The 288,358-nt window shown below is 39.2% G+C and overlaps 2 long non-coding RNA genes across 14 annotated transcripts; one reads left to right on the plus strand and one right to left on the minus strand.

The window, feature by feature from the left end:
- The first annotated feature begins 51,387 nt into the window (after window positions 1-51,387).
- Window positions 51,388-207,540, plus strand: LOC127057833 (uncharacterized). Of its 12 annotated transcripts, none has more exons than XR_007776199.1 (9): window positions 51,388-51,503; window positions 72,390-72,462; window positions 79,346-79,432; window positions 79,528-79,610; window positions 133,180-133,285; window positions 155,164-155,289; window positions 158,493-158,647; window positions 187,791-187,902; window positions 201,853-207,540. It is a non-coding gene; the product is annotated as an uncharacterized LOC127057833 (long non-coding RNA). The 12 variants fall into 12 exon arrangements; XR_007776196.1 differs by lacking the exon at window positions 51,388-51,503 and adding an exon at window positions 62,391-62,567; XR_007776192.1 differs by lacking the exons at window positions 51,388-51,503; window positions 72,390-72,462 and adding an exon at window positions 188,139-188,215 and having other exon boundaries at window positions 78,279-79,432.
- On the minus strand, window positions 63,583-77,044 carry LOC127057863 (uncharacterized). 2 transcript variants are annotated; one of them, XR_007776207.1, is made up of 3 exons: window positions 76,768-77,044; window positions 67,097-67,162; window positions 63,583-64,315 (listed from the first exon to the last, which is right to left on the minus strand). It is a non-coding gene; the product is annotated as an uncharacterized LOC127057863 (long non-coding RNA). The 2 variants fall into 2 exon arrangements; XR_007776206.1 differs by having other exon boundaries at window positions 63,583-67,162.
- Window positions 207,541-288,358: the final 80,818 nt, after the last annotated feature.

The raw sequence follows: 288,358 nt of genomic DNA on the forward strand, positions 1-288,358 counted from the left end.
ATAAAAGGTTGTTGAAAGGAGGATGGAGAAAAATTTTTCTTGCTAAACCTCTGAGGGTAGGATAAGAAGCAATGGGCTTAAACTGCAGCAAAAGCAGTTTAGGTTGGACATTAGGAAAAACTTTCTAACTGTCAGGATAGTTAAGCACTGGAATAAATTACCTAGGGAGGTTGTGGAATCTACATCATTGGAGGTTTTTAAGAGCAAGTTTGACAGACACCTGTCAGGGACGATCTAGATAATATTTAATCCTGCCTTGAGTGCAGGGGACTGGACTAAAAGACCTCTCAAGATCCCTTCCAGTTCTATGATTCTATGATATCACTGTCTGACAACATGACTAGTTCTGTATGTATTTTTTACTGTAGATCTTGCTGAAAACTCTGCAAATACAGATGTGAGTGACTTCTGTGCAACACTTAAAATCAGCTGTGAGCTGTATTGAAGAGTTTTAGAAAGAGAGAGAGCACACTATTACTTTAAATTAGATTTCCATTACTCTGTGCACTCACTAAAGTCTGAAAAAGTGAAATGCCAAAAATGTTGGCTTACATTCCAAGACAGTTAAAGCTGTACTGAAAAACAAGCCTCCATTTCTGTTGCCTAAAACTGGACTTATGGGTGCTTAGAAGCTCTGAAAATCAGACCACAAATCAGACCCCTTTATAGATTCTTAAAATGAGCAGAAACCATATACCAGACATCATAAAGATAAAGGCTGTATTCAAGGACTTGTGGAGCTTCCTGGGAGAGCTCAAAAGCCCATAAATTCCCATTGAAATCAGCAGAAGCCGCATTCTCTCAGAATATTCCCTTTAATGAAATTGCTTTCTTTTGTAGTTTGTGTTAAGTTAGGGATTTATGCTTTACTGGAGCTAGAGTTGGGGTGATCTTCTGAGTTACAGTGTAAAAGCACTTACTTTTGTAGTTGCAAAAGTAAGTAGATGAAATCATAAATCTGAAGCCTTAGAGAAGTCGAACTTTTGTGTTTCACTCTATTCCTTGCAAAAAATGTGGTTATTAGTGTCAGTGTAAGTTTAAAAAAGGATATGTTGTAAAACAAATGACTACCTTTTGTTAAAAATAACATTACTAAAACTGAAATAATTAAAAAAATGAAAAGTATATTAGATTTTAAAACTGCTTAATTTATGGCATTTCTTTTTGTTTGGAGAATCAAAATGAACTATTCAATTTGGGTCAGTTGCTGATTCAGTTTGTCATGTGTGGCACAAAGTCATAGGAGTAGAAAAGCAGCATTCTGCTGTGCTCTGGTGTTTCCCAGCTTCCAGAAATGGCCCCAGTAGGGGCCATTTGCAGCCAGCAGAACCAAGATGCTCCTTACCTCGATCTGCTCTGGAAACCAAGTGGTGCTGAGGATCTTGTCCTTTCACTTTTGTTATAATTTGTTTCTAATTAGTTTAACGTTCAGGATATCCTGTGCTGGCACAATCCCACGATGTGTGGGGTGCAAGCACTGCATGGGGAAATGCTAATTGGTTTAAAACAAACTGCTTTCTTTTGAATTTTTTCAAAGAAAATTCCATGTAAACATTTCTGTTAGTCTGTAAAATAATATTTTCACAAAATTTAAACTTTGGGACAAATTTGACATGATGTTGTCCTTTCCTAAGCCCTTAGTGTATTTTTTCCCTCTCTAAACCTGAAATCTGCATGCAAAAAGTAAAGGGGCTATCAGTACTGGAGTTACAGGTGAGAGCAGAAATGTCTTGCTCCTGTGATGAACTGCCCTAGTACTGTATGGTTGTCATTTCCATTTTTGGCTGATCACATGGTTAAAGTAGTTCTCCTTTTATTCAATTTAGTATGAAATTATATTTTTGGCACTGAAGGTCCCAGGTTTGATTTCCCCCTGACAACCATAGGGACTGTATGTGTATACAGCAATGTTGTGCTACACTAGCAACTGCAATGCTGCTGTCATGAGTTCCATGCTTCCCCAGAGAGAGCTTTTAGCACAGAACCTTTGTGACTGTAGCCACTTTCTTAACTAAACTGTACAGAATACAATATGAATGTAGTAAGTTTAATTCTTTTTGGAGTAGTTTTACTTTTTCGATGCTTTGCTTGCTTTGGCTATGTTTTTTGTTTTAATTGCTTCCAGTTATACATTTTTTTTTACTTTTTGCCTGAATTATAATCAAGGCCAGTTTAAGGAAGAGATTTTTAACTAATACAACAACATAGTAATGCTTTAATATTCTTTTACACTTCAATTGAGCCTTTCATCCAACTACTATGTACCAAATCACCTTTACAGATATTAATTAAGCCCCATTACATTCCTTTGAGAGATACATGTTGTTTCAGAGATGGCTAAGATGAAGAACAGAGAGAAAGTGGATAAGTATCATTATCTCTGTGTATAGAAACAGAGACAGAGCAGGAAAGTGATTTATCCAAGGCCACACAGCTGCTTAGTGGCAAAGCTAAGAATGGACTCCAGAATTATGACTCCCTATGACTTTTTCTAACCATAGTGAGCAGAGTTACAGCATCAAAATTTGTTCATTGCTCGTCTGTATTTAAAAAAAAAATCCTTGGTTTTAGATGGCAATTTTGAGCATTTAGTGCTGAGGTAGTCAATTGAAAGAATTAGGATAGTATGAAGCTTTGGAATACTATTAAATAATGTAAAAAATATAATATGCATGGTCATGTTATAGAAGATTCAGAAATATTATAAACCTTCCCTAGTTTTAAGAAATAGTGTATTCTGTTTTCTCTTGATAAAGTAATTGTTAATCTTCCAGATATTCCTCCTCCTTTAGACTACTATCCTTTGTTAATTTAAGATGTCAGATCATGAATTTTTCTTCCTTTTTTTGGTCATGATCTTTAGTATCATACAACTCTTGATAAGAACGTTTTTTGCATTAGCAATAAACCAACTGGCTCTTTCAATGAGGCACAACTTTTTTCAATGAGGCACAACTGCATCTTTAAAAGAATTTTTGCAAATGTGAGCATAGATTGTAAAAGTGAGCTGAATTACCTTATCAGTGGTTTAAATGGCAAATGTATATGCTTGCAGGCTCACAAATAGCATAGGTTTATAGCACAGTGATTTTTAAAAATTTTTTAAAATTGAAAAAATAATAGTGACCAAATATCTGAAGTTTACAGGACAAGTACAAACATTTAGCACAAAGTTCCCCTCTTCTTTTTTTTTCTATAGTTCCCAAATGTATTAAACTTGTGACTTTGTTTTCCAGAAGGAAGTAACTTTCCCCAGCTCCCTTTCCCTTTTAATTTCAAGTCTGAGGGATTTTGAAGCCATTTGAGATTTTAAGAGGTTTTATTATACCCTCCTGTTTTCCAGAAAGTCACAATTTTATCCTTTAAATGTTGGAGGCTACTCCTCCCACCTCTTTTCTACCCTCCTGACCAACTTCTAATCCCCCGATCTTTGCCAGAATTGTTGGAGAGGAGACTGGGAGTCCTGTTTTGTACTATTTGAAATGCTGACAAGTCTGTAGACACTGGATATTTGATTGTCCCTCTGAGCTTACATACAAGTTTGCTATACAGAACAGAGAATAGAATGTGGAGAAGTTATTCTGAGTGTGTGTGAATGTAATTTCAGTTTCCAAGGAGACCACTTTCTTTGTCTGAACATGTCCAAAATGATTGCCTAATTGATCTTACCATGTGGGACACTGTCTGTTTTTGTGTCTGTCTCTCTTGTACTTTCTCTCTGTTGAATTGGTTAAGAAAAAAACTAAAAAGGAAAAGTGAAAAATTATATTAAAAAAAACAAAACAAAACATTGCTAGCCTGCCTTAAAAAAAACCACCCATTTTGGACCATCCCTCAACCAAAACCATTTCCCATGGTCGCCACTAGTAAGGATGTGAAACCTGCGGTTGGTAGTATTTCTTTCCTGTCTGTGGCTATAACTAGTGCACAGATGATGCTAAATTTTTCTTTGAAAGAGACAGCTGTTCGTGCTACTACTGAATTTCCACTCATTATAAAATGAAAGGACTGACTCTCTTCCTTCTCGAAGCTCAGTCGTCTAGTTTCACTGATGTTAAAAAAAAAAAAAAAATAGATCCGGGAAGATGTGGGCAGCGACAGTGCAGAAAAGCATGCTGTTGTGCTTTTTTTGTTTGTGGTTTTGTTGGTTCTTATGATTTGCTAATGAAAGCCAAAGCTCTTTCAGATTTAGTCTCTAGACACTGGGAACTGGAAATAAAGAGCTCAAGTTTAAAAACACTCTTAGTGAAGGATGAAGAAGATTGTAGAATGCAGTGAGAACAAGGTGCTGAAGCAAAACTGGAGGTCACTGAATACAAGCATTCATCTAATTCAGGAGAACAGAGAATTAGGACCAAGTCTATGTTTCTTGCTCAGGCAAGTTTCCCATTTATGTTAAAGAGAATTTTGCCTGAGTTACAGAGGCAGGTTTTGATCCTTATTGAGAGAGAAATTGAAATGAAAAGAAAATTCAGAGTGCAAAAAAACTTTACCATGTGTTGTAGAATAAATTCAATAATTACTAAAAGAAATATTTTAAAAAGTAATAGGCATCCCATCAGTAAAAAAAGACTCTTATTTTCTTAGCTAGCAATCAGTGTAACAAGCACAAACACAAGTATATGAACATCAGTTGTATGGCATCTTTCTGTTTGTTTGTTTTTATTAAGATTTGTTTGTGATCTGTGTAGAATTGGGGATAGGGCATACTCTATGTCAATTTATCTTTAATGTGTCACACTAGGGGTAAATACCAGCTGGTGCATGAAAAAGGTCCAGGCAAATGCAAGCCAACTGAAGAAAATGGGTGTTGAACGTGGACAGCTTGAGGGGCATAGTTTGAGGAAAATTAGCTTGGAGAAGCCTCAATTCTTGATGATCACAGTGGCATTTGTGTAGTAGAATCTCATTACTTTATTTCTTTAATTAATGTTCACCTAGAAACTATTACATTAAACATGAGATGCCAGGCTCTGTCTACTTCAATTTTAAACTCTGCAAAAAAAAAAAAAAAAAAAAAAAAAAAGTGTGTGTGTGTCAGTCATAAGCCTTGATCCTGCAAACACTTACATGTGCCTCACTTTACTCATATGAGTAGTTCAGTTGGGCTTACTCATGTGAGTACAGTTAAACATGAATAAGAGTTTGCAGAATCAGGCCCATACTAAGCACTTACCTATGACCTTCCATCTGAAGATCTCGAAGTACTTTACAAACATTAGTGAATTGTCAGGTTCTTACAAGGTTGAGAAGTATTATCCTCATTTTATAAATGAGAAAATTTAGGCAGAGAGAGGTTGTGGCTTGTGCAAAGTCACACAATAAGTTTGTGTCAGAGCCAGAAATAGAATGAATGGACCAGATTATCAGGCACGTCAAAACAACACACAGTATACCTGAGTACTATACTTAATTCCCCCAACCTAGAAGGTAGCTGTGGGCCAGTTTGGCCTACGGCCCAGTGTTGCATTGCCTTAGGGCTGCTTTAAATTGGGCCAGTTTGTGATGATCCCTCTAGAGGCAGTTATGCTGATAGGTAGAAAGAGTGCAAAGTGCCATGGCTATGTCCTCTCCTGCCCCTGACAAACTCCAACATGCTGCCTACACCATTGGGGATATTTGTCAACTGCACTTAATTAAAACCTGTTAGCTAGCTTGTTTTTGTTTTTGTATTTTAAATCCTGTTTTTCCCCCTCCAAGTCAGGGCAAAGACTTAAAGATGATCTAAGTCCTTTTTGTGCCACTGGAGTGACACAAAGGGGAGTATCAGGGCTGAAGATCTGGCCTCACAGCTTTTGACTTCTAGTCTTGCACTTTAGCCAACAGGGCCTGTAACTGCACTGACAATTTTTAAAAGTGTTTTACAACTTTTGTTAAAGTAATCCAGTTTGAGCCCTGTTGTAGTATGAGCGCAGTGCTGTGGAACTCAGTTTAGTTTACAAGGGCTTAGATGTCAGACAAGGCTTTGAGATTTTCTACAGAAATGTTACTTCTGGGAAATCCTACAATACACAGCACAATAACCATTTGCAGGGGTCTTGCTTTCTAACCAAGAGCTTAACAATGAGGTGGATCGCATGTTCAGTTAATGTATCTGCATTTATCTGAGTTGAATGAACAGTTATTTCAATAGACACAAGTGCATGTATGTAGAGTGTTGCACATTCAGTGTGTTACACAAACACATCTGCTTTTATTTGAAAGTGTGATAAACACTTTTACAAAAAATATTTTTTTATCCTTCCCACAAATCAATGTGAACTAGAGGGGATTTTTTTAAAGGTAAGACTCCTGATTCTATGGCTTGTAAAGCACATCTGAACATACTTAATTCAACTTGGTTGCATAGTTTAATCAGTGTCAAATTAAATTTGTTTTTAAATGTGATGTTTGACATGTAAGGTCACAGTACAATATATAGGCTAGTTATTAGGTTCATAGGCAGTGCATTGTGTATTCCATGATTTTGCAGCCACAGTAATTTGCAGTGTATTTTATCCTCAGTGGGCAGGGTACTTCTGCACGGTTCTAATGAGCTCTCCAGCCAGACCTGCCTAACCTCCAACTTTCCAGTCTACGCTGCAGCTTTCTTGGGTACTGGCCACTGGCCAAAAGAAGGGTGAGCAGGGCCAGTCACTGAAAGTCTTCCCCCCACCCTTTAGCTCTTCTTCTATCCTTCATTGAGATAGCCAGAGGGGATTAGGGCAGAACCTCCAGCCATGACTGCTGGACAGGCAGACGAAGACAGAGAAAAAGAGGGAAAAGCTGCCATTTGCTAATGCTGAGCAAAGAGCTCGCCGCAGCCTAGCCTGTGTCTGAGGTACTGAAAGATCTGGGGAGGGAAAGAAGGGGAGGATTGGAGGAGAAGAATTTGGGAAGAACTGAGGAGTTGGCGTTATCAGATTTTTTTCTTCCTGTGATGCATTTTGAACAGAGAATACAACAGTCACAGAAAACTCACGGGCCAAAATCTTTTAGCACTTCAATTAAAAACAACACAAAAATGTTCAGTTAATTCTCCCCATGCCCAACTTACTGCCCCCAAGGTGGATCACCATCTTTTGGTCTTTGTGCAGGACCGGTGCTAGGGGTTTTAGCGTCCTAGGCGCACGGCAATTTCGCCGCCCCGCGCCCTGGTCCCTCGGCTCTCCGCTGGTTTGCGGCTCTGGTGGAGCTGCTGCAGTGGTGCCTGCAGGAGGTCCACTGGAGCCGCGGGAGCAGCCGACCATTCACAGGCACCACTGCGGCAGCTCCACCGGAGCCGCCTGCCACTCCCTCTGGCAAAATGTCGCCCACCCATAATCCTGGCGCCGTAGGCGATTGCCTAGGCCGCCTAAATGGAAGCGCCGGCCCTGTCTGTTTATGTATTGTGTTGCCTTTCTATTTAGGACACAGTCCTGCAAATCCTTACTTGTGATTGATCCTTATGCTATTATTCCCAGTGGGACTTCTCATATGAGAAAAGGTTTTCAGGATCAGTAATATCTAATTTTTATTGGCCCTCTTTAAATCAAATGTGCCTTTAAGACATTGACAAACCAACCACTTTTTTTTTTTAGGAAACTTCTTATATTAAAGAATAAACCGCAGGAGCTGCAACAGTACCTTTACTCTACCTGCTGAGATTTCAGACACACATACAGCACATTTCTTAAATGATTAGCACAGTGCTTAAACTTGCTCAGAACATGATTTTCTATTGTGATAATATTCAAAAAGTGCAAGGGGTCAACACATATACTTCGTGTATGTGTACACATATAGCTTTGTTTTGCAGTATTAGGAAATATTTTGGACTAGGTTAGGGCAGCAGAACAATTTACCACAATAGCAGATGAACTAGAAACACATTGGCTAAAACAGACTTTTTACATGGTCCAGTGTCTTCTAGCAGTAAAGAAAGCTGTGCACAAGAACATAGGCAAATATAGCAAAGGAAGGCATTTATATATTCAGTGGAAACTGAATGCAAATGTGTTTGTCATTCTTTGTCATTTGGAGGTAACTTATGCAATACAAACCACTTGATGAGGTGTTTCTGATAGGTATCTGGCTTCTGATTATGTTTGGGCTTGTCTACGCTACCACTTAAGTTGATGTAAGTTATGCTGCTCCGAGCAACATAAGTTACACTGACTTACTGTGGTGTGGACACTGCTTTATGTCAGTGGGAGACGCTCTCCCGCTAACATAGCTTCTGCCTCTCATTGAGGTAGAGTAAATATGCCAAGGGGAGAGCGCTCCCAGTAGCTGATGTAGCATGGTCATGTGGACTAGCCCCCTGTTTTAACATAATATTCATCTTTTCCTTGCATATCATTCATTAAGTAACTCATTTGACAGTTGTTTCCTAGAATTCTCTTTCTTCCCCTCACAATGGAAAAGAGTCAAATTAAATCTGTGGCCATGGGGATACATGCAGCTCATAGAACCTTCCTAAATATGGTGGTAATTTTATTATCATTAAAAATATTTTTCCATGCTCTTTCTCAAACAGTGTCCTATGTAGAACATGGTCATATTATGTTTGAATACCAAATACCTGCATTTTTTTAACTCAGAAAAAAATCAAATATTTTGGAGTCATACATTTTGGCCCCCTATGCTTTGGCAGTGTAAGTAAAATGTATTAAGAATGGGATCTTTCAATCATACTGTACTGCTGTCAGACGCAGGCAGGAATCTCTGCATCGTGGTTCTTGTAAACAAAATAAATCATGGTCAGATTTTCTTATTCCCCTGTGCTTTCTCTTGGTACAGGACATGGATTCTGCAAATGGCAGAGTGGATGTTGGTTTTATCCTTTGCGAAGTCTGAATTAGAGACATGTGAAACTTTCATAACAAAATCAGGTGCAAGAGTGGTTGATCTAGTAGTTAGAGCAGTGACCTGGAAATCAAAAGATTTGTGTTCCAATCCTCATTCTGATAACTGCATGTGTGACCTTCAGTTCGCTTTATAAAGTGACTTTCTCTGAGAGTGAATTAACAATGCACAATTGGAAATGACTGCCTAGGAAGAAGCACTGCAGAAAAGGAACTGGATGTTATAGTGGATCACAAACTAAATATGAGTCAACAATATAATATAATACTGTCGCAAAAAAATCGAATATCATTCTGGGATTTGTTAGTCGGAGTGTTGTAAGTAAGATATGAGAAGTATTTCCTCTCTACTCTGCACTGTCTAAGGCTTCAGTTGGAGTACTTTGTCCAGTTCTAGGCACCACACTTTGGGAAAGACGTGGGCAAATTGGAGAAAGTCCAGAAGAGAACAACAAAAAATGATTAAAGGTCTAGAAAACATGACCTCTGAGGAAAGATTGAAAAAATTGGGTTTGTTTAGTCTGGAAAAGAGAAGACTGAGAGTGGACATGGTAATCCTCTTCAAGTATGTAAAAAATTGTTATAAAGAGGAGAGTGATAAATTGTTCTCCTTATCCACTGAGAACAGGACAAGAAGTAAATTGCCACAAGGAAGAGGTATATTAGACATTGGGAAATACTACCTAAATGTCAGGGTAGTTAAGCACTTTGGCAGGTTGTGGAATCTCCATCACTGGAGGTTTTTAAAAACAGGTTAGACAAACACCTGTCAGGGATGGTCTAGATAATACTTAGTACAGGGGACTGGATTATATGACCTATTGTGGTCTGTTCCAATCCTACATTTCTATGATTCCCTTCATCATCCTGGGAAATAAATTGTAATACACATTTTATATTACTGTGTAAGCTATAGTTGGTTGGAAAATTTTAGTGAAAATGTAATTTTTCAGAGTCCTCCTCTCCCCTACCCCATTTCTCAGCTAATTGTAAACATTTCCAGGAAAACATGGGCATTAAAGCTGTGTAAAATATTGGCACTGAAATGAAAAACCACTTGCATTTTCCCTGTATCATGTTTGTGGCAACTCCATGAAAATGTAGTGTAATATGACATTTTTCACATCAAGAATTTCACTGAAGTGGAGAGCAAAATTCCACTCTCCCCTACCCGAAAAGATTTCAGTATTATTATTTATATGTATTGCAGTGGTACCTGGAGGCCCTGGTCTTACATTACTAAGCATTGCACAGACACATAACAAAGAAGCTGTCACTGCCCTGAAGACCATATAATCTACTACTTTTTGTCTGGTGGTTTGGGGTTTTTTTTTTTTTTGTGATGTGCTAGCTGTGTTTATCACATGGTTATGAAGTCACATGGTATTTCCTCAGGATTCCTGATTGCCAGAGCCTACCTCACATGGTCATGAGGGGGTTATCTAAGGATAGGGTTGCTAATTTTGGTTGGACGTATTCCTGGAGATTTAATCACATGACATAATCTTTAATTAAAGAGTAATCTTTAATTCCTGGAGTCTCCAGGCCAATCCTGGAGGGTTGGTGTGATGGAGTAGGGCTGTCTGCATGGGGGATGGGAGAGCCGGGGATGTCTTTAGGTGAGGGACAGGATCTTTAAGCCTGTAACCTGAGCCAGGTAGTGGGGAGGGGATTAGCACCTTGGCCTGGGAAGCTAGACAAAGGAATCGGCTGGCTGGAGGAGGGGAGTTCAGTTTCGGTTTTGGGCTGGATGAGGGGAATTCAGGGGATCCTATGCTGGACCCAAGCACCCTGAAACTCCAGAAGGACTCGATTGAAGGGTCCTGACTGTGCCTGCCAGCTCTGCTGTAACCTGCATTCCTGTTGTCCACTAAACCTTCTGTTTTACTGGCTGGCTGAGAGTCACTGTGGGTCCCAGGAAGAGGGGTGCAGGACCGGACCCCCCCACACACTCCGTGACAGTTGGCAACCTCATCTAAGGGGGTTATCAGAAGTTTTTTGTCTCAGGCCTGTGTGGGAGAAGATACATTCTCAAAAGATGACATGGCAGCGGGAAGGTTGAGGTGTTCTCCTCATTAAGGCACAGGACTTGCATTTTAACATAATTATTATTTAAATATTGTACGGCTCTGTGACCACAGCAATGAGAGCCTGATGTTCACTCCACTGTGCAGCCCAGAGCCCTGCCTCACAAAATCGAGGATGACCTTTGGTCACTGCAGCTACACCCACATCCTTACATAGGAATCTCAGCCACTTCGTACAGGGGCAAGTCTTGCCATCCACCAAAGACTTTGCATGTTATAACACACCACTGCTTCTCCTTCTCCCACTGCAGAAAGGCAGCACTGGGTTGGGGAAGAGTGTGTTGGGTAGACAAAAGGGGCGCACGTTTGCCAGTAATCTCAATTTGGACAGGACAGTCCTATGTTCTTTAATTTTGTTTCAGGCTTCCCCATCTGCCCTCTCCCAGGACTCAGAGAATTTTGGCTGCAATTCATTCAGTCCACCACGTAAGGGCTGTTGCTCTTCTGTTGCTCAGACTGGTAGAAGCTGCTTCTCTGGCTCCATCCCTGCTGGCTTTTCTTTCTCCCTGATCTAAGATCTTTGCTGCAGGGAGAAGGCAGGGGAGACTCACTCACTTCCCTGGCCACAGCAGGAATAATTTCAGCTTCCTTCAGCAATGCTGGTAGGTGCTTGTGTACATATTTGAGGTGTGCATGTGGTGATGGCACCCCTATGATAAATAATACTTATCAAGTACCTCCGACCAGCTCATCTGCCCATTAATCCATGTTCCCTGGAACAACTTCCATGATTACAAATCTCTTAGTGACTTCAGAACTCTATTATTTAAAAAATAAAACAAACACCCCTCTGCCACTACCACAACACTGCTGGGGAACTGTTTCATTTTTTAATCCAAATGTGGAATTTTCTCCCCAAAATTATTGTCCCAATGCCCAGAAAGCAACAACGGTCAATGTTCAATTTTGGCTCAGTGACGCATTTAAGATCCGCATAAAACAAGTCTTTATGGCAGTATAGTTGAGTTCCAGTCAGACTCATAACATTTGTTACTGGCTCTCATAGAGTCAGAGAAATGGAGATTTAATATCATCAGAGTTTTGTGCATCAGAAATCTATATGTGGCGTTACACTTACTGATTTTAAAAGTCTATTATTTGTCATTTTTCTCTCTTCCCCAAGCCTGTAAAGGAGGGTTTATGATACTATCAGGTCCTGGCCTTGCAGGCAGAGGGGGCAAAAAATAGTACCATGTAAGATATTTTTTTTTAAATTCTAAAATATATCTCAATATATATTTTTATTTCTAATATATATCTCGCATGAGTTTTTTTCCATAAAATATGTAGCGTATGCAGAATCCATGAGAGTATGTTATGACATTGAGGTTTTATTGGCACTCATTTCTGATATTACTCATTTGTGGCTTTACAATACATGAGCCTTGTGGCTGTCCCAGAATAATACATATAAAGCTATTATACCACAGCATTTTGCTATATCTCTGTGTAGAACATTTACAGTGTGCACATAGGGCTTAGTGTATATACTATTTAATAGGTGTAAATGTTTTTCTTATTTTTTTTCTCCACAGAAGAGCAGTGACAAAGATGGCACCTATCTTACGTCTGCTACACATTTCACAAACATGAATTTTTGCACAAAAACAGTGGTCTGCACATACAAGTGAATGGATGTGTAAAATATCCATTGACCAGAAATTTAATGGAAATGTGAACTTTGCAGGCATGAAATTACTTTACATAGAATAGATAATTTTTCAGGCAAAACTTTTGCCCTCTTTCCTGCCCCCAAGTACTTGGCATCCTGAACTCAGTGACCAAGAACTTGAATGTGTGCTGTTGAATGTGTTATATTAACAGGGCACTGTGACGAAGCTTGCCATGTCACTGCCTCTGCTGTGTCTTCTCTGTAGTTAAATGTAGGACTGCTCTCTTTAGATCTGTCATTTTAATAATTTTTACATGCTCTGAAAATCACACTAAATTATTTTAATGGATAATAAGATCACCCTAAAACATGAAACCTTAAACCCAAACTGTGATAGTGTGGGGCAGGAACTGCAGGAAAATGGTCCATGAGCAAAGCTGTTATGGCTGGAGAAACAACTTGGGATTGCCCCGTTAAGAGCATTAGACCTAATCCACCCCATCTGCAGCAAAATCACCATTTTTTAAACTAACAAGTGCTGTGAAAGTAACCAAAGTATCTGATTGCCTCATCCCAGCATATTTCTCTGCAAAATATTTTTCAGTGACAGAAGAACACTTCTGCAGGATAGATGTTCTGAAACTGTACTGCAATGAATCATAAACATCTGTTGTTTGAGTCAGGCATACAAGAGTTAAGATTATTGGAGTCCTTAATTCACCCTGCTGTGCCAAACAATGAAGAAATTATCCTTTTCAGAGGGTTTCACACAATTGGGAAATAATTCATACTGCTCTAAAAATACCACTAAAATTAGGGGTTGTGTACATATATTGGTGCAAGTACTTAGTGCATGGTTTGTATGATATTGTCACAATCTCCAGAGTGGTTACGGCCGTGAGTGCCAGCCTCAGAGCAGACTGTCAAAAAGCAGGGCAGACACTCCAGACACTCCAAACTGGTTCTGTGTTCTATAGTTAGATGTCACCAACCCAGTAACAAGTGTAAACAAATGTGAAGACCAGAATGCTGAAGATTCAAACACAAGAAATACTTCTATGCATTAATAAAGTTAAAATATGACAATTATTTTGGCTGTTGTAAAACCTCTTTACTTTTGGTCTGAGCAAAATGTGTTCCTTTAGGTGGTTAAAATGTATTTTTTTTATTATTTAATATATCTGATGTACATTCTGGATATACAAGAGAGACTAAAGCTGGAAAAATCTGAACAGTATGCATGGACACTCTATTCATTAACAATTATTGTGATATACAAATATAGGGCCTGATCCAGGCTTAATATGGGATACTTTCTACTGACATGAGCTTTGAATAAGGCACAAAAATATCTTTTTTTTTTGTATTTGTGTAGAAAATAAAAAGGCCAAAACAAAAATAAATGCAGTAATATGAAAGCAATCTTAAAATGGGAAATTAAACAAGAAAAATGAATCAGTCTGCAGAATGCAGGCTATGCAGTGCTTCTGTTATGCTGTAGAACAATAAACAAAGAAGATGAATGAATGTACTATCCAACACTAAAAGTGGGTGTTGAAGAGGTTGTGTTCATCGTATGTCCAACCTTAACACACAGTTAAGATCTGAGATTACTACAGCTTTCCCTATACTTAAAATAAGATATCTCAATAGAAACTTTGTGGTTACAATTTGGCTAATGTTGATTTTTTTCTAATGGCTTCTGCTGTGTATCTGTACAGAAAAATGTTCATTTATGATAATTTAGGTAAATGAAGTTTGCATGCAAAATAATCCAGAAGATTGACTCTGGCAGGGGTGTACCATTTTGTCACTTTCCTGAATAAGGGAAAAAACTAGTCAAAATCATCCATGTAGTAATAGGATGCAAAACCACTGTCTTACTCCAGGTTACATCTGAACCATTATGCCCATGAAATTGTCTTCCTTGAAGCTGTTTGTTGTGTGAGGGGTTTTCCCCCTGCCTAGAGGAAGGAAATTAAAAAAAAATCATTTACAGGTGGTACTGTGAAGAACAACAACTCTAAAATGAAAAATTCTCATCATAAAAGTGAGGTACTTTTGTAATATTATGTTAATGGTGAGGCATGTCAAATGCATACTCCCCCCTCTCCCCACTGTCACAACACCAGCAGTACATGATGACAAACTGTAAGCTTGCAGTGCAATAGAACAGCTTAGGTGATTTACTACAGCCTGCAAGCAGGCGTGGGAAACGCCTCCCACTTCACAGACATGCCACACACTGTGTCAGTGTGGAACAATTGAGTATATTGTCTTGCTTAGCTGTTAAATTCAGTGTTTGGAAGCATCTTAATTATCTATTCAAAATGTTTTACGCTGATGCTGTGGCAAAATCTGTACAAGCGTTTTGCACCTCTGCATGTACAACACCGTGGTGCTTCTTCTCTTGTACTACCATAGACAGTCTTCCCATTACATCATTTAGCATATATTTGTAATAATGTGATTTTTTTTCAATTATCAGTTGACACTATAAGTATAATCATAAATGTGATTCTGAGAACAATACTCCCTTTTAAGGAAAGTACTTTGGCAAGGAAAGGCATCTTGAATTAATAGAGAAAGGCTCAACTCTAGGCCCAGAGATGAACATTGGCTGAATGCTAACTGTGGGATTTGGAAGATCAGATCTGCAAGCCACGGCAGCAGCCAGTTTTACACTAAGAGTCAGAAATTAGAACTGTCCTCTTACTGCCATTGAAGTCAAAAGCAATACTCTCATTGACTTCAGCAGAGCAGAATCGGGTCTTAGAAAAAATTTGGCTTCCCTCATGGGACACTGAAATCACAAATATTTTCACTTTTGGCATTTTTCCTATGATAGTATGACATGGCCCCAAGCATGTAATTACATGGAGTTCAATAATATTGGCAAGTAACAGGCATTTTGGTAACTTTAAAAACATGATGGGCCTGTGAGTCACCTGGACCACATGTCTGACATTCACAAATTTCCACTGAAGGGTCATTTCCAAATGGCAGTGCCAGTTCCTCTGAGTAGACGGGTTAGAACTTGTGGCGTTTTTTTTAGGAGCAGGGGAAAGTATATTCCAGTAAAAGATATTTCTATGTGATCTAAGGGACGTTGCACTGAATTCCTTTGTTGCTGCCCATGTAAAAACTGCCTCAGAAACATAAAATAGTTAGGGCTGACGATTAATCACCGTTAACTCATGCAATTAACTCAAAAAAATCAATTGCAATTAAAAAAATAATTGCACTGTTAAACAGTAGAATACCAATTGAAATTTATTAAATATTTTGGATGCTTTTCTACATTTTCAAATATTTTTATTTAAATTGCAACACAGACTACAAAGTGTACAGTGCTCACATATTATTTTTATTAAAAATATTTGCACTGTAAAAATGATAAAGAAATTGTGTTTTTCAAGTCACCTCATACAAGTACCATAATGCAATATCTTTATCATGAAAGTTTAACTTACAAATGTAGATTTTTTTGTTACATAACTGTGCTTAAAAAAACAAAACAATGTAAAACTTTAGAGCCTACAAGCCCACTCTGTCCAACTTTTTGTTCAGCCAATCACTAAGACAAACAAGTTTGTTTACATTTATGAGACATAATGCTGCCTGGTTCTTATTTACAATGTCACCTGAAAGTGAGAACACGTATTTACATGGCACTTTTGTAACCGGCATTGCAAGGAATTTTTGTGCCAAATAAGCTAAACATTCATATGCCCCTTCATGCTTCGATCACCATTCCAGAGAACATGCTTCCATGCTGATGACACTCGTTTAAAAAAAATGTATTAATTAAATTTGTTACTGCACTTCTTGGGGCAGAATTGTATGTCTCCTGGTCTGTTTTACCCACATTTACCCATATATTTCTTGCTATAGCAGTCTCAGATGGTGACCTAGCACATGTTGTTCGTTTTAAGAACACTTTCACTGCAGATTTGACAAAATGCAAAGAAGGTACCAATGTGAGATTTCTAAACATAGTTACAGCACACGACCCAAGATTTAAGAATCTGAAGTGCCTTCCAAAATCTGACAGGGAAGAGGTGTGGAGCATGCTTTCGAAAGTCTTAAAATGTGGAAACTACAAAACCTGAACCACCAAAAAAGAAAATCAACTGTTTTGCAGGTAGCATCTGACTCAGATGATGAAAATAAATATGCATCCTTCCGCAGTGCTTTGGATTGTTATTGAGCAGAACCCATCATTGGCATGGAAGCATGTCCTCTGGAAGGGTGGTTGAAGCATGAAGGGACATATGAATCTTTAGAGCATCTAGCACGTAAATATCTTGTGATGCTGGCTACAACTGTGCCATGCAAACACCTGTTGTCACTTTCAGGTAAAATTGTAAAAAAGAAGCTGGCAGCATTATCTCCTGCAAATGTAAACCAACTTGTTTGGCTGAGTGATTGGCTGAATAAGAAGTAGGACTGTGTGGAGATTCAGGCTCTAAAATTTTACGTTTTATTTTTGAGTGCAGTTATTTATTTGTACATAATTCTACATTTGTAAGTTCAATTTTCCTGATAAAGAGTTTGCACTACATTGTATTAGGTGAGTTAAAAAATCCTATTTCTTTTGTTTTTTACTGTGCAAATATGTGTAATAAAAATAATATAAAATGAGCACTGTACACTTTGTATTCTGTATTGATATATATATATGTAAGTGTGGAAAATATCTAAAAATATTTAAACAAATGGTATTCTATTATTCTTTAACAGTGTGATTAATCATGATTAATTTTTTTTAATTGCTTGACAGCCCTGAAAATAATATATAACAACTTTCTGGGGTGATGCAGACACATGTCAGGAGGTCAGACTAGATGATCATAATGGTCCCTTCTGACCTTTAAAGTCTATGAGTCTATATCTTTCTGAAGACATGTCTACTGTCCCCTTTGACTTGCAAAACGAAGATAAACAATTCAGGAAAAACCCATGAAGAATAAACTCATTCTTAGAAAAACTTTAACAGACAGAACTGGGAAAGACCTTTCTTGGAGGGTGACATACTAAATTAAAGATTAACCAGTTTAGTTTTCCATTGAAAACAATGTTGCCCAGGATAAGGCAGAAGCCACAGAAGTGTATCAAATGAAAAACAAAAACAAATAAAAAATAGACTTTGTACTACCGCTAAACACTTTAATACAATTATTGTCTAAACTACAGGAGTCTGAAATCTTCTTGATGGGATCAATATTAGTGACATTAAAATACAGCCTTCCTCTGAAAAGAAACTGCTAAAATATTTTCCCCTTCTGATCAGATGTACCAGCAAAAAGATATCAGCCATACAAATGTAGTTTGACTCAAACTAGAAAATGAGTTTTTTACTTTCTTGATTATTACATATAATAAAGATTCCACAGGTGAAATTATGTCTTTACTGACACCTGTGCATCCTCTCTTTTTTCAGATTGTCTTTACTAATATCTGTGTAACCATATTGTCTTTGGTGGGTTTGTCCTGGAGTAATTGGTTGATGACGCACTAAATGGAATAGAATTTAGCATCTTAGTTGTGTTGGCTCTTAAGGGCTAACAGGAATAAAAAATTGGCGCTAAAGGATTCAGATTTGACTGTATACCTGTAGAGATTGGATCAGTTGATTAAGAAGGATGGTGCCACTTTAACACTTTTGAAAAGAACTATATGTAGAAAAATATTACTACTTTATTATAAAAATATTAAAATAAATTTCTTCTTATTTACATAACACCTTTGATTCCAAAGACTCCAGAAACACTTAATAAAATATATACCAGTGGATACAGGAATCACCTCACCCTTCCCTGGGATGGAGGTTGGTAGTTAAGCAGACACCAGACTGTAATATCATGGCGGTGTTACTTCGGCAACAGCCAAATGGGCAGCCTCGTATTTTTAACAAAAGTTCCATTGATCTTTAGTGACATTTTAAGGCTTTATGTGAAAGTAAACTGCATATAACTTGATCTCCGCAGGGCTGAGTTAGCATTTCTGGGAAGTCTACATACTTCAAACCTGAGGTTTAAGCTCACCAAAACAACCATCTGGAAAGAATGCCATGTATACTATCACAAAATTAAAATGCCAGGTGCTAAATGGGTGACATTCATGTCCGCTTTCCACATACAATGTGGATTACAAAAGTGACTGGTTAAATCAATCAGTCTTTATAGTAAAATGCCCTTCTCCGCAAGCATGTATCTAATTTTACAGGGAGTTGTGTTTACATCAAGGGGAGAGTAGTCTTCAAGTTCAATTCTCATAAATAGTTGTTAGACCTTGGCAGTGTTAGTAAATACAATCCAAGCATCTTATCTGCGCTAAACTGATCAAAACCATTTTGTCAGATTTTTGACCTGAGTTATTGGTAGTGAACTAGAGTCTATCCACTGTCCAATTATAGACACCAATTTTGCAGCTGTTCAGAGCCCCACCAACAGTGAGGTTCTGCCTGGGCATAGGGATCTGTCTTCACAAATCTAGTGCAGGATCAGGATCTTGGTTCTAAGCAACAATATCAAAATATCTATTTCTGGCATCCTTGTTGTATTAACATCCTCCCCCTCCCCCGGCACCCCTGAAGCAGATCTAATTGCTTTACTTAAAGTAGGACTTGCTCTTGCTATCTTAATAGAACATGAAGTGTCTAAAAACAGGGGGAGTTAAACTAAAACTCACAGTCTGTCTGCACTGTGAAATCTGCAGACATTAATCCCAGTGAACAGTGCAAGAAGAAATTTTGCCCAGAGCACTGCAAGAGAGTGGCATTCAAAGCATCATGGAACTTTTTGTGTTCTTCACCTGAGCTAGTGCAGAAATGTTTAAAGTGTCCAGTAAAGGCAACTTTACCCCCACCCTTATCCCCCTGAAAAAATAACAATACTAACAGGAGAAAATCATAGGTACAATATTATGTGCAAATTAGTATAGTGATTAAGACAAAGAAGTAACATACAGCAGCTGGAACAGGTAGGAATAAGAGGGGATCTGGTTATTTAGGGGGTGGGGGAGGAAATGTGCCTTGCTATTACTTTATAGATCCCTCTGTACATTTTAATTATTTTGGCCCTGGTCTACACTACAAATTTAGGTCGAATTTAGCAAAGTTAGATCGATTTAACCCTGCACCCGTCCACACGGCGAAGCCATTTTTGTTGACTTAAAGGGCTCTTAAAATCGATTTCTGTACTCCTCCCTGATGAGGGGATTAGTGCTGAAATCGACCCTGCTGGGTTGAATTTGGGGTAGTGTGGACGCAATTCGACAGCATTGGCCTCCGGGAGCTATCCCAGAGTGCTCCATTGTAACCGCTCTGGACAGCACTCTTAACTCAGATACACTGTCCAGGTAGACAGGAAAAGCTCCGCAAACTTTTGAATTTCATTTCCTGTTTTGGCCAGCGTGGCAAGATGATCAGAACAGGTGACCATGCAGAGCTCATCAGCACAGGTGACCATGGAATCCCAGAATTGCAAAAAAGCTCCAGCATGGACCGAACAGGAGGTACTGCATCTGATCGCTGGATGGGTAGACGAATCCATGCTATCTGAACTCCATTCCAAAAGACAAAATGCTGGAATATTTAAAGAAATCTCCATGGGCATGAAGTATAGCGGTTATAACAGGGACCCGCAGCAGTGCTGCATGAAACTTAAGGAGGTATCAAAGCACCAGAGAGGCAAATGGCCACTTTGGGTCAGAGCCCCAGTAATGCCGCTTCTATGACCAGCTACATGACATTCTAGGGGGTGCCCCTACAACTACCCCCACCCCTGTGCTTCCTGCCTCCTCCACCCCTCCTGGGCTACCTTGGCAGTTATTTCCCCATTTGTGTGATGAACAGGGGTGCCTCCAGGCCCCAGCATGCCAAGGCTGCCTTCTGCAACTTGCCTGTGGAGGGTCCGCTGGTCCCGCAGCTTTGGTGGACTTCCCACAGGCATGCCTGCGGAGGGTCTGCTGGTCCCACGGCATGCCTGCAGGAGGTCCACCGAAGCCGCGGGACCAGCGGACCCTCCGCAGGCAAACTGCCGGAGGCAGCCTGCCTACCGTTCTTGAGGCGGCAAAATCCCTAGAGCCGCCCGTGGTGATGAATTAATAAAGAGTGCATGAATTTGAAACAACGACTGTATTGCCTCTGCAAGCGGAGATCAAAGGGGGGAGAGGAGAGCGGTTGGCTTACATGGAAGCAGAGTTAACCAAGTGGGCGGGTTTTCATCAAGGAGAAACAAACAGAACTTTCACACCGTAGCCTGGCCAGTCATGAAACTGGTTTCAAAGCTTCTCTGACGCACAGCGTGCCCTGCTGTGCTCTTCTAACCCCCTTGGTGTCTGACTGCGCATAATCAGCAGCCAGGTGATTTGCCTCAACCTCCCATCCTGCCATAAACGTCTCCCCCTTACTCTCTCAGATATTGTGGAGCACACAGCAAGGGGTAATAATGATGGGAATATTGGTTTCGCTGAGGTCTAACTGAGTCAGTAAACTGCACCAGCGAGCTTTTAAATGTCCAGAGGCACGTTCTACCACCATTATGCACTTGCTCAGCCTATAGCTGAACTGCTCCTTACTACTGTCCAGGCTTCATGAGCCATGGGAGCAAGGGGTAGGCTGAGGTAGGTGCGACTGTGTGGTGCTGCCAACTGGGAGAGCCACCTGAGGCAGAAGCCTCCAGCTGGCATGATATTCCAGGCAGGACTGAATCTCCATTAGACAAAACTTAAAGAAGAGAATGACCTAGAGTTATTCCCTTTTTTGTCCAGGTGCCCCTGACTGACCTTACCGAGGCTGGCCAGGAGCACCTACGTTTTCCCAGGCACCCCCGACCAACTTAACCAAGGTCGCACCCAGGAGCGCCCACGACGACGATGGTTAGCAGTCATATTGCACCATCTGCCATCCACAAGGCAAGGGAAGGGGATGCTGCTGTGTAGCACTGCAGTACCGCATCTGCCAGCAGCACCCAGGAGACATACAGTGACAGTGAGCTGAGCGGGCTCCATGCTTGCCATGGTATGTCATCTGCACGGGTAACCCGGGAAAAAAGGTGAGAAACGATTTTTTGCCATTGCTTTCATGGAGGGAGGAAGGAAGGGAGCGGGGCCCGATGACATGTACCCAGAACCACCCGCGACAATGTTTTTGCCGCATCAGGAATTGGGAGCTCAACTCAGAATTCCAATGGGCGGGGGAGACTGCAGGAACTGTAGGGTAGCTACCACTGTGCAGCGTTCCCAAAGTTGATGCTAGCCTCAGTTCTGTGGATGCACATCGCCGACTTAATGCACTTAGTGAGGGTACATCCATTTGACTGTATCAAATCGATTTCTAAAAAATCAACTTCTGTTAAATTGAGCTAATTTTGTAGTGTAGACATACCGTTGGAGGGGATAACACCGTATACAGCATTTCTAACTGTGATACTGTACATTTGGAAGTTTTCTTTGAACTGTACTTATATTTTAGGTCAGGGGAAACATTTCCCTTGATTATACTGCTTACCCATACTCTCAGGATCTATTTTAAGTGGCATCCACTGTTTGTAGAGAAGAATGGTATCGCTTTCTTCTCGGCCTTCTCTGTTTCCCCTCCAGCTTGGAATTTAAAGCAAGACAGTCAGTCCCATACTATACTGTGGCTTGAATTTGGGTTCCTTTGTGAAGACAGCTGGACTGGTATTGAGTAAATAATCACTGGTGGGGTTTGCTTTGGTTTTGGTCTGTTCCCACCCAGGACCAGCTCCAGCATTTTTGCCACCCCAAGCGGCGGAAAAAAAAAAAAAAAGCCACAATTGGCGGGACTTCGGCGGTAGCTCTACTGCCGCCACTTTATTCTTCGGCGGCAATTTGGCGTCAGTCCTTCCCTCCGAGAGGGACCGAGGGACCCACCGCCGAATTGCTGCTGAAGAGCCGGACGTGCTGCCCCTTCCCCTTGGCCGCCTCAACCACCTGCATTCTGTGCTGGTGCCTGGAGCCGGCCCTGTTCCCACCACCCCAAAGATACTGTTGTTTAAATTCTAACTTCAATTTAGTGGACAAGTTAAAGTTAATACATTCACCATTACTAACAATGTACTGAACTAATACAATTAACTAAATTAGTAAGAGTAGATCTTAGTAAGCTAGCAAAGGGCTTTTAAAGTAACTGAAGGTCAGACTGTGCCTGAACTTTATGTGGGGGAGTATGCAAGGTACCTTCTTTCCCTTGTATAGCCCATGCAAGAGCCAGCATATCCTCTGAACTTATGGGACCAAAGGGAACTGTTCCCTCCCTAGTGAATATGAGAGAGAAGGAGCACAGTGCACTGAAAGAGACAAGGAGGATATGGAACCATGCAATGGGATATGCACAGCAGGGTCAGTAAGCTGCATCCCATGAATGAGGTTAGCAGTGGGGGTGCGTCTCTTTCACTCCAGGGAGCTCCGAGAATTAGTCTTCCCCAAGATAGACAAAGAGTAGGAGAGTGGAAGCATTATTATCCCCATTTTATAGATGGACAACTAGGAAGAGGGAGATTACATAATTCCAAGATCACCCTGGAAATCTGTAGCAAAGCTGGGAATTGAACAGAGATCTTAAATCCCATACCAGCGCCTTTAACCCGAAGAGCATCCTTCTGTTTCCACTGCAAAAACCTGGGGCAGACCTGTGCTACATAACGTTGTTGTGCACTGTTTTACAGTTGCAATATTGATTTTCAGAGGTGGCTGTATTGCAGAGGTGGATGAAGCAATCCCTGTGTATAATTTTTATATCCATTTGTTGTTTATGTGCTTCAGTTTCTTTTGGGATGAAAGGCACTATAAAAAATGTAAGATCATTGGATAAGAATTTCAAAAGTGAGAGCCTGAAGTTAGGCTTTTAGGTCCATATGTAGGCTCCTAAGTGAGTAACAGGATTTTGTGCTTGTGACTGTTATCTTTTTGCTTCTGCCTCATTTGCTATATCTTTCTGCCTTAGTGAAATTCTAGTACACATCTCAGTACTATATCTAGCTACTGTGAATGAAAAAAGGGAGAAGTCAGGAGTTATAGCAGGGAAGGCTAAGAAGAATTCAGGGAGAGATGGTCGATAGAACAGGCTCTGATTCCTTGGCATTGATGAGCCCTAAGTGATGTCGGCAACAGACTTAAAGATCTTGTGGAGAGAGTTACACTGAGTCTGGACTCAAAGCTAAGATGTAAACAGCTTTGTCTGAAAGAACTTCTCAGAAAGCAGCCAATGTGACTGCTGTGCAACAATCAACTGTTTCTGCAAACACTGGTGAAACTCTCTTTCATGAGCCATAGGAAATGTCACAATCCTGTGGCCGGATTTTCAGAGGTTCTGAATATCCATTGTGAGTGCCCCAGCCTATCTTCTGAACATGATTCATGACACCTTAAATGGATGTATCATTTTCTTTTCTTTGCCCACCATAAGAAGGCACCTTTGCAGACATTTAAAAAAGGAAAGAGGTCAGGAGTTATAGTAGGAAGGCTTAAGGAGAATGCAGTGAGAAATGGCAAATAGCACTGGCTCAGATTCCTGGGATTATCCACCACAAACTATTGCTTAGGAACAAAACAAAAACCTACAGAATGACTGTGATTAGCTGGCCCAAGTGAACTATAAATTGTGTTTAGAATAGCAGAATTTTCTGATAATTCTTTACAGTATACATTAACTATGATAGAAATAAATAGCTATAGATTATTTGAATACTTGTCCAGTTGGCTGTTGGTTAAATTCCACATGTTTTGCTCTGAGCAGTAGTGCCACTGTTTTGTAAGAAGTGAACATCATCCCTTTGGTGAAATTCATCCCATTGTAGGGCATTTAAGAAGCGCATAAGGCATCATGGTGGCCCTGTGTACTAGAGTGCATTTTACCCTTACAAAGCTGAATTGGGCTCTCTGCTTTTACTTGTATTTTGCCACATTTACCTTTTAGCCATCTTCCCAGACTTTAATAGTGCTGCACGGAATTTTATGGACACTTTAAAATTCTTTTGCGACCCTTTGAAATTGTATCACTGACCATTTTATGGGGAAGCCACTGAAAAAAACATTAAAAATGAGACTTTTTTTCTTATTGAAATGGTATTCATAAAATCTGCCTGTACATTTACCTTTTAAATTTCATCACAATATTTTTTTTAATGAGTAGAAGGAATGTGCTGCCTTTAATTAATGCTAAATAAAGCATTTTCCCCAACTCGTTTGTAGGTCTGCAGAAATACATGGTAATTCCCTCTGGACCTGGGAGTCATAATAGTTTGCCTTCAGTCTCCATCCCTGATTTTATCACCATGACAAAACACTGCCAAATTTCTGCAACACTGATGCAGTCATTGCAAACAGCATTGATCTAGACAGGTCAGAGGAGGACAGACATACCTTTTCCTTGTCTCATATTTGCCTTGTTGTATGCTTTGGCCCAGCACTAATTTTAAACATTGCAAACCCAGATGAAATAGAATCAACAATCTAATCAACAGTGATGTCATTGAGAAAGGATTTAAAGATCAAGTAAAAAATTAGAAAACTGAAATGTATGCCATCTGAGTGAGTTAAATTACAAAGTAAATGTCAGTGGATTTTCATGGAACAGTTGGACTATTTCTTCATTTGTAATTTCAAGGAAAGTTGAATTTCATTGGTTAGCTGGTGGTGGTGGTTTTTAATAGAAGGCTATAGGCCTGATCCTGCAGGCTGTAAGTGTCCTTGGCTTCCAGTAAAGTAAATGGGAGTTGAGGATGCCGAGCACCTTTGCTTGAACTCAGCCGAACAGCATAGTGTGGAGGTTCCTTATTGGCAGACTTTGCCTAACCTGTTTTTGAGTTAGCTACACTATTGTCTTCGATTGCTGATGCCAATTGGCAATGAACCACTTTCATACCTCACTAAATTCCACTCGAAAGCTTAATTCATGCTCATATTATGGTTTGGGGTGGGAGGTGGAAGATGCTCCTCACTTCCTCATCTAAACTCAGCAATCTTGTTGCAGTAATTTGTGTGTGCATTATGCTGCAAGATGACAGAAAAATGCTTGTTTTTTCCTGTGCTCCAAATCATCTACAAATTATTCCAGGTGCTGCTTGCATTTGTATTTATTATGAAAATGGGGGAGCAATTATAAAATAGTTGTGTATCGTATGTGATATAGTGAAGGATTTGAACATGTTCTGTAAAACATCCTTAAATGTTCTTTCTTACCAGCCTGTTCTTTAATGCCAATTATTAAAAAGGGTACAGATCTTGGGCCATGGATCGACAGTCAGTTGCACACATATATTGAATTCAATGTGACCACTCTAGTGTGTGCGTGCTTGAAGGACCAGGCCTTAATTTTTATAATTGAATGTTAATATTTTCCCAGTGCAAGTTTGAATGTAACACAATGTGTGGGGTTGAAGTTGGAGGCCAACGCATCTCCAGCTGGCAGAAGTTGAGGGCTCTGAGGTGACACTGCAGACTGCTTTAGGATAGGATAGGGGCATAATTTGCCTTTCTCTTTTTCATCTCTTTGCCCAAAACATGAATTTGCATAACAAGCTCAAATGGAAGTAGCTCCATGAATGGTGGTTGTTGCATAGAGCATCTGAGGGTAAAATAAAAGGGCATTAAAGTCATGAGGAAAAATGCAAAGGATCCCCTATTCCCCACCAAAAATATTGTTCTCATCCACATAAAAAATGCATCCCACTGGTACCTTATTTTGTCTCCTTCACAGAACATGATTTTATCATCTTCTGTATTACTTTATGCATTAGTTTGGTCTTTTTCTGGGGTGAAAGATGAGCCCACAACTAATCTATGCAAGTGAACCACCCCATCTGTAAGTGTTATTGAGACTGAGACCTTGTCAAGGCCATTACAATAAAATCCTTTGGGTATTTTTTGTCCCTTTATAAGAATGTGGAAGGACAACGATCATTTAAAAAAAAAGTAGTGCTTTAATATAGACACACCCTGTCCCAAAGTGTAATTTAGTAAAATTCTAATACAGTTCACTGGAATGCAACTAAATTACATTAATTTTGGACTAATGTTACATTATTTACTCTAGGTTTGCAGTTATGTCACAGTATTTGGCTGCTGACACTTAAGAGGACTTTAATAGATGCAATTTCTGCTTTGTCTTTTGCAAATTCTCAAACTATTTTAAGATGGTGCACTTTTAGAGATTCTCAGATGCTTTTGTGGTGTTTCCATGCTTTTATTGTGGCTTTTTAGGTAAAGAAATGTGATGAAGGAAGATGGTTGTTCCCTAATGCATTCTGCATTTTGTGTCTGTCAAGTGCTTTTCTAAAGCTGTTTTTTCCCAGACTGTGTGTTTTGCATGGGTGGGACAGTGGGTTATTGTTAGCCTGTTAGACACAACTCAGTTTGAATACCCTTCAGTAGTTTGTGAGGCAAGTCAGCTCTATTTGCATTTGTTCCAGTCACAAAGGTTTATAGGTCAGCAAAGGCTGGCTGGAAAAATTCAACATGCCAATCCACTATTCTTCTATGGTTGTCAGGAATTTAAACGTGCTGGTTTTTATATTTCTTCTTGGTCATGAATATATGATAGCACAGTCTGAAGTTGCTTTGTTTCTTGTGAGCTTGGTACCAGCTGGGACTAAGATGGAGGACGTGACTTGATGCCAGCTTCCCTCCCCCCTCCCCTTCTTCTTTTGCCCACACTAATCAGCAGCAAATCGAATGTCAGTGCATCTGGAAGCAGTGAGAGGGCAGTGCTCACCAGTACACTGGATTACAGCTGAATAAAGGATGACATTTGTCCTTTCAGAAGACATTGCACTAGTTTAATATCCCTTCTATTATTTCCACTTTGTATTTAAATACATGCAGGTTACATCCCAAAGTGTTTCCTGTTCACCTAGGTACAAAAGCTGTATTCATCTCATCCTTTCTGAAATGACAGAGTAATAACAGATATATTCTAAAAATTAACATTCTAACAATAATTCACACTGCTACGTCCATAACATCAAGTGCATATGAGGATGTTTACTTAAAATGATTTTAGAGTATGATATAACCAATTGCCTGATCTTGAGAAAATGGCTTGCAAGCTGATATTTCCAACACAAATGTAATAAAGTAGCATCCGCCAAAATGCAGCGTTTGTTTGTTTGTTTTTTCACATTGCTAGTTTTAAAGGCTGTTTAGTTTTTAACAGAAGTGACAGTGTTATTTTTTTTATTTTAATAAATGTGTCTTTTACACCCCGTAATTTGATTTCTTAGAAGCTATGTTTTGGAATTGAAATGTGTCATTGAACACATTTTGAAGGGAAAGTCTCTCAAAGAGGCTGGTGTCTAATATCCAGGGGAGCTTCGGCAAAGTTACAGTATTTCCATTAGTTTGATTTTTAAATAAACTCAAGCTGAGCTTATTGATTTCAGTTACAAAGGTTGTTCGTCTCATAGCTGTAGCTGGAGTTTTGAGGGTTTTTTTTTTTACAGTTGTATAAAAATATGCTAAACCTTTAAATGCTCTCATTTAAATGCAAACTGTACCCCCTCCCTCTTTCTGATTGAAAGAGGTTTTCTGCAAGACATAGACTGTTTTGAGTAAGAGGCTGCATAGACAAGGAAGGTTACATCTGTAAACTAAAAGCAGCAAAGAATCCTGTGGCACTAACTAGTGAGACTGTGGCTAAATCTCATATTGATGCCTCCATTTGAAACAGCCAAGAAGACCCGTTTACATTTGAATGTATGAATTGCTGCCAGGTTGGTGCTGTCTTTCATGTTTATAGATTTAAATTCAGCACATGGCTTTAACTCTTCAGCTACACTAGCTACAAACAATTACTCCAAATAAATGTTGAGGTATAATCAGTTCATTGTCTTACCCATGCCAAGATGCATGCAACCATTTAAAAATATGGTAGAGAGTATTCATTTAAAATGCTACAGTTGATGGAAGCCATGCAAACAACAAAACCATGTTTAAGATGGAAATTTGTACAAATACTAAACCCTAGTCCATTTTTGGCTGTTTTCACCTTGTTTTCACATACAGGAGCTCATTTCTAGAATGTGACCATGATTTTATTTTCAGAATATTTTTAACTATTTGTTTTTGAACACTGAAAGGTGCATATTGCTTTTTTGACTTTAACATGCACTAAGGGAACTTTTAAAAGTTTAAACTTAAATGTAATCATCGTCCAAACTCAAATTTGAGTCCTAGCTTCATCACTGGACAAATAAACATTTAATTCAGATATATGAGTGACTAGAATCCCAACACTGAGGCCTTATAGGAAGTGTGGATTGAGTCTCATTGGCCCTAGCTACTATTAAAGTTGCAATATGGACATAGCGGCATATGCTATTTTAAAATTTATAACTGCAGGCCTTTTACCCAATCATGATTTTTTCTTTATATTCATGAAATATTCCCATATTCTCAATTGTATGTTTCATACTTATAAGGATCTGTGTTATGACACCCTGTGATATATGGATATTATCGTACCTTTGCTTGCAGCTATATTAAATCCCACAATAATTACCGTGACTATGACAGTGCCTCTTCTTGTTATAACACTTAAAATGCTTGTTTTCCCAACAACGTACAGGGAGTAGAGTATTTCACACATTGTAAAACAGTCATTTCATTTACTAATAATTTCATTTAGCATTAGTTTTAGATTCATGCAAGTGGTGAGATATGTATAAAGTGTTCACTGTAATTAAAATCTGTTTTGCTAAATTAGAAAGTATGTCTACACAGTGATATATTCTTGCTATGGTTTTAAATATTTTCATAATTGTGAGTGGAATTCAGGATGCCGGAGGCTCCTTATAACTAGCTTTGGAAATGGTTTGAGATCAAAAAGAGAAGAAATCCAGACTGCGATCCAAACATAAAAATAAACTTCTCTTTGCTCACATATTAAAAAATTGTCTCTTATTCTTTATTGTCTTTAGAACCATGAGAAGGGCATCAATTGCCCTGGAAAGACCCCTCATAAACATCATATAAATGATCGTAAATTATATTTTTGTCTTAAGTCATTTTATACTGTGCAACCTATACTTTAAAAGTAGCTTTCTTTGGCAGTTCTTTTACTCTCAAAACTCAAAATAATTCCTGCTCAGTGGATCAGATTTGCCAAATTAATTACTTGGTATTATTCTTTAAAAAAAAAAGACATATATATACGTGCGTTTATGTGTAAACTCCAGTGTTTTTAGAAATTTAAGGAAGCATTAATAGTGAATAGTTTTATACCATGTAATGGCTCACTCATACAAAAAGTGTTGTTTTTTAATACACACCATTTTCTGGATTGAATCTGAAAAATACATAATTTTTTAAGTCCTCTGTATTGGAAAAATGGCTGTCATGTTCCTCTCTCTCTCTCCATTCAGACAGGTTCGGCCAGTTACAAAACTCCTGGATTACCGCTAAGTGAAGGCTAAAATTGAAGGCAGACACTTTTGGATGCCTGAGTTGCAGCTGAGTGCCCTGGAATTAGCATATCATTCAGAGGTTACCACCGATGCCAACAGTTTTTTTTAATGGGTTCACCCATGAGTGGAGGAGGGAAAGAACAAAAGCTGCTCGTTGTATTTCTTGTGCCATAGAAAAGAGGCAAGAACAAATCACTTAAACATTTTAATATGTTTAGTTGAAAATGTATACCTTAAATGAAGTGTGTGTGTTTCACAAACATCAGGAGAGGCTCCATAGTTAATATTGTGTTGAGCTTTTTGCTTTTCCAGAGAACAAAATTAAAAATCAGTCTTTTTTTCCCCAAATTTGGTCCCGATGCTCATTCTTCCTTGTCTCCCTCCAACTAAATGACCGGATTCATTACTAACTCCAGATTTCATACACGTTGTTATCACTTCTCAGAGGTAGGCAACGTTTGAAATTTTACTGTTAATTTTGTTTTGTTTATTCCTCCTTATTCATCATAACGTTTCATAGACATTAAGGAAAGCCAGTGGATAGCCATGTATTTTCATGCTCTGATGCAGCCAGCCTGTCTACCCAGCTCCGCTTCTCCCATATACCCCACTCTTCCTGACCCAGGAGAGGCCATGGTCCTAACCCCTATGGAACCTGGCTCTCCAGTCTAGTGCTCTGGCTCTCCACAGCTCTGCTATGGAGCCAGGTCAGCCTCTTTTTCTCTGCCAGTCTGGCTATCAGAGTTGCAGGTTGCTCATATAGGTAGAGAATGACCCATCCTGATTCTGATCCACCTAGTTGCCTGCAGACAATATGAGTCACTGGTGGGAGTGGGAATCCTGGATAGCAAAGGTTTTTTGCAGCAGAGGCTACTCCATAGTGAAGCTCATGAAATGGAATATGTGCCTCTGCTGTGGAGATTAGAGCTGTGTTTGACAGGCAAATTTGCATGTTAGCCTCACCCTTTCCATGCCTCCATTGCTTTTGCAGGGGTGTGGTAGGAGACTTGCAGGCAAATTTGGCTGTCAAACATAGAATCATAGAATATCAGGGTTGGAAGGGACCTCAGGAGGTTATCTAGTCCAAGCCCCTGCTCAAAGCAGGACCAATCCCCAGACAGATTTTTACCCCAGATCCCTAAATGGCCCCCTCAAGAATTGAACTCACAACCCTGGGTTTAGCAGGCCAAGGCTCAAACCACCAAGCTATGCCTCCCCCCGTTGTAGGCACACTCACCATCTGACACATCAGTGATTAACCAGAGAGGACCCTTGATGTGATGAACCACAGTGCATGTTATTATATTTGCTGCCAACTATATTTTGAAAGCAATACACCCCAGTCATCTTAGTGAGAAAATAATTCAGAAAAGTACAGGTGCACACCTGTAGTTGGTAAAAGTCAATATTTTAATAGCGATCCCTGTAGAGAAAGGGTTATGTTTTCATTTCTGTGCATGTCGGCCTTGGACACAAAATTGCGCTGTGTATTTACATGAGACTTCACACACAATTTTTTTGTCTGAATACTACCGTATTTGATCATTACAAGATAAGAAGTACATCTGAATAATGTAAATGGTGTGCTGGAAAGACTATACCAGCTTTGTCTCGTGTAATCTTAATTTTAAAACTACTATGATTATGAAACAGAAATGCTTTTAAAAGAGAACCTTGTCTCAATTCTTTCGAGATCTAAAACCTGAATTTTCCCAGGATTTTCTATTTGACTTGCACAAAAATGCACAACTCAAGTCAAATGATGAAAGCTATAATTTAATGAAGCTATATATGTCAAACAAAACAACATACAGTATATATATATCTATCACTTCAAGCCTGTATGTATATTTATACTTTGGTTATAAATACTCGGTACAGTATATTCTATACTTTGATATGGAAAAAATTAAAGGTTAGGCCTCTGTTTCAGGAGCTGTTGTGGAGAATAGTTCCCTTCAAATTATTTTCTGTGTGAGACTGGATGGGCCTGCATTTTTTAAAAATTTAATTTGATCCAGTCAAAGGATGATGTAGGTAGAATAATAGTTAGATCTGGAAAAGGATGTTTTAGGCGTTGCATTTATCTTCTGCTAATGAAGAAAAGACAGCCATAAGGAACAATGGGTGGACAGAGTTGGTACCATTGTAGCCCCATGGATTTAACTTTTCCACTTAAGAAGTTCTGTCATAATGACTGTTAGTTAGTATGGTTCTTGTTCTGTGTAATATGTGGCATCATGATGCTTTCTGTAAAGTATTGGGTAATAAAGAACTATTTATCCAGAATAATGAACTTGGGATGTGCCTAGTGCCTTAATGATATTGCACTGTGTAACACAGACATTCTGGGCTCAAAGCTTGAATGATTTGGCGGGAAGGCATTATTTTGTGGAAGAGCTTTGGTTGCTCCATTTGAGTTGTAAACCTGTGGAGCAGGTCTCATGCTTCCAGTGGGTCTAGAATTCTTCCTTGTGGTGTATAGAAGGACTGGTTCTGTGACCTGGTTAGATTCTGGTTTTCACCGTGGACAGAATTGAAGATAGGTGTGGAAAGATAGGGTAATGTGGCTTGTCAGTGAATCAACAGTATTGAAAGCCTCTGACCCTCCTTATTCCTTATATTGCTGTGGAACTCCAGATTCTTGTTCACGACAAGAGGTTGCTGCAGTGTCTTCAAATGGTAGATGTGTAGGACAGGCAGGCATAGTAGTAAGTGAGGGCACCATCATCCCTCTAAATTTCATATTTTTAAATTTAGAAAAGAAGCATAGCATTGATATTGCACTTGTTGTAGTTAGGAGATGTGTGTCTGCCAGATGCAGAATTGATTTAGATATTGTATATAGTACTCTTGGGGTTTTGTTTGACATATCCAAAGGATTTTCACTTCACAGGAAGAGTTGATCCGGCAGGTGGCCAGTTCTGATGTCTTTGTATAAATTTGGGGTGTCTGTGAAAGGGAAGATGCAATGCTTGGTGAAGCCTACTTCTGCCACGTACTGGAAGGAGTATTTTATTCCATAGGTTGGGTTAGGATGCTATTCCTGGAGGAAAGATCAAGTTTTCTGTTATCTGCTTAGTCCTTGTAGCTGGAAGGGAATGTTAAGTTAGGTTAATAATTACCACGAGTAAATAATATTCGGTTTTTTAGTTACCTTTGATAGCCGTAGGTCTTAATTTTGCAACCATTTTGTGTGCATGTGTCATTTTAAATTACACAACAGAAGTGAAGTGAACTGAGCCTTTAGCAGTGAAAGATACATTGTGAGGCTTCTCTTTAAAACTATTCACTTTCAAACCTAATTACTAAAAAATAAATTAATATGTTCTTTCCCAAAGGACATAAATGTTTGATATTAAATGTATATATAAATTATCTATGCTTATAGACCCATATATCTGAGATATATATGTTTATATGGTATGAATTGATTATAGACATACCTTTCTTGTCCAACAGTATACACCATCATAGATCTGGTTGAGAAAGCCATGTGATAAACTGAATTTATCATGCGTCTTTGTTCACCTTAATCTTTTTCCGGCAGGACTACTACTAATGCTCTAAATCTCTGAAAGGGATTTAAAGTCTGATACCATTCTAGAGCTTTTGTACCCTTGGAGAGGCAGCTTTCCAGAGGGGGACACAACACTCTTGTTTCTAGCTTTTGAAGGTCCTGAGATATCAGATTTTAAAATTGACATTTTGAGGTATTGGATCTATTTTAGGTATTTTTAGAGGGTTTTTAAAGTTATTTCTTGCTCTGATTCCTGCATGGTTGGAATTATGGTAACTAAGGCACTATGTATTACAAGTGAAGAAACATAAGACATCCCAATAAACTGTTTACTTCTAGTACATTCCTAAAATATTTTTTCTGTAATATATTTGGCATATGCAGAATAGGTGGTGTTATGTTCATTTTACCAACACTTATTTGGAATGGCCTGCATAACTCCTTTCTGACAACATCCCAGGCTTATGTCAATTAAAGCTTTTGTATTACACTACCACTGTGTGTGTGTTGTGCATACACATACATATATATGGAGAGCTCCCACTGAAGGTTAATTGTTGTGTTGTTTTTGTATTGGTCCCTGGATATTAGAGAGAAAAGATGGGTGAGGTAAAATCTTTATTGGACCAGCTTCTGCTGGTGAAAGAGACCAGCTTTTGAGCTTACACAGCGTTCTTCAGGTCTTGAAGAGTAATGAGAATTGCTTGTTTAATGTCCTAATTGTGCTTTAGAAGCTCTTCCCTTTCAATGCATATGTGTATTATTTTTGGCTGAGGAATAACTTTAAGGAATTGTACGCATGTGTGTATTTATGTCTGCAAAAAACATCTTTATCTGCATTTACAGCATGGGGTGTAATCTGATATAGTTACTGATTGCAGGTGAGTTCCATATGATACACAGCATCAGTAGATGGTAGATGCTATCAGACTTCATTGTGGCATGTCAGATGTCCAAACATTAGCCCAAGTAATATTGTTATCTTAGTTTATTCATTTTTCGAAAGGATTTTGAAACAGAAGAATGTATTCATTCATAAGAATAAGAATATAAGAATGGCCCTACTATGTCAGACCAAAGGCACATCTAGCCCAGTATCCTGTCTTCTGACAGTGGACAGTGCCAGGTGCCCCAGAGGGAATGAACAGAACAGGTAATCATCATCCCCTGTCGCTCATTCCCAGCTTCTGGCAAATAGAGGCTAGGGACACCATTCCTGCCCATCCTGTCTAATAGCCATTGATGGACCTATCCTCCATGAATTTATCTAGTTCATTTTTGAACCCTATTATGGTCTTGGCCTTCACAACATCCTCTGGCAAGGAGTTCCACAGGTTGACTGTGCGTTGTTTGAAGAAATACTTCCTTTTATTTGTTTAAAACCTGCTGCCTATTCATTTCATTTGGTGACACCTACTTCTTGTGTTATGAGAAGTAGTAAACAACACTTCCTTATCTACTTTCTCTATAACAGTCATGATTTTATAGACCTCAATTATATCTCCCCTTAGCTATCTCTTTTCCAAGCTGAAAAGTCCCAGTTTTATTAATCTCTCCTCATACGGAAGCCATTCCATACCCCTAATCATTTTTGTTGCCCTTTTCTGAACCTTTTCCAATTCCAGTATATCTTTTTTGAGATGCAGCAACCACATTTGCACGTGGCATTCAAGGTGTGGGCATATCATGGACTTGTACAGAGGCAACATGATATTTTCTGTCCTATTATCTATCCCTTTCTTAATTATTCCCAACATTCTGTTTGCTTTTTGACTGTCACTGAATATCGAGTGTATGTTTTCAGAGAACTATCCACAATGACTCCAAGATCTCTTTCTTGAGTGGTAACAACTAATTTAGACCCCAGCATTTTATATGTATAGTTGAGATTATGCTTTCCAATGTTCATTACTTTGCATTTATCAGCATTAAATTTCATCTGCCATTTTCTTGTCCAGTCACCCAGTTTTGAGAGATCTTTTTGTAGCTCTTCACAGTCTGCCTGGGTCTTAACTATCTTTAGTAATTTTGCATCATCTGCAAATTTTGCCACTTCGCTGTTTACCCCTTTTTCCAGATCATTTATGATTATGTTGAATAGAACTGGTCCCAGAACAGACCCCGGGGAACACCACTATTTACCTCTCTCCATTCTGAAAACTGACCATTTATACCTACCCTCTGTTACCTATCTTTTTACCAGTTACCAATCCACATGAACTGGTGTCATGTTCTCTAACATGGTTGAACTGTTGTGGCTTCCTACTGTGTGTGTACTGTAATCACTGGAACTCAGGAAGGATCACCAAAGACTCAGCTGAGTGTGTTTAAACTATAACTCTTTATTAAGAGAAATCAGCAGTATGAGTGTACTAGGCTTAAGTTGGTTCTTTGTGCCTCCTTAGTGTATCCCTGCCTGGAGAGGGCTCTGTAGGCATGAGATACTTTAGTACTCTTGCATATGTAATTTTAAAGATACAACACACAAGAAACTACATGTGGTGCTTGAAAACTAGTAAATCAAGACCCCCAAATTAAAACTGTGACTTACATACACTGCATACAGAACCAATTCTCTGATAGCCTACATTTTCCATTTCCACTTTCTTTTTTCACTTCCATATTTCCCACTTCCTTCATTTCCACCCTCCTCCTAGTACGAGGCAGAATATTCATCAGAGAGACTCTAACCCATTCACAACAGTATTTACTGGGAGCACTTGTTTACTGGGAGCTTTTGGTGGTTACTTCTCAAACAGATAGCTCTTCAAAAGCTACACATTAAGTGGGAAGCTAGGCCGTGATGCTTGGGTGTGGCCAAGCTCTGCTGGGCCACGAACTGTCTGGGGAGGGAGTTTGAATCCCAGAGCAGCCGGAGGCTAGTTCAGCACTTAGTGTATGTTAGGGAAGCCTGAGTTTTGCATGGTTATTTCAGCGAACACCAAAAAAATCTGTCAGTGTGTACATATAGTTGTTTATATTGCAGTAGAGCCTAGAGGGTAATGAAGAGCAAGCCCCTTTGTGCTAGGCACTGCACAAATAGATAGTCCCTGAGGAGCTTACCATCCAGTTAGAAAAGACAGACAAATGGTAAGGAAAAAGCATATTGCAGAGTGAACAGAGTGAAGATTTAATTTCATTTTAGTTCCATGACTTTTTGTTCATTGCAGGGCAAGCGGAGTGAGGCTGAGGTGAAGAGATTGTCAGGGAGCGGACAGGAAAAGATTGGTATGAACAAGCCAGTCAACACAGGGCAGCGAATGTCCAGAGTAAAAGCGGTAGAAAATAGTCTGATGACGTCATCAGTGTCAGTATCAATGGATGCTGTTTCTGTATCTGCACCTGCTGGCTGTTGAGTTTCTTTGCCCCTGGGATTAGCTTCTCCCTGGAATTTCCTTCCCCTCCACCCCCCAAGACCACATTGGGTAGCAGGCACTACCAAAGGGGTCTAGTGGCCCTGCTGCGGAGAGAAGTGGTCACCTTGGGGTGTTCTGGTATCTAGTGTATTTGTAGACGTGAGATAGATTCAGTTTTTGCAGATTCATAGCATTATTTTTCTCTGTGAAATGCTGTATTAGCCCAGATTTTTAAAGAGTGTTGCAATACCTGTGTCTCATTTTCAAAAGTGACTTAGGCATTTAAACACCTTCAGTGACACTTAGGCTCCTAAGTCACTTTTGAAAATGAAATATACACTCCTAAATCAGTTAGACACGGCAGTGCTGAGCAGAGCAACACCTCAATACCTTTAAAACTCTGGGCCATTGTCTCTTATACGTTTGAGAGTTGCTGCTGGTGCTGCATGAGTTTGTCCTCAGGGGGATTCTTTAACATGGAGGACATTACAATAGCTTTTTGGAGGGTTATCTGCTCAAGGATTCCTGCTCCACCCATCAGTCTCTGGTATATTTGCTTGCATGTAGAAATAAAAATACTGCTCTCTAATGCCATGTGAATGAATTCCTACTGCCTTTCAACTTCCAGAAAGTCTTAATGAAAGGCTACTTATACAAGTACAGTGGCGACACAGGTTAAGTAGCCTGTTACTGCATGCCATTGTTTCCATAGAAACTGAAGGTTCCTGGCACACTGCGGTGATGATGATGTCACATGTGTTGGATGACAAAGACGTTGTGGGTGCGTGTCACACACACAAATGGTAAAAGTTCAATACTTAGAAGTCAAGAAAACAGCCTGATACGTGAAGGAAAAACACTGTGTTGCATTTATATTTTTACAAACACATACGGTGCTCAAATAAGGGTGATAAGAAGGAGGCATTTTTAATTTCTCTTCGTCCCACCATGCAAACCCAGAATTAGAAATATCAGTGATTACAGATCTAGACATTTGCACAAGTTGACCTTACTCAGTTAGGAAAGTAAAGGGATTGGCTCCTGGGCAATGCTCAAAGTGCCATATGTCAAGCTTTCATGGCTAGTTTTGATTTTAAATTATGAAGAAAATACTCTGTATTTTCTGCAAATACTGTGGACTTAGGTGATTAGCAGAAATACATCTCTTTATCTCAGTTCCCTCTTCTTTCATTTTTTAAAATCCCAAAACATTTATGGCCTGATTCTCATTTACACTTGGACCCTGTTACATTGTTCTGGCACTACACAGGAGCCTTAAAATAGGTATAAATGTAATTTATCCCCACTTTATGGTGTCTTTACACTATCAGAGAAATAGGCTTTGTTAAAAGGAATATTTTAATTTGTCTTCTCCTTTTAGTCTCTCTTTCGTATTCTGCCTGCCCAAAATCATTGAAACTGCAGAACCAAACAGCCATTGTAAGCCCTTTCTCCTTATTTAATTACTGCCACGTCCCTATTTTGGCATGGTGATCATTAATCAAATCAGGACCGCCACCGTTTCCTGCATTATAACACTACAAAACAGCTGCAGTAACATAGGAGAGGTAGATAATGAAAATAAATTAAAGCTACGTACAAGGCTAGTGCCCACAGTACTGGCATTACTGTGTCAATGCAAAGGCAGCCAGTGTTCTTGCCCTTACCCCATGCTCTGAGCAGATTTGCTCATGAGATATTCTGAGAGGGTTGGCAAGAAAAACTATGACAACCTGTAAAGTGAATTTGTTGCTAATGAAAAATGCTAAATTGATGATACTGGATGAAAGCCAAACTAATGATGCTCTTTATCCCACAGAAGCAGCAGTTTGGAGACTGCAACCTTTCCCAGATTGTTTCACGCCAGTGGGCCCAAATTCTAACCCTGAAGGACCACCCTTTGGGGCAAAGGCATAGTTCTACACTGAGGCTGCTAACACAGGAGCCAGTTCTGTTCATGATTTTTGTGTGGTGATTAAAAACTGTTCTGCGACTGTCAGTTTCACAGCCTTTGAGAGGCAGCATGGTCCAGTATATAGGGCACTGTGCTGGAACTCAAAAGATGTGGGTTCTATTTCTGCTTCTGCCACTGACCAATTGTATGACCTTAGGCAAGTCATTTCACCTCTTTATGGCTCTGTTTCCCCTCCAATCCTTTTTCCACGTTGTCTGTTTAGATTATAAATGCTTCAGGTCAGGGCCTACCACAGTGGTGCCCTAATATCAGTTGGAGCCTTAAAGCATCACTATAATGCTAATAGTAATTAATAATAAACTACTGAATATATGGCAGCTGGTAACAGTAAATTTATTGCCAACACAGTCCAGGTTTGAAACAGTGACATATATTGTATCAATCCTCTTCGCTATCTAGTGCCTCACAGTTAAACCTTCCTCTCTCTCAGTGACTTTAATAAGTGATGGATGTCTCTGAGTGGTACACATCTGAAAACATGCCATTTTGTGTTGAACCCACAATTCAAATAACACACACACAGCTATTTTGCACTATTTTCTTTTTTGCACAAGTTTTGTTTATGTCTTTCATTTCTTCATTATAGTACTGTGCATCCAACTTCTGACCAGGGAGCATTTATAAACATGTGTAAGCTTGTATTCCTTAATCACAAACATTTGTTTTTGAACCAGATGAATAACTGAAGAAATTTTGAATGGCAGTGTTAGCCTACATCCACAAAAAACAAAACAAAACAAAAACTGAAGGAGACTGAAGTTGGAATGACTGCTACCTGCAACAAAAAAACATGTTTAAAGGTTTGAGCTACGTTATTGTGGCCGTCGGTGCCAGATCTACAAGAAATGGATATCTGTTGGCTTCATATTACAAGTTCTTCTATTTTTTTTTAAATATTGGATTCACAGATGAATTCCAGCTACCTGTGTTCTCATCGAAAAAGAAGAAAAAAGCTGATTTTTATTAATACTCTATTTTTGTAAAGTTTAAATGTAGACATATTGAACCAGGGATGAAGGAACTATACTACACGTTCAGTTTTTTAATATGTTTTCAACTCAGAAAGTTTATGTGACAAATAATCATAGTGAATAGTGAATAGTCTTAGTGGTGTCAAAGAAAGTACTGCCATAAAGATTTGCAGATCTGAATCCTGTCTTTAAATACAGGAATATTCTGGTTGCTGGAGATTAGTTTGTAATTAGCTTTTTCTTAACTTTATTCCAGTGTACAGGGATCATAGCTAGGAGTGGAAATTTGGATAGTTCCCAACTTATGGTGGATAGGCAGTGACCAAAGGTTTGATGTCACAGCAAATCATTTGTATTATATTATTGCATATTAGAGTTGAATGCAGAGAGGCATTATAGCAGAGATGGGATTTGACTGCCAAGAGCCCAGAGGCTGGGCTGTCCAGTAGAGAGAGGCATTACCCACAGCCCTGCAGGCAGGAATGGGTTAAGCTGGGATGGGGAGGCTGGCCAGCATTTGCAGGGGCCTGGCTCTTGCTGAAGTTGGATAGAAAAAGTTTGTGGCACTAGGCAGAGGCAGCAACAGGGCTGGCTGGGCTGCTCCGCTCTGTTTCCTGCCAACCATGGCATTCTACAGGCAAGCCAAGAGTTCCTGGTCCACAACCACGTGTGATAGCAAGTGTGAAAAATTGAGACACTTTTTTTCATGGATGGGAGGTATACTTGTGTAGATAAGACAGAGGTCCTAATATTGGGATGGTCTTATTAATATCGAGACATCTGGTCACCCTACACAGGCACTGATTTCTGCATTCAGGTTTGGGCCAGTCTCGGATTTGGACAGGTCTGAGTGCTAATTGATTGGGCCATGGCCCAGCTATTGTTAGAGCCCTGATTCTACTAAAATGGGAAATGTATTAATTAACTGTTAGTTGCTAATGTTACTAAAACAACTGGAAAGAATCAGAGATCACTGTATATTTCCTTGCTTGGGCATACAGAAGTTTGGGATTCTAACACAAAAACCTTAAATTGAAGCTGAAGCTGTAGGATCCCATCAGTGGGTTGAATGCCTGTTACCTTTTGAAAACATTAGGATTTAAAAACAAAAAGCTTCCAAATGTAAGACCAGGAAATACAGAACAATTATAAGTTGTGCTTCTCAGATAAGATACCTAAACTACCTTAACTCTGCCACCATTCTGCTGTCAGTCTTCACTTCCTTGCATGAATACAGCTAAATCCTCAGCTGACGTAATTTAGCCTGCTTCCAATGGACCTGCAGTGACTTTTGCCACCTGATGACCTGACCCACAGTAATAAAAAGGTGTACCATAGAAAGCTGGTTTTTTTATATGCTTCTCTGATATTAATGGTGCTCTTTTGTCACTGCACCATAAGTGCTCTAATTTCATAGGGTGAAATCCTGGTCCCAGTGAAATTGATGCAAGTTTGCCATTGACTTCAGCGGGATCGGGATTTCACCAGTGATCTGAGCTTATGAAGTTGTACATGGAGATATGTTAGCTTAGTGTCAATTTTGTATACCCCATCATATCCATAACTTCAGCCCTCCTTAGAAGCCCTAGCAAGTAGATAGTCTTGGCAGTTAGCCCTAAGGTTAACAGATTTTGGCTATTTCTGACCAAGTATTGGAGCAAATTCCAGACCCAGCAGCTCCCTGTTTTCTGTACTGAGGGGACAGATAGGCAGGTCTCAAACCATTTAGGGCTCTACAGATCAAAAGCAATGTTTTTAATTCCACCCAGAAAACAATAGGAAACAAATGCTGATGAAGGTTCAGAAAAGAATGCTGTTAAAGTTGACTGTAGGAAGAAAGTTATATGATGCCTAGGGTGCATCATGAAAAAATACAGACATTATTTACATGAGGTATTTCATATACTTTAGTGGGAAGGTGGGGCAGTGGAAAATGTTTTTTGAATAATTTATTGTTTTGTCTTTCATTAAATCTACTTTTCACCATGTGTAACTTTCCACCTTTTTGAAATAAAATACACTTGAAGAACAGATCAGAGGGAAAAAAAATTACACCCTTTTGTAATGTCTAAATATGCTTATTGGGTGAAATACATTGAAATATTGACAAAAAGCAGCCTGTTAAATTCAGGCTGAATGCGTTTTGCGTCGTTTCTGTGACTACTTACTCTGCTGTTCAGTATATCAAGAACTTACAGTGCCACAGCAATCACAGAAATGTATTTTGCTACTTGTGAAGTATACCTCAAGGGGGCTTCACAATAACATGAACTTGTTTTCCCCCTTGTGATATAAAGTGGAACATTCCAACAGTGATGTCCTTTTATTCCTCATAATAAAACTGAGATTATACAGTTTTAACCCAGTTCAAATGGGCGTTTTGACTGAGTAAGAACTGCAAGATTTTCCCTTATAAGCAAAAATTCACTTCACCCCTTCTTGTCAACTGTTGGAAATGGGCCACATCCACCCTAACTGAATTGGCCTCTTTAGCACTGACCCCACACTTGGTAAGGCAACTCCCAGCTTTTCATGTGCTGTATATTTATACCTCCCTACTGAATTTTCCACTCCTTGCATCTGACGAAGTGGGTTATAGTCCACAAAAGCTTATGCCCAAATAGATTTGTTAGTCTCTAAGGTGCCACAAGCACTTTTTGTTGTTTTTGCTGATGCAGACTAACATGGCTGCCACTCTGAAATCTGTAACCTGAATAACAATTTATATTTTGCAACCATCTTGGGCATTGATTCTGTTTCCCTTTCTCTATTGTAAGCAACTTTGAGCAATGGCTGTAGTCTCTTTTATGCTTGTACCGCACTGAGCACGATGTGGACCAACCTTGTTGGCCTCTGTAGTTAAGTAATTATAATTTTAAACAGCATATTATAAGCCAGTACACTGTGTTATTTAAAATGATGAGAGATGAAGAGAGGTCATATATAAACATGCACAAACAGAATTGTATATGAAACCCTGAGTGATTTTAGAAATAGTAGTCATAGCTGCCTCCAGATAATTCAGATTTTCTTTTCACTTATGTAATTGTGTGTGAGTAGCTGCAGATTAAGTACATCAGAATTCTGTGATTGCCCTGAATGGGAGAGTTCTCTATAAAGGCAATCTATTTCAAGATGGCTTTGTCCTTCATAAGGCCCTATTATACTGAGATTTGACTCCACATTAGCACCTTTCTAGAGACAGAGAGCACACAGTTTTGCATCTGTAATACATTTTGTCCATAAGTGTGTTTAACTAAATACTGTGTTGCTTTGTGCTGAATAAACTGTGTGCTGTGAACTCTATTATGCAGAGCTCTGTAAAACCATTGCTGCTGCTATTATTTTGGCACTCCAGGAAAAAAAACCTCCTCATGTATGCAGCTTTAAATCTTTATATTCCAAGCATAACTTTAGTAATACCTTCCTGGGTTAGGTTGCCCTTTGGTCAATACGTTTCCTCAGAATAGGCAGTGAAAGCCCCATAATTCTCGCTAATTCTCACTTAACGAGGTTTCCTTATATAGCCATGTAACTAGACTTGGATAGGTATTTTTTGGATTTAAAAAAATGCATCTTAAAATAGTGGGTGAGGAAATATAAAAGTGAAAGTAGAAAAACCAATAAGACATAAATCATTCAGTAAAAATAAGATCTAACACAAAGTATATTATGGTAGAGTTAAAGAAATCTTTAATGTATTGTTTTTCATCACCTGTTAGTTTTGCAAATATAAATTCAACAAGTTACAGCTCTTGGAAACAGATTTTGATTTGCAAGATTTATATCTGCATGTGAGAGCTTTATTCAGAAGTATATTTAGATTGGGAGTAGACCAACACAGATTTATTTTACAACACACAGGATTCCAGGGGATCCCAGTACAAGCTTGCCCATGAGTTCCTGACAGATATAGCTGTATAAAAAAAGAAGTAGGCAGAATGTGTTTGACCACTTGTTTAAAGGTAAAAATAATGTTAGAAATGCCATTGAATTAACATTGATCTCATTACCTTTTCCTCTTCTTATCTCTTATTTATTTTATTTTAAAGTAATTCAGTAACAAATAACCTCTCTGGTCTGAAACAAGTTTGAAAGAGAGCTTTGTAGTGTCCTCTTGTGTAAAAAACTAATGACATCTGACAAAATGCATAAACACTGCTTGTCAAGCAGTTCTTTGTTAGAGGTAAATTTTATAAACATAAAGCCATATTTCAATAACATTGAGGTTGTGTCAAAAAGCAGCAAAAGCCAGGAAATGCTACATTAAAGCTGATGCTTGACTACATTGGTTTAGGAATTATTTTTAAATACAGGAGGGGTCTTCCAGGATCATGGTTTCTCCCTCCTCCATTTTCATTAAGAGTCCCATATTGGACCAACCTCTCTTCCCAGTCAAGAATGGCTTGATGTAGCTTGCTCCAGAGATGGTTAAATGCTCTTCTTTGGTTGTTCAGATAAGAATATGAGTTGATTTCAGAGTCTATATCGGTGACTGGATAGCAAGTGTGAAAAATTGGGACGGGATGGGGTGTAATAGGCACCTATATAAGAAAAAGCCCCAAATATCAGGACCATCCCTATAAAATCAGGACATCTGGTCACCCTAAGTCTATGTGCCATCTCTGCAGGGCTCTCAGCCACTGTCCACTGGGAAGCAGGCTCAAGTAAGCTCATCACCATCTCCCGAATACACGTGTTTTTGTTCATTTGCCCTCCCCACCCCCTTCCAAAATAAAATATACTGTGTGCATTGAACACATAATATCAGCTTTAACTGTGAGTTCTCTTGCTTTCCTTGGTTGGTTCACTCATCAAATTTAATTTTCATTTAATTACTAGGTTGCAGACTGATGAGCCAGTGTACCCCTTCAAAAGAGCTGACTTTCAAAAATGAACACTACATCACAAACATACTAAACTTCAGTCATTTTAAAAAGAGAGAGAGAGAGAGAAAGGGGAAAAAAGCTGCTTTCACATGTAGGTCTAAAAAGGCTATTTTGTTCACTGGAATGTTTTCAGAAACGCCAAATAGTCAACACTTCAGTTTAGTTTGGGTTCCTTCATCTTTTTAAATCAGCTGCTTGGTTTGTGAGTGTCCGAACCCTAGAATGTAATTTAAGCTTAGTTTTTCACGAGTGAATTTCCTTGGAGGTTTTACAGTCATTTAGTAAAAGTAAAAATAAAGAAAAGAAATGTTCTAGGAAAGAGTATAACCTATTATTTGCTGAACATCAGAACAGCTCTTCATATAGTTGAACTGAATAATTTCCAGAACTGCTTTCCTCTAGACACACTGTTAGGATTGTGCAAATTTGCATTTAGCAAGGTTCCTTTCAGGCTCTAGGACTGGGCTATAGGCACTGGACAGCAATTGCAACCTTGTTGAGGAAACATTGGTCAACATTTTCAAACCTAGCTGCTTAAAAGTAGGCACCTAAATCCAGATTTAGACTCCTAAATAAAAATGGCCCAATTTTCAGATGCTGAGCACCCTCAGCTGCAAAAGTTATTGGGAGCTGCCCATGCTTATCAGGACACTTTTATCTGGGAACCTAAATATGGAGTTAGATGCAAACTATATAGAGCTATGTTTGAAAATCCGGGCCTGTGTCATGACACCTCTAGGGCAGAATATTGGCTCTCAGATGAACATTTGCCACAACACTGAAAAGAACAGTGAATCTGTTTGAAAATTATTACCCATCTCAACATGATATTCTCATCTAATTTTTTACTCTCCTATCCTTTGGGAAGAGTCCCTTATGCAAGTGCCTGCTGCCTGGTTCCCTCTGCAGCCCCATGTTGCAAGATCATTCTTCACATTCTTTATTGGTTTTGGATTCATCCACTTCCTTTCCTTCAGTTCTCCTCACATTTTGGGTTTACCCCCTTCTTAACTTTACATCTGTGCCTAAATTAAAGCATTGTTATAATTTGAAAGTCTTAAAGGCTACTGCAAAAATGACACCTTGGTATGAATGTTTGTTCAGATTTATATCAATAATTGATTCCCAGAGGCTATAGATACTTTTCTAAAACTAAACAAATTTTAAAAATATACAAAACATAGTACATCCCAACTAGAAGATTTCCCTGAAATAATAACAAATCTCTATATCTAAACACCTCACTTCCCTCCATTAGCTCCCCTTCTCATAAAAGCTCAGGAAAAAAGATAAATTTTACAGTATGCTCTGACAGTGCAATTCACTCCACTTTGGGCCTAAAGCCCAAATATTGAGGCTCTTTGTAGGTATGGTGTGAGGATGCTGGAAAGATGACATTCATCCTTCAGTCCAAGGTCAGAATGCAGAGCTGCTCCTCCAGGGAGGCAATAGCAATGCCTCCATGCTGTTGAGTTTCCATTTGTTTCATTTTCATTATATTCCCTCCCCCGTCCTTTTTAAAGTTTATTACCCAGCAACACATTACCAAGACCACAGTAGTTGTAGTCATTTGAACCCCCATAAACACTAGATTAAAGTACGAACCTCGGGGTGCAAGCTCACCATCTATGGGATAGTGCACTGGGGTGTAATGCCACAATATAAATTTGCTCTGCCTTTAAAGCATCCTCCTGTAATTTTAACTTTGTTTTTATATGAATTACATTTTTAAAAACTGGTACAAAATATATTTTTTCATTTATCACCGCAGGAAATCTAAGTGTGAAACAAAACAAAACATAGGCCAATTATAATAACAGTCCCTGGGTCCCTACCAGAAGTGGTCAATTTCAGCTGCCACTCTATGCTTGTTATTACTACATAGGGAGTTTTTACTTTACTCTGCATCCCAGCATCTGAACCATATAGTGCAGTCTGGAGACTGTTCTCCCAGAGGGAATTCACGTGCCAGGAACTCTGTCAGTAAGACATTACACCTGCACATGTGATTGCCCCCCACACACACCTAACCCCAGCTGCAAACAGCAGTATGAGTCTGAGGGTTTCCAGACCTTACTGTTGCAAGACAATGCATTTGAGGAGGGAAAACAAACTTCTTCCACACCATATGAGCTGCCGTGGCTTCACATTTCATATAATTTATTAAAATAAGAATTAGAAACCTGAAATTAAAACATGTTTTCTCTATGTGCACTGAATGGTTTATTATTATAGCCTGCTTATGGGTGTTAGGTTGCTGCAGCTGATATTGCTTTAAAAAGGAAAAAAGAGCATTAACACAATAACTTGGGGGATTGCATGCATAACAAGATTGCCCCAAACAGTAACTTCTATATAATAATAATACTTTGGATTTGAACATAGGAATTGCTATGGCAGGTCAGACCACAATTGTTTGTTTATCCCATACCCTCTCTCTGTCATTGACCAGTTACCAAATGCTTCAGAGTATGTCTACAGTATGAGCTAGGGGCGTGATTCCCATTCCCATGTACACATACTTGTGCTAGCTCTCATTAAGGTCCAAGTTGAGAATTGGCCACATAAGGGAGACAGGCACCATGAGCTAAATGGGTGAAAGTGGGAGTGTTGGAGGTGCTTTGATATATACCAGATCTGAATTTGATGTCCTATTTACTGAAGAGATGTTGTTCTTGTTTACAGATTTAGACTTTGTATAGGAGCTCTGTGTTCTGTGGTGCTTAAAATCTTTATCTATATTTTAAATGGTCCCTATGTATCATCTGCCTAGCCATTTATTACCAGAATTCAGTCTCTGCAAATGGGTTTTGCAATATTTTCTTTGCCCTAAAAAGAAGATGACTGGTATGTGATATACATTTTGGTGTATGCCCTGCCTGCTTTACATATTCCCCACTCCAAACAAGATGAGAACTAGTGTGATGTTTAGTGTAGTGCTAGAGACCCAGGGAACTGTCCTTTCCCCGTGGAGACTGAGCACCAGAACATATATTCTTCAGCATGTTCTCCCAGAGCATATGGTAAAATGAATCCATGGTGCAACCACATTTAGGGCAAGGTGGGGGAAATATTCTGGCATATTTAATTCGAGCTTTAGATGTGTGCAAAAGGAATGCTTGTGATTCTGAGTCTGACTGGAAAAGATACCCATTTGTTGCCAGCTATAGCCTGTAACAACCACATTCAGTGAAGGGATAGTTTGTAATAATAATGATGATGATGTTTCTGTTGTTAGCAATTTCCATAACTCTTTCCATTCCAGGAACTCAAAACCCTTTACAACTTTAACATCACACATGTGAAGTACTATTGTAATTGAAAATGATGAGGCAACTAAAGCAGAGAAAGTTTAAGCTATTTGCTCAAGGTGTCATAGTAAGTTTGTGATCGAGCTAACTGCCCTGTTCTAGTGCTCTAACTACTATAGGTTATTTCATTTTCTCCTTTTGGGAATGGTCAGTCCATTGCTTGCGAACATCTATTAGTGTACTCCTGAAATGGATTCCTTCCTCCTGCCTGAAACAGAAATTGAGGAAAAAAAATAGCAGTGAACCCAAACAACATTTCAATACAACACAACTCAATGCAGTGCATTTTCTAAAGGGAGAGAGAGGGATAAATTAAGACGTATAGACAAAGGAGAGAATGTGTTTTCAGGGGAGATTTGAAAAGAGATGGAAAGAGAGAGGCAGATTATTCCAGATGGCAGAAGTTGCAGAGGAGAAGACCATCATGACAGCACTGATGGCATGCTGGGTTAGACAGAAAGCAAACGCTGAATCAGCAGAGGGAGAAGTTCCAATTGCAAAGTGGTTCCGGGATATATAAGCCCCATGACTTCTGTGGATAGTGGTGTATCTGCAGTAACAAGGTAAAGTCTCTCTGGAATCCTATGTAAAGTACCTGTTGGTATAGGTTATTCCAAAACAGTTGGAGCGAGCTATATGGGGAACATTGGGCCTTTTGGTCTTCATACAGACAATTGAGGATACAGTGTTAAAGTATGAATTCCAGATGGCTGTCAAATTTTATTCAGCGCCATAGCTAAGGGCTTACCTCCAATTTGGTTTGCAATCATGTTTAAACTGACACAATGGTAAATTGTAGTGTAGACAAGGAACTGGCATTTGTTGCTAGTTGTTTTTAACTATAGGTTAATACATGATTAAAAAGTCATAATGTTGATGAGGCTTAAGTGTCTTCCTTGGCCCTGATCTAAAAGCTGTTTTAATCAACAGGACTCTTTTTCCATTCACTTCAGATCAGGTCGTTTGAGTGTTCTTAATTTGTAATTCTTAATTTGTACACCTGCTGTGTGACCAGGTAGGGAATTATTGGAACTTGTGATTTAGCTCTCCTTCCATAAGCTGTAATGATTTTATGTTGGTTATGAAATGTTGCTTCACACTAAAATATCTTGTTTGTATCAGTTCTGATTCAGTGCATGGTATTCTATATCAGTACTGCCCAGTTTGACACAGGATTTGATTTTCAGGAAGGAGATGCCACTCTTGACAAAAGCGCCCTGATATGCAGATCTGCATTTTGTAGTAATTCCAATAAGTAATGTGCATAGACGGACTTAATCTTGGCAGACTTCAGTGGCTAACATAAATTTATTTTTGTTTCTTTATCCCTTCCCTCTTTCTAAGCAGTGCACAGTCATAATGGTTTGTCTGTTTTCTAGTACTCCATCATTGTCTTACTAGTATTGTTCCTTTCTAAGGCCCTGATTCAGGAAAGTACCTAGGAACATGCTTTAAGTAAAGCACATGTTTAAATCAATGGAACTTAAGCACATGCTTAAGAGTTGAAAAGGGATGGATTTACGCATGTGCTTAAGTGCTTTTCTGTGTGGAGTCAAAATCAGCCCAGGAGGAATTAAAGTTTTCACTTTTGCTGCATAGTGCCATATACTGGTCAACAGTATTTCAATAGCATCAAGGTTGAATGAATACTCAAATGCTCAGACTAGGTTGAAATTCAGGAATCTCTGGAATCCTGTAGAAATAAAAGGGTTAAAATGTGAGTTTATGATGGGCAGGGAAATTAACACAGTAGCAACAGTGAGCAGGCAGTGAGGAGAACTGAGATTTTTTTTTTCCAACATGACTGCAAAATGCTGAATCATACAAGTTATGTGACAAGAGTCTAAATCCAGCCACAGATGAGCTGGGATAGCCACGTGAGACATCTCATAAGATTCAACCATATCCTCCCCTTCTATCTCCCTCAATTAATGTGCTACGAAATACTCAGATCTGAATGTGTTGTGATTACTATTCACAAATGTTCGGCTTCCCATAGGGACAGTATTAAAGAAATTGTATTCTAGGGGCATAACCCCAGTTTTACCCCCAGGTGCAGTGTGTGTAGAATCGTCTCAGAGACGGAGCTCATAACCTCTGGAACTCATCAACCTCCCCTGGCCCAGCATGGGCAGGCTGACCAGGACTCCCTGGATTTCTCTCTTAGTAATAGTACAAAGTGCTGGATCAATCCAGCACTTGAATGTTTTTGGATGAAATGTTACGATTTCAGTGGGTGACTGGTACTGAGAATTATAGCCTTTCTCCCTAAACATTTCTAGCAGTCATCTGGAAATTGTATGCTTTTGGAAAAACAGAATAATCTGAAGTTTACACTCTAGTAAATTATTGTTAAATATTTTCACATCTGTATATGGTGTGTTTATTACCTGCCATAGCTTATATTTAATGAGACTCTGTAAGATTCTGTGCACAGGTTAGTCACAGTGTTCCAGTATTAAATATTTTCATTGTCTTAGAGCACTCAGATGAGTTTAAATTATAAATGTTACTGGATTTTAATAGTAATATCTCTTTGCATAAAATAGTAAATAATCTTTTAACACCACTATCTGAAAATATTGTAATATACAGTCTTGCTAAAATCTGTAAGTAATTTTTTTTGTCAAACAAAAAGTTAATGAGAAATGGACTGCAGTAAAGTCTCTTCGTTAGTACGTGGCTATTTGCAAAAGGACTCACACGTCTGCTTAACTGCTGAAAATAACGTAATTAATATTCATTTTGAGTTTCCCATAAGCCCACCGGAGCAAAGGATTCTGGCAAAGTCTCTTGACATCCATGCATCTAGCAAACAAAGAGTTAAAGCAGGCAGTCTTTCAGGCAAGTAAGATTGAACAGAAAGCACAGGCCTTTCCTTTTTGCCTTTTTCTTCTTAATTAATCATACGCTGCTTCACAATTTAAATATGGATATGGAAAGCCATCCGCAATTATTAATGAGCCTCCAGGCTGTCCTGTGGCGTCTCAAGACAAGCTGTGTCAGCCTGCAGAAAGCAGCATGGCATCTCCTTTCTGATGTGTGTGAAATTTATGTGCACAAAGGCTCCTCCTTATCTGTGCGTGAACTAAATAAATAAATAAAGGCTTTTGTTTGCCAGGCTACTTGCACATGACTGTTTTGACTAAACCACTCCATGTTATTTGTAGTTTACAGTGCTTAGAGACAAGAAGAAGAAGAAATCCCTAAACCCAGCTACCAGATTATGCTGCAATTAATGGGAATCTGTACATCATTCTGATTGTTGCTGAGATTTTTGAAGACTTTCTTTTAAAAAATAAAACAAAAACCCCAAAACCTTTGCCCTTGACTGACACCAGCCTTACAATGGTAGGATTGGCATTCCGCCAATTTCTCACCCGATAAGACAGGGCAGGAGGGTAGAGAAAAGCACTGACAACATGGCCGTTGTTTAGTCTACACTCTTAAGACCTTAATAGGAAGGAACAATTCTTCAGTGTCGCGAAGGGTTTGCCAGTATGCATCTGCAGCAGTGGGAAAATTAAGGTGATGGCTTTTAGGATTAAAATTGCAGTATCCCCTCTTTCTGTTTTATTTTGGTATGTGATCTACCCATTTAATACAGTGGGACTGTATAAAAATAATAATAGCCAAGTAGTTATATACATATATTTTCAAGACCCTTTGTATCTGGAGGAGATTTGGGGAGAGGGGAGGAGGTAGGAAAGAAGAAAGACAGGATCGATGTGTGATGGGAAAAGGATAATAAAGAGCCAGGTGCAGTACAGTATGTTCAGTCGGTGATGTTTAGATTTTTTTTAAGGCTTCCTATTGAGGTTAAATTAAAAAAGAGAAAAAGATGCAAGAAAAGTCAGGTTTCTTATTTCAGCTGCAGGTTTTCAAAGATGTATGTATTGTTCCAAAACCAGACTGTTTCTGTACTGTGGATAAGAACAAATCATTCTGTATATTAGGAGAGCAGAACATTTAAAGATATGCCTGACAAATTTTTTCCTCTGGAAAAGTCTGCAGTTTCATTGTGTGAAGGTAAAATCCTTATAGCTCAGTTACAAGTTTGCCATGTTAGATAAAAGCATGACTTTGTCTTGTTGTAGTTTCAAAGTGAAACAAACTGGAGCAGAGGCAATGATTTAAGCTACAGTGAGGAAAAAAAGGCAGGAAGATTGGAATATGATAAACAACATTGAAAAATGGCAGGAGAATAATGTTTACTTTTGAATATAAGGCTGACTGCCAGGTTGGCGCTGGTTTTTAGGTTAGCAGAGGTTGGAGGAAGGGCCAGAGTGAGGCGTGGCTAAATGCTGTCAAGGAAAAAAACAGTCTGCAAATTGCTGTTCTCGGCTTTCCCCCCACCCTTGAAAAAAAGGCAGTGCTTCCTCTTAAGACTATTAAAAATTATGCAGAATTTTAACCATCTAGTGTACTGGATGCTCTTCTCTGATGTTGAGAATTCTGATTTTGCAAGAGGATAAATGAAATATTTTAAATGATCAAACTATTTTGAAGGTATTTTAAAATGTAATAAAAACAATAGCTTTACATTTCATAAGAAATTATTTCAGTTTACTTTTGATGTGTTTGCCTGTGGGATAAAGTTTAACCAAGTCATTTGAAAAATGTATCTGTTGTTCTGCAGACAGCTATCCTGCTCTTACAGCCCTGCCACAAAAATCAATAGGATTTTGCTGATTGAAAGAGAGGATGAAGAATAGTTCTAATAAACCAGAACATGATTCAGGCAAGATACAGTAATGAAGGCTGATAATCATTTTCTTACTTTAATCAGGACATTTTTTAGAATCCGTACTCTGTGTGCAATACATCCAGGACATATCTCAAGCAGACAACGTGGCAAAGTCATTTTATACACTTGGACTAGCTGTTTATAGTAGTTTAGCAAATTCTATATTGTCAATAGTAAAGGGCCCAGCCTAAGAAACCCTTTCATTAACACACCATCATTCGCTGCATTTATGAATGCATCTAGTTTATGAAGAAAAATATATTTCTAAATAGAGCTGAAATCGGAAATGTGGTATTCTTACGTCCTACAAATTCTGTTAACCGTTTAAATTCTGCTAAGTGTGAATAAAGGATAATTTAAGAAAATCAAAGGCAAAGTTAAAGCTTCATAGTAATTATTATTCTACTAAATATTTAATAACTCTTAATGGCGTCTTATACTTAAAATGAGAAAGAAACTGAGACTGTTGTTACTCTTTGGAGACATAGTTACTTTGGAAACCCTTTAATTGTTTTCATGTTTTATTTAAAGACCTGTAAATAGTATGTTTTTGATATATTAATTGGTTTGTTTTTTGTTTTGTTACTGAGAACTCTATTTTCTTTACATGAGGAATCTACAATTTATAAATAAATATTAAGAAATATGTTTTCTACATAAAACTAATTTAGGGACCTCGTCTGGCACTCCTCTTTCTTTTGTAAAACCTCCATTGATTTCAAGCCTTGCAGGATCTCATTGGTGTTTCATTCAGTAACTAAGGTTTCTTGTGGCCCCAACTCATGCTTTAAAAATATTTTCTCACCTGTTAGCCATCAGAGATTGTAAAAATGCTCTTACTAGTCATGCAGGATTTTGCATATGTGTTAGACTGATAAAAAGTTGTCTATTGGACTGCTGTTGTATAGGGAAAATAGCCCCTTTCCCCCCTTGATTTTAGGTGCCATGTAGAATTGTACAATAAGTTTGCTTCAGAAAGTGCCAGGAGAAGCATAATGAGGCAGTTAGTCACAGTTTGAATGTGGTGTTAGGGGAAAACAGTGCAGGAACTATGGGTTTGATTTTCAAGGATAGTCCTTGCAACCCAAGTCTGCCTAGACCCTTCACTGGTATCCAGGCAATACTTAAACACTAAACTCTAGGTTCACTTTTTGTCAGGTGAATGTTTTTGTCTGCTGAACATTTTTTTTTCTTAAAAGATCTCCTGTCCTTCTGTTTTTTCATTAACCCTTGGATTTCTTCGTCGGTTTCTTGTAGACCGCCTTTGTGTATCGAATGCAAACAGTATGTAGCAAAAGTCCCATTCTGACAGGGAATTTGGGGGCTAGGGATTAGGGAGGCAGGTACGGGGAATGTTATAGTCACTGGTTAGGCAAAATATACAGAATACTGTCATTCCTTCCCTTGATGTGTACAGTGTTTGTGTGTGTCTGTAGTTTATATCTAGTCTATATATATATATAGACTATTTAAATTCTATATTTAAATTCTGTACAAAGTAGAAGAGGGAATTAAAGCAGAGCTCTTCAGTATGCTGAGACCCATATGCTATTTTAGAGTTTTAAAGGAGAATAACTTGTACATTAAGGAAAATATGTATGTAAAAGGTACAATTTATGTAATGTTCTGTAATGCAATTGTAAACTTTTAGTCAGTAACCTTTTAGGATTTAAAAAAATAGATAAAACCTTGCACTCCACTATAAATACAGAAAGTGAGTATAAAAAAATTACACTAGTTTTCTGTGGGGTTTAGAAATATATTGAAGTAGCTAAATAATATGCAATAAAATTTTAGGAATCTTTAAATTTGGCATGTTTGTGCATATAATTATATTTAGTATATATCTGCAGACTATCTCTTCATGATACATTCTTAACGTTTCTGTTATATCGTTGAAGCGTATGCTCATTTTTCAACAATTAAACTAAAACTACAGGAAGCAGTGTATCATATATGTTTACATGGTTTGTTTTAAATCCAAACAAAAAAAAAGCAGTTTTTTAAATATATTAATGTTCACTGAGGTAATGATAGTTGAATATTAAAATCTTTATTTGTCCATTAAGTCACAGGAACTAAGATGAGTTAATTAGCCGTGAGAATTGTAGGTTTGGTTTGTTACTGAATATTTGGAGTTGATCTTCAAGATACCTATTTTGCCTGAGAAATTTAATTATATTTATTTAATATTGATTAATAGAATTAAATGTAACATTACATACAGTATAATTTAAAGAAGATAAATGATAGAGTGCACAGTATTTTATTTATACTATTTAAAAAAAATTCATTATAATTACAATAACATAAAATATAATTTGAAATAGAGAAATGATGCGATACACTGTAACTTGTACCAGTGGCATTGTATGGGATGTTAGTTCAGACAAGATTTGGCCCATAACTTTGCTTTTATTAAGTGTGAATGAAACAAATTCTGCCCTTATTTACATCCATACAACCCCATTGATTAAAGGAATGAGAATTATCATGTGCACTTATTAGTTTTCTGTATTTGGTGTCTGGGCTTCTCAGATGTTCTCTGAAAAGATTTCTGGAATTATGAATTCCTTCAGTACCTATAGAATAGGGATTATTTTAAAATTAAATGATAGAAAAGGGGAGAGGGCCTCATTCTACTCTCACTACAGTGCAGCTCCATTGCTTTCATGAAGTTACTCCTGATTTAAACAAATTTTTTTTTTACTGTATTAATGTTCACTGGGGTAGTGAGAGTTGAATATTTTTTTAAACACAGTATGATTTACCTTTTGGTTAAATCAATTATACAAAATCTGCTGTGCATTATAAAATGTAAATTTTCTGGTCTGATTTTAAGAAGTGTTTCTCTTTTGCTGGGAAAAAAATGGATGTTACTGCTGTTGCTGCTCTGGCTATTTATTTAGGTACCTAAACAGGAGGTGTCTGAGTTCTTTTGAAAATCTGAGCCATGATCATTACAAAATGAAAATCTGCTACAGTTTCGGCCACAGATGAAGCAAAAATACTTTTTACTAGAAACAAAGCAATATGTCAAAATTCCTAATATAGCTTGATGCAAATTTCTTAAAGATTGTCAATTGTTCTCGCTTCAGAGTGGCAGCTTCATTTACATTTTGTTTTGCCTCCTGATTTCTCAACTGTTTCACTAATTACAGAAAAAAAATCAAAATGAGAACATTGCCAAGTTTTTTTACACTGATAAGGAAGTGGTTATTTATTGTAATTATCAAGTAGGGGACCAATCCTGCAAACAATGGCACACATTGCTATCTTTACACACATGCTTATTCCCATTTATTCCAGTGCAGAACTGTTGCAGGATCCTTTCCCTACATTAGCAAGCAATAAAACAAAACACACACACACACACAAAACCACACCAGTCCAATAAACAACGAAAACCTCCAATCAAAATCAAAACCTTTAGTTCAGTATCTTCCTAAAACCATTTGCAGGAATATAAAAGTTGAGGGATTGGACTGAAAGAGAATTATATTTAAAAAGAAATATATATTAAAAAAAAAAAGATTTTTTTTCTCTCTCCATAGTGGTTATTTTAAATGTGTTAAGATAGGAGATACATGTTAAAGCTATTTGTCTGCAGTAGCGTGAATTTTATCCCCTCACTATCTTCTTCAGTACTACAAATGCTCAGGTAAACTTCTGATCCTGCAAACATGTACATGAGTAGCTTTACTCATATAAGTAGGCAAACTGAAGCTGATGAGACTCCTTCATTTGTATAGCTACTGACGTGTGTGTGTGTGTGTGTGTGTGTGTGTGTGTGTGTGTGTGTGTGTGTGTGTTCCACCCCTGCCCTATCTCCCTTCATATGTTTGAACACATCGTCTCTTAGCTCTGTGTCTTTTTGTTCTTAGGGGAGTGCAACTTGTGTGGGTTGTGGTCATGTATTATCACAGCTTGAGTGAACTGTTAGACATAAGACTGAAAGCCAAATGCGGCAAGTCATCCTGGATGTGGAAATATCCCAGTATGTCACATACCCTTAAATCTCTTATTGTTATAAAATGGCCCAGTGTAAATATGTTTGGGGGAAAGTTAGCAATAATAATAATAATAAATTAATGTATTGGTCAATCAGAAACCGTGTCACCATAGTTTACATTAATTCTAATTATTTCAATGCAAAATAAACTAAGAAAACATTAGTTTTTGTTAAATTCAAGTATAGAATCAATAGTGTATTGTCTGAAACATCATCTTACAGGGATGTGTATATTTCAGTTACAGAAGAGGAATTCAATGACTTAAACTGTCTTTTCCCTTTTCCTTTAATTACCGTTGGCCATGTAAAACTTTAGAACACAGGAATTACTGCACTGGATTGGGTCAGTGATCCATCTAGTCCCATATCCTATCTCTGACAGTGCTACTACCAAACACTTCAGAAGACAGTGCAAGAAACGTGTCCAGATGGGAAATTTCTTCCTAGTCCATTACTCAGTGGTTGTATTATGCCTTGATGCATATGGGTTTATATCCCTTCTAAAAATAATTATCCTATCTAACTTCTCTGTGGATATTCTCATGATCCATATAAAGGCCTACTCCTTTTTGAATCCTACTGAACTTCCCGATGACATATTGTGGCAATGAGTTCCACAGGTTAATTATGTGCTTTGTTAAACAAAATTCACTGTATAAGTTTTTAGTTTATTGCCTTAATTGAATTGAATTGAATGTCCCAATGTTCTTGGAGAAAAATATATGAACACTCTATTCACCTTCTCTATCCCAGTACAGTAATTTGTGTATCTCTGTCATGTCTCCTTTTATCCATCTCCTTTCCAGACTAAATATTTTCAATTTTTCTGCTCTCTCCTTATATAGATATCTGTTGATTCTTCTAAATCATTTTTGTTGCCTGTCTCTGCACTCTTGTTACTCTTTTTTGAGATAGTTGACAAGAACTAAAAACAATTTACTATTGATTAATATATAATGGAATTCAAACATTATCAGTACTACTTGCTGCCCTATTCCTTATGCAGCCCAACAATCTGAGTCTGAACTACTGCTGCAGAATGAATGAGGTTTTCACTGAGCTGCCCAGGTCTTTTTCTTCAATGGTTATGCTTAGTTTAGATCCCAGCAATATGAATTACCTTGCATTTGTCAACACTGAAATTTATTATGCCACCATGCTGCATGTTCAGCTAGCTTTGTCAGATCCCTTTGAAGTTCCTCACGGTCTTGAGTAATCTATATCTGAGTCATCTAAAAATGTTGCTACTTCATTCACCCACTTTTGCAGACTACTACATAATATTTTAAACATTGATCTGAGTACAGATTCCTAGGGCATATACTGTTAAACTTCCACCCTATTGAAAATTGACGTTTTATTCCTACTGTTTGTTTATGATCTCTTAGCCGATTTCTAATTCATGACAGTATTCCCAACTCTCAATCATAACTATTCTGCTTCCTTTGCAGCCTGTTACGAAGCACATTTTCAAAGTCCATAAATGATATCATATTCTTTGGTTGAACTGGTAGAAGAAAGCTAGTACATAAGAGAGGCACATTTTTCCTTTTTGTAACCCAGGCTGCTTTCCCCTGATTATATAATCTTCATTTTGATATAAAAGTTATAATATTTTATAAAAATAATCTTTTTAGTCAGTTTACCTGGTAGTATAGTAAGGGTCACTTGCATGTAATTCTCAAGATCATCCCTAGTCTTTTTAAAAGATAAGTGCAACACCTGCTGCACTTTGGTATATTCACTGATATGAGAGACTTTATGTTAGAAAATCAGATTCTTCATTCTTGAGTGTCTTTGGAGTGTGTGTGTGTGTGGATAGATAGATAGATAGATATAGATGCACCTTAACTTCTGACAGTCTCTCCCTTTATTACCTGAGAAATTAGGCTAATAGAGTTTAAGGCTAGTCTGACTTTCTTTATTTCACAGGCCACCTCACCCATTTACCCCTGCATTGAGCCCGGTAACTTGTGTTTGGTTAAAGCATATCTTCCAGAAAGGTGTCCAGGTCTGGGGTAGGTGTCATCCCGTTGTCTTCTGTGGTGGAGACTGGCACAAAGAATTTTTTAAGACAAGATTAAACCATTAGGCTCAGCCCAGAGTAAGAGGCAGTGTGGAAACAGCTACATCCCAAAAATAGCCTGGGCAAGAATTGTCTCTCATTCAGTCATATTTTTTCCCTGGGTTTTCCTTCATCTGGGGAGGAGTATTTTATTTCTCTTCTTTTTGGGATGCAGCTTAACCCCCCCTCCCTCCTGGCCAGTGTGAAGGTGAGGGAGGGACAGAAAGCTAAAGCTCCATCCACTCCCCTCACTCTTGCCTGCCAGGAGGAGTGCTGCTGCTGGAGCCTGGCTAAGAAGCCGAGCTAACGTGGTCATGGAGCTGAGTGAGAGATGGTGTGCTTACTCTTCTGTGGGAGCAAATAGCTCAAGGTCATAATCAATGTTTTGTGCACTGCCTTTTATCCACCTTATTCGCTCCCTTTATTTCCTGGTATTCCAGCAGATCTGCCATTTGTCTCACAGACTTCCTGCTTCCCATAGTCATCAGTAATTTGTTTTGGGTTTTTTTTGTCATTGGATTTTTTAATCTTCATATTCCCTCTTTATGCTCCTAATTTCCATCTGAAATTTTACCTACAAGAGTTTATGTTACTTTCTACATGCTTCACATGGACTGCACTTTAGTTTTTGGAAGAGGATACCTGTTTGCTTCAAATAATCTCTTATACAGCACATTTTTACCATATGTGTTTTTTTTTCCCCTTGCCATCTTGCTTCTCTTTTAAGATATGAATACCTTGGATTTTTTAACTGTGTTTCTAAGGTATGCCTAAATAACCTTCCATAGTTATAAGCAGAATTCTTCATGTAAGTTGAGGGAAGTTCTGATTAATAATCAATAGAACAATATGGCTCTGTGATTCCATGTCAGTTATTTTAAAATACATAATGCATATGTACCTTTCTGCTTTTCCCTAGCTGACTGTTCTGCTTTAAATAGCAACATCGGACCTCTTCCAACGAGCCTGTAGTCTGTTAAGGCTCTCCACCTCCACTCTTTTATTCCTGCCTCCCTCCATAATAAAAGGCTCAATATTTTTATATTGGATTCGAAAAACTAAATCACTGGGAGCTGTGTGCCTCCAGATTCAGTTGTGCAGGGAGAAAATGCCACACTTTCGCCCATCCATAGTGGGAAGTGTCTTGGAAGTTTCTCCTTTTACACTTGCCACTTTGAAGCTGCTTTAAACCATCTGGAGGCTTAGTTCTCAATAGCACAAGTGAACTGAAGGTGCTCTTCCTATTAAGCTTTCCTGATGGCAATGAGTGTTACTGTTCTAACAGGAAGAGAGAGAATAGACTGCAGCAGGGGTCGGCAACCTTTCAGAAGTGCTGTGCTGAGTCGACATTTATTCACTGTAATTTAAGGTTCTGCGTGCCAGTAATACATTTTAACGTTTTTAGAAAGTCTCTTTCTATAAGTCTATAATATATAACTAAACTATTTTGTATGTAAAGTAAATAAAGTTTTTAAATTGTTTCAGAAGCTTCATTTAAAGTTAAATTAAAATACAGAGCCCCCTGGACCGGTGGCCAGGACCTGGGCAATATGAAAATCAGCTCACATGCCGCCTTTGGCATGTGTACCATAGGTTGCCTTCCTCTGGACTACCGACTGAGATGGAGGACTTTAAGGCAATGAATGTGGGTGAAGGAGGGAACAGCTGTCTTTATCTAAAGCAGGCCTGCACAACTCATAAAGCAGCGAGGGCCATATTACTCCAAAGAAAACAGCTGAGGGCTGAAACACCCTGGCCTCGCCAAACTGCCCACCCAGCGCCGCCCAGCCCCACCAAAACACCCCCCCCAGTGCTGCCCAGCCCCCCCGAAACACATCCCCCACCCCAGTGCCGCCCGGCCCTGCAGAAACAACCCGCACTCCCCCAAGTATAAAGCCACACTGCCACTGCATGCCTGCCCGCTCGGCTCGTCATCCCTCCATGAAATAAGGGGAGGGGAAAAGGGCGACAGTTTGAAGGAATTTTCCGGGGCTATGAACTAAGGAGAGGGGAAAGGGGGGCAATGTGAAGGGATTGGATGTGACTGTCCAACACACAAACACAGAGGCCACAGCGAGCCCGGGGGGGTGGGAGGGAAGGTCCCAGGACCAGGGAAGGGGGCAGCAGTCGGGGCAGGGCAGGTGCAACACACACACACTCACACACTCTCTCTCTCTCTCTCTCTTTCTTCCTGGCTGCCCACAGACAGTTCTAACTGCTCCCACCCCCAGATCACTATGGAGGCCACCCTGGGACCAACCAGCATGGTAGCCGCCCCACCCTCAACCAAAGGGGGGGAATTGGGAGGGACCTCAGCTCAGTCCCCGTCCCCTCCCCCCCCGAGCTGCAGCTTGAGCCCAGGCCAGGCGCTTCTCCCCTCACTCAGCACTTACTAGCTCTGCCTCATGCCCAGCGCTTCCCTCCCCAGCGGGCCCTGGAAGTGACGCACTCGCTTTACGCCAGGCGGGGGGAGCAGGAGATGGAGGCACGTGTGGTTCTGGCCATTAGGGCGGTTTGAGTGCAGTGCATGTGTGCGAGGCTGTGCGGTGGGCCCCCCCCCAGGCAGGGGGCAAACACTGCAGCCCCACCCCGCTGCTTGCTGGGGGGCCGCATGTTGTGCAGGCCTGATCTAGAGCAATATTGGAGTACCATGAAATGCACAGGCACCACCTGTGGAAAACCTTGTGAAAAAGAAAAACTTACTTGTGAAGCCTCTTGAGGTAAACTGCAAGGCATCTTCCTAACATCCTCCCTCTATTGTATGGGGGTAGCAGCCTCATGGAAGAAGCAGGGGCAGGGCCTGCAATGTGCAGATTAGGATTACACAAGAAACTGTGGCCCCACCTTTGAGGTATGGAGCAGATATCTGTGAATTTTGGGTCTCTCCTCACATCTAACAGTGTGGCTAGCTAGCTCCTTTACACAGTGCCAGTAGCTCACTCTCTCTTGAGATGGACACTTCGAAACCCCTTCATGGGCATCTTGAATAATTATAGCCAAAATTAACCTCTGAGTTTTTGCTGTGGTGTTTTACTCACTGTTACAGGCTTTTTACCAGTGCAGGTCCCCTGCCTGGCCTTGAATCCCATCAATTTCCATTGGAACCCCAACTGTGTAAAGATTACTCAAAGAGCTTCTGTGCAATAGTGGAGCGGCGGGAGCATTTTGTTTAGGCACTGCTCCCCTCCATACAGTCTTCTCACCGTTTTTCCTCATACATTGGCTCCTCTCCATGGTTTATAATTGATGGGAGCACCTAGATCATGATGAATATTATCACTATAAGATGTATTGTACTGCTGATGTATTGCAGGACAGGATGGTGTTACGTGTTTTAATGTACAAGGTTAAGATATCCACAGTACACTGAATTATAAAAATTTAGTGCTGTATAGGGCCCAACTCTATCAGCCTTATTCACCCTCTGTATCACCTTACCACACAAGTAATCCATGATTTCAGTGAAACTACAGCAGGGAACTGTATAACATGAAGGCAGAAATAAGCTCACTAAAATTTAACTACAGAGTAGTAAATAATAGTAATACTTCTACATAGCACTTTTCACCCAGAGATCTCAAAGTCAAAGCTCTATAACGGAGGTATCGTTATCCCCATTTTACAGATTGAGGAACTGAAGCACAAAGGAGGGAAATGACTTGCCCAAGGTCACCCAGTAAGTCAGTGGTAGAGCCAGGAATGGAGCCCAGAGTTCCTGAGCTGTCAATCTGGTGCTCTTTCCACTGGGCCACACTGCCTGCCATAAAGGTAAATACAGTAGAGTCAGTCATTGGTTCCATAGTTTGGTAAGACATTGTTATCAGTAATGGCATTCACATATAATGTTATAAATAAATATTAACATTTTGTACAAGTTCATACCAAAAATTATAGTAGTTAATTTAGCCTGCTTAAGCTAAACTAGCAAGATGAGTAATTTCTAATATAAATTGTATTTGTCCTTTTCAAATGGAATATTTTATATTTAATGTCTAGGTATTAAAGTGATGGGCACTTTAAAAAGACATAAGATGTATAAATTCATATGATACCAGACCAAAAAGTTTTCAGTTACTTTTTAATAATTATTTTTATGGTATGTTCACAATTTTAAAAATCAACTCAGAATCTATCAAAAGATAATGGAGGAAAACTATATTTTTATTTAAAATACTTTTGGCTTTTTAAAAAATAAAAAATTGGATTTGCTAATAGTGCAGAAATGCACATATTTAAAAGATTATTTTTTAGATTTTTTTAAAAATTTATTTGTTGCTTTTAAAGTGATATCTCATTGAATCTTAAGTGAATAAGGTATTCCTGTATTTTTTTTTTAAGTCAAATGATTTGGTGATTAAAGAGAGTTGCCACTTGCCTGAGCTACATCCCTAGGGATATGACCTTTTTAATCCTCTTTAGTTAATGTATTGGTGATCTTTACTTAGGCAAAGTAAATAGTGCTGTTCTGAACAAAGAGAAGGTCATGCTTCCTGCATTACACTCTGACCCAGGGGTCATGGCCTTTGTTCACTTCTCAATAGGAATTGCTCTCAAAGGGCCACCACAAAATGGAGAACTAATTTAGGCACGTGCTGGCATAGAATGGCAGAGTATCACATATACTTCATGTTAAACTCTTCAATGTTTGTACTTATACCAACAATAAAATACAAATTAACAAAATTGATTAACCCTTTCATTTACCAATATGTATGTAATTGCTCCTTTTTTACTGTGTTTAGCTTTGTCCTGGCAAAAATACATTGTTCAATTAATTCCAATATAACATCTGCAAGTGCTTTATTTCTCTGATTTGAAAATCTTACAGCAGTTCACATTTTAAAGTGGCAGTAAAAAAATTGCAATTATTTTAACATTTTCTGAATTTGCTAATCTTAATTTTCTAATCAGAGATTATTAGGTAAGAGAAAGTTACTGAATTTGTCTAAAAAGTGAATCCTAAAATATGGCAACTGAGATACTAAATCTGGACATTTGGGGCAGAGACCTTATCTCAAAATATGCACTCTTTTTCATCTTGCAAAGAAATGTGACAACGTACTCCGTCAGAAGATTTTGTCACCTTATGCCCATGACATCCTCAACATGTACGGGATATACCGTGCAAAGGTAGTGTCCTTACTTTGTCAAAAAACACATTGAACTCCCTAAATAGTGAAGGATCATGTGAAATGGAGTTGATGATGTAAAATGTAAAGGCTGACGTATAAGTGAACTAGATTCTTCTCTCACTTGCATTGGTTTTACAGCAATATGACTCTGTTTGACTTCAAAAGGTTACTCTTGATTTACTCGCAGTCTGAAAGCAGAACCTGATGCATCATTTTAGCTGCTTAATGTGACCAATGATCATTGTGAAATTTTTTTCAGCTACTTTACAGAGCCATTACTTCCTTCAGAAAAAAAATTTCATACATTTGAAAGATATATATTATGTTCCGTTACCCACATCCATCTGTTTCCTTTGTATGATATTCTCCATTCATCATTGAAATCTATGAAATAAAACAGTTAGATCCCCCCAAAATTACTCAACCTGTGAACACATATATCTTGAATAAAAATATGGTCTTACAAATGTTTCCTTCTTTCCAAAGATAAACCATTAATCTCTGATGACTTAACCAAGTTGCTTAAAACACAGCAGGGTTAAAATTGAGCACAAAGGAATAATAATAATAAAAAAACTTACAATGTTACATTTATAAAAATAAATAACAAACAGTATATAAAACTTTATGACTTCTTCTCCTACCTACAAGAATAGATTCAAGTGCTGGCTCAGGGCTAAAATATGTTAAAATAATTATTTACCCTCAAACTTTGATAGCTCTAGTCATACTGACTTTGATTCTCCACCCCGTTATACCACATTTTACACCAAGGTAACTCCCTTAAAAACAGTGGCGTATGCTAGCTATAATTGGTGTAATGGAGCAGAGAATTGCGTCCATTATGTTGCTGTTGACTGACAACACTAGTCGAGCCTGACAACACTAGCTGCTGTAGTGTTTGCTACTTGTGAATATTTCTACCGACTACAGTTGGACCACTCCAGTAATAAACCCTACACCTTTTACTAGGTGCTTGTATGTCTGTGTCATTAGCATACTGTGGGCAAATCTTGCTTGCATTTGTGCATGCCAACATGTCCGGGGGTGGGGAGAGGGCCTGGACCATAGTGGTTTGTGTGTGTGTAGGGAGGGAAGGCCTGGACCGTATTGGATCTCATGCAATACTGCGGCAGGATTAGGAAGGAGGATATGGAGAGCCTGTGCAGAAGTTAGAGACCCCCAATGTACTGCAGAGCACAATTATGCTGGGACTTCCAAAAAGCAGTTGAACAGGTGAGGTGCTTTGGGCAGGGGCTGACAGAGCAGTTGGAGCAGTGGATTTTCAACATAGATTTGTCAGTTGTGCAGGACTCTTCTTCTTGAGGAGGGGGAGTGTACCAGTTACCAGGGCCAGTTTCTTTCAGATGCTGCAGACCTCACCAGCACACTCCATGTGACTGGGCTGTATGCTATAGTAAGGATTTGCCTTTTGAACAAAGGAAAACATAGCCTGGAAAATGTAACACTTCTACAAGATTGCAAATAATCTATCATTTATTATTGACTGCTCTTTTTAGTTCTCTCCTTTTAAAATTTTATTTTCTTCAATTCTATCAATCTCAGATAAAAAGTTTATTGTTTTTCAAAGTAAAGAACATATTTTGGGAATTGTTTGTATTCAGATAGAGACTGTCAAATTCTTTTAGGTCCAAAATTTGGATTGAGTAATAAAACAAAAGAAAATAAGATGATTTAAACAAAACCCATTGTACATAGAATGTTTATGCTTTTTATTTGATTTTAATGAAAACCGCTCAGCTATGGAACCAAGCAAGTACAGCCTGGTGCTAGGACATGAGAACCGGCAAGTAAAACTGACTACATGCAACACTGAAATGGGCGAATATCTTTTCTTTGTCCAAGTGAAGTGAAAAATAAAATATTTTTAAATCATGGAATATAAATTAGATTTTAAAAATCTTTCAGTTTAATAACTGAGGCTTTCATATAAATCAGAATTTAAAAAAAATGTAGGTTATGTCCATTTTAAATGTTGCCTAATAGAAGGAACACTGTCAGATCAGAAATCCATATATATTTAAATTCTTTCCCGGTGTTAACAAGTTATATTTAAATGAATATTGAAAATACAAAGAGTTACCTTTGCAGAGGCAGTAATATTGTTTGCCTTTTACTGTATATTAGCTTGGAGAGTGAAAATAGATGAGTGAGTTTCACTGTGCCTTATTGTTCAGTTAGTGATTTTTCATCTTTTGGTTCTAATGCACTAGGACAGTGATGCAATGTTTGGGTTGCAGACACGACAAGGCAGTGATTCTCAGCCTGCAGCCCAATCAGCACACAGCTGCAGCACATGTGACATCCTCAGCATCATACAGGTAGTATTGGATGAGGCCCACAATGATAAATAGGTTAAGAACCACTTCTTTAGGGAAATGTTTATTCTGAACAAAAAGAGTTCTAGAACTGGAATTTTTAGAAAAATGAATTTTGTCAATCTTAGGTTTTATAAATGCTGCTTTCTTTTTAAAAACAAAATTGGGATCCTCAGTTGATCTGACAATATCACTTTAAGATTTGGGACTTTTTGTTAGTAAACAAGTTTTTCTTTTATTAAGAGCTGTCTTGCAATTAACTTTAATTTTCCCAATAAATAATCTATCCAATATAATATATCTAGTAGTAAGGGATTTTTAATACATACTGAAAGATGGCACCTCTTAACCTTCAAAATGCCCCCACTCAGTTTGATGATTTTTCTTACTGAGATACCTTCTGAACTTTTAACATGCTGTCCTAGTAGTTGATTCAAAGGTGGTTTTCACTCTTTTAAAAAGAACAGTATCTCTAGCAGTGTGCAGGAAAATGACAAACATTTCATTACAAGTGTTAAGTTGATTCTGTAGTATTAGCATCCCTGTTAATGATTTAATCATCTCATATACAGTGTAGATCTCAATAGCAAGGCTGGGTTTCCTTCAAGATAGCTGACGTTTAATTGTCACCACAGAGATAGATGTTATATAAATTACAAAAATAAATATACATAGCACATTAACAACATTATGGTGTCAGAATTATTTCCGAATGTGATCTAGACAGTGAAACTTATGCAAGAGCCAGTCTCATTAAGCGATCTCATCAGATGAGACTCCCTTCTCAAAACAATCCCCAAATGTATTTAGTTCACTCTTGTTTTACCTTTATTTTGACGGCCAGCTCTATTATGCAACTGACTTTTGTTGGTCTCTTGAGTAGTTACTCTCACTGTAGTTGACGTGGAGAAAAAGGAAGGGGGAAAATGTGGTTAGAATTGGGATTTGCAAGGTTTGGGGTTTAATACGAAAACTGCCGAGTCTATTCATTTTTTTTGTTAGGGAGGTGAGGGATTTCCTTAACACCAAATTGCCTGGAATACATTTAGGCCTGTTATAATTGGGCACAATTCAGTTGAAATTAATGGAAATGTGTCGACTTTCCCCAGGGTGGAATTTGTTCCTTTCACCTTTTTACCTTTGACTTATTTGAATTAAAATACTGCATGTGCACATGTAGCTGCATGTTGTATGTTTACATGTTTATATTTATTTTTCTATGAATAACAGAAGTGTATAGGAAATAGCACAGTTCAACTGTGCTGTTTATGTTTGTGCCATTACATCTCTGAAAATAAAATAGTATTCTGTACAAGTGCTGTCATTTCGGTTTTTTCTGCAGTAGGAGAATTACATCCTTGTATTTTCCACAGCACAGATTCACCCTAAGCAGATCTGCTTTGTAGAGAAAAATAGTATACGCTACTCAAATAGCATTCTCTGCCAGGATAACAAAAAGACAATGTTAGTACCAAGGCCTATATATTCAAAGGCCAGTGTAGCATATAGTGATTTAAACACAGAATAATCTTTTTTGAGAGATTAAATTTTTTTGGACTGACCTAAATTCTCGTCCATTTATTGGCAACGTTCAGAATGAGTACAGAGAGGGTCAAACTGGCATGGGTTTGGTTAATTTTCCTATAAAAATCTTTCCATGTGTAAATAACACACATGCAAACACATCTTTCTGTGTGTAAGTGTCTGTAAAAGTACAAAACACACAATACAATTTATCTTCTGAGGATCCACATGTATAATTTCAATCTCAATATTCTGGTCTTCTTACACATGTAGAATATGCATCAGTGTTGCCAGTGGAAGTTCTGTGCACAAAAGGAGAACTTTGTTGAGCTTTGTTGTGTGGAACTAAGAATAAAATTTTGTTCTGGACGTATAGGTGTGCAGTACCCCATTAGACAAAAATGTCTGTTTTTATGCCAATTGCCTTAATTGTTTCAGTGCTGCTGAATGTATGAGATCTCAAGTGCCATTAATTTAGATCAGGGGTAGGCAACCTATGGCATGGATGACGAAGGCGGCACGCAAGCTGATTTTCAGTGGCACTCACACTGCCTTGGTCCTGGCCACTGATACGGGGGGCTCTACATTTTTATTTAATTGTAAATGAAGCTTCTTAAACATTTTAAAAACCTTATTTACTTTACATACAACAATAGTTTAGTTATATATTATATACTTATAGAAAGAGACCTTCTAAAAATGTTAAAATGTATTACTGGCACACGAAACCTTAAATTAGAGTGAATAAATGAAGACTCGGCACACCACTTCTGAAAGGTTGCCAACCTCTGATTTAGATAATAGCTAAGTATACGTATACTGTGGATCTAGTAATGAAAGGGTTAAATTAGTGTCAAGGGTTAAAAGATTACTGATGTGCTATAATCTGTTACTTTGTGATGACATCAGTTATTAGCTTTTGGAAATAGTACATGCACAAATTCAGGTGCCATGTTTAGAAACTATTACACTCTTTATTTGAAATTGCCTAAGCTTACTATACGTCAAAAACATTTCTGACATTTCATGGTAATATTCAAATGTTTTTCAATTAAGTTTTTTATATATAAAGAAAAAAGTGAGGTGGAATTAGGACTAAGAAAGGGCACATTTGTATTTGTATTTTGACAAAAAAATTGTAAATTGTATTAATAATTTTTGTCATATTAGCAAAATACTGTAATTTATATTAAACAGGATTGTATACCCAGGACATGATACTGCAGGCCTTACACTAGGAAATGCCTCAAAAATGTGTAGGCATATATATATATATATATATATATATATATATATATATATATATATATATATATATATATGTATAATATGTATAATTCTGTGTTAGTTAGATATTCCATTGGTTAAATGCTGCATGTGGGTAAATAGATGTATACACACATATGCAGGATATATAGTGGATGTGTGTAAATACACACATACATTTTAGAAATAAAATATCAGCATGGTATTTTGTTAAAGCAGTTTATGGTAAACTTTCCGTTCCTATCACAGAATTGATAATGATGTTAAAGGACAATTATGATACTAGTATTAGCATAAAAAGCTCTCTAAAAAGCAGATGTGTTTATAAATAAGTCAGAGAGAAGTCTATTTTTCTACCAAAAGTACTCACTGCCTTGTTGCGAAGAGACAAAAGGTGTTTCTGTAATTATGCAAGATTACTTTATTATGTTACTCATTTTCACTAGCTAACTTACAGTACAATTGTCTTGTTTGGTGGACCAATAAAATGATGGGATACCATTGCTATAGCTAAAATAAATGTGTTAAAATAAAAATGTTGAAAAGTGCAATTTTGAATTTATCTTTTATTCATTTAAAATCTATCTTATTGCAATTTAAGAGATGGATTTATGCCTAGCACAAAATGGTTAATTTTTAAAATTGAGATTTTGCATGGTATTTGTCACTAATGTCCACTGAGGGCTTTCAGTATGCTGAAAAGGAATTATTTTGAAATAACTGTTGACTGAATAAATGTGGTAACAGGTTTTCATGGCTTTTTTTTATTGATGATGCCAATTAATACATTTTATCAATGTATGTAACATAGCAAAAGTTTGTGACAAAACTTCCTTACACCAAGTGTTCTGTTAACTTTGTCTGGATTTTATGCTGCACTTACCTTTATTAAAATATCAAATACCTTTAAAATTACATGCATGCTGATTAATTTTCAATAAAACTAAAATAAGGATTAATAGAAAACAAATTTTTTTGCAGTTCAGTTAAGGTTTACTGCAATATCACAGAAGAATGCAAATTCTGTCTTCTTTTGGTATTGTAGCACATTTAAAAAAAATATTCATATGCAACATTGATTTGTGTAATTAATGCTTCTTCCTATAGGACCATACATTTTGCAGTTCCAAAATATAATAGGCTGAGTTGAAGCCTTTTGGCTAAATCTGCTCTCCATTACACTGATGTGAATCCATCATTAGAGTCAATATCAACAGAGCTCCTCTGAATCTATACCAGTGTAACTCAGATCAGAATTTCATCTAGTATTCACATTTCCTTTCTTTTTGGGGGTAATTATTTCCAATTCTTAATGCTCTTTATATGTTTTCTACCATAGCTGCTAAATGTGAAATATGTGTGTACATTTGTGAGAAATTGTATAGTTTTTTCTGTGTGGGTACACCTTTATATATTAAAAAAAAATCTGATCATATATATGTATGTTATTTATTGAACCTCATCTCATACAGTATGAAATCCATTAATATGTTCATTACTAAGCGTAAAGGTTATGATGATGGCTGAAATTGCTAACATTCAATAACATTGGTACATATAATATGACTAAGGAGAAAAATAAATTCCCCTTCTGATAATATAATAGAAGACAGATTATAAAAATGATTGAATGACTATGGTGATCTTTGATCAACACCTAGCTTTCATAATTGCTGTTTGTGTTGAAAACTAAGCATAGCCTTTTAAAATTTGAAAAGATTCGTGGTTATTTTAAAGTATTTTTAATTAGGTAAAAATAATATGTGTAATGGGATTATTTTTTCTCTTGGGATGAGGTTTTACTGCTTTGACAATATTGTGTCAACATAGTACTTATTAGGAGATTCTATTTGTGAAAAAGGATATAATTCCACCATTACTAAATATTTTTTTCTTTATAATTTCAGATTTGAGTTTCAACATTTTATACACCAAAGCTAGCTAGATAAAGTTAAAATGTATCTTGTGTATCATTTACTATAGTATAAATTGGCTAAAGAGAAATATATATTTAACTGAGCTTGGAAAGCTGAAGTTAAACATATAATATATACATAATATTAATAATCAATTTGCAACTGGATAACATATTAAATCATATGTTTGTAGAATCTTGCATAAATATACATATCTGTAAATAAATGAAGAATTGTAATTATTTAATGTATGTTTTATTGTAATGCACATCCACATGTTACTGAAGTTTTCTTGTTTAAAGACATTTATAGTAATTGGTACTGTATCTTATCTTCTCATTTATCATTATAATTACCTTTGTTGAAAATTTTACTCCTCTCCTATAATTTAAAGATGCGAACTCTATCATATTGCAACCTTATTCTCAGAGAATTTACTATCTTGTTCGAAAATGTATGGTAGTTTACAGTATAAAACTTTTTTAATCCTGTTTTTGTGGATTAAAGCATATATATTTGCTATCCTATTGCAGCTTGTCACGCATTGTTTAACAGTGAGGTTTTTCTTCTTCAGAATTTGTTTCTCTAGGCTAGCTAAAACACCATAACATTTTAAGTAGAACTCCTGTTTAAATCAGTGGAGAGTTCTGTTTAAAAACTAATAACTTACTGTGGCCCTATGTTCACCAGTAATATCAGGATAGAAATATTGCCATAGGCATTAGAATAGAATAGAAGAAGATATATACAGCCTAAAAACTAGGTAATATCAGTTACCAGTGAAGGTGTAAAAGTATTATTTTGCAGTGTAATAGAGATCTTTTAACATTTCTAAGATATTAAACTTGGTGCATAAAATACGACATTCAGTAGCTGTCAAGATAGGTCGCCTTTGCACCATTTATTTCATTTCCTTTAATTGTATGTTGATTGCAGTGGGGCTACTCAGTGAGTAAGGTAGAGTGGCAGAATTTGGCCCCTTGGTGTTTATTTTTAAAAATGTAACTTCTCTGCTCTATTTCTTATATTTAAAAATCATAACAAAAAACATCTTTGTAAAACAAACAATGCCCCCTCAACAATCACTTGCTTTCAAAGGAGAAGAAGTAAATGCTACAAAAGTCCGCTGCAAAATACATTTTAACAACTAGTAATGTCATATTTTATGCATGAAGTATAGTGTCCTGGAACTTGTAATGGATCTCTGTTGTTCTGTATAATAATACATAGATGCCTTCACTGTTAATAGAAGTTGCTAATTCTTATACTGTAAATCCTAATATCTATGATAATTTTTATTGTGTAGCTAATTTGGGAATATAAACCTATTGCAACTAAAATCTCAAAAATAAGGAAACAGATTTTCTTCTGTAGATTGACTTTTAATATTTTTTAAATATTTATTGCTTTCAGTGGGACCCCAGGCACTATTCAAATCAGAGTGAGCATGGTGGAAAGGACCTTCAGAAAACTTCAGAGCAGACATGTACGTTTTATATACATTATATAGAAACTTATATTGTATTATGCTGTATTGCTTTCTATGAAAAGATATTAAAGGAAATGACTTAGACTATCAGACAATGGCAATAATCCATACTGTAAAACTATATAGTCCAACCTTGACATTAAAAATAAATTATAGCCCATCAGACCATGACTTAATATATTCTAGTGTAAATGTGAAAAGCCATATAGAATATAAAAAATGTGCTGTTTAGTTACTGATTTGTATTTTAGTCAAATAAAATGTCATGTGCTGTAAGAGTTCAGCTGTTCCCTTGTCCTCTAAAAATAAAAAATACACTACTTTATATAGTTGCTTACTTTCAAGATTAGCCCTCCATCACAGATATACACTGCTATGAAATTAGCAGACGAAAACTTTGCAGCATATTTATGACAACTAAACAGAAGCCAGTAAGCAACATTTAATCTTGTGTTTTGATTCTATGCTTGTGGTGTGATCGTTCATCAATACGATACATAGGACAAAATGTTGATACTGTCAGTTTTAAGCATACGGCTATGTACATTTAAAAATAGTTACAAAAGAACCAAAAATGTGTTGGTTAGCACACTTTTTAAAACTGCTAATGCAATGCACTGTTTAATGCTTTCTTTCTGGAAAAAAATTGTCCTCCTGCCAGAGTTTCATTTTAATGCCAAGTTTTCTATAAAACATTTCTGTTAAAATACAGTGTAATGAAGGAAATGTTTTTGCAAAATGGTTTATTATGTTTTGAAGGAAAATATCTTTTAAATGCATTCTTATTCAAGCCACCTTTACACATTCAGAAACACTTATTTCAAAATTGTCTTTATTTGGTGTATCGGTATTTAGGGGTCTTTTCTCCCCTGACTAAACTGCCACTGTTCCATTGACATTAAAGGGTGTTATCCAAGACTAGGTCATAATCTTATTAAAACAGGACTGTACAATATGTAAATACTGAACAGATTGTAAAATGTACAGTAATTTTGATTTTGTATGTCACCTTGAGTCTCAAGTGGACAATTGGTAAGACTGCTTTGCCTTTTTAAGATTTATTTTTAACTTTTGGTAAGTATCTTTAAAAAGAAAAACCTTCTGTTATATAGGAAGCATTCTCAGTGTTGTCAGTTTTGACAAAAATGAATACTTTTGGACATTATTAAAAATGTGTTTCTAAGACATACAATTAAACCTTTCTGCAGAAACTTACTGTAGAAAAATAATTTGCTTGATTGGTCAGCTTTCTCCAATTTATATGCATATTCATTTTTAATTTTATATATATATCAGAAGTAATTAGGTGCTACTGATTATTAAATATTCAGTTATTGTGTGCAAGAAAACAAAAAAAAAGTACTGTTTCTTTAAATCTGAATTTAGTTTTGGTACCTCTACTACACTGAACCAAGGTTAAATCTTTGTTTTAGGTAAGCTGAGAACCTACTGTGAATTAAAAATATAAGCATACAAACAGAAGGGACAAAAGGAGGAGGTTTGATATTGTGTTTCCTACAGACTGGTCTTGTGATAAATGGGAAGAAAAGGTTATAAAAATATATAATAATGTTAATATCAAAATATCACCTTCATGTTAACTATTTACATTTTTGAACTCATTCATAGATAATGGACTTTAAAATAATATTTCCACTTCCTTTTTTTGAATCCTTGCTCTATTAAGAACAGAGTACAGAATTAAATTTATTTTGTTTGTCCTTATCTCTTCTAAACCTTATTTTTTTCATTCAGTGATCTAAAATGTGATTACTTTCACTCTTATTTTAGGGTTGTGGTAACAGATGTAAGGACTGAGATAATTCAAAAGAATGTTAAACTATGCATTTGCAGCCATAATTGCATAATGGAGATTCATTTTAGTCCCCCTCTCCTCCATCCCCCAAAAGTTCTCCCAGTTCAGATACAGAAAAAAGATGAGCTTAATTGTCTTCAGTTTCTTACTTTATCAAAAATTGGAAGGTGGAGAAGAGAGAGATCTTTATTCTGACATAGAATGGACAGGAATTACTAATCAGACGTTGAGAAACAAAAACTAACATGCATTTAGAGAATTAACTTAAGTGAAAGCAAAGATCTTTGTATAATTTAGTCCAACCATTCAAAAAAATCTGAAATAATATTTGTATTTGCATGAACAGTACAAAAATTGTTAGATACGCAGTGGAATATAATGTGCTTTCTTTTGTGAAGGGTTTATAACTTTTGCCTGCATGTGCTGACAAATGCATGCCACAGTAAATGTCATGTTATCTTCCACTGTTTAATGTTAGCAATAAGAAATTGGATAAAAATAGTTCTAATGTCCAATAAGTTTAGATTCCACAGTTTAGTTTTCTTTCAGTTTTTAACTGTCAGGAAGTTGTCTGAATTGATATCATATGTGTCTGCATGTATGCACTCTGTATGCAATGAACATATCATTTATAAGCTACTACAGGCTTGGCTCGTGATTCTTAAACATGATCTTATTTCAGCAAAAAGGGGAATAGAAGAGCATATTTGGATGTTTTGTCATCCTGTGTTGTGATAGTCACATAAACATTTTGCACTGTGATGCCCCAAAAACAAATACTAAAAACATTTTATGGTTTCATATTAAAAAAAATTGGTAAGGGTAGACCATAAAGCATATATTTGGCTTAATGAAGAAATATTTATCCTGATGAGAATACTAGTGGTTGAGTGAGCACTTTCTCAAGATTTTGAGGTTGTATGAGAAAGTTGGATATGAGCGAGTCTTTAAATATTTCAGTAGTCATTCAGGATGCAGCACTGCACAGCACAGCACAGCTCAGCTCAGCTCAGCTCAGCTCTGGCTTATTGTGTAGAAAACCACATGTACTGCCATAGACTTTCTAGAGCTGGCTGATGCATTGCTTTAATAGATCGAATGTGATAAAAGTTATGTTTGAAAAAGGGAAGATGGTTTTCAGTATACTGCATTATATGTAGCAGGAAAATATGTACTGTGAAGTACAGTAAAGGCTGTGGTTTTAATTAGTGTAATATGGGTTCTTAGCAGTATGGCTTTTGCTAGTGAGCAATCAGGCAGAGTACATCCTAGGAGTTTGCATGGTAGTATCGGAAGCTATGCTGTCTTTAAACAGTGTTAAGTATAAAATATCTTGAACTATTTTTATAAGTGACAGTAAGTCAGACCATTGAAATACTGTATGTTTGAGTCATTGAGGTTATGAAAAATGAAAATGGAACTGCTGTTTGGAAAAGCAATGACTTCAAATACCTTCACTCCATTTTGCAGGATAGTAAGTTTTTCAGAGAAGGCTGGAGAAAAGTCTCTGGGAAGGGAAACCGATTGTTGCAAGGGAATAAAATGTTACACCTCAGCTTTCTTTTTTTCATCATATTTCTTTTCCTGACACTATTTCCTAATCAATATTTTAAGGAACAAAACTTCATTAAATATTTTTATCAGGAATATTTCATAAAACCATTGAAATATATTGTATAAACTTCTAATTACATGAAACCTCATAACTGGTTTAAAGTCCAGCCATGATAGAGATGATGGCATAAGCAGAATAAATATTAAATCAGAGGGACAATTATGGTTTTCCTTAACTAATTACGTACCCCCCTTTTTCTTATGGTAAAATTCTTTCAGGAGGAGGACGCCTTCAGGTTGAATAGTGTAAGATCTCTTTTTTTCCCTCCATGGTAGGGCAAATAGAACATTTTGACAGCATTTTTGGAAGGAAAGCATATAAAACATTTTTGAACATACCAATAACAGAATATATAGATATAGATACACACACACACACACACATATTATTACAACAGGGAGAATTCATTGGTTGACTGAAATGGCGAGATGTGACGCAAAAGGACACTTGGACGGGTAAAAATGCTGATGGATGCCAAAGCAGGCGTACCAGGAAATGCTGTTGCTATGAGAGAAACACAGAGAGAGAGCGTGAGAGAGCAAGTTGTAGAGGCCTTATTTTTTACCTTTTGGTTACACCAGAGAACTGCAAACATCGCTAGTTTTTAGCAGGGAGAGGGAGGTTTTGGATGGGTATTTTAATTAGGATAAATTGAGAGCTGGGGAGAGTGAAAAGGAGAAGTACAGATTAATTTAGAGTATAAAAGCAGATGAAAAGTAGGGGGGGACTGCATATACTAAGCCAGCGATCTGAGTTATGATAGATATACAAATTAAATATAGCAGATGAAGCAGCTTAGCATGTTATCAGTGCTGATGTTAAGACTTACAATTTAAAATAATAATTTAAAATATATATATAATAACCCCACCTTTTAAATTTATGAATTATCCAGCTGGTATGCGGACGTCTCTTTTGTAACATTGTTAAGGGGACTGCAATACATTCATCTTATGAATCCATTTGCAAGAAAGAGGGCAAAATAATTAGCAAGGATTTTTTTGTCTTGCTTCTTCGGCAAGGAGAAAAAAAGTTTGTGCTATGAACTTAGCCTAGCAGCTTCTGGAACTTGAGCCAAAAGGGGCAGGAAGTTGTTTTACAATAGAGTTACAGTGATCTGCCACAAATGGAAAAAGCCAAATGTTGGGTTCTGGGAAGAGGAAAAAATTTTCTCCCTCCCCCCTCACCCCTTCTTTTGCCCCCTCAATAAAAAGGAAAGTTCAACTGAAAGTTGTTTTTAATTGCTTTTCTAAGTAATGGAAAGATTATCTCACTTGCATATTCCACAGCAAGCATGAGGGAAAGAAGTATCAAAGGGACGTTTAAAAAAATGCACTTGGTAACTAGCAACGGGACTTTTGGCATGATTCCTCGAGTTTGCTTGAGGTTATGAAGGGGGGATGGGAAGAAGAAAAGCAATTCTACGTAGTACATTTTCTTAAAAAGAGAGAGAGAGAGGAAAAACCTTATAATACTTATATTTTTTTAAAGGAAATGTGTGTTGATCCTCTAAAGCTGAATCCTCAGGCATTTGTAGCTCGTCTTTGCCGTCCGATGTGTTTTGTGTGTGTGTGTGTGTGTGTGTGTGTGTAAGCGCTCTCAATCAAACAGCAATCATGGCAGCTGTTTTTCTTCCAGCACAGCAGTTGAGCTGTCTCGCCCAAATGCTTATCAGCTTTTGACTCTGTGCCAAGATAGTTATAAGGGCCAAGCAGCCTCAGCTTGGCTGTGCAGCTGGTTTAGAAGTAAGGGCATGAGAAAACAAAATCACTAAGTTTTTGTCATATACAGTATTTACTTTTTCTAAATCCTCATTGACTACACTGATTTTTCTGTGCTGCATTTTCATGATGTTTATGGATGGCTTAATATTGTAACTATATTTTGTTAGAAGGAGAACCTCATATTTTTTATCTCTGCAGATATTTTCTCATGAAAAAAAGCTGTAATTAAAAGATTAATTTGACGAACTGCCTTTTTAAACTTATTGTCACATTTTGCATGCAGTAAAATTTCTTTGCTGTGTCTCTCTTCTCCCCTTCTTTCTTCTCCACCCCCATCTTAAACACAAGACTGCATTGTGTTAAAGAAAAATAGCTTTGCTGGATTTGGAAGCAAATGTAGAAGAGCTGAAGCAAGAGTTACTATATGGAGGGGTGCTTAATTTCATTGTTGATGCCTGCTTGCACTGTGTGTGTATGTGCGTGCGCGCACTCGTGTATGTGTGTGTGTGTGTGTGTGTGTCTGCGTATGATGAAAACTAGCCTGCTCACGCAGGGCCGTGCCTCTGTTTCATCATCAGCTCTAGTCTTCTCTGTTTCGCTAGCTCATATACTCCTCCTCTTTCTTAGCCAGATTGCTCTAGTTGCTCACAAGGGGAGATTGGACTATGAAAAAAGATTACTGCTGCAGCTTGCATTCCTGCTGCAAGGGCCTCCTCTTCAGACGGCCTTTGCCAGAGCAGAACTTTTCAAAATGCTTCAAATAGGATCTTCTTTTTTTCTCCTTTATTTAACCCTTCTTCTTTAAAAAAAAAATGGGACTAATTTTTCTTGTTTTCTGTGCTGTGCTTGGCTGTACAGTATATTGCAATGTTGAGGTTAAAGCTACAAGTATTTCTACCACCACCCCCGCTGATACATTTTTTTTCGGTCTTGGTTAAAGAAATTGATTTATTTGACTGAGCAATGAATCAGGATTTGCTAGTTTGTATGCTGTGAGAATGATGGCTTTTATTTGCAGTTTTTTTTCTGAGTGCCAATTTCCTGTGCTGCTCATGGAACCAGCTTCTTTCTTTCTGTATATTTTTTAATTGCTTCAGGTATCTGTGGTACATGAACCAGGATGGATGATAGCCCTCCAACCTCCTTGTAATCTGACCGTGGCTGAAATGGAAATACTGCAGGGCTTTTTTGTCCTTGCAGGGTCCCTCCCCTCCCTTTCTTTCACTGTTTAGGAGGGAAAAGGGGTGTGCAGTAAAATGCTGTCTCTGGGACAGGTGCCAGCTCCAAGACAAAAGGAATAAAATAGGCGGCAAACGGGGAAAATTAATAGTCAACAAAAATAGGAATTGGAAATGTGTAAGTGGCAACATTGGTAGAAGTGTTGTCGGCTACCCAGCCTTTCTGTTGAATTTTATCTGCAGATATTAAGCTAAAAGAAGAAAGTTTAGGCATACTTTTTTATTCATCCTCTCTATAGGCATTTGAAAAGATAAGGCAGTCTTTTTTTTTTTTTTGGACTACTGAATTATTCATAGTGTCAGTGGTGAAGCCAGGACTATTAGCATGCATCAGACATGCTGTTTGTCTGTTTGCTAACATTCTTCATTCAAGACTTGTTAACTACCAGACAAGCTTAACACGCTTCTCTTTTCCCCCTCCCTTTCTCTCTCTCTCTCTCTCTGTCTCTCTCTTTCTCTCTCTCTTCCTTTCATGCCACCCCTTTAGTCTCCTATTGTTGTTGCTGGGAGCTGGCAGCCAGGGGTAGTTGTGGCAGGGAAAGCATGTGGATGAGAAGCTGGAACCGGTTGCTAGGTAAGGACCGCCTTCCCTTCTTCCAGGCCTGCATGCACTTGCACAATCAAGAAATGCCATGGAGCTCACTCAGTGTCTTCCATCTGCTTTTACAGGAGACTGCAGAACTGCAAGGTGAACACATTGGCATCCTCTCTCCATATCTGGTCCCTGAGGCTTGTTTCCCACCATTCACAGGGTAAGATTCTTTCTCATAATTTAGATGCATCTGATTGATATGCGGTAACGTTTCACGTTTATTTGCCTCCACAATGGAGTGAACAACTGGAGTAATTACCAAGTAGGAAAATTAAGTTTCAGAAACTCTTAGTGGATATCAGGAGATTGCCTTTTGACTACGTATTCATTTATTTTTAACCTGCAATACATATTGGACCATCAAGGTTCAGATTAATTTAAAATGATCACTTGCAGGTTATTAAGGATGCAGTACAGTTATTAATTTTTGGAGGGGGAGGTTCATTCTTCCTCCCTCTCAAGTCTACTCCTCGATTCACCAGTCTGTTTAAAACCAGACAAAGGTTGATCACAGCGTTTATTTCTGAATGCAAATGTTCTAGGACTTGTGCCAGTCTTGCCTTCATTGATTACACTGTAGCTTCTTTGCTGAATGGCACTTTTTTATTTTCCCCCTTAGGTCTTTTTTTTTTTTTTAAACAGAAGGAACCTCAAACCTGAAAAGAAACAAAACAAAGTTGTGTGGTGCAAATTCAGATTTTTATTTTAATTACTAAAAAGTTGCTAGACAGTTATGTTCAGACAATTAGAAAAACAACTAATCTTGAGTTATATTAGCCTTTGTCATTTGTGTGTGTGTGTGTGTTTGCGCGTGTGCATACGTGCATTTATTAACTGGTAGTTTTGAATGTTACTCAGTGATGACCATTAGTAATTGCATCCCAGTACGATTACATTTTCCTGATTGTCTTAGCAATGTGCATTTTGGCATATGTATTTTCTGCTTTCATATATATTGTTTCTGAATGCTCAGAATTGTCCTAGTTTAGGGGACACAAAATATGAATAAAGGAATTTATAGAAGTATAATACTTTTATAATGTAATGCCCTTTATAGATCAAAACAGCATGTGGATGTAGATGTTCTTGTCATAACCCTGAAACACTTAGTCAATTTGGCAGACTCTGCAAACTGAAGATATATCAGTATTATGAAAAGGCGGATATCATATTTAGTTTGTATTATTCATGCAGCCAAGTAAAATGCACATGTGCAAATACATGAGAATATATCATTGTTCTGCTGGAAAGAAATGTACTTCAAAGACATTTTGTGCAAAACCTATTCCTTCTGTATAGGCTTGTAACAGCTTTCCTTTACACTGCAAAATATGACGGCTTAGTAAATTATTTTACTGTTGCTCATTTTTATTTTATTTGTATCAGTGCATTTAAGTAAAAAAAAAAAACAAGTAAACCTGAACTGATTTATTTTTTAAACAAAAATAATGAGAATGTACCAACTGACTCGTGCAAAGCTGGTTTTAAATTCAGGCCACTGACAATATTGGACTGAAACAATCCACGTAATAGCATTGCATTTGGACTCTTTTATGGCAACAAAAAACAACTAATAACTTTTAGTAGTAAAGCTGATTAACCTCAAAACCGGTCAGAGTATGTATTAGTGAATTGTATAGATCAAGAAAGGAGTTCAGGACTGTATGACTCAATGGTAGAAAAGCTAAACTTAAATTCTTCACAGTATTATTTTAGAGGCCTGTGTAAGTTCCATAGAATAGTGCAAATAGAATAATAGTTGGGGAGTTTTAAGCTATACTATTTGTAGTAGTTATAAAATGAGAAAATGATAGTTAAAATAAAATTTGCATCAAGGGAAATTCAAACTGCTTCATGATACATGACGTTAATAGTTCTATATCTATAGGAGTTTTTTTTTCTCACTAGCTTGTAATACTGTTGTTGTTCTATTGTTGATAAGTATTTTTACAAGAAACATAAAATTATTTACAGTGAATTTGCTTGCATTGTTACATTCTAGATGACTCGCTATAAATTATATATATGAAAAAGGTAATAAATGCAGAATTATTGGTTTATTTCATAATGAAAATTTTCTTGTGCATGCTATGAGTTGATTTAGTAAGGCATAAAATCATGTACTTTATACATTAATCCAAGGAAGGGGAGATGGAAAATGTATGCATTAGGGGGTGATCTCATCCAAGTTTTTAAGTTTCAAATTATTTTTGACTAATATTTAAAATAAAAAACAGTGATTAAAAATTTCAGTAAGACCCTCAGATTAGTGCTATAATAGGAATTATGCTCAGGAGCTAAAATATTCAACTTGTTAAAACATTTTATATTGAACTGTGAAGTATTGATCTGTAGCTTGTGGTAGATGGATGTAAAATGCAAAGATAATACCCTCCATATAGAATATATCTTTCTTTATATCAATCAAGTTGTGCGTTTTTATATAATAGTTTCAGTTAAATCTTTTTTTAAATATTTTAGGGTATGCTGTTGTCTATAACAGGTTACTAATTTTTTTTTAATTCCTCTTAAAAGTGGTTTGGTTCATGTTGATAGTGTTGCATGTAAATGAGATACATGCAAAAATCCCAGTATTCCCTTTTCAAATCCCACATATCCCATTACAAAATATTTGTTCTACAAAATATTATTGATATATGGGGAGACAAAGATGCAACAGCAAAAGGTAAATATGTCCTAGGATTGTGAGTAATATGAAGTGCTGAACAGAGAGCAGATACTATGGAAAAGATTATGAGTAGATCGCAATACAACAAAATGAGCAAAGAACACAATACTTTACACAAATGGTTGGATTATGATAGGGTAATTACTTTCAAAAGTACATAAATCACTGAGAGCCAAACCTTGGTGTCCTTACTCAGGCAAATTTGAAATTTTTGGAATTTTGCCTGGGTGAGTCCTGAAGGATTTGGGCCAATATGAATTAAAGAGGGTGTTTTAATTTTGTTTTGGTTTGAGGCATCTCTCTGAATGATACTTGTAGTTCCTTGTTCTTGCCCATATTACGTATATGATATGATATAAACCTTAGGCTATTTCATACGGTCATAGACAAAGACATAGAGCCCTGGCCTCTTTTGACACGTGCCAAATATTATTAAACATTCTTTAGAGACTACAAATAAAATTAAAAAGGAATGAAAGGAATATTTTCTTCCATCTAGATTTATTTTGAAGAGATTTGCATATAAAACATAGACACATTGAATCAATGGTATGTTTTCAGTGACTTCCTCACAAGTGGAATGACTTCACTGTAATCTGTCTTCATTCCATGTGACGCTGGCTCTTGTGACATAATCAAGCTATGCTGTCTCCAAGGCTGTACCACAAGGTTTAAAGTCTCTCCTGCACATGGTTGCTTAAGGTGTGGGAAGGTCTATGATTGTGACACCTTCTCTTCAGAAATCTGAGATGTGTTCTATTGAGGCATTTTGCTTCTTAACTGCATCACTTGCTCTCAGCTTGAAACAGGTGCAGATAATCATCACTTTCTGCTAAACTGGCTGTTCTGATGGATCTGTAACAATGCAACACCATGTCACAATTTTAATTTTGATTTGTATAGTTTATGTCCGGCAAAAACTACATTTTAATTAGAAACACCGATACGTTTCATTCTTCAAATGGTATATGCTGTATAACTGAAGACGAAGAAATGTGTTCCATGTCTGTTCATACACTATATCTGGTATTTGATTTGAGCAAAGATATTCATTCAGTTATTCTGCATGCATACAGCTAGATAAACTATTGATTGCAGCAAGACCACTAAGACAATGGAGTAGTACTGATACCCAGAACCACTGTGGTAGGCACCGTTGCCATGCATAGGTAAGTAGGTGCTGGCAAATAGGTAGATATAAAAGAGCAGGGCTAGATTTCTAAGTGCATGTGCAAACTTTTGCAAGCTTACATTAACACAAACTCTAATGCATGTGTAAACCCCTGTTTGCTTATGCCTGTAATTATGGGCCTGATCTAAAATCTACTGCCATCCATTGACTTTAATGGGATTTAGATCAGGCCCTATGTGCACAAACATCAAGATTTAATGTATTAGCATTTGCATGCCTGCAAGTCAGTGGGCACAGTAAATCTGTTTATACGCCTGTTTGTAAAACTCACCTATATATTAGTGTTCGTGAACAAATCCATATATGATTTTCTAAAGAAAGAAAATCTTGTAAACACCACGGCTACTCCTGCCTCCATGTAAGTCAGTAACAAAACTCCCAATGACTTCAAGTGGGATCAGGATTGTGGTAAAGTATGTCATTTAATTAGTAAGATAGAATAAAACTCTGATTTTGGCTCCCTCTCCTGATGGCCTTTCTCATGAGAATGAGAGCTGCAGAATCAGGCCCTTTCATAGTTCAGTCTCTTTTAAAGTATGTGGTTAAATCTAAACCTTCATTATTTTGGGTAGCCCTTATAAGAACCATTACTTTCTGAAGTTTAGTGCTGCTAATTAATACTTACACGCTCTTGCCTCTTCAATAAATTTGAAACTTGTTATGTCAGACCTCTGGAAACAAAGGGTCTGATCCAAAGCTCATTGGAATCATTGGAAGTTTTTCCATTAACTTCAGTGGGTTTTGGATCCAGCCTGTGTACGAAGCAGTTTTAAATTATGGTTCAACCATTAGACTGACTTTCTCTTCCCTTTCACTGTTTTCAGGAGTCTGGTGGAATTTATTCAGGAATGTCATTCCCAAATATTTCTTAAAAGACGTTGTGTCTGTAAATTATAGTTCCAGAAATGATAAAGGGGGATTCAGGGAGCTTCATGACCTTGGTGCACTAAATGAGAGTTTTAGGAAGAAGCGGGAGAGGCATTGGGTTCTCATTAGGAACATAATTAAGGCTGTGGCTTCCTACAAAGGAATTCTTTATTTAAATGAGAGCAATGTTTTTTAGAAGGTTTCTAAATATTAATAACACCTTTGAATTCCTGTTTATTGAATTTTGTCTGTCTATAAGACTACCATTACCTTAGCCTTCATGTCCAGGTATTTGCCGGAGAAACATCCAGCTCCTTCCTGATCTTGGAGAAGTATTCAAATGCCATGATTTTTTTTTTTAGATTTGTTTAAAAAAAAAAAAGAAAAATAAATTGCCTCAAACACTGATCATAGTTTTTGTAAGAGAAACTAATGAAGAAAATATTTCTATTACAAGTAATAGGACTTATTTAAATATTAATTGAGAAAGTGTTCATTTTCTATAGCTCTTGATTGATTATATATACACTGCTGACTGATATTCCTCACTTGTTTTAGCTTGCTAAAGTCTTGTGAGTATTTAGCATGATTAGGGTAACCAGACAGCAAGTGTGAAAAATTGGGGGGTGTAATTGGAGCCTCTATAAGAAAAAGACCCCAAAATTGGGACTATCCCTATAAAATCGGGATATCTGGTCACCCTAAGCATGATGTACGTGCATATGCTCATGCACACCTGTGTGGTCAACATGGTATCTTTTCATATAGCAAAAAAAGACAGGAATTTCTTGCCGTATTTCATGGAAAAATCAAGAAGAGGAAATACATCCTCATTTTTAGTGATCAAAAATCTCATATGCTTTCTGTTTACATTTTTGAGAGAAAATGTGAGCTACAGTGTATAACTACAATTGCAAATCTGTTTAGATGGTAGGATTAGAAAAATACTTGTCATATATGGTCTTGTTTTCTTTTTATTTCCTTATTTTATTTTTCCTTATTTCTGCTAATTTAAACAAAAAGGAAAACATACTGGAAAGAACTGGCTGAAAAAGTTAAAAAGAAAATGCAAACAGACTGATTTTGTGTCATTTTATTTACTTATTTTGGGGGGATGGCTGAATAGAAAAATATTTGGTAGTATTTCGGTATTTTGCAGTCATAGTACACCAAGCCACTTTGCATTCATAATTCAAGTCAGTATATGTCCTCTACCACCGTGCGGGGGTTGGAATGTTGTTGGATTTTGGTTTTGGTTTTTTGTTAAAGACTGTCGTTTTTCAACACAAAGTATATTAGGGTTCTGCTTAAAACTCAAGTTTTCACTTAAAACTTAAGTTTTCACCTACCTGGTGTAATCAACATGAAAAATTACAAATATTTGCTGTATTTTGAAAGGATAATTAATTAATAATTTCAGTCTATTGATATACAAAAGCCTTTTAGACTTCCGAATCTTTTGGCAGCCTTTTGGTATTTTGTCTTGTTTTTAATTGTAACTTAGTTAATGTGCAAAAAGATAGGGAACACTATTTGACTGCATTCACAAACTGTTGGTCTGTATCTTTGTTTTTACATTCATACAAAAAGATTCTTATTTTAGAATTACTTTGTTTTCCTACTGTATACCACATCTCATTTTAAACTTATTAATAGTATTGCTCTTGTTCTCTGTTGTCATTTATCATCTTTTTTTAAATCCTTATCCGATTTTGCATATCAACATTTGTTGCACACAACAGTTTATATTTATTGTCTGGTTCGTTTGTAGAAAAAGTATGTCTGGTCCTTTAGGGCCTGATCCAAATCCCATTGAAGTCAATGGAAAACCTCCAATGGATGTCAGTGAGATTTAAATCAGAGTAATACTTATTTAAATTTAAATGATTGATACAGGAAACCTAAACTTGAATGGAGAGAGCATTTAAAGTGCAACTAACTAATATTAAGTGCTGTCTAGACTTACACAGTGCATATTGTGTCTGTATGGTTTGACTGATTTAAACAAAGGAGTGCCACCGTGCTGCTCTCTTGTTTTAGAGGACATGGCATCCATATTCTCCCTCCTTTAACGTGCATCTCTGTGTTGTAAGGTTCATGGTATGGAATGAATATGCACCAAAATGGATGAAAACTATATTAAAAGGCCAAAGGAAGGCCTAAGGCCCCAAAGACCCACGGGTCATATATTCTCATTATAAACTTTGCTGCAACTTTTTTTAATGCTGTGTGAAAGTTTAAGCTCTTCCATCTCTGTTACATAAACAGCATGTTTAGATTTTTTAAATTTAATTTTTAAATACATAATTTATCAGTTTATATAATCAAATGTTGCAAAGTTAATGACTGATTTTTTTCCAAAATGGATGCAAATTTCTCATTTAAAAAAATTCTATATTTAAATTATATAGAAGGCGGAATTATGCTGAAATGGTCACCTATATATTTTGTTTCTTAAATTAAGATTTACGATGATGGATTTAAGGTAGATTTACATTTTAAATTATAAATAAAATGATTATGCTGAAATTTCAATTCGACTGAAATGTCTTAATATTAATTCAAATAAAATGTAAATTATCCCACTAGAATGTGTGTATGTGTGCATCTTTTGCCATCATATATTCATATATTCACACATTTATATACATAGATCCACACGTATATGGACACACACACTTTCATAGTGTGTAAATTTAATTTAATTTTAATATTATATAATGTGTGCATATACATGTATGTAAAATCATATTGAATATGTAAAATATTTATTTAAAATGATAAGTCTTTGACTTACCTCTGGATAACCCATAAAAGCTTAGTTTTTCCTGTTTAACAAGTTAAAAATATTAATTGTCAGATATTTGTATTTTGGCCCCAAAAATCATTTTTAGAGTGACAACTGACAGTGTTAATTAAGCTAAAAGGCAAGGAACAGTTTGCTGGACCATAGCCTGGTATAGTAACCTCAACCAACATAGTTTATACATCCCTTTCTTGATCTACAAAAAGAGGAATAATTTGGGGTGTGAGAGCAGGTCAGCAGGAAGTTGTATCTAGTGTGGGAGAGCAGACCATGACGGATACAGGGTAGCACATCCAGTCGAGGTTTTGCTTTCCTTAACTGTGAAAAAGGGATTTCTCATCCATGACTTCTGTAACATATGAAGGATGATCTCACACTTGTTGATGACATTGTACATCTGTATTCCATAAGCAGAGAGTCAGCAGCATGTGATACCATACTCCATATATCAGTGTCTGCAGCCCTGGCTAGTTAAAAGAATATCAAGAATTAAACAGAAATACATTCTTTTCCCAAAATAGGTCTTCTCTTGTGAGTAAGGTAGGGCCATATTGCCCTACCTTAAAGCCTATAGCCATTTACAGAATTCCTTGTTAAATACATGACCATCAAAATTCCTTCCTATCTTATTGGTTTAGGTCTTCGTATTTCTGATATCTGCTGAACAGAATATAGTGAAGAGTACACAGAAAAGAGGATACGTGAATATGTATTAAATTCCAAAAAGGAATCAGAAACTGTAACTTTCTGTGGTCATATGGATGTTCCTCAGCAGAAATAATCAAATACAAAATAAAACCTTAAATAAAAAGCAACTAATAAGCTTCCCTGGAGAGGAATTCATGAAAAATTCAGCACTTTCTAATTCTGAACACTACTTTAAAATTTCTTATAAAGAACAAACAAAAATTCTTAAAATCATCTTTGCATTTAGAGATGAATTTTGAAAGCTAGTTGGACAGTGAATTGTGCAGTTGGTTTCAGTTCCTCACTGGTTCACAAGACACACCTTCATCAATACAGAAGTCTACAGGTGATTTTGCAAGAGGTTTTTCTTAGATACATTTCACAGCATTCTGTAATGTTACAAATTCTGAGCACTAGTTTTTTTAAAAAAAGAAAAACCATTGGTTACTACTGTACTAGTTACTCTAATAGGGTGTAATTCACCCATTTCTTAAAGGGCCGGTTCCAGGCCTATACATCTTTTAAGTCTCACTAAAGTCAACTTATGTATTGCGAAGACCATATTCTAGCCCTCTGCACAGGACCTAAAAATGTAAATACTTATTACTGAGTAAAGTGCTTACTACTGTGAGCAATCTCACTGTCCTGTTGATTTCAGTAGGGCTGGTTGTATGATTGAGCCAACAAAGAGATTGTGGTGCTACTTTGAAAAACATGGTGAGATTTATTCTTTGCCATTCCAACTTCCATAAACAAAGTGGAGCACCCTAGTTAGAACCTGGCCATAATTTCACATATATGGGTGTGTTTTGGTGCCAGTGAGGCATGAGCAAAGAGTTGGGAGTTGAGAGAGCCTAAACTCTAAACCCAGCTCTAGAACTGACTCGCTGTAGACTCAGTCAAGTCATTTCACCTCTCTGCCTAAGTTTCCCCACCTGTAAAGTGGGGATAATAATTTTTACTTTTTGCACAAGGGCTTTATGAGAAATAGTTAATGGTTGAACATGCAGAGCATGATATATAAATACTAAGTGGTATATCTTAGAGTGTGTGCTTTCTATTTATTTATTTAGTGGGAGGAAAGGTGTAAGGTGTTTTGAAATGTGTGAGTGCAACTAATGCTCATGAAATTGAGGGACTAACAACATTAGTTTGCACAGCGCTGCTAAAGTATCTCAACCTTTATCTCCACTACAGCTGCTATTCTAATTCTTGGTTTATTTTGGGTAGGCACTTCCAGTCATACAAAAATATGTGATGGTTTTGTGAGGGGGTCTAAAAGAATACTCCTCTTCCTCCTAAAAATCAGTGTTAGTCATGGTCTAAAGTGGACTATGAAACCAAATGTTCATAAGTGGAAGATTAGTTGGTGCCCTTCCTAAGCTAGCATGTTTCTATTCTCCACCACTATCTTGTAAAATTTTTCTGTTTTGTACATACATAAGCAGTAAGTGTGATTACAAGGCATGTGGCATTTTGCACACAGGTATCTGAAATCAAAAATCTAAACCTAAATCAAAAGAGCTGGAGATAGAAATGATCTGTTAAATCACCAAATCCAATCCCGTTCCAGTGTAGAACAGTTCCTTCCAACTCATTAAAATACAGTATGCTGTTAACATTCTATTAAAGCATATGGAAATAAATGAGATAATTGATTACAAAAATGTCCTTTGCAGGATGCATTTCAAATGTTTCCTCTAGTGTAGCCATCTGGGAGGAAACTTGTTAAAAGTAACGTCCTCTGACATATTTTAGATCTTTTGTTTGCTGAATTTTTTTTCCTGATAACTCCATTCTTTTCTGCCTCGTATTACAACCCATCCTATGTTTCCTGTTAGAAGCTGAACTGTTTAGTACTAGTAGAACTAGCGAGAGTTCTTGGTTGATACAGTATTGGCATTGTGTAACAAATTACAGTCAGCTCAAATGAACAGGCTTCCTCAATCACCCTGTCTCCAGTTTTATGGTGTTGTTTTTCTCATCAAGGGCACAGCTACACTCAAGAGTGCCCCCAGACACACATGTGATGTATAGAATTAAAAAGCAGACTGACAGTGCTTAGAATTTTACCAAGTGAAGGGAGCATCAGTAGTTCCTCAGTATGTTCAGCTTGACGCCAGCAGAACCTCTAACATTTTTAAGTTAGTGTTTAAGATTAAGTGTATTGTTAATTACTATTTTAACATCTAATTAATCTTTCTGTTGAGCGTGTTACTTACATCCAGATCCTGAAGACTCTTATGCATGTGATGTGGCTTTACACACGTCAGCAGTCCAGTCAAGTCCAGAAAAATTCCCATAAAATCTACAGGATTCGCCCTTTGCTTAAATAACAAGGATAATTTCAGTGAGTAGATAAAGAGATCTGTTTTGAGAATAGCGCTTCTTATATTTATAAACTAAAATATGGAAAGCCTAGGGCTGGAATTTTCAGAGGTGTTCACTTATTTTTGGATCCTGCACATGAGATATCTACCTGACATGCATCTGAAGAAGTGGGTATTCACCCATGAAAGCTCATGCTCCAAAACGTCTGTTAGTCTATAAGGTGCCACAGGATTCTTTGCTGCTTTTACAGATCCAGACTAACACGGCTACCCCTCTGATACATGAGATATCTAGGACCTGATTATCAGAGATGTTAAAGATCTTCATCTAGGAGCTTTGGGTTCTTAGTTCTTCTAAGAATCAACTCCTATATGTCTCAGATTGGAGACTCAAAATTCTGAAACTTTGACTGAAGATTATAATTATTTATTTGTATTGTTTTACCAGCTACAGTTGCTATTATATTAAGAATTGTATAATACTCAGGTAGACACAGCCCCTACACCTTAGAGCTTAAAGTCTAATTTGAAACCAGATGGAATAATGGAGCCTGAGAAACGTAAGGAAGGAAAGGAGTGGGAGGATAAAGGCTATTAGTTTGGACTGTTCATTTGGACAGATTTTATGACTGTGTCAAAGCAGCATGTTTTCCTCTTTTTTTTTTTTGTCTCATTTCCACACTTGTCCTAAACTCTTGCATTTTTTTAAAATTGACTTTGCATCACTTTTTCTTTCTTCACTCCTCATCTCAGAATACCCACAGATATTTCCAAAATTATTAGTAGGCAAGACTATGGCTGCAGTGATTGTTCTAGCTCATGCATCTCCTATATAGTCCTCCTGCAGCTCAAATCTGAAAAGAAGACAAAGCTGTATTTTCCCCCTCCTTCAGTTAAATGGGTGGTACATTCAAAGTGATCGGCTTGCTCCACCATGTTTTGAACTGGAGATCTGGAAACTCATTGGAATATAGTCTCAGAGGCTGACCGGCAGATTTGGAATTTGAACTTTATATTCTAAGAAACAGATACTGACCATACCAGGAGTTCAGTTCCAGCAGAGATGAGATATTTCAGTTCAAATCTACCACTGAATTAGAAATCGAGTAAAAGGATCCAATAGACCAGAAATCTACAAATCTACAGTCATAGTGAATAATATACCTATTTCACTTTATTCTAATCAGCAAAGCAAAACTCTACTGTCATGCTACTACTGACACACATAGTATGGGACTAGTAATTCAGTAACTTTCAAGATAAATTATCAATATGATATGGTGAGGCATTTTTTAATCTTTTTATTCTAACAGTGCAGACATATTCTATTTTCTGTAAAGTCCATTATGGGTTTTTTTGTTAAATAATGAAAGTCAATATTGTTTTGTGGGATGGGGTATTTAAATAAATATTTATCCTAAAGCCATATAACCAATGCATTGTTATCACTACTTTTTATTGTCCTTGTTTAAATAAAATGTCTTATTGAGATTTTCTTTAAATAAGAAACCCATTGGATATGAATTTTCATGTTCATAACTAGTGTTATTTTTAAGTTATACTTTTAAAAAAGCACACAGAAACTCAATTCAGATACATTCAGTGAAAGGCCTGAGCCTGCATCCATTGCTGTTAAGGGCAAAACTCATTGAATTCAATAGTTGTAGGATCAGGCCCTAAATAACTGTCCAGTGGTATTGTGTCAGATCAAACATTGTCAGATATGTACTTTTCAACAAGCGACTGTTGAGTTTAGAGGGGAAAATAAGTCCATAAATAACTCTGGTTACATAGTTAGTCAGAATTTTATTTTTGGAGTCATGTACGGACTATTGTAATGCAATGCTATTGTATTATACTAAATTGTATGCAATACTACACTGTTACAGTATAACTTATTTAATTTGCCTCATCTGTGATGCAGTCTGTATTAAAGAGTTGAAGTTGTAGATTAAAATGTAGTTTTCAAGAAGAAAGAAACTGCAATAAAAGTACTTGGACTACTAGTTCTTCCAATGATTAATAGCAAGACTTGCTTGGAACTTAGTCTTTGATTTCCTCTGTTTAATTGTAGCCCTAAGTGAAATAGGGTTTTGATTTACAGAAAATGTAGAATTGGGTACAGAAAGTTTTAAATTTCAGTAACAATAAAATTTCCCACAATAATCATGTCATATTGTTTCAATTCAAAAGAGCTAAGGGTTGATTTATGTGGGGAAAAAACTATAGCAGCCAAGTTTCATATTAAAAACTTTTAACTAATATAAAAAGTTGATTTTCTTCTTATAAAAAATGTAGAAAACACACACAAACATACACGAAGTATACACCATCTACCTTAAATTTTGGAATTATGTGCATACTAATTAATTTTTAACCATTTACAAGTTTTGCAAAACTACATTCTTACTCTGACAATCAGTATGTTAAATTAACTAGAAAATTGTAATAGCATATATTAGAACAATGGTGGAAAAAATAGTAGGAGCTATAGGAAAAACAGCATCCTGAAAACATGGTTTGAAAATTTATTTCAATAGCTTTTTGTGGGATATTTACATATGTGTGGAGAGAATGCTGTATGCTGTATGTTACTGAGGGTTTAATAATAATTAGGGCCTTTTCTAAAATACCTTTTTGGGAGTTTTGCATGATTGGGCCCTTGAGAACATATTCTTGCTTCAGCCTGCTTTAGTTGATATTTTTTTATTATACTGTAGTCAAGAACAATAGTTAAAGTAATAATCCTGAGCTTTAGAATTCTAGATAGTTTACATATACATTGAAACATTCAAGCTATTAAGGGGGAAATGAATTAACCTTAGCAACTTCAAAGCAAATTTTGGGATAAATCCGAAAGAATGCCGGTGACTTCAGTGCAGCTATTTCAGATTCATACCACTGTAACTGAGAACTGAGTTGGGCCTTTGTGTTTAATTATATATATGACAAATAATATTAAAACAATTTTAGAAAATGATAAAATAATTGTTTGTTCCCATCACTTGGGTTTTAAAGTGCTTCAGCACAGTCTTTTCTTGTAGACTGTTTGTTTGGAGTTTACAGTTTGAATAGTATCTTCTGTAAAATGATTTTCTGCTTCTATCACATCTGAATAGTGCCATTTGGCATAACCAAAATGTAAAATAGAAACATAAAATACAGAATCAATTAGAAGATTTTTAAAATATGATGTAGTACTATACATTTCTTGGATAATTTAGTAAAGTAACTTTTTAAAATCAGATAATCTCTGTATTTGTGCCATAGTCTAACAGTTTAATCGAGACACAAATTCAGAAACAGATCAGCACTGTTTTTTATATAGTGCCTCTAAATCCAAAGTAATTGGTACCAGATTCGGTACCAGTGGGTGTTTTTCCACAGTTACATCACATAAAAAGAGAAAAGATACAAGAGAAATTGAAAGGTCCAGAATATGCATCCTTCTATAATATACCTTTTCATCAGAGTATGAGGTTGTTGAAAAAATCCATTTAATTCAGTATGACAGCATATTGTAAATAATGCATTTTACTTTGCATTCTTTATCCTTCCTTTCTGGTGGTGGTAGAGAATTTTAGTTAAGCTCCCCTTACTTTTAAGAATAAAATATACACTCAGAAATAGATAAGGAAGAAAAAAATAATAGTGCTTATGTGCTATTGTGATAAGGACATGGTCATTAGCAAAAATATTTTAATTGTTGTTTTTGTTGGGTTAAAACATATAGTTCATTTCAATGTACAGTATAGGTTGTACAGTGTGCATTTCCAACTGTATGATTTTTTTAAAAGGAAGCATAACAACATTTATTTATATTTATAGGAACATATATAAGCTATAGACTGAAAATGTACATTCTAACAGCACAGATGGAGTATTTTCTCATTAGAATTGTTTGTTACTTGTTGGAACATGGAGCATATTTTTATCGTGGCATCAACAATTTCTAAGAACTGAGGTCAAAATAAGCAGGTTGCACTTGGATACAAGAACAATCTGGAAAATACCCTAAACTCCCTCCATCAGCATAGGCACATATTTTTTTATAACAAGGTCTTGCCTTTTATTTTATTTGGTAGAGTGCATGTGTAGTAGGTTTTAGATATACAAGTATATATGTACACAACATGGCCTTTATTTTAAGTACCAAGCTAAATTTATATTTGACACCCTTGCAATATTTCTCTAAGCATATGGATTTTTTTATGAGTAAAGCAGTGGTGATGTCATGGTAGATGCATAATCACCTTGAAAATGATTCCTGTGGTAGGGAATGGATCCTGCAAACAGACACATAAGTAACTTCATTTACGCATGTAGTCATTTCAAAGTCAGTGGGACCTCATGCGTGAGTAAAGGTAATTACAAGTGTGTTTGCAGCATCAGACTATTCATAAACTCCTACTGAGAGTGAAATTCTGGCCCCTTTGAAATAAATGTGTGTTTTGCAGTTGACCTTGATGATGCCAAGATTTCATCCCTAGTGTTTAAAAAAAGCCAAAGATGTTACATATAATGGGACAAAGACTTACAATAATTTTGGCTTGAGTAGGGGAATAAATCATTAAGTTTCTTCAATTCAGGAAAAGTTTCTATAACCACATTCATTTATAGCTAGCTACTAAGATTTGCCTATTCATGGTACAGTTACGTTTCTTTTCTTGGCTTTTAAACATTATAAGTATAATTATCTCTTTTGATTATTATTATGAGGTTTATGCACTTGTTCTAGTATGGGCATGCATGCGCACATAGTGTCCTTTACAATAAAATCAGTTTTCCCTGTCTCCTACACAGAATAATCTGATTTATATGTATTCAAACAGCTGTTACTGCAGGTTTACTATGTGCAGCAAATACTGCGAGAGAGATGAGAATTTACAAAACTACCATGTTTATTTAAAAGAAAAAACAACTTTTCTGGATTCTCCATTGTTACCAGCTTCTCACATTTGCCTCTAAAGTAATTTTTGGTGCCGGCAATGTTTCGTGTGGACTATCTGGCGCCAGAATGGCTTTATCATTCCTCCTTACCTTCCACGTCCCTCTTTCTACCTTAGCCATCTCAGGGTTAGTAGATCTTCTGGAAAACTTTTTCATAAGTTCTTCTTATTTCACTTTTTGTCATGCTTTCTCAGATCTTGACATTATTGTTCTTTTTTAGAATTTTTCCTTGTGCAATGACAATTCTTGTACACCCTGCTTCCAGTTTCACCCACAGTCTCTCTCTCAATACCAGTTCCTGAGTCTCAGGGTCTTCAGTGACTGTGAATGTAGCTGCGGACCTGCCTCCTCCTTTTTTCTTTTTTAATTGTCTCTCTGAGCCCACTGCAGATGATCTGTGCCTCCTACATAATAAGGAGGTTTTTTTTCTTTTTAGGCAGGTCTCTCTGAACCTGACAAACAGATAGACAGGCAAGGTTGGACCTGGATATTTTTTAAAAGAGCCTCTGGGGTTTGTTTGCCAGATTTAGGAACTCCCTAATATCTTGTTGCAGCTTTCAAATAGCTTGGTAACAAAAGTAGGAATGCATTTGGTCCACCTGATTTTTTCAGGGGGGAAAAAACATACATTAGCAAAACGAAGTTTAGGGGCAGCTTGAGAAGAAAAAGAAATTAAGGAAAACCATGCTAGGAAATGGTGAAAATCAGTTGCTGAAAGATGGTGGTCTTACAACAGAAGTATAGTAGATTTTGCTAAATGTGTTCAGGATTACTTTGGTGCAGTCTGTTATGATGGTATGTTTCCTTATAAGAGAGGTTCCTTCTACAAGTTTAACTACGTTTTTTTACAATTGTGTATGTTAATTACTAAAATACACCTAAAGCATTGGAATTTCAAGCTTTTGTGCAGGAGCTAAAGAAAGGAGAGATGAAGCCTTCTTGATTAAACCACATCCAGTGTCTCCTGTCCTTCCTGTGTAGCCATACGGTGTCAAACTGTAGAAGGTTTAGGTCCTAAAGGCCTGTAAATACTAGGTTCGTAGATGCGTTGATGTGCCACCTTTATGACATCTTTAATTTCTAAAACCACCAAAGTTGCTGGATCTGTGGGCATCTTTAGAGAGTGTATTTACATGGAAGAGACCTATTTCATAAGCATTCATTGAAATGTCTTGCCATAATGGCAGTTCTGGCTTTGTGTTATCCATTGAAGCCCCAGACCACTATACACAGCCTTTCTGATCTCAGCTGTTCCCTTTAGGAGAGGAGAATATGGAAATAACATTCTGTCCAGGGGCAGTTTAAGCAATTGATCTGACCAATGTGAGAAATGTGCATCAGTGTTAGGAACAAGACAGTGTTCCTTGAATAGACAAAAGCTTAAAAATCATCAGAACAAAATTAGATTTTGTTAATAATAGGAAAAATTTTGTAAGATAATTTTGTTCCTTCCCTACTCTGTGTGTTAATAGACTAACAGGGCCATGCATTGGATAGTGACCGTTACATTTTAGAACTGGCTGTTGTACTTCCATGTGGGCCCATCAATCTGACTACGGATCACATTGCTGATCACATTGTAGGATTATGGCCATAATGAGCAACTACTGCTTTAGGATTTACTGAATTTTCATTTTTTAATTTAATTAATTAGGCTCTAGGTTAGTACACAAAACTCCTACTTTTAGAGATCTGGGTCCAAAGTGAAAATGGATTTCAAAGTCTGAACCTGCCATAGCAGACATTAATCTGTATCACAAAATTATCACACAGTTTGGCACAGTTGACGTTCAATGCTCAAGGCAGCCCCTGGAATTAAATACAGGATTAAGGTAACAGTATTGCTAACCCCAGACATTCATTCAAAAATCATGAATGGTTTAAATACCATAAGACATTAATAATAATGTTGGGGTTCTTTTTATCTTTCATCTGGTTTTTGAGTCTTTAACATTCACATTTTGAAACTTTTCTCCACAGCCATGAGGAACAGAGATTTGGGGGGGGGCAGGGAGGAGCAATAAGGTAGCTGAGAATGAAAGGCCTCTATTCACATGACTCCGGGAGCTGGGGATTTAAAACCAATATCAGTTATCTGAGAATTGGTAACACCATGATCAGGCTCTAATCTAGTCAAGTAGTCCCATATTTTTGAGACGCACAATCACTTAACAATTTTTTTAAAAAATCAGGCTATGATCAATGTTTGTATATTTCTAAAATTATATATGAGTCTACTTTTGTTACCTGCTTGGTGAAGTAATTAAAGTATAAGCTGCTGTTTTAAGGTGTTTGTAACTAATTTGTTTGCTTTAAGCTGAAATTAAACAAACTGCTACCATATAATTTGTCAGGTGAGTGCAATGGTATTTTAAAAAAAAATCTCAGGTCACCAAAAAAGGTATGCAGTGAGGTTTTCTATATTTATTTTAATCTGTCCTGTCTGAGCCTGTTCATTTTTAAACCTCAGATCGTACAAGCACTGAAGACTAAATTCTACAAACCGGGAGATCCTTTTGTGGATCTCCCAGTTGTCCGTGAATATCTGTGCATGAGCAGGGCAGCAACAATCAAGTTGAATTCTTCTCTGCTCGCGACATTTATGTTTGGCTGGGGTTGGGTTTCCACATATGCACTAGAAACAAGAATGGGTCAGACCTAGATTATCAGACCTGACTACACTCTCTTGAGCTTCGGGAAGGTTTGAATTAAAATCTAGGTCTAAGCTTTGTGACTATGTCCTATGTCTAGTTAAAAAGTGTGATCATTGCTCAACCAGTAGCTAGCTAGCTTATCTGGGTCTTGCATAGGCTTGTGGTGTTGATTCCGGGTTTCTTATTTTGGCTTCCTGAACAGGCTCCTTAGTAAATCTCTAACTTGAATTTACAGGGTATATAGTTAAAACAGGGAGAAACTATCATCATCAGAAGCCCGGTTGTTTGGAAGACCAGGTGCACAATAGATAATCCACAAGTAAAAGGTTGTGCTGGCCTGTCCAGCACAGCAGTAACAAGTCAGGTTTACTGTGTTATTTGACATGTAAGTAAAACAGATGTACTAGCCCTTTCACATTGCTGGAATGCATGCAGCTTACAATACCAAACAATACTGCTGTTCCACTTTACAGTGCAGATAATTTCTATTCTCTTACGTTTTCTCTCACACTGGTATAGCTAACTGGTTGAAATTTATATGCACGCCGGCTGATCTGTTGCTCTCTGCTCTATAGTATAACTACAATCTCCTGGGGCAGACCTGTCATTACACACAGTGTGATCACAAAGAGAGTGGGTGCAGTTAGAGAAAGATCTAGCAGTGTGTTAATAAAAGGCCTAATAATGAATAAAAATTCCCTACCAAGAATACTTTAAGAATTGTTGCTTGCGGGAAATTAAAATTATACACCAAAGAATACATTGTACATTCCTACCTCAATGCAAGCTCTCAAAAATGAGGCCCAAGTTTTAAATGTAGGTGCCTATATAGCATGTTTGAATGTTCAGTTTTGCACGTATGCATGTAAAACAGACATGTATGTGCCTAAGTGTATATTGGGTATCTAAATGCAGCATTTAGACCTCCCATATTAGCATCCTTTTAGAAAATTCATCCTGTGAAGTTGAAAAATGTAAAAAACAGGTGTGCAGCATTTTCACTCTTACCAGAATCTGGTTTTTCAGGTATTGATGAATGAATTTCCATACATATTTTTTAGTTTATTTTTGCTGAGAGGTGCTTTCTTTCTTCTGAAATTTCAGTATATTTGTCTGAAGATATGGGCACAACCTCCCTAGAAAGAACATGAAATTTATGGCACTATAATTATTTCTGTTTTAAACTAAAAAACCACATCTCAATCTTCATCTAAGACACAAACTGAAACCTAAAATAAGGGAAGATTTTTTTCATTGACTCTATCTGCAGGCATTCTGGGAAAGCGCCTTTGAAATTTTAAAGGTAAGAAAGGAACTTAGTCCTAAAGCAGAAGTAGATATCTAGTTTAGATGTATAATTGTAGAGTAGCGAAGGGATGGTTTGGGTATGCACATCTATACCAAAGTGTTCCCTGAAGCAATTCCATTTAAGAAAATGATTGTAATTTTTTCCACAAATGAAAAAGGAAGCAACAGTAATTCCAAAATTATTTCCAGGATATTCTCATGTAGAGATATTCATAGATAGAGATAGATTAAGATAATTGCAGAAATATTTTGCTGTGTAGTTTAAAACAGAAAATACATACATTCCCGTTATCTTTATTTTGCAGTATTTTATACCAAAATAAAAAATGTTTAATCCTCACAAAAAAGTTTTAGTACAGTACTAAAAAGTCTCATTATCATCACAGAACAATGCAATATATCCTATTTTGCTTATTTTACAAAAGTAGCAAAAATATTTGCACTGCACAAGAGAATTACCCTTGCTTTGCTCATAGCATTTTTGTTTTAATTTTAATTTTGTCATTAATCAAGTTTAATATCAAAATATACATAACTTGAATAGTAATAGTCATATCCATTTTCTGTGCTTAGTGAGTGAAATTGAACCCCTGTATTTAACGGTCTATATATCCATTAAGTACTATTAGTTGTGACTCTCAACAAGACACCTTGTCCAACTGGTATTTAGGTGCTGCTGAGCTCATCATTGAAATATATAACTGATGTAGGATCCTAAGTCTCATTTTACAAAAGGATTTAGGCACTAAGGAGCCAAAATCCTCTTAACAGTCCATGGGATTTAGGCTCCTATATGCCTAAATCCCTTTGGAAAATGAGATTAAGTTTTCTAAATCGGGCATTGCACTGCTGAGTGCTGCAATGCCTAAATTCTTTTAAATATCTGGGCCTTTGTCTATCTCTGCATCTTAGGATTTCAGTAATATATAGAGAGAGGGGATGGGAGAGAGAGAGAGTATGATTTCATAAGGGTACCCAGATTTCTCCATATTCTTGAATCTATTTCTCCCACCTATTACTCAGTTCATATATTCAGGAAAAACAAACCAAGGACTGGATCTTGTAAATCACTGTTGGGCATGGTGTATGCTACAGCTTGTGCTTCCATGTATGCTACATTCACTCCAATGTTAAAATGTTTCTAAGTATACCTTAGTGCTCATTTTGGATCTTCCATATTTTGGCCTTGGCAGACAAAGTAGCAATGTCTATAGATTTATGGACAATGGACTTATTTATGGCCAAACACAGATAAGAATCATACAGCCAGAAGCATACCCTCAATCTTTGTATACCCCCAGTTCTTGTTAACATTAATGGGATTATCCATTTTAGAAAGCATTGTAGTTGGTATTGTTTGCAGGATTACTTAATCATTTCACAATATCATTCACATCTGTATTTTTTATCTGGCTATCCCCGCTTGTGTATCTCTGTAAGAAAAGGAGATGCATCCCTATTGTCTGATAATCATTCTGAATGCAGCTTGTAAAAATGGTAGCTGTACCAGTTATGGGTACAGAGCTATATTTCTTGCATACCCAAAACCCACATTTATGTTAATGAAGATCCATAGAAATCTCTGTAAATAAATAACTCTGTCTGTAAATCCATTGACACTATTTCTCTGCCTTCCAGGGCCCAAATAGAGATTAAGATTAACACAATAAAACTAGTGGTGTATAGGAAGCTTAGTTTACAGCAGCATTAATTTCTCTAACATAAGCAACATTATACATGACTCGTTTTCTTGATTCAGTGTGTATGCCACCAAAGCCCTAAGTTCTGTGGGGCCTCTTTGCTTAACAGGCCACTTCTCTCCTTGGGCATTACTGCAACAGTTGACATCAGCAGAGAGCCTGATGCTGGAACTCCTTGATCTAAAAGAACGAGAACTGCTGTGAAAGCTGTCTCTGTGAGGACCCTTTGGCTCTGTTATTAATTCCCTAACTCCACTTCATTCAAAAAAGCTTGAAGATGTTAACCCTTAGGTTACACTGTTAAGCCATATATTTGTGCAGACCTCTGGGGGAGTTTGTATGGGGCTTTGGATTTTTATTTGGTATGAATTTGGGTTTTGTGGGATTTTAGGCTTGGAAATTTTATTTGTGTGAACTGGCTTCTTTCTGGTGATGAATGGTTATTAGTTTGGTGTTTTTTGTCTTACTTGGATTATATTTTTAATGATCTGTTAGAGGTGTGTCTAGGCCCTGAGATTTGTTGCTGTCTATACACTGCAATCAAATTAAGAAAAGAAATAGTTCACAGTAAGAATCATGTTATAACTAGAACTGTTTGGGCCTGAGGTAAATTTAGGCCCAAAGTAGGAGTATCCTTTTTTATTGAGAGAGTTGCAAAGTATACTGCTGCCTTTTGATATATGTTAGTCCAAAAATACACATCATTTTAAGGCAAGGCCAGAAAATAAATTTAAAACATATCTTTATTAGGTTTATTTAAAATGGGGTAATCTGTTTTGAGAACTTCTATGCATAGGCCTTGGGTTGGCCAGCTACAAAATGTTGAATTTCAATCGGGGGAGAGGGGGAAATCTGTGGTAAGCAATAAAACCAAATACAATGCCCAGTAATGTTCCTAGAAATAATTAAAATAGATACTTGCAGGGAATAAATCTCCAAAATGCATATAGCAAGAATTGACCCATTGGATACCAGAGCAGTACTCTTTCTTTTTTTTTTTTTCCGCAGAATATCAGGGTTGGAAGGGACCTCAGGAGGTCATCTAGTCCAAAGCCCCTACTCAAAGCATGACCAATCCCCAGACACATTTTTGTCCCAAATCCCTATATGGCCCCCTCAAGGATTGAACTCATAACCCTAGGTTTAGCAGACCACTGTGCAAACCACTGAGCTTCTCCTTGATACCTCAACTTTCCTAGTAACAATCTGATTGCTTGAAAAACTAGCCAGTGTTTCTGGGGTTAGATATACTACATTCAGTATTCTCCTAGTTCTAGATGCATTTTCCTCTCCAAATGGTTCCTCTAACACTTCTCTCTTGGGTATTCATAAGAAGCTTTTGCAGAACACCTCCATTACTGTTCAATAAATCTTCCCTAAAATAAAGTATCCTTGGGTACTCTTGAGGAAAAAATGTTCTTCTGTGCCTCAAGTTCTCTGCATAGGTGAAGTCTAGTCTCCCAACAACCACAAATTGAAACAGCACAGGATCCAAATAGAAGAGGAAGTTTGTGTATCTGAACTTGTCTCACCTGCTGTGAAGTGAGAAATGAGGCATTTTGAAAACAGCTGCAAACATAAAATCAGACTTACTTTGATCACTGGCATTTCAGCTCCTGGTTGCGCGGAGACATGTGCTTAACTTCCTAAACCAAGAATAAAAGGGTAGAGTGGGCACAGTGCGTGCTATATTTCTTGCAAGAGAGACAAGGAGGGGTGAGGTAATACCTTTTATTGGATCAACTTCTGTTGGTGAGACAAGCTTTCCAGCTTACACAGAGCAATTCTTCATGTGACCTGAAAAAGCGTGATCTGTAAACTCAAAAGCTCGTCTCTCTCACCAACAGAAGTTGGTCCAATAAAAGATATTACCTCACCCACCTTGTCTCTTTAATATGCTGGGACCAACAACAACAACACCACGGTGTATTTCTTGAAGTTAATTTAAATGTGTCTACAGCAGGAGATATATTTGGTTGCACTGCTTTTCCTCTCAGCTGCAATTTTCTTTATAATTCCACAATAAATTATATAATTTGGACTATTCATACCAAGAGCATTGGACCCATCTGTGAAAAAGTAGATTCTTTTGTACACCAGGGATGTAAACTTGGCTGGTGAGAAATACATATGGAAAATGGACAGTGAAGTTGATCCAATACTAAATCCCTCTGGCAAGCCTATCATTTATGTGTAGGCTCCTTTGCAGTCCACAGGAAATGACAGATAACCCTCTTTTGTTCAGAGAAAGAGCATGCTGGAATATTAATAGTGTAGGTAACATAAAGAATAAGGGTGTCCTCAAGTTATCTAATTTATTTTAAAGTTACTGGCCTGCCCATCCAACTTAAAGATGGCAATAGTAAACCAGAATAATAATCTGCTGGTAACAACTTATTATTAAGGTTGCATGACATTTCCCATACAAGACTCTGTTTTCAGTTGCTTATAACTTTGCCAGATTTAAAGGTTTTCCTGAAATTTTCCATGCTCGATTGTCTGTCACAGGCTGAATTGTTTTGGAAAACTTCAGCCAAAACAGTTTAGCTGTTTCCAAGACCAAGGGTAGGGAAAAATAGACTTAGTTCTGTCTTTTGCTAACTTTTGAGTGCATGACTTTGCAACCTTAATAATTTTCTTTTAGCATAGGGTTGTGGGGTTTTTTGTAAGCTTAAAACAGGTCCTCTAAACATAGCTATATTTCTGCTCAGTTGTCTAATATTTTGTCTCCTACAAAGTAAGGGGAAAATTCTTTCTTTAAAAAATAGAACTATGGTTCTATCAGAATAGGGGGGAAATCTCAGCTACTTCCAAAACTAGAGAAAACAGAAAGACTTTTGGGGTGGTATTGGAGGGTTAAAAGAAGGAAGGGAACTTCATTTTCCAAGAGAGGAACAAAAATGAGGAGACATATTCCCTTGAAGTATCTTGATGGTATTCAGACTATTTGCTTATAAATATTATATATACATAAATTATGAGTACAGATGCCAAATATTTCCACAATTTTGCAATCTCTTCAGTCTCTCCAATATCTTGTTTGTATAAATAATCAATGGAAGATGATTGAAAGAAGCAAAACAGTTGTATTTTTCACTGGATGTGTCATTATGTTAGAGATCATAATTGGGAATTAATACATCCTGTGGCCACATTCCTAACAACAAACATATCAAATTGTAGCAGTATATTATTTTTAATAAGAGTCCAAGTATTCATTTTCTAGAAACAGTGTTGTTATAGCCTGATCCAATGCCTATTAAAGTAAATGGAAAGACTCCATTGATTTTGATAAGAGAAGGACTGGTTATCAGAAATATCAGCCACATAGATTAACACAATTTGTTGGGGAATAGTCAACACAGCTTTTGTAAAGGAAACCCATGCCTCACTGATCTATTTAGAATTCTTTCAGGACGTCAACAAACATTTGGGCAAGGGGCAGACAAGTGGATATTGTGTACTTGGACTTTCAGAAAACCTTTGACAAGGTCCCTCACCAAAAGCTCTTAAGCAAAGTGAGAGGATAAGAGGAAGTCCTCTCATGGATCAAATATCAGAGGGTAGCCGTGTTAGTCTGGATCTGTAAAAGCAGCAAAGAATCCTGTGGCACCTTATAGACTAACAGACGTTTTGGAGCATGAGCTTTCGTGGATGAATACCCACTTGAGGCATCTGAGGAAGTGGGTATTCATCCACGAAAGCTCATGCTCCAAAACGTCTGTTAGTCTATAAGGTGCCACAGGATTCTTTGCTGCTCATGGATCAGTAACTGGTTAAAACATATGAAACAAAGGATAGGAATAAATATTCATTTTTTTCAGTGGAGAAGGTCCCCCAAGGATCTGTACTGAGACCTGTACTGTTCCATGTACACATACATGATCTGGAAAAAGCGGTAAACAGTAAGGGTGGCAAAGTTTTCAAATGATACAAAATTACTCAAGATAGTTAAGTCCAAAGCAGACTGTGAAGAGTTTCGAAGAGCTCTCATAAAACTGGATGACTGGGCAGGAAAATGGCAAATGAAAATTGTGGTGGTAAATGCAAACTAATGCACATTGAAAAACATAACCCCAACTAAACATACAAAATGATAGGGTTTAAATTAGCTATTACTACTGCAGAAAGAGATCTTGGAGTCATTGTGGATACTTCTGTGAAAACATGCTCAGTGTCACAGCAGTCATAAAAGCTAACAGAATGTTAGCAACCATTAAGAAAGGGATAGGTAGTAAGACAGAAAATATCATAATGCTACTATATATATCCATGGTATTCCCATACCTTGAATACTGTTTGCAGTTCTGGAGACCCCATCTCAGAAAAGATATATCGTATATTCTCGTTCATAAGCCGAATATTTTTGGTAAAAAGGTGATGCATCAAAGAGCGGGGCGTGGTTTATAAACAGGTCTACACCTAAATTTGATGATTTTAAACTCTATGGAATCATTGAACTGAATATCTAATACTTTGACATTTTGTTTACCTGGAGCATCTGCAGGCATGTAGCCCCTCAGCTCCCTATAGCTGCCGTTTGCTGTTCCCAGCCAATGGGAGCTGTGGGAAGTGGTGTGCCACTTCCCACAGCTCCCCTTGGCTGGGAATGGCAAACTTTGGACACTGGGAGCTGAGGGGCTCTGTGCCTGCAGATGCTCCAAGTAAACAAAATGTCCCAACCCACCAGCAGCTTCCCCTGATGGGCCAGGAGCCAAAGTTTGCCAACCCCTGAAATATAGGGTCGACTTATGAAAAGGTCATAAGGTTTTTGCTGTTTTTACCTAACCATCTTGGGGGGTTGGCTTATAAATGAACAGGCTAATGAACGAGTAATACTAATTGGAAAAAGTACAAAGAAGAGCAGCAAAAATGATTAGGGATATGGAACAGCTTCCATATGAGCAGAGATTAAAACAATGGCCTGTTCAGCTTGGAAAAGAGACAACTGAGAGGGGGTATGATAGAGGTCTATACAATCATAAATAGTGTAGAGAAAGTGAATAGGGAAGTGTTATTTACCTCTTCATAAAACACAAGAACCAAGGATCACTCAATGAAATTAATAGGTAGCAGGTTTAAAACAAAGAAAGGGAAGTAGTTTTTCACACAACACATAGTCAAACTGTGGAACTTGTTGCCAGTGGGTGTTATGAAGGCCAAAAGTATAACTGGATTAAAAAAAGAATTAGCTAAGCTCTTGGAGCAGTCCATCAGTAGTTATTAGCCAAGATGGTCAGATACATAACCCATGTTCCAGGTGTCCTTAAACCTTTGACTGCTAGAAGCTAGATGACAGGGGGCTAGATGACAGGGGATGGATTACTTGACAAATTGCTCTGTTCTTTTCACTCCTCCTGAAGCATCTGGCACCAGCCCCTGTCAGAAGCCAGGTTTTTGGCTAGATGGACCATTGCTCTGACCCAATATAGCCACTTTTATGTTTGTATGTTATTTGAAACATGATTGACATGTGTAAATGTCAGCTCTCTGCTCATGTCCACTTGGGTAACATGAATCATGAAGGGGATGAATCTCTTCTTAAAACAAAACTAAAACATTACTCAAGATAGTTAAGAAAGACAAGAAACAAAAGAACATTGTTACTTTATTGCACTGGAAGATACAATAGTGAGAGTTTGGTTATTTAAGATGATTAATTTTGCATTTTGTCACAAAACCAAAACCTTTCATTCTATGAGATTATATGCAGAGTGTCAAGGATGAAAGGATCGAAATGAATAAAAGAATGTTGTCAACTTATAATCGTAGTGTGTTATCCAACCCTGACATTCAAAGCGCCTTGATGTTGAAGCTTTGTATTTTATTTGCACCAGAAACCTGATTGTTAAAACCAAGAGGAGAAGTGATGGTGGTTGGGTATCCCCAACAAACATCACACTGAAGATCAAATGACTGTTAAATTATTGCTAATGTGTGAGCTGGGTACCCTAATGCAGATTGTTGGCACTGCATCTTTACCCAGCTAGTGAAACTAGAGCTAAATTAGTATCTGTCCAAAACCTAGAGCCAGTGGAAAAAAACTGAGAGCTTCCTTCAAAGGCATTCTGTTGGGGGGCCCTCATCCACTTAGCTGCAGTGACCAATATTCATTATGAAACCTTCTCTCCCCACCTGCCCTCAATTCTTTCACATGGTAAGAGAAAGCTATAATGAGAAGGGTAGGGGAGTAGTAGAAGTAGGTTTCCTGGAAAAGAAATGGGGGAGAATCTGTGACGTAGCCACAACTGGGCCACCAAAAAAAGTGATACCCTCATTTACTGGGGGCTCAATTTATTGTCTTCACGCTCTTCAAGCAGCTCGATCCTGTTCCAGTGCCACATCTTGTGCAGGACCAAGCAGCTAGTCCTGCACAAGATATGGCAATGGAAGAGGAACAGTAAACATTATTCTAATATGTCAACCTATTACTGGCAGGGGGCACACTAGGTATCCAGGAGGCCCTGTGATTGCAGATTTTGCAATCTTTTCTAAACTGGCTCTGCCAAAACCAAAAATAAAAACTCTCAATTGATCTAGTCTGATTTTGTTTTTAGAAAAAGTAGCATATGCTGTTGATGACACACTTCAGTTTATCAGCAAAATGATTTCTAAGGGTAAAATGTGAATCTATTATCACAGGGACTAAACTCTTTAGTCATGAGGACTCTGCTATAGCTAGTAGCTTGACACTTATTTAGGTGTTTTGGAAGGCATACTTTTTTTGGTAAATTACCTTCCAAAATAATTTCTTATTAGAATGGAATTGCAGTGCATCTTTGTAGGTGCCTGCTGTCTAGGGCCTATTGAAGCAGCAAAGAGTCCTGTGGCATCTTATAGACTAACAGACGTTATGGAGCATGAGCTTTCGTGGGTGAATACCCACTTCGTCAGATTGGGTTGTCATAATTTTTTAAAGAATCGTTTGGGGATCAATTCTGTAAGGAAAGCTGAGAGATGATACAGTGAAGCAGTGTGGAAGTCATATCCAAACTGAGGGTCTTATCCACTCCACTGCCACAGGTAACCACATAACATCACTGCGCCAATGATTAAATGAAAACATTCATCAAATGCATAATGCACTTTTAGCCTTTTTTAAGATGCTGAAAATGTTGTTTAGCATCTGGAAATGAGGAGATCAGCACTATGTGACCAGCCAGCTGTTTTTGGATTGTCAACAAATGTGCCGCAGATCAGCAGTGTATCTAGCTTCAGCAGCTCACAGAAGGATGGACATAATCTAGTAGTCCACCTGCAGCATACATTGACCCGTTCTGTACAGTCCAGGAATGAGCAAATGTCTAGCCTTTTTTGTCTTTTGTAGTCGGGACAGAGAGAGAGAATTGGCAGATGAATTACCACATCCCCTGAATTGAGATTATTGAGGAGACTGTCTACAGACACCAACAGTAAGGAGGGTCAGGGTTCAGGGCGGGGAGGGAATCACACAATAATACCATCTCTGAAGTTTTCCAGAATATTGACTCTGCTGGAATACTAGGCAGTCCTTAAACCTTACTTATACAGTATTACCATTGACTTCAGTGGGACTATTTGGTTGACTGGGGATTGCAAGATTGTGCCCAAAGTTTCCATATTGTGGGGTTTTAGTATAAATCTCTGCTTTATCTTTTATGAGTTCTATCTGAACACTGTGCCTTCTCCACCGAGGAGTGAACTATACTCCACCTTGTGAAGTCTTTGTTGTGATAAAACAAGTACCTTACCTTGGTACAGGACCCCTCATTTCTGAACTGCAGAACACTTGATTCTAACTTGTTCAGTAGGGACTGGTCAAGAAAGTTGTAACCTTGTTAAAAATTCCACATCCAAGAGAAAAAGCTTGATTTTTTTTAACCAAGCTTCAGTCCACTCTAATTTTATAGATGCAATTTTGCACCCTCAAATAATTGTGCCTACAGTTCACTATGAGTGCAATTTGAACCCATCTAATTACCTGATCTATGGGCATAATTATTTGCAGACTCCGAATTGCACTTGTAACATTAAAGAGCATTGCTGGATATCAGGTCCCACCTCTTGGCCGTTATAAATTGTATGTCTGTGCCACTTGTTCCACAGTACAACGCATAAGGATCTGAATGCCTTTCCGATAATTATAATATCCTACTTATTAAGAAAAACTTAAAACAACATTCATTATGATGAGGAGATAGTTTCTCAGTAGTTAAGGTTGAACCTATTAAAAGACCACTTTTAGCCTTGCTCCATAGTTTCAATTGCCAGATGTTTGTCCAGCAGAGGTTTGGTTTTGTTTTTTAAGTTTTAAGCAAATTGGACCAACATGTTTGCACTTTTTGAAAAAAAAAAAGTTTGTTTTTTGGCACATTGTATTTTCACAATGGTTTGACCTAAGAACTTCATGTTTGTTTTATTCCAGTGGTCCTTGTGAGGAGTAGTGCAAGTGAAATGTTGGTTATTCATTTCTTCATATATTAACTGAAGTTTTCACATATGTAACAAATTTGGATGACCCAACAGCACCCTAACGCTCCACTTCAGGCAGGTACATACTTTCTAATGATTCCTTCTTCTAAACAAGGAAAAAATTCACAGCTCTGCATCTGTGAAGCAACTAATGTGGCTGGAGGGACTGAAGGGGAGCTCTGTTTCTATGGAGTTTAGTTGCTTTCCAGGAGCAGAGCCTCAGTCTGTTTTTCAGAGCTTAGGTCCTCCATTAGAGCAGTTTCCCCTCAGATCCATCTCTCTCTTGTAGAGTTCAGGTGCTGGTCAGGGGCATGAGTAGTAGGGAGACAGATTGTCTCCTGCAGAGCTGAGGAGCCCTGCAGGAGAAGGAGAAATTGCTAGATGATTTGACAGATTTAAACAAAGCCTCTGGAAATTCCCAAGCAAAAAAAATTATCTGCAGTCAAGATTGAGAGACTTTGTCACTTTTACTTAAGCAAACTCTCTTTCAAATAACACTGCAGTTTTCTTGAACATGATTTTCAGAAAGCCTAGGAATTCAAAGTTAAGGTTCCACTTTTAAAAAATATAGAATATTTCAAAAGTTTTATAAGTCTTCGTTTAGCTCATCAAAACAATCTGAAGTTTGCCCCATAGTGCCATCCAGACAATAATCAGACACTGTGAGGTATCTTAACCTATCTGTCACACATGTTCAACTCATCAGTAGGCTGTTGACTACTTAAAGCTGTTAGGAGAAGCTCTTGGATACAAAACCAACAAAACTTCTGTCATTGATACAAGGAACAGAGAAGCGATGAAGAATGGATGATAGCCTACATGGATGTAGTTAACGTGGTTTGGGTAACCATAACTCTGTATTTGCCCATTTACAAATGTGTTTGGGGACCTCAACTTTGAATTTCCAGGCTTTCCAGTGTCTGCATATTTTCTTGATCAAATTACTGTGCTACAGTACATTTTTGTTCAAGAACATGATAGATTCTTTCAGCCTTAACTGCAAGGTAATGAAGGGTGGTTTTTTTTCGGACTAGGAATAGAATTGGGTTAGGTCTGCATTATCATTTTCAGTTTCCTTAATTATTTTAGTTTATGCCTTTAAGTTATTGGCACAGCAGCTAAAACAGATATGCCCTGGTTCTTTTCTCAAAGTATGTGCTTTTGGCTACTATTGCTAGGTACTGTGGTTTTAGTTGTTTTGTTTTTCTTTTAATGAGGGATTGATGTAATTTTCTTACATGAACAAACACAAGTACGTTATTTAATTTCATAGACGAATCATCTGAGGTTTTCCAGTCCCTAGCTCTCACCTCAAAGAGAGCCTTTCTCTCAGCAAATCTAAAGCAAAACCTGCCATCTCACCAGCTCCACTGAAGTCACTTAGTAAAGCTGCAAAAAGTAGTGTACATGTTGTTTTGAGTATCAGAGGGGTAGCCGTGTTAGTCTGGATCTGTAAAAGCAGAAAAGAGTCCTGTGGCATCTTATAGAATAACAGACGTATTGGACCATGAGCTTTCGTGGGTGAATACCCACTTCATCAGATGCATGTTGTTTTGAGTTAATAGGCACCCGTCTACTACATTTTTAAAGGACATGGAACTATTTTTTATGCTGATTCTGTACCGACATTTAAAATGTGTTAGCCTGTGTTATACTTAGGGTGCTAACGCAGTTGCACATGACTACACTAGTCATAGATGATATTTGTTAAAAATTGGTTTACAAAACCCACTCTGAAAATCAGGCTTCCTTAAAATGTCTTAGTCAGGCATCCATAATTTCCAGTTACCAAGATCATCAGATTTTGAAATCTACTCAGGCTAAAACAAAAAATGAATTAAAAAATTATTTCAGTCATTACAAAGCATCCTTAGTTCTTATGCCAAATTTTGTTATTTTAAAGTCATATATTTCTAACATAAATGTTTCAGTGTGAAAGACTCATGCAGACAGTCAGGGAACCAACAGATTGACTCTACAGGGGAAACAATGAAGCTGATTATATACAAAGTGAACAAATAGCAAAATATTTTTCTATTCACTTTCTTATACAGTATACCTACATATTAGTTTTAACAATAGTAGATAAGAAAAATTCTGACAGAAATGTGTTTAAAAAAAAAGTGCAATGGTGTCTCTTTAACATAGTGACAGGTTTCAGAGTGGTAGCCATGTTAGTCTGTATCAGCAAAAAGAACGAGGAGTCCTTGTGGCATCTGAGAGACTAACAAATTATTAAATAAATTTAGAAATAAATAAATTTGTTAGTCTCTCAGGTGCCACAAGTGCTCCTCATTCTTTTAACATAGTTGCCTAGATCCATCTTTTAAAGAGTCAGTTATATACTCATGGGAGAATTCTGCACCAAAAATATAAAAAATCTGCACACAATATTTTAAAATTCTGCAAATTGTATTTGTCAAAATAACACTATATAATCATGCCAGTTTAAATTATTTTGGTAATTTATTTCAAGATACCTGTCAGCAAATATGTCTGCAACAATACAGAGACACACAAAAATTCCCCCAGGAGCAGAGAGTTAAAGAAACCCCTATGACAACCCAGTTCCTGTTTCTCTGCCCCCTTCCCCCCCCAGCCCAGGCGGGGTGGGGCAGACATTCATACCCCTTTTTCCTCAGAGCCCAGCCATGCCCCCCTCAGCCCAGACAGTCACATGCCCTTCATCCCCCACCCCACAAAGCCCAGGGATCCAGAGGGAGAAACAGCCTGATGGGGGGACCTGGGCTTGCTCAGAGTTTCCTGCATGCCACCCTCTCCTTCCCTCAGGGTGTGCTGGAACTGCAGCTGCTGGGAACTCTCCAGTTCTCTCCCCCGCCCCCGGCCTTGTCTTCTGTTTGTGAGCTGGGCTCTGCTGGGTCCAGTAACCCCTAGTGGCAGTCAACATCTCTGCAGCCCATTTCTGTGGGAGGGAAAGGAAATTCTGCATGCACAACATTAATTTCTGCAAAATTCTGCATTGCGCAGTGGCACAGAATTCCCACAGCAGTAGTTATAACAGTTAAAGCAGTGGACGGTGTTAAAAGTTAAGAAAATGCACTTTCTATTTCATTAGCAAATAGCTTTGTACCAAAGAGTTATCATGTAGCACTGCTGTTTGACTTTTGGTAGTGCTTTAAAAGTTACTTAAAACCTAAAAGTATGTGAAAAAAGCAAGTAAACCATAGCATAATCAGCATATGGTGCTAAACTATCAATCTTGGTTGCATATTATGACTGAAATGCAGCTGATCTCATGAGGAAAATATTATTTGTGAATAAATTATGATGTAATTCACGGGGAGAAATCATTAGATTATTTGATGAATACCTTTTGGACACTGATAAGAGCTGACCAAATATGAAAAATGCATTTACAAATAAACTGTTTGCAACAATTATTTCAACCAGCTCTAGACTGAAGATTTGCTCTATTAAATCCTGGTCCAATTTCTGTTGAAGGAAGTGGAAGGACTCCCATTGACTTCACTGGGAGCTGGATCAGGCTTCTGGGCTCCATGTGTATACACATTGTGGAGGGTTCCCCCCGGGGTGACACCTGGAACTGGGGTACCAGTGAGCACCTGACCCACCAGCTAGGGCTCACTCAAACACTGTACTGCTGGGACAAGCTGCAAAGCCCTCTAGCCTGCCCTTTCACCAGTATACATACAGGTAGGGACACACCCAGCTGCAGTTACATGCTGGCTCTCTGACCAGCCTATGCAGAGGAAGGCTACAGTTAAGGCAGCTCCCAGCTCCCCAGGTGCACAACCCCTCAAGAGTATAAACCCAAAATTATATCATCTTGCACTGCACAGAGAATTGTACAGCGTAAGCTCATAAAATTCACCCCCTCACTCAGTGCGGAGAGGAATATGCAACAGCATTTGCCCCGAGTTATGATTCCCACACACTTCACTCCAACTCACTGGTTTAGATCAAACAAAAACAAGTTTATTAACTACAAAAAATAGATTATAAGTGATAGCAGACAGATGAAAGCAGATTACCTAGCAAATAAACAAAAAAACGCAAACTAAACTTAATATACTAAATAGATTGGATATGAATAGCAGATTTTCACCCTAAGAGATGATACAAGCAGGCTTCAGATTCTTAAGGGGCAAGATGCACTTTTTTACAGCTTGGAATCCTTAGGTGTTTCATTCACAGGCTAAAAATCCCTTTAGCCTGGGTCCAGCCTTCCCCTACTTCAGTCTTTGTTCCTCAGGTGTTTCCAGGTGTCTTCTTGAGTGAGGAGTAAAGAACACCAGATGATATCACCCTCTGCCTTATATAGCTTTTGCATATGGTGGGAACCCTTTGTTCCCAAAGCTTGGTTCCCAGACCAGTCTGTGGAAAAACACTGGCATCCCAAGATGGAGTCTAGAGACCTGTGGTCTCATCACATGTCCTTGTAGAGTCATAGCAGCCATTACTCGGAAGCTGTGTGTAGAGTTCTCAGGAAGGCTCCTCAGGTGGAAGATAAGCTTCTGCTAAGGCCTATTGTTTTTCCTAATGGCCCATTACCCTGAATAGGCCCTTCCCCACCCATTATCTAAACTGAAAGCCTCTTGTCCAGTGGGGGTTACCCAGGTGTAACTACATTTGAATACCAATGCATAGTCTATATTCATAACTTTGGATCCAAAAATGATACATGCATACAAATAGGATAATCATATCCAGCAAATCATAACTTTTCCAGTGACATCTCACATGACTTTTCTTGCATAAAATACATTATAATTATGTCATAATCATATCATCATCATATCACTGTGAAGTGTATGGGGTTCAGTATCACACATGTTATTTACTATCACTTGGAAAGGAATCTTATTCTTATTTTGAAATTTGAAAAAACAAAATTGATAAATACTTTTTTGTTAAGGAAGTCCCCACACACAGGGTTTTTAAAAAATAATTCTGGCTGTCTAATGACTATAGCATTGCATAACCGTTCTAGTGTTGTGAAATTCACCCAATGTCTGTGAATTTGATTTTTTGAAAAGTTCTTCCTAGATGGTCAGACTTTAACAAACTCATCATCTGTAGTGTAATTCAGGATACTGTATGCTGTTCTGTATCCGTGGGGCCAATTTAGAAGCTACAGTTTTATTTTTAGGCTAGATGAACTATCAGAGGCTGTGGAATGTTGTGCCTCATATAAAAAGAACTAGGAACTTTACTTCTATGATCAGCAGATGTGAGAGGCAGCTATTTCCCGAGAAGCTGCATGTTACATAAGGAGTTAAAAGCACCCTCTCTATTCTGTATTTGTTGTAATAAACAGTCACATTCATAATCATTAAGTTTTATTTAAAACAACATATTTTAATTAATTAAAATAATATTTCCTATTTAAAAACATTATCCTATTGAGGCTAAACATACATATGCAGATATGCATTGTGGCATTATTGTGCATGGAAATATTGAAACACTTGTATAGTGATACAGAAGGAAATTAAATATGAGGGGAAAAAAGAATGTGATATGACCTGATGTTTTCAGGCAGTAAGCAGGGGCATAAAGGAGCTGTTTGCAGGCCTGTGAATGAAAAGGGGGCATGTCCATTTCAGGTGTAGGTGGAGCCAGGAACCACTAAAGCTGGCAAGATATTCCTTCAAGTCCCCCTGGATGTCTCAGGCCATTAACTTCCACAGCATCCCTCTCTTTTTTTATTCCCATTTTATTCTGTAAAGATGTGGGTCATTTGCTCTTGCTGTTGAAATGTTGCCACCCAAATAAAACGAGGCAAACAGGATTTCTGGAAAATTAAGTATAATATTTTTCTTGGTAACTTGTTGGTGGATAAAGTGTTTCAACTCAGAACATCCATTAATAAATGTGAAAATTTAGCTGGAATAAATCATGGGTTATACAATTTGTCACATGTAGATTATAAGGAGGCTTCAATTAATGATGTACATTAGAAGTGAACTCTAAAAAAGTCTTTCACTATTTAAAATTATTAAGTAATGCAGTTGCCAATAAAACCTTCACATTTTTACCTTTACAAGTATTTAATGTTACCCAGTATTCGTGGTATTTATTGTAGCAACATTAATTCTTAGCAAAGATAAAATTGTAAAGAATGTAATTGTGACCACTGTACATTTAGCATTGTGCATACATTCAGAGTTTGTGTCTGAGGAAATATAATTAGGAATTATTTGCTAGCTTTCAAGAAGAGCAATAATTCTAAAACTAAAAGTGCTGAGGTAGCTTCCATTTGGAAGCCCAGTTAAAATTAGTTTAATTTTTTCTCAAAAAACAGAAATGCTAAGCTCAAATACTAGTATTATTTAATGAATTAACTGTGCTGTGACACTGGACTAGACTTAATGCTTTCTTTGCATCAATTTGATTTCCGAAGTATTAAAGTTAATATGAAAGGAAAATATTAAGGGTAGGATATTTAATGAAAGAGGGAAAAACAGAACTGAAGTCAAAACTGTGTATTATATGTCAGAGAGGGCACAATATGAAATAGAAAAATACTGCATGTGGGAAAACACAGCACAAAATGCACTTGTCCTCCTTGAATCTGCTTCAGAATGAATATATTTTTCTTTATTTTGGTTCTTGGAGAGTGGAAAAATATTCTTAGAATCTTAGGTTGGGCTTTTGGCTGAAATGTGGTATATCAGTAATTTATAGGCTGAAATCCTGACTCCGTTGAAGTTAGTGAGACCAGGATTTCACCCAGAGATTTTAAGGCCATGAGGGATCACTATAATCATCAACTCTGAGCTTCTCCATAACACAGGGCATAGTGTTTCACCCACTGATTCCTGATATCTGATACGTTCTCTATCTTGGAGCTGTGTCCTGGGAATAAGTTATGGCAGAACTTCTATCTGTAACTATGATAAAGCCGGAAAGGGCATCTTGCGTTGCCTAGTTCATCTCCCTTCCACTGATATCTGCAAAAGTAAGACTGCTATAGAGAGGTTGGCATTGAATGCACTAGCCTGTCCATGTAAATTTGTGTTTCTTGTCTTAAAGAGTGTGAGTAAGCGTGGCCCGTTAAAACAAAGAACTAATAGTACTGGTACCTAAAGCACTGGTACACTGAAGCAGTACATAACGAGGACAGGCATTGGGCACACTTCCACAAAGAGCTCTCTTGATGCATCCTAGTTCACATCTGGAACACCTTTTCTCAAATGGACTGCTTAAAGTGCCAGAGTGAGCAGTGGTGGTTTTGTAGACAGGACAGAAAAGACTGCTACATGTTTACACTTGTGACCTAAACCAGGATTTAATAATAATTAAATAATTTCATTCCAGGTCTCCAGATGTGAAAGTGTATTGTGCTACTCCACTGCACCACATATGAGATGCAGTCGATAAAAGCTAGATATTAAAACAAAAGCTTAGATGTGACTTGGGAAACTGTTGATCGTTGTAATAAGGTACAAAACCTTGTTCTACACATCCTGTTTTTTAAGGAGGAACTCTCTTAATAATGAAGAGGTGATATCTGACCAGAGAAGAAAACTCAAATACCCTATTTAAACCACAAGAATCGTCCCTAATTAAGCTCCAGCTTTCCAAAAGCCCCATATGGGTCTTACCATGCATTAAGATTCCACCAGATTTATGCTCTTTAATGCAGTTCTGGGCAGCTCATAAACCACATCCTTCTGGCATTTCCTTCTCTTTTGTACTGAGACTTTGTCACAGAGAGAGGCAGTCTCTCAGACAGGCAGTTCCCAAGCTGTTTAAGTCTTTACAGTTCAGAATCAACACCTGTATCTCCACCCTCAAACTGATAAATATTCAGTAAAAATTGGTGTCATATTCTCATGGCAACCTACACAAATTAATAAGTGGGGGCCAGCATACTGTACCCAGTTCAGTTTCTGGGTTAATTACAGTGGTCTAATCAGGAGGTGAACAGGGCACAGATCACAGTAATGACATCCACACTTGAAAGAACCAAACACAATCCTCAGGTCAGATGGATGGAAAAAGTATGGTCACGGCAGCTGTATAATTCTCTAACAGTAATTGAGACCCTGCGATACACTGATAATGCAAACAAATGGAAAGCACACGTGCAATATAGGAGGCAGTTTTATAATACATTTTTTGTGACATCTGGTTGCTTCCTGCATCTTATTAGCATCATCTCAGTCATATCAGAATTGGGCTTCTGAAAGCTAACCCAGTTCTCTATGAAACACTGTAAAGACAATCAAGAGTCATGTCTCGCTTGGAAAAGATTGAGGTATAGACATGGGTGTCATCAGCACAATGGAAGTGTGATAAATCATGCCTCCTTATTTATCTTACTGACACATCAAACAGGAAGGGGAGCAAAATGGAACCCTACAGAGCCCCACATGAGAGATTCCTTAGGACAAAAAGCAGTGGCCCAATCTAACTTTTGGGATCTCTCTGAGAGAAAAGAAAGCCAACAGTTCTAGGAGTCATAGGTGAGTCTACAATACCTCATGATTAGCTGTGCTGAAGGCAGCGGATACAACTAAGCATCCCACCACAGCCACCTGGTCTTCTCATCATCAGGAGGAGATCAACGTGAACAATATAGTCTCTGTGGCATATCCAGATCTGTACTTAGATTAACCAAGGTCAAGGAGACCTGAAGAACCCAGATACTTTGAGACATTACTTTCAATAATGTGAAAAGTCGGGATGGGGGTGGGCGGTAATAAGAGCCTATATAAGAAAAAGAACCAAAAATCGGGACTGTCCCTGTAAAATCGGGACATCTGGTCACCCTATCTTGACCAAAAGTAGAAGTTTAGATAATTAGCCAGATTGTCAGCATCAAGTGACTTTTTTTTAAGTGATGGCTGCCAACAGCAGACATTAACAAATCTGCCTCTCTTCTATATTAACAGTCTCTACCAGTAGTGGACACTGTGCTTCATTGATGACTTTTACTGCTTTAGAACAACTTGAACAGATAGAGATGCTTATTTATTTATTAAGTCCAAAAGAGCCATGTGATGCTTTACATTTTTAACTAAATCCATTTTAATTGGAATAATTCAAAAATAGCACCTCAAAATGCCAAAAAAAAATCTGAATCCACATTTACAAAAACAAACAAAAACGTCCAATTGTTGCAGTAACAGTTGACTACTTTGAAAAAGCTGCCAGAATATGCCTATTTTTAATCTGAATTTGAAAATTCATCAACATATCTAACTAACTATTCATAAGGCATTTGGATAAGTGGGTGTCTTGAAAAAGGATGCTTCACTGTATTGGCAAGGCCAGGTGCTGTAGTTCTGTAATACTCATATTAGAAGTTTATTTCTGGCTTTCCTAATCCTTGATCCTGCCATCAAATCTGTGGGGTTGCAAAGATCCAGCCATACAGATCCAATTGCCAGATTATGGCCTTACTTATTTATGGTCCAGTTTGGAAAAAGTACTGTTCTCTGTGTAATAAACGTAGTTCTTACCAGAAATGAGAAATATATATATAATTAGGGCCCTACCAAATGCACGGTCCAATTTGGTCGATTTCATGGTCATAAGATTTTAAAAATCATAAATTTCATTATTTCAGCTATTTAAATCTGAAATTTCATGGTGTTGTAATTTTAGGAGTCCTGACCCAAAAAGGAGTTGGGGGGGTGTCACAAGGTTATTGTAGGGGGGTTGTGGTTCAGCTACCCTTACTTCTGCGCTGCTGCTGCTGGCATCAATGCTGCCTTCAGAGCTGGGCAGTGGAGAGCAGCGGCTGCTGGCTGGGAGCCAAGCTCTGAAGGCAGAACCACTATCAGAAGCAGCACAGAAGTAAGGATGGCATGGTATGGTATTGCCACTCTACCTTCTCCTCTGCTGCCTGCAGAGCTGGGCTGTCAATCAGCAGCCACCATTCTCTGGCCGCCCAGCTCTGAAGGCAGCACAGAAGTAAGGGTGGAAACACTGTGACCCCCCTGCAACTCTCTTTCGGGTCAGGCCCCCTAATTTGAGAAATGCTGGTCTCCCCCATGAAATCTGTACAGCATAGGGTAAAACACACAAAAGACCAGATTTCATGGGCCGTGACACATTTTTCATGGCCATGAATTTAGTAGGGCCCAATATATAATACTTGTATGTGTGTTTAAAGATGATGGTCCTGCTAAAATATTTTTTAGGCCAAACTGAAACTCTGATTTTCTTGCATGGTTTTGAACTGCTTTCACCTGACCCACACTAACCTGCATGACTAGGTATTGATTTACAGAACTAACTAAACATTTTTTTACCTTAAAGGACTAGAACCAGAGATGAACATCCGGTTTACACATCTTGCAACCTACTGTACAACCATAGTGTTTTGCCCACCTGCAAACTCACTATTGTATTATTCAGTATAAGAACTGCCATACTGGGTGAAATCAGTGGTCCATTTAGCCCAGTATCCTGTCTTCTGGCAGTGGCCAAAGCCAGGTGCTTCAGGGAGAATGAACAAAACAAGGGAATTATCAAGTGATCCATTCCCTGCCATTGAGTCACAGTTTCTGGCAGTGAGAGGTTTTAGGGACAACTGGAGCACTGGATTACTTCTCTGATAATCTTGGCTAATAGTCATTGACAAACCTATCTTCCACAAACTTATCTAATTCTTTTTTTAACACAGTTATGTCTTTGGCCTTCACATCCCATGGCAATGAGTTCCACAGGTTAACTGTGTGGTATGTGAAGTACTTCCTTTTGTCCTTCCTGCTGCCTATAAATTTCACAACTCAATTACTATTACAACTGATTTTATATCCCTCAGTTGGCTCTATCCATAAAAAAAATCATTTGTAGTTGGATCATATTAATTTATGCAATATTTTGCACATTTGGGGCAAATGTATGCATTTAATTTAAAATAACACTTTAATGGAGATTAACACCATAAATGAGATTTTAGTAAGACCAGAATTTGATACTAAAATCAGACATGGACATTGCCAAAGTCTTTTTTGCTCAGATGTAAGGTGGTGACATGGTCAGCATCTGAGGATTTTGTAGAGGCGTTATTCACCTGGGTATTAATACTAGGCATCTCCATTTTATTATTTGTAATACTGTGGTGCCCAGATGTCCAGTAGAGTCCAACACAGGACGGGGGCCCCATTGCTATACAAACATACAGTATGAGACAGTTCCTGCTCTTGAAGAGTTTATAGTGAATTAGCTTAATTTGCTGTTGTTTTTGTAATTCTCCCAATTAGAAGTTAGCAGAGCTAAACAGTTTCTGTTTTAGAGGGGGAGGTTGCTTAATCTATTTTTATTTTTCTTAATCAATATTAGTTTACTATTAATACTAGTAAACATTTAAACCACGGTGATGCCTGAAGTCAGTTCAGCAGCACCTGAGTTTTGTTTTAAATTTGGTTTCAATTGATTCTAAATCGTCACACTTATGAGCTTAAACCATCAAATGTTTTCTTGTTTCAGGTCAAAATGATGCAGAGCTAAATTTTGGCTGTTTTTCATTCAGAACTATACATTGCAACCCAAATTTTTATTAAATGTAACTTAGATGCATCAAAATTTTCAGAAGCCTCAGCAAACTTCTCAGGTTTTAAATTAGTAACAAAACCTGAAACAAGGTGAATGTGTTTTTGGCATTTCTTATTAAACTCTCATTCAGCTCTGCTTCTCAAAGGTAACACAGAAGACAAATATCTGTCACACATCCTACACACTTTTCCAGACAGGAAGGTTGGTCTTGTGGCTGAAGCACAGGATGAGCAGTCAGGTGATGTCTATTCTATTCCCAGCTGTGCCACATGCTTCCTGTGTGACCTTTAATAAGTCACTTGATCTCTCTCTTTCTCAATTTCACTATATGCAATATTGGTATAGTAATACCTCAGAGGAGGGCTAGTATATGGAGGATTAATTTATTCATATTTGTAAAGCACTTGGAGATTCTCAGATGGAAGGCTGTGTAGAAAGGCAAAATATTTCCAGATGTTCTTTGCAGTCTGGAACCCTTCCCAACAGCTAAGAAATTAAATTTTTTCTAGAGATGGACTTAACTCACATACGTCTGATAAAAGTTCAGCCGTATTTGGATCTGGTCAAGCTCCTTATGGGGATTGGGTGCAAACTGTAATGTTATACTCCAGGCCTCAACTTCCATGAAATTTGAGATTATTAGCGGCCAAGATTTTGCTTGTCTCATAGTATCATGGGAGAAAAAGAAGTGGCAATGGAAATGTGCGGGTTTGAAACAAACAAGCTTTTATTAAAAGCTACCTTTAAAACTGAAGATCTATTTGAAGATCAGAAAACCTCCTGTAATGGCATATTTTATTCTTATATAAGCTAATATTGCAGTTTCTTTTTCATAGCTGACATATTATAAATACTAGTGTATACAATATGGTGTTTGCACATTCCCATGTTATGAAAAATGCAGAGTAAAGTTGTATGGTTTGATGCAGTTAAAAACACATATTTTCCCAGGCATGTTGATTACATAGGTAGATGTTTAGCTTGTTTTACCTTGAGTGATTCACTGGCTTTTGGAGTTGTGTGTTTCTGGGACTGCATAACTCTAATACAGCCAGTGTTGGAAGTAACCCAGGGCTGAGCCCTCAGAAGCTCATGAAGGGGCCCCCTCATGATGAGAGGTCAAACTAAATGAAAGCAGAGCTCCTACTTCAGGCAGTTATACTCCAGTAAACTGCATAATAGGGTCAGGATTTCACCCTTTATGTGCATAGTTCTATCTTCCTTGCTTTTTCTCATATAAGTGTCACAAACTATTCATAACAGATAATGGAGAACTTTTCTTTAAACCTTGGAGGGTGGTCAAGATTTTCAAAAGTGACCAGTTATTTTGGGGTGCCTCAATTTTTGGTTACACTACTTGAGACACCATGAAGGGGCTCAGCACTTTCTAGAAATCAGGCCTCTCCTTAAGATGTCTTAAATCATGCATCCAAAAAACTGAAAGACCCATCATCACTAGTCACTTTTGAAAACTTGTCCTATTTCATTCTTTATTTTAACAAATGCTTTATATAAATACTTGTCTGTTGACTCACCAAAATGTTTAGTTGCACACTTTTAAATAATTTTTCTACTTTCATTTTTATGGGGTAAATGGGGGGGGCTTACAAAGAAGAAACAAATTTCAGTACCAACTTCACCACACAAACCTGTTTATGACTGTTCAAAATATGTGTGTTTCCCTCTGTAAATTAATCTTACTTCATCTTTGTAGATATCCCATAAACTCAATCAGTTTTCAACCTACAGAAACCTAGAGGGTTAGTGTTTAAGCATCAGAACTTTACTCTTATAAAAGAACACAAGGAGGCATACATCTGTAATAACACTAAAAAGAAACCAAATCTATTTATGTATGGTTTATTATTATTTACCTAACCGCTAGTTCATTGGCATGTAGATAATGTCTTCAGTACTTTATCTTCCTATTATGTTTTCCATCACCAATCTGGCATCATTAGATACTCACCCACAAGCATTTTAAAGATTTTTCCACAGAGCCATAAAACTTCACCTTCCTCACTGAATGTAAAATCAAGTACACCTGTAATAACAAAGCAGTGGAATACCATGCATCTCTTCTTAGATATTTAACTGCATAGCAGTGGAGCTGGGGTGGCTTGCTTTCACAGGCTCAGTGAAATTAAAGGTCATGTCCTAGTGTTATGTCTTCCTGTTTAAAATGAATAGAGTATAAATGTTTATCTCAAGTAGAAGTGAGAGCACAGTCTACATTTCTGACATGCTCTCCAGTTCTCATTTTGAGAAATTGTGCATAAAAACAGCTGTATGTCCTTTCATATCCTTCTTTTGCTATTAAACATTTATATTTTTTATTTCAGTTCTGTGCCAGTTTTCTTCAGCCTTATTGTCAGACTTTTAGTTAAACTTTAAGTTAGTGCTGTGAAGATTTATAGTGGGTTGTATTGTTTTCAAGAAAAAAAGAAATCCAGCAGTGAAGTACTAAGAATTCATGTACAGAGTTGTACAATATATAGTTTCTTTGTGTTCTGCCAGTAGATATTCCAGAGTTTCGAATATCCTGAGGCTGAGTAGTGCTAGTTGTGCAGAGGGAGGACCAAAGTATACAGTATATTGGCTTCCCTCTTGCTGTTTTTGGACAATCAGATCTGCTTTCCATTTTCTGCGATGTTCCAATATAACTAAATCACATCGACTCTTTAATGGAGGTTCCTGAGATCCTGGACTTCTGTTCAACATAAAAGAGCAAAGTAATATTTATACAGTGTAATATTCTGATTTGCTAATGAGCTGTGAGGTGGGTATTATCACTAACTACTGTGCAACAAGAAGGATTTCTAAAACATGCATCAACTTACTCCTTCTCTGAATCATTTTAGGTAACACTGTGTTTAGTTTCTAATTAGAATCTGTGGTGTGCTAATACTTCTGGATAGTGTAAGTGATTGACATTCTGCATTCTAGTGATGAGTGTCTCAGCCAGAACAGATGACTTAAACTCCACAGTAAAGTTACTATAAGACTGGTGAGAAAAGCAGCAAGCCATGCTGGAGAGACTGACTTGCGGTAGTAACATATATTGACTGATGTGGTTTTGTTATGATGGTTATGGGGGAGTGAGGAGTCTAGCCTTGAATAGTTTGTTAAAATAATGACGTCACAGTCACCAAGGAGTAAGAGAGAAATATTTCACTAAAAAAGTCTTTTTTCTTCAGCAGCCCTTTTGTGCTATATATTTTTTAGGGTGGGACAAAACTGGGATAAGTTATGCATTTGCAAAACATTGCTCAGGTTTCTTGTAATACCAAAATCAAGATGGTTTGATCTTGTTTTAGCCCTGTTTTGTCTGAATCTTTGAATATTGAGTTTAACCTTAAGGACACAATGCCCTGCCTCATCTTGCAGGCTAAGGCTTGATGGAAGGCTCCTGAGTAACGTGTGGTTTTGAGTAGCTCTATATTTTTTTAATTGTGCTAGTTTGTTGACTTATCATTTGTGACTGTATTCATGACAATATTTTTTATGATGCAATGTTCTCTGAAAAGTCACTTAGTAAAAATTACATTGTGGACTCCACATTTATTATGTCTTATTGATTCTGCATTAAATTTGTTTAAATGTATAGGTAAAAAGACATTTTCTCGGACTGGCAGTTCTGCAAACTCAGCCTGGCATCTGAATGTCAAGCTGGGTTCTTTTGTTTCATGAAGATCATGGTTGTATCTGTGGTATTTATATTGCTCCATTATCATAGTGTCTGAGTGCTTCATAATCTTGAATGTGTATATCCTCACAACACACCTGTAATGTAGTAATCTTGTTCCCATTTACAGATTTCTTTTGCAGGGTATGCAAAAAGAGCCTTGGTTCTGTTTGGCCAATTCATGTTTAGGATGATTATGTTTGCTGTATTAGCAGCAAGTTAAACAGGGAAGGCAGCTGTAACAACACCCTAACTATCAAAACTTTATCATGTAAGCATTATAAAACCTATCATCTACTCGTGAAATGGGACTGTAAAGCATTCTAAATCCCCTATTTCCATCCTCTCCACCCTTGTCTGCTTCTTTTAAAAAATTATAAGAAGAACAGATACTTCTCTTCTGGACATGAAATCATAATTGAGAGAGCTATATTTTTAGGCAATGGGAATCTCACAATAGTAAAAGGAATTTTCAATGATTCTCTGAAGTATTTGTATAGTTATGTAGAATCCCACAAGAAATCCATCCAGCTTACTAAAACTTCCATAGGCTGTACAACTAACACTTTTTAGTCAATTGTACTACTCACAGAAGTTGCATTTCTGTAAGGATGATAGGAGTTCAGTATTTCAGTGCATTGCATATGTAGATGGTGACCGTGAACAGACTTCAGGGCTCATAGTAAGGGACATTGCTTAAATACTGACATGTTGCAGCCAAGTGATTGAAGAGCATAAGACCTGAGATATTGAATCTTTAAAGCTTCCTGAAGCACTGTTTTTTTACAACTTTATACTGCATTGAAGCTTTAGGAAATTTGAAAATCATGCCATTGCATATAATCTCTTATCAGACCCAATTATATTTGGCATATGTTTTAAGCATGTTACATTACAAGACAGTAATGCTTTGCTTCACACAGGTAGTAGGATCTTTAACTGAAGATGAAACTTCCATTGACTCGAGTGGGAGCACAATCAGGTCTGTTGTGGACATATTTTGTAGATCAGGTCACTTTCTTGTATTCTCGTTACAGCGGTAATTTTTGCTTCTGTTTTATTTAATACAACAACTGGCAGTTGGAGGACAGTTGCAATTAAAGGACTGGGAACATTAAAACAAGGACTTTTGATGTTTTTTCACTGTCAAGGTAATTTTTATAGCCTAATATTTTATGCAGTGGTTGCCCAAGGAAACAAACACATGAAGTCAAATTCTGCGCCCACTGAAGTCAGTGGCAAAATTCCTATTGGTTTAAATGGGAGCCCTGGATTCTGTTTCAGTCAGAGCAAAGGAAAAATATTAGTCTCTAATACTATGTATATGTATGTGCATATAATCTGAGTTAGGTATGATCTTCCCTTCTGTATTTAGAGTAATTTAGTCCTTGATTATTTGCTTTGGGAACCAGGAAATGGCTGATTGCTAAAAAGAGCTATAACAAAGTATCTACTGAAATGTCTCAAGGAAATTTGTATTTCTCCAGACAGTTGTAAGAGATATTCTCTAAATAAGAATTTGCTGTTTGTAGAAAGCTAGCCTGGCTTACTGCTGCATAGAACATTTACAGTCAGGACTTGGTAGTGAGCAATTTCTCCTTCCAGCTCAGCAAATTAGCTTGGAGAAAAAAGAAAATACGTGCGCCTCAGAAAGAAGCAATCCTATCAAGTTAACTTCTAATAAGAAATGCTCGTAACTGCAAGTTCTGAATGCAGAATAATCATGTCAGGAAAATGAAACTTAGATTCTTCCAACAGAGGTGTATGTTACACAACAACAGAACTTATAGTCCCTTTTTTAAATGAAAAGTTGCTGTGAAAAGAGTAAATGAGCCTTCTGTAGCACGATCAGGTTCAGAAAGGGAACATGCTGTGTAAATAGTATTACAGTGGATAAAATCCACAGGTATTTTACTTTTGCCACTCTATCTTCTGCTATAATCCCACTACCATAGTACCTATGTTGGCCTGCTCAGCTGCTCTCTCATTCAGAGGTGAAGTGTTTCATTGGCATCAGGTCAGGAAAGAGGAAGAGAGGGCAAGGTAAAGCATTTTCAAAATACATATCTACAACAGAACTGATAGCATGTTTGTAGACAAAGAAGGACTTTTTGATTCAAACAGTAGATTTTGGGGCTTCTTCTACATGGTACCTGGGCACTTCTCATAATTAGAAAGTTTGCTCTATTTTTGAATATAGTAGTATTTTTGGAGCATAGGGTTTGATAAACAAGGTTGCACTGTATTATATCAACAAGTAATAAAGCCAATATTAGGCTATTTAAACTCTGTGCAGAGAGAGATCCATAGAGAGTGCTATGACCACGTGCCTTCTAATATTTTGTGTCTACATTATGGAGCTTGGAGAGGAAGGAATTTTTGAGAGGTTACAGCTTGGAATTTGTGGGTAGACTCCTGCAGTGTAAAGCAGAAGAAATTGTTAGTTACAATATGCATTTGTATATCCTTGCCAATAAATTAATTTGCCTTGCATGAGGAGTGCCAAAGCAAATCACCGGTTGACTCATGTAAATTTGAGAGAAGGGGTATCAGTGTTCCCAGTAAACTAGCAAGTCCCTCTTGTATGCTGACCCATTGGATCAGCTTGGCCTTTGGGCTTTTCCTCTATTGGACAGCATGACTAATGTTGCTTTAGAGGCTGTTGCTTATGTATTTTGCAACGTGCCTGAAAAGGCACATGAAGAACAACTCCAACACTGGAACTTTGCCAGCTTTTGGTATGGTTGCAAACATGAGGATGAGATATACAACATCCGCACAATGGTAGAATCCGTAGCAGCAGGAGTATGACAGTCAATACAATTGTCCATCCACACTGGAAGAGAAACAGGAGGATGTGGATGTGGTTTAATTAGGCTGCAACTTTATTCATTTATACTAACTGGAGGTACACAGCAACAGATTGTACAGTGCAGGGAGTATGGGGTTGGCTCCCCATCGATCCGGACGCAGAAGCCCTAAGTCCCCTTTTTTTCTGAGCAGTGTTCCTCTGGGTGTTTCGCTTCAGGTGCACGTATCCCGTGATTGGAGATTTTCACTGGCAACGTCTGTTCAGCCCGTGCATGCACCCTACACATCCTTGTGCCCCACTTTGAGGCTATATAGGGCTGCATGGGCAAACTGCCTTCACTTTCTTCTCAACCACCTTGGCCTGGGAAGGAGCTCTGATATGTCTGACTTGAGCGTGTCTCATCTATTAACATTTTAGTATTAGTTTAGCTTAGTATAGTTGTTAGTTTGGTTTTACTAGTGAAAGTGCAACATTTTTTTCCTTTGTCCTCCTCTTGGGAAAGTATTCCTGGCTTTCCAGGGTTCAAACACTTCCTCACTTGCTGAGACACCATCCCTGTTAGCAATGGCCTCTCCAAGTGCATTCGCTACCTGGGAGTGCCACACACTCCACAGAAGTGTAGCTTCTTTTTAGCCCTTAAGTCCAGGGCTAGAAGAAGAACTGAGAGAGCAAGGTGAGGCTTCTTATGATGCAGCGCTCCCTTCACCCTGCTTCAGAGCCAGGTCAGGAGAATTCCCCTGTACATCGGTTTCCTGGCAGATCCAGCAAGCTGCCGACATTGGCTTAGACTGCCCCAGAAAAGGGAAGGTTTCAGAGACTTCCAAAGGTCCCAGGAAGCGGAGCTCTGACACACCTCGCAAGGAGTCTGTTCTTAAAAGAACTCAATCTCTCACTGGGTCTGGGGTCTCAGAACTGTTGACTTCTCTGTCCAGTAACATTCAGGCTACAGGTTTCTCTAGTACCCGCAGAGCCAGGAAACCCCATAGATATTCTAAGAGCAAACAAGACTCTGAGAAATCTTTGGTACCATCTAGGTGTGTTGGGGCAGCAAGGAGAGACATTCCTCCAGACCAGTACCACCGGACACAATCCTGTCTCGTACCCACCTTGAGGAATCCCTGGGTACCGTGTAAATCAAACATCCGCCTCTGTCGAAGCCTTTGTCAGAGCAAACTAAACTTTTGGTGCCATTCACTTTGAGAGTGATCATCATTCCACTTGGTACTTAAAGAATGTAGGTACTCAAAGGACTTAACTGTAGCATAGGAACTGTGGTCTCCACTGCACATAGGTACCGAATGCCTCTCAGTACTGAGACTTGCTCAGTCACTGGACACTTATATGTCACCAGTACTTCCTGGCTCGCCACCACTTTCAGCTTAGCCTCCTTTCGGCCCATTCAACTTTTTCTATTTCTGTGCAGGGGTCACCCACTCACCCCCTTCTGTGTTGATCACAGAGACAAGGAGGAAGCCCAGAGAAGTTAACACAAATGACAGGAACAAATTTAATGGCTGTCGCCTTCTCTCCTTTATGGAACTCCACAATGGGCATACTGGGACCCCAGGGCTGCTTACAGACAACAGTTTTTGAGGGCGCCGAGCTTAGCTCACTGGAATGATAGGGAGACACAGTCTCTACCCATTTCAGACCATTCTCCAGCAGGAGGAGACATTTGAGACAAAGGATACTAAGGCAGATAAGAAAGCTACCCCTCAAACTGCCATCATCTCATCATCACCAGACAAAGCGGCAATGCCCCCGCCACTGTGTGTGGCCAATGACTTTAGGCCAAGATCTCATTAAACAAGTGACAGACTCACTTCAGATACCACTCCAGTCAGCAACACCAACCGGAGTATTTTCCCAAAGTACAAAACTCCGTGGCCAATGCCCTCAACAGGTGCTTTTCCAAGGACTATTAATGGGAATTGGATCCATGAATCCTAGATGAAATATTTCAGATTTGAGAGTGCCTGGAAGTGTGCATGTTTGCCACCACTAGAAACAGGAAGTGTCGTCTGTTCTGTCCTAGAAGGGATCTTGGCCTCTAATCCCTTGGGGACTGCTTCCTCCTTTCTTGGCTGAAGGGCCTGTATTACATGTTTCCACCAATACCTCTAATTCTAAGTGTGATGAACAAAATCAAGCAGGAGAAAGCCAGGATTATCCTGATAGTCCCAATGTGGCCAAGACAAGTATGGTATCCTTACTTGTTTTGATTGTTCGCTGGACCAGCAAACAATCTTCTGTGCACTCCTTGTCTCCTCTCACAAGACACTGGCCAAGTGCTTCATACCAAACTGGAACTTCCCTCCCTCAAGATATGGCTCCTTGATGGCTTATGGGGATAAAATCTGCTTGTTCTGAATAGGTACAGCAGGTGTTATAAAACAGTAGGTAAGAATCTAACCATAATAATTACCTACAGAAGTGGAAATGATTTAGCTATTGATGTGAAAATTCACACCTGAATCTTCTTTTACTTTTGCTTGTCCTGGATTACCTGCTACACCTGAAGAAAACAGGTTTATCAAGTAGCTCGATCAAGGTTCATTTGGCTGCAGTAATAGACTTTGATTCTCCAGTTAAAGGGTTTCTCTGTATTTTCTCATCATACAATAGTAAGCTTCATTAAAGGACAGGGGAACCTCTTCCATCAAGTATAGACCACCCCTCAGTTTGACACTTTAATCTAGTTCTCAGAGGTCTCACAAGACTCCCATTTGAACCCATTTGAACTGTTCCTTACTGAATCTATTTATGAAGAAGGCCTTTTCAATAGCTATTACATTTCAAAAACCTTTTCAATAGCCTTTTCAATATGCTGAAAGAGTTGGAGAAATTGGGACCTTGATGGTGGAGCCTCCTTTTATGATATTCTTCAAGGACAAGTTTTTTCCCTATGTCCACACCCAAAATTTGTATGTTAGGTGTTGTCCAAATTTTGCCTGAACCAGACTATCCATTTACCATTTTTTTTCTGTGAAACCACATAGCTCTGGGACAGGAAGCTTCTTTCCAGACCTTAGAAGTCAGAAGATCTAGATAGGATCAAAGCATTTTGGAAGTCTCCTAAACTTTTTATCTTCATTGCAAATAGATCTAATGGATCCACTGTTTCTACCAAGGTGGATTTCAGAGTGTATTATCGCTTGCTATGACACTGCCAATGCCCAGCCTCCTGCTGGGGTATTAGCCCATGCTGCAAGGTCACAATCACTGTCTATGGCCCTACTTAAAGATGTTCCAGTAACGAAGATCTGCAGAACCACCAGGTCGTCTTCAGTACATACTTTCTCCAAACACTGTGCCTTGTTCCATGCCTCTAGATATGACGTGGCAATTGGCAGTGAAGTTCTGTATTTAGTACCGGGCTCTGTTTCGAAGCTCCCTCCTCGTTCTGGGGATACTGCTCAGAAGTCATCTGAAGTGGAGCACCCATAGGGATCACTATTCAAAGAAGAGATTATTCACTCTTTTGCAATCACTGTAGTTATTCTGCAAGGTGAATAACCTCTTCTTCTTCTTCTCCCTCTTGTATCCTAGATGGGAAGTCATCTTTGATAATCCTTAAGAACATTGGTGCTTCTGAGCCTCAATGGGTTACTTTATGGCTTTGTCAAGTGTTCCTATGTCCCATGGCTTGCCTCTTCCCCTCTTCTTTATAGAAAAAGCTGACAACCATAAAAATCTTCTCTGTAGGCTCCCTCTAGCAATCCAGGCCACACCCTCTCCTTTACCTCCCCAGTTCTTCTACTGTCTCACCGCTTAGGTCAATGAGGTTTATAGCTGTTAATAAGGGCAGAATTTGACCCTAAGTAAATAAAATGCATTGAAAGCCCCTGTGGTGCTAAGATGTAAAGCTGTTTATATACTGCTTGCAATAGCTACTTCAGAGCCATTACATGATATCGTGGCTTATATTTTACAGAGAAATGAGTGACATTGAGTATCCAATTTGAGATGCCTTAAAAAGGCCTGATCTTTAGAAGCTGCTTAACACCCTCTTTAGCTCCCCTTAAAATATCTCAAGTTCAGCATCCACAAAGTGATACTCCCAAAATCACTCGTCCCTTTTGAAAATTTTAGGCCTGTGTGAATGTGTGAGACTAATCCAAAATAACAAAGATGCAATGAAAGCTTTTTTGAAAAGTACTTCACATGCACAGTAATTCTTTTAAAAATACATTTTAAATATATATGTTTGTTTGCAAATTTAGAAATTACCAAAAGCAAAATGTGTTTTGAAGGAATGAAAAGAAAACTCACCAGGGTAGCTGAAGCTGTGAGTTGACACATCAGACTTTCACCACTAAAGCTAGATTTAAATTAGACCTAAATCATGTGTGATCTTTGAACACATAACAAATCACTATACAGTCTGTTGTGACTGGCACTTGCTGATGAAGAGAGGTCCAGACCTGCAGTAGCAGGTGTGTTGCAGATTAGGATTGATGCCCATTGGGGGAGGCTATAAAGTTCCTGTTTATATGGCACCTGCCTGTAACTAGTGCTGTTCAACTTTAATTAGCACTAAACTTCACCCAACTCTTTTTTTAAAAAAGGTTGAAGAACCTAAATATTATCCACAATTAATACATTTCCCTTTTCTTGACATTTCTGTAATTTAGAATGATAATTAATTGATAATAGTAAATGTGTTGGCAAATATTATTTAAAGATAAGCAGTTATAATAATCATGATTTTTTAAAAAAAATGTTACAAGTCATAAAGTGATACCTTGTGTATACAGTTCCTTCTGACACAGGTAGATCCATGCAAACAATCTAAGAAGGTTTATAATACATGGGTAACAGTTGCGCCAGCCAGATGGCCTAATGGCAGTGGGTTTCACCGATGTATCAGTGAGAGTAGCAAAGTTGACTTGATTTCTGAAGTAGCCGTATCCAGACCAGCCATCAAAAGTATGGTCACCACGGCACCAGGCCCACTGATGGATGAGAGAACAGTTTGGAGGAAAAAAAGTCATTAAAGAATGGGGTGGAGAAAGAAAAACAGAGGTACACATGAGGACATTTCCTCACCTACATTCTTCTCAAAATCTGTGTGCAGCTATTATACAGAGATATAGTCGACTAGTCTTTGTCTAATACATTGATGAATTAATCCTTTTAAGAAAAAATAAGCAGACAATTCTTAGATACTTTAGAGAGAACACGGAACGCTTCTACAGTAATAGTAAACCTAATAGCTTCTACATTGTGCTTACTTTCACCTAGTTAAAGAAATCCTGCACAGATTGTTACACACCTAGGAACCAAATTGCTGGTTTAAACTGATGCAGCTTTATTCTAGTCAATGTAGCAGTACCAATTTACACTGACAGAGTATTCGGCCTCTTTATCAAGGTAACTCAGAGGAAGACTTTTGTCTGAAAAGGTGAATCTAGAATGGAAACATTTTTATTTAGAATTAGGGTGACCATTCTTCCAGTTTTGGCCAGGACAGTCCCTTTTTTAAACCCTGTCCTGGCCATCCTTACTTTTTTTGGCAAAAGTGGGCATTTGGCCCATTTGCTCTTGCCAGCTTGATCAGTTTGCCAGAGCAAAAGGGACAAATGCCCACTTTTGCCAAAAAAGTGGGGTGCAGTGCAGTTAGAGGAATGTGTGGAAGGTGAGCGGAGATGCCAGCCCCATGCAGAGGGGGAGACAGCCGGGAGGGTTCAGCAACCAGCAATAGCCTGGCAGGGGGGTTCAATCAACCAGTGAAAGCCTGGCTTGGAGGCCAGCAAGGTTTAATCGATTAGTGATATCCTAGTGGAGAGGGGGCCAGCAGGGTTTGAATGAGTGGCCCCATTTTCCATTTGGGAAATATGGTCACCCTAATTAGGGTTGAGTGTATTTTGCTAAAATCCAGATGCTTGAAAGAAAACATCCTTCTCTATGAAACAACACAACTTGTTTAGAGTTTCTTGTTTATCTGCTCCACATGAAATGTTGGGTCGGTGAAACAGACAGTAGGGAGGACGGAACAGGATTTAAATATTTATTTTATGATATGTCGGCTTTTGCTTTAGATCTTCTTTAAATTCCTACCAAAGTCACATTTACTAAGTTTGATTTTTCCCTTCCCCACAGTATGTCTGTCTCAGATTGCACCCAAAAAGATGCAGTAGTTATTTGGCAAGATGAAATCAAGGCACACAAAGAAAAGGCTCCTGAGAATCCATTGAGAGGCTTTCAGGTATTTCTGAGCTTACTATACACACCAATACTGTATGCATGGTTTTGGGCACTATACAAGCACATATGATAACGAGCTTGAAGAGAACTGCTTCCATTAACTCATGAATAGTGATGATGAAATACAGTATAAATGAATGGAAATACTCTGAAAAGGAGAAAAAACTAGGGCTATTTAGTCTAAATACCCCTGTGTATTTTAAGATTTTTGTTATGATTATTGTTTTACTTAAGGTGACCAGATGTCCTGATTTTATAGGGTCAGTCCCAATATTTGGGGGTTTTTCTTATATAAGCACCAATTACCACCCCACCCCGCCAATTTTTCACATTTGCCATCTGGTCACCCTAGTTTTATTGGGTAAAAGTGGTGTCTTAAAACTCAGCAGATTAGGACCTCTGTGGATATTCAATGATATCTATGTATACTTAACTAGCTGAATACATTTGTACCACCTTTCACTCCTATGAGCATAGCAGAGGCATCTCAGGAATGGGTGGGTCAGCTAGTCTCTTTTCTGACTCTCTCTTAAACAGAGTTCACTAGGTTCCCTGTTACTAACTAATGGGCCAAGTTAGTGCCCATTGAACACAGTGGAGATCAGGTCCTAAGTGTAACAAGGGTTTGGAGCTTCCCAAGTTAAACCAGTGGATTAAGGTGAAATGCATTTCAATACAGAGGGCAGCACAATGGCCTGTGTACCACCTAAAACCCATCTTAAAGCTGTGCATTAAGGACTTTCGTGGGGGTTTAAGTGGTGCAAAGGGCATCTGCACTGAGGTGAATTTGACCCGTTAGTGCATACTCAACTGAATGGGAGTTAGGCAGTTGCAGGACTTCAGGCCCTAGAGCAGAGGTTTATCATTAGGATATGAAAGTTATGCCAGGAGTAAGTTGCAAAGTAGTACCACTGGTTGTTAACCACTGGATTATACCAAACTAGAATTTTGTTTTACTGTTACTAATAGGGAAAAGTAGGGTGATCAGTTTGAAACAGTAATCTATTCAATCTGTGTGTTTTATTCGTAAAATAAGAATAGTAATAGTGACCCTATTTTCAAAGCTCTTTGAGATCCGGAGATGAAAGCTGTGCTATATAAGTGCACACTCTAACTTATTATTATTGATATTCTAAATATAGCAGTAATAGTTTTTGAATAAGGTTATATGCTAGAAAATTAGGTCCAAATCTTGCAAATATTTTCATCCATGATTAACTAAACTCAAGTGAATAGCCTCATTGTAATAAATAAGACTGCTCACATGATTAAAATTAAACCCATGTGTAAGTTTTTTCAGGATCAGGGACTTAGATAGAACTTACAGTTAATCAGGACAGTCTCAGGTTGAGGACAAGAAACAAAAGTAATTGACAGTTGATTCTATAGTATTATTTTTAAGCCTCATCAAGATTCAGTTAAATGTGTGTGTAGCATTTAGTGAAGTTTGGTTATTAATATTGAACAATTTACTTCTTGAGTGTCTCTTCAGTGCAATACACAGAGTCAACTGTTTTATACAAAAGTAGCATAAAATGATTCCATGAACTTCAAGTCAATAAGGAGTGCGTAGAAGATCAGTTTTTTACTAAAAATTTCAACCTTGTATTCTAAGCAGAGTGTTCCTTTTTATTAGGTGTTTTAAACAAAACAACATACTTCATAATGAAGTGCAGTTAAGATATGTTGCTATTATCTAAAACACACTGTAATTAAAAAGTTGTAACGCATATTGCCACCTAAGAAGCATGCAGTAGTATGTATCTGAAGGCTCACACCATGTGTAATGTAGGAATCAAACAAATATTCATAATCAGTTAGTACTGGAATGCCTGCTATTTTTGTATTCATATTTTATTGACTATATATGGAGGAAGTGTGCTCCTGTGGATACAGCACTGGGCTTGAAAAGATGACTTGGGTACTGTTTTTGGTTCTGCCATTATTATACTGTGTCACTTGAGGCAAGTTACTTCATCTCTCTAAGCCTCAGATTCCCCATCTCAGAAATGGGAATATTGATACTTACTTTCCCTTTGTAAAGTACTGGAGATGTATAGATGAAACTGCTATATAATATTATTAATAAAAAATAACCCAGAACCCACATCCACTGTGGAGTCCATTGTCATCCTGTGGAAGGTGTAACTCAGTATTGTCTTCTTGCCCATCTTTATGGGCAGCATCACCCTCCTTTGCACACTGGGACTTCCATGACCTTTATACCACAGAGTACAGTGTACTTCTGTAACTCCTTGACTAAAACGTACCATCTTTGGAAAAGCATACCAGGGGGCTTCCTTGGTATTGTAAGTCATTGCATGTCAGTTATTGTGGATCTGTCACACACTGGGAGTAGCTGTTTCACTCACCTAAAAGTGAAAGTGTTCTGGGATTGAGACACCACATAATACCATAGATTGATCTGAAATTGGTCTGGGATGTCACCCAGTTTCCTTCCTGTGATCAGAAGCTTAAATGTATCAAGATGTGTTATTTTATTAAAATACCAAAAATATTTTAAAGAGTAAGATTCTCAATCAAAACCTGTTGAAATAAGGAACAGGCAGAATGGTTTACTTGGTTAGGCAATGGACTGAAATTCAGGACACTTGGGTTCTACTCCTGAGATTGCTACTGACCTGCTGTGTGACCTAGGGCAAGTCACTTCACCTCTCTGTGCCTCATTTTCCCTTTCTATCCTCTGTCGCTCTCTTCTCTGTTTAGGCAAAGTTTAGACTTTGGACCAGGAGCTGTTCCTCACTATATGTTCATATGCCCCTGGCAGGATCGAGCAATAATTTCAGTTGGGGGTCTTTAGGGACTACCATACAGAAATAATTAAAAATAACAATACAGAACAAATTGAGAGTGAAAGCTGAACGGTGAGCACTCCATCCATAACTTACCCAGTTTTACCATGTTTACTTACCCATGTTAGCACAGTAGCAATTGTTGCCAAAACCCTGTAGTGTAAACTTTGAAAAGGAATACTAGAGTATTATAATTTTCCTCAAGTAAGCTTGATTATATCATGTCTAAATCAATCTTAAATGTTGGGCCTTTATTTATAAAAAATATTCAGTCACATGTCAATTACAAAGTGATTATAATGCAAAAATTACTGTACGAATCCTCTCTGTAATTTCTTGAGTAGAAGCTACAATTTGAAGCAGAAGGAAAAACAATAAACATGAAGAATATTATATGAGAATAGCCAGTAACCTAAAACAAAACACACACACCATATCTACAGGTGGTAAAATTGGTTGTCAGTTCAAGCACAAAATAATTTGCATGATTAATTTCCAATGTTACTTAATGTGCTATGAGAGGATAGTTACAGCACTAGGAGATTTGTAATGTTTGAATTTTGACTGGTGATCAGGCCAGCACAGTAAAATTATGAGTAACACGTTACTGCAGAAAACAAATTATTTTTTTCCTTTCAGCAAAAATATTAGTTAACAATATTTGTCATCATGAACAGTTTTTATTTCTTAACTGTATCTCAGTATCCATTTCTCTAAATAAAATACAATTATGATACAACAAGATTATATGCCCTGTTGTTCTGATTCACAATAATTTACTTAAAGTAATTTTGGGACATTAATAATTTACAATGAGTATATTGTCACCCCATCAGTGCATTTTATTTAAATCACATAATAGTCCTAAAAAGATTATTGGTTTTCTGAACTGTTGACCTTAATAACTGTTCCTAGTTATTGTGAAAAACCCCTTCTAGTCCTAAATTATCAAACCCTTGCTCAACGTCTTTCAAAATAACCTGCACTGACTTTAACAGTAGTTTGCTAGTCTCAAAATTGCATTTGTTGCAGGACTCCTCCAATTATATTAACAATAAGAACCTCTTACAAAGTCCAGAGTTTAAAATAGTGTTGCAGTGTTGATTTACGTGTTAAATTCTGATCTTGCTTTGGAAATTCCTCTGATGAAATTGTTTGGATAGCATTAACATTTAGTGTATGCCAAAGGTGCAATTCCTGCAAAATAGCACAGATCCCTACCCCTCTGCAGAGTCCACTCACTAGCAGATCCCACTGCAGAATCAAATTTTAAAGATCAGGAGTCAGATTACAGCACCTGCTGTGGCCTCTTTACAATACTTGGGCCGCATAAGAGGGCTACAGAGTTCCTCAGTAGACTACCACCAGCAGAGGAGTGTAATAACATCCCAACACTGTCCTCCACAGCGATTCTGGGTTTTGGAGCAGCTCATAAGAAGCTGGATAAAACTTCTATAAACTGAAGGCTCTAATTTTCATTGGGGGTCATGCTGGTATCCACAACAGCCTGGAAGTCAGGAGGCACAAAGATAAAGTCATCTTTACCTCCTGAGAGATGCAGCACCGAATCTGGCCTCAGAATTTGTATCATTGCTGCTGGCTTCCACAAGCTTCTCAATCCAGACCTCTTTTTCTCATCTGTCTCCATGTGGTTGCATTTCCAATAGGACCTCTGTGTAAAGCAGGAAGTTTGGTTTAAGCCTTAGGAGAACTAGAATCAAAAAGATATGAGTGGTGGGACACCAAACTTAAAAAAGTTAGATTTCTCCCCCTAAATTTCTAAAAACAAAGAAACATTAACCAGTGTTACTTTAACTTCAAGTGAAATAAATCACTGAAATACCTGACCCCTTCGCGATAACCCTGCCTAGCCAAAATCTCAGAAAAATGCTTTCAGTTTAGATAATGGAAGGTATTTTTAACATTTTAAAGAAACTATTGCATTGTTTAGACCAAAGACGAGGCAAAATTCTCATCTTCAACCTAAACAATGCACTCTTTTCCTTAAAATGTTAAAAATTACCTCCCCTTACCAAAACTGAAAGCATTTTTCCAAGTAATTGACTACCTCCTTTGTGCTGCACTGCAACCAAAGCGTTTATTATGGACTATAAATGGCAATATTGATTGCCAAGTCTACTTAAAGGCAATTTCAGTTGGTAGAATTATAATCCATTATAAAATCCAGCATTTTAAAATTTCTACCTAAAAAATAAAAACAAACTCTTAACTGTCCTAACGTTTATTAAATGGCACATACTATTTGTGATATCTCTGTGTCCTCCTTCCCCCATTTCCCTTATTTTTAATCAAACCCTACTGCCCTTTCTTCATGGTTCAGATGGTCTGTTCAGAGAAGTATAAAGAAGTTTGGCTATTTAGCTCAATCCGTTTAGTTTGCAAAATTAGATTGGTAGTCTTTTAAGAACAGGCTCTCTGATGAGATTTTTGGTGTCATCTGCTTCTGGTGATGCTGGGAATACTGCGAGAGAGACTGAATTGTCTTTCTCCTGTTATTCCATCAGTTCTGTTTTCTTGTCCTTTCAAGAACCAAGAAGTGAATTATCGGTGAAATATATGGCCTGTGATGATCATAATGACCCTTTCTGGTCTTAAAAATCAATGAAAGTGCAGTGTTATGAAAACAAGACAGAATTGAAATGGAATACTTGCATAATGAATACAACTGGTTGAAATTTTCTAAGTTTTCAATTATTTTTGTCAAAAAAAATTATTTTCAGTGAACAGGAACACCTGACATTTTTTAATCAAAAGTTTTGTTTAAAAAAATGCTTTTACACCCAGTTAAGGGGCTATTTAGAAATGTTTGGACAATGAAAAACTTTTGACCAAATTTTTAAAAAGACAGTAAAAATTGTTGAAAAATGCCCTTAACATTTCTTATTGATTTTTTGACTACCTGTAATTAACATTCATTCGAACCCAAAATGTGAGGCTGAGATTGAGTTTGGGGTAATGTTTCCATTATTTTATTACAGCCAGTTTAACTATTTCTAGTCATTCACTACCTCACTATGCAGAAGAGTATTGTGCACACTCTTGTAGAAAGGATATTGATGTGGTAAAAAAGATATATTATGGAAATTAGCAACAAGGAATATAAAGGCTCTTCAATATTTTAATTATATGGGGAAGTTAAGAAATTAAGTTTATTCTTCAAGGTCCTCTGTGCATTCCCACTAATAGAATTCATTCCTCTGGTGTTGAGCTGTGGATCTGTATAGAAAAGCCAGGTTTACTGAGGAGAGCATGCAGTAGCTAGGATGCACTTGTGCTAGGATGACATCATCAATTCAGACTACATAAGGGAGTGCACTCCTCTTCTATACACTAGGCTCAATATCAGACCTGAGATCCACCTCTCCAAAGCAAAATAGCATTAGCAGCTAAGCTTCCCACCTGACATGGTCCAGCACTGCAAGCTTCATCTAGACAGTTTGCAGCAGTACTGAAATCTCTTATCGGCACTGCCACTGGCACTGCAGCCTCCTTTGGCACCTTTAAAGTCGACACCATAACCAAAAGGCAGATTTCCAGGTCTCTGGCTGTTGCTGCTCTGGTGCAAAAGAAGACTACATGTTCCAGAGAGTCCAAGGAGGAGAAGAGGAGGAAGCATCACTCTGCATTTCTGCCACTGGCACATGTTTCCTTTGGGGACTCCTTACTGGTTGTCACGCTTGGCACTCAATCCTCAAGTCAGTTTCTGTTGCTTAATTGTATAGCTACCTGACCAGTGCTAATACCTCTGACACAGTCGATTTCTCCTCTTATCAGAGAACACCGCCCCTCCATTGATGCTATTAGCATTGCCTCTGTTGCTTGACTCTACGCAGTGATATTCACCTCTGGCTTCAAACTAAAATATCCCAGAAGAACACTGGATCCCCTCAGAACTGGCCATGAAAGTTCCACCAGCCCAATCTGGAGATCCCATTTGGCTTCCTTAACCAAAGACTCCATTGGAAATGGAAAGGTATTATGCAGGGCCTTCCTCAGTTATTTATGGAGCCCTGAATTTGGAAGTCATAGACTCATAGATTCTAGGGTCAGAAGGGACCAATGTGATCATCTAGTCCGACCCTCTGCACAAAGCAGGCCACAGAACCCTACCCATCCACTTCTATAACAAACCCCTGACCTATGTCTGAGTTATTGAAGTCTTCAAATTGTGGTTTGAAGACCTCAAGCTGCAGAGAAGTCCATAATCTCTCTAACATACTGCCAAACCTGACACAGCGATATTGTCTTTGGCACCAGTGTTAATATATGACATCTCAGGTTCAATGGTGAGAGAGATGGTCACTGGTATAGCTCTGAGAAGATACTCTGGCTTCAAAATTATGCCTGGCTTCAAACTGAGTCAGAAGCCAACTAAGGGACTAACTTTTGAGGGGTCTGACCTCTTTAGTGGTAAGTGATGCTGGAAAAAATCAAGACTGAGGACTTGTCTACACGGGATGCAACAGTGTGGCAAGCCAAGGTGTGGATCTATAGTGAACTAGCCTGCTGTAAAGTAATGTCCTGTGTGGACACTTTTACACAGCAGTGAATATTTCAGAGTGCCGCTTTGACACAGTGCTGTTTAAAATGGTACTTCATCAATGGGCACTTTGGAACTTCTATTGCACTGTGGCAGTGTCCACATGGAATTTTACTGCACAGCAAATCAGTGTGTTGCAGAGTCACACCCTGACTTATCGTATAATAACATCCCATCTAGACAAGCCCATAGAGAGTCACCTACCAATTTGCATCTGTTACTAAAGTTTATGCTGGTCATCGACTATGGATTAAAACAATGCAACAGTGATACATATGGCCTACAATGGAACAATTCAAGGCTATTTGATCTAGACGTTGCTGACAACATTGCTCTTGTCAATGAAGATGCCAACGCACTACAAAAATTCACAGACTAGGTAAAAGTACTAATAGAGAGATGGGTTTGAGATACAATGCAAAGAAATGTAAAGTCATGTTAGTGGTGACTACAGGGACAGAAATTAAAATTGAAGAAGAGAAACTGGAGAAGGTGGACAATTTTACATATCTTGGAAGTACCATCAGCCAAGACGGTCCTAGTTCTGAGGAAATAAGAAGAATCGGGAAGGCAAACGCTGCATTTGGAAGACTCAAAAACATCTGGCAACTCAAATCATCTCCCTCAAGACAAAACTGAACATGTACAAAACAATTATTATCTCCATCATAACATATAGCAGTGAGACATGGCAACTTACCAAGAAAGATACACAAAAGCTGAATGTATTTCATCACAAATGTCTGAGAAGAATATTGGAAATAACATATAGAGATAGAAAGACAAATGAAGAAGTCAGAAAAATGACTGAACAAGGCACCCTCTCACAAATAATCTACAAAAGAAGACATCAGTGGCTAGGATGTGTACTGAGAATGGAAAAAGAACGCTTACCAGAGAACGCAAGAAGAAAAAGAGGAAGACCGTGAATAACATGGAAATGAACAATTCTGAACTACAACAACATGAAATGGGAAGGTTTGGAGACAAGGGCAGTTGACAGGCAAGGATAGCAAATGTGGGTAGCCCAGTGTGCAGCAAAGCACAGGATGGACTAAGGACTAATTGAAAACCATATTACACAGCCTTTTGGTTTCAGAAACAGTCTCCCACTGCTCAACAACAATAGTGTCTCCAACCTGAGAGGTGATATGAACCTCCAGCCTCTTCTAAAATGGCTCCTGTAAAAAGTACACAGTATAGAAGTAGGATCCCTCACCACATGTTATCCTTGCCATTAGCTCCCAAACATCACTTTTGACAGGATGGTTCACAGCCATATGCTTCTCTCTCTTCATTTCGGTTCTGATCTCTCTTTCCTCTTGAACATCTGGTATGAGATTACTTTTGATCACTGGGTGTTAGATAACATCAGAGATGGTTACTTGATCCGGTATCACAGAAGGCTCCCTCAATTTCACAGTTTCTCTCATTATAAACTCCTGTTGGAGGTGATAGGCTCCCTTCTTTAAAGGGTTCTGTAGAGGAGGTTCCTCAGCAACACCAGGAAATAGGTTTTACATCAGATGTTTCCTAATATCCAAGAAGAGAAACAGTCTGAGACCCATCCTGGACCTCAGAAACATTGAGATATATAGAAACTTCTAAAGGACATTTTCCTGGCCTATTCCCTTGATCCTCAAGGTCAATAGGGAAATCAGACTAGACAGAGCCAATGTTAACCTGGTAACACCAATCCAGTGCCAACTGCACTGGTATGTAGGATTGCCAGTTTTGGTTAGGCGTATTGTTGGAGGTTTCCTCACATGACATAATCGTTAATTACTGGAGACTCCAGGACAATCCTGAAGGATTGTCAACCTTTCTGATACACTGATCTCCTCCAGTGGTTTAGCTGGTCCACCTTCTGCTGCTTCCAGACCTCATCTCCCAGCGACAAGGGAGGATTCTTCATCCCAACCCAGAGACACTTCATCTGGCCCTGAGCTCTTCTGAAAATCTGTCCCCTCTTTTCTTGCCCAAGATCACACAGAAATTCTTTTGCAGAAGCAGGGAATGAATCCAGATCCTGGGTCCTAGTGCCTTAACACAAAATCAACCATTTATTTATTTTTTTAAAAGAAGCAAGACTTTGTTTGAGAGAGAAGGAAACAGCTCAAAAAGAAATAGGAAGCTATTGTGTTTGTGGAGGGAACCAATGAGAACAGCAGAGAGGTTGAAAGAGGATAGGAAAATGCCATGAGCACCTAGTGGTCAGTACTGAAAGATAGGAGCCACTAAAGGGGAAATCAGAAATATCTAGAGCTGCCAAAGCGTGAAATTACTATATAATAGTGAGTGACCGTTGAGCGAAAAGCAAAAGGAAGTGAATTGTTGGGGTAATAGCCATCAGAAAATGTCAAGACACCAGAAAAAAGTAAGCACCAGAGTGACAATGGAGTTGGCCAAAAATTACCATGTTCGGTGCATGAGAAGGGACATTGGAGGCTATTTTTGTCAGCCAAAATAGAAATGGATTAAAATTTCAGTTTGGTAAAACATTGTTTTTATCAAAATAAATATAATTACAAAATAGTAATCAAAACTAAGCTTTTAAAATCCTTGACTTTATGAGCATTCATGGGAATGCCCAATATCATAGTTAGAACTGATACAATGTTAGAAATATCTTAGCAAAGACAAGATGTAAGTAATTCTATCTATTAGGATTCTTTCTGGCAAGTGCTTGCTGTGTTTCAGACAGGTTAAAGCTGAGTGTTTTTCTCGTTCTTGGAACTGACACACAGAGTTTCTATTATGTCTTATTAAATACTCTGTCAAGTTTGAAAATCTGCAAAGCTAAAATAAAAGCAATGCCAAGAGAAAGAAGCATTAATACACTTTAATTTTCCAGCTTGTTCATATGATGAGAGCTGGGGGGAGGAGCGGGGAGGAACCAAAGTTCAATATATTAAATAATGCTGTTTTGGTACTTCATGTGGTTGAAATCAGAAGAAAAAGTTAAATTAATAGAAAAATCCTGTGTTTTTGTTATATCCCCAAAACAAAGATTGATTTGCTGGTATTATTGACATACTTTGTATATATTTGAAGAAGTTCCGCCTAAAACAGAAATCACATGATGCACTCTTTTTCCATGATTGCAAAACAAATTCTGTAGTGTCTTGTGAGTGTAATTTCACCACATGACACCTTCCTAAGAAAGGTGAGCAATATTCAGTTTTACAGATAGGAGAGCAGAGGTGCAGAAAAAATGACTCGATCAAAATGTGAGTCTGTGGCAGAATTGGGATCAGAACCCAACAGTCCTGACCCCCAGCTACTCTGCTAATGATAAACAGAATATTTTATAGCAGAGAAAAGTGCAAGTCATGTTGTTTATTCATACCATAGCAGGCATCCCATTCAATATACTTTGAAAATGCAGAAAAAGAAATTCAGTTATTTTATGTATCTAGTTGTCCCAAGTCAGATCGGGGTGCAGTTGTGCTAGGCACATAATAAGACAGTCCCCACTGCATACGCTTTTCAATCTAAATGGAGAAGAGAGAAAGGGAGGGATAAAGATGTTCTTTTAAACAAATGTGTACATTTCTATGAGAGTACCAATGGTGGGTGTGCGGGTGTAAATACCAGTAAGTGGGACTTATACACATGATCAAAGATAAGCACATGCTTAGGTGCTGTCCTGAATAAGGATGCAGTTTAATGTGCTTTAGTGCTTTCCTGACATATTAACTGGGAAGGGGGATGTTCCTACAGTCATCTTATGCATCTGTGCCTCTTTCCCCAAAAATATAATGTACAGTACAGTATTTAAAACCTACTAAAATCTCAGATGATTTAAACAGTGCCCATCTTCTCTATAAATAAACAATATCTGACCTATGTACTCTGGCTGACTATCAAAGACTCTGGCAGGACATCAGACAGTCATTTAATATAACTTTCCAGCTATTTGTGGAACTCTGCCTCAGTGTCACTGGGAAACAGAGTTGGAGATTACAGTTTGGATTTTCATTCTCCTTCTGGAAGCCATTTCAGTTATGCAGTATGTTATGTATCTTACTGTGCATTTATAGCTTAAGGAATTATTTGCAGATGAAAATAGTTCTGGATAAAGCAGAGATGGATGTAGAATAAAGAAGACATTGTAGCTCTAACATTGCTTTAAATTTTTGAAATTAAATTTACTTTTAATAGTCTTCATTTTCTGTGAAAATGGTAGAAATAATAAATATAAGAATAAAATTATTGCGTAGTAAAATGCCATGTAGAATGCAAATACTATTTAAACAGTTGTTGTCATGTTAAAATTATATATTAAAACAAAAAACATCCCTATCTATTTACTGTGTTACTAACAACCTCTTAAATTATTAAAAATGAAAGTATTTTTATTTAAAATTAGATTTATTAGATTTATTTTTCATTATGTACTATGTGTTTTATTTTTGCATTTCTTTCTGCTTGAATGATTAAAATAGAATGGAATAGACTCAGTTTTGTGTGTAGTTTCTAGGCATATCACTTTCAGCCACTCATGCATGTTAAAATTCAACAGTGTCCACAAACATTGTAGCAATATGTGTGGGGTTTTTTAATCCTTTTTTTGTGTGAGCGTAACAGGGTTCACAATCCACCCGTCTTCCTGGGGCCCACTTGCTGCCCCAGTAAGGCTCAGAGAGGCTTCAGGGTTGTGCAACACCCACATCTTTATTTACCTACAGTTATCCCACCACCAGTGTCTATCTATTTACAAGTTTTACAGGATTATTCAACCTCTTTTACAGGCAGAGGCAGCCTTCAGCTAGCAGGCCTCCAGTTCCCTCCCTGACTGACTTCTCTCTGGCTGCCCCTCACCTTCTGGCTCCCTCCCAGCCTTTATAGCCCTTGGCTTGTCAGGCCAGCAGGTGTTGCCAATCCTCAGGCCGGCATCAGGCCTTTTCCATCAGCCCCAATCTTCTTCCCTTGATTGGAGCTGACTGGGCAGGGGCTAATTAGGTGCTTTTGCACCAGCACCCTGCTACAGTGAGATTCAGGTCTCAATTACATGGGAGTAAACTGAGAGCAATATTACTGAAGTCAATGAGCCCGACTGTCAGTGAGCCTGAAATATTTTCAGTTTTTCCCTTATGCTAGTTTTACACCATATTAGCTCTTTGGCTTTGATGAAGGTACATCTGTTTTACACTGCTATAATTAAGGAGAATTTGGCCCAACAGAGTTAAGTGGGCATAAGCCCCAATTGAGAGGTGAATCAGTACCCACTGTTTGTTTTTTATTCATGGTAATATTTCTTATGCGTAAGGCCCTACTAGAAACACAGTCCATTTTGGGCAATTTCTCAGTTATAGGATTTTAAAAATTGTAAGTTTCATGATTTCAGATATTTAAATCTGAAATTTCACAGCATTTAACTGTAGGGCTCCTGACCCAAAAAGGAGTTGGGGGGCGGGTTTGCAAGGTTGTTGTAGGAGGGGTCAAGGTACTGCTACCCTTACTTCTGCTGGTGACGGTGCTGCCTTCAGAGCTGGGCAGCTGGAGAGGGGCAGCTGCTAGCTGGGAGCCCAACTCTGAAGGCAGCGCCACTGCCAGCAGCAGCGCAGAAGTAAGGATGGCATGGTATGGTATTGTTACCCTTACTTCTGCTCTACTGCTTTCAGAGCTGGGCTCTTGGCCAGCAGCCATCACTGCGGCCGCCCAGCGCTGAAAGCAGCAGCACAGAGGTAAGAGTGGCATGGTATGGCACTGCCATCTTTACTTTTGCGCTGCTGCTGGCAGGTCACTGCCTTCAGGACTGGGCACCTGGCGAGTAGCCGCCACTCTCCGGCCACCCAACTCTGAAGGCAGGTCAGGGTGGCAATACTCTGACTCCTCTACAATACCCTTGTAACCTCCTGCCCCCACACTCCCCTTTTGAGTTGGGTCCCCCAGTTTGTGAAACACTGGTCTCCCACGTAAAATCTGTTTAGTATAAGGTAAAAGTATACAAAAGACCAGATTTCATGGTCCATGACGCGTTTTTGCGGCCATAAATTTGGTAAAACCCTACTCGGTGGTTTTAAATTTTGTCTAATTCAGCCTAGGCCTTTAAGCTTGATATTGATTCCATGGGCACTCAGAGAGAGAGGAAGAGAGGGGAAGCCGATTTGATTGACTTTCAGGGTTCAGATCAGCATGCAGGTTAACATGGCTGGTTGCTGTTAGTGATAGGATTGGAAGTTGTTTTAGAGATGGGGCATGGTCATGGCAGTGACTTCATTTGGTTGCTGACCCTTTTTTAGGGAACTATCATGCTGACTAGCCAGGAAGGACCACTGGGACATCAGTGGGGCTATTCACATGGGTAACTTTACTCACTTGCCTAAGCATTTTCAGAACCAAGTTCTTAGTGTTATTGGTGAAGATAAAGTAAAAGCATTTAACTATGCATGAAATGTGGGCCTCATCCTTTCAAGACTGGAATTCAGCACATACAGGGGCAGAATCAGGAGTAGAATTTAGGAGTCACTGACTCCCAGTTGCATGTGCAGTCACCTAGTCCATATTGACACATCCTTTGTGAATATATTGATCATGGTGCATATAACAAAATATCTGTAAATTCAACGTAATGCCCTAGCAAACGTAGCTGAATATTTCAAGTAAAAGCAACAGACAGGACAAAATAATAAAGATCCTGATTTTATTCTAGATGGAACTTTATTTGTAATTTTGAAAGTCACTGGCCTTTGTACACTTTTATTTTGCTAAATTTACAGTACATACACAGCACAATATATTTGTTGAGTCATCTTACTTAACAGACTCTGACTCTTTAAATGTCACTTCCTCCCTATCTCCGTGTTTCTTTTCTGGCTTTCTTCATTCATACACATATAGTGGGATACCAAAGGAATTTGCACTTTGGAAGATTATGATTATTTTTAATGATGATTGTGTAAGGGAAATCAGAAATTGAAAACTGATTTAAGATTTTGTCTTAAGCTTTAGCACTTATTACACTGTTTTGCTGTTGAATTAATTCATGTGTAGTGGGAAATTACAGTTGAAATAAAACCTCATTTCATTTGTGTGTGATATTTGTTTTTTAAGAGGGTAAGTTGGTCTGTGTTTTTCTGAGAGTCTGTGGGCAGTATATTGTTGGCCAGCTGATGGCAAGTTCTGGAAACAATACTTCTCCTACAGAACCAGGACAGATTTTTCATGTTGCTTTGGTGAGTGGTTTTCATGCAAATAGAATTTTCTTTTAAGATTCATAGATTAGGGTTGGAAGAGACCTCAAAAGGTCATTTAGTCTAACCCCCTTCTCAAAGCAGGACCAACCTCAACTAAATCGTCCCAACCAGGGCTTTGTCAAGCTGAGACTTAAAAACCTCTAAGGATAGAGATTCCACCACCTCCCTAGGTGACCAATTCTGGTGCTTCAACACCCTCCTAGTAAAATAGTTTTTCCTACTATCCAACCTAGACTTCCCCCACTGCAACTTGAGATCATTACTCCTTGTTCTGTCTCTTCTGTTTTCTTGCAGATACTGGGAACCCTGTGTAGGGCTACAAGTATATACATGTATTCTGTGAACACTAATAGTTCTGGTGGAGTTAGACTCGATAAATGCTACCATTATTTTACTATTATATAGTGACACGTTACCTAGGTTATACTCTCAGGTCAATGCACTGTACTTTCCATGAAGAAGCACTTACATGGCCCATAGAAAATAATGAGAACATATTTAAATACGATGCCTCCCTTATAAACTAATATTGCCTGGGAAAAAGTTAAACTGACCAGGAAATTCAGTTAATTCTTCTGTAGATGTGTGCCTTGGCACAGAATTAGCAGCATGTGAGAACTAAAAGGAAACTGACCGCTTGATTTTTTTCACCAAATAGAATAATTAAAAAATCAGATTTCTAATGTTTGCACCCTTTAAATAGCATGGCCTGTTTTGTTTTTCCTGTCACAGAGTAACCTGATAGGAAAAAGTGCTCTCAGGTATACAGAGTGAACTAACTGAAACAATAGAGAAATCCCCACCACCACAACCACCAATAACTTCTTTCTGTGATGGTAATCTCAGGGATTATTTGTAACCATAAGAGATGCAGTTTTTTGGAGACAGAAAGGAGATATTTTGAGTCAACAATATCCCTTTGTCTGGCTATGCCGAAAGAAGGACAGGAGACATTTGACATGGGTTTAATCAGGCTGCAACTTTATTATTAGATGTCTGGGATTCCCGGCAGATAACAGTGTACAGTGCAGGCAACCCAATGTTTATTCCATAATTACCCAGGGGGCTTTGACCAACTCCCCCTCTTTTTCCATCCTGGTCCCTCCAGCAAATCCATTGCCAGGACCTTACCATACCCGGGGCGGGGGGCTTCCACCAAACCCCACTTTTTCCCTCCAGGTCCCTCCAACAATTCCATTGCCAGGATCTTACCATCCACCCGCCCCTTGTAGAAGGATAAAGGTGAGCTATAAGAATGAGGGGTTGGCTCCCTGCCATACCAATCATAGGAGTCCCCAGTGTTCGTTCCTTTACTGAACACAGCTTTTTAAATCCTTTTCCAAGCCATTTGTCTGGTCACTGTATACCTTCCCTATGGAGTTCCTGCACTGGACATCCACCACAAGGAGACAACAGCAATTAACTTGGTTGCCGCCTACCCACACCCATCTTCTAATGCCTTCTTTTATATCCGTTAAAAACATGACAGCACGCCAGTTGGACAGGTGAACCCCATCCTCCCAAAACAACTCTGCTGCCCCATATACTATGCCAGGGATTTGAAATTACTGCCCCTCCAATGGTCCCAAGGAATTTGGCCACCTCCCTGTTCACATACCTTCTTGCCTTGTCCATGCTGGGAGGGCTCATGGCTTCCCGCCAGGCCCTGTGCTGAAGCATGTCTGACCAAACAATGTTAACTCCTGCAAAAAGTTCAAGGATCAGCCCCGAGTGCTGCCTTGCTCTGAGCATTAGTTCCACCCCCTTAAGCATTCCCAAATTATTTTCCCCAAGATGCACCACAATTATATCTGGTGACCGCTGACTGGCCCGCACAGCATATGGCAGTGGTATTAGTTGATTCCATGACATGCCCCTCCTTGCATGCCAACTGAGTATCGCTTCATAACCAAAGTCCAGCTGCAAACTCTTGGGCAACCTGTATGCGTGCGTATGGGCCCAAAAGACAATGCTGTGCCCGCAGATCCACACCACTGTCTGTATGGCCAGTCGCCCAACATCTGTAATGAGATTACAACAAATTAATGCTGCCCTGATTCTGAATGAGTGGGACCAAATTCATGGGCTGGCCTCCCCCAGCCTCATCAGCCCCCGTTTCAACATGATAACAAACTGATGTGAAGGGACTCCCATCACCATGTATCAAAAGGGGGCCTTCCCCTTTCAGCCATATCATCCTGTAGGCCTTCAAAACCTGAACGGAGCTGACCCCAGGCTCACCATCCTCCCAGAGGATAACAGATTCACCCCGGCTGACTTGATTGGTCTTTGACCTTCGCAAGTGTAGTGTCGCTGAATGCTCATGCTGTTGTACATCATGCAGTTCCAAAGTCCTTCCCATAGAGTACCTACCAGACCCAGGTACTAGCACACTGACCCTGAAAGCACCAAAAATTGCTATCAAGAATGCTGCCCTGAACAAGGCCACCTCCTGTCTACTATGACTACGATGCCAAGGATCTGCATGAGATCCCTGAGCATGTAAACTGTGATAGGATGATGAGAATTCACCCTGGGGCCACCAGTACGCGACCACCAAGCCAAAACCCATCAAACTGAAAAACCATTGCAAGGATCAGGATAGCCATTTAGCCTACTGACAAATGTAATGGCAGAAAGGCAATTCAAAAATGTGGAGGATGCCATTTGACAGGTTGCCAAGAACAGCATGTACCAGAGCACCTGTTCCTCTGCAATGGGCCATATTGTGACCAACCTTTCTGATCCTGAAATTGCATGAAATCATTAAAACTTCTCTCATAGCTCTGCCATGTGCATGGAGCAACCCAATCTCCACAGTGACAACCATTCTATGTCAGGTTCCATAGCACTAATGGCATCTGCCCGGGTTCCCAGTGGCTCCTGGTGCCAGCTCCAGAAATCTGTAGACCTGAAAATGAGACAAGGCATCTGCTATGCCATTATCAACCCGAGAGAGGTTATGAAGCAATGTAAATTCCCTGGAGCCCTTTGCACTGCTTGAAGCTCACCCCTTGAACCAGCTTGCATTGTGTCACCCACGCCCCATTCATACAGGGCCTAACCTGCAGGTGCCATTTGTTCTACCCTGCGTCCTGTTGCACCATTGTGGCAGGAAAGTGCTGTATGAGAACCAAAACATGTTTTGCAATCATGCCTGAATGTACAGAATGTGCAACTGCTATGATTAAATGCATGCCCTTAAATGTATTTTATACCTGCATAGCTAAGGAAGGCAGCCTTAGCAAGACCCTGTCACATGGCTGTCCCCAGCCATTGGAAGAACTTTAAGTTAGGCTGTAGCAGCCGTGTATTAACATGCATCTGCTTACTGGAGTGTGTCCCCCCAGACGAGCTGAGACCGTTTCTGGCCAACCCATTTGATACCCCAAATGTCCATACCCAGTGTTTTTTTTCCCCTTGTTTTATGCCTCAGAAGAACCACTATTGCCCACAATCCACGCTGTAACAGAAAGCACATCTGACTTCATTGTTTGCTAGGAGAGGAAAATTAGTAAAACATTTTTCATTCATTGGCCATTTGTCTCTTTAGTACTTAATTGAAATCCATTTACCATTGTAGCTGTGTTACCAGTAATGTACAGTTGTAAAGGCAGGCTGTCATCTTAACAAAGACAATTCCATGATTCATATTACTGAAGATTAACACAGCAAATTGCACATCATCTTGCTTTGTATGTATGTGCATAGATAGATAAATACACATTAGGACCTGCTCACAATAAATTGTGATATAGTGAAACTCTGTATAGTGAAGTGGAGAGAATTGCCTAGTGTATTTTATTGCACCACATTACACACAGATTGCTAGTTCAATTATAGTGGAATTCTGCTTAGAGTGAAGATATTCTGTGAAATAAAAACTTGCTCTCTGTAGGTGAGAATGTGGGCATACTGTATATACACTGACACATACTTCAGGAGGAGCAGGAAGGTGATGGCAATTAATCTTTTGGAAGATACGTTTTCTGTATGTGAGCGAGAGTAAGAATATGTTGTTGTTGGGGGTTTTTTTGTGGGGGGGGTTGATACAGAGGCCAAAGCATTTTTATTGGTATTAAAAGGTTGAAATTTTTATTCCACCATAGTATAAGCTGGTTTGTTTCTATGGGCTTGCTTGGGGAAGCTGAGTATTTGTTTATTTATAATAGTTTTGTTTAAAATAAAAGAGCATAGAGGTGTTTGGATTTTGTGGTACAGCATTATACAAATAATTATATATACTCTGTAAACCAAAATATATGAGGGAAATAAAACAGAATAGACTTTCGCCTGCTTAACTTGACAGTGTAATAGTTTATTCACAGGTTACTAATTTGTCCTGGTCCCTATGTATATTTCACTAGGGCTATGAATGTGCTCCAGGTGCCTGATACTGGAGAATTCTAGCAAGTAGTGTCCGTTGGTCCACACCTACACGCTTGCTCTTCTGGTGGTCCATGCCAAAAGTATAAGCGGTAGTGCACACCAACGCCTCTCCAGTTCCTCTTACCACTGCCTGGCCTGAGTTGGAATCTCCGGTGTCCGGAACTGATCCTCCTTCTATTTGAGTACTGCTTGTCAGACACCCACAGTAGAATACACATAAGGAGTGGCACGCATAGAAAAAAATGAAGTTATTGATCCTTCGTAACTGGAGTTCTTGTATTCCTGCCTTGTATTCCACTACCCACCCTCCTTCCCCTCTGCTTTGGACCTCTCTGATTCGTGGTAAGAGGAGGAACTAGAGAGGCGTCAGTCCACACCACCCCTTATACTCCCGGCACAGAGCACAAGGAGAGCAAAGGCACAGGCACAGACCAATGCACACTAGAATTCTCTGATCTCAGGCACATGGAGTGAATGCATACCCACCATGCCATACAGATAGAGACCACGCATTTTGAAATACTCCAGTTATGAAGGGTAAGTAGCTTCCCTTTTTGGAGAGGGGTTGGATGTGTCTGAAACAGTATTTGGAATGCGTTTTTCATTTTGAAAAGTAAATACTATTTCTCTCTCTTAAAACAAGTGCCGTAGAGCACTCTGTGAAAAATATTTCATTATTTATAGCCGTGCCATGCTGTACCTGCCCACAGGCACTGACAGACTGGGAAAGGTATGTCCCATGTTCTCTGCAAAAGAGGGTAATTTTAGTGACACCCCACTCCTGATCATCTGACTCATAACTATCCTAGGCTGCATTTTCAGTGCAATGCCTGGAGAAATAGCCAAAGTTTTATATATTTGATGCCTGCTGCAGCAGCTGTTTAATGTAATCTATGGTGTGTATATAGTAGTACCACATGAAGTAAGACCCAGTTTCACACTCAGTTACAGGATTGTAACTCCTATTGACTTTGAGGGCAGAATTGGGACAACTGTATGTAATTTTAGAGGTGGAGAATATCTACTGAACTTTTCTGGAACTTTTTTTGCTGATTTTGCTGATGTTGTATAAAACAATTACTGCAATGCTATTTAGTGTATTTCTTTACTACTGTCCTAAGTCTTGCTTTTAAAACTATATATATGCATACATATACGGAGAGAGAAGTAAGAATGCATTGCTTTGGGGTTATTTACATCTGAAACACTCTCTTTAATAACTTACACCTGAGGGGGAACACAAAACACATGTGGTTAATACATATAGTGTATTGATGATGTACTAAAGAGCTCTATTTTCTCTGCCAAAAAAGCTCTGCATATCATTACCAGGAATTGGAAGTGTCACAGATTCCAAAGCAATAAATGCATATCAAACGCCATCTGATAACTGCATTTTGCTTTTAATTAAAAGGTCTGTTTGAACATGTTTGGCCAATTTCACTGCTGACATACACATTTCCAATCTAGACGTGCAACTTGTTTGTGTCAGCAGCAAATTTGGCACATTTTCTAAAGTTCTGAAGGAATGTCACTCCTGCACATAACTCTCATGTGTGAAGAATCAGAAATGTGTTTCTGCAGCACTTTCTGAAGGTATACAAAGTGAGAGTTTAATCACCAAAGGGGTAAAAGTGTTACATCCTGGATATATTTACACACAAGACAATCAGAGACTTCCATTAAAGGTTTTTGGCACCAACTCTTACCTTCTAGCAGATGTTTTTTAAAGGTAGTTTGCCATACTTAAGTTGTTTATGATATAAAGAACCATTATTATAACAGAAGTGTGAACATGTCTTCATTTAACATGTGTAGTCCTAGTTTCTTGTAATTAAATCAACCTTAGCAACAATTTTGCAACAGAAGAGAAGGGAGGTTGATTTTTTTCACTTTGGTTAAAATGATACATAGTGTTCAGCATGGTTATAATTACTCTATCATGGCTAGATTCAGATTTGGCAATCCAGAGGTGGAATATTAAATGTGTTTGCACCATAACAGCTGAGTTTTAAACATTACTAGGAAGGAATTTGATATGTGATCATTTCCAGAGCATGAAGTATAGTGTATAATCTATTCTTTAAGTTTCAGAAGGTAAATGATCCTCTTTTCCCAACTGTTCATGTGATTTCTTTATTTTAAATATTTTTGATACATCACTTGAAAACCTAGAAACTAATTGATCATGAAAAATAGAATGTGAAACTAACATCATTATATGAGACAGAATACTGTACCCTTTCTGTGGAATCTTCAGTTCCTGGTCATTGAACAGTTGTTGAATTGTTGATCAAATTCCACTGTAATGATGGACCTCACTTATAAAAGATGATGGGGGCACATTTAGTCCATTATGTCTAGCATATATTGTAGAATGATCTGGCATTTTGGGCTGATGTCCCATCTGATCTTACCACATCAGCACATTTGGGCCACATTGGTACTTGCATCAGGGCATTACATTTGGATGGGAATCTTCCAAGCAACACGTAGGTGTGGCAAAAACGCTGTAGTTAATTCTTACTCTGGAATTCTTCCTTTTGGGGAGAGTTTTGTGAATTATTAACAATGAAATTCAGAAACAACCAAATTTAGCATTTTATTTCAAATTCATGAAGGTGGACCAATTTTGGCAGCTTTTCATTTGAAAATAGGATAGAAATCAAAATGTGGACAGGATCTAAACTCTGATGCTTCTGGGCATGCATTAACCTTTAAGGGAGGAGGGAGTTGAATTTTTTTTTTCAGTTATTCTAAACTGCCTACACTTACTTGCACCTTCCACTGAATTATCTGGTACTGGATTTATCAGAGGGGGATGACTGGTGTGATCAAGTGTATCATTTCTTATGTTCCTATAGACACAGAGGATAAAAGTAACTCTGAGAAAAATTCTCCCTCTTAATTTTAGGCCCTCAGAAGTTGTACCAACCAGAATCCACTCTCAACTACCTTGGGCATGTGCCTGCTCTGATGTCACAGCTAACAAGAGGAAACTGATTTTATGTTAAAAACAGACTTTTCTACTTTATTAAAGGTAAGGCATTGTTTAAAAAAATATTTTTAAATAAATAGTCGATTGTTCACATTTTGATCAATGTTCATACTTTTGATAGAATAGAGACTCAAACGCAGTACAGTCCTGTAGAGTTCAGTTAGCTTCAATATCCTGGTGTAGTCTAAACTTCTGTAAAGCTCTGAAGTTCATTAATGTTGCTTTCTCTTTTTAATTTGGTACTGTGCACCACTCTTCTCAGGCTATTTGCTTTCAGATCTACATTATTTCATTTCCATTTTTCAGTTACAACATCCTTCTTGTTAAACCTGCATTACACAGCTTGTCAGGAGGAAGGTTCTTGTGTTAGAGATCAATTGAATGATGTCTACTGTTTGAGGCGTCTCTTGTTGTTTTGTCTGTAGCATTAACAATCATATACTGATTGATTGGAACAGTAGGTATGCAAATAACACAAGTCCCAAGGCATGCTTAGTCCTTGCATATTCACAGTTTAAATATGGGTTGCAGGCTCTTGATCTGTTTCAAAAGCCTTGGCTTTTTAACATGGTGTCTATTCGTTATATAATTCTGTGAGTACTTAAATCTGTTGTTGTTTTGTGTCTCATGCTAGGTTGTATCTGCATATTTCACTCAGAACTTAAGAGTTGCTTAGTTTGCACTGAAGGAGAACTAACAGCATAATATATTTAAGATGAAAATCTCAGGCCAAACTTTTCATATATACCAGGGGTCAACTTGGATCCCTAATCATACTTTTCAGAGAGATTGTATCAATGTATATACAAATAATTTGTTCTTGTATTTAGAAAACAATTTCTAAAGAGAAAAGGATGCTGTACAATGGAGCATGGGTCCTCATCATTTTTTTTATTTCCAGTATTCTAAAGACTATGATGTGACAAAAGCCGTTCTCTTAGTTTAGTGTCTAGAGCAGGGAGCTTGGAGTCAGAACTCCCCATTGCATGATCTTGGGTGAGTCATCTGAACAACTCTCTGAACCTCATTTGCTGTTCTGTAGAATCAGTATAACAATACCTATCTCACAGAGATGCTGTGAAGCATAGTTAATGTGCAAAAGCTTCGTGATCCACACATGAAAGGTGCTGTGTGTGGAGTGTTGTGGTACTAATTAGGCTGAGCTGATTTAACATGGAATACCATGGTACTGAGAGCCGTAGGAGCAAAGTTTGGCTTCCAGGTTTTATAGACTGACTAATCCTTGAGGCCAGAAAAACCTCTTTGGCTGTTCCTTTGTTGTCCTCCTTGTGTAGCCGCTCTCCATGACAGTCCCACAGGGCCCTGTCCTTGGTCCACTCCTTTTCATTCTCTGCAGCCTTTCTCTAGGGGATAGTGTGTACTCACATTGCTTCAGTTACTATCTTACACCAGTGACTACAAAATCTACCTCTCCGCTGCTGATCTGTCCCCTCCGTATAATCCATTCTTCTTACATCTCCTTACATCTTCCTCCTTGACATGGCTTAACTGAACTCTCTCCCTTCATCTCAAATCCTTCTGGCTTCCCCATTTTGTCTGTCAGTGTCGACAGTGCCATCTTCCTCCCTGACAAAAAGCACCATAGACTGTGACTCATCTTTCACTCCTACGCTTTTTTGCCCACACAGACATGTTGTGTAGAAATTTTGCCACTCCTTCCCCATGCCATTTCTCAGATCCAATCTTTGCTCTCTTTCCACATCTAAAACTCTCTTGAGTACTGAGGCGCCTCCTCATTGTCCTCAATCCTGATTGGGCCATTTGGACTCTACCACAGTAGTACAAATAATAAAGAAAGAATGCACATTAACCATTACATCTTACCACTACCGTGTGTAAAAAAACCCTAAGGGGCAGATTGTATCTCGTGTATTGGAAGTAGGAGGGGAGAGGAGACTCAGCATGTCCCCTTCTCACTTGATCTGTGCTCCAGGGCAGGGACCAGACACAATTCTAGTCCTTACTAGTCCTCACAGCGTGTGAAGGTTGCTAAGAGCTAGTTCTGACTGTTGCAATAGCCTCCTCAAAGAAGGTTTCTGCCACTCAAGCCCATTCACCAGTAGATCTGGCCACACTTGAGAGGACACATTCTTTATGCTGTGCAAAGGTGTTCACATGTTGCACCCTGCTTCCTTAAAGCCTCTGAAGGCATCGTGCCTACCTTAGCACAGTGCTTCCTGGAACTGCGAAAGGATGCAGGTATCTCAGCATCCCCCATACTATGGAATATGCCAAGAAAACCTCTCACACATACACATATATGCTGGTCTCTGGGGTAAACTTACTTTGTCAAATATACTGTACATCCTTCCTGACCTTCTCAAATGCAAATGATTCCAGACCAGTATAAATAATGGACTCAACTCTTACTATCCATGGACTTGCTCCAGGTATCTTGTCTGTCGTCATTCCCCTCCTTTTTTGCACCATTCTTCTAGCACTGGTCTCTCCTCTGTGCCCTGCCATGGAATCTCACCACTGTTGGTGCAGGAGGCATGTCCTCTGCAACAGCTGCCCTGCATCTAACAGCCTCATTGACTCTTCCTGTGTGTTCAAGTCTCTAAAAACATGTTTTCTTCCTTGCCTGTCATTTCTTAATTTCTCTGTCCCTCTGGGTAAAATTCACTCTTGTTCAGAGAGTCAGCCTTACATATGTCCCAGAAGATATTGGAGAATCTAACAACTAAACCTGAGGAAGATATTGGAGAATCTAACAACTAAACCTGAGGCAAAAACTGACCTATAGTAATCCTATATAGTCCCTTTAAAGCACAGCAGTGCCAAAAGGGTTTCAGCAGAAAAGAGGTTAAAAGAGAACTCCTGTGAAATTCAATATTACATTCATTTTTTTAAAAACATGAGTTAATGTTTACACTGAAGGTTCTTTTCTGACTACAGGCTGAACAAGGAAGGAAACAAAACAGTTGAGTTGCCTATTTAAGGCAGCTACTTTCTCTATGGCTTTTTCTTTCCTCTGTTTAATTCCTGATACCCTAGAGATATGGTTTCCTCCTTCAGCAGAAACTCTGACCTCAAAAATAGCAAGCTCCAAAATAAACACAGCAAAAAAAATCAATTGTTTCACAAACATGCTAAGTAACCAAAACTGTTTCCATGCTATAGCTGGAACTCATAATCCTTTTTGGAGCTGGAAATTGGGCTTTCACTTCTCTGAGATGTAAAAATATTTTGTGTTCATACTGAATGTCACTCTTTCCCAACAGATTTGTTAGAACATTGAGCTCCATTCATCAATAATTTGGCTCCACTCTTGCCACCTTTTGCAAAGTATCTGCAGGCCTCCTGGCACTTGGGAATGATGCTGGGCTGGCTACATAGTGAATACTGAAGGAGACCCCCTATCATGTTCTTACTGAAGGTGAGCTCTCATCCTGCTGATAGACATAATTACAGCCTGGAGACAGCTGGAAGAGCAACTGTTTATCAAGAAGAGACTCCCAATAAAGATATATATCTATTTCCTTTTCAGTTCCTTCCCAGGGTTTTTACCCTTTGTGATCTGATTCAGTGACAGAAAGGTATGAAAGAAAGAAGAAGCCCAGCCCTTCTGGATTGGGTCCATGATGCTAATCCAATGCAAATGGAACTCCAGGCTGTCTCACTGCCACTGCCACTGCCTTCACTTCCATTTCCAGATGGATCAGAAAGCAACTTTTATCATCAAATGGTTTTAAAAGAAAAAGAAAAGTACATTATCTGAAGGCTTTAGCACCTCCCAGCTGAGTTTAGTTAGCAGTTATACTGTACCTTTCTGTCAGGAGCCTGCTAAAGTTATATCAGACCAAAAATACTGGGGAAAACACATTCAGGAGTCTTAAATCTACAAGTTAAATCCCCACTGACCAGTACCGTAAGGGAGTATTTTGGGAATTTGGCCACTGAACTGTTGCCTTTATGCAGCTGCATGGAAAAGTTAATCTGGCCTTGTTTACGAATATTGCTCAGTGGTCAAAAATTTCTTCTGACCTTGCATAAGAGATTGTTTTAAAGCTGAAACAGATTCAAGAATAGCGGACTGTGGGGTCTTCAAGCATACCTCAAACCCCCTTCTCAGTCACACACACAATGCACAGAGTTAAACTCACACCATCTCTCTCATACACACACAGCTACTCCCAAACCGACCATACGCTGGAAGTACTGAGTTCATGCTTTGGAGGTGAATTCTCTGCCTCTTCTCACATGTGTATGCCAGCTAAATTTGTGCAGCACAGAATGTATTTGGGTCCTGAAATATATAACTACAAATATAGCCTATAAATTCTTTCATTTTGATTGAAATGTATATGTTGCTTCAAGTATTTTGAAGTCTCAGAAATTAACTTTAATTCAGGAGGGAACAAAGCATTTTTGATTCAGGCGGACAGCTCTGTGCTGTTAGCTTGTGAGGAAAGAGGAACAGCTAAAGAACAGGGAAGGAAGACAGCAGTTGTATACTTTTCCATCTAAGATACAGCAGAGGGTTTTTTTATTTCATGGTATTAGATGAGTCCACTGGGAATTCATTTTGAAATGAAATATACCAAACCATTTAGATTTACAAAGGGGAGGGAAAAATAAAAGCCTTAGCAATATCTTGTGTTTGATCTATTTGTTGCTATAAAATTATTGACAAAAGGCAAAAGAATGGCCTTCATTTATCTTTATTATATTGGCTTGCTTTAGTGCTTTCTTATTAAAGGCAAACTCCTATTTAGGTGTGAAATTAACCCTTTTACTGCTGCATAGAAATGAAAAACTAAATCTCCGTACACAAAAATCTCTTAAAAATAGGATTTTTTTTAAAACTCTAATCCAAATAATCTGTATAGGATTCCTATTCAGAAAGATGTTATGTGTCATAAGAAACTTTTTAGGGACATAAAAATATGTATGGTAAAGTTTATGCAAAGTTTGGTTCAAAAATATCTTTAACAAGCAACCTTCCATGTAAAATCAGAGGCATGCTGTTGTTTATCTATTTGCAAGAGTAGTTCTGAAAATAAGTACTTTATGGGGGAAAAGGAACATTTAAAACCTCAGATCATGTGTGGGTGTATTGTAAGGGCCTGTCTTCCCTTCAATTTTAGCTTGAAGTATAACTCAGGTGTTGCCCCTGGCTCGACTCCCATCCACACACACGTCTCCTGGTTGAGTTGGATGGAATTTAAACTCAAGCCAATTGGCCTCTAAGGGAGAATGGCTTGAAACTCCAATGCTGCTGATGCTCAAGCTAGTAATGCAGTTATGTAATGTAGGGGTGCAGTTAAATACTACAGACTCGAGTTTGTTTGCGGCACAATTCATCAGCTGCAAACCCAAACATTCTATGGTATGTCTGTACTGGAGCTGGGTGGTGTATTTTCCTGCTCGAGTAGGCATACCAATACTAGCTCTGGTTGAGCCACTTCCCTAAAAATAGAAGTGTAGTCATAGTGGCATGAGTACCAGGAGGGGCTAGTGGCCCGATTGTGTACCTAAAGTCTCAGGCAGGATCGTACTCAGGGCAGCTAGCCCCCTGCACCACCCTGGCTACAGTTCTATCTTTAGTGTTCTAACTTGATCCGAGATAGTTTGAGTATGTTTACTCCAGCTGGAAATCACACCCTGCAGCTCCAGTGTAGACATACCCTGTTTGGATCCAGTATGGTTTGGCAGTGTGACTGCTCTAGTTTGAATATGAGCAGCCACAGAGAGAAATGGCACTTGACCTGCACAGAGTGATTGGATTAGCTAGAGGCAAGGTGGCAACTCAAGGCAGTGTTGCACTGAAGACAAGCCCTAAGCCATTATGCTTCAAGTCATTTGCTTTTTTTTCTTTATTGTTGTTTTATTTACAGAGAGGCAGATTTGAGACAATTACTGACATGCCCTAATTTTAAGGGAAACTGTTAAATTGAACTATTCATTCCATACAAATCCTGTAGAATACCGTTAATGTAAATCAGTATTGCTGTTATTGTACTGTATTTGAGAGAGCCTGTAGCAAGTCTATAGAGAACTGTTGATGTTGACTACATAATTATAGAAGCTAGCTATGGAAAAAGTCTGGTAGGTTATTCAAGTCCATTTCCCTTGACAATGCAGGACTGTTCCCTTTTGTACATAGTCTGTTAGGTATTGTATTCTGTTTAATTTTGCATAGTGAATGAAATTCACCCCTGTGCAGAGGGGCCAGCACACGCCCTATGCACCACATAAGGTACATATGTCTTCTTTTGATAACTGAATTTCACCCTGTAAGAATAAACCATCTCAGCAGCCTCCCTTAACAATTATGGGGTAGTAACAGCTGTCTTAAGTCTAGCTCTCTATAGAAAAACAATAAAGAAAGTTTTGTTGCAGACCTGGAGTTGATGTGTTTCTATTGATTTGAGAATCTTTTAAGTTCCAAAATTATTAGTCTAGTATTTTCCCCAGTCTGTTTTACATGCCCCAAGCAATGAGGTTTTTACCACATCTGTTGGAGACTATTATGGTGACTAGTATATTGTAAAATATATGTAGTCATTGTTACAATGTTTTTCCTAATATTCAGCCTAACTTTTCCCTTTCATAATTACATTTTTACCTTGTGAAATCCTAAGTACTTTCTCTCTCACCTTGATGTTTACATCCTTCAAATATTTGAAGTTTATCATGCCACTTCATTTCCCTAAGAATTCTTTCAACCACAGGATGTATATATTTAGTTATTTCTAATCTTTCCTAATCAGTAATTCCTCCCCGCCCCCTATTCGTTTATACTCATCAGCATAGCCCCTTATCTTTGTAACCAAGACTGAGCTATAGCATAATAATTACTTATAGCATAAGGATCCTGAAAAGACACCCCTAACTTGACTCAGCTGCATAATTCTAGTTAAGTCAATGTTCACTTCAATGTCTGTCTGGAAGATTGGACCGTCATGTAGCACTTACTGCATTTTTTCATCTTCCAAACTCATTTAAAATGTAAACTATTTGGCAAGCCAACTTTGCCTGTATAGGTAATTATGTAGCTCCCAGCACTGTAATGTCTGAGCTCCTCCTTAGAGAGACAGGGTGAATGAGATAATAGCTTGTATTGGACCAACTTCTGTTGGTGATGGAGACAAGCTTTCAAGCTTACACAGAGCTCTTCTTCAGGTCTGGGAAACTTACTTAGAGTTTCACAGTTGAATACAAGTTGGAACAGATTGTTTAGCATACGTAGTTAACACATATTTCAAGGGACTTGAGTATGTTTCCCAGACCCAAAGAAGAGCTCTGTGAAAGCTTGAAAGCATCCATATCTACACAACAGAAGTTGGTCCAATAAAAAATATTACTTCACCTACTTAGGCTCTAATATCCGGGACCGACATGGCTACAACAACTTTGTGTGAGAACCTCCTGAACATTTATGAATTTGTCATCTGCACATCCACAGAACGTACTGCAGGTAACATCATGATGCTCATTTTACAGATCAGGAAATAGAGACAAAGAGTTGAAGTGATTTGCCAAAGGACACAAAAAGGAATCAGTGTCACAGCAGGGATTGGAAATAGTATCCAGTCCTGTACTCAGATCCCTAGGAAGTACCATTTTCACATACAATTCATCCCTGTGCAGAGGGCCAACAAATGCCTTTGCCATACTTAAGACCCACTTACATTCTATACCAGCCCTCAAAATAGAACTTAAGAGATACATAGACCTTCTGGGAATCTTCTGCAAGGGGGGTGAATTTCATCCAGAGAGAGAAACACCCATCCACACCTGTATCTTATTTTATTTGAATTTTTTGTCCCTTCACACTCTAAATTTAGGGCTTGATTGTACTCCATGTTACTTCACTTAAAAGGAAGTCATTTGGCTGTTCTGGGGTGGGTAGCACAGAGGAGAGACATGAAATATATATGTCATACATAAATATATATATTTAAAGCTTTCACACTTCTCATCTCTTCTGTTCTACCTACTCCTAATCAGCCAGATATCCCCTTCAACATGCAGTAGGGCAGAGTACAATCTGGTCCTAAATTTAGAGTGCAAAGGAAGAAAGGTGTCAAATAAATTAAGAGACAGGTGTTACTCTCTATGGATGAAATTCACCCCTGTGAAGAGGAGATCTGTAACACAGATGAGGGGCCAGGGTGTTTATATATGTCAAAATCATGGACTGCATTTTGGCATTTGTGGCATCTTATGTACCCACCACAAAACTGTTGAGAGCTTCAGATGGCACTTGTGTCTTTTATTTTTCCTTTCCCCAGAAACCTGGGTAGAGGCTGCTGACAAAGACATGATCATACATTAATGCAGCTTTTTCAGCATAGAGTTGGCACCATTAAACACTCAGCATCCACTACCCCAGGTCCTCAGAGTAGATTCCCATACTCAGGCAATAGCAGAGCACAGGCAATATGGAGTGGCACATACTATTTAGTGGCATTCCCTATGCAGTATACATATGACTAACGGGCATGCAATTTCACATTGTTTCAGACTTCGGCCACCTAGGTCTACAAAAGGAGTTTTATTGTGGGGAAGAGGTGATAAGAGGTCTCCTCCTTCATTATTCTCAGCTTTTCTTTTGTTCCACTGTTGAGTGTCTTGGGGAGTTGAGAGGGTTGAGATGAGCCTTCTCTCAGTGAAATCTAACAGGAACATGCAGTTTGTTAAAAAAAAAAAAGTGTTGCTTTATTAAAACAATTCTTTTAGTTACCAAGGCAACCGTGCTTACATAAATGGTGAAGAGAAAAGGAATTTATATAAAAAGATACATTAGGTTGTTATGGTAACTCTAATACTTTTGAAAATAACTAAGAAACACTTTGGGGTGGTAGTGTTGACCTTTTTATTCCAGACAGTATTTACAAGCCTAGTTTCATCCCAGTTCATATAGCCCAGTTCACCACTGAAATCACAGCAATTCTGTATTTCAAATAGTTGCATCTGAATTTCTGGGCGTATATGTGTCCATTGAAATCTTGCATTAGCAAATAGCATTCTGGCTCAAAGGACCTTAGGTCTGCTGAGGCTGGGTACAGAAATAAACAGGAACAAGGCTAGCCTAAGTATTTTGAGGGGGGCCTGCAAGACACTTTCCACCCATCTTTCCCCAAGCGTAGCCAAATCCTGTATGCAATGTTTGCCACATTAGGCACACATCTGGCCTCGGAATTCTGGGAAGAGTCATTGAGATGACTCCTCAGGATCTAATACTAGACTAAAGGCTCTTTTATATTAATAGGTGATTGTTCAGGGTGTCTCCTGTGCTGCGGAAGAATTGGAAACCAGTTCTCTGTACTGGGATCTGGACTTAAACGTCAACATTTAAACATATTTAGGGACAGCTCACCAAAAAAGCAGAAGTCCAGTGGCCATAAACATGGTAGCAAAATGCAGCTTATTTTATCTCTTTTTCCAGTGATTTAACAATAGAATCCAGAGTAGCTGGAAATATTAATATTCCATCAGGGCTCAGAATAGTGCTCCCATCCCATTCTACCACTCTTAAAAGTACATCCTGTTTGCCAGGAAAAGTCAATAAACAAAAATTAATTAACATATAATTTGTCTTTTCTTGCTTTTTGTCCCCATTTTCTGACATTCCAAGTTCATGTTCAAACCATTTTCTCTCTTTGTTCTTTTCTTTTTTTCTTCTTTCTCTCAACTTCTCTCCTCTCATTTTCCTTTCATATTTATATTTTCCTGTTACTAGTCCTCTCCCATATTGTTTTTGCCTCCCTTAATCCCTCTCTTCTTTTTTCTCCCTTATGCTTTTTTTCTCCATTTTCCCCCCTTACTTCCACCCATGTTCCATACTCATCCAGGATCCTCCCCATCGCTCTAATATTAATAATACCTGTATAACCTTTTTCTCAGGTATTAAGTAATTAATTTTTCCTAAACCCCATCAGGTAGAATATTATTATCCCCATTTTAAAATGGGGGAAAACCAAAGCAGACATATTAAATAACTTGCCAAACTATAAAAGAAGTCATTGTCAGACCCTTGATTATCATGGAAGTATAACAATGCATAGATCCTTCACATTCGAGACTGCTCTCCTCTCATGCTTATAAACTGACCCTTCTTACAACCAGAAGACTTCAGCTAGTCAGCAAATTAGATGAATCAGCTAACTGGCAGTGATGAGAAGGAAACTGTTCAGATAGTCCCCTCAAAACTCCCTCACATACAGAGTTGTGAACTGATGTAGTGTTTCCCTCACACAAACTCTGAAGAACCCCTGGCCTTTGGTGTCATGGGCCTTGAAAACCAGCCCTGCAATAGAGACTGAATAACATGCAGTTTTAAGGAACACAATAACAAGCTTTAAAGCCTTGTAACTGGTTTTATTTCTAATGCTAAATCTACATTTTAAAGGGCTAGAGACTGACTTTTAAAAAAATAAAGGCTGAGATTGCCTGTAACAGTTACAGAGTGCGAAAAATTGGGAAAAGTGGGGCCTATGAACCCCTTGAGCCAGCTTTGCCTCTGTGGGAAACGTTCAGGGCCGACTCCAGGCACCAGCACAGGAAGCAGGTGCTTGGGGCGGCCAATGGAAAGGGGCGGCACATGTCCGGGTCTTTGGCAACAATTTGGTGGCAGGTCCCTCAGTTCCTCTTGGAAAGAAGGCCCGGCCACCAAATTGCCTCCGAAGAATGAAGTGGCCCAATAGAGCAGCCACTGAAGTGCCACCAATTGCAGCTTTTTTTTCCCTCTCTTCGCCACTTGAGGCAGCCCTGGAAACATTATGCAACTGTTACTAATATAGACATGCACTTACACAAGAAAATGAGGAAGTATGAGCATGAACGACACAATCTAGCTCTGATTATCTAACACAGATAAGTCAAAAGAGTAAATAAACTGTGCCACCTACATATCTCCTTAATGTCTTAGATTTAAAACAAAGTTAAGCAGTAGGGTATTTAGATTTATATCTTTTGAAAGGTCAACAGGTGAAACTCAGTGGATTCCATTTTCAGGAGCTTGTACAAACTCCCCCCCCCCGCCCTCTTTTGTTCTATATGAGTTGGCAGCTGCTGAATTTTGCTTGAGTTTCAAGTTCAAAGAACCTAACAATTCTTTGTGAAAAACCATTCAAACTGCTGAACTTCTTTGGGCTTTGCAATGAAATCATGTGAAATCACGAGTTTTCCACACATTCAGTGTGAAACCTTAAGTATATTCAGAGTCCCCATCCCTTCTCCCCCACTACCACCCTCCTGAAACTTAAATTAGGGCTAGCTTTGCTCAAAAGGTCATGGTCCTTACATAGGCGATGAGTTATATGGGCCTGTGGTGCCCGTGCTCCTTCAATATTCAGGAATGTGGGCCCGGCTCCACCAATGTTTGGGCTTATATTTAATCAAAGCCGTCCCACCCATTGAATGGACTGGGGCAACTGCTTTGAGGGGCCCCACACTTCAGAGGGACGCAGGGTCCAGGGCAGCTTGGAGGGTTAGCAGGGGGCTTGGCACCGGCAGCAGTAGCTTGCTCTGCCCCCATTCCACCCTTTACCCTAAGCCCTCACCCTGCCTTTTTCCGGCTTCCACCCCTCCCCCAAGCAATGCCAGGAGCTGGAGGGGCCGAGCAGGGCAGGCTACAGCCAGGTCGCTTGCTGCTGCAGGCACCAGGCACCAGGCCCCCTGCTAACCTCCCAGGCCACCCTGGACCGCACATCCCCCTGAAGCGCAGAGCTCCCAAAGCGCGGGGCCTGAGGCAATTACCCCGGTCACTCCTATGGACGGGACAGCTCTGCTTGGAACCATTCGGGGCACCACCAAAAATTATACAAATCTGGCACCAATGGGTCCTTAGTGAACTTGTTCATGAACCTTGGCCCAGTTTCAAGGTTTTAACAAAACTTGGAACCAACCAGCTGTTCAGAATTAGCAATTTCAGAATTAGCAAAAGCAAAGCAGAGCCGAAATGAACATAGTTTTTAAATCAGTGGTTTTAGAGATGGTTCATAACCTTTGAATGTACAGTGTATGTATTGAGCATGGCAAGCATCCTGATCTTGGCAGCACTGTTCAAGTTCTGAAAGAGTTGTCCTACCTGTTGTCATAGCATTCCTGTGGATTGCTAGCACCACAGGAGAGATAAACGAAACATAGAAAATAAATATCATAGGGAAAAACATCTCTTCATAAACACAGAGGGCTATATTGTGTTTTAAGCTACAGCAGTTGGACTCTTCAGAAACATTCCTCCAGGGGTTCTAGTGGAGCACCGTCTGGACTGGGAGCTCTTCTACACATTAACAAGGTGCACCATATGCTCATGCTTGATAGGCCTGTCTCCACTGGCAGTGTGGACTGTGATAGCACTTCACCTCTTCTCCCTTTGCGCACCAGCTGCAGTCTGACACATTAAAATCTCTTCTACCTCCTATACCCCCTGAACCTAGTAGGAACGTTTCAGTATGCAACCTGGAAATGTAAATGTACAGCAGCATGCCATGTTATTGTTAAGTGTGTCCTTGCTGTACGCAAACAAAGTTAACTGCTCAGAATCCAAATGTCTTCTCCTTCCCTCTCTCTGGGGTTGTGGTCCCAGAGTTGGGTTCTTCCTGCTCAGCCATTCACAGTAATTGATTAGATGTCTCCTTCCACTTACCATCTGGGGACATGGTCTGAAGACTGAATCTGCTGGCCACTCTTTTTAAATAGCTGGCCCTTTCCCTGCCACCTGTGTTCCAGTAACTGGTATCCAATTTTGGTTCTTTTGGACCAGCCACTTCCCCATGTAGCTAGGTCTCTCTGCCTCTCCGTGTTTTGGGCACAGGCTCCTGGAATTCAGTCTCCCATCTGCTGAACCCCAACTCACATCACCACATTTTAGTATGACTGGTTCAAGTTTGCAGGAGAGGGGAGTGAGGGCAAAACTCTTGCTTTAGCCCAGTCACCTCTGGCATCAAGACCTCTCCACTTAACATTAATCACTCCTTAACTGTTCAAACTTTAAAATATTATTTATGAAATTGTAAATCACTGCAAATAGAAGCTTTTGAAAAATAATTATCCAAAAGGTCTTTTCCCCACAACGTATGATGTTATTGTTTTTTAAATGTTAAGGTACACTTATCTAAGTAACATTAACCCAGTCATGTTGTTCATCTGGTATGGTTAAGTGGGTCTGAGTAAAATCCCTTTAGCCTTTTGTGATTTATAGGAGAGTGACAAAAACACAGTTTTCTCAGTTAAAAAAAATTTGCACCTTTTTTCCTGAGGGAATAATGCAAAAACGACTGAACCTTTAAACCTGAAATTTGGCCGGTACATAAAACCTTAATAAGTAGCATGTGCTTTGCTAGGTTTCCTAAAGATTAGCATATTTGCTCTTTTGGATTCATCAATTGCTGTAAATATTAACTCTAGTCAAAATCTGGTAGTTACATAGTTCCAAACAATGAAAGTGTTTCCTGGCTTGTAGATTTTATGCTTTCAAGAGCTATGATATTGGTTTGGTCAGGCTCATTACCCATTAGATAGTTTAGCTCGGATTAAAAAGTATCGGCATGCATTGAGAGGGGTTCCATTGTTTAAAAATGTATTTGCTGGTTTTGGTGAAAGTGTTTTAAAAGCTGTGCTGAAAAATGTAAAGTTTCTTGAGGTGTAATAGAAAACATTAGCCTGGACTTGCAAAGGAAGAATGTGGTTAAGATTATAGTGACTGAGTCACTGTCACTGGGTGGTCCAGAACCCATTTGGCATACACTAGATTTGGAGCTGGGCATGGCTAAGATAGGTAGAGAACCGAACTCATGTAACAAAAATATGCAAGGAGCGGAACCCAGACTGTACTGTACCCTGGGCTGGGGGAGGGTGTTTTGGTGGGGGTAGGAAGGGCATAGTTGTTTTGGGTCTTTACTTAAGTTTTGTTTTAAATTTACCACAAAATAATATAAAGAACTTTTTCCCAAGTCTTAATATTTCCTGTCACAATCTTGTTTTGGCTCCTCAGATTGGCTGTTTTCTTTCAGTGCATTTTGGTTGTTCTGTTTAGCTTTTAATGAGACAAAATGTCTGCCTTGCTCTCACCGCCATTTTGTAGCTGATTGTTGGATAAAGAAGACTGTGAGAAACAGAAAATAAACAGCAAGGCATGGAAGAGATTTCAATAGGAATACAAAATCTGCATGTTTTATTTAGATGCTTAATTGTTGCCGACTGGCTGCCTTTAAACAAGCGACTTTACAGTATCTGGAAGAAGACCAGCTCCCGAACTCGAGGAGCTGACCTTGGGTAGATGCCATCAACTGTTCTTTTCTGTTGGCACAAATGTGCTGCTGGCAGAGTCTCCCTGTAGCTGTAGCCTCTAACCTAGCTCTGAATCAGAACCTGCTTACATCGCATGAGGCCACCAAACTATGTCATTCATTCTGAATATTATTTGCAGCTTCTTTAATATCCAGGATTTCATCTACAGAATGTAAGATTTTTAAAAATCAAAATCCCCAAAATAGCTGTAATTAAGCTTCTTTCATAGAGCAACATCCGGGAGGGTATGTGTAATATTTATGGAATTCTATATATAATGTTTAAAAAAAATAGTGCAGTTTGAGTTCGCTGCAAGCATTTGTCTTTTTAAGTCACGCTCTAAAAACGCATAACAGAAATTAAAAGGGATTGTAAGAAATCATTATAGTTATCTTACGGACATTGCATTTAGTGTGTTTGGAGACCAGTGAGGAATCAATTTAATGGCATTTATTTGCTTCCTTTATAAACCATTAAAAAGCACCTTTTGCATGTACGTGGATTTGGTGGGGGATGGTGAGGGATGCTTTACATGCACAGTAGGATGCAGATACAAAGCTTTTTAAAATTCTGCCATATCTTAATAATAGTAGCTAGTTACTCCCAGTATCAGTACAGTACTCCTATTTTTAAAGTGGAATCAGTCAATCAATCATTTTTATGTAGTGACCCTGAGTGCCAAACACATCAGAACATTGTGTGTACAGTAATAAAATAAAGCACGTTAAACTAGTTCTTCAGGGATCACTCTTTTCCTTTCTCTTACTCTCTCTCACATACACACAATAAAGACTCAGAGCTGCAAGCAAGATTTGGAATTATGTAACAGGGAGTAAATTCACCAAATGAGGCAGATTGCCCTGTGAAGAGAGCCAGTAGTTTCCTGAGAGGAGGGGCACAAAAATTGCAGCTTTGTGTTTTTAAGGTTTCCCCGGAAATACAGTATGTGCAGCTTTTTTTCCATTCAGATACCAAGCTTTCATTTAAAAAAATAATTAAATGGAATATTATTTATAGCTGTATCCACTGAAAAGATGACTTGCCAGGATACCCTAGCTGCCATGTAACCTGCCAAACCCATTTCAGAAAATTGTTCATATTGTTCAAGAACCAGGGAGTTAGGGGATTCAGATTCAGTTTGTGACTCTTCCAAAAACTTTAAGTGATTTGCCCAAAGTCACATGGAATCACAGAATGCCTCAATTCCCCATCTGTATAATGAAAAATACTACTTGCCTAGCAGAGTTTATAAATTACTTTGAGATCCTCAACAGAAGATGCTACAACAGTGCAAATTATTTTTATTAAAGTTGTGAATTACATCTCCCATTTGTTTTAATTAGATGTTGACTTCAAAGGCTGGTTAGGATCATATTTAAATGCTAAGCAAGCGGGGAGGGATAGCTCAGTGGTTTGAGCATTGGCCTGGTAAACCTAGGGTTGTGAGTTCAATCCCTGAGGGGGCCACTTAGGGATCTGGGGCAAAAATCAGTACTTGGTCCTGCTATTGAAGGCAGGGGGCTGGACTTGATGACCTTTCAAGGTCTCTTCCAGTTCTAGGAGATAGGTACATCTCCTATTATTATTTAAATCAAGTAGCTCCATACTCCAAAGAACAACCAATGACAATGAAACAGCATTTCTTTAAATATTGTCTTTATTGTCAGGTTTCAGAGTAGCAGCCGTGTTAGTCTGTATCCGCAAAAAGAACAGGAGTACTTGTGGCACCTTAGAGACTAACAAATTTATTTCAGCATAAGCTTTCATGGGCTACAGCTCACTTCTTCGGATGCATAGAATGGAACACACAGACAGGAGATATTTATACATACAGAGAACATGAAAAGGTGGAAGTATGCATACCAACTGGAAGAGTCCAATCAATTGAGGTGAGCTATCGTCAGCAGGAGAAAAAAAACCTTTGAAGTGATAATTGAGATGACCCATAGAAAATGTGAGGAGAAATTAACATAGGGAAATAGAAGTCTCTCCATCTACTATCCTATCTTCCCAGTAATTCTAAGAAGATAATCTGGATCAATGTTCTGCCCAAAGTGAGGGAAAGGCTGTAATTTTCCATTACTGGGAGAAATCTGTAAAACTGTCAACTAGTTTCCTGACAAGTTTTTTCTGACACCATCTCTGAAAGAATGTTTCATTCTCGAATATATATGTGAGCAGGTTTGCAGAAACTTTTTAGAGATTTTGATGCTTATAATTCATTTGTATTTCACTCCAGAGTCATTGCCGCCAGTGCATCTTTATAGTCCATCAGACCTACATGCTTGTGTTATAAGAGAAAGTTCCAAGCTCTTAATGAGGTATGTTTTAGTATGTGTTTTGGAATTAGTCATACAAGTTCCATGAGTTGCATGCATCAGTGGCAGTGGACAGTCAATTACTGTGCAGGACTCCAAATGTTCATTCTGAGCCTTCTCTGAAAGGATAGTGTTGTTGTATGGCACTCAGTAGGTTAAAAATTACCTTTGAAATTTTCAGAGGTGCTATTTTTACAGTGTTGGTCTTTTTAAAGTATGGTATATTTCTAAAGCTGCCTTGCAACCCCAGTTATTCAAAGGTCTCAGGACACATGCAAAACCTTTTAGATAATCTGGATAGAGAAAAAAATGTTAGCCTGTTTATTTATTTATTTTCTTTATTGAAAAATGCTCCATTTTATTTTATCCTGGCTGTTTAGGATTTTTCAGTAAGAATGTTTTATTCTGGATGAAGATGTGAGCATTTTGTCTTACAGCACCCTTTTTTGCTTTTATTTGTACTGTATTTGGAAACTCAGCAGGCTTCTGTTGATCAATAATGGGCAGGAATGTAAGCTCATGCCAAGTTAATAGCTATCTTTCATTCCTTTCTCATACTTAACGGAAAAGTGTCAGAAATAATCAGCTCAGTTGTTGAAACAAAAGAATACAATACCCACAGTAAGGCTTGGTAACATTTAGCAGCAACATCTGTGTTAGATTTTGTGTGTCGATAACCATTTTTTATTGGAGGGTGGAAGGTTGTTTCTGATTATTCCTTTCTTGGCATGCATGTGACCCAAGACATGAATTTAAAATATTTTGAATGATGTGAAACCCAAGATAAACATCAACTTTAGAGGTCATTGTCACTGTCTCATAGATGTCAAATGTATGTAAACCATTTAACAAAGAGTATTTTATATTTTTGGTGCTAGTTCCCTTCCCTACTTCCATTGGTCCCAAATATGCAAACATGTTTAACACTTGAATAGATTATTTAAATCTTGTGTCTTAGTATCCAAATACAGTTATGAGGCTGATGAATTTTCAGCAATCTACATAGTATATTGATATGTATTGAGATGTATTACATATTGAAAAGATGTTGTACTGTAGGTCTGTATTTTATTAGAAAAGAAAATACAAACTCGCTACTTGTACTTTCTTGAGTACAATATGCTCCTTGTTTATTTGTTGCCATATCACTACAAGTAATATGTAACTTATAGCTTGGTTACTGCATCATTCTTTTCCAGTGCAACTAGTTATAATCATGACAGTCTATTAGTTCTCTTTCCTTTAACTCTGCCTAGCAGGTTCATTTGCATTAGTAAGATCCTGCTTTTTCTTCTAGGAATTAACAGCCAGGTGAGTTTTGTAACAAAGAGTAGTTATGTGTTACTTAAAATTTTGATTAATGGATAGACACTAATTTAACTCAAACTATGGTGTTCCCCTCATCATTTATTAGTTTGAGAACTCTCAATTTTTCACGTTTTGCCAGCTATTTATTTATTTATTTATTTATTTATTAACAAATAAGGCTCTCTGTCCAGCAAAAATTGTCCAGGGCCACAGCTGAGCCATGCAAGTCTCAGGTTTTGCATTAGACCAGGGGTCGGCAACCTTTCAGCAGTGGTATGCCGAGTCTTAATTTATTCACTCTGATTTAAGGTTTCATGTGCCGGTAATACATTTTAATGTTTTTAGATGGTCTCTTTCTCTAAGTCTATAATATATAACTAAACTATGGTTGTATGTAAAGTAAATAAGGTTTTTAAAATGTTTAAGAAGCTTCATTTAAAATTCAGTTAAAATGCAGAGCCCCTCGGACCGGTGGCCAGGACCCGGGCAATGTGAGTGCCACTGAAAATCAGCTTGTGTGCCGCCTTCGACACACGTACCATAGGTTGCCTACCCCTGCATTAGACCAACCTACTCCATATAGAAGAAAATATCAGCCATCTATGGAAGACCCATAGTGGCCTGCTGTAAAAAACCCAAAACAGAAAGGTGGCATTAGAAGGGACCCAGCCAGTTTGACGGATCTTTCTGCTGAATCCTGGTGCCTGCAAATTCACATTGTCTTTTTTTTTTTTTAAAAGGACAGTGTTTTATGAAGTACCAGATTCCGGTTTATATGAAAATTAATTTGGAAATGTAACCAGTTGTACATTCACAGGTCTCCTCCTCTAGGCAAGTTAACTATACTTTAGCATTAACAAGTTGACTGACTCTTCCATCTGGCATATGTGCACTTAAGGCTTTCAAAATAATTTATAGAAACTGCATTTGTGATTTTTGTAAGCACCCCAAATGCATTGGGATTAATATCCTCAGCAGAACAAGCACTACCACAACCCCTCTAGCTACATCGTGGGTTCCCAGCTCCACTCTTCTTGAGTGGACATAGATTTTTAAAAGAATATTATTTGGTTGTTTTATAACACCCTCCCTCCCAATGAAATCCTATGTTGGAGCAATGTTGAGGTTGGATACTACAACACATAAAAGTCAGGAAATGCACCATAAAGTCAGAGTATGGTATTAAAAGTATTAAATATATTTTTGTGAACACAAGTAGCATGTGAAAATAAGTATTAAAATATACATCTATCAGCAAAAACAGAATATGAAAATGTTTCTTATGTTGCGTATGGCTGAGTTAATATTGCTCAAGGGGATTTAGACTTTCATATTTCCTGGGTTTTGTGCGTTTAAACGTTCAATTTTAACATTGCATTGATTCTGGAGATATTTATTGGCTGTTTTTTCTTTGGTTTAGGACTGTGTCTTTTCAGCATTTCCCCACCCCCACTTCCCCACCCCCCATGTATTTCACAGGCTCTCGTTTTCTGGCTGTAGTAGAGCAAAAAGAATGGTTTGATGTTTGGAACTAGTTAATTTTATGGCCCATTTTCACAAGGAGATCAGCTTTGATTCCCTCCACCACCCTTTATTCTAGACTCAATTATTAGTAAGGTTTAGTGAGCAGAAACACTGGAAGTATTATGGGAAGAAATCTAATCAATGCAGCTCTAAGGGACAGTCCTTCAGAATCCTCCCTAGTGGCTATGAGCCAGACTGGAGGTTACTCTGAGGTTACTCTGTCTGATTTTAACCAAAATACCCATCTACTTCTGAAAAGACTAACGGCAGTCTAGTACATGTGTAACAGAAGCCTCATTAATATAAGCTCCCAGTATATAGACACCTGTTATGTTAGCCCCCAGCACAGAGCCGGCTTCCTATTTTAAACACTTTGCATGTCCGTCTACATTCCCTTCTGTCTGCAGTTGCTGTAGTGTGGTACTGCAGAGCAGCTTGTATGTGATACCTCCAGGGAATGTAGAAGGGGGCTAAATAAAGTGGTAGCAAACAGATGTCAGTGGACCTTGCCAAACCCTAATTTTCAAGTCAGATAGTTTGAAAGCTTCATTGACTAACCCAGACTTTATGATTCAAAAGAAACCTCATAAATGCATAGTGCCTTATTAAGTATGGATTTCTCTGACATGCCTGCTCCTTTATCAGGTGTCCATGCAGGAAATGGCGTTGACATAAACTTGTATGGCAGATTTAGCCTGTTAACTATTTATTCATCTAATTGGCAAAATAATCATTATTATTATTTTCCTGTTTCTGCATATGATCAATTTAATTCCTCCAAACAGTGAGAAGCCTTTGTAAAATACAGCCTTTAAGGCTGTTCTGTCATTCAGCTATGAGCACTACAAATCATTCAACAGTAACATTACTCCAAAGTAAACTTTTCTCCCTTTTGTAAAATATTTGTTCAGTACATTCCAGAACGCGGTTTAACTCAGAAAAATCCATATGTCTCCCCCTTTTTATAAAAAAAAGAGGTTCTAGAATAATATTTGGTTACAGTATTGTGGGGTACAACTTCTGACTCAAAACAAAGGGAACAAAATCCTAGATGAACCCACTGACTCATCTTTCCTTTCTTTCTTTCTAGTATCTAGCTCCCTTTCCCTGACTAGCATGGCGGGGATAATTTATGTAAGTACTGTTAGCACCTTGAATATAGTACCACGCTGTAGATTGCATGCAGGAGTAACGGCAGGAGTTAGCACAGGTCTCAGGAAAAACAAATTGTTCCCACTGGTCACAGAAACAGTGCTCAGTCCCTGTTAACAACCGGGCCCAAACATACTTGGGAATTAGCCTGGTTTTAATCGCAGTCTGGAGAGAGCCTTCCAGTACGCTACCGTTGCAAATAGTAATCAGCAGGCATTGCTTGCTGTGCGATTGTGCAGGTCCTGTTACATCTGCATAGAACTAACATTCTGAAAGGAGACGTGTCTGCAATTATATTAGCAGTTTTAAAGTTAGTCTCACAACCCACACGAAATACTGTTATGTTCTATTTCTGTTTCCAAAGCCTTTTTCATGAAAATGTATCATGCAGTGGGTATCCTAACACTAGATATTGATGAATAACAATAGCCAGCATTTGTAAAGATTGTAAATCAGAAGGAGAGAGAGTGAAAATACCTAGCTAGCTGCATTATAGTCATTAGTGTTACATTATTGATAGTTGCTGTGTTTTGTGTGCACTTGCACTGCTGCAGCATGCCATAGTGATTTGTGACACGTACAGGGTTTGGGACTTTTTTTTTGCAATTAAGAGGTTATTATATTGGTTCAATTCCCTACTCACCTGCTGGGTGACTTCGGACAAGTCTCTTCCTTCCCAGAATCTCAGTTTCCCCATCTGTAGAAATAGGTATAGTGACCTCCATTGTAAAAGCACTTTGAGATCTAAAGATGAAAAGCACTATGTAAGAGTAAGGTGGTGGTATTTTACTTGTTATACAAAACACTTAGGGCCAGATTCTCAATTGGTTTCAATCGATGTAGTTCTATTGTTGTCAATGGACTTGTGCTGATTTACATCAGCTAAGGCTCTGGCCCATAGAGGATGGCTACAACTTGCTAATTTACTACATGACGCTAACTATATAGCTACAAAAAGCCATGCAGCTTTGGTGGTACAATTACTTGCTCAATAAGTAGTGTCTGAAATTGGTACAATTATGACACTACTGTGTAACTTTTCAAAGTATTATGCAAGGATCTTATCCAAGTTACTCCTTAATGTCATGGGAAGTCATGTAGTTAAATCCACACACTCTACTTTGAAAGTTTACCTCCACCAGATCCCTCTTTTATATCTATAGAGAACTGTACCATTCTGAGTATATTTGAAAGAGATTCTATCTGAGATGGAAGGCGTTCCCTCCTTTGTGACATGGTCTGTGTGGAATGATTTGAGGACATCCGCAGTAGGCTACGGCCATCGCTCAGAGGCCATATGTCTCCACAGTTGCTCTAGCCCTCATCCCCCCAACCCTGGCAGTGTGGCTCCAGCTTCCTCTGGGGACGGGTGGGCAGGGAGAAATGAATTCACAGGAAAAAAAATAACTGAGCTCCAGGTTATATTATCAATTTGTCAGAATCTCTGTGGGTCCGGGGGAAGGGGACAGGAGAAACAACATACAGCCTTCTAACCCCCCTCGGACCACACTGTTTCTGCCATCTTCCCCAGCGTGCTCTGTGGGATCTGCAGTGGAAGAGGATGGTGCTGTTCCTTGCCATTCCCCTATCCATCTAGGATGAAGAAGATTTGTGTGTGAAGTGACCCTCTGCATATGGATCTGAGGGATAATCCTACCCAGTAGAATTATCATTGTTTTAATGGTATTGCCTGTAGTTATAGTACTGTTACAGAGAAATAATTCATTTGGGGCATTTTTTTAGTAGCTGTGGCCATATGCTGGTCTTTATAGTGAAAATTTGCTGAAAGTGTTAACATAATCCACAAAGTATTATAAAACTGAGCTGTGAAAGTTCAGGCTTACCTGAAAAAATGTCTGTAGTAACTGGCCACAGGCTGGCTAACTGAAAAGATAAAACCAATTCAGAAGACAAAACGTCCTGCCGATATCATGGTGCCGGGGAGATATGGAGCCCTGCAGCACAATTCATCGAGTAGAATTTGTAATAAGGTACTTTAGGAGACAGAAATGTACAGCACATTTTGCCAAGTACCTTGCAGCCTGAGATTAAGCCCACACATCTCAGCCATTTGCAAATGATCTCTTTATGCGTATACATTTATAGTGTGCCACCCCAGGGAGTGGATTTTTGCTGATAGCAAGTTTAATATTGCTAAAAGCTGTATTAATTTATCTCAGTTTTTTGTAGTAACTTACTGCATTTTCCCATGGTGCCATGCATGTGACTTTGCTTCAACGTCTCCCATGTTACATCAGACCAAACCCCACTTTTTCAGAGTTTGCATTTATTTTGAGGATCTTGTGTGTGGAACCATTTTTTTGTTGTAAATTGAGATGACGGCATACCAGACAGGAAATTTAAGTGTTTGTACTGAATTTCAAGGAATGGTTTTTGGTAAGTTTTTACACTTTTCAGCATGAATATCTTTGGAACATATGGGCCTGTATTATTACCCTTTATCACCATTTTGCAGGAATTACCACAGATCAGGCCCATTCCTAATTTCTATTCAAGCAAATTCTGGAAGAGAAGGGATGCCTCTTTGTTTAAACTCTAGGGATAAAAATTTCAAATGCATTTAAGTAACTTAAGAGCTTAAGTCTCATTTTGAAAATGACTTTAACCTAAGTCCTATTAACTTTCAATAAGAATTAGTCTCTTAAGTGCCTCATTCAATTTTGAAAATGGGACATAACGTCATAAGTCGTGTAAGTGCTTTTGCAAATTTTACACTAGAACTGGACATCATAATATATGGATTCTCTTCCCATTTCATTCATAGACTTAATGTGTGGGCTTCAGCAAGTCATTCTTAACTTCTCCATGCCTCAGTTCCTCGCTGAAAAATATGGAAAATAATACCTAACTAAGACTGTAATCCTGCAAAGACTTATACATGTGCTAAACTTTACCCACTGTGAGTAGTGCTATTCTAGTCAGTTAGGCTGTTTATTGTGCATATAGGGAAGCACATGTGTAAGCCTTTGCAGACTCGAAGCCGTAGGTGGTGGTCATTAAAAAGTGAGGGTTTCTAGTAGTTACCATATGTAGTATCTGTGATTCCAGAGTTATACTTAGAATGGGAAATATTTATGGTAACTTGGCAAATGTTGATTTTAATAGCTGCTATTGTACCTCCCAGGGACGTTTTGATGGCTATTTGCAAAGTGCTGAAGATCCTCAGATAGTAAATGCTATAAAATCACAAAGTAGTAGTATTTATTATTATGTAGGTTTTATAAAATCTTTTTTGCACCACTAATTTTGGACCACTAATCCTTGAATCCTTTTAAACAGAATGTTGCTGGGTTTTATAGTGAAAATTTGCAGAAAGTGTTATAAAACTGAGCTGTGAAAGTTCAGGCTTACCATGAGAGAAAAAATGTCTGTAGTAACCAGCCATGGGCTGGCTGACTGAAAAGATAAAACCAGTTCAGAACAAAAAAGTCCTGCCAATACCGTGATGCAGGGGAGATATGGAGCCCTGCAGCACAATTCATTGAGCAGAATTTGTAATAAGGTACTTTAGAAGACAGAAATGTCTTTGCTTCAACTTCTCCATGTTGCATCAGACCAAAACCCACTTTTTCAGAGCTTGCATTTATTTTGATGATCTTTTGCATGTAACCATTTTTGTGTTGTAAATGAGATGTGCACATACCAGAGAGGAAATCGAAGAGTATAGATACTGGATGGGATTTTCAAAAGCACCTAGTCTGAGCACCAGCCTCACACTGTTGTGGTTGAAGTCAGTGGGGTGAATTCCCATTGGCTTCAATCGGAGCAGAGTTAAAACTTTTGAAAATCCACCCAGTATAATTAACTTTAAATAGAAAAAGTGATAAATGTTTGTTTGGTATCAGAAGTGCCTTTCCTTTTGCTTTGTTTTCATGGGATTAATAGGCCTTTATAAAAATGTGCATGAATTACATAATTTCCTTTTTTTTATTGTTGTTGTTGTTATATTAGTGAAACCTAGCATGTAGTTAGTGTGTTACTTATTAGTCAGTTGGAAGGCATGCACTGAGTCACCTTTTTAATGGTCATTTTTTCGTTTGTTATTAAGCCATCATCTAGCAATATGACAAACCATAAATTAGCAGAGTATTAACTCTTAACCACATTCCCGATGAGTAAAAGTTACTGTTTCATGATTGTTCCCGCATCTATTCATCACATTTTGCTCATAATGGCAGAGCAAAAAGACCCAGCAAGCATGATATAGCAAACGGTATCTAGTGCAGGAATGATTGTTATCCCATGGCAGTGAGATTCTCTGTCCTAAATATAAGACCCAGTTCTGTAAGCCCCATCTCTTTCAAAAAATACCATGGGATCTTTAATTCCCATAGTGTTAAGGACTTTGTCTAAATATCTCATCCAACAAATGTTTATATGCCCTATGCAAATGAGAGAATAAGTGTTGTGCTCCTTTCATGTGGATGCTATTACAGCTTACAGGTAGCTTTGTAAATGGGGGGAAATATTTTTAAAATATCTAATTACAATAGGTATATGGAACTAGTCCTATTCTGTGACTGTCTACAAGAATCCGATTACATTTGAAATATTCCTGTGACACATTGGACTTTAAAGCAGGTTAGCATAACCCAGGTTATCATTCTGAATAAACTTTCAGAGAGAAACATTTCCTGGCAATGAAACACTAACACCAACTACTTTTAATTCTTTATAAGTATTTGCTGGTGGTTATAGATCTCAAGATTTTCCAATGAAGGAGATGGCTAGGAAGATATTCTTTGGACTATCATCACAAAGTTTAAACCAGCACATCAGATGGCATGGATAGGATACTTGGAATGTATGAGTGAGAACAAAAATATCAAAAATCCATAGGAAAAAAAATCCCACCAACCTAGTAGATGGGGGAGGGAGAATGTGTTAAGGCTGTGAAAATTAGCACTGTGGTGCGTTTATGGTTCACTTTAAACATCAACATTCTGCATGGGAAAGGAAAAATAACGAATGTAAAAGTGAGACAGAAGGGTTCCACCTTTTAAGGGTCAGTTGAGGAATACTGTATAAGTTGAAAAATACTGGTCTTGGTGGGAAGCCCTTATAAAACAGTTTCATGCTGCTTTTCAAGGAGTCAAATGGAAACAGTAGTGGGGGTTTGTTGTTTTTGCATCAATTAGAAAAATCATAGTTTCTCTTTTCAGACTCTTTTCTCTCCACACAGTGAATGTTCTGTGGTCACAAAACAATGAAGCATTGGTACACTGCCTCATTGCGTATTGTGGGATAGGCATACAATCTAACTGGCATTCTGCATTATGCTGCTGTCACAAAGTGTAAAACTGACTTATATGTGCTGAGCTATCATGGAAGAGCCGGTTCTGATCGAGTTAGAACATGCTTTTTCGCTTGAAGCAGATTTCCTTGTCCGAGCATGGCCTTGGCCCCAGAAACACATAGCTGTTTTGTTTTGTTTTTGTTTTTTATGAAACACTATGCTTCTCAAATAGACTTTGAAAACAAACAAATAAACAAACAAAAAAGGATTTGTTTCAGACTTTTCTTTTAAGTCATCATACACTACAAAGAGCACAACTATTCTCTGACACTGTACACTTGAACTAGACTTTAGCACATTCCCATTCTAGGAATGGGCATTTCGTTCCAATTTGCTTTGTAGAAGCTAGTCATTTTTTATTTTTATAACAATCTTTACTACGCTGGTTATCCAAGTGAAAAATGGCTACCATCAGGGCTGCAATGTGCAATGCAAGGTGATACCTATTTAGCATATATTATATTTTCCCTCTCTCCTTCTTCATATGTTCCAGCCACAAAGAGGCCATTTCAAATCTTTGCCCATTACAAAAGGTAAATGCGTAGTCATTTGGGTTGTGTTTTTAAGGCTTGGGAGAGAGAGGGGTTGCTGCAAAAATTGAGATAATCCTGTAAACAACCTGTAAAGAACAGTAAAGAAATATTTATGCTCTACATTGTTTGAATTAGTTTATTTTAAAGTCAAAAGTAGATTCCCTAACTTCTGAGCAAAAGCCTGTATCTGATGTACACAATTCCCACGGGGGAGGGAATTGTGAGCACCCATAGGAGAGCAAATTTTGTCTCTATTTGATTTGAATGGTAAGTCTACTTAGTGTTAGTAGTGGCATAATTCTCCTCTGATTAATTATGCTGTCACTTTTCTTGGTCCCTTTGCTTTACTTTCTTGCCCTGCTTAGTGTAGGAGCTGATGTAAGAGGCTAAGAAATTAAACATTCCCCACCCTATCTTTGGCCTGCTTCAGGGAAGGGGTAGGGGGATATTTCCTGGTGCCCTTGCCTTTCTTATTTTCTTGTTACAAACAAAGGGAGCTTCCTGTTTTATTTTCTTTCCTGGTTCATTCCTTGATAAAACAAAAATAAACCTCCTCCTCCTCTCATTTCCCTCCCATGGTCCCCAGCACATTCCGTCTTTCTCTTGGTAAAACTATAAAGACAAATAGGTGCAAACATAGCTTTTTTGCACATGCCCTTAATACATGGAATGTAATCAAGAAATAGCTCTGGCGTGAATGGTGATCTGTAGCACTTGGCAAGTTTCACCAAAATCTGCATTTTCTGCTTGGATCTCTGCTTACACAGTCATAAGTTTATCCCCAAAAGACTTTTTACAAATACTGATTTAAAAAAACACTGGGGAAATATTAAAATACTTTGAAAATTGCCTATGATCTATCTTAGAGAAACTTTTCATGCAAGGGGGGAATTGAACAGACTCAGGCCCTGATCTTCTAAAGATTTATACAAGGTTTAAGTTTACAGACTGTGGAAAGTCTCAGTAGGACTATTGTGGGTGCATAAAGTAAGCATGTGCATAAGTCTTTGCAGAATTGGTGCCTTAGAAGGTACTGTATTCTCTACAAACCTGGGATTCATGCATAGGAAAAATGTGAGCCCTGCAAGGTATATACCTGACACCCTTTCCTACAGCAGGGATACCTGAACTGTGCTAGTCAGAAATGCATATAGTACCTATGAGAGAGAAAACATATATCAATATAACTCTAGAGGAAAAGTCTGCCCTCACTAACATCTCCCTCTCTTTCACTCACTCACACACTCACTCTCTGTTTGTGTTTCCCTGCTGGATTGTATATATACAGGAGATACTGAAAGGATATGAATACTCTCTTCTTTATAAATGTTCATTTTAAAAATGCCTCTTTGGGGCCGAACTGATCAGTTGGCCCAGATACTTCTCAGATATGACTTTAAGAATGGAACAAACACAAATAAAAATCCAAGAAATTCCTAAGCTTGCATGCCAAAGCTTGCAGAATTTAGACTCTCAATGATAAGAAGGTTTCTTTCATCTTTTCACCTCCAAAATTATTTACTCCATTTAAGTTAAAATTCCACATTGATTTCCACTCTCAGCCATTAATCCTGAAGCTGAAGTTTAGTTTTTTTTTGGTACAATGGATTAGTGATGAGCCACCAACTAACTGTGGGGCTTTGGCTAAAAATTAAATATGTCTCTCTTCAATACCATAATGTGCAGATATTAAATAAACAGAATAAGTTATTGTGTTAAATACTTGGTCTGCATACTGTGTATTAATTATTGGGATTTTTTCCTTGAACAAATTGTTTAGCTGTCTGGCTTGTCTCTGTATTTCTTTTGTTTTTATCTAGTCTCAGTATGTGTCACTTTCATGTCTCAGATACTATAGTTGATACGCCCTTGCTCTTTGCCTAGTACAGCATCCTGTTTTTTCCACATTGTTCACATAATTCCCATTGAAGAAGGTAATATTTCTTGAACAATAAGATTCGTTTACCTTGAGAAACAATACATTTTGATGTGCACCAAGGCCCCAGTTCAGAAAGCACACATTTATGTTGGGTTCAATGCGACATAAGCACATGCTTTACTGAATAGAGATGCTTTCCTGAATCAGGAAACAAAAGAATGAATCCTGTGTTTATTGTTACAAACATTCTGATGGTTTCAACAAAAATATCTGCCCATCTCTATTATACTACTAGGAATGTAAAAGTAAGGAGTGGATTTTTGGTTTTTAGTTTTTGATTTTATGCCTAAAATTCTGAAAGAGAAATTAAAGGCCTGATCATGAGAATACTTTCACATATGAGTAAATCTACTCTCATGCATTTGTAGTGTTGTCCCCTACTTCAATAACATGGCAATCTCAAACCCATGCCTATGAAATCTTTATAGGAAACTACACCAACATATACCCTCTCTGTACTTATTTAGTGTAGTTAAGATGGAAGAGTTTTTTTTATCGGTGATATCTCATCCCCATGTTGCTTCAGAGTATCAGCCTCTGGATTCTCTGTGTGCACATGGCTGACTAAGGCTGATCCAGCTGATTCCCACCTCAGTTTTGGAGACCATTCTATCCTATTTTTAAAAATACACAAATTGTATACATCCAGCTGTTTAATGGGACAAACAGATACATTGGCACATTTTACAGTGTGTTAAATATTTAAATAGGAAGCAGAGTATCATGTTTGCCAGAAGGAAGGAGGGGAGGAGCTGATCTGACCGGAGAAACAAAGTAAAAATTTGCTATTAAGATGGCAAGCCTATGAGAAGAATAAGTCAGTGGGTTCTAGTACCTAAGTGGACTACAGATACAACAATAAAAGAGGTCAGTCAAAGGAAACAAGTGGGAGATTCACCACCGTGCACTTTAAGCAGGGGGAAGGGTGGAGGGAGTTGTCTGGCTGGCCAGGAGAAGAGGGCAATGCTTTCTGGCTTGGGGGAGGGGAGGAGATGTAAAACTGCTGGAAAAGCAGTCAGCATGGTGGATGACTCACCACCAAGGAATGAGGGGTCTAGGAATGAGCCTGAACCTGCCCCCTCCCCTCATTCACTCGGAACAGGCTGGGCAGCACCCACCTCCCTCTCTATTTAGGTCACAAATATGGAAGGTGTTTAGCTATATTTGCTTGGGCATTATATTAGCCGCCCAGTTAATTTTTCCTTTACCACCATATTGGCCAGGTGCAGTTTGTGTGGGGTCGGGGAGGGGTTCGCCTTCCTCGCAGCAGGTTCAGGTGGGCACTGTTCATACACAGCATGACGGGCGGTAGGCCATATCTTGCAACTCTTTATTTAAGTGTATAGCAGATGTTCAATGCAGGTACTCCATAAATTGAAGCACAAAAGAATGGATAAATGGCTTGGAAAAGGAATTAAGGAGAGGTGATTGGTAATTGAGCAAGCTGGGGGCAGTTGGAGACTCCTCTGATTGGTACAGCAGGGACCCAACCCCCCATCATTATAGTCCAGCTTAACCCCTCCTACGAGCGGGGGTGGTCGGTAAGGGAGTTGCTGGAGGAACCTGGATGAAAAGGGGGGGTGGAGCTGGTGGAAGCCCCTCCCCCCCGGAATTGGCTGGAATTGGTAAAGTCCCGGCAAGGGAATTGCTGGAGGGACCTGGATGAACAGTGGGGGAGCTGGTGAAAGCTGCCCCCCAACACACATAAATTGGCTGGAATCGGAGGGTCCTGGCAGTGGATCTGCTGAAGGGACATGAATGGAAAACGCAGGGGCGGAGGAGGCTGAAAAAAGCACTCCCCCCCCTCAGTGAATTATGGGGGTTTTCACCTGCACTGCACATTTTATCCGCCCGGTTAGTCCCAGACATCTAATAATAAAGTTGCAGCCTGATTAAACCCATATCTAATGTCTCCTGTCATTCTTTCGGCATAGCCAGACAACTACCAAGATAAGTCATGGAATGGAAAGAGCAATAATGAAACAGGTGAAGCAAAACTGGAATAGAGAGCTTGGAAGGTTGTGGGGGGGAAAAAGCTTAAAAAAACATAACATGCCTGATATCTTTGCAGAAACTGAGATGAGGAATGTGGGGTTTGATATAGATATGAAACCACATCTGATAACAAAGCATGTGAGAGAACATGATGTAAAAAATTGGCCAAAATGGCTTTGAAAAAGATTTGGCAGTTCTAGAACAGAGGCATTTTTAGAACAGATATTCTGCTAAAGGAAAAATTACCATGTTTCTCTCTTCTGAAAAGATGTAAGTGTGGAGAAATACGAGAGAAACGCTAAATGAACAAGCATAGCGGAAACCTTGTCATGGTGTTTGTCTGGATGTCTCCCTGTTAAAGGCAGTTCCCAGTGATGGAAGTGTATAAAAGGGATATCTGGGCTGAAAATCTGATCATAAAGGACTTTCCAAGAGGAGTCAGTTGTATTCTGACTGCTTTAGGATACAGAATGGAGCTCCTAAAGGCAGGAAACATGGATGAAATTTTGCCCCTATTGAAATCATTATGAGTTTTACAATTTACTTCCATGGAACCAGGATTTCACTACATCTCTTTGCTTCCTGTAAATTACCTTACACCACTCTAGTATTAAATACAATTATAAAATAACAGCACAGTTATCTGATATGTACATCAAAATATGTTCATCCTCCTGAATGAAACAAAGTCAGACCTGGTGCAATGCCATGGACTTAAATGGAGATGTGTCTACTTACAGAACGTCTGGATTTGTCTCAAAGTGTTTAGTACCTAGGTCATCTCAGTCACCTGATTTTAGATTATATAGAAAGAATTTGGAATGTGTGAAAGCAGCAGGTGTGTGTAATGATGTCATGTTAGTTGGGACTAATTACACTAATGCAGGGCTATCACAGTTTCTTGGTTTGACAGAAATGAAAATAATTAATTAATTTACAAATCTGTAGATTCATGTAGGTCTCTCTAGTTTAAATGTAGTGGTACTATAGTGTAGACAGGGCATTAGAAAATTGACTTCTCTAAAGAGCTGTCTCTATTAGAGGATCATACTGTAGACACCTGCTTGGAAGTGTCTAGTGGATAGGATACTGAGGTAGGATTCAAGTGCCTTGGGTTCAGTCCCTGCTCTGCCATGCTATGTGATGAGGGCCATATGAGAGCCAAGATAGAAAGAGATGTCTCCCATTTGCAGGGATTTGGGTATGTAATTGTGGACATACAGAGTAGCATTACTGGGGGCAGGGGAAAGTTGAAGAAAAAACTGAAAAAAATTATTTTCAGAAAAGGGAACAGCAGAGTTAAGCGGAGTGAACATCGGAACCTATAACATGTGGATAATCTATGGAATACAACATGGTGAAAAGAGGAAGAATGGAATAGCACATTCGCTTCCTTGGGATGACCCAGCGTAATCGTACACAGAGCTTTATTTTACATCGCTGCTGGAGCGTTGTGTGGTCACCCCAAATGCAGGAGAATAAAAACATTTCACTTTTCAACATGCAACATGTTTGTATTTATGTATATAATTAGTGAATTATATAGGTGGATATAATGAAAGCCCATTCAGAAGTGTCATCCACAAATAACAATATCACAAGCTACTGAGAATATTATGACATGTTGCTGAACAGTACATATAATCATTTATGCAGGCTGCATTGAATTCTCTTGCTTGTTTGATTAACCTGACTGCAGTTCCTTTTATTTGTTATTTTGTGTGTTCCAATGTATACTGAAAGTTTGTTTTTTAAGGGTTAAAAACAAGTTATCCATGCTGATAACAGGAAGTACTGGTTGGGACATTTTTTTCTGGTTGTGATTTAAAAAAAACTTCTTAGCTGCAAAAGTACAAGAGACTTGAGATTTTTGGGGTTTTTTTTTTTTGAGGCTTTCAGAGTTTATAGCAGCTAAATTCAATAGTTTTAGAAAATTCAAATCACAGTGCTTCATTTAGGGTAAAATATGTGCCTGTGTGGAGGGCCAGACCAAGGCCTATGCATCATTTTTCCCACTTAAAGCCTTCAAAATGGGATTTAAGTGATGAGTCGATCTTGTGCTGGAACAAATTTCACACATGCGGAAAACATTACTGAAAGGTCTGCATTTAACAATTCTATCGATGTTTTTCAGCCTTTTTCCTCCCAGTGATATTCAAATGTTGTTCTTTTTTCTTTTCTCTTCTAAACAGGAAGTGTGACATGGTGCGAATCTGTGTCTAGCTATCTATGGAAATCTCACTAATAGAAATTTAAAAAAATGAAAGAAGTTCGACTGGTCTTCTGTATGGAGGAATTGACAAGGTATGCATGACAATCACACTGCAGATGAATTTCTTGCAATTGCATAGACATTCATAGTGGATAATTTCCAGCAATCAAGTGCAAAAACGATTTTGGCAGCATCTCAAAAACCTCTGAACTTTTGCTTCAGTCTTATTCATCAAGGCAGTCATATTTTGGCTGATTGCCAAAGTGGGCATCCATATATATCTTTAAATTAATGATCATTTTAAAGTATTAATTTTCTGGTTTTATAGGTAATAATGGCAGTTGTGTAGACCAAAAAGACAACACCTCATCACATTCATCACTGAGGCTGCAAAATAATCATATTGTGAGTTCAATTAAATCAGTGTGATTGTGTTGTATTTTGACAGACTCTCTCCAGTGAATATTATTTCTTTCTCTCATTTGTATTCTTTACAAACAGGCATGCTTCTAAGACCTCTTGCTATAAAATGTTCTGCATTGTTTAATAAGGAGTACTGTGATCCTGCAAATTTGCCATCTTAGGAGCACAAAACAGCATTTCTAACAAGATGTATCTCTCAAATTAATAACAATAATATGAATATGTTGCATTTACATTGTCGCTTCTGAAGCTCTCAAGGGGCTTTACAAACATTAGAGTGAAAACAGACCTTAGGCAAAGAGGAGCTAACACAAGGCTATGCACCACTGAAGTTCTACTTAAGCTTTGAGGGGTTAAGTGGGACTTCAGTGCTGCATAGGCCTTGTTTTGGCCATCTGCACAATAGTGAATTTTAACCCATTAATAAATTAAACCTCATAACACCTCTGTGAGGTAGGGAAGTAGCTATCCCCATTTAACGAATGGTAAAAATGAGGCCCAGGATGGTTAAGTAACTAGCTCTAAGTATGCAGGAAGTACATAACAGAGCCAGGAAGGGAACTCATATTTCCTGACCCACTATCCAGTCCTTTAGACAGAAGACCATTCTTACCATCCTGCTTTAGTGACTGTTTCACTGCACTTAGTGAGGTCTTCATTCCATCATAGATGGAATGTGCATATTATCAGCTCTCCATTCTCCTGTACATAGCATTAACAGCAAAAAGACATAATACTCTCAGCAAGTGTGAAGCCTGGATCACACTTCTCCAACAAGAAAAACTTAAGATATACAATGCAAAAGAGCACCATAAACAGCGTCTTGATAAATTGAGCAACTTAACCCTAAAATGTCGGTAGAAATGTCATTTAATATGATCTCTCTCTCACTGCATAATGTGATGGGGAAACTACATAAATCTTTTCCCAGTGTATCCTTCTGTAAATACAAGAACTGCCGGTAATGAATTATTGTAGGCTTTGCTTTTGTATGCCTGCTGTATCTTTCTTTTGATTCTCCTTACAAAATTCAGGTAATATATTGCTGCTTTCATTCAAAAAACAAAGTAGAAACTATCTTCTCAAATGAAAGGAAATGTTCTGTTTCTACTGGAAAATATCTTTTTACTATATATTAAATAACTACTGCTGTTTTTTAAAAGCCTCACTCATCAAACAGATTGCAGTATATAGCAATAAATTGTAGATAATTCCTCTTCCCTATACTCAGGGCTGTTTCTTTCTCCGCCAGTTGTGCAAATAGTGTTCCTAGGGGTTTTGAGGTCATGCTAGCAGAGGACATTTTATTTTCAATATAGGGAGATAGATGGAACTTCATTTTAAGACAAAGCTAATGATAAATAGTAACGTATGAAACCAAGTGTTAATGCAGTACTGCCCAGGAATGAATGTGCATATTAAATTTTGATGCAACGCTGCCATTAGAATTTCAATAAATGTTGACTTAGTGACTTCATGGAGTGGGAATAACAAGCTGAATATCATGATTTGTTTACAGAAATAGCTGTTGTTTGTTGATCAGAAGATATTTGGAGACATTATGCTGAACCTCAGACATTCATGAGGGATGAATTTACGCTGAAAGAATAGTTTGAGTATAGACTTGTTATGCCAGTATTAACGTCTCAAAGCCAGGATCTGAATTTCATCAGTAAGCGGCTTGTGGCTATCAATGAATAGCTCCTGAATTTCAGTGAGGGGATGAAACCCCCCTTCTGTCTTGAAGACTCAGATTTGTATTTCTCTATTTACTTGATCACTTACATACCTAAAAGTGAAACAAACACATTGGGGCAGATGCATGGCAAAGGACCATTAGGCCCAGTTGAAGAAGGGAGCACAAAGGGGCCCTTTGCACTCCCCCAATCCTAAAGCCAACCTTCCAAGCGCAGTCTAGAGCAAACTGACACTGCTGTAGGAGTCCTACTCCTATGAATCTATCTGGGCCCTCAGGATCAGGGCTCCTCTCCTATAGAGCCTAAGGGGTGTATAGAATTGCAGCTCCCTACCTGTAAAATTGAGGAGCAGGGCAAAATTTGGATGGCAGGAGTTTGCACACTTATTTTAGTGCCTAAAACTGGCCCTAAGACTTATACATGGTCATGAAGGAAATCTGTGGTAGAGCTGGTCTCGTGACCGCAGGTGTCTGCAATAACCATAAAAACCATCCTTCCTTCTTTCTTCCTTACTTACCATGACCTGAGCCATAGGCAGCTCGCAGTTGCCTACCTGTAAGTCCCTTCTCCTGCCACCATCTGTAGTAAATTGGAGCTCTCTCCATAGGTACAGAAGGCTCATCAGAGCTCTGGCAAAACCCAAACAGGATTGTGTCTGATGAAAAAAGCCTACGATGGATTGCAAGGGGCTGGGATGGTCTTGGTGATCCTCCTAATGCTCAAAGGGGAAGAAGGCGGCTCAATAAGCGAAAAGCTTGGGGTGGGTTGGTGATGAGGCTTCTAAGCCTTATTAAAGATTCTTCCCTTCTGCTGATCTCAGCAGGTCCTCAGGAAGGGGGATGATGCCCCTCTGGCCTTTCTGCCATGAGCCACCTTTTCTCTCAAGTTCTATCCCACACCCCATGCAGATCTCATAAGGTCTGCAGGAGTCAGGATCCCTTCCTATATTCCTCAGGAAGTCTTCAGAGAATGGGGTTCAAAAAAGAACTAGATAAGTTCATGGAGGATAGGTCCATCAATGGCTATTAGCCAGAATGGGCAGGGATGGCGTCCCTTGCATCTTTGTGCCAGAAGCTGGGAATGGGCAACGGGAAGGATCACTTGATGATTATCTGTTCTGTTCATTCCCTCTGGGGCACCTGGCATTGTCCACTGTCCAAAGACAAGGATACTGGGCTAGATGGACCTTTGGTCTGACCTAGTGTGGCCTTTCTTATGTTCCTATGGGGAATATATAAGCACAGATGGCTCGGGGTGGGAGAGGAAGAGAAAATCAGGGACATTTCCCATCATGCTTGGAATCTCTTTGTGAGACTTTTGAGGTTAAAAAAAAATTACGGCTGTCAAACCTTAAAAAATAATTGCAATTAATAGCAAGATTAAAAACAATTGTAATATTTAAGATTAATTGCAGTTTTAATTGCACTGTTAAACAATAATAGAATACCGATTTAAATATTTTTGGATGTTTTTCTACATTTTCAAATATATTGATTTAAATTACAAAATATAATACAAAGTATACAGTTCTCACTATATATTGTCATTTTATTTAGAAATATTTGCACTGTAAGAAAAGGTTTTAAAAATAGTATTTTTCAATTCACCTCATACAAGTACTGTAGTGCAATCTCTTTATAGTGAAAGTACAACTTACAAATGTTGATTTATTATTTTTTTACATAACTGCACTCAAAAACAAAACAATGTAAAACTTTAGTGCCTACAAGTCAAAGCATGGAGAGGCATATGAATGTGTAGCATATCTGGTACGTAAATACCTTGCAACACCAGCTACAACAGGGCTATGTGAATGCCTGTTCTCACTTTTAGGTGACATTGTAAATAAGAAGTGGGCAGCATTATCTCCCATAAATGGAAACAAACTTGTTTGTCTTAGCAATTGGCTGAATAAGAAATAAGACCAAGTGGACTTGTAGGCTCTAAAGTTTTACAGTGTTTTGTTTTTGAGTGCACTATGTAAAAAAAAAATTCACTTCAAATTTACCATAAAATTTTCCCCTCAACCTTAAATATAAACTACCAGTTTTGAGAGAAAATATAACTTTTGTTGTGGATTTTAGAGAGGAGCCAAAATGAATTTTATGATGGAAACTCAGCTGCAACTTCAGCTATGTAGTAGCTACTGTCACTCCGTAATACAAGGGGAAGGCAAGCTGAAATGCAGCACACAGATGAGCTGATTCTCTACCACATATCCTATGAGAGAGGACCAAATCCTGAAGTCCTTTGTCAGGCAGTATGCCCATTAAAGTCAACGTGCATTCTGTTTGAATAAGGAATTCAGGATTTGGTCCTGATTGAATTACGTAGATTCAGAAATACTCATAATTTTCTGGGGAATATGCAAGAATCCTCTGGGTTCAGGTCCATTTTTTTACCCCAAAAGCCAGTACATCACTTTTTTTTAATAACAAGGTCATATAAAGGGGGACCCCATGTTATTACTTGTACTACATAGACCTGAGGCTGGTAGCTTATGAACCCTGGATTGCATGAGATAAAGGAATATTGGACTAGAAAACTGAAAGCACAAAAAGTTATAAGATTTCACTGTGGCTTTCTGTTCTGACTGCATGTATTACGGAAAAGGCCACAGGTGGCAGCTTTGATAGGGCTTCCAGATTATTGAGCTCCATGTGAAAGGTGACCTTGTGGTTTGATGGGTTGGCTTTGCATGACTAAGTTGCTATTAGGCAGACCACTAATGCTCCTCCACAGTGCTATTGCAACACCTTTATTGGGAATGTTAAATGATGTGGTATGCACCACAGAGACCACTGTCCAGAGGAAAGTGTTGTGAGAGAGTGAGAGGGGGTTAACCACAAAATATTTACCATTCTAGTGTGTGCTGAAGAAAAATGTAGTTGAAAACAGGATTTTCCTTTATCGCTCTTTGTGCATTGTGGTTTTACACAAGTTGCAGCAGAGGTTCTTTAAAGTCCTGATTCGCTAAAGCAGATGGCGAACAATAATTAACCGATTCCTTCCCTGTGCTCGTTCATGAATAAAGGCCGAGTCTAGCCTCTCATTCAAAGTCAATGTAGCTTAGTAAGAGGGGTGGCTCCAGGCCCCAGCACTCCAAGCACGTGCTTGGGGCGGCATGCCGCATGGGGCGCTCTGCCGGTCGCCAGGAGGGCAGCAGGCAGGTTGCCTTCGGCGGCATGCCTGTGGAGGATCCGCTGGTCCTGCGGCTTCAGTGGACCTCCCAGGGAGGTCACCCGGAGCCGCGGGACCAGCGGACCCTCTGCAGGCACGCCTGCGGGAGGTCCACCGAAGCCAAGGGACTGGCGAGCGGCAGAGCGCCCCCCGCTGTATGACTCCGTGCTTGGGGCGGTGAAATGTCTAGAGCCGCCCCTGCTTAGTAATAACCAGATATAGGCCTGAACAACAAAATTCTCATCTGAATCCAAACTTCCCAGAGTTTTGGAGTGTTCAGATCTGGGTGTATTTGTTCACACCCATTTCTAATATTAATATTAATCGAGATGGATGAAACAAAAATGCATGATACTAATATTTGATGGCTATTCAGAATACCATTTAAGATTCATGTATTGTAAATGAAATACTGATGATTATGACATTTAAACCTTAGCTCTTGTGCTTTTATAAGCCCTTCCTGTACAAATTTGAGGTCCTTGTAGACTGCTGCTTAGAATTAATCTCATTTTATGGACATTCAGGCTTTCTTGACATGAGGTTTGAATGACTGCCTTTCTTCAGTATTAGGTATTTTAGACTTATAGCATCAGGAGCTAAGGTAAAGCAAAACACATTTGCTATGCATTCACATTTCCAAGGCTGTTTTTATGTTATTTTAAGTACTTAAAGGCAGTGAAGTTTACTATGGACTAGCTTTCAAAGTAAAAAATAAATAAACAGCTTTCATGGCTAATTGATAATCTGGAAAAAATATATAATACACAACCATCAATACAATCATAATAATTGGGAATAAAATGGGTATGTCTTATTTTTGGTCTTTATGGGCCAATGAAAGATCAGTAGTGGAAAACCTGCTTCAAAGCAGATTGGAATGAATAATATTGCACTTCAGTAGATGTTAATTCCATTATCAGTCAAAAGAGCTAGGGATTTATACTGGAAATATTTACCTCACAGGTCTTTCTTGTGAATTGTATCTGCATGGATAATACTCTGCGTGAAATCGTGGCCCCATTGAAGTCAATGGCAAAACTCTTATTGACTTCAGTAGGGAAGGATTTCACTTTATATATTGAAACAGAGACCATCTCAGGGTTCTCAAAACCAAAATAACATCACTGACATTTTAAAAGTTGTGGGGGGGGTTAATTTTTGTGAAGCACTGTTGCAGGACCACGTACTTGTTTTTAACAATCCAGGCAAAGTCATCTTAATGATAAAAAGATATTGGAAAATATCATATTTATACTTTCACTATTTGGTCCTGTGTTTGTGCGTGGACAGGGGTGTTTGTATTTAATTGAGCTGATCAAGAAAGAGAAGGAAATTTTGAAAGAATAATCAATTTTAAAATGTCAACATTTTGAGAAAGGTTAGCCTGCTCTAATATTTCCTATGCACATATTATGTAGACATGTGCACGTAATATATTATGTATGACTAGATATGTAGCAATTTTTATAGCCAATTGTAATAAAACATTTAAAAAGCTAGAATATAATGTTAAAGCACTCGTTCATTCAGTGATGAGGGATTTTTAAAAATTATTTATGGTTAACTTTTTAAAATCTCATTCGAGAGGTAGCAACACTGCCTGCGTATTTATATCACAATGAAATTTTGGGGGTGGAGGGAGTTTTAGCTTTTCTGCCTTTCGTCTGCCCTGTCTGTCTTAATTTAACATATGGCATGTACCAAGCCTGTAATTATAAATGTGAAAAAGGGCAGGCTTATTTGTGTGCACACAGTTGACACAGGAGTCAGTGAGGCCCTTAAACTTGAATGTGTCACTTATGAAACCATAGTCTTACCAAAGAAATCATTATGGAAACAAAATTCCCTGTTCTTACAACACAGATCAGACTGAAGGCTTGGGGCCAAGGTGCCTGATTTCAGTGAGACTACATGAGTATGAGTTTAGGGTTAGCCCCCTGTCCCTTATCTGGCCATTACTCAGGCATCATTTACCTTTACTTCGAATTTTTTGACAATTCCCCCACCCTCACACACACAAGTCTGATGCATGCATATTTGTATAGTATTGTGAATCCTCAGGGTTCAAAATTCTACATGATTTTTTTTTAAAAAAGGTTCTTTTTATTATCTTCAGTTTTTTGAGCCATTAGGATCCATGTTTTCAAGCTTTTCTCTGCAACCATGAATGTTAGAAACTTGCTTTTTTTGGGAGGTGGAGGGGACAGGACATGAAAGGGAAATTCAGATTAATCTCATGACTCCCAGAGCTGGGGCACCAAGAGGAACATATATTGTGAGATTTGTAATAAAATCATGAGAATTGCCAACATTGCATGTCTGATTCAGAAACACTATATTTGATGGAACATTTACATTCTTGCATGTGAATCCAGTACATGGCATACAATATGGTTAACAGCAGCTTTTGTGTGTGATGGCACAGGTTCCCATACACTTCTGACAGTCTGTGCATTCATGTGATTCATGACATTTTGCCACATCTGCTCTTCAAACAGATTTCATATCAAAGCAGCATTTCATCTATGTGGAACACTGATACATTTTATGTATAATTGCTTCTCATCTGCTTGTCTGATTATTTCGTGACACCTAGTGGACAATTTGGTAGTAGTGCTGGCTGCTTTGTCTCAGTTGTTGAAGACTGTTGATAATTGTTCTTTTCTGGAAACTGAGTTCATACAAACTTCTCTATCTTTTTTTTGCCCACTGAGTACATCTTGACGTATATTCAGCTATACTGTACATGGTAGTTACCATGTGGATAAATAAATGCCTGATTCCACATTTGGAAAAAAACAGTCAATCCCAGAATAGTTTAGAGGATTAAGTGTTTTAATTATCCACAGTATTATGTGGTCAAGATCCATAACTATGTAACGTGTGATTGACTGTCTTCTTGACAAATGCATCTTGAATGGCTATTATGTTACAGATTTGCTTTCTACTATATCCCGTAATTTAAAATCAACTAAACTACATTACTATGCATTGGCAATCTTTTCAGCCATTCAGGATGTATTTCAGTTGTATTATTCATGGAACTACATTTTTATGCCATTCTTTAAGTATGGAATGGAAAAAGAAGAAAAGTTGCCCAAAACAATTTAACTTATTCTCCATAAAAATATAGATGGCTGTAACCTGAGTACTTAGATTAGAAAAAGATATTTATAACTGTGATTCTATAAAGTCATTAAGGGGAAGGGGAATATTTGTTCATTTATCATTCTTAAAGATTAAAATTTGGTGAATCATTAAAATATTCTCCTAGAAAGTATTTCAATGTATGTACATCAAGGGGGAAAAAAGTAGGGAAATGCCTTACCAAAGCATGACCTACTTTCATATTGTACAGGAGAAAGAACATTTCACATTGTATGGGAGGAAGTATATTTTAATTTACATCTATCATGGATTTTTTTCACCTGACGCTTATTTCAGAATCATTTTTCCTACAGGAATATGTCCAAATACTTCCAGTACATGGGCCAGAATCACTGTGCTACTTTACTGTCTCACTTTTATATTGACTGAGGGGAAATAACTTGAATTAGAATTAACTTTAAGCACTGTTTTTTGTTGATACTCCAGGTACTGCAGGTGAAGTGCCATAAGCATGCATGGTGATATACAGTAGGTAAACTGCACCAAATTACTGATGAGTTCTTCCCCAAAAGTTCTTATCTTCTGAAGGCAAGGATAGATATACACAATACACTGCAGAACAAATTGACACAGTGCCGGATAGCTGGCTAGGTGCGTTTTCAGTAGTTTTTTGAAAGATATGCGAACTTTGGGTATATAACTGGGTGGTAGCAAAGTTATCTAATCTGAAATAAAAATGAGTAGCTATGTTATGGTGTTGTGGCAAATATTTTGAGAAAGTCAACATTTTTCACATTTAGGGGGTTTTATAGGAAAACACTCACAAGACATGAAGAAACTGGTCTGAGAGACCATTTAATGTTTCTACAAGCAAATAGATTTTAGTTTTCCATTTACCACTCTCAGAGAAACTCTGTTTCTGAAAAAGATTTTATATTTCCACTCTAAAAGACTGACTCCAAAATACTAAAACATAATAGCTAACTACGTCTTTAGTACAGACTGATATAATGTTCTTTTTTGTGCTCTTCTTATCCGAGCATCATAACAGTTCCCTTGTGACTTTCACTTATGTAAAATTAGAGCCTTCAGCAACAGCATCATGAATAATTGACACAAAGAATCTAACACACCATTGAACACTGGCAAAGATCTGCTTACTCTCTATCACCTGAAGCTGTGGTTTAACTCTGTTAATGAATGTTTAACTACTAAAAGCTTTATTCTCAATATAAAGACTTACACTTGAATAAGTCCATTTAGAGCCCTAGTCACCTGAGAAAACAAAAAGTTACAGAAAGAGAGTTGAAAACAGACACAGTTTTGTGACTGAGGATCTGAGTACTTTACTTCTAGTTCATAAAGAGTGCCCGTTGTGCAAATGAGCTGAATACCAGTATCATGATCTGGATAGATCATCCAGAAGTGTTCTGAGAGCCCCATGTAGTAAACACCTTCTCCCCCAGAGGTCAAGGAAGGCCCATCTTTGGTGCATCTGGCTTCATCCCACTTTGAGAACTTCCACATTGATATTAGGCCTGCTTCCTTTACTGATTTTTAAAACTTTCCTACAGATCTAGGACACATTTCTGCTCACATTGTGTAGTCCCATATGCCACAAGTAATCTTATTGGCTTCACAAGACTATGTGGGAAATAAAGTACTACCACAGATGACTGAGAGTAACCATTGGGTCCTTATAATGTACAGTACATTATTATGTTGTATCCCCTAACTTTTATCATCTTCTGTGTCTAGGTCTGGTTGCATGTTGGTGTGGGTATATCAACAGGTTGTACAGAATATATACAAGTCATATACTGCTGATTACTTTTTCTTTGTTGTATTCAAAGTCTGAAGTGCACTAAATAACAGATTGCAGCAGAGATAAAATAATCATGACCAAAGCACAAACATCTTTTTTTAATCATAACACAATTCGAGCCATTATCTGAGTGTAACACCATGGTTACAAAGCTCTTACTGTACATATAGATCATCTGCTGATAACCAAACACAAACAATAACTAATCACATAAAAAGAAAAAAAAACAGGGGATCCAATTTAACAATAACGTTCCTGGTAAATTAACTGATGTCATCCTTGAGCTATCCAAGAAAAACATTTAAGGCCAAATTAAGGCTGCAACAGGCACTGCCACACAGATCTGGGGGAAGAGGTGCCCTGGGCAAACAGACGTGCCTGGAGGCGTAATGCCTTCAGAGGACAGGATCAGACAGTGCCTCTAGTTGCACTTGGGGAAATACTCAGCAGAGGCCTTTGCTACAACTTACAAACAGTTTAGCATATTTTCCCATCAGTGATGCTCTCCCATTGCTATCTGGTGCACAAAAGACTTCAAGAGCCATGTCACCAGACCTGTACTGCTATACCTCCTCTGAATTCCTTCTGGACTGCAGCAACACTAGTAGTCTATGCCCAGGAAAAATATGGATACCTCCTGGATGGGTGTTCTCGGGCAGAATTCGGTTGCATTCTATTTTGGTTTTTATATGACACTCATTACCATGGCACTTCTCTCCCAGCACCACATTGTTGTTTGACAGCAATAATTTGGCCCCAGTGAAGTGCTGTCTTTAAACAATTGCAATGACTGTAAATGGTATCCATTTATGGACTTTGCAAGTACTATTATTTATATTATTTTAAATGTTAGATACTTAGGGCTTGAAACAAAGCCCCTTAAGTCAATGAAGACACTCCTGTTGTCTTTAACTTTTTTTTTAATCAATCCACTAACTTACAAAACTTACACTATTGCAGAAAAAGAAAACATCATTCTGGGATGTATTAGCAGGAGTGTTCTAAGCAAGACATGAAAAGTCATTCTTCCACTCTACTCCATGCTGATTAGGTCTCAACCACAATATTGTGTCCAGTTCTGGGTGCCACATTTCAGGAAAGATGTGGACAAATTGGAGAAAGTCCAGAGGAGAGCAACAAAAATGATTAAAGGTCTAGAAAACATGATCTATGTGGGAAAAGATTGAAAAAAATGAGTTTGTTTAGTCTGGAGAAGAGAAGACTCAGAGGGCGCATGATAACAGTTTTCAAGTACATAAAAGGTTGATACAAGGAGGAGGGAGAAAAATTGTTCTCCTTAACCTCTGAGGATAGGACAACAAGCAATGGGCTTAAATTGCCGCAAGAGCAATTAGGAAGTTTTTCCTAATGTCCAACCCAACTGTCAGGGTGGTTAAACACTGGAATAAATTACCTACGGAGGTTGTGGAATCTCCATCATTGGAAGTTTTTAAGATCAGGTTAAACAAACACCTGTCTGAGATTATCTAGATAATACTCAGTCCTGCCATAAGTGCAAGGGACTGGACTAGATGACCTCTCGACGTCCCTTCCAGTCCTGTGATTCTATGAAATAACCAGAGCTGGGCAAAACTCAGCAGTTTTGGATTGCAGGGGCTTATACAAATGTTTTCTTCAGCACTGATCCATTTGAGTTTTCACACGAAAATTATGCTCTGAGTTATCAGGTTTAACAATCCCAAGAGCACAAAACAAAATTCACTCAAGGCCTCAGTAGTTCTCCCAGTTTCACAATGACACCTGACTGCTTTCTAAGGTGCTGTGAACCATAAACAGGGCCAGGCTCACTTGAACTAGGACTTTTGAGTTTGCAACAAAATTCTAAAACAGACAAATCCCACATATTGGAGGTTGTGTTGCTAATATTTCACATATGAGGATTTAAGACAATAATTTCAAGTAGGACAATTTGTGTAGGATGGGCTTCATTTCAACTGCTGTCATACAAGGCTATTATCTAGAAGGGCGTAAGTGAACCCATGCTATTTGTGCAAATGGAAGATTTGCACATGCACTGATGGAAGTATAGATTCCAGAGTTTTATGCTAAATAAATCTAATATTGGATTAGCAAGCAACTACTTAGGCTAGTCCTGTGTCACCAAACTACTTGTTTTCTCATCCTTTGTTCTCATTTGATTAGGCCCTCTGAATAGGAAAAGTGTAAGGTGAAAACTATAAGGCAAAGGGGAGAGAATTTTTCTTCCACAAACTGGAAACATTAGTGTGGCTGCATTGCTGGAAAATAATTGTAGGCTGCTCGTTGAGGTTTGGGATGCCCTTTGTCTTGCATATCCCTTAAGTGCTTAACCTGAATTTGCATATACTGGTTTATTCCACATTATTTAAAAAAAACTTTTCAAAGTGTTGGTGCATAAGTTATTTTCAGCATGAAAATTCATGTTTCCCGAAGAGAAATGTTGATAGATAAGGTGCCTACAAGTTGGTTGAGATCAGGGGATGGATTTAGAGCAACATTTGATTTTACAAAGCTGGAACACATTGACATATTAGCTACAACACATACACTGCAACATGGTATCAGGACATCACACCAGTATTATTTTAAGGTTCTCTGACTCAGTTTGACATAATCGCTCCATGTATCCCACTTCTTGTACAGGGAATGAAGAGGAGGAATTAGTTGTCCATAGTAATGGGAGTTTTGATCAAACTCAATCCATTTAGGCATTTTTTCCTAAAAGGAGGAGTTTACAAATATTTCCCAAAGCAGATCTTAAATAATTACACGGAAAGGTGGTGATTCAGAAATGTGCAACTAAGTTTTACAATTCTGTTGTGGGAGTTGCAACCTAGGAGGCACAGATTTAGACCAACAATTTACACCAACAGAGGATGTGCCCTAGGTTGTGCTGTCTTGTTTATTGGAGGGAGTAGTGCCAAGGCTATGAGTTTTGGGCTATGGCTAACATCACATACCAGACTAAAGTTTTGTCTGATTATGCTAGCAATAAATTTGGTATAGTGTGTTCTACATGGGAACTGGTCAGGATTTCAACTGTTTTTAAGTTCACGCAGAGTAGAGGAGAGCGGGATATTTTAAAGAGAAGAGGAGTTTTGTGTACTGGCTGGGGGCAAGGGGGTAAATCAGGGCTCCTGAACTTCCCAGCTCTGCAACTCACTTGCTCTGTGCACATACAGCAAGTCATTACTGCCAACATTTTCAAGAATGTCCATTGATTTTTGGGTGCCTTGATTTTTTTGGGTGCCCAACTTTACACGGAAAGTTTGATTTTCAGAGATATTGAGCACCTGCAGCTCTCAGTGACCGTACTTGAACTTGTGAGTACTCAGCTTCTCTGAAAATCAGGTCCTAAAAGTATATCAGACACCCAATATTACTGGACATTTTGGAATGTTTAGATTTTAACCTTTCTGTCCCTCTGTTGCTTCATCTGCAAAATGAGGATAATGACCCTTAGCTGTTTCAGGGAATTTTAAGATCATTTTTAATATTTGGGAAGCACTTATGAGTGGAAGGCTGCTATATAAGAATGAATCCCACCATCTTATTAACTATTATAGTTAGCTAACTAATTCTAACAAAAGAAAACATAATTGATTTGTTTTCTTAACCTCTTTAGTAACCAGAGGCCAAATTCATTCCTGAATTGGCACAATCTAACCGACCTCATTTCCATAAACTGCAGCACTGACCTCCCAAACAATCCAATTGTCTCTTTTTCTTTGTTCAGTGCAACATGTCGAAAATACCTTTGAAATATTTTTTTTATAAAAATGTTCTCATTGTCATTTTCTCTACAGATTTCTCATCTCTTCTGAATTTTGGCCTTGTCCTGATTTCTGAAAACTACCATCTGATCATCCTCATTTTCTACCATTGAGATCATAGAAACACACGAAAGCGTGAGCTCGTTCTGCTGCTGCTGCTATCGTCGTACTTGTCATGCTTGGCAGCCATGTTATATTTGGGCAGAAATCCCATCAGGACTAATGCAACAAACCAACTAAGTAAGTAAGTAGATGTAAAAATGATGCTAGAAAAACCATAAATGATAAATCCTATAAAACAAATAGCCCTTAATAAATTAAACAATTTTACTTTATAAAGATTAAAGTGTCCCGTTAAATTTTTATTAGCTGAATAATAAAAAAAGTAACATTCAAAGGAGCCATTGATCAGTCCTGATTATTCGGTGGCTTTTTTTTTTCCTTCAGAAGCTCTGGGTAGTTCTTTCTGTGAGCATGTTAATTACTGTATTGCATATTGGTTTACAACACCTAGAGCATTAGATAAGTGCCACAAATTGAAATAACTACAATAATTAAATAAAATTTAAGTGACTGCAGTTATTCCACTTTACATCAGTTGAGGATCTGGCCCAGTGTTTAAGAAAAAGTGTTATTTTGAAATATGATTGGATTGACTCTATTTTATTCAGGTTTTGAAGCACCTAACACTCTAGACACTGTACACCAATAGAACTAACAGAGATTTGTGTTAAATATTAACATTGTTATAGATTGAACTGCCTACTGAAGCCATTGGAACTATTCCAGTTTACACCAACTGAGGATCTGGCCCACTTCCTTTTTAACTGTTGAACTGCTTTAAACTTGGTATTCAACAGTTTGAAAAGCATCTTATGAGCAGAGCTGTATTTTTGGATTCATTATGCTTCTTTTGTGAAAACATAAATTAGGTCCCATTCCTACAAAGGGATTCCATTGACTTCAATGTGACTCCATATGGGAGTTAGTGACCCTGTGCAAGTTCAGGCCATTGATCAAATTACAGTATGTGAGATCATCACAGATGGTATTATTTAACTTAACATATTTCCATATTTTGACACCTTGTTGCCTTTATATTTAACACTGATATAATGTTCAGGCTTTTAGGACCAATAAAGCCTCTGTTCTTCCATACGTAAATTATTCAAAAGTTCAGAGTCACTTAGGGAACCACAGTATTTGGTTTAACTTGTACATGTTTTCTAGATAATTTCATAATTGCTCCCCTTTTCCAACTCCTTTCCACCAAATTGGTAACTGGCATTGATTCACTGTCTTGAAGTGCACACATAAAACTAACCTATTAAACAGGACCATGCAGCAATACATCTAATATCCTATATAATTATGAAAGCAAATAACACTGGTCTAGTTGATACGGGAGAGGTATGTAATGACATACTTACCTTTTGAAAAAGGTGTCAGTATGTATGCTCTTTGGGCCAGATTAACTCCTCATGTAACTCTAGTTTTATTAGTCAGAATTACACAGAGGATGATTTTGGCTCCTTAAGTTTACTAGCAAAAATAAGATTAAGTAACTGATTAATGGACTTTCTGTCCCATATGAGCAGGTGGACTGCTTCTAAAACACTGTTCTGGTACATATTAGGGCCTGATCCAAAATGCATTGACTTTAGTGGTTTTGAATCTGATCCTTAATGCCATGGGCAGCCAGACCTAGTAGTTGGAATCAGAGTCCGCAGTCATGAGTCTGCTGGGACAGGATACCGGAGGGTCAGAGGCAGCAGCCAAACTGGAGATCAGGAACTACAAGTCAGATACCAGGAGTCAAGATGAGTCAGGAAGCCAATAGATCAAGCTGAAGGAGCAGGCTGCAAAGGCACACAGAGTGCCACACATCACCTCCATATTGGTGCACATCACAAAATTAATTCCGGACATGGATGGGGAAAAATAGAGGGTACATTGATGTAGACTCTTAATAAATGTAGGACTCATGCCAGAGCAGTAAGCTGTGACCCCATCAGAAGTGATATTAGCCAGGAGGCCATGAAGACTGACTACGTTGTTTATCCAAAGCCAGGTGGTTTCCTCTGTGGACAATAAACCCATGGGGGAATGAAGTGAGACATCTTAGAAAAGCAATCTACCATTGTCAGGATGATCATGAAACCACTGGACTCCAGTAGTTCTACCATAGGGTCCAAGAAAATGGCCTCTCAGGGCTAAGATGTGGATCTACAGAGATTGGAGGAGACGACAGAGTTTCTGGTGGGGATCTTGATTCACGCACACACCTGGCAGGAAGCTCTCATGGGGCACATACAGAGCCACCAGAATAAATTGGACATTAATCATTGGGTTTTATGTCACCCAAGTATCCTGCCAGGGTGCAGTCATGACATAGTTGAAGAATCACCTCTCTTACCAGCTCTTGGAGGAACATAGATCTGGTCCCTTATGAACATGATCCTCTCCCAGGTGTTGTGTGGTTCTTGGTTGACAATGGCCAACTTGTGGGGTGGAATTCTGGAGACAGAGGCAAAGTAGATGAGCGTGAGCAGGTCCCGGAGGTGAGGAAATTATGAGACTTGAGAATGTGGGCTGGTTCTGAACTGGGCTTTTGTGGATCAGAGCCATATCTTCTGGACAAGGCATCAGTCTTGCCATATCTAGTTCCAGGGTAATAGATCAGGGTAAAGTTGAACAGTGAGAAGAATAGGGCCCACTGGAGCTGTTGTTGGTTTAGGGCCTTGACTTGGTTACTCCAGGTTCTTATAATCAGTAAACACTTTAACCAGATGATGGGACCCTTCCAAGTACTGTCGCCACTCTTTGAAGGCAGTCAGTTGCTGGGAGCTCGTCATCCAAGATCTCGTCATTTTGCTCAGCACGGTAAGCCTCCTTGAGTAGTAGTTGATAGGGTGCAGTATTTGCTCAGGTCTGTGCCTTTGGGAAAGGAAGACCCCAATCACCATACAGGAGGTGTTGGCTTCCACATCGAAAGCTTGCATCATATCTGGATGGGCCACTTCTGGTGGCAGTGGTGGATCCATGCTTCTTACACCAGATCAGTCCTTCAGGATTACTGTGGCCCAAACAAGCTGTCATGGCCAGGTTATGGGCAACCAGACCTAGGAGTCTGAGTCTGCAGTCACAAGACAGAAGCTGAATGTAAGCTGGATCAGGATACTGGCAGGTCAGAAGCAGGAGACAGACTGGAGATCAGGAACCACAAGTCAGATGTCAGGGGTTGAGCTGAGATGGTATGCCAGGAAATCAATTTGAAGGAGCAGAGTGGAGCCCAGTTGTTCAGACAACTTCCTGTTCCTGCTGCTGTCTTAAGTAGGGCCAGTGGGCCAATCAGCTTCTCCAAAGCTCTGCCAATTGGACCTCAGGGTGGAGCCTCACACTGGGACTGGGCTTTGTGAGTTCCAGGTAAGCCATTGTCAGCAGGCCACCAAATGGAGGGTTGGAGTGGGGATGCTCCCATGAATCCTGCAGGCCTGGGTTCACGACCCAGCAGTCATGACAACATCCCAGTACAGCAGAACACTTAATCCCAAGCAAGTGTTTTACTGTATTGGAGCCTAAAAACCTGATCCAAAGATACACAAGGCACTTGAAAGATTCCCATTGATTTCAGTGGAGTTTGGATGAAGTCCCCACCATAGTCAATGTTTCTTATTCATGAAAACTCCCAGTGAAGTCAGTGGGAGTTTTCTAAGTGAGGAAAGTGAATAGGCTCTTAGCCAGCAGAATTGTGTTCCTGTGTTTTCTAGTCCAAAACAATTTCGTACATACTTTAGGATGAGACATAAAACTTAATGTCCTGACCCCAAAGCATTTTCCTCAGAGTAGGAATGTTAAACTTGGTGCTCTGGTCAAATGTCATTGTGTCTACCTAATCCTTCCTACAATTTCAGTTGGATGTGATATCCTTCTTTGCCACCTATCCTAAACTGTTATGTAGTGTCCCATATGCCGTTAAACAACTGCTATTTGCCACTCCAGAAGTAGCTGCATTTCAGTGGTGAATGAAGTAATCTCTATAGATCCATTGCTTACCTCACAGGTGTTTCACGTGGCTTATTAAACCATATTTGTGAAGCACTTTTTGCTCCTCATAGGATAAGAGTGCAGTGTGTTTTTCTATTATTATACTCATTTAAAAAATATTTACAAGAAACTGGGTGAATTTGCTGTGGGTGAAGTTTGCCAGATTGACAACTCAGGTAGCCTCTCTACATCAAATCACTCCCACGTGGAAGCTTTAAAAAAGTCTTCCTCACATTGTCGTTCCATTCTGCCTCAGCCCTGTTCTGAAGGGACCACTTAGGGGAAGATAGCAGTAGGGTGACGAGATGTCCCGATTTTATAGGAACAGTCCCGATTTTTGAATCTTTTTCTTATATAGGCTCCTATTACCCCCCACCCCTTGTCCCGATTTTTCACACTTGCTGTCTGGTCACCCAAGATAGCAGTTTAGTGTCTCATCTAGGTCCTGATCCAAAGCCAGTGGGAAACCTTCAACTGACTTCAACAAGCACTGGATCAGACCCTCAGTCCTTTGCCTCTCTGCCAAAATTGCCAATAAAGGATTTGAATTGGTGCCATGTGTGATGGCAACTAAATACACACGTAACACACATTGAATCTATTTCCCCATGTTAAGTATCCTCACACCTTCATGTCAAACTGTCTGAAATGGGCCATCTTGATTATCACTACAAAAGTTTTTTTTTTCCTTTTGATAATAGCTCATCTTAATTAATTAGCCTCTTAGAGTTGCTAGGTCAACTACCACCTTTTCATGTTCTCTGTATGTGTATATATTTCTCCTTACTATATGTTCCATTCTATGCATCCGATGAAGTGGGCTGTAGCCCACGATAGCTTATGCTCAAATAAATTTGTTAGTCTCTAAGCTGCCACATGTCCTCCTGTTCTTTTTGTAAATAGCCGTTAAGCATTGGATAGAGACCACTGAGTCATTTTACAGAAGCCAGTGAACAGACTTTGGATGTTGACTAATGTTGGGAACCATTGATATGGCCAGCATTCAAACCAGCAACCTACATGTGGAAATGTCCTTATCACCAAGCTCTTGAGCCATCAAGTTCCTATATTTATATATTCCAGGCTTCTTAAGGTGCACACTTGTGGTATTTACCTTCCTCTTAGAGGCCTTGTGAAGCTTCCCAGTTGTAAATCATATAGAGGTCTTCAGATGGAAGATGCTTTATAATTACAAAAGGCCGTTTCTGTTTTTCCCAGTCTGTTCATTATTAAAGCATTGAATTATAGAAAAAAACCTACTTTAAAACTGTCATCTTTCCTGTTACATCACAGCAGTAACTATGCTGGCTGAGTAGCTTTTTTAAATTGACCGAGATATTTATTCACATTGGTTCACATGCCAATGTCATTTTTCCTAGTTTGAAACAGTTGTTGAACTGGAAATGTAGCTCTTGCCAAACAGTTATTTTATATGCATGTTTCCCTGATACAGAGACAATAAATATGCATTTTTGTGGTCCTAAATATTGTAAAGATTATCCTCTTTTGGTGGGTTAGCCAATTCACATAAGTTCATGAGCAGCTTGTAAGAGCAGAACAATAATCATTTTAAATTTTTGAATAAAGGTTTTGCACATTTATGCACATTTTTAAGTTTCATCTTTTTGTCTGCCTATGAATGCTTTGAACTGTTAATAACTGTAACATAATAAATCTTTAAAGCACTTTGTCTTTTTAAAGCACTTTACAAACAATCATCACAACACCCCTGTAAAATAGTTAAGTAATGTATTATTTCCCCCATTTTACAGGTAGGGAAACTGAATCATAAATCAGTCCCCCCTGTCCTCCCTTCCATAATGAATTCACGCAGGAAAGCACAATGTTAGGGCAATATTGTATCTAACTACTACAAAGAGGAGCGGTTTTGCAGAGTTATGTGTAATTACATCTGCTAGACAATAAACTGAACATGAGTATGGACTGTCAAAACATTCAGAGTTTTGATATTTTTCTATTAAAAAAAAGGAACATATCAAATTTTTGTGACCATTGTCATGAAACATTTTGTTTTGTTTTCCAAACGACTTACAAGTTCAACAGAGGAAAAAAATACATACATGCAGTCTCATCATAAAAAGGGTCTGGAGCTGCAAAATATCAAGCTGGGTCCAAACTTTCCCCAAATTTAGCAATGCTTAGATATGGGGTTTCCATTCAGCCTATTATAGTCACAGGGATCAGCCTCAAAGGTTGGATCTGAAGCTGAAGCTTTGCAGACCTGGGAGTTTACTCCACTACTTTGAAGTGAATATACCTTTGTTTAATGCCAGATTGTTTGGTCCACAGCACTGCTTTAAGCAGGGCAGCCAGCTCAAAGGATTGCCATGTCTAAAAGTGACATGGTTTTTAACTTTCATTCTTTATGGTGTAAGACAAATTCCCATATAGCTCTTTAAAATAATTCATACAATCAGCTTTTCTCTATCTCTGTAATAGTACTTTATGTTTAAGTGTGGGATTTAGATTCTGAAAGCACTTCACATGAGGCGGGTGAGCATAATACACATACATGCAGCACCGCTGAAGTGCAGCTACCTCTGGGTGGAAGGATGATGAACAGCCTGTGCAAAATGCACAACCATGGGGAGCAGAGTTTTAGGGAAAGTGCTATGGGTTCTTTGATTGCCATACAGATAAGAAAATATCACTGATTTAAACACATCACCTGAAAGCTAGATGTATGCTAAACTGCCTGGAGCACAACTTACCTTAGGAAGACTGAATGGTTGAGTTGGCCTTTCCAAAATTTGAACCTGCAGTTCCAAGGGATTTAAGTATTTAAAAAGCAATGCTAAGCCATAATGCTTTCAGTCTCAGAGTTTTCCAGTTACTTTTCTGCAGTTGGCTTCAGTGCATCCTCTGCCACCACTGTACACAAATCTACAGTAATACAACACTGAAATATATAATGCTACTGCTTCTATATAGTGTACATGTCATGTTTTATTTAATTTCCTTTTTCTGGTCAGTTACAATATTAATATTATAGCAATCTCTTTAATTATCTAAAAGAATAACAAAAAAATAAATATTTGTGTATTTAGTACAATATGTGAACTCTGTGGTTATAAAATAGCTCCTCCTGTCTAGTTGTCAGAATATGGAGAATTGCATTGTCAACACTTCATGCAACAAATATGCACAGTGTGCAACTCATAGTATTCAGCTGCCTTTTTTCATACATGGTGTCAGTCTCCGACAGTGAAATAGTCTTTAAAGTTGATGACATAACATTGGCTTTTCTAGATCAACACATTGTCTGATTTGGTTAGAAATCTGCATTTAGTTTCCTTTCTGTGGCTCTTTAGAAAGCATATTTGTCTCTTGAAGGTGATGTAGCTGATGACTCAGGTTGTCCCTGCAGTGCTATGTTACAAATCACCTATTTATTGTCTGGCTATACCAAAAGAAGGACAGGAGACACTTGATATGGATTTTAATCAGGCCGCAACTTTATTATATAGATGTCTGGGACTACCCAGCAGATAAAGTGTACAGTGCAGGCAAATCCATGTTTATTCAAATCATTACCCGGAGCTTCCACCAGCCCCCCTTCATTTTCCTTCTAGGTCCCCCAGCCAACCCATGGCTTGGACCTTACCATCCAACCACCTCGTAGGAGGGTTAAGAACGGGGGGAGTTGGCTCCCTGCCATACCAATCATAGGAGTCCCACAATCGTTCTGTTCCTTTATTCTGCACCTCCTTTTAAGTCATTTACCAGGCCATTTATCTGGTCACTGGATGCCTTCCCTATTGGACTTGCACTGGACATCCACCCCACCCTTACAAAATAAGTTGCAACATCTGACCTACCACCTTGTCTTCTTACGAGAAAAGGACCTCCCTGACACCCGCTGTGGGGAAGATGAAAAAACCTCACTCCACCGAAGCCAATCTGGTGGCGAGGGAAAAAATCGCTTCCCAGCCCTCCTAAAAAGGAGTGATTAGCACAGTGCCCACAGCAGGTCCAACCCAATATTCGCCACTTCTAGGGGAGGGAAGGTGGGTGCTTCCTTGCCTGCTACGTGGAGAAAGAGCTTCCAACACCCAGGGCTTGCTCCTTTATAGCCTTCTGACCTCACATTCCCAGGGAGTGAGTCAGTGCTGCAAAGCTGACCACAGCTCACCTTTTGCTGCAGTTTCTGACCTTCCTCCAACCCACCATAAAGCACTGCTGCCTTCCCTCGGCAAGCCCAGACAACGTTTCCCTGGCTTCAGATGTGGTGCGGTCATTATTGAAGTAAGTACACCTTTTTTGCACTGCACTCTGGCTCTTGTCTATCTCTTTTAAAGTGGGGCTATCCCTTGAGCTATCATTGGCATAATATTGGGTGAAGAGTGATTGCTATGCATGATTCTCTATGAGAAGATGCACATTTATTGTTATGAGATTTCTCTGTCTTTCTGTGTGCTCCTTCTCCTCCTACTCCTTTCAATATGCAGTGAAGTGAAGTTGATGAGTATGTGTCTGGGGGTTTTTTTAGGTCCCAATATTAATTATGCTGGAAGCAGAAGACCCTTTTGATTATCCCCAAGAAAACCTAGTGTGGATGAGTGCCTATGGGATGAGACCAGGTTTATATTGAAATACACCTTTGGGTTTCTCTGATTGTAGTTTATTATGTGATCGTCCATTGTTTTCCATAATTTATTGTCTAATAAAAATTACCTTGGAGACATTAAAGGTAATTAAATTAGGATATATTTTTAAAAGGTTTGCTTATTTATTAAGGCAGTGTTTATACTAGAATTCGGATTGGTATCGCAGTTATTTCTACCACTCCCAGGTTTTACTGAATGAGAGGTGTTGTGTTCAGTAGGACCAGATGGTGGAGGGAATTAACAGCTGCCTCAAACTCTACCATAGGTGTGAGATTAGGAATAAATTATACTATGGTGGCAATTATCCTAGTCACAGTAACCAAAGCATATGTAATACAGGGGGAATGTTTAGTTTGGCCATTGATTCAGAGCATGTTACTATCCTTTGGAGGGTAGCGTATTTGTTTAAGCGAGCCATAAAATTTCCTAATAGCCTTGACAAATTCTTAGTTCAGTCTTATGGATTTATCCATTCAGTGCTTGTGAAAGTAAATTAGGGAAACTCATCTGTTGCCTATTAAGATTGGTAAGGATTATCAAGGTGCATTATAAAACAAGCTCACTAAACCGGCATCAGCATTCTAGGTATTAGTGATGATGCCTTTTGAAAGTGGAAAAATTGGCTTTGGTAGATGTAGTTGTGTCAGACCTGGACATACAAAAGTGGCATTTATTAACAGTGAATGCAGTGTATCCTGTTTCCTCATGCCTCTGACATCACTTTAAGGATTGCACATCCATTAAATGTGTTTCAGATATCACACTGCATCTAGTTAAGCAAAATGACTAATAGATAGAAATTCTATTTCAAATTCCAAACCATTAACATTTTTCTCTAGAATTTTTTGTCTTCTAGGTCATCAACATGCAGTTCAACTATCTGGGAAGACTACTGACGTTTCAGCTGATCAGTCTGACTGTCCTTTGGGGTGAGGTAGTAGGTTGTATAGTTTTAGGGTTATACCCTGCCTGTCAGATAACTATACAATCTACTGTCTTTCCTGAAGTGGCTGTAATATCAACGCTGGATGTGTCTTCAAAACATAAAACAAAAATACTCTAAGTGGGTTGGTCCCTGGCTTCTTCCTCTCATGTGCAGTTTTGCAGCTGGATTCAAATAGAATACAAAATCTAGCTTTAGTTAGTCTGTGCCGTAGAAGTTTTTCATGAGGTACTTTAACAAGTACTGGAATTCTGTATTAGAAAATCTGTCATCAGTTTAAAATATTATAGATGATTGATGTCAGGCTCTTTTTTCAGTTGTGGTATGGATTGTAGGACATTCTACTTATCTATTAGCAATACATTTGTGGAATTAATCATATTAAGTTTTAACCTTTGGAGACTGAACTATTGAAACCCTGGATGTAATAGGTCTCATAGGGCTATGGTTGAAGCACATTGTCTGGATGGTTATGGGAGTTTGAACTCCTGCTGCCTGTATGGTACCTATCTATAGATAAATAGGGATGTTCATTTCTATGAATGTCACCTCAGCACCTTTCCCCAACACTGAACACACTGAAATTATTGTTAAAGTTCATAGATTGCAAAATATGAAAATACTTTTACTTCAGCTAGTAGCGTTTGCTTACCAGAGTTTGATATTGGAATGAGCGCCGCATGAGCAGAGCCTGCACCTGTATGGAGCTCACTGCAGGATGGAGGCCGAAGGTTGCAGACATGGTATCAGAAGAGCAACCGGCCATTCAGTCACAGTTACCAGAGTATCTTGTCTAAAGAATGTTCTCTTTTGTGATCTGTTAAGAGGATTCTGTTTTAGAAAAGACATTTTAATTGGCTATTTTAAAATATTAGCCTCTTAATACCGAAAGTTGGGTTGTACTGCCATCCCCAGCATCAGAGAATTTAGTAAGAATCTGCAGTTGAACTCTTACTGCTATTAGACTAGCATTCATACAGGGATCCAATGTCTGTAATTCATATTAAAAACCAATTGAATTTTCACTATTTTCAGTGAGTTCCTGGGAGTATGTATGACAGAGTGCAGAGTTATACATGATCTCCAGTGAACAGCAGGTTAACCTCAGCTCAGCATCCCTTCCCCTAGCATAAGTGCTCAGGGGAACGGCCATCAGAGTAGCCACTTGGAAGACAGATTCTCCGTTGCCATGCGCCATGTGCAGTCATTTACATCCAGTGCAAAAGTGCATGTAATATGTTACCATTGGAGCATGGTGGCAGTTTGCACCCACTTTGCACAAGTGGCAGTGGCAATTTAAGGTGCAGGGCAGAAATGGACCCAAAGCAGAGAGCTTGCCTTTTTGGAAATTGAGTTCCACCCCAGGAGCGATGATGCTAGCATTGATTGAGTTTTTTCTGTTCGCTGATTGCTGATTTATCTTACTTTCTTGTTACAAACATTGCACTGGGAGGAAGAGTCCTTGCTGAGTGAAACCCTTATTTCTACTGAGTCATTCCACCAGTTTGCACCGGGATTGTCAGGAAGAACTGAGGAAGGACTGATGGCAAAGTTCACAAGTGTGCTATTCTTTCTATAGGTAACAAAGAAAGGATATATGGACTATTAGAGCACAAGAGATTTCTACTTGGGAATTGTGGATGCATAGGCCACTGAATTGCTAACCTTCTTCAAAAGAACTTACTGATGCTCTAGCAGGGTGAGGTAGTAGGTTGTGTGGTTTCAGGGTAGTGATTTTGCCCCAATCAGGAGATAACTATACAACCTACTGCCTTCCCTGATGAGCTGCATTACAGCGCTCCGGGGACTCTTAAGCCTTTCTAGTTCTAAGCAAAGCAACCATTTAAATATACGTCCATGACCAGCAAAGTAAGTCTAAACATAACTGTGGTATGATCCTGCCTATAGCAACTTTTTAATTTTATTAATCACATTATGCTAAATAAATAAATAACTGCCTGCAAAATTGTTTGGTTTTGAGAGTACACTTAAAGTCCCATTTATCCCAAGACATTCAATAAAATCAAGTTTTTGTTTGTTCAAAAGTTTGTCTGTCCCGGTCTCTTTAATTTCTGGTTCATTTAAATTGCATGAAATTATCATGGGAACTGATTCCAGAAGAACTGTAACCTCACATACTTGATTTGCATATATCCATGATTTTGGCATTTGAGTGCAACAAACTTTACTAGCTGCATCATGTTTAACAATATAATAATTTGCATTCCCTCCAAGAATCTCTCAGTACTTTATAAAGACTACTGAATTAAATTACACATCTGTGTCTTAAGTCAGTGTTATCTTCATTTTATAGTTAAAGAATTGTGGCACAGGTGGTAAAGGGCCTCAAATGCATTCACTAATTTTGTGCAGTTAACTACAGACTTACTTCACAGAATTTAAATGGCTGCGTAGTTAATTGGTCCCAATAAACAGCTACCTAGATATCTAAATGCCATGAATTAAACCTGAAAAATTATGGGCAGAAAATAAAAGGCCTGTTGAGAATATTTTAAGAATCAGGTTCAGAGCATCTTATTCAGGAAATCTGTGAAAGAGAAAGAATTAGAAGCCATGGTCCTTGAATCCTAGTCCTGTAATTTAAAACCATCCTTATTTTGCTGTAAAATGCTATATCAGGACATTGAATGCAGCTGGAAGAGTAAGGATAACATTAAAAAGCAAGTGTATTATTATGCACTGTTCATATACAACCAGTGCAGCGAACTTTGGTTATATAGCATTCCCCAACTACAGACTGGAATGGAAATGAAGTTTATCACAATCTTCTGTACCTTTCTCAGTCATATGCAACACAAAGGAAGACACAAACATTGAGCAAAACAAAAGTGAGGTTCAGATTTTTGGCCAGACAAGCTCTGTTATTCCCAGAGTGCAACGTAAACAACCAGCATCAGGTTAGACAACAAGATCGCACACTTTGCCACTTCCGTAGGCCGAGTACATTGCACACACCAGGTGTTCCTTGCATCCTTCCATTCCCCACCATGAGCTCCGTGGGTGCCCCCTCCCATCCCCTTCTATTTGAGGGACTCCTTGCCAACCCCACATATACCCTCCCCCAGGCCAGGGCTATGTTTGCTCCCCTCATTCCCCCCTCTCTCTCATGTCCCCCTTCCCAGGAAGGCCTGGTGCTCTCTGTCCAACCCCCCCTTCCTCCAGTACATGACAGGAACTCTGTGTCCCTCATTTTTCCCTCCCTAATTCCATTGTTCCTCCCCCCATATTCCCCCAAAGCCAGATGTTCTGTGTGCCTCAAACTCCCCCCTCTGCCAGGGATTCCTTTGTGTGTCCTCCTGCCCCGATCTTGTTTCTTTTCTTTCTGTCTGGGAGATAAGTCATTCAGGGTGCCAATATTTTACACTATATTAGAAGGAAGGGCAGAGCTGAGATGGGCATATTGTTATGCTGGGAGGTTGCCATCACGCAATTCTTTGATGTGTAGTCAATTATCACATTTCAGACAGACAGAGAAATGCCGTTGAGTGGAGTGTTAGACCTTGCTTCCCTCAGCCAATTAGATTACCAAATGAGCAGATTTTGAAAGAAATGGCAATATTATTATTTTATTATTTTGCTTTGTCAGGTTAATGCAATTCACTTTCCATCACTAACATTGGTTATTAGTGTAAGAAAATAAAGGATTATCATTAGCAATGATAGCAGTTGTTAAAAAGGGCACCTCGGTGAATGTAAGAGACCAATTATTTTTAAGGCCCTGTGATGGGTTGTCCACCCCACACAAGGAAGAGGAGGTTAAAATAGGTTAATTAACCTGATAGGCTGTATCTGGGGGAGAGCCAGGGCTTGGAAGTCTGATTGAAGATGGAGCCCAGCTGAGAAGAAACAGGTGGGGCTAGCATAAAGCCAGGAAGTTAGCAGCAGAAGGGCACTGCAGTGAGGGAGTCGGTAGCTGCGCTCTTGATGTTAGAGAAGGAAATCAACCCACCCAGGGTGAGAGTAGAAACCTCAGGGGATCCAAGTTCTGAAGGAGGGGTTTATCTAGGAGGCTGATGGAGTGAAAGCCTGAGAGAGGTGAGGTATGGTAGGATATTGCAGACCTTGGCTGCTGATTAGAGGGTCACTGAGCTGGAACCCGGCATAGAGGATGGGCCTGGATTCCCCTACCATCCACTGAGGAAGTGGCACCATCTGGGCACTGAAGGGAAAACTGCCATTTTGAATGGAGAGACATTGGAAAAGGGGGTTGGACCTGGCCAGAGGTGAAAGCTATGAAGAGAGAGCATCCCTAACTGGAGAAAGAGGCTGCAGGGCATGCGAATGAGCAATGGAAGGGGCCGTTGGACTTGGAGGGAGTTAATCCCCAGGGCATCCATGAAGAGGAGCACTGGTGGTGAGAGTACCCTGTAACCGGCTCCAATGCTGAAAACACTTAATGAGTTATGCACATGGTTAAGTGGCCGTAAAATTGTTACGTTTGCTCGCCGTAGGCTCTATCGTTTACTTCCGTAGTGGAGGCACAGCTGTCTGCCCAGCTGCTGAACCATTCCAAGCAGACTGCTGTAGGTGGACATGCAGTGACACACCCTGAAAATGCATGGCTTCAATAATCTAAGGGCAAGCCTCCAGTGCGGTTGGAGGTGTAATGTCCAGCTCAGGTTGCTTTGATTGCGCTAGCACAATTGTTTTAAAAGTGCAGCTTTAGCAGCGCAAGTGGATGGCATGAGTTAAAGTGGTCTTGGATAGGTTTGTACTCCAGTGACTAGCCCATGGTGCTGTAGCCACACTGCTATCTTTAGAGCACTCGCTTGAGCAAAGCTAGCGTGTGCTCCTCAGATTACACTTCCAGCTCCAATGTAGCCAGACCCATTGACTAAGGGCTTGCCTACACAGGGACACGCATAATTCACTTTGGAAGTGAATTAAAACTGAATCTGAGTCATTTTAGTTCTGAATAAGACCATGTCTACACTTACAAGCTTACAGTGGCCCAGCTGTAACAATTTGGATTGTTCAGATAGCAACATTAAGCTCTCCTATCTCCATAGCACTGGGCACATGAGCACGTATGCCGGCAAAACTTATGTTGCTCAAGGGAACGGGGGTGTGGGGGTTTCCCCATACCTCTGGGTGACAAAAGTTTTGCTAACATAAGCGCTAGTGTAGTGGCAGCCTGAAAGCATCCACCCAGAGTTAAAGCAGTTTAACAAATCCACTTTAAACATTAATTTGCATTAACTTTTCTGAGCATCCCCATTTAGACAAGTCCAAAGTGAAAGGAGCATCTTCCTCTAAGACTAGGTCTACTCTACTCACTTATATTGGTATAACTACACTGCTCAGGGGTGTGAAAAATGTAGTTATACTGATCAACCCCCTGTATAGACAGTGCTGTTTCAACAGGAGAGCTTCTCCTGTCAGCATAGCTACTGCCTCTCGGGGAGGTGGACTAACCTCGCCAGCAGAAGAAGTTCACTGCTTAGCAGAATAGCAGCTTCACTAAAGCCCTACAGTGGTGCAGCTGCACTGCTGTTGTGCCATACGGTAAGACAGACCCTCAGTAAATTGTGTAGTAAACACATCACTTCATTTGGAACAAATCCTGTGAGGTGCTGAGCCCCCTCAGTTTCACTTGACGTCAAATGGCATAATTCTGGACATGGTTGTAACTGATAACACTCAACACCTAACTGGATTAGACTTTTCATTATTATCTTTAAAGAATGGTAACAAATGTGGTTGATTTGAGTCCATAGAATGGGAAGCTGGGAGTTGGTGGAGGAAGGAAAAAAATCTCTGCAAGACTGAAAATTGCTGGAGATATTGGCTTCCGTTTTCTCTTTCCTTCTTGCTTTTTAAAGAGGCTCTCGCAATTTAAAACTGTTGTCACTGATGTTAGCCACACTTCAAGGGCTAAGGGAGCCACACCACAGAGTCTGTACTCCTGCTGCTGACAGTGTAATGCACAGAGTCACAGCTGTAGTGTGAACATCTTAGATTGCAATCCCAGTCACACCTTATATTATGAATATCTTAAAATGTCCTGATCATTTTCAGGACAGCTGGGTATGAAATTCCCAGGTTCATCACACACTTGGTATAGTCAAATATGGGAGAAAGGGGCAAGGAGCTGGGAACTGCTTTGCACATTCTACAACAGTCTCTTAGATCTCTTCTGTGAAGTTCTGTTAAAATCTTTTGGCTCTGTTTGGGTAAGCACTTTGTTCTTGGTAATGAGCTGTGAGTTTTCAGATTCTAGTCATTGTGGCAATCCTCTTAAAAGGAAGAGCCAAAAAATTCTATACAATTCTCTTTGCTAAGATCTACAATAAATAAAAAAAGGGGCTACATTTAGCTTCCCCACCTGCAGTTGATGTGATCTGTCCTAAGCAGTAGATGTAATTACAGCTAATGGAAATTGCAATAGAAACTTTAAAGAACAATGTTATGGCACAGAATATTTTCCAAAATTATAAATGGTTTGTGTAAAAATGCAAGTAGTGTGAACTGGAATCACACTGGAAAATGAACTTTTAAAAAAAAAATCCTGCCAGCATTTGTTCTGTTTGAATTAATACATTATTTTGTGGCACAAACTAGGTTAGAGGAAAGCACTTTGAGAGTTACCCAGCAGACAGAGAAATTGCACAACTTGACATCAGAGTCAGTTTTGTTTTCTAATGTATGTCCTCATAAAACATTTACATTTTTCATGATTAATGCTGTAGTCATAGACAAATGCATGGATCTTTGTGTAATAGCACCTGTATTTTTAGCTATTAATCTTGGCCTTATTGAAGTCAATGGACATTTTGCCACTGAGTTCAATGGGGCCAGTTTTCCATGGCGGGGTAAGGAGGGTAAGGATAATTTTTGAGACAATAAAACTGATTACACAGCGACTATCTGTTCTACTCCTTATCTGAATAGGATCAAGGAGACTGAGCCCAATTTCTCCAATGTCAACCAGAATGGACTGCACCCCACAACTTGGGAGTGGAGTTGACTGAAAAATGTTGATGGAATAGTTTTTCTGTCCAAAAAGACTCTTTTGCTGATATCAGGACCATTTACAGGAGGGCATCAACTTCAATTACATTTTTGACAGAATAACTTCAAAACTATTTGAATTGAAACAGAATTATTTTGACTTGGTTTTACACTTTTAATTAGCATTACATTAAAACATTTTGAGACTGAAAGCAACTATTTTGACATTATCAAACTGACATCAAAATTAAATGTGTGATAGGGTCATTTTGATATTTCTTTTTGGAAACATTTTGGAATTTTTGTTCCATGGTAAACTTTGATCTTTTAACTTTTCATTCTTATTTGGGACAAAACAGGGAAAAACAGAAATGTTGGAATTTCCTGTGGGATAGATGTTCTGTTTTCTGCCCTGCTCCACTTCCTGGAGTGGGTTCTTACCTCTGCTCCCCATCCCCAGAGCCCACTGATCCATTGCCTGCTGTGGTCAGAAGGTACCATGGGGATTGAGCCTGAGCCTGTTGCCTGCTCTCCCCTAGCAGCAATCAGAATGGAGCTGCTCATCTTATTCCCCACCCTTCCCCTCTGACCAATAGCAAATCCACCATCTTCCTTGTCCCTGCTTGTGGCTGCTGTGTGATTATTTACTCTTCTCCCCTATTTTCCCAGTGTAGATACTGTCCCTAAGTCTTGAAGGTTCTTCCTCCAACAAACAGGGATCCTTTTCTATCCATTCCCACCTCCAAACCCCTCATGCACACCCAGATTAATCTGTTTGAATTCTAAACACCTGCTCTTGCTTCTCCAGTTCATCCAAATAATTATTTTTATTCGAGGAGAACCGCAAGGTCACAATCAGTCTGTGCCTGCCCCCAAAGAACTTAGTCTTACAGAGAGACGCAGGTCACCCAGTCTCCAGAGGCACTCACTCTGTCTCTCCTGTTCTACTTTAACTGACCAAATCCACCCTCCTCACTTTACCCTGCTTTGCACAACCCAAAAACTGAAGGGGAAGGAGAGGAGCGGTGTAACCAACAATGGAACTTTGAAACCAAAATCTACTGTCTCCTCCATGCTGATCATCTACAGCAAGGGTTCTCAACTTTTTTCTTTCTGAGGCCCTCCCCAACATGCTATAAAAATTCCATGGTCTGTCTGTGCCAAAACTCTTTTTCTGCATATAAAAGCGAGGCCAATGTTAGGGGGTAGCAAGCAAGGCAATTGCCCAGGGCCCCACGCCACAGGTGGCCCTATGAAGTTAAATTGCTCAGGTTTTGGCTTCAGCCCCGTATGGTGGGGCTTTGGCTTTCTGCCCTGGGCCCCAGCAAGTCTAGCGATGACCCTGCTTGTCAGACCCCCTGAAACTTGCTCTCAGCTCCCCAGTGGGCCCCGGACCCCTGGTTGAGACCCACTAATCTACAGCCCCTCTTTGTATCTTGGACTGGTTTCTTCACACCCACTACATCAGATTCATACTTTCTGTCCTTGCCTACAATGGCCTGTGCACCACAGCACCTGCCTGCCGCTTCACTCTCATCGCTCCTCCTCACCCTATTTGCTCAGTCCAAGCCACACACGTAAGCACTGTCTTTGTGTCCTTTTTTCTACGTCTATAATCTTTCTTCCATGTGCTCCCTTGTGCTTAGAAACCCCTGTCTGCTGTCCTGGCCTTGTTCACAGCTCAACTGAAACTGCTCTTCTTCCAAGAGAGCTACAAGCCCTAGTGTCCCTACCAAAGAGTAAAAGTAGAACTGACAAGATACATGTCAAAGCCCACTCTTCAGTAATCTCACTGTCTGTGTCATCTGCTTAGACTGTAAGTGCCTAAGGGCATGGACCATGCCATCTTGCCTGTCTGTGTCGAACCTAACGGGCTATGGCCCTCTATATAAATAATTACACACACTATGTTAAAAGACCATTACTAAGGCTGCAAAGTCAAGCATTCAAGTTAGGAAATGCCAGGGCGAAGTTTGCCAGTGCAACTGTAATTTGGCCCCTTTGTGTATCTGCATTACGATACAGTGTTTAATCACACAATAGCATACTACTTTTCCACAGGGCCCCTGCCTCAGTCAGTATGCAGCATGGAGGATGCTTATTGTTCAATACATTGCGCTAGACCTTACTTACTGCTTACTATTCAAACCCTGCTCGGAAGACAGAATTATTCATTGCCTCATGGGCTTTTCTATGGCTTTCATCACTGTAGATCTGAGTACTACACAAATATTAATGAAGGAATTTTCACAATACCCCTATGAGATGTGGGGGTATTATTATCCCCACTTTATAGATTCAAAACTGAGGCCCACAGAGTTTAAGATTAAAAGAATCTGCTAACTTCGGGTGCCCTGATTTTTCAGAGTACTTAGTATTGTATAGCACATGGTATACACAAAACACAGTGTCTATTAACTTCAATTGTAGTTGTGAATGCACAGCACTTTTGCAAACCAGATCCCAGGGTCTCAAGTCAGGCACCTAGAAAGTGAGGCCAACCTGGGAAAACTTTGGTTTAAGTGACTTGACCAACATCGTATAGGAACTCTGTGGCAGAGACAGGGATAGAAACCATTTCTTCAGGACAGCATTTAACTACCTTAACTGTGAACCTGTCCTGTCTCTTCCTGCAGTCCCTTGCCTTGTTCACCACTCACCTTCCAAATTCTGCAACAAATAAAGCAGGTCCTACAGACCGCACTCTCAGTCACTAGACAACCTGAATTCATCCCCACAGCTGGGTCCATTCTGTGCACTGTATGAGGCAGGGGTCTTGTGAAAAAAATAGCATGTAATTAAAGATTCTAGAAATTAAGGCTGTTGGTGTCCCTTTAACTAACAGTTAATATAAGAGAACAGTGCTTGTCAATTCCTAGGAATATATGTTTATGGCTGAATGCCAAAAAAACAAAACCAATACCTAGGTTGATGGGAATAATGTAAGTTCTCATATATAACCTTAGTTACAGCAGAGAGAGAGGTATCCTTTAGCAAGGTTTTCACAGGGGAGAAACCTTAGTCATAAACCTATTGACATGACCCTCAAGAAAACATCGTTACAAAAGAATTTGAAAAACTACCCCCTCCCCGCCACAGTGCATGATTAAGATGTCAAATAGCATCCTTTCCATGGGCTTATGCTACTCTTCAGCATCTAGTGCCATAATGTAACTGTGCATTTGCGCTCATATAGGGACCTTGCATGCAATGTAACACTACAAGAGCTGCAAAAGCACATTTGTGCAGTAAGTGACTTGATCCCAAAAAAGACCCGAAAAAGATCCATTGAAGTCAATGGAAGGACTCCCTTTGAGAACTGGTCAGGGCCGTTAGAGACTTTCATTACTGAAATTATGAAGAAAAGTAAACAATTCTGCTACCAATGTACATAGCTAGGCTGTTTCTGCATTTCTATTGCTGTTTGTGGCTGAATAATAGCTTTTTCCCTTGTCACCCATCATCTGGTTCTGAATCACGCAGTGAGGTGGTAATCCCATGTTTGGGACATCATAGCTTGTGTAAATGATTGCAATAATGCAGATGTGTAATGGGGTCAAATTAAGGTTGTGCAGGCAACCATACACTGGTATCCTCTAACTGCCTTCTGAGTGCTTAGCTTTGTACCCTTAATAGTGTTCTTTTAATGTAGTTTTAATGTGTAATGTTCTAGGGCAGGGGTTCTCAAACTGGGGGTTGGGACACCTCAGGGTGTCACGAGGTTATTACATGGTGGGTTGCAAGCTGTCTGCTTCCACCCCAAACCCCGCTTTGCTTCCAGCATTTATAATGGTGTTAAATATAAAAAAAAGTGTTTTTAATTTATAGGGGGGCTTGCACTCATGCTTGCTGTGTGAAAGGGGTCACCAGTACAAAAGTTTGAGAACCACTGTTCTAGGGTTTGGGTTTGGGGTTTTTTTTAAAACCAAAAAAAGAAAAAATTCCATCATGGGGCATGATAGTGACACCTACCTGGGTCATCACCAGCATTGGAAACTTTAGTTCCACTGCACAGGCCTCTGCCACTTGAGCTAATGCAGTAACTGATAGTAGTAGTAGGTTGTCATCCTCTCTGTGGACCAGCACTAGAGTGGGGGCTGAGGCACTTTGCCATTGGGGGCTGAGGCACTTTGCCATTGGGTTTCACAGATATTTGCTGACAGCAAATGGTGAAACTTAGGAATCTTGGGTTCCATTCTAGGCTCCGGAGTGATATGTGCTCTAGCGTAGAGCCCTGCTACCCAGCCTGAACCCCCCAGGACTTCAAGTGTCAGGCTTGAGTTCGGGAAAGGTCAGCTCTCCTGCTCCTGCCTGTGAGGTTGGTGTGGCAGCAGCTTCATGCTCCACTTCTGACGGCCACTGCCACCTTGCTGCACCGTGTGTCTTGCTGAGAGTGAGTATTGTGAGCTGAGGAGTTGGAGCAGCGCCTCACTCTGCAGCATACAGGCACAGCATGGTGGTTGGTAGGGGCGGGGCACACATTGTTGCTGCACTAACCCCATGGGCAGAAGGAGGTGGTGGTGGCAGCAGCACCAACTTGAGTCCATGTCCAATCAGGTCTGAAAAGGACCCTCTATCCTCTCTGGGTCAGTCAGGTCTTCTTAGGGCTAGGGTAGAGTCAGACTTTAAAATTAGATGTGAGCAGCCCCCTTCTCTGGTATGTACAGACTCTTCTGCCCAGTCATGACCCTTTTCTGCCCTGTCCTCTCCATCCTATCCCAGTCCCAATCCTGGCTCTTCATCCCAGTCCCATTTTCCTCACCTAGCCAGTGCCAGTCTCTGCTTCTCATCCCAGTATTTATTGTCCAGCGTAGCCTAGTCTTTATCCTCTGTTCCCTCACCCTGTCTCCTAGCCCAGCCAGCTCCGGTTCCCCCTGGTTCCCTGTCTTAATTCAGTTGCCCTGCCACCACTCACATTCTCCATCCCAACTGATTCCCGTGCTCAGTTTCATAACCATAGGCCCTTGTCCAAGCTTGTGTCCAGCTCCCTGGCTTGCTGTCCTCGTCTTTTTGCCTAGTGAGTCCCGGTCCTCCTCCTGCCCTGTGTCTCTTTGTCAAATCGGTCTCCCTTCCCATGCACACCTTGTTCCAAACCCCTCCCCCCACTGGTTCCCAGTCCCTTTCACAGCCAGTTCCAGTCGCCCTATCCAGCTTGTTATCCAAGTTTCCCCTCTTCCCCCCCAACCACTGGCTCTCAGGCCCACTCATTTTCCTTCCTGTCCCAGTCTCCCTTCTCAAGCAGTCTCAGTTGCTCCCCCTGGCTCTCTGACTCCTTCTGCAGTCAGTCCGTCTCCCACCCAACCTCCAGTCCCAGTTTCCCTCTCCTTCATCCCTGACAGCCTCCAGTGCCAGTCTTCCCACTAGGTTTTTCATCCCAATCTCCCCTCTCCAACCCCTACTCCTCCTGGCCACCTAGATTCAGCTCTTGTCCTCTGTGCATTCAAATCAGGCAACCTGCACCAGCCCAGAGGTGTAATTGCAGGCCTAGTTCTGCTCAGCCCTGGGTTGGAACAGGTAAAATGCAGAGGGAGAACTTAGCTGCTAAAAATCTAAGTTCTACTGAGCAAATGCAAACTGGTCTATTCAAAGGCTTATAACTTGGCCATATTTGGGTGGATTTTCATGGGGACTGCAAAAGGCACATCTCTAGGATGACCAAATGTCCCAGTTTTATAGGGACAGTCCCGATTTTTTTCTTATATAGGCTCCTATTACCCCACTCCCACCCGCAGTCCCGATTTTTCACACTTGCTGTCTGGTCACCCTACACATTCCTGATGCAAAGGCAGTACCCTGCCAAACTTGAAGTCCTTGTTTCAAAGCATGAGGGCACTAGGACTGTTCTAAGAAAAGGTCACCAAAATAGTTTTAACATGGTCAAAACTGCACTTTATTTTTTGTCTTAGCCTCGTTCTTGGAAACAGCTGAGCCATTTTGCCTCTGGCTGAAGGGGTGGGTTTTTTGTTTGTTTGTAAAACACCTGGCATGAAAAAGCTCAGCCCAAATGGTTAGAGTCTGACAAAGTTATAAGCAACAGAGGACAGGGTCTGCTAATGGGAAGGGTCAGGCAATCTCTATAATAAGCAGTGCCAGCCCTATCTATATTTGCCTTTGGCACCCATAGACCGGCCTGCCGACAGCAATTCCAGGGCCCAAGGCAGAACAGTCAAAGGTCCCACTAGAAAGGGATTTCTGAGGTTTATGATGCTACTTTTTATCCAATTGATAACACATTAGAACCTACCATGTGTAAGTTGTGGCATTGCTTGATCTAGCTATCAGTATTAAACAAATTGTGAGCCTTAATATAAGATGTAGGATTTGTTGTTTTGAATTATATACACCTCTACCTTGATATAACACTGTCCTCAGGAGACAAAAAATCTTATCGCATTATAGGTAAAACCATGTTATACTGAACTTGCATTGATCCACCAGAGTGTGCAGCCCCCCGCCCCCCACCGTCCCCCAGAGCACAGCTTTACCACATTATATCCGAATTTGTGTTATATCAGATCGCATTATATCGGGGTAGCAGTGTATTTAAATTAAATAAATACCATATGGAATGAAATTCATTAATATATAAAGCATTTAAAGAAGCACAAAGTAAGAAAACACCCAAAGTATCAAGCAGGCTAATTAAACACCTAATCATGATTCATGTGTAATCTAAAGACAAGGAAAAAACTGATATACAAGATGTAACTGCATATGACCATCAACATTAAAATATACAATACAATACTTGTGCTGCTGGTGCTGTGGGATATCAACACCCAAAGGAGGAGATGGCAGGCATGGTGCGCCACATCTATCGGGAGAGCTCTGAGGAGGCAGCCAGAGGCGAAGGCAGAGGGAAAACCCATGCCTCATTCTCTGGCTGAGCAATGGAGGTGGTCCCTCATCCTGCACTCATGATTAGGGTTGCCAACTTTCTAATCACACAAAACCAAACACCCTAGCTCTGAGACCCCCACCACATACTCACTACATTCCCCTACCCTCACTCACTTTCACTGGGCTGTGGCAGGGGGTTGGGGTACGGGAGGGAGTGGGGGCTCTAACTGGGGATGCAGGCGCTGGGGTTGGGCTGGGGATAAGGGTTGTGGGATTCAGGAGGGGGCTCCAGGCTGAGCAGTGGGAGTTGAGGGATTTGGAATGTGGGAAAGGGCTCTGGCCTGGGGCAGCGATGGAGGTGCGAGAGGGAATACGGGCTCTGGGCTGGGGTTGCAGGTTCTGGGGTGAGGCTGGGGATGAGGGGTTTGGGGGAGCTCAGGGCTGGGGCAAGAGGTTGGGGCATAGGCTTACCTTGGGTGACTCCCGGTCATTGGCGCAGCGAGACGAAGGCAGACTACCTGCCTGTCCTAGCACTGCATTGTGCCCCAGAAGCAGCCAGCAAATCCGGTTCCGGAGGGAGGGGGAGGGCAGGAGGCTCTGTGTGCTGTTCTTACCTGCAGCTCCCATGGTTCCCAGCCAATGGGAGTGTGGAGTCAGAGCTGGGGTGGGAGCAGCATGTGAAGCCCCGTGCCCCTTGCCCCCCCCCGACCTAGGAGCTGAACCTGCTGGCCACTTCCAGGGTGCAGCATGGAGCCAGGACAGCTAGGGATTAGCCTGCCTTATACCCGCAGCACCACTGACCGGACTTTTAACAGCCTGGTCGGCGGTGCTGACTGAAGCCGCCAGGGTCCCTTTTCGACCAAGTGTTCCGGTCAAAAACCAGATGCCTGGCAAACCTACTCATGATAGCAGCTTGTCAACCAATGCTAGTGGCAGTGAAGTTTGGGGAGGATAGCCCCAGGTGCCTCTGGCAAACTGAGGGTGGCTCAATTGGGTGGATGTGGAATGTGGGAGGGGGCTGCAGGTTAAGGCAGGGGGTTGGAGTGTGGGAGGGGGTACAGACTCTGGACTGGTGGTGGGGCTGGGGATGAATTCAAGGTGTGGCAGGAGGGTCTGGGCTGGGTGTGTAGGAAGGGGGTGAGGCTGGGGATGAGGGCTTAGGGGTACAGAAGGGGGATCTGGGTTTCGGGGAGCTCAGGGCTGGGTCAGGGGCTTGGGACTCAGGGTTGGGGCACAAGCTTACCTTCGGCGATTCCCAGTCAGCAGCACAGTGGGGATAAGCCAGGCTACCTGCCTGTCCTGGCACCACGCTGCACCTGGGTCTGGAGGCTGAACATGCTGGCTTGGCGAGAAGCTGCAGCCCTGGAGGAGGAAATCTGGTAAAGCAGATAGGTGGGGGAATTCCTAGTTTGAGGAGCCCACCAAGGATTAGGTATGATCTGAGCACTAGGTACCAGGACAGAGGCAGCTTGCACACTGGCAGAAATTTAGGTGCCATGGGGATTTTTATCACTGATGTAAAGGCACCTGGAGAATTTAGGCACCTACTGGATTACGTGACAGCTGGCCAGGGTTTTTCAGAATCTAAATTTTAGCCTTAGGTGCCTCAAATGACAGTTTGGGCTAGATCTACAAAGGGATTTAGGTGCCTGTCATTTTTGAAAAGGGGACTTAGCTGTCAAAATGACACAGGCTTTGCAGTGCTGAGTGCACCAACATCTAACCACCCTTAAAAATCTGGGCCACAATTCTTATTGATTTTCAACAGGACTTATGCTCCTAAATCACTTAGGCTCTTTAGAATGTTCTGCCCTTTTTTGTAAACCATATCATGGTAATCAGATCATGCCACAATTTTTGTGTGGTTATGGAATACAGTTAATGGCCAGATTCCACTAAAAATTGGAACCATATGAGCAAGCAGGTTAAGAGACAACCAAGCTGTAAGTAGGTTCCCGGACAAGATTTTGTACTGCAGCCAGGGCCTGAGGCTCTCAGCAGAGAGGTTATTTTTCTGTCAGGCTAGCAAGACTGGTATATTCAACTATAAACAATAAAACCTTCAACCTCAAGGAGCCCAAGTGAAAGATTAGAATGCAAATAAATGCTTTAGTGTGTATAAAAAGAGTCGTTAAATCAGCTGAAAGTGTGCAGCAGTTTACATATTAGTGTATGTTTGTAATTAACACTTGAAAAGGGAGTAACACTCTGTGCACTTAGAACTAACACAAATAAAAATGCTTTTTTCTGTATTGTTCTCAATGTAAACATCTCAACTGGAAGTGAAATAGTTTCTGCTCACACACAAGGTAATTGTCATGAACTCAAGTCTATTGTGAAAAATGGCAGCTTAATCTATATCAAATGACAAGACAGATTTTTCAGAACATCTCACTTTTGGTGGGTGGTGGAACTGTTAAGTGTGTAATATAGCTTACTGCACTCCAGGGGCCAAGGTGTTTCAGCCTCATCTCCAGCTTCACACTCCTTCCCAGATGGGTTGTTCTCTCACTCACACACCCATCCCACGCATTCTGTCTTGCTGATGTAACCTTTATGCAGTTCTGTCTCTTACATCTGTTCAAAAGATACTTCCTGAGCTTGCAAATAACTACTGGATAATAAGATGCGGAATGGCTGCATCAGGGTTGTTTTTTTTTCCAGGGGTAGGGAGGTGGCATTGGTTTGGTTTGTTGTTTTGTTACAGTGACTTCTGTTGAGATTGGGCATATGGTGGAGCTGGTCAAAATATAGCCACAAATTTTTTTTTTTTTGCAAAATTTCACATTTTCCTTTGTTCCCCTTTCCACCCTGTTTTTACCACTGAGTGCAATAACATGAGGACATACTGGATTTGTTTTTTACCTTTTCATTTTTCCTTTTGCAACTCCATATCTTCAAAATGTCTCCAGGTTTTGAAAAAAATTACCTAATGGCAGAGTTAGGTTCATTTTCATCCTTTTGCCACTTGATAACTTTTCCAAAATTGAAGAAGTTTTGAAAGCTTTATACGATGGCAAAAAAATTACAAATTACAAAATAATTCCCAACCCCTAGACATGCATCTATTGCATTCAGGGGCAGAAAGGGTAAGGAAGCAAACATTCCAAATTTAATTTCAGTATCAAATTGGAAAATTTAGGGAGGGGGAGAATGAAACTGACTCAAAAGTTTTATTTTTTTCAATGAAATATTGTATTTTCGTATACTGAATGAAAAATGTTGACATCCTCAGTAGGTGGTAATATATCTGCAATTCACACTTCCCCTTTGTTTCTTAAAGGGCAGCTATGGTATTTGCACAGCCACACACAAGATAACAGCTGTTGTCAAGCTTAAACTTAAAATATTTTTTGAGGGAAAAAAATTACAGTTTACTTAGTATAGTGCAGTCATTAATGTACAATCTTTTCTCCTAGTGTGGATACCCCATATATGTTCTTACCACGTGTTCACTAATGCATAATAACTAACACATGCTAAAATCCAAATGAAGAGACTGCAGCTTGTAGCTTTCACGTGTGGTAACTGGTTGAGGTAAATGATATGTGGGAACTCAGGGTTTATATTGACCCACCTGTGTTAAAACTCTAAAAAATTGTGTTCACTAGGATTTTACAACATTTTACCACAAGGTAAAAACATGCCTTTTTTTCCACTACTGAAGACAAGACCATATTTTCCTCTCTGTCCTTGTGCCAATTAGCACTTCTTGTAATATAGCATGTCACAAGGGACTGTTGTAACTGGAAATCTTTCCCATTGGAACTAGTGATGGTAAAAAGTGTTAGCTATCCAATTATATTTGAAGAATATTTCATTCCTGCTAATGTAAAGTAACACTTAGCAAATTGGCCACTTTTACACCAGGAAACTTGCATATTTAGGGAGTTGAGAGCAGGTCATGCTTTCTAGTTCTGGAAACTGGGGAGAGTTGTCCAGCAATGGGAAGATGATGCCAAAATAACTCCAACCCTAATATGCCTCAGGCAGTCACTTTACATGGCCCACTCACCCCCATTTCCTCAGGGTTCTGTCAGGTTAGGAACTCACAGCTGTGAGGCAAGTCAATCAGGGATGCCCATCTGTGGGAATCCATGAGAGGACCTGTGGGAAGGTGAATAAGGGAACTGACAATGGGGAGGAGGTGAAAATGTTGATCTCAGTGGGATGGGGAAAATGGCATCAGTATATGGGGAAGGATTGGGAGATGCTTTTGTTTTGAAAGAGGGCAAGAGGAAGAGCTGAAGATGAGTCTATATTAATGTTCCTCTATGTAATTTAGTCTTGAGGATTAATGAGGGGCTAGATTAGGCACAAACTGAACTCTGTAATGCCATAGCTTGTGTAAATATCGCCACATGGGTGCAGTAGTCTGCCCACTCCCGAGCTGCAGGCTCAAGGGCCTAAAACAGCATGTGGCTGTCTATGAAAAGTACAAACATGCCACAGTCCTGATCCTAGATGTAAATGTAAGCAGAAAATCTTTAAAAATGTCACATAGCTTCAGTGAAACAGACACTTTACAGAATTCTATGGTGTAATGAACATCATTCTCTCCTCTTATCTTTTTTTTTCTCCATTACATTTCTCTGAGTGTGGAGGTATTGATGAAATGAATTGCACAAAACTGCCTCTCTCGCAATATATATATATTAATTAAAAGAAGCTGATGTAGCAGACAAAGCAGTGGCTAGGTAAGTGTACAGAGACATCTGCTGGCTGAATGAGTAGTTGTTTTCACAGCTCTTAGTTTGGAGAGCTATGTCTTGATGCGTGTGTTATATCAACAGGAAGAGAGAGGTATAAGTGTGATGGTAAATTTGCGTGGAAGGAGGATCATGGATGTGCCACAGCAAAAGTTTATGGGGCTTTGATTCAAATCATGGTATACCAAGGATGAATTTGGCCCAATTTGGAATTGCGCTGAAGATCCCAGACCTCTTCAGAATTATTTATAAAGCCATCAACATCATGGTACTCAGGTACTCCACAATTAAAATACAGTCATCATTCATGAAATATACTGTATAGATCTAACAACACTAAAAAGCCAAATGTGAATTTACAAGCATTTTTAGACATCTACCCATTGCCTCTTTTCCTCCCTACAATCCCCATTCTAGGGCTCAGATTTGCTGGAGTTGTAGCGGTCTCTTAGTATGGCCATCTTTTCCCTTGCTTCCCTGCCCTACTGGAGGTATGTTGGTAGAGTGCACTGTTATTTAAAACAAGCTCTCACTCTCACCCCACAAGGCATATATTCACTGATTCACACCTTTTCTCTCTCTTACACACATACTATTCGATTCACTGCAGGTTTCCTCCTTCTCAACCCCAACACACTCATTTAATTCAGTCCCCTCCTTAAATTCACTTGTGCATCTGTTGATTCTGTAGGTGGGTTTTTGTTTTGTATTTACTGGTAGGAAAAGAAATATTGAAGATGGTGTGTTCATTTCAAACCAAAGGAACTTAGAATCTGACCAATTGTGGAGGAGTATGTGGTTACTAGGCCTATGAGGAGAATTTGCCATGAGCCAGAATACTGCGTTCTGTCTCAATCCCCAATGCTCTTGTTCTCTCACCTGAAACTTCTCCATAGATGATTTATGGTGCCTCCTGACCACCCTAAATGGAATCATAGCCCCTTGTATTACATGATGCCTTCTCTGTTATTCTTAGTACAGTCTGTAGATTTATGATGGCTTTTAAGGCAGGCAGTACATGAAGAAACATGATCTTGGGGGGTGGGAGGGGAAATATAGCAAGGACCAAAAGAAGCTGAAGTGGTGGAGCTGAACATTATGTGGGGATCCAGGCTTGCCTGTTGTTTACTTCTCACAGCTTTTCAATCTCAAGCAGGTTTCACCTGTTTTAGCCTGACACAGGAGTCTCAAATTCACTTTACTTTCGGGCCAGTGCCAGTCCTCAAATCCTCCCAGTGGATCAATGTCACTCATTTACCTGGGGCTCCAAGGCCGGGCCCGTCAGGGGGCCTCCACACACTGCTGCCCCCAGGCCCCACCCCTGCAGCGTGGCAGGGACAGCGTGCAAAGGCACATTCCCGCCCCACCCCTGGGCCGGCAGCCATTGGAGCAAGCAGGCAGACGCCACTCAGTTCTGCAGTGCTACCGGGGTCCGGGGGGTGGGGGGAGCACATGGAGGTGGCAAGTGGGGCCAAGGGAGAGACCAGGTCCCAAAACTGTGGGCCACATTGGAGAGGCTCATGGGCTGCAGATGGCCCGTGGGCCAAGATTTTGAGACGCCTGGCCTAACCAATGGCCAAGAGAGAAATATGCTTTCTTTTGCAAGTGATAAGCATTCCATGGGTGAATATTCTTTTTATGGTTTAACATTTGTAAATTAGGTAATACATGGTGTATTATATAATTATTAATTATATAATGCCAAAAATGTACCTGGCAATCTACAATATAGAAAACCACTGATTTCCCCACCCAGAAATGTTTACAAACTAAGGGCTAGATTTTGACTTTAAGGCACAGCCCTGAGGAAGGGATGGTGTATTGGTAAACAGACTCAGGGCACACAGTACCTTCCCGGGCTCTCTTGTTGCACTGGATGGGGGAAAGGAATAATTTCTGCCCCCATTTTATGGGGCTCAGCATAGAGCTCTGTTGGCTGATGCATATAGTGATGCAGCTGAGAGTCTGACTACTCTCCCCATCCACTCATTCTCAGGGGAAAGAATTTTAGGTGCACCCCTGCTCTGCCACGTGTGCCGTGAATGCCAACCTGGGTAGCAGTATGTGGCTGTGCAAATGGGGAATCCTTATTCTTCTGTTTGATGACATTAGCTCTAATCACAATCTAGTCCAAAATTAAAATAACAAACAAGACAATTCCAAAGGGAGGAGAAGGAAGAGAGAGAAGACAATGTAATTGAGTTCAGTTGGGAGGCAGTGCAACAAAACTCTACTATTGATATTTAAATATTTTAAATGTTTGAGGCTACAGATCCTAAACCACCTTGAAGAGAGAATTAAAGATGCTGTCCTTACTCCAAGGAGATACAATGCAAGGTACTTGATTTCACAAGCACAGTGGGGCTCTGGTGAGCCCTGGGGTGCACCTGCATGGAGTCAATTACAGGATCAGGATCTGCATTAAATAATATATGGCAAGGGGGAAGGAAGAAGTTTAAAAGAAAGAAGGTGAATACATAGTGTAGTTACCAGCACCATATGCACACTTCTAATGAAAAATTCCTAAATAGCTTTCTGTAGGTAACATTGGCCTCAATCCTGTGCTCATACATAACTTTATTGACTTTACTGGTGGTAGGCACATGCATAAGGTTTTTGCAGAAAAATCTATAATAGATAGCTTTGTAAATACACTTGGTATTTACCATTAATCTCCTTTTCAAAATTGCCACAATATGGTAAATTGATTGCATAACACACCTATATGACATGGTTAAACATTAGACTTGCGTATGAAATGTATAACTAGTACTTAATGAGACATCACGCATTGAAAAATCATATTGCAAACAAATTTCTTTATGGTACTAATAGTAACTTACATTAATATAAAGGAAAGGATTTTAAATAACCAACTGATGTTCTTTATTTATGAATAATACCTAACATTGATACAGAGCCTTACACACTCCTGGTCCTTTAAAAATTGCTCTTTGCGTTTGTTTACTTGGCTAATGAGACATTGAAGAAATTCAGTTTTTTTTAAGTATAGTCTGTGTCACTTTCAGGTTCTTAGGGCCAGATTTTTAAAGGTATTTAGGCACCTAAAGAGGTCTATAGGTGCTTAGTGGGTGTACCTATTGGGTTCCGGGCAGTGGGCGGGCAAAAGTCCGCCCACTGCTGAAGCGCCCACCCCCACCAAGCCTAAAGGGAGGATCTACAGGACCTGGAAATCAACTGATTTTGGGGGACAACTAATGAAATAAAAGGGACAGGAGTGCGGTCAAAGGGTCAAAACAAGGGAGCCTGATGGGGACACCGAGCAGAGAACCCCAGACAGCGCCCACTGCTCCTCAAAAGTGTCAAGGGAGCCAGTGGACACCACCCAGAGGAACTCTGCCAGGATACGTGAACGGACAGAGGATCAGGAACAGGCCCCACAGTCACAGGAGTCTCCATCAGCCAACCTCCTTTCCCTGGTTTTATAGATGACTGTTTCAGCCAGGGCCAGGAGGAGGTTGACCAGGAGGTCCCATGACTTTATGGGGCCATGGATAGGAAGTGCATAGAGAAGGAGATGAGGGGAAAAGTGCAGCCAGAAATGCAACAGTATATTCGTGAGGAGCCAGTATAGGGACTGCAACCTGGCGCGCTCTAAATAAACGTGTGCCAGGGTCTCCCTCACACTGCAGAAGGGGCAGATGTCTGGGACAGAGGTAAACCATGCCAAATAAATGCCCATGCTCATGGACCCATGAAGGAGCCACCAGCTGATATGCCTGGCGGGCCTCAGAACCAGAGAGCCTTAATGGGTGTACCTATTGGGTTCCGGGAAGTGGGCAGGCGGAAGCCCATCCATTGCTAAATGATCCCCCCCCCCCAGCCTAAGGGAAGGATCTACAGGACCTCAAAACCCAACTGAGTTTGGGGGACAACTAATAAAAGAACAGGAGTGCGGTCAGAGGGTCAAAAGAAGGGAGCCTGATGGGGACACCGAGCAGAGAACCCCATCTTAATGGGTGTATCTATTGGGTATCTGGGAGGTGGGCGGGCAGAAGCCCGCCCACTGCTAAAGGATCCCCCCCCAGCCTAAGGGGAGGATCCACAGGACCTCAGAAACCCACTGATTGCGGGAGGCCAACTAATAAAAGAACAGGGACAGGAGTGCGGTCAGAGGGTCAAAAGAAGGGAGCCTGACGGGGACACCGAGCAGAGGACCCCATCTTAATGGGTGTAGCAGGGCAGTTACCCTATTCCTGTGAATGGCTGGGCTGACTGGGGAAGCAGACACAGCTGGGGCTATGCCCCAATCAGGCCACAGCTGGCCCTATAAAAGGGCTGTGAGCCAGGTTCTAAGTCAGTCTTTCTCTAGCTGTGGAGAGAGAGAAGGACCTAGCTGTCTGAGAGCAGAGTACTAGAGGTAGAGAAGTGCTGAGGAAAGGCAAGAGGAGCTGGGGAGCTCTAGCCTAGTAACTCCCCAGGCTGCAGGCCTTGTGCAAAGCCTAAAGAGAGGTACCTAGCTGTAGGGAAAGACAGCAGGTCCAAACCCCCCTTGCCAGTGATGAGGGCTTTACAGACTACAGTTTGCCCCAGTGAGAGGGGCCTAGATAATGACTGGCAGTAGCCACTGAGGCAAGGTGGGTGTGAGGTTTGGGGGTTCCCCTGGAAGGGGAGACCCAGAGCATGGTGGGGTACTGCTGGGGCAGCACCTCAAGGTAAAGGGCACCAGGGTTTGGGAGGGATATGGGGGCCAGTGGCAGGTGAGACACCAGCCAGTAGGAGGAACTCTGTACACTGAGAGCTAATTCCCAGGACAACCAGCAGGAGGTTCTGCATTGGTGAATCTTGCTTTGCTACAATGGGATTTTTGTGAAGCTCCGAAGCAAGTTAAGCATCTAAATCCCTTTTAAATCAATTCACTTAAGTACTTTTGATAATCCCAGTAGGCACCCATCTGCATCTGTAGTCACCCAGTATACCTTGAAAATTTGGCCCTTTGAGCTGCAGTTTACAGGTTTCAAATATTGCTAGGAGATGTGCATGTTTAAGCACAACTGTCTTAAGCTCAATTTTATAATAATCTCACTGAGTATAGAGTTCATTAGCTTTTATAAAGTTGGAAGTGTCCCTTTATGTTTTGAATAAAGTTTCTTTAGAGACAGCTAATGCAAAGTACTTTTGAACTCTGATTTACCTCTGTTACTGAATCCTTGACCAATTAGGCCCCTTTCGTGCAGTGATCACTATCCTGTGTGGAACTCCTTGCACGACTGGAGGCTTGTTGTAGAAGGCAGCATAACAGTTGCAGGCAATGCCTCTTGCAAGATTCATGAGAACGTAGAGATTTATTGATCATCAGCAGGCATCCTTAACTAAAAGGTCACTAATAGTGAAATATTTCAATACACTTTAGCTGGACAGTGAACAAACATGACATCTCATCAGCTTACAACTGCCTAATAGAACCTTCTTGTTACAAGTGGTCACTTGTTACAAGTGAAAACACACACACACATTTTCAAATGACACACCATCATGAGAGGGAAGGAGCATGGTCTGTAGCTTTTTTTGCACTCTGTTAAAGACTCAGTATTGGAGAGTAACTATTAAAGGCCTGTTCACCATTTGCAAGCGCTTCCCTGCTTGGAAGTACTGGAACTTTCTGAATTGGGTGTGCTCAGCCCTAAACTCTTATGTTCTACGGTATTCTAGATTTTTGAACCACTCTAAATATGGGTCCGAGTAATTAGATTGTAGGGGGACACACATATCAACATTAAAAGCAGGCTACTGGGCTGCAGCTATGAGGAAGCCCTTCAAAACTACAGATTATAGAGGAAAAGGCCTCCAACCAGAGCTGTGGTTTGGTGGGTTAGTGACTCACTCTAATTCAATCTTTGACCTTAAAGGGACTGATTGGCTTACCACATGCAATCAGTGAGGCATGTTTCTTTCTGGGGCTCAGTGCACCAGGCAAGAGCATTACTCTTTAAAGTGAAAGGAAGATGAGAAAATGTGACGACGCTCAGTTGGGCTGGAATCAGAAGTTACTCTTTTAGTTAGTTGTTGTTGATAGCATGTGCCAAAGCATAATAGTATCAGTAGGGATGTCAAGTGATTAAAAAAATTAATCATGATTAACTGCATGATTAATTGCACTGTTAAATAATAGAATACCATTTATTAAAATATTTTTGGCTGTTTTCTACATTTTCAAATATAGTGATTTCAATTACAACACAGAATACAAAGCGTACAGTGCTCATTTTATCTTTATTACAAATATTCGCACTGTAAAAAAACAATACAGTAACTCCTTGCTTAATGTTGTAGTTATGTTCCTGAAAAATGTTACTTTAAGTAAAATGATGTTAAGTAAATCCAATTTCCCCATAAGAATTAATGTAAATGGGGAGGGGCACAGGGTAGGTTCCAGGGAATTTTTAATTTTTTTTTGCCAGATGAAAGACTATATTTTATATTTTTTAATATATACACACACACAGAGTATAAGTTTTAAACAAACAGTTTAATACTGTACACAGCAATAATGATTGTGAAGCTTGGTTGAGGTGGTGGAGTAAGAGGGTGGGATATTTCCCAGGGAATGCCTTACTGCTAAATAATGAACTAGCACTCGGCTGAGCCCTCAAGGGTTAAAACGTTGTTAATGTAGCTTCATACTCTACAAGGCCACATGAATGGAGGGATGGGAGACAGCATGGCAGAGAGAGACAGAGACACACTTTTAGACACACTGATATGCATATTGCCCTTTTATGCTGACCCCACTCTAAGTACATTGCCTTTTTAAGTAGATCAGCAAGTTGAGACAGCAGCTGCTACAACAGGGTTCAGGACAGAGGGAGCTTGCTGGTATCCCCCTCCCTTGTGGTGGTAAGGTATGGGGAGGCAGGAATGGGGGATGGGGACACCTGACATTAGCACCCTTCTTCCCCGCCCTTTGCACAGCAAGCAGGAGGCTCCCCGGAGCAGCTCCAAGGCAGAGGGAAGGAGCAGCACATGGCAGTGGGGTGAGGAACAGCTGAACTGCCAGCAATTGATAGCCTGCTGGGCAGCTGCCACACAGGGAACTTAAGGGAGTGGGGAGCTGATGTGGGGGGGGGCATGAGGGCTGCCAGTCCACCCTGGTTCCAAGCCCCCAACAGCCTGCTCTTTCTGCAAGCACTGAACAAAGCAGGTGGCTGCCAAACAACGTTATAAAGGAGCATTGTGCAACTTTAAACTAGAATGTTCTCTAATTGGTCAGCAATGTAACAATTAAACAACTTAACCTGGGATGACTTTAAGTGAGGAGTTACTGTAGTATTTTTCAATTCACCTAATACAAGTACTATAGTGCAAGCTCTTTATCATAAAAGTTGAACTTACAAATGTAGAATTATATACAAAAATAACTGTTTCATTTTTGAATGCAATCTAAAATTTTAGAGCCTGCATGTCCACTTAGTCCTTCTTGTTCAACCAATCACTCAGACAAACAAGTTTGTTTAAATTTGCAGGAGATAATGTTGTCCGCGTCTCGTTTACAATGTCGCCTGAAAGTGAGAACAGGCATTCTCATGGCACTGTTGTAGCTGGTGTCGCAAGATATTTACGTGTCAGATGCACTAAAGATTCATATGTCCCTTCATGCTTCAACCACCATTCCAGGGGACATGTGTCCAGGATAATGACGGGTTCTGCTCGATAACAATCCAAACCAGTGTGGACCGACGCATGTTCATTTTCATCATCTGAGTCAGATGCCACCAGATGAAGGTTGATTTTCTTCTTTGGTAGTTTGGGTTCTGTAGTTTCTGCATCGGAGTGTTGGTCTTTTAAGACTTCTGAAAGCATGCTCTACACCGTGTCCCTCTCAGATTTTGGAAGGCACTTCAGATTCTTAAACCTTGAGTTGAATGCTGTAGATATCTTTAGAAATCTCACATTGGTATCTTCTTTGTGTTTTGTGAAATCTGCAGTGAAAGTGTTCTTAAAACGAACATGTGCTAAGTCATCATCCAAAACTGCTATAACATTAAATATATGGCAGAATGCAGGTAAAAAAGGGCAGGGAACATACAATTCTCCCCCTAGGAGTTCAGTCACAAATTTAATCAACACATTTTTTTAACGCGTGCCATCAACATGGAAGCATGTCCTCTGGAACAGTGGCCGAACCATGAAGGGTCATATGAATGTTTAGCATATCTTGCACATAAATAACTTGCAATGCCAGCTACAAAAGTGCTATGCGAATGTCTTTTCTCACTTTCTGGTGATCTTGTAAATAAGAAGAGGGCAGCATTATCTCCTATTAAATGTAAACAAACTTGTTTGTCTTAGTGATTGGCTGAACAAGAAGTAGGAATGAGTGGACTTGTAGATGCTGAAGTTTTACATTGTTTTGTTTTTGAGTGCACTTATATAACAAATCTACATTTGTAAGTTACATTTTAACGACAAAGAGATTGCACTACAGTACTTGTATTTTTCAGTTCACCTCATACTATTCCTTTTGTATTCACAGTGCAGATATTTATTTAAAAAAATGCACTTTGATTTCAATTACTCTATTTATATGAAAATGTAGATATATTTAATACATTTCAATTGGTATTCTATTGTTTAACTCAAAAATTGCGGATTTAATTGCATTGTTAATCGTGTGAGTTAACTGCGATTAATCAACAGCCCTAATTATAAGGAAAAGCAACACCCTCCTCTTCAAGCTGTTCCACTGTGGACAAATCCTTAAATAGTCATTGAGCCAGAAAGAGTATGTGAGAGAATGACTCTGTAGTCCAGAGGTTAGGACACCCAGCTAGGAGGTGGGTCTAGTCCCTTTGCTCCATTAACTTTCATTATTTATCTGTAGCAGAACAGCTTCACCAGCAGAGACTGGGGAAGAGAGCACCTCAGCATATCCCATAGCTCAGTGTTTAGAGTACTGTCCTCAGAGTCTGGGACAAAGAGGTATCCACAGGACTAATCTGTATTAAGATATGGTCCATGCTATGAAAATATTTGCAGTTCACTGCTCTAAAATATTCATATATTGCCCTCTGGTCTGCTTTGCACTCATTATTTTCATTGCTGAGTCAAGGGAAACCTTTTGTGGCCTTGAGAAGAAACTGTAAACATTCCAAACAAAAGTGAAACTAACCATGGATTTCTTCAGTCAATAGGGTTGCCTTCTAGTTTGCTGACCCTATCTCACTTTGGGGTGTCTACTGCAAATGTGGATTTTAGTATGAAGTCTCTCAGAGGTTTTTGATGATAATGAGACTATGCAGTACAATAAAGTGTACTAAAGACTATGTATCACAGTCATCTATAATGTCAGTGCCAAAAAGTGGAGCCCAGATCAGAAAAGTGTAAATCTTTGGACAGCCACATGGGAGATGTGGACTACTGGCAATGGACAAGAGAAAATAAAGACTGTGAATAACGCTTGAAACTAAGTTACTCAGAAACAATATTTTGATTGACATATATAGACACTAGAAACCAAGAATGAGGAAAATCTCCTGAACTTTAATATTCAATTGCTGAAACTTTAATATTAACAAAAGCACTAATATCTAGGAAAGAGGAAAAATGGCTGGGAAAGGCAAATTCTGGAAGCATCATTATTGACCCAAGTGGCATAGGTCCTAAAAAAAGTCACACAAACATAACCTTCATCAATGATAAACTATTTATTTATTTTCCCCCGGCCAGGAACACTAATTCCTCCTAGCTTCCTTTTCTCACTTACATAATAGCAGCCACTGATGTCAGTAAATACTGACTCATGTCATGTGGTTGGAGTATATTAGACTTTCGCAATCCTAACCCATGTCAGTTGATTGAGGCCAAGAAATAAAGTTCACTCTCTTATCAGGACTCCTAGCTGCCGCACTTTTAAAAGCAGCTGCAGCCAAGTAGCTCTAAGCACTAGTCTCTGGAGCTGTTTTCTACTTAGTAGGAGGGTGGAGCTGGAAGCCAGAGGTATATGATGGAGTCAAGTACACAGCAGTGACTGTTTAGTCCCACGAGATGCTGAATCTCTTATGCAAAGTATTGAGTACCCTCATCTTTCATTCAAGCCTGTGGACATTGAGAACAATCAGCACTATCCAGGAGCTACCTACCACCTCACAGAATCAGACCTGGAATACGGTAGGGGCTCACTAAGCAGCCAAGAGAGGATTCTGCACTCTATGCAAGCACAAAGAGGTCAGTCAAAAGAAGGGCATGGACAATCAAGGGAGGAGGAGGAGCTTGGCAGAATAAGAGGAGCAATGTTATTTTCTGAGCAGGGGCGGCTCTAGACATTTCGCTGCCTCAAGCACGGCGTCATGCCGCGGGGGGCACTCTGCCGCTCGCCGGTCCCACGGCTCCGGTGGACCTTCCTGGGAGGTCCACTGAAGCTGCTGGACCAGCGGACCCTCCGCAGGCATGCCGCCGAAGGCAGTCTGCCTGCTGCCCTCCCGGCAACTGGCAGAGCGCCCCCCGCAGCATCCCACCCCAAGCACGCTCTTGGCATGCTGGGGCCTGGAGCAGCCCCTGTTTCTGAGTGTGATTTGATTGGGGGAGAGGTGTTCTGTGGGGTTGGGTGAGGTTTTATGTGCACGAGGTGAGCAGGGAGCGATTTTTCTCTGCTTTTATTCCTTCACTTCTCAAAGGAGTGAGAGTAAGCTAAAATGAACCATAACTGTCCATCGGCTGGACCCCCTCAGAGACCCTGCTTACTAGGAGAACTGCCCTGGCAAAATTTCACATTGCCAACTATACGCTGGGGGAGAGAAAAAGGAAAGGGGGAATTATGGGTGGAGGGGTGGAGAGAGAACTGCAAGAGAGGGAAAGAGTGGAGAAGAAAAGGAGAGAGAGAGAGCTGGGAAAGAGTTAATGAGAAAGTGAATGGGGAACAATACGCAAGAGACAGTGAGAAAACATGGGGGAACTGGCAAAGACAGAACTTGGAGAGAAATTCAAAAACTGGAAGAGAAGTTTAAAATTGATGCTGAGACTGGGGGGCTTCTAATAAAGCGAGGGAAGAATGAAAAATAGAATGATGAATTTCAACAATAGAAAAGTTAAAAGAGGGGGACAGAATGGATAAAGAATAGTAGAGAGGCAGCAATGATGGCAGCAGGGATGTGGGGCCCATGTGTAGATTCATCCCAAACATAAGGGACAGATTCCACTCCCTAAATGTTGGGAAACTGGCTTACAGCTTCATGTGACGTCCCTATTCAGGTTTTCCAAGGATGTGATGCAGGGCCTCTGGTAAAAGGTGGGGAGTGAGGACCTGCTATTCAAATGTTAAGAATCTAGAAATTTTATTTTTTAAGGAAGTTTGAGACACCCGTATCTATCACGAAGAAGCTGTAAAAACCAAAAGCATTGTGACTTTGGCTTTCCATTTCACACAAAAGACGCCAAACTATGAGTCAGTCCTCTTACATTTCTCCCCACATTTCCCACTCAATAATAATAATAGTAGTAGTAGTAGCATTGGGGATCATGCTCTCACACTCAGACTCCAGGGGGTTTTGAGGAACAGCCTTGGCTATCATGCTACACCACTCCATTAGATTACCATGGAATTCACAGACTTGGGGGAGTCAGCTTCCAGGGTTTTGCAAACCTTTTCCTGATTGGCCACATGGTCTTGACTCTGTATTGGCTGGTGGCTATATATAAACTTCCTGATTGCCTTCTGGCCTTGTGTAGTCAACAATCCATTGCCTGCCTGTTGCTGCTTGGATCTACCTGAACTTCCTTTGCTGTTCCTCCCACTTGGATTGGAGCTCCTGGTAACCTGATCTCTTGTGTGACCTCTGCCCATTGACTGGAACTGCCCTTTGATCTGCCTGATTTCTGGGCATTACAAACAGAATGGTTTGTATTTGTACAGCACTTTCTACCCAAGTTGCTCAACTCTTCTGTTGCAAGTGTTATTCACTTTATCAAAAAAAAATACACTTAAAAAATCAGTTACTTTCCCTTTTGGCTGTTGTAAATATTTCTGTTTTATCGTTGTGCTCCTTTTCCCCCTAAGACTTGAGTTGCCGAGCTGTTCATTTTCATGCCAGTCCCTTCTGGAGTCCTATTTGTATCAGCTTTGATGTAAGCTTCTTGGTTTAATTTTAACTTTGCAAGGGAATAGTTTGTTCGTGAATGAATTACATAGTATGAAATCTTAAGCTTAGGTCAGATATGCAAGAGGGAAAATGCATAACTTTTTTTCCTCAAGAAAAAAGACACACAAAAGTGATGATCTAGATGGAAAACAATATGACCTTCTCAGTCAGAACAAGGAGAGCGAGCAAGCTGGAAAAATAGGGAGAACTGGGCAACAGATAAGATAACTAATGCAGCATTGCGCTTACTTATCCATGAAGTGAAATGTATGCAGAAAGCTGAATGGGGAATAGAAAATGAGAACTAAAAGATAGAACAAAGAATCTTGAGTTACAAATGTGACGTACAGACTACATTCTGTTATCCTAGCTACCTGGTTGTCCTAATGTTTATGGGCAGCCCTGCAAGGTAGAGAACCTAAGATATCCAAGATCTTGGAAGTGTTATAGAATTAATATTTTTCCACTGCATTTATTTCAGGTTATTTGTTTAATACACAAAACTGTGCAAGAGGCTTTAGACCAACAATACTCTTATACTGAAGGCTAGGTGGCTCATTGGAGCTGATTGGCAAAATGGCCACTTATCATAAGGTTAAATGAGGGAGCAATTAAATGCTCCTTTAGTTAGTGATAACTGTAACAATAGAAATCACTGCCCAAATCATGGCAACTCTGGAGCAAAAGCTGAGTCATGTGGGCTGAGGGGCATTTCCTGGGCTCTGAATGCAAATGGGCAGGCGCTGGATATTTATTTTGGTGGAGCTCTTTGTCTGAAGCAGGAAAGCAAGAAGAGGGCTAGAAGACAACAAGAGAAGCACTGGTAATATAGCTTAGTGAGAAAGCCAAGAGACCATTTTGGAGAGAGTGCTGGGTGGAAAGAGGCTTGGAATTTTGAGTAAGGAAGCTGCCTGCTCACTGTGTTTAGGGAAACAGGACTTTGTGTATATTCTTTGTAAATAGCCAGTGTTGAATCATAGGAATACCTGACTCCATTTGTCAATTTCTCCTTCCAACAAACACGCCTATTAGTCCCAACATAGGCTAGGAAAGGGTAACTACACCTACGCCTACAGTCCAAAAGAGTTTACATTCTTACAAGACAATGAATGAAAACAACAAAAGGTGGTTGGCCATGAGGGGAAGGAAGTTGAGGTCACAACAGTAAGGTTACACGCATTGGTTATGTATACACTTGTATCTTAAAAAAAAAAAATCCACATCTATGCCTCAGACAACATTATATTTTACAGAGTTACATTATGTAAGTGCCACTGGTGGTTTACTAGTTAATAGTGAATTGACTTTTGCACTTAAAGAAGAAATTTGACCACTTTTTTATGTATGAAGAATAGTGTGTCCTCTTCAAAATTACAGCACTGCTATCACAGATTCTGCCTCCCATTGTTCACTAGGAGTAAAGCTAAAGTGCCCTCCACCTAGGGTGGTGGCCTATGACAGGAAAGGGCAGGGCAGCCCAGGGCGGGGCAAGTGGGGCAATTTGCCCTGGGCCCGCAGGGGCACCCACAAGAGTGTCTGAGGCTTCCCTCCCCTCCCGCCTCCACCTTCCACCATCCCCTGTCATTTCAGTGAGCTGCGTCCAGGAGCGGCCCTGGACAGCGCTGCAGTGGCATGGCTCCGGCAGGACCTGAGCTCCTCCCACTCAGAGCCGTGTCGTAAGAGGGTGGGGCTGTGAGCTCCAGCAGGCCGAGCAACAAGAATTTTGGAAGAAAATGCCCAAGCCTATTTTTCTCCATGCAGCACTAACATGCTGAACCTCTGTGGCACCCATGATATGGAAACCAGTGTAGAGGTAAAAACATATTTTGGAAATGTTCAGAAACTGTATAAAGTATTTGCTCTTAGCCCTGAGAGATGGAAAATTTTTCAGATCACTGTGAATATATCTCTTCACTCTGTATCTAAAACTAGGTGGAGTGCAAAAGTTGATGGTGTTTGCCCCTAATCAAAAATCACACAGGTGTGCTGGAAAGTTTAATTAAAATTGAAATGAAGCTTCATTTACCTCCCGAAATCCAATCGGATGTTGACTGATTAAGTGGCTTAAGTTATTTGAATTTGTACTTCTTACTACAATATGGTTTTAAGTGCTTCAGTGTATTGATGATAAGAACAAGGTCCTACAAAAAGTCAAATTAACAATGGAAGAGGGAACAACTTAGTCAAGGAAATTCAAACAATGAAAGATTCTTGTCCAGTGTTTTTTGTTTTGTTTTGTTGTGTTTTTTGTTTTTTGTTTTTTGTTTTTTTTTTGAAGAAGCCAAACAAGTTGCTTCAAGCCTCAGCATTGACCCAAAAAGTGTCTCAAGGGTCTGGAATAACAAGCGATTCTTTGACAACACAGGGGATGCAGACTATACATTTGACTCTCCCGATATTCAGTTAAAAGTACAAGTGTCCTTCCCGACAATGGATTTGCTTCTATCAGAGCTAGGAGGTCTTGGCAAAAGAATGGCTGAAGTCTCAAATTTATTTTCACCCATTTTGTGTCCACCAGATAAAGTGGATAAATCTTGTATAAAAAATTTTGTTGACACTTTGGCCACAGCGTATCCAAAAGACCTCCAGAGAGAAGAGCTTAAAGAGGAACTTGGAAACTTTTACAAAATAAAAGAAGATTCCAACTTAAGAGTTGATGGACATACAACCTCTGCACTTACACTTCTTAATGCTCTCTTCAAAAAAAGGTTGGAAAATGTTTCAACAGATTTGTATTTGTTTATGCCTACTAACAGTGTTGCCAGTGTCGGTAGCATCAGGAGGGCGTGCATTTAGTAAGCTAATGTTGATTAAAAATCGTTGCGTTCAGCCACCGGGGAAGAAAGGCTGAACCATTTGCTCACTTTGAGCATAGAATATGAAATGGCCAAAGACATAAGTTTTCATGACATTATTAAAGAGTTTGCCAAAATGAAAGCAAGGAAAAAATTTGCAGCTGTATAATTAATGTTCAGAACAATTTGTGTAAAAAGATTTCATGAGAAGCATTATGTATACGTACCATTAAAGCATTTAATATTTTTAATGTATTTTGTGTATTTTCAAATTATTAAAAAATAATTTTTGAATGTATTTCACTGGTTATGTTTTACATTTCTAAATACATGTTACTATAGTATTGCAACTTTTTTTTATGGAAGGGGCCCCTGAAATTGCGTTGCCTCAGGCCCCCTGAATGCTCTGGGTGGCCCTGGCATAGGGAGCCACCACCTCACCTGAGAGCAGTTTAGCTTAAGTCCTGTTGAGAACAATGGAAGATGGCAGCTATTGTGAAAGAGGATAAATCTTCATGGATGAGTTCTCAAGTTTCCTTTGCTAGGAAATTTTCATATGTGAAGAATGAAGGCAAAACAATGAATCTTAAACATTCAAAAACTACCTGTTGCACAAGAGCGACTCAGAGGGCAAATATGGAGGGAAAACTGTAGAGGGATGTTGCATGGGGAAAGTGTTGTGGGGGACAGAAGTGAGGGGAAAACCAGGGCAAGATGTGTGCCTGGGAATATGGTTTGGAAAAAGAAAAGAGAGGAAGAATCTGGCTTGTATGCTCTGGTTGCTTTCTACTGTGCCGAGTGGGGTAAAGCAGGCACAGTGTATTGATGAATCTAGCCCTAAAATAATTTTAACTTTTAAGTTGATACTGCTTATCTTCAAACCATGCTGTCAGAGGGCTACTGCCACCATGAGGAGCCAGCAAAAATTAATTACACACAAGATGCCTAACTTCAACAGCTAGTAGAAACCTACCTTAGATCTCCTACTCTCTACCACCTACCTCACTCCCCACCAAACAGCCCTCCATTAAACAGTGAGTTCCCAGCCATTCAGCATCTGGAAACTGACCAGCTACCTAAGACAGTGTCTCTGAACCTTTCCAAACTACTGTACCCCTTTCCAGAGTCTGATTTGTCTTGCATACCCCAAGTTTCACCTTACCTAAAATCTACTTACTTACAAAATCGGACATAAAAAAAATACAAAAATGTCACAGTTCACGATTACTAAAATTGCTTACCTTTTCCTTTTTACCATATAATTATATAATCAACTGGAATATAAAATTCTACCTGTATTTCAGTATATAGAGCAATATAAATAAGTAATTGTACGAAACTTTAGTTTGTACTGACTTTGCTAGTGCTTTTTATATAGCCTGTTGTAAAACTAGGTAAATATCTAGATGAGATCATGCACCCACTGGAAGACCTTTGCATACCCTTGGTTGAGAACTACTGACCTAAAGTATCCTAAATGTATTAAAAACAACAATTTTTAGGATGGATCATTATTTAAAAATTGTTCCATGAAGTCATTGTAACTCAGTTGTCAGTAGGACATCCTCAGTTACTTTCATAGTTGCTGAGGCCAAATGACTATGCGATACTTGAAATATCAGAGTTTTGACAAAGTACTGGATGAAATTCATCCTTGTTTCCACTATATTGGAGTGCATGAAGTTACACCAGAAAGTAATATAAATTGTAAGTTGTGATTAAAATACTGTACTGTATAGTCCAATGAACCTCACATCCTCTCTTTTGACTTATTTAAAGCTTTTGAGTTGGTTGAACGAGATGGGGAAGAGTCTTTTGGGCTGAAGATTGAGATGTAAGAGAAAAGGATTTGAAGAGATCTGCATCCATTTGCTTGCAAAACTTAATTTGAACCATTAGATGGCATCAGTAGTAGCTGCATTGGTGTTTTACAAATGACTGACCCTGTGGCTCAAAGCTTTTCTCTTCCATAGTATTAAGTAGCAGTGGGAGATGATATATGGGGTTTGATCAGAGGCATTTCTTTCTGTTCACCAACCTAATTCAAAGTAACATGATATTCATTATGGCAAATTTGCTGAAGGCAAAATAAGTGTTTAAAATCACATTAGGCCTGAAACTGCCACCCTTACTCCAATGGAGAAGTCTCTTACTCCACAAGCTGTCCCAATGATTTCAGTGTGATTACTTTTATGGAGTAAGGTACTACTCAAAATGAATAATAGTGGCAGACTCTGACCTCGTCTTAATAAAATGCTAGCTAATGTTCTCAGGATCTTGCAAAGACAACTAATATTCATTTACACTAAGTAAATCACAAAGCACTAAATGTACACTAAAAACTGAATTAGATATTAAAAAGTAAGCAAACAGCATAGTTATAAATAACAAAGACCTGGAGTGGGAGGAGGGAGATTTGACAGTGAGTCAAATAGAAAACTATCACTTCAGAACAAATGTTTTAAAGTGAAGAGCAATACACAGAATGGGATGTCCATGAGTGGTTAATCCCACATTCCCACACAATCTATATTCTGTTCTCCCATGTGTCCTTGTGGTTGATGGAGCAAGAAGGGAATATGATCAAAATGTGAATTCCACAAGACCAAGATATGGCACAAGAACCACAGGCTGAGGATCGTTAATCTGTGCAAATATACCTTACCAAAATGACACTACACATGAGCTATTAAAAGTAATTAATCAGATAGGATACATGTATCCTGTCAATATTACAGACTGGATCTAACCAAGCCCCTGGTTCCAAATACGCTCATCTTTGGGGAGCTGAATCCAAATACTCCACACTCTAAGGGTCATAATCAAAATTTCAGAATCAGTTTTGCTTTTTCAAAAAGGTTAGATCAGGATCTGAACACTAGCTAAAAATGAGAGAGAGATTTTTTTCAGCTGTTCATTTGAGCAAAACTGGGAGCAATTCATTACTAACAATTTTTAATGTTTTACCTTATTGGATCAGCTGTAGAGTACCTTTTATGTAGTATTGACTAAAGAGTGACATGAACTATAATTAGAACTCTTCAGTTTTGGTTATTTTATTTAATTTTTCGTGGGAATTTATTGGTGTCTATTACAACAACAAACTGCTGAAAACTGGGGGGAGAGGCTTAATTTTTCTGGGTAAATATAAGGGTTTATTTTGGTGGATGGAAGGATGGCGGGGAGTATTCAGTAGATTAATGCTTTCATTAATGGAATTCAATGTAGTTTGCTGCAGAACTAAAACAGAACTTAAAACACAATGCCACCTCTGAATTTAAGAAAACACTATATCTCTAATCCCCAAATAAAACTTTTCATTTGAATAAACAATTTACTGTTGTACACTTAGAACTATTAACCTATAAATATTTGCATTTAATAACTGGGACCAATATTTTAAAATATTTATAAACACTTGTGGTCTTATGTGAAGCCCTTCAGTGTAATTTCCAAAAGGATAGGATAGGCTGGCAGCAATCTTTAAGAAGTCTTTTCCAAGGTCCATTCTCCTTCAGTCTTGGATGTAGTCAAATTTCAAAAATACTCTTTGCACATCAGCTGAGCCAAGTGGGACACTGAGAATGTGAGAGGCAGTGTAGCTCAAAGTTGGAAAGTTGGTGTGGTGGATTTTCCAGAATTCAAGGAGTGGTGGAGCAGTTGTCTGGGCAAAGCGTTGCCATGTAGGCACAGAATTCACTTTCCAATTTTACACTTTCTTCATTAGAAGCCACAAAGGAGGTGATTATATAAGCACATTCTTTAAACTGATCTGCTGATCCCATATCATATCTTTTATGATGCCAGTCAAACAGCACAATGACTTTCCAGAATGAGGATTCGCTGTGAAAAACTTCAGGGGGCATGTTGCGAGTGACAGTAGCTTCCCACTTCTTTGACAGTTCTCCCTAAAAACTTTTGAAAGCTTTTGCAAGATTGTCCTGCTCAGTGACTGGCAACATAGACATGAAAAAATTTGTGTTTTCTGGAATCTCCCCAGATGTGCTTTTGCAAGAAAGTTCTGCAGAGATATTGTTAATCTGAATGCCATACACCTCTGCATTAGAAAATGTGCTGTTTGTTAAAGAATTGGATTCAAATTTCTTCTGTGCTTTATGTAGTGGTTGAAGTTTTTCAATCAGGAATTCAAGTTTTGTATGAAGGCTTTGCCTAATTTCTTGCATAGTTGCTTGAGATTTCAACTTTTCCACTGTTGAATGCTTCATGATCTAAAAGTTGCATTAAGACACCCCATGCTTTCTGAACACATTGTGCAGCCACATACAGACTAAACCATCTTGTCGGTACAACTGGAACTGGAATTCTGCATTCGAACGTGATCTCTTCACAAACATCATAGAAGAGGGGGTTTTTGTTTTACTAGAATGCTTGAAAACTGCACCAGCATGTATTACAAACTTTTTTAAATCAGCCATTGTGGGAACACCTGTTCCATGAGACCGCAATGAGTAGCAGGTGAGCTGGGCAAGACAAATGAAGAAATTCAGGTTTTTCATTCAGCTTTACATCTTGTGATACAGATTTTCGTATTCTTTCCATTTTAGTGTGTCAAATCTTTTAACTGTTATCTGCTAACAGGTTGAAATATGTATATGGCGGACATGAGATTCATCCGTACGTTCAGATGCGCACGAATTTCAGAGCTTGCGTGCGTGCCTATTTTGTTTATTGTGTATCTTCTAGACTAATACATAGCCTGACTTCAACAGGCAGCTTTGCATATACACACAGACTAATGTAATACACATATCTCATGCAAGGTATTGTATTTTCCTAATAAAACAAGTTTATATATATATATATATATATATATATATATATATATATATATATATATATATATATATATTTGAATGATACAAAAGTGAAAATCAGAAAAAAGATACTTTTTATAAAACCCAGGATTTTTTGGTAAAAATTGGTTTAAACTGAAAACAAAGGGGCTTAACAATAATGGAAATCCTTTCCCAAATATTTCGTTCTAACAATTAATTTGATATAGGACATAATCTCTCTCTCCTTTTCAATTCACCTGTGTTAGGATGGAATCTAAGAAAACTGTATTATTTAGGCATGAAATTCACCTAGCGCGCAGAGGACCACCTCAAGGCAATATGTATGTCTCTTCTAGGGCCTATGTAGGGGAGCTGTGTATGGAGCAGCTGTACAAAAATTAGTTTTACCCCCTGTGATGCTGGCAAACCAGATCCCAGCTCATGCCAGGTTCCCTAGACTTAAATTGAATACTGAAAAATGAATAGCTAAAAACCTATCTGGCTCACCTGTGTGTTAGTATTACTAAAATAATACTAGGTTTATGAAAATATGTTTGACTTTATGAAATGCTTGTAAGTTGCTGCATGCATGAATCTCACTTTAAACATGGGATACAGATACTATAAGGTAGTATTTAAAGTTTTCCCTGTAACTGTAAAAGTTTCTCTGAAACTGTAAAAGCACCAGGAAAGAAGTGTTACCAAGTGTGAAATACTAGTTTATCACAGGAGGTGTTATCTCCAGCCCAACAAAAGAAGGTCCACAGACACCAGACCAGTGGTTTTCAAACTTTTGTACTGGTGACCCCTTTCACATAGCAAGCCTCTGAATATGACACCACCACCCCCCATATTAAAAAGTGGTTTAATTGATATTAACCCCATTCTAAATGCTGGAGGCAAAGCAGGGTTTGCGGTGGAGGCTGACAGCTCACAATGTTATACCAAGAAAATAAAAAACAACAGGATCTTATTAAAGGGGATAAGGCAATACACTGTGTTTATTTCAAATACAAAAAGAATCAGTGTAAGCAATCAGTTATAACTATAACATCTTATTCACTTACATACACGCACAAGTTCTCAAGGTTGTTATAGTTACCAGGTGAGGAGTTGCTTGCGCCAAGTCACTGGCCAGATGGCCTGGACATGAGAGTGCAGCAGGACTATGTCAGATGCGCATCCGATGCTCCTGGAGGTTGGTTTGCAGAATCAGACACAAAGTCCTCAGTCTTCAGGGCCTGTTTTTGTAGGGATTTATCCTCATACAAGTTTATAGGGTTTGCTTCATCATGTAGTTCTCATGTCTGAAGTGACAATCCCTGTTCTCACATTTGATGTGATAGTCAATCACGCAGATGGCATGGCAATGACGAAATGACAGTATGTTATCTTGTTCTTCAGGTCTTCAGCCCTCCTGTCTTTGGGGCAAGTATGCCCTCAGGGTTATTGGGCTATGTTGTCCACGGCATTCTTCAGCCAAACGGTCTTATTTTAAGGCTGGCATCTCAGCCTTTAATCTTTCATTCCTCATTCAATCATACCTACAATCACACTCACACTCCAACGTATATCCTGTCACATCTGCATTTTATCACTTACCCATCCTTTAACATAACCATTCTAAAATCAGTGGGACATGGCAGACTTCAATAAGTCTATTTATCCCACTGGTTATATCTAAAAGGAAAGATAAGCATGCAAGAGTGGGGAGTTCACAAATCTTATTCCAGAGTTCAGGAAAACAAAATTGTACCCGTCATAAAGGACATCTGTTATCTTGTTACTTTTAGAACAAACTCTTTGTCTCTGGATGTGCTTCTACAATTAACACTGACCTTGTAAAACTGACTGGCAATTTCAATCAACATAGGCTCAGCAGGGAGGCTGAGAAACATGTTTCTTTCTAATGATCAGGCCAAATTCTGTAATTTGCTGTGGAGTCACTCTTTCTTAGGGTATGTCTACACTACGGGATTATTTCGATTTTACATAAACCAGTTTTGTAAAACAGATTGTATAAAGTTGAGTGCACGCAGCCAGACTAAGCACATTAATTCAGTGGTGTGTGTCCATGGTCCGAGGCTAGCATCAATTTCTGGAGCGTTGCATTGTGGGTAGCTATCCCGTAGCTATCCCATAGTTCCCGCAGTCTCCCCCGCCCATTGGAATTCTGGGTTGAGACCCCAATGCATGATGGTGCAAAAACAGTGTAGCGGGTGATTCTGGGTAAATGTCGTCACTCATTCCTTTCTCCGTGAAAGCAACGGCAGACAATCATTTCGCGCCCTTTTTCCCTGGATTGCCCTGGCAGACGCCATAGCACGGCAACCATGGAACCCGTTCAGCTTTTTTTTACTGTCACCGTATGTCTACTGGATGTTGCTAACAGAGGCGGTACTGCAGCGCTACATAGCAGCATTCATTTGCCTTTGCAAGATAGCAGAGACGGTTATCAGTTGTTCTGTACTGTCTGTCATGCTATTGTAAATTAGCGATGAGATGACGGTTATCAGTTGTTCTGTACCATCTGCTGCTGTCATGGGTGCCCCTGGCTGAGGTCAGCCGGGGGCGCAAAGACAAAAATGGGAATGACTCCCTGAGTCAATTCCTCCTTTATGGTATCTAAAAATAGAGTCAGTCCTGCCCAGAATATGGTGCAAGTGTACTAGAGAACCAGTGTACCAGAGAGCACAGCCGCTTCGTGTCAGATCTCGCAGAAATGATGAGCTACATGCTATTCTAGGGGGTGCCCCTGCAACAACCCCACCCATTGCTTCCCTGCTCTCCCAACCCTCCTGGGCTACTGTTGCAGTGTCCCCCCATTTGTGTGATGAAGTAATAAAGAATTCAGGAATAAGAAACACTGACTTTTTAGTGAGATAAAATGAGGGGGAGGCAGCCTCCAGCTGCTATGATAGTCCAGGCAGGACATTAAACGGTGCAGGGGAGAGGAGCCCAGCATCCCGCTGCTATGATAGTCCGGGCAGTACAGAATCTTTTCTTTACACATGAAAGGGAGAGGGCTGATGGCGCTCAGCCCCCAGTTGCTATGATGAAGACGGTTACCAGCTGTTCTGTACCATCTACTGGGAATGACCAGAAGTCATTCCTATTTTTACCCTGGCGCCCCCGGCCAAGCTCACCGGAGGCCAACCAGGAGCACTCACAGGCTGATGATGACGATGGAGAGGAGTCATATTGTACCGTCTGCCACTGGGGAGGGGAGAGGAGGGGATACTGCTGTTCACTGCCGCAGCATCGCGTCTACCAGCAGCATGCAGTAGACATACGGTGACAATGAAAAAAGTCAAGAAACGATTTTTTCCCTTTTCTTTCATGGGGGGGAGAGGGGTAAATTAACGAGCTATACCCTGAACCACCCCGGACAATGTGCTTGACCCTACAGGCATTGGGAGCTCAGCCAAGAATGCAAATACTTTTCGGAGACTGCTGGGGACTGTGGGATAGCTGGAGTCCTCAGTACCCCCTCCCTCCCTCCATAAGCGTCCATTTGATTCTTTGGCTTTCCGGTATGCTTGTCACGCAGCACTGTGCTGTGGACTCTGTATCATAGCCTGGAGATTTTTTTTCAAATGCTTTGGCATTTTGTCTTCTGTAACGGAGCTGTGATAGAACAGATTTGTCTCCCCGTACAGCGATCAGATCTAATATCTCCCATACGGTCCATGCTGGAGCTCTTTTTGGATTTGGGACTGCATCGCCACCCGTGCTGATCAGAGCTCCACGCTAGCCAAACAGGAAATGAAATTCAAAAGTTCGCAGGGCTTTTCCTGTCTACCTGGCCACTGAATCCGAGTTCAGATTGCTTTCTAGAGTGGTCACTATGGTGCACTGTGGGATAGTGCCCAGAGGCCAATACTGTCGATTTGCGGCCACACTAACCCTAATCCGATATGGTAATACCGATTTCAGCACTACTCCTCTTGTCGAGGAGGAGTACAGAAACTGGTTTAAAGGGCCCTTTATATCAATATAAAGGGTCTCGTTGTGTGGACGGGTGCAGCATTAAATTGGTTTAACGCTGCTAAAATCGGTTTAAACGTGTAGTGTAGATCAGGCCTTACATTTCCCATATCAGAAATATACCAGTTATCAATCTAGTCCAACAGCTACCCGCCAGGTAATAATCTCATGACCCATTGAGGGGTCCCAACCCCCAGTTTGAGAACCTCTGCACCCAGACAAAGCATTGTGGAACATCACAGGAAAAAATGCCCATGAAGAGGAGACATGCATGAAGACTCGTCCCATCAGCTTGAACTCCGGGAAAAGAGAATTAAAAATCTCTGACAGGAAGAAACTGGATCTTTATGCTGCTTGGATTCTGAGAGGCAAGGCTTACTAAGCATAAGCAAAAGATCACAAGTGCTTGGCCTGGGTTAGCCCTAAAGCACATGTAGAGCTCGCTTATTACAGCAACTTCTATAGCCTTTTGGAGCCTAAGACTGTCACTCGTTTGTGTGTGTGTTTACCTGCTTTAACCTTATAAATAACTCTAATTTATTTTTCCTAGTTAATGAATCATTAGTTTACTATACAATTGGGTACAAATGTTGTCTTGGATATAGGATCTAAGGTGAAATTGACTCATAAGGGACTGGTTCTCTGGAACTGGGAGTAATCTGAATATTTGTAGGTTGGTGGGGGGGTTGTTTGTTTTTTGGGGAGCAGTTTTGGATGTAAGGGACCATCTATCACAAAGGCAAGCTTACCAGGATGGCAAGGTACAGCAGAGTAACCCAGGGGACTGTCTGTGGCTCTACGTTAAGGTTGCTATAGTGCCCAAGGAGTTCACACTTGATGCTTAGTTAGTGAAATGTAAGGACAGAACGCACAACCAGTCTGGAGTTTGTGCCCTGATTTGTAACAGTCTGCCCTGAGGTTGGTACTCATGTGTGTGAGCCACTCCAGATAGTATATAGTAGGGTTGTTAAGCTATGAAGCATTCCTCTGCACCATTTCCCAGACCTCTGCAATAGGGCTGGGTTTAGAAAGGATGATAAATCTATGGACTAGGACTAGGTCTAAAATGTAATTTAAAAAAATTAAAACCATTTTGGTAGCAATAGCTGCAAAGTGCAGATTTTTTCCGTCCTTTACAAATGTATCCTGTAGTGCAGGAAAAGACTATTATGCAGATTTCCTGCAGTGGCTCACATTTCCAATAGTTTATAGCATTTTATAAGTGGGGTTACATTTACCAGCCTGAACAAGATTTGGCCATTGAAAATCTATAACTTAAAGACCAAACTATGAATCTTTATCTCAAATGTTATTTCTGTTGTAACATAAGGGTGTGAAAGCCACTAAAGATACAGATAGACACCTAAATGCCTTTGAAAGCAAATGTCTTAGAAAAATACTACATATTAAATAGAATGTATATAACAAATTATGAGATTTGTCAAAGATTCAACAAGCCCTTATATCTAAAGTTATCCTGAAAAGAAAATGGAAATATTTGGCATATGTTGAGAATGAAGCCAGAGCATCTGCTGTGGTAAGCATGCCATTGGGCAGCTGGAGGAATATGCAAAAGAGGCCAACTAAAAGAACCTCTCTGTCAAACAGTAGTTAGACGAGAGAATGTATGGGACTTGATATGCAAAGAGCAGCCCAGGATAGACAGGGATGAAAGACTCTTCTTGTTCATGCCCTAAGCAGCGTTTGATTGTACAGGAAGGATTCAGAGTATCTCAGTCCAGGGTGTGCATTCATAGGTATGAACACGTCTTGGGTGCATTCATGAAATGTCTGAAGACGTCTTAATTACACAAGCAGTATGGATATATTCCCTGTAGGAATACTTGGCACTTAACACCTTGTGACACACTTAACATTAATGGATAAATTGTCCCATGATCCGTTATAATAACAATAACAGTAATACCATCTGATATTTTAAATGGGGAAACCAAGGCACAGAGAAGTAAAATGACTTGAATAAGACAAGAGCAATTAGAACACAGGGATTCCTGGCTCCCAATGGTGTACACAACGTCTCTACATATACAAATGTTTAGTAAAACCTACAATATTGTAAAGAAGTTTAAAACCTTATTGAAGTGCCTTTGACCCATTATATTATTTAACTATTAAATACTGTGCCTTAAAAACCAAGAAACAAGTTGTAGTTATTGCCAAGTGTCTGTCACAATATTTTTCATATAGCTGTTAAATGGAGCATTGCTGTTCTTTTGGGAAGCGTGTAAGGTATCTTGGAACAAGGCATTTTAGAATTGTGCAGCTTTAATGTGCCAAGGCCAACAGTATAAAAATATATCCTTGTGTGTGTCTGATAACTGCGAGGCTTTCACAAGAGAAAACACAGGAATCGAACTATAAATAGCAACTTAACTAAAAATAGAACTGGCAGGCTACAGTTTTTGAACAGGAGCAATGTTAATATCCTCATCAGATATTGGAAAGACTCCAAACTGGAGAAGGAAAGCTGCAGTGCAACACTTCCTCTGCCTGGAAAAATGATCAGGAATGGCTGAACGAATAAGTCCACAGAAGTTTTTGTTATCAGATAGTAGTGGCCAGGTTAAGGAGAGTGATTGTACCTGTTGATTAAATCAAAATGTAATACTGCAGATAACAGCTCCTCCCTGGGATTATTTTTCCTTCATCCTTAATTATAAAGTAATAAGGTAACAGACAGGTGGTACTTCGAATTAACATTAATTTCAACTGAATTCAGTAATAAAGACTGATAGCAGTGAATCCAAACCAAGTTACAGTTATGTTAACTGGGCTGATTTAGCCCTTTGCCCTCAACCAAGAAGTGCATTAAGCTAAAGCAAACCCAGGCCACTTTTGCTTCTGAATGAGAGCCCCCACTCAGGGGCTTGATGCACTTGAAATCTATGTTTAGTTAATTCGCATTAACTTCCTGTGTAGACAAGCTCTTAAGTATGCTGGGCCTAGGCCACTGAGCACCTTGAAGTTAAGGACAGAGACTTTGAACTTGACTCAATAGACATAATAGAACTTGACTCTCTAGTGCTTTTGGTTCAGAAGGTTTCCAGAGAAAATATTCTGTTAAAACAAAATCCAAGTTATGAACAGAACAGTTTGATTGTATAACAAAGTGTTTTTTTTTTTTTAAAAGTCATATCAGGCTAAGTTCACTGTTCAAATGGCTGTTCCTAATGTGACCAAAAATAGAGCCATGTAGGAAATGCCATTTAAACAGCCAAACTAAAGAATATACAGTTGGGGCTAACCTGATTTCTTTCCCCCAGTTCAGAAGTCAGGCATGGATTTATAAACCTTAGGAGAGAATTGATTTACCCCTTAATTATGACTTTTTAAATGTGGTCATTTAAATGGCTAAAGTTTTTTTCTACCATGTTTTCCCCCTAGACGGAGCCCTCACCCCCCACATTCCAACCCTCTGCCCCCGCCCTGAGCCCCTCCCACACTCCGAACCCCTTAGCCCCACTCCCGCCACATGAATTTTGTTATGTGCACCAATATGGAGGTGATGTGTTACACACCTGGTGCACATAACAAAATTAATTCTGCACATGGGTGGGAAAAAATTGAGGGAATGCTACTTCTTACATACATGAAATTAAAGATGTGGCGGGTCTGAAGATTCCACAGTTATATAATAGGAAAAATGTGTTCATACAGAAACTTATGGAAAAATCTTTTGGCTTGAAACCTCAGAAAAACTGATGACTTAATATGTGACCAGAGATGGGTCAAAAACAACGTTGTTGTTTTTTCATTGTTAGGGATTTAATATTTGGGTTAGCCAGCCAATTAGTAAACTAATGAGCCTAGTTTGTAGAAGAGCTACTGTATTTTTAGCACAATAGGAAGTAAGGCTCCAGTGTATCAAGGGCTCAGTGTACTGTGAATTTCCATTGGGAAATTTTTAAATGACAGTGTGGCAAGGGGTGGAGATGTTGCCTCATCAGAAATTGAGTTCATTTTGACTACACTAAGCAAATTCTCTTCATAAGGACATGTGAAACCTTTTAGAACATTCCTACATAATGCACATATTTCTTAAACTGAACTAGTCTCTCCAGACTCACAAATAAAAGTCTCACAGAGAAAATAATGGGATTCGGAACACAGTAGTCTTTGTATTTAAATATATTTACTTCCAAATAACAAAGCTATTAGCAAGGTAAGGTCTCTACTCCATTCCAAAGCTTCATTCTGCTCTGTCCTTCATTTCCCAACAAGCTCAATACTCTCTTGACCCTTCCCCTTATTTAAAGCATGCATTATAGCTACTAGTGTTTGTCGGTACCACTAGAGGTCAGATGTTTACCAGTATCATTAGTTCTCAATATCATACTGTTTGAAAATAATACAGCCACAGGCTAGTTAAGTTTATTGTCTTGCATATGCAAAGGTTATGAACTGCACCTTTAGGAGTTAGAATATACCTCAGGAGACTAGAATTCAAAGAGTTAGCAGAGCAAATTCTTATGGAGCCATGATTTCATTGCAATTTCTTTCTGTACTTGGTGTCCACGTCCATTCACAGTACCTCACTCTCTATCTCTCAAGGGGACTACATTAAATAGAGACCCAAGGAAGCCCTCTTATAACATGATTTTTAAATGCTGCTTGGTCTCTGTAAAGTTTTAAAAACAAGATGGACTATCTTAGTTTAAAAAATCTATAGCAATCACTCAAGCCACCATGCAAATAACCATATTAAGCACTTCTGTGATCATTTTAATCATAACTTCTCTTGTAAACTGCCATACTTGGCATCATTACTGTAGTCCTGAGGGTTGATTGTCCATTGCCATGGACCTTGTGTAGTGATATCCATCAGTGCAAAGCAGGTATAATATCCATGATAATGGAGAATCATGCCCCTTGTTTTTTACAAAGTAGAGCTGTTGTGACTGATAGACTAACTAATAACGTGTTCAGAAGTAAGTTAGAGAAACCAAGAACTGTTTACTAAAATAAGATTAATTAGACCAATTAATTGAAGCAGCACAAGTAGGTGACAGACCATTGCAACTGTGTCTGATTCTGTATGAATTCCACCCATGCTATACTCTTCCTGCGAGATATCAAGCTACAAACATCATACACGCTTGAAAAAATATTCATTGAATGGTCACATGCTAATGTCACAGGTATTTATTAGGCACTCTAGTCAATTTGATAGAGACAGGGTGGGTGTGGCAAATCTTTTATTGGACCAACATCTGCGGGTGGGTGAGTGGGAGAAACAAAGTTTCGAGCTTACACAGAGCTCTTCTTCAGGTGTAAGCTCAGAAGCTTGTCTCTCCCACCCACAGAAGTTGGTGCAATAAAAGATATTACCTCACCCACCTTATCTCTCTAATATCCTGGGAGCAGCTACACCAACACTGCATGCAGTCAATTTAATACAACTACAAAAACAACTCAATATGTCTAAATGAATAATGTTAAGAAAACCCTTTCCCACCAAAAAGAAAAAGCTTCTTCACATACATAGCCCTCCAGGAAAAGTTTTGTGACATGACTTGCTTCCACAGATCTCAGCAAAGGTAGGATTTGTTTCTTTCTATGGGAAACTTCATTGAGAGGAATGAACAGTCATCTTTGCTAGTTAGTATTTAAGTAAACAGCTGAGCCAGATAGGTTTTTGCTTTCCCAAAATTGATTCTACTGCTAAAGTCAGAGGGGAAAAAAGCTCTAGATTTTCTGGAGAGAGGAATTCCCATGTTTATAGTACACTCTCTCTCATAGTCCTCTGAATACTTCATAACTAGTTCCAAGGATTGCCATCATTCTTCTTATTTGTTTCTTTCAAGCTAAAGGCTCCCTTCACTTCTGTAGAATGTTTGGGAAAGAGGCGAGGGAATCCTTGCTCATCTTCTTTTGGACTCCAGCTCACCTTAAAATGGCTTCTGAGGGAGTCCACCTGGTATGTTAGCTGCACAAATACCATCCATAAGGACAGTCTTTGAAACTTACCAATATTCGTCATCCTGCACTAACTTTAGTCAGAATGTAATACGTTTCCATACAGGGGACAGCCATTATGGTCCTTTTAGGAGCTTAACTTGTTCGTTGGTGTCAGGGCCAGCTCTAGGTTTTTTGATGCCCCAAGCAAAAAAAAAAAAAAAAAGTCTGAGAGTGCAACTGCCACCCCTGCAATTGTGCCGCCCCAAGCACACGCTTGGTTTGCTTGTGCCTAGAGCCGCCCGACTGATGTCAAATGCACTAGGAATACATTTTAAAGCTAGCTTGTAGATAGGCCTGCAATTCAACCCCACACCCCCATCCAAAGTTCAGGGGGATCTGGATTTTTTTAAATTCAGGCTCATCTCTACTTAAACATCACGCAGCAAGAGACAAAGGACCCAATTCTCTTCCCATGTCAGTATAATTTCACTGACTTCATGGAATTCCTCCTGACTTTCACTGGTTTCAGTGAGTGGAGAATCACTCTCAAAAAAGAGTGAGAGAACTTCAGGGTAAAGACATAGACCAACATTTTCAAAAATAAATAATTATTTTTGGGTACCAGCTAGAAAATGCCTTAAAGGGGACTGAACTTCCACCCTGTGAAAATCAGGCCCCTTTAATATCTCTCAATTTTGGGAGACAAAATCACTATCTGCTTTTGAAAATCTTGACCACAATGTATTGTCTGTGATTGTTTAATTTCATCATTGATTTAGGCCTCTGAGGGAAACTGATTGAAGCATATTTAAGTGGCCCAATTTTTGAAAGAGATACTTGGTGAAAACAAGTATTTATTCCATTAGCCTCTGTCATAAGGGAATATAGACCAGGAGGCATCATTCAACTTCCCTGGACTACCAAAGGTTTTTCTCAGTTGTCTGAGTCTTAAAAACTTGCCTTTCACTTAATAGAAGCCTGTCTGCCAGCCCACTAGAGTTTTCATATTAGTGCATGGATGAGTGAAAACTGTGCATGGTCCTCATTCCTGTTGTGTTTACTTTAACAAATAATTATAGGAGTCTGTTCTTTCATCTTTACACCACACTAATTTTTATTAAAAAATACAGACCACAAAATTTGTGTAGGAGCTCTGATGTTCCCAAATATTTCTGAAGTTTCTGAGTCTTAGCGACAGCTATGTTATTCACAGTTGATCCTTGGCCATTTTGTTAGAAATTTTAAGCCTATTTCAGAAGGCAAATCAAGTATGTGTCCACTTCATTCATTTCTTGGAGTTATAGTTTCCAATAGAGTGGGGCAAAGGAGGAAAGTAGGGAATGGTGAGAATGGGGTTAAACGGCAAAATGGATGTAAAGATTTCAAAATAAAATTTATTCAAAATTCAGGAGTTAAGCTCTTAAAAGATATGGAGGCCACATCCAAATTTAAACTTTGTTGGTGTTTGGACCCTTCTCAAAACCGAAAATATTGGAGGGAAGGAAACTTACTTTTTCTGCCAATGATTGTGCTCCTGAGAGATGCTGAGCACCCACAACACTCACTAAAGTCAACTGGAGTTATGGGTGCTCATCAGCACTCAGAATCAGGCCTAAATGAGGAGGAGGAGAATGAAAATTTATAAGAAGTGAATCATAAACCCTTTTTGCTAGACTCTTCTCTCCTAGCCAATGAGTTCAGGAAGGAGGAAAAGACACAGAAATAGAGCTGCTCAGATCATCTCCCATCAGGGAGAAGGAAACACTATTTTTGGAGCTGGCAGAAATTTTTTGAATTTGTGTGTGTGGTGGTGGGGGAACAACTCCCACAAACCAATACCCCGTCCTCCGTCCCCCGTCTTTTTTTCCAAAATGAAAACTTGACCAAAAATTTCAATTTTTGTTTTTCTCTTTTCTTTCAGCATCATAATGAAAACAGGAGAACTTAATGGTCTTTTCACCTTATCCAGTCTCCCAATTTTTTTTAAACATGGTAAATATGCTCAACATCAGTAGTCCCCAACGCGGTGCCTGCGGGCGCCATGACTGAAATTTGGCGGCATTTCGGCAGGTGCTCCACCACCACCGTGGTCCTTCGGCTGGCGCCCGCCAGCCAAAAAGGTTGGGGACCACTGCTCAACATGGTCTGATGCTGATGTTGCAAAAGTTGAGGGCCATAGTTTTCCCACCCCTGGTTTAAAGGGTACTAACATAGTTATCACTTTACTAAATCTTTTCTAATAGATATTAGATAAGAAGTTGGCTCGACCAATGCCTCTTATAACTATATATCATCTTCCAGCCTTCCAAGCAGTAGTAATGAGTAATTTAACAGTGGAAAAGAAACTTTGTCGCACATTTCTAATTTTTAAGTGTATTTTTCATAGAGTCAAAATCTTAGCTTTTATTAAGAAGGAAGAAATAATAGCTTTTCAAGGCAAATATCTATTCATGTTCCCCAATGTAGCAGGAGAAATGCAAGCATACAAAAATAAATGTAATTTTCTGAAAAATGACTATTAAATTAGATGCTAAAATCACAATTCTCTGTCCATTAAAGTTACATATTTAATTAAGGACTGATTTTCACAAGCTATTCTGTGCATGTGCTGATCACAGAATCAGGGTTTTAGAAGTTAAATAGTGTTTATATAAAGGCTTTGACACATAAAAAGGATCATTTGTCCTCAAAAAAAGTATTAATATCTTGTTAAATTATCAAGATAGTATGGCCAAGATGATGAAACTGAAGATTTTGGGTTGACAAATAATGCTTGTTTTTTGTAATTTTAATAGAGGAAAAGATATTTATATTTACAACTGGAAATGTTTAGAATGAAATCTCTTGTAGGATCTATGTATTGTGGTCTGATTGATCAATTGTATAAGTTATGATTTTGAGATAAATATCATTTTCTTTGGATTTTGACCTATTGTGTAAGTAGTCTTTCTGAATATATGCCAATACTTCATCTTAAAAAATTATTATTAATCTTGTGTGGTTTGATAAGGTGTATATATTGTTGAGGTTCACATCAAACCTTCACTAGGCAACTTGTGACCAAGGATAGCATCTTTGAAATATTTATTTTGTATGTGTGCGCACATGCACATGTGTGTGAGTTTTTGTTTGTTGCAGGTAATTTTTATGTATTTATCTTTTTAGATAATAAAATTTTTGTAGTGCTAGAACCTTCCAGGTGTTTCAGACCCCTAGACTTTAAGATTGGAAGGGACCATTATGATTATCTGCTCTGCCCTCCTGCACATTGCAAGCCACAGAACCTCACCCACCCACTCCTGTAATAGACCCATAACCTCTGGCTGAGTCACTGAAGTCCTCAATTTGTGATTTAAAGACTTCAAGTTATAGAAAATCCACCATTTACACTAGTTTAAACTTGCAAGTGACCCAGGCCCCTTGCTATAGGGGAAGACCAAAAAATCTCAGAGATACTGCCAATCTGACTGGGGGGAAATTCCTTTCCAATTCCAGATATGGAGATCAGTTAAACCCTGAGCATGTGGGCAAGATCCACCAGCCAGACACCTGATGTAGTAACTCAGAGCCCTCTCCATATGGTGTCCCATCACCAGCCATCGGAGATATTTGCTGCTAGCAGTCAGACCAGTTACATGCCATTGTAGGCAGTCTCATCATGCACTTATCAGGCTCAGACTTGAAGCCGTTAGATTTTTTGCCCCCACTGCTCACCTTGGAAGGCTGTTCCAGAACTCCACTTCTCTGATGGTTAAAAACCTTCATAAACTTGTTGCTGGACAGTTTACATCCATTTGTTCTTGTGTCCACATCAGTACTTAACTTAAATAACTCCTCTCCCTCCCTGATATTTATCCCTCTGATGTATTTATAGAGAGCAATTATATCTCCTCTCAGCCTTTTACTTTCTTTTGGTTAGGCTAAACAAGCCAAACTCTGAGTCTCCTCTCATAAGGTAGGTTTTCCATTCCTTGGGTCAGACTACAAGCCCTACTCTGGAGTGTTCCAGTTTGAATTCATCTTTCTTAAACATGGGAGACCAGAATGGTAGTATTCCAGATGAGGTCTCGGCAGTACTTTATACAATGGTACTAACTAGGGCTGTCGATTAATTGCAGTTAACTCATGCGATTAACTCAAAAAAATTAATCACGATTAATCACAGTTTTAATCACACCATTAAACAATAGAACACCAATTGAAATTTACTAAATATTTTGGACGCTTTTCTATGTTTTTACATATATTGTATTCTGTGTTGTAATTGAAATCAAAGTGTATATTATTTTTATTACAAATATTTGCTCTGTAAAAATGATCAACAAAAGAAATAGTATTTTTCAATTCACCTCAGACGACTTCTGTAGTGCAATCTCTTTGTTGTGAAAGTGCAACTTGCAAATGTAGATTTTTTTGTTACATAACTGCACTCAAAAACAAAGCAATGTAAAACTTCAGAGTCTACGAGTCCACTCAGTCCTACTTCTTGTTCAGCCAATTGCTAAGATAAACAAGTTTATTTACATTTACAGGAGATAATGCTGCCCTCTTCTTATTTATAGTGTCACCAGAAAGTGAGAACAGACATTCGCATGGCACTTTTGTAGCCGGCATTGCAAAGTATTTATGTGCTAGATATGCTAAACATTCATAGGCCTGTTTATGCTTCAGCAACCATTCCGGAGGACAGTCTTCCATGCTGATGATGCTCATTAAAAAAATAATACATTAATTATATTTGTGACTGAAGTCCTTAGGGGAGAATTGTATGTCTCCTGCTCTATTTTATCTGCATTCTGCCATATATTTCATGTTATAGTAGATGATGACTCAGCACATGTTCATTTTAAGAACACTTTCACTGCAGATTTGACAAAATGCAAAGAAGGTACCAATGTGAGATTTCTAAAGCTAGCTACAGCACTCAACCCAAGATTTAAGGATCTGAAATGCCTTCCAAAATCTGAGAGGGACAAGGTGTGGAGAATGCTTCCAGAATTTCAGAATTTCTTAAAAGAGCAACATTCTGATGCAGGGCCACCCAGAGGATTCAGGGGGCCTGGGGACTTCAGCGGCGGGTCCCGGAGCAGAAGGACCCCCTGCCGCTGAATTGCCGTGGAAGCCCGGAGTGGAAGAAGCTCCGGGGGCCCCGGCCCCGCGAGAGTTTTCTGGGGCCCACGGAGCGAGTGAAGGACCCTGCTCCAGGGGCCCTGAAAAACTCTCATGGGGGCCCAGGGCAAATTGCCCCAGTTGCCCCCTTCCTTCCCCACCCAGGCAGCCGTGCTCTGATGTGGAAACTACAGAACCCGAACCACCAGAAAAGAAAATCAACCTTCTGTTGGTGACTCAGATAATGAAATACCTGACTCAGACCAATATGCATTGGTCCGCATTGCTTTGGATGGTTACTGAGCAGAACCCATCATCAGCAAGGACGCATGTCCCCTGGAAGTGCATCTGGCAAGTAAATACCTTGTGACACTGGCTACAACAGTGCCATGTGAATGCCTATTCTCACTTTCAGGTGAAATTGTAAACAAGAAGTGGGCAACATTATCTCCTGCAAATGTAAAAAAACTTTTGTCTGAGCAATTGGCTGAACAAGAAATAGGACTAAGTAGACTTGCAGGCTCTAAAATTTTACATTGTTTTATTTTTGAATGCAGTTATATTTTGTACATAATTCTACATTTGTAAATTCAACTTTCATGATAAAGAGCTTGCACTACAGTACTTGTACTAGGTGAATTAAAAAATACTATTTCTTTTGTTTTTTACATTGCAAATATTTGTAATAAATAAATATAAAGTGAGCAGTGTACACTTTGTATTCTGAGTTATTTTAGAAAAAGTAAAAAACATCCAAAAATATTTAAATAAATGATATTCTCTTATTGTTTAACAGCACGATTAATCGTGATTAATTTTTTAAATTGCTCGACAGCCCTAGTAACACTTCCTTGTCTTCCCAATGCATCGTAGGACTATATTAGCCTTTTTCACAGCCACATCACATTGGTGACTCATAGTCAGGGCCGGTGCAACCATTTAGGCAAACTAAGCGGCCACCTAGGGCGCCTAGTGGTTGGGGGTGCCTAAAAGCCCCTCAGGTGAGGAAGTGGAGGTGAGCTGGGTGTAGAGGAGCGCAGGGAGGGCTACCCGCAGTAACGGGGGGGGCGCACAGGGGAACAGCTCCCCACCCCAGTTTACCTCCGCTCTGCCTCCTCCGCTGAGCACACAGCCCAGCTCTAAGTCTCCTCCAATCAGCGCCGCAAGCCTGGGCGGGGAGGAGAATTAGAGCAGCGTCCACGTGCTCAGTGAAGGAGGTGGAGCCGAAGTGAGCTGGGACGGGCTACCCAGGCAGGCTTAGTTTCTGCAGGAGGTCTCCCCAGGCAGGGTTAGCTGCCGGGGGGGTGGGGGGGTGGAAGAGGGGAAGTCTCCCCAGGCAGGGTTAGCTGCCGGGAGGTGGGGGACGGGGGGAAGTCTCCCCAGGCAGGGTTAGTTGCCATGGGGGGACGGGGGGGAGAGGGGTTAGCTATCATGGTGGGGGGGGCTAGCCACTGTGGGGGGGGGTCCCTAGGGCACGAAACTTCCTTGCACTGGCCCTGTTCATAGTCATCCTGTGACCAACCCGGTCTTTCTCCTCCTCTGTCATTTCCAACTGATACAGCCCCAGTTTATAGCAAAAATTCTTTTTAGCCCTTAAATGCAGGACCTTGCACTTTGCACTACTAAATTTCATCCCATTTCTATTACTCCAATTTATAACACCTCCAGATCAGGAACCATTTGCTTATAGCAGTAAGAAATATGTCTCTTCATGACCATTATTTAATTTAAATTCATTACCAGTATCAACGTCTCAGTATGTAACCAAGGTAAATTACTGCACAAAAGCAGTAATGAAGAGAACATGAAACAGGAGTTTTATGATTGCAATAAGGACTTTATAAAAATGCAAGTTATTTATGGAGCTGAGAGTAGGGAGGAAGGCGTAGAGAATAAGAAAGAGCTACAATAGTTAGACTACAGGTAAACCTAAGTAATATGATGGATGAGGACTATAAACTCATTCAGAAAGAAGCATACCTAGAAGTTATGTGATCTATTGAGAAGCTACTGAAGAGTAGCAGCACATGAGGCCATGTGAATTGCATCATGCTGAAAGGAACCTGTGCATTTCTCCTAATAACTTGCTGCTATTGGTAAATGGCAAGAGAAGCAACTGTTGTCAGTTAAGTGTTTCTCACAATTGCAGGATACCATAGAGTGTGTGTGTGTGTGTGTGTGTGTGTTCTAATACAGTTTTATGCAAAATATGTCATTTATACGTAAGCAGAAGGACAGCAAAAGGTGTATTCACCAATTGTGAGACTTAAGTGGTGCATAGACCTTGTGCAGGTGCTCTGCACAGTGGTGAATTTAACCAATTATGGTTAGAAAGCAGGTGATTAATATTAAATGTATTTTTCGTAGAAACTCCAGCAATTAACTGCACTCTGACTAATGGCAAGGAATTATACAGAGCCACTATTAATCAGAGGGGTAGCTATGTTAGTCTGTATCCACAAAAACAACGAAGAGTCTAGTGGCACCTTGAAGACTAACAGATTGATTTGGGCATAAGCTTTTGTGATTTAAAAAACCCACTTCTTCAGCTGCATGGAGTCACAAGCTATTGTGGGTAAAAACCACAGTTCTTCAAATGCATGGAGCCACTATTGATTACATCATGTTGCCATTCTTTGATAGCCCCTTAATTTTCTGCAGAATTACCCAACTTTTTTGCTAGCTGCTGTTTCCAATATACACAACATTCAATACTGTAATAAGTTTTTCATCACTGTGGTCTTCTAAAGCTGTGAAGCTGAGGGAAAATAGTAACATAAATACAAAAATACATCATGGCGTATGCCATGAACAAATTCTGATGTTGCAATATCTTTGTGAAAAAAGAAACTTGTGGAAACCTGCAACTTAGTTTGTAGGTTTATCAAGGACCTGTCATAGTAAAATGAGTCATGTGAGCATGATATAATCTTTCTTAGTATCAGAAGGGTAGCTGTGTGAGTCTGTATCCACAAAAACAACAAAGAGTTCAGTGGCACCTTAAAGACTAACAGATTTATTTGGGAATAAACTTTTGTGGGTTAAAAACCCCCCACTTCTTCAGATGTATGGCTCTCATAATCTTGGAAAGGTTTTCTTTTATCAGCACTGATCAGCCTTAAGACCATTTCTTATCTGATACACGCCAGTATATTTGCTATACTGGGACAGTATTGTCTTCCAAAAGCAGTGTTAGGATGGATAGGCATGCTCAATGTGCCTTTGCTCTACCAATATGAAAAAAAGGCATTTTTTTGGGGGGGAAAAGTTAGGTTTTAAACCTACACTCCAATTATTAGCATACTTTTGTTGGAAATTATTGTGGCATATACCTACCTGATGCAACATCTTCCACATGCTAGCTGAAATAATCCACGCATGAGCTTCCTCAGATTAATAATTACTACAGACTTGTCTACAAGTGATTTCTAAACCTCTTACAACCAGCTAGTGCAAGACTCAACATTTGAAGATGTCATATGGAATATTAATTCTTCTAAAGTATTTTGGATACATTCACCAATTATTAACAATCGGACTTTTTTAAAATTTGTGATAGATATAATCTGGACAAAAATATTAATGTAAGAGAAATAACTGAATAAAAATTAAAATATATACATTGGAAAGAGTCTTCATTTCATTAAGCTGTGACAGATGAAAACCCCAGTAACAAAATGTTGCATTACAAATTGGTCAAATATGCTGATCTACATGCAATTTGTTAATGGGAGAAATATATGTAGTATTTCTGCTCATCAAAATGTTGGATATGCTGTTTAGACTCTGCAGTTCCTGGCAAAATTTAACATTATGTGAGAAATAATCTATCTTACTTATGAGAGTCTTTGTTATGGCCAATTGAAAAAAATTAGGAAGCACTGTCTGCACTAGACAACCAAAAAAGAGGCACAGTGTATATCAAAAATGGATCTTCCCCAGATTTAGCAGAACAAACAGCAGCACATAGTATAGGTTGTGTTGTTCTTATAAAGCCCAGTTCTACAAGGTGCTCAGCACCTTCTAGGAGCAGCCAGCACATTGCCAGTTTGTGCCACGAAATGCCTGTTTTCCCCAATTATACACTTTTTGTGCAGAGTCCTGAATTTATTCTTTATTCTATATATTTCTATATCATTGTTTCAAGACCAAATACCTACTATATTGTTGATTTTTAAAATTGCCATGAGAAATACTGTCTTAGGGAGCTGCTACTCGTGACCTAGTGGTTCAGGCTATGTCAGGACCAGCCAAGTTATTAATGTTGGAAAATTGGCTAGTGCACAAGTCTAACCACTTGTTTGATAATGCGTTACAATATGTTGATCTGTATTAATGGACTGCAACACTAAATATGGCTTATTAGCTCAATTCAGGTTTTCTTTTTAAATCAGTAAATATGTAGTGATGTCAGATTTCTTAAATTTAATAAACATTTAGCTGATGCATTTTAAGGGTATTTAGTAGATTAATAACATGTATTTAAACTCTAACAGGTACTTATCTGATCAAATTAATAATCTGCACTGCAAAATTCTGTAAATATGTAACTATCCCAAAGAGAAATAGGCTCCAAAGGAATGAATATGCTCTTTAGGTTAAATAAACATTTTAAATGTAGAATATATTTAATTTATTTATTATACACATTTTTAGGGTACCTGTCACTGTCGTTTGAGCATCGTGAATGCAATTTACCAAAAACAAGAAAACACTTCCCCAATTAGGACTCAATAATCTCTATCCCTACATCTGTGATAATACAGTCATCTTCAGGAAATCACATGTACAGGATAGTCAGCTAGGAGACTAGTTGTCACCAGAAATCCAACATCTATGGTTAGGAGAAAGTCTAAACACTGTTGCATTGCCCCCTAAAAGTGACAAAATGCTGACTGATATAGCTGTCTCAGAAGTAAATTCCAGAACTGACAGTCTATAGGACTGCATCTACAATAAGCTTTTTCTGAAATGTTCCTATGGTTGCTGTACAACTCCATTGATCAGAGCATTCATCCAGACTGACCATCTAACCCTATTCAGAGAATGACATACTATTGTTTCCTAAAAGGTCATTCAAGGAACTGAAAATGAGACCATTCCCATTGACCACAACTATCTTGGCAGATCAAAGGGGGAGAATCTCTCATTTTACTTATTTCAGACACACAATCAACTCTTAAAAACTAATATGCTGTAATTTTCTATCTGTGGAAAGCTTTATAGACTCATAGACTCTAGGACTGGAAGGGACCTCGAGAGGTCATCGAGTCCAGTCCCCTGCCCTCATTGCAGGACCAAATACTGTCTAGACCATCCCTAATAGACATTTATCTAACCTACTCTTAAATATCTCCAGAGATGGAGATTCCACAACTTCCCTAGGCAATCTATTCCAGTGTTTAACTACCCTGACAGTTAGGAACTTTTTCCTAATGTCCAACCTAAATCTCCCTTGCTGCAGTTTAAGCCCATTGCTTTTTGTTCTATCATTGGAGGCTAAGGTGAACAAGTTTTCTCCCTCCTCCTGATGACACCCTTTTAGATACCTAAAAGGGTGTCATCAGGAGGAGGGGGCTCAACCCCAGCTTGCGTTGAATAAGCTACCCTTATAAGCTTAAAAAATAAATAGGACTGAATAAAAAGCACTTTGTTAATTGCTTTGAAATTCTTTGGGTGGAAAAGTAATATATTAGTGTAAATATTAGTGTTTTTGTTAACATCTACACTCTCTGTATGACTTTTTAAATATGAACAAGCATTTTCTGACAGCATTTTAACTCTTTATCAGTTCATATCACTTGTACTTTTACCTATTATCATTTATTAAACTGTAATAGAAGAAAATCCCCAATAACAAAACATTGCATTACAAATTGGCCAGATATACTCATCTATATGCAATCAATTGAATGCTAACTAAGGCTCCAATCCTGCAAAGTTACACATATGTTTAACTTTACTACAAGTAGTCCCACCCAGCACTATTCATGCACAGTGGTAAAATTAAGAATGTAAATATTTTTATGTAGGATGGAGGCCAAAGTACTCCATAACTGAAAGAACAGGCCAAGTTTTCTTCTCTTGTACATCAGTGTAAGTCCATTCAAGCCAGTGAATAAAAGGAGAAAGGTGGTCAAAGTATAATATTTTTTATATAGGAAAAACAAACAAAAAATGCAATAATTGGAATAAAAACATTGTTAAAAGTTTTTATTTGGGATACCTTTTGTCATGGATGTACAATGCAATTATATGTTGTTTGCAACAGCTGCGTTGGTCTCAGGATATGAGAGACACAAATAAGATGGGTAATATCTTTTATTGGACCAACTTCTGTTGGTGGAAGAGACGGGCTTTTGAGCTATAAAGAGCTCTTCTTCATATCATGTGTGTAGCTCAAAAACCTGTCTCTTCCACCAACAGAAGTTAGTCCAATGAAAGATATTACCTCACGCACCTGGTCTCTCTCAATGTATTTATAAACATGGTCATGAGATTTTAATAATATGAATGAAACAATCTCACACCATAAAACTACACAATAGCTCGTGAATACTTTTTATGTTTGGTTCTATTTTAATAGTTTCTCCAATTGTCCTAATAAATAAACAGCAATGACAATTACTTGTTGGCTTTTTTGGACCAGCTGCTGTATGTGTTAACTTCCTAAAGCAAATTAAGCTTTTCTTCCATTTCCAGTTGTCTAGGAGACGCCATCCCATCCTTGCAGATGATGACCTGGCCTCAGTCAGACACACCTTTGTCACTTTTCCTTTGGACTACAACAATGGCATGAAGCCTTCAGACTTTAAGAAACTAACTAGTACAGGATGTTGCAGCACCTTTATTCAGCAACAAGGGTTACTCCTTCACTTTCTACACTGGCTTCCCGTAGAATATCATGTCAAATTCAAGGTCTCACATTTTCTTTTAAAGGGGCTCAATGGCCGAGATCCAGAATATCTAAAAGATCGCCTAAAGCTTTGGGAGAAGGATTCTAGTCAACAACTCCATTTCTCAGGAACAATGAAACTCTACAATAAGGGTAAAGCTGGCCTGTGAGGGAGATAGAACTTTCCTGGTGGCTAGTCTGAAATAGTAGAACAAACTGTCATAGGAACTAAGGATAATCACAAACCTCATTGACTTTTACTCGAAGTGTAAGATGCACTTCTTTGACCTTGCTTTCTCTCATATAAACACAGCAAGGTGTACAACTCAAAACAAAAACAAAACCCTATGAAAATAAATCACTTCAGGTTCATGCAATTCTCCCCTGGGAGAAAGAATGAGAGAGCGAAGGAACCATATGTGACAGATGTTAGTCACATCACTTTATGGATGGCTGGAAGATGCTCGGATCCTACAGTGACCAGGGCAGTATAGGAGCCTGAATAGATTAGAATAATCTTTGCTTATGACCTGCAGAGTCTGCTGGCGTTACTGCCTCATGTGAATGTTTCATATCTGGCCACCAAGCACCAGAAATAGAACAGGCAGGAGAATGAGAGAGAGAAAGAGCTCAGATTTTGTTCCCACAGAGTATACGCTGATTACTTCTTTGCACTTATTTTTCTGGACTCGGTATGCCAGTTTTGTCTGCCGCTATCAAAGTCTTTTTGGCAAATCTATTTTGCTTTTGCTCTTCCCACTTCCTTTATGGTTTGTTTTAGGCTGACTTATGTTGTTGGGGTATGTGGTATGGCTGGTGGGGGTTGGGTGCAAGTAGGGTGTGTGCATTGGTGCTTGTGCATGACAGAGTGTGGGTTAGGGTGACCAGGTATCCCGATTTTATAGGAAAAGTCCTGATATTAGGGGCTTTGTCTTATATAGGTGCCTATTACCTCCACCCCCCACCCCGTCCTGATTTTTCACAATTGCTATTTGGTCACCTTAGTGGGGTTTGTTGGTTACATGGGATGCAGGGTGTCAGCCTGTACCACACATTGTTTGTTTTTAAAAGTGTATGGGGGTGTGTGTAAAATAGCATGGTGGGGGGTGTGACAGTTGTTTTCTATAGGGTGGCGGCTGGGCTTGGAGGGATGTGATAGGTGTGCTGTGGGTGTCTAGTGGCAGTGTCGCTGTAGTTTCTGGGCTATTGCACGGTGTGCAGGTGAGCTGTGCTGTGCTGCTGGGGGCACTGGCGTTGGAACAATTTGTAGAGCAGAGGTGCTGAGAGCCAGTGAACCAGGCTGTAAACCCTGTAGATGACTGAAAGTGCTTCAGGCCAGGGGTGCTGCCACACCCCTAGTTCCAGTCCCACTGTCTGGGGCTGCAGGGGGTGTCATGCTGGGGGGGGGGCAGGGAACCGGGGTGCTGCGGAGGAGCGGGCCTCGGGGCGGGGGCGGGTCACACCACCGCGATCTGGGCTCCCGGCCCGGGACACTCCGTCCCCTCCTCCCCCAGTCGCTCCCCGCGCGCGGCCAATGGCAGGCGGCCGTGGCGGGAGGTGTGTGCCAGTGCCTCATTTCCGGTACCTGTCAGCCAGCCTCCCCCGACCCAGCGCGAGACGAGCTGGGGCTGGTGGGCTCGCGCGTGAGCCGAACTTCGCCGCCTCCAGGACTGATTCGCCCCCGTGCGGCCGAGGGGCCGGCGCCGTGGCGGGGCAGCGGCGCTCACGGTACTAGCGGGGCAGCCTGGCTCCCGGGCTCGGGCTCGGGCTCAGGCGGCGGCCGGGCTCGCCGTCTCTCGCTCCCTCCCACGCGAGTGTTGTGGGGCGGCCGCGGCCCCTTCGGCCGAGGGCGGGGGCCGCGTTCTCGGCGGGCGGTGCGCGCGGGGCGGGGGTTGCTCTCGGTATGAACGTGGCGTTGTGCCCCGGAGACTTTGCCTTGGCCCCCCGACAGCAGCCGCCCCGCAGAGGTCGGCGCGTGTCCCTGGAGGTCGGTGGAAGAACGGGGTTGGCCGGGGGCTGCTGCCGGGACGCGCCGCAGGGGGCTCGGTGCCCTGGCACCCAGGCTGCCCCTTCGTGGTGCACCCATAAGTGAACGGCGCTTCCTGCTTCGGGAGGCGCCGTGCGCACCTGGGGGAAGGTGCGGGGCTGGAGGGGCCGAGTGACTGGGCGAGGCAGGTTTTGCTAGTGGCAGGAGTCGTGTGTCCGCCGCGTGAGTAGGTGGGGGGTCGGCGGGTCCTTGCCCTGCATATGCAACGTCAGCCTTCGCTGCTGCGAAACCCTGGGCCTGCTCCCCTGGTTTGACAAGAAAAACGCGTCCCCTGCCACCTGCGGGGCTGTCTGAGGGCTCAGCAAGTGAAGAGGGGCCGTGGAAACAGGCATTAAGGGGCTTGACTTCATCGTCAGGCTCCAGCTTGTCCTACTCGAAATCTCTCCACGGGGAGAGAAGTTAGACAGGATATGTCAAAGGGGATAATCTGGAATTAAGATACATGGGACCTCCATAGTACTCCAAGCTCCCCTTTGAATCCTTTGCAAGTAAGGAAGCATGCAAAAAGTTGTTTGTTTAAAAAAAAAATGTGTGCCTGCGAGTTGGAGAATGTGTGTAGAATTTTTTCTTTTTCAATTTTTATTAGTAACTAACTTCTTATGCTATATAGGGGATGGAGGATATCAACCAGCAGGAACAGTTCTGGTAAAATGTACTGGGAGCTTCAGTCTGAATTTGGAAGGTAGTTTGTCATCCTCTGGAGACCACTGTCACACAAGGGTGCCAGTTGTGGCTTTTGTGATATTTCTGCTAGGAAATAGACCGAGAACATAAACTTGGTTTCCCTAAATAAACCATCAAATGTTAGTGACTTTTAGTACAGCCATATGGCCACTTTGATTTTGTGAGGATGAAAGTCTGAAACCAACCTTGATCTCTTGCTAGCGGTGTTTGAGAGCACTGGACAGGCAGCATGCTTGCCGTCTCCATGTAGGGAAGGAATACTTGAGGTAGTCACTTAAAGGGGGGCGGAGGGGGAGAGAGAGTGTTGCCAAGCAGCTGATGTCCTGAATTGCAATAATCACGTCCTCTATAATCAGATGGAGTAGGGATTTTTTATTTCAGGATTTGCATGATCAAATAGGTTCAGTTTTTATTTCCCCCTTCCCTCTTCTCTGTTACATTAGCTGCAAAATACCCCCTTTTTCTTAAAAGGGGCTATGAAATTTAAGGAATGGCGCAGTGGCTGTGTTTCGTTTGTGATTTCATATTGCCATGTTTTAACGTTTTCTGGCTGTCTGAGTGGTGCTATGAATGTTGTAGCTGGTGTGTGCCGTAAATATAAAATATGTTGTTTTCTAACAGAATAGCAGACAAGCCTAGGAGCAAGCCATTTCCAGTTTCTTTTGGAGAGTGGTTTACAGTGACCTCAGGGTGAGATGGTGTGTGATTCCAGAACAATCTGTTTCCTACAAAATTTCAACTCTTGGAATACTTTTATTTTTCAGTTGCTTTCTCCTTTCACTTTCCTAATGAGACTTGAGTTCAAGATTCTGTTTCCCATTCAAAAGAAACGTCTGTTGCAAGAAAAACATAGAACCCTTAACTTGTCTTGGCTGGTATAAGTATTGAGTTACAAATATTTTATGTTAAAAGGTGCTTATAATTTAAATGAGAACATTTTTATTAGTAATTTGGGATTTTATACATTTTAACTTTAATCTTCAAGTAGCTTTTGCAAGTCACCTTTAAAGGCTTAGTTTCTATTTGTTTTCCCCTTTGGGTTGGGTGGATATGGGAATGGATTTAATCAAGTCATTATTTACTTTAGCATAATCTTTCATGGGTAGGAGTGTGTGTTTTTAATAGGCATTATAAAGGGTGTGAAAATTAAAAAACCCTATCTTAGAAGTGTGACTGGTATTCCAAAGGTCTATTGTAAAGACAGAGTAAGTGTGTGGGTGGGGGGGTAGGCTACTAGAGCAGGGGTTGGCAACCTTTCAGAAGTGCTGTGCCGAGTCTTCATTTATTCACCCTAATTTAAGGTTTTGTGTGCCAGTAATATATTTTAACGTTTTTAGAAGGTCTCTTTCTCTAAGTCTACAATATATAACTACACTGTTGTTTTATGTAAAGTAAATAAGGTTTTTAAAATGTTTAAGAAGCTTCATTTAAAATTAAATTAAAATGCAAGCAACCTGGACTGGTGGCCAGGATCTGGGCACTGTGAGTGCCACTGAAAATCAGCTCGCGTGCCACCTTCGGCAAATGTGCCATAGGTTGCCTATCCCTATACTAGAGTGATTACGTATAATCTTTAATACTGAAGAAAGATGCTTAATGTGGGTATAAGCATTTTTGGTTCGTAATAGATAAATAGCAGAATGCCACAAGGATTTCATTAAGGAAAGTTTTGATTGCCTTATTGGACAACCAGAATGCTAGTGGGTCTTGACAAGGGGTTCTCAAACTGGGTTGGGACCCCTCAGGCGGTCCTGAGGTTATTGCATGGGGGGTCGCAAGCTGTCAACCTCCACCCCAAACCCTACTTTGCCTCCAGCATTTATAATGGTGTTAAACATTAAAAAAGTGTTTTTAATGTAAAGGGGGAGTCGCACTCAGAAGTATGTGAAAGGGGTCACCAGTACAAAAATCTGAGAACCCCTGGTCTTGACAGTCCTATAGGCGTGTGTAGTCCCATTGATTTCATTGGGACTACTCATGTAAATATAAACACATGCTTAAGTAGCATTACCAACCTTAAGCATTAATAAGTTACTCCTGTGGGAATTGTGCACCACTGCAATGCAGAATTTTGCAGAAATTAATGTGAGGTGGGCAGAGTTCTCTTCCCCCCCCCTGCTCCCCCCAAAATGGGCTGCAGAGATGTTGGCTGCCAGTAGGGGCTGCTGGACCTGGCAGAGCCCAGATTACAAATAGAAGACAAGGCTGGGGGGGTGGAGGGGGGAACTAGAGGGTTCCCAGTAGCTGCAGTTCCCAGCATGCTCTGAAGGAAGGAGGCAGTGGCGTGTGGGAAATTCTGCAATCCTGGGACCCAGCATCAGGCTGTTTCTCCCTCTGAATCCCTGGGCTCTAGAAGGGTAGGGTGTATGAGTGTCTGGGCCATGATGGGACCTGCAGCTGGGCTCTGGGGGCGGGAGAGGGCTGTGTGAGTGTCTGGGCTTGAGGGGGGAGGGAGGGAGGGAGTGACTGGGAGAGAAGGATATGAGTAGAGTGACCAGATGTCCCGATTTTATAGGGACAGTCCTAATTTTGGGTTTTTTTCTTATATAGGCTCCTGTTACCCCCCCACACCCTGTCCCGATTTTTCACATTTGCTGTCTGGTCACCCTAGGTGTGAGTGTCTGGCCTCCGACTCGGCTCTGAGGGAAAGGAGGCAGAGAAGCAGGAATTGGGTTGTCATAGGGGTTTCTCTAATTATGTACTCCTGGGGGAATTTTTGTGTGTTTGTATTGTTACAGACCTACTTGCTGACAGAGATTTTCAAATAAATTACCCAAATAATTGAAAGTGGTGTGATTATATAGTGTTGTTTTGACAAATACAATTTGCAGAATTTTAAAATATTGTGCACAGAATTTTTAATTTTTTGGTGCAGAATTCCCCCAGGAGTAAGAAGTCATGTGATATTTTTAAATTATATTTTTTAACTTCAATGTTTTTGAGGTTTTTTATGGTTCATTCAGTTCACGTTTTCAAATTTTTACCAGTAACCGTGAGGTTTAGAGACTTGTGATTTCTATAATCACTAGACTCCAAGAGCTTAGACTTTATAAAAATACCAAATATCATGAGATTCTCAATAAAACTGCAAGAGTTGACAATACTATAAAGTGATTAAGGCTTCAATATTGTAGTTATTTAAAATACTAGAGGAAACTAGGTATGTGTTCTCCAGCAGGCAGATGAACTATATCTGATTGAGGTCTGCAAAAGTATGAAGAATCTGTGAAAAGATACACTCAAGGATCTACAACCTATCCCTCACTCTCACAGACCTTGGGAGACAGGCCAGTCCTTGCTTACAGACAGCCCCCCAACCTGAAGCAAATACTCATCAGCAACTACACACCACACAACAAAAACACCAGTCCAGGAACCAAACCCAGCTACAAACCCCGGTGCGAACTCTGTCCACCTATCTATTCAAGGGACACCATCATAGGACCTAACCACATCAGCCACACAATCGGGGGCTCATTCACCTGCACATCTGCCAATGTGATATATGCCATCATGTGCCAGCAATGCCCCTCTGCCATGTGCGTTAGCCAGATCAGACAGTCTCTGTGCAAAAGAATAAATGGACACAAATCTGACATCAGGAATCATAATGTTCAAAAACCAGTAGGAGAACACTTCCATCTCTCTAGTGTCATTTAATAACAGACCTCAAAGTGGCAATTCTTCAACAAAAAAACTTCAAAAACAGACTCCAACATGAAGCTGCAGAACTGGAATTAATTTGCAAACTAGATACCATCAGATTAGGCCTGAATAAAGATTGGGAGTGGTTGAGTCATTACAAAACCTAAAATTAGTAGGGAGAATTTAGTATTGGGGAAATTGTTACTCACACCTTCTTGTCAACTGTCTGTAATGGGCCACTCTCTTACTACTTCAGAAGTTGTTTTTCCTCCCTTGGTATCCTGCTGTTAATTGATTTATCTTGTTAGACTGACCTAACACTTGGTAAAGCAGCCCCCATTCTTTCATGTATTTATACATGCTCCTATATTTTTTACTTCATACATCTGATGAAGTGGGTTCTAGCCCACGAACGCTTATGTCCAAATAAATTTGTTAGTCTCTAAGGGGCCACGAGGACTCCTTGATTTTTTTTGCTATTACAGACTAACACGGCTACCACTGAAACTACAAGTACTTTTCCCTGCTTAAGTCATTTTGTAAATTCTGAGATTTTTGAAGAAAAAAATATGCTAAAGTGCCACTATTTATTTTTTATTTTATTTTAAAGAAAAAACACAGCCCAGAATTTATGAAGAGCTCTACAGTAACCAGTCTGCACATGAAATGGAAGGGGAACAGATTATGGCAGCTGATTTCTGTTTCAATCTTCCAAGCGGTTGCTATAAACAGTGAGTAAAATATATTCTTATAAATTATGAGAACTACCTTAACAGCATCCTTTGAAGGTTTAAGGGAGAAAACAGTTGAGGAAGAATTTATGTACAAAATAGTTAACATATATAGTCAATTTACAAGGGAAGAAATATGAGCAAGAAATACAAATAAATAGTTGAAGGGTGAAAAGGAGGTGAGTGAGTGTAAATAGATATTCTGGTTTCCTTATATCTGTTGCTGTGCAATTCTTTATTTTCCTCTGCAGAAGTAAGGTAAATGCCTGATTTTTGTGAAACTCTGAATATGCTTAATTTTTTCTGAAATCAGCTAGAATTGAGGACCTCGTGGTGTCAAGTCTATAAAATGAAATTTTAAGTCTGTAGGTCTGATCTGACAGAATGCTGAGCACCTTTTTAGTGAAAGTGCTCTGCCCCCTTCAGGATAGAACTCTAAATCACCACTTTTATTAAAAGTATTAAATACGATTTTGGCTTTTTATTTTTTTATTTAAATACGTGTTAGGTGTACTGTAGTTTGTAGTGTAAAAATATTATACACTGAAGTATTGCCAAACCTGATTCTTCTTCTTCTACCAGATTTAATAATTTCTGCTTATGTAATATTTGTTTTATATAAAAGTGTTTGTTTTTTATAAATGTTTAAAAATCTCTTTGGAAATATCACTGTTGTGTTCAGTTATTGTCTCTGATAACGGACCTAGGTGTAGGGTAATGTTTGTTATTTGAATGTTTGTGTTTTTAATATGTACACAAATGAGTTGTGGAAAGAAAGCCATTCTGACATTTCCATTAACTTGGAGGTCAAAAGATTAGAAGTAGAATCTGTTAATATAGGAATAGTACACAAAGTTGGACTTGATTTAAACTAATTGTTATGAGTTCAAATCTGTTTTAGGTTATGCTTGTGGAAATGTTAACAATATGGAATAGCTTTCAGAATACTTGTGCATCAAGCTATGAATTCCCATACAAAGGATAATACAGAGCCCAGGGATCTGTAACTGAATGAACTCATGTTTGAGTTGATATTTTAAGTCCGAATGAGAAGCTTAGAAAATACATTTCCTGCCATAAGAAGTTCATAATGTAAAATTATCACATTGCAGTTAAGAGTTGTTGAGGTGTGATGGCAATTGGAAATTTTGAGTGTGTGTAGGCAGATGTCTCCAGACTCCTGAAACACATAAGGAAGCCAGCGTGTATTTCCTTTAATAAAGGATCAGTAATAATTGCCTACTGGTAACATGGTAAGAGAGAGAATAATAATTGCTGTATTATATGCAAATAAGCCAATTATAGAGTAAGTTCTTACAAAACTCATCCAAGGTGGCATAAAATATCTGAGGTATAGTTTATTAACCATTTTATTTGCTTTGGTGAGTGGGAACTCTTATGAATAGTCCCAGTGGCATCAGTGGGACTTCTTGCTTCATAAGAGTAACCTAAATGATTTGGATTGAAAGTAAAAATTGATCATTTGAAATGACTTACAGTATATGGATAGGTCTTTGGGCAAGAACAGTCTTCTTGTTGTGTATGTCTGTACAATGCCTAGTGCTAGGATGCCATCATTGTTGATATAGGGTCGCTAGGTGCTATCCCAATAAAAATAATTGTAATATTTATGGTACAATATATGACTGTAGAGTTACATTGGAATTTCTTCGCTCATCTAACATGAAAAGAGCACCTAAACTTATTTTTAGAGGGTTTTTTTTTAAATAGCTTTCCCAGTTAATAGACAATTCTGTGTAGGTAGCAGTTTGCTGAAGGAAAACTACCCATTTGCAACCTAGGAAGGTGATAGTTCGCATGGTCAGAAATACTTTTCTCCATTATCCAATGAAGTTTTTAGTTACAGTTGACACTTCTCAGCCTCCTGCTGGTATTAAAAATCTTGCTGAAATTGTATCAGTTTATGCCTTTGGAGTCATAATGCAGGCCTGTATTAAAAATCATGCTTTTCTTTCCTGCTTCCAGGAGAAGTGCTTCCTGCCATGGTTGGGATGCAGAATGCTACAAATAAATTGAAGAATCACATTGATTCTGCTGTGTGTATATATGGGGAGAGCAGGGAGGGTGCAGGCTTGGATGAGATTGCCCATGGAGCTGTGTTCAGTGGACTTCTTTACAACAGCAGGGATGAATGTTCCATTAAGCGAGTCCACTAGTGATTAGTCAGCCTTCTCCAACATAAAGGCACTGTAGTTGTGCAGTTGTCCTGCCAGGGAAGATTCCAAACACTATGTAAATCCACTTCAAAAATCTCATTTGCTTGAGATTTATAAAGACAGCTGGGGTTTGACACTTGATGCAGATGTGACCGGTGTGAAAAGGATTTATCTAATCTAGCTATCTTTAAAAAAAGTTTGAATATTGAATACTTCAGGATTTATTAAATAAGGTTGGAAACTGGTTTCCAGTCTTAGGCTTCCATATTGTGTCAAAAATCATATTGTTGCAGCAGGCATCATTAGATGGTACTCTTACATGTGGTCTTCCAAGTTCTATTTCTTGGTGTGTAAGAAAATTTTCAGTCTTGGGAAGACATGCTGTGATAGTTCATTTTTGATATGGCAGATTTTGCGTAGAGGCAATAGTTCAAGGAGAGGGAGCTGTGTAAATAGTAAGAGAGTTCGCTTTCTGCCTTGGTCTCTGATTAGAGTCTATTCTTGAGACAAAGTGCGTTTCCAGTTCTCACAAGACAACGATCTGTGTTTGAGGACTCGGGTATGTGTGTAAATAAAACAAGTTACATTTAGAGTATACCCAGACTTTGTATTACTGATTTGTCCTCCACTAGGAAGCTGACCTGCAGAGCTCTGGACATCCGCTACTGGCAAGGAGTGACACTAGTGTCAGAATGACATACTCGAGTTGGAAGAAGGAGCGACAATATAACTTTTCTGCAGTGCACTACCCATTAGAGATAAGACTGTATAAATGGGCCAACACTTTCAAACCTGATTGCCAAGAGTTTTTGCTTCTAAATTTGTATTTTATGTACCTAAATTTAAGTGGCCTGATTTTTCAGGCGTGCCAAGCACCCACAAACCTCACTGGAGCTATAAAATTGCTGCATTACTTGTTATAAGAGAAGTCCTATTGCCCTGAAAGAAACATTCCGTATAAGGATCTGTTCATCTGGTAGCTAATCACTTGTTTTATCTCCTTTCTGCATAGTTTAAAATAATCCTTTTGTTTAAATGGGAGGGGGTATCCTGTATCTTTTTCTGCTACCCACACAAGTATCAAATGGAACTTAACTTTTCAGCCAACATCTTTGGGCCTATAGCACAGTCCTGGGTCTGAATCTTAAATTAAAACAGTAATGTTATCAGCTGCAGTGACTTAGTAAAATGAATAAAAACTTCTGTACAAATATTTGGGGCCAGTGGAAACCTGGTTTCTGTTCCCAGCTCTTGCCTGAGGTCACTCAGGAAGTCAGTTTCCCCATCTATAAAAATAAGGTTAAAATACTGACCTCCTTTATAAAGCACTATGAGACCATTAAGCCAATACCATGTTATCTAAGAAGTGAGGCATTACCCATCAAATAATTCAAAGGATAAGCAGAGACCTAAGATGTCAGTGAAATAACTGGCTATGGTTTGGCATCTTTACTTCTGGAGTGGCGCGAGTCTTGTGATCACTGTATTGTATTGAGTGACATGATATAGAACTATGATGTCATGTACCCAAGAATCATATCCTCTATTTAACATCTCAGTTGCTTGAAAGTGTGATTATTTTGTGGGCATTTGCTAAAAAATGTGGATTCGTTACACTTGTGCTTATCAACAATCAGCCCAGCAATGCTAATTCTAATGTAAACTTTATTTTCAAATAGCGTATTTATGGTAGGGGAAGGTTTCTCATGCTAAGATTTCTAGCTTACTGGAAACAAAATGGGTGTTTTCTTACACAGAAGACTTCATTCAAAGAGGCAGTTTTGTTTCACATTCCACAAAGCAAGGAAAGTTTTGTATTTAACAAATTATTTCTGTTTAAACATAGTAGAACAGCAGGCTCCTATTACTGTGTTCTACACAAGAACATTATGAAGGAACTGTTAAACTGGCAGCACAGTGAGAACACAAGCAAACCAAGCAGTCTTTATAGCCTTGGACATCAGAATTTGTTTAGCGTGGGGAAGAGAATGATGACTAGAACACTGTGATTTACCCCCCTCGTTCTGAAAGTTACTATGGGATCTTTAACTTCCACCGAAACAAATGATCAGAAAGGACCTTCACGTAGTATCTTGTTTGAAGGATGGTAATTCTAATAGCACATAATCCTGTTGCTAAACTGAACTGAGGAAATCATGTGTGCCATTTAGTATCAGTAGGTAAAGGAATACAATTTATCAGTAGTATAAAACCACAGAAGGTACACAGTGCAGTCCTCTGCTCAGTCTTGTTAAGTGTTTTCCAGAAACAGATGTAAATTCCACTGTAGCTTTTCAAATTGTGAATAATCCTGGTGTGTTGTGTTTAGTGATGAATCATGCAGGAGGTTGCAGATGGTGTGAAGAGTGCAGCTGTGCGGAGACTGGGGAAGCTGAGATAGAAGACTGGAGTACCCTGGGGGAAGATGATGATGATGATCTGAGAGTAGATTGGCATGCCAGTGGGGGAGGGAAGAAGTCAGCTGGGAAAGAAGTTTGAGGGTGGAGGAGTAAAGCTAAGGCCTGAAGTTGGGGGCTGGGGGTAGGAAGTGAAGGCTGGGAAAGAGTACTGAGTTAAACTGACAAATATTGGAGTGCTACTGTGAAGTGAGCTCAGAGAAAATTGCAACACTGAATGACAGAGAAAGTGTGATTGTCCAAAACTGAAAGAATTTGCACTGTTGGAGGGGAGGCTAAGATGAAAGCAATAGGGAAAATTGTGGCACACTGTGTGTGTGTGTGTGTGTGTGTGTGTGTGTGTAGGGGAGTGAGCAGGAACGGATCTGAAAACATTGACTGCAGTAGTGGGCTGTTTTGGGTTGAGGAGGTGCTGAACCCAGAGGTTTGGGAGGGCTGTTATGGCAATAGTTGATCAGATCTGAAAGCAGGGACTAGACATCAGTTTCTAGTTATGGGTGGGGGAGTAGGTAAGAGTGGAAAGATTGAGTAAAAACTCTTAAGTATGGTAGATGCTGAAAGTAATGAACTTAATGCCAAAGGAGTGAGAAAGCTGAGACCTCATCTACACTACACATTTCCTTGATATAACTGATGTGGCTATGGGGTGTGAATAATACACACCCAGTGAGCAATTAAGTTATACCAACTAAATGCAGGTGTAGACAGCACTATGTCAGTGGGAGATCTTCTCCTGCCAACATAGCTACCACTGCTCACGGAGGCAACAGTTAAGTTGGCGGGAGAGCTCTCTCTCCCATCGACTTAGAGCGTCTCCACCACAACTGCGCCGCTGTAAGTGCTGTAGTGTAGATGTAGCCTAAAATACAGCATAGTTCAGTCTGTTTAAAACAGAATATTGTTTTAAACAGATTACCTTATGCATCTTTTTCTTAGTTTTCCATGACTATTTGTTATTAAAAAAACCAAAACAATTAATGAATACTATAACAAAACAAAATCCAAAGAACTTTATTCAGAAAAGTTTTGCCAGTGGATTGTCTGTCAAAGCTAGTTTTTGCCTTCAGGTCAGAAGTCCTAAACCGAAAGTGAATATTTAACCACTCTTCCAAGGACAGCCAATAATCTTTCCACCTAATGGAGCATGAGATTACAGGGGCAAAAAAAAGGACCCTCAACAGCTATAACATATTTCAAGTATTAAAATAACATCAGGGTTCCCAAGCACAGTTTATGGATTCTACAAACCACAGTAAGTGGAACACACTTTCTGAATAGCCAATAAAAAAAGGTCAGTACCCAATGTGGAAATATGCTCCCTACGTTATTATACCATATCAAGGTTGTTCTTAATGTATATTAAAACAGCTAAGAATAAAGGTAGATTAAATTCCTGCTTTCTATACTTGTACAGTTTTATAGAACAGATTAATACACTACTTTCTTTTATTACTTATTAAAAATAACTTGTGTAATATTCTGAATTTAAGTAATTCTTTAAAAACATGTTTCCCACTCCTACAATTTTATGATCTAAGTAAACAAAATGGACTGGGAAAATTAATCATCCAATAAATCATTAACAGCTATTTGATATCTACAAAATACTGCCATCATGATTGTATTAAGTACCACAGTGAAACTTATTTTGGTCCACCAATATTAACTGAAACTTTCTTACACAAATGCATTCAAATGTTCTGAGGTCTGAAGTCAAATGTTCACGAGAGACTGCAGAATTTCTATTAGTGGAGTTGTTCCCTGACCAGTTAGTAGTGAGCTGAGTGTGTCCTGCTCATCTATAGATAAGTGATGGATAACATGAGGGCAACAGCAGCTATCTGAATTTGTGGTATTTTCCCATGATCATCTCCCTAAGCGTCTAGCTTAGGATTCCCTTATGATATGGATGCACCTCCTGACCTGATCTCCATTTCTGCAAAAAGGAGGGATTGTAGTGATCATGTTGTGTAATCCAAAGCCTAGGATTGTACCACACTAAGGTGAGCTGTAGTTGGTTTTACCGTCAGAAAATTCCTTTCCTGTCATGTTGTTTAAAATGGCTGCAATCATGTAGGCGTAGTAAGTAAGTATGCCCACAAAGCCTTCATATTGTACACTTGTGTAGCAGCAAAGGATTCATCTTTGATTATATAGCTGTAAGTTTTTGCTCATAATTTAGAAGCCAAAAATAATGTTGTAATGTTTGTTTTTAGTGCAGCAAGAATTCTTAGTTCTGAGAATAAATGATTGTCAATCTCATCAATAAAGAATCTCTGCGCTGTATTGTACATCCAGTGCTGATGAAAATAATGACCTGCAGAGACAAAGCAAAATGTGTCCCTCTTAATTTGATTTAGTTTGTGAGTAAACATTTTTTAGATATATGTGGCCTGAAAAGTGTTATATTGGTACAAAATATTAGAGGTTGATTAAGAAGCAATTTCAGAAATAATTGGAATCTTAGACTTAGTAAACAAAATTAATTCTATAGCTTTTTTAAATCAATACATTCTCTTTAAAATCACTTTACAATTCCTGTTGTCAGTAAGAATGACTGTGACACTTTTGCATCCTGTGTACATTTCATAGTTCTAGTGTCTTTTAGACTAATACCCCATTTAGAGTATTTTTGTTTGATTATATGTAACAATGCAGTTAACTTTGTTAATGGGAAATAACCCATTTCCCCCAGTTTGTTTATTCAGGTGGATTTAAAATTGCAGTGCCATTTGAACTTATTTTTAACAAATGTAATGAAAATGCACTGTATAAGATGCACATTTTTTCTTTTAAAGCAGTATAGCAAAATTGGAGGGTGTGATGTTTTCTGAGGCACCCTGGGCTCTGAGTCACCTTCTTGCTACCTGCTTTCTGTGTGGGTGTTAGGTCCCAGACACAGCCAGCCTTTTTAGCCACTCAAGCCCTCTCCTGTGAGCTATACCAGTTCTGCCTTTTCCCTGTGGGTTGACAGTAGATGCACTTCAGCCCCCGAGTCCCTTCAGTGTGTCCCTCTGGGGTATCCAGCCCCTGACTGCTGGATACTCATAGATACCTGAAATCGCTCTGTCCCCGAAGAAGCAGTGTAGCCCAGTTTACAAGTTTTACCTTAGTCCACTGCTCCTGTATCACATACAGCCTTGAGTTTGAGTATAGTAAAACAAAAGGAAATTTATTTTATGAAAGAAGAGAGATTCAAATAAAAAATGCTGTTTTCAATGTAGTGAGTTTGTCAGGTCTGAGACAGGAGCTGCTTTTAAAGAACAGTGAGCCTTTTGCTGCTTAGCATTAGTATGGGCCTCTGTGTCACAGAGGCTTTACATTTTGCATATTTTAAGTGATTATTCGGTTGGTAAACTCTCTAATTTCAATCACCACTGAAATGCAGATTGTATTTACTATTTGCCATTGAAGAGCTTGATCCCTCAAAGACTTAAGCACGTGCATAACATTACACAGCTGAGTAGTTTCACTGGCCCACATTCATAAAAGTGCTTTGGTGCCTAAACCCCAGACTTAGGCGGCTAAGTCCCAGAGCTAGGCTCCACTGTGATTCAGAAAACTCCCACTGGAACCTATAGGTGCCTAAACTCACTCTGCCTACATTTCTGCAATAAAAAATTTCTTAGTTGCCTGTTTCTTCTTCTAAGCCTCACTCTGGGTCTCAGGACTCCTAACTCCCGCCTGAGCCCCACAGAGATTCATGAACTGAGGGAAGATAAGCATTCAGCTCTCTAATTCATGCTGGGCCTGATCCAGTAGGTGTGCACAGAGACATGCTTTTGTTTGTATATGGCTTTGAATTTCAGAAAGTTTGATGATGAGATTTTATAGCTGCTAGGATAGACTGGAGATTTTAGAACAAGAGTTTTAACTAAGTATAATCACTTGGGGCTGGCTCTAGTTCTGGAGGATCTTGAGTATTAGGAACATTGTATGGGGATAGGGACCTGAAACAACATTGGAAAGAAGGGGCAGAATCAGAAGAAGTACATCTGGAGAGGGGAAATGAGGAAACTAGTAGAATAGAAAAATCCAGCTGGGATGGGGCAGGTAGGAGGGTCCAGTAGGTAGTCCTATCTTGAGAATTGTGACTGAACTAGAGAGAGAGCATCAGAGGGCACTGAGTGCTAGAAGAGAAGGGTCACAGCTACAGAAAATGGTATTGGTACACTTGTCTCTAGCCAGCTGTTTTGTTTTCGTGTAGAAACTGCGAAATATTCTTACCTTTTTTTTAATTGTGTACAGTTTAGTCTTCTACACTGTTAATATGATGTGCAGGATCTTTATGCTGACAAGCCAACCAGTAGTGGCTCAAGAGCACGAGTACCAGCCTCAGGGTAGACTGTAAGAATCGGGATACAAACCTCAAATTGGTTGAGAATTCTGTACCTCGGTTTCACCAACCAATTATCAAGTGTAAATTCCTCAGTTGCTGTTACAGCCTGAAAATGGAGTCACACAGTCCCCTTGGGTACTCTGATCTGTTTTGTCACCCAGGTAGTCTTTGTGATAGGTGGCTTCTTACACCATGAATCACAGCAGTACTCAGGTTATTTCCAGTCCCAATGGGCCAGTTGCTTACCCCAGGTCAATTGCACTTTAGATTTCACACCAAAGACACTTGTAGCCAATCCTATAATAAGCTATCGAAAGATTTATTACACAGAAAAAGAAATCAAGAGTTATTTACAAGGTTAAGGCAGGTAAACATTCATACACAAATGAGTTATAATTTTAAGTTTCTAAGGGCAATAGAGGCTGCTGTAATAAGCAAGATCTATGCCTTTGTCTTACCAGGCCAAGCAGCTCGGGATCTCTTGCTTATGCCAAGAAAACTTATCCCCAGAGTCCAAGCAGCAGTGAGATCCAGTTCCTTCTTGTTAGGGGTTTTCATTCCTCACACCGTCCCCCCTGTGTGAATTGAGCTGTAAACTCAGCTGATGGGAGAGATTCACTTGCAAGACTCATCTTGGGGGAAGGGGGTGTTTGTAAACCAGCAAAGTCTTTTGTTTTCTTTAATATTTTTCCATTCTAGTCCATCTGGTGTTGATGAGCCTTTCATGTTGGGCAGGACATAACACCATCTGTTGGAGACCAGCA

This window comes from Gopherus flavomarginatus, chromosome 1 (assembly GCF_025201925.1).
Source record: "Gopherus flavomarginatus isolate rGopFla2 chromosome 1, rGopFla2.mat.asm, whole genome shotgun sequence".
Classification (NCBI taxonomy): domain Eukaryota; kingdom Metazoa; phylum Chordata; order Testudines; family Testudinidae; genus Gopherus; species Gopherus flavomarginatus.